At 36.9% G+C, this 288,358-nt stretch overlaps 9 protein-coding genes and 4 long non-coding RNA genes across 23 annotated transcripts in view; 7 read left to right on the top strand and 6 right to left on the bottom strand.

Annotated features, from left to right (window-relative positions):
* Positions 1-16,012: 16,012 nt before the first annotated feature.
* LOC115925968 (natural resistance-associated macrophage protein 2-like) lies at positions 16,013-31,252 on the top strand. 8 transcript variants are annotated; one of them, XM_030990068.1, is made up of 7 exons: positions 16,029-16,134; positions 19,604-19,696; positions 23,453-23,543; positions 24,832-24,906; positions 25,809-25,909; positions 30,085-30,207; positions 31,009-31,252. In XM_030990068.1, exons 2-7 carry the CDS (start codon positions 19,670-19,672, stop codon positions 31,237-31,239), a joined length of 648 nt encoding a protein of 215 aa, XP_030845928.1. In that variant the 5' UTR covers positions 16,029-16,134; positions 19,604-19,669; the 3' UTR covers positions 31,240-31,252. The 8 variants fall into 8 exon arrangements, with proteins under 8 accessions (XP_030845930.1, XP_030845931.1, XP_030845935.1 ...); XM_030990069.1 differs by having other exon boundaries at positions 24,835-24,906; XM_030990070.1 differs by lacking the exon at positions 19,604-19,696 and having other exon boundaries at positions 16,013-16,134.
* A 255-nt stretch (positions 31,253-31,507) lies between these two features.
* On the top strand, positions 31,508-44,299 carry LOC105446815. Its single transcript, XR_004064899.1, has 5 exons — positions 31,508-32,120; positions 34,604-34,677; positions 35,182-35,436; positions 35,738-35,881; positions 43,520-44,299. It is a non-coding gene; the product is annotated as an uncharacterized LOC105446815 (long non-coding RNA).
* A 2,876-nt stretch (positions 44,300-47,175) lies between these two features.
* On the bottom strand, positions 47,176-67,901 carry LOC105443161. Its single transcript, XR_972653.2, has 4 exons — positions 67,756-67,901; positions 55,810-55,893; positions 49,936-50,080; positions 47,176-48,758 (listed from the first exon to the last, which is right to left on the bottom strand). It is a non-coding gene; the product is annotated as an uncharacterized LOC105443161 (long non-coding RNA).
* Positions 67,902-69,809: 1,908 nt separating this feature from the next.
* LOC576440 (natural resistance-associated macrophage protein 2) lies at positions 69,810-82,784 on the top strand. Of its 2 annotated transcripts, none has more exons than XM_030990077.1 (11): positions 69,810-69,933; positions 72,759-72,826; positions 73,601-73,756; positions 74,638-74,796; positions 75,535-75,627; positions 76,174-76,293; positions 76,939-77,088; positions 77,917-77,990; positions 79,345-79,501; positions 79,808-79,858; positions 81,299-82,784. In XM_030990077.1, the coding sequence occupies exons 1-11, from the start codon at positions 69,810-69,812 to the stop codon at positions 81,452-81,454; spliced, it is 1,308 nt and encodes a 435-aa protein (XP_030845937.1). In that variant the 3' UTR covers positions 81,455-82,784. The 2 variants fall into 2 exon arrangements, with proteins under 2 accessions (XP_030845937.1, XP_030845938.1); XM_030990078.1 differs by having other exon boundaries at positions 80,920-81,416.
* Positions 82,785-85,882: 3,098 nt separating this feature from the next.
* LOC115925970 (ASNSD1 upstream open reading frame protein-like) lies at positions 85,883-92,263 on the bottom strand. The gene is made up of 4 exons (XM_030990080.1): positions 92,166-92,263; positions 91,191-91,244; positions 88,748-88,823; positions 85,883-86,542 (listed from the first exon to the last, which is right to left on the bottom strand). Exons 1-4 carry the CDS (start codon positions 92,226-92,228, stop codon positions 86,487-86,489), a joined length of 249 nt encoding a protein of 82 aa, XP_030845940.1. The 5' UTR covers positions 92,229-92,263; the 3' UTR covers positions 85,883-86,486.
* LOC100888543 (glycoprotein-N-acetylgalactosamine 3-beta-galactosyltransferase 1) lies at positions 92,251-115,302 on the top strand. 2 transcript variants are annotated; one of them, XM_003723468.3, is made up of 3 exons: positions 92,251-92,357; positions 93,690-94,823; positions 114,671-115,302. In XM_003723468.3, the coding sequence occupies exons 2-3, from the start codon at positions 93,723-93,725 to the stop codon at positions 114,815-114,817; spliced, it is 1,248 nt and encodes a 415-aa protein (XP_003723516.2). In that variant the 5' UTR covers positions 92,251-92,357; positions 93,690-93,722; the 3' UTR covers positions 114,818-115,302. The 2 variants fall into 2 exon arrangements, with proteins under 2 accessions (XP_003723516.2, XP_030845939.1); XM_030990079.1 differs by lacking the exon at positions 92,251-92,357 and adding an exon at positions 92,407-92,474.
* A 7,414-nt stretch (positions 115,303-122,716) lies between these two features.
* LOC576297 (ficolin-2) lies at positions 122,717-132,577 on the top strand. The gene is made up of 4 exons (XM_776619.5): positions 122,717-123,652; positions 130,254-130,399; positions 131,458-131,719; positions 132,208-132,577. Exons 1-4 carry the CDS (start codon positions 123,109-123,111, stop codon positions 132,459-132,461), a joined length of 1,206 nt encoding a protein of 401 aa, XP_781712.2. The 5' UTR covers positions 122,717-123,108; the 3' UTR covers positions 132,462-132,577.
* A 4,425-nt stretch (positions 132,578-137,002) lies between these two features.
* On the top strand, positions 137,003-137,607 carry LOC105438762 (phospholipid scramblase 2-like; the record flags this gene model as incomplete). The annotated part of the gene is made up of 1 exon (XM_030990766.1): positions 137,003-137,607. A coding segment is annotated over exon 1 (555 nt), but the record flags the coding sequence as incomplete, so codon positions are not given.
* Positions 137,608-137,628: 21 nt separating this feature from the next.
* LOC115925971 lies at positions 137,629-144,205 on the bottom strand. The gene is made up of 3 exons (XR_004064900.1): positions 142,539-144,205; positions 139,363-140,841; positions 137,629-137,672 (listed from the first exon to the last, which is right to left on the bottom strand). It is a non-coding gene; the product is annotated as an uncharacterized LOC115925971 (long non-coding RNA).
* A 105,166-nt stretch (positions 144,206-249,371) lies between these two features.
* On the top strand, positions 249,372-253,815 carry LOC100890177 (adenosine receptor A3). The gene has a single exon (XM_003725296.3). The coding sequence runs from the start codon at positions 249,704-249,706 to the stop codon at positions 251,231-251,233; it is 1,530 nt and encodes a 509-aa protein (XP_003725344.2). The 5' UTR covers positions 249,372-249,703; the 3' UTR covers positions 251,234-253,815.
* Positions 253,816-254,605: 790 nt separating this feature from the next.
* LOC592534 (SAP domain-containing ribonucleoprotein) lies at positions 254,606-271,408 on the bottom strand. Its single transcript, XM_030990081.1, has 10 exons — positions 271,315-271,408; positions 268,641-268,740; positions 265,263-265,316; positions 264,573-264,631; positions 263,679-263,831; positions 263,164-263,243; positions 262,168-262,243; positions 260,451-260,528; positions 259,422-259,532; positions 254,606-258,252 (listed from the first exon to the last, which is right to left on the bottom strand). Exons 1-10 carry the CDS (start codon positions 271,375-271,377, stop codon positions 258,211-258,213), a joined length of 816 nt encoding a protein of 271 aa, XP_030845941.1. The 5' UTR covers positions 271,378-271,408; the 3' UTR covers positions 254,606-258,210.
* A 2,697-nt stretch (positions 271,409-274,105) lies between these two features.
* LOC115925972 overlaps positions 274,106-288,358 on the bottom strand; it is a 28,306-nt gene continuing 14,053 nt past the window's right edge. Inside the window, exon 2 of the long non-coding RNA XR_004064902.1 lies at positions 274,106-274,696. This is a non-coding gene — a long non-coding RNA (uncharacterized LOC115925972). The remainder of the gene's footprint in view (positions 274,697-288,358) is intronic.
* Positions 275,431-287,735, bottom strand: LOC100891176 (aqualysin-1). Of its 2 annotated transcripts, XM_030990082.1 has the most exons (8): positions 287,561-287,735; positions 285,275-285,415; positions 283,423-283,552; positions 282,713-282,828; positions 281,566-281,710; positions 279,486-279,670; positions 278,013-278,184; positions 275,431-276,251 (listed from the first exon to the last, which is right to left on the bottom strand). In XM_030990082.1, exons 1-8 carry the CDS (start codon positions 287,669-287,671, stop codon positions 276,112-276,114), a joined length of 1,140 nt encoding a protein of 379 aa, XP_030845942.1. In that variant the 5' UTR covers positions 287,672-287,735; the 3' UTR covers positions 275,431-276,111. The 2 variants fall into 2 exon arrangements, with proteins under 2 accessions (XP_030845942.1, XP_011671235.1); XM_011672933.2 differs by lacking the exon at positions 278,013-278,184 and having other exon boundaries at positions 276,183-276,251; positions 287,561-287,732.

Consider the following 288,358-nt stretch of genomic DNA (forward strand, 5'->3'; position numbering starts at 1 on the left):
GTCAACAGAAGCACAATGACAGACAAAAGAAATGTCCTTGATAGGGAAGAGCCACTTGCCAAAGCACAAAACGATTGCTGCATTACGTGATTAGGCGAGTACATAAAAATAGCTAAGTTTGGAATTTGGAAGGGGGCCATGATTTGCCAATTTTGTTCTCAGTAAAGTTGGAGGATTATGAGCTACAAGGATGGTTAATAAAAAAAAGTTCCATGAGACATTGAAGCATATACTATTCTGCTCAAACTTCACAGGAGCTTGATGGCCCATCAGAACTATTCCTTCAAAACTACTAAAAAGGAATCCTGAACCTTGCTATAAATAACTTCCACAAAAATATCCACCTTTAGTGAACCTTTGGTAAATTGGCAAAAAAATTCTTGGGGAAAATATCAGGGAAAAAAAAATAATTCAGGGTTAGGTGATGAAAGCCAGAGTGGTATGAACACATTCATTTTTAGTAAAGCGTTTTAAGTACAGTACTAACACCCTTCTGGCTCTCAACAGACAATGTACAGATGTACAGATGTTTTCCATGTGAAACATCCCATAAGTTGGCAAATGATGGAAGCAGGTATGTATCATGCACATAACAAAGATAGCGCCTTTCTAGCTCTAAGCAAATCTTTGTTACGTCATGTGCTAATTGCTAAAGATCTTTGTCCATTTCAACACCACACACGGTTCGCAAATGATGCGTGGATGCACTTTACAGTATGTCAGGAAACAACAGGGCTAACACCCTTCTGCAGCTCTCATCAGATGATTTGTTACATCATACGTAAGAATGTTTTCCATTTTAACATCACATAAGTTGGTAAATGATTGAGACAGGTGCAATCAATAAAGCGAATAGAATTAGGTCAATTTAATTTTTCCACTAATGCATTTAAGTGCTCAGGCCATGGCTGGCTAATTCCATCACTGAACATATATCGGGCATGTGTGTACAGTAACTCATGTGGAAAATGGAAGTCGAGCCTTGTCCAATAAAGGGTCTTTCTTAATTGCTTGATTAGACCTTCAGTTGTATGCATACGCAGAGTAACTGATGTAGAAAATGGTAGACCAGTCGAACATGTAGTACAATATAATAATTATTCCTAAGTGCTTGACTGTATCAGCTAATCTAGCAGAACAAGTTTTAAATATTTACAGAATACCTTGGTACATTGTATCAAAGATTGTGTTACTATCTGGATAAATGAAGAATTTTGATTGAGGTAACTCCTTCACAAATGTAATGGCACAAAAAGGTACGTCCAGAATGCATGAAGTATAATATTTAGTGATGTCTGTGAATCAAGTTTTTATTTGATATATCTAAAATTCTGAATGAAAGTTAAGGTGGAATTAAACCTATTGAATGTATTAAATGTATTTACTTATTTTATTTCTCGTTGGGGAGCAAGGGGACACACAGTCATGCATCTAAGTCAGTTACTTATTTCATTATTCTAACATTGGTTGTGGTTCTACAGTTTATATTTGTAATTATCATTTCCAACGATTTGAATTACATACATACGATGACAATGTTAGTAATTCACTACTGTACCTGTGACTAATTCTCCTTACCTTTATCAAACAACTGCAGCAAATCCCCTGACTTAATCCAAAATACTATTGTAATCGCCACCTGTAACGTTTAATAAGAGACAAAAGAAAAGAATATCAGGGAATAGAATCACACATAAATGTTGAAGGTATACATGTACAATGTAATTGGTTGGTTGGTTTGTTTTACCCGACTTCTAAGAAAGCATGTGTATGCTTGTAACTATTACTGTTGGCAACCAGAGGACCCGCAGCTTTAAGTCCTTTCTCGGTAGTAAGGATTACCGGGTAATGCCTTACCAAAGGGCAATAGCGTATTAAATTGGTTTTGAACCAGGGATCTCCAGGTTACGAGACCACTGCTCTACCACTGAGCCAACGCCCCTCACTCTATTATACATGTAATGCTTCATAGAAATCACCACAAGGACTTCTTGCAAGCCTACACTGTATAAGTACATTGTATGTACAATTTATTTAATGTACATTTACATGTACACGTAGATAACTGATCATAAATCAGTAGGTGATAAAACTTAACATGATCTGTTTGAACAAGGAAGTGAAAGCTACAGTACAGTCAAAGGCATAACAGGTAAAACATGCTAACAATCGGAAGTGTGGATAATATTATCAAAGGGATCCGGTAACTTTGTCTCAGATTCTGAAACAAAATTCTGGATTTAGCTCATGATGCAATGATAATTATAAACCTTTAGGTCAGTCAGGAACCCAATGACTTTTACAAGCCGATCGCCTGTCTGATTATCAAGATATTTATAATTGGAATTACAAATTTTGAAAACCGTTCGCCTGACGGTTTTCATAACACTACAGTCTATTGGGGAAAACGAGTATGGTAAAACCGGTCACTCAGAGATTTTTACTTTTTTGAGGCACTTCTTGATCATTTTGAAGCGCAATTTTTTTAGGGCTTCAATATTACACCATATCACAGACACTGATAATACGTAGAGCCGTGTATCTCAGATTTAACATTGTTAAACGATCCCTTCAAGGAACAGTGGCATAGAAACCAGTAAGTAAATACTATTATACCTGAATGTTATAATAATAATAATGATCATAATAATAATGATAATAACACTAATAATAATAATACTGATAACATTAATTTTAGTACTACATGTACTGATGCTAATAATGATGGTGATGATGATGATGATGATGATCAGAAAAATAATGAAAATAATAATAATAACAATAATCATGGTGGGTTCTTTGTATAGCGCTCAGGTCTGTCAGGCTTGACAGTTGACAATCCTGGCGCTCTACAATTATATCCGGGTGTCATTATACCATTCAAGCAGTTCAATGAATACTTACAAATGTTTTTTAATAGAGAGGTGAACCTGAAATGTATGAAAACTAACTGGCTGTATCATCTTTATTTCACATGCCTTCGATTCATATGCAATTGTGCCCCAACTGCATCATTCATTCACAATCACATACAAACATTACTTTAAAGCACCTGAAAAATTGTAAATACTTGATTCATCATTCAAAAATCACACACAAAGAAAAAACATGCAGGTAATAAATTTGTTAAGTGACCCATATGAAGAATTCTATTCATTCTCAATCAAATGAAATATGTGCGAAGTGAAGAAGAACACAGTTCACACATTCCTTTAAAGCGTCTCGCACTAGTCAGAACATCGTTCTTTTATACAAAAAAATTGTTCGCAAAACTGGGTGGGGCTAATCACGAGCCAACTGTTATTTCGACTGACTTCGTTAAAATAAGTTCTTTATTTGAGGTTCTTCATATTGTTGTATTCTAATATGTGCATTCCTTTTGTCATACAATGATTCTTTACAAGACTTTTCTTTATACAAGTTTCATATAAACTTTAGCATAGTCTGAAGTTCTGAAAAGGCTTCCAATCACATTTGAATCATTCAAGTTTCCATCATCTCTGTAAATCGCCTCCGGCAAGATATTTCTCACATCAGAGGAGAATTCTGGAGGATTAAAGTGGATTCCACTTCTGATTTTGGCAGTACCAACCAAGGCCGAGTTCATGAGATTGTGAAAACTTAACAAAATTTATTAATGGCATTGAATGGCTCTAGAAAATTGAAGAATGTGCCGGTACATGTCTAAAGAGTTGTTATGATTAAGCTTGGAATGTGTATCTGAAATGAATCATAGTGTTCATAAGATTTTCATAGAGCCTAAAGGTCATTTTATTACATTGCTTCAATATCAACAATTTAAAGATGTTCAATATTAGAGTTCTCAAGTATGGCATTTATTTTGTTCCTCTTTAATAATAAGTTTTTAAAGTAAGTCACATTTAATTTGTGTTCAGTCTCCACATGATCTCCATAGCATCCACCATACATGTAATGAATATATTATATAGCTATAAAATCAAGATTGCATTGAGAAGAGTAATGAAAGTTGAAACCCTAATCCTAGCAAGAAGGTCACATTAATCTTTTGGTTTTAATTGTGTAATCCATATCGTCTTGTTCTACAGAATCACCGATGCAAGGTCTAATGTAAGCTATTTATAAAAAATACACAAATAAAAATTAAATACCTTAAACTACACTGTAGGTTAGACAAAATCTTTAAATTACAACTCCAGATTACACTGGACAATTCATGTGCCCGCAGTTGCCCTGAAGCTTATTTTTTTTTATTTCTGTTTCACTTAGTGTCAATGAAAGGCAACCCGTGCATCAATCACACACATTAAGTTGTGCATCCCATAAATTGTAACAATAAAAACTAAAATGTAGTTCTAAATCAAAACTGCTTGCTTCTTTCAATTTCGTAGTTTGACAACTCTATTTATGTTACTTTATAATAATGATAACAATTAGCTCAATCAATATATACTTTAATGCGCTGTGATGAAAAACAAAACTCCTATAACAGAATACTTTACAGTCGTACAGACACAAATAGAAAGATAAAAATAAAAACTGTTCAAATGCTTTATGAGACCCAATGACCGAATGACGTATTGGTTCTACACTGTATCAAGGGAAACATATCCACTTTAAAAAGATAAGAAAAGTACATAGTACAAAGTACATAGTTACATGTACATGTATATTCATTGATATTGATGGGGAGTGATCAAGTTGAGGGCATGAAAGTTAAGTTAAGCTGCCAGTACTCATACTCTTGAACATCAGAGAAGGAGATCTGAAAATAAATGTGTGTAGTACAGCAGACTATTTCCTTTAAATCCATGAAGAGATGCAAAGGAAAGCGCATGATAATAAACATGATAGCTGCGGTCTGTGTTGTTCGATTGTAAAAACAAGACTCTGTTTGGTCTCCAAAGCTCAGAGCCCTCCCCTAAAAACATTGCTTGATGAATTTTTGTAATGATAGAGAGTAGAACATGTAGATAGAGATGAAATGGATTCACAGAGCAGAGAGGGGATCAAGAAAATTACCAGCACCATTCAGATCTAGGACAAATGATCCAGTGACAATTGCTGGGGGGTTCGTTTCCTACACTTTCCAAATTTCTAACTTCAACCTGAAATGTATACTACACCAGGACACCTAACCTAGATATTATCCAAACATCACCTAAAATGCAGTTGATTTCTGATCTTGATTTCATAGAACTGTGTTGGAATACACACCGGAAAGCAACAGGAAAAAAAACATGGCTGTATAATATTATTCCCCCAAAACCACATCAATTTATATTTGATACATGTAGTTCTATCACAACTTTAAATGTTGTTATCCTTTATCTGAAGGTCGATTGGAACAGCCTAACAGGTTAGACTTACCCTTCAATTTCATTTGACTAGTTTCAGAACCATGCCAATGTCTATTTATGATGAAGGCTACATATTAAAATGGTAATCTCTGTCTATGGAGCCTTGTGGCTTGTGTAATACAGTGAACAGAATATAGCATGTTAGAAATGGATTTTTCTTTATTACCTTGAAAATGGATCATATGATTGGTTCAAGAATGTAGCCAATGGCAAACAAGTATACAAGTAATGAGTTTATGCATTAAGTTTTTTCCATTGCAGTCGACTATACAATTTTTGTGCAGTATACACGCAGTATGAAAGTTGTACATGTATACATGCAACACTAAGTAATGCATGCTCCATGTATCACTCTTGATTATCTTGATGCATCCAAATTTCAGACACGATGGAATGCAAGTAATTTCATCAGGTAAGGATATTGATGATGCCCACACTTAGAAGTGCATTGTGCATGGAGTACTGCACACGTCCTTATGATGTGACGTGACGTCGTCCAATAAAGCAAATGCCAGCCCCAATAATTGTGCAGCTTTTTAGTAAAATTCTCGCCTTTATACTCATATTGTAGACCATTTTAGACAATAATACATGTTTTTAGCACTTGTATACATGATATGCACTGCGAAGCGCTTGGTTTTAAAGTCACAATGAAACGGACAATCAACTCAACTAGTCTTGTTCATTTTCCTACTGCGTATAGTGTTTATTCACTAAATATACTTGCAAGTTGCAAACATGTATTCGTTTATTTAAACATATTTGTGGCTTTACACCCAGTAAATAAGATCGATTGATCGATCTGTATTAAAAAACAAGTCAGAAAAAATCTTGGAACCAGCAGGACTTGAACCTGACTTTACTGGGTGTTAAGCCACAAATATGTTTAAATACTTGAAATTTCTCCCAGGAAGCATTAAATGTATTTGTTTATCATCAAGCAGAGCACATTTAGGGTAATAAACTTTGAATCTACAGGTATACCCTTAAAATTTAGACCAATTTATTTAGTGCAGCTACTGTATAAATATACTCTACAATGCTGTGATAATAACAGCACTCCTAACAGTGCTACTATACAGACACACAATAATAACTATTCTTTCTAAAATACTCTTATATTTCTAGAGTAAATAATTACACAGTGGGGGTAATGGACCCTGGTCTTTCCGGTCTTCTGTTTGACCTTTGAGTAAGGTCATTGTTCTGGAATGTCAAGTGGTTTGGTAAGTGTGTGTGTGTGTGTGTGTGTGTGTGTGAGAGAGAGAGAGAGAGAGAGAGAGAGAAGGGGGGGGGGAGAGAAGAGAGAGATGATAAACATAGAGTTAGAAAGACAAAATATACTCTCTTAAAAAAAAAGAGTGAATTTTCACTCTATTTTCACTTTCTTGGGAGTGACGTCCGTGATCACTTGTTTAGGAGTGAAAATCGATTGATTTTAGAGTGCTCTCTAAGAAGAAAAGAGTGAACGTTCACTCTATTTTCACTACATTTTCACTCTCCAGAGGAGTGACGTCCGTGATCACTCGATTTTTTTTAGAGAGTAAGTTGTAAAGTTTCAAGTCAAGTTCACATCTATGGAGTGAATGGGAAGAAAGAGTAGATGCAAGCCTACCAGTACCAGCACAACTACCTCAACAGATCCAAGAACAAACATCTTAATTACCTTCCTGGCACTAAGACAGATTATATCCTATATTCCCTTCCTGGAATCATGTATGTACCCTGTACATGACCTCACAGAGTGACCTCATAAACTGTTTTGTATGGTACCAAACAAACATTTCTTGGTAAGTAATAATAATAATAAATAACAGTGCTTACACAGCACTTACATGTACCACCTAAGTCTCTAAGCGCTATAACAAACAAAATACAATGATGAACAGTTATATGTACATATTAAACAAAACAAAAAATACAAATAAACCTACAAATTTAATAAAATACATATGAAAATAAACATAATCTTCTTGACAAGAAAGCTGATCTCCACAATTTCATGGAATCATATGATTACCATTTAAAGGAGAAGTCCCTATTGTTAAGTTGGTTTTACTAGAATATAGAAGCAGAAAAATGAAAGGAACAGGTCAGTGAAAGTGATCACAGTGTAACTCATATGGTCCCTAAAGAAACACTGCAAAAAAATATGTTCTGGATACTATTATCATCTTATATCTCAGAATTTCTGGTCTATGTTCGTTTGAACAGCAAAAAGTCAATGCATCATTCTCAAGTCTCAACCCTTTCAATTAAATTTGGTTTTGATTGGAAAGCTTTTTGATTGAAGCCATTGACAGCACTAACAGCAACCCTCTAAAAGGAAAGAAAAGAAAAGCTTCTGACATTTACTCCGAGCCAAATGAATTATGTACTTGTATCATGAATGAAAAGTGCCTTCAGGGTTTTTCAATCAATTCACCAAACTACTATTCATATCTTGTGAAAGATCGGACTACTGTAGAGTGTAGACCACCAAGGAAGTGTATGATGTATGAAAGAAAGAAAGGAAGGTGTTGTTGGATTGTTGCAGTTTCCTGTGGTTTCTGCCCAGGCAACTCTACCACCACGGAACAAGGAAATGAACTGTAAAGTTGACAGATTACATTGGGAGGAAAAGACTATCAACGCCGGGTATATAAATTTTGCAAAACAATGGGAAACTATAATAAAAATAATGATAATTACATTGTTTTTTTTGTTTTTTTAAAGAGTCAATGATTAATAAACAGTAAACACATCAAAACAATTTGCTTATGGTACTTACATATACATGTATGTACATTAGTTTGCTATATATTTATTTGTTTTCTTCATTGTTTTTTAACCTATAATTATTCCCCCCCCCCCCCCAACATTTACTTTTGATCTAATCGTTAACACCTATCATTCCCTGGAAGTAGAAAGATTTTCCCACACAAGTACTGTACCATCAACAACTGACGGTATTCCAAAATCAACAGTGTGCCTGTACTTTTGGCTTATGCCATACATTCAAATTACATACAATGTACAAACCCTGTACATTGAATTATTTATAATGCACGCCTCCATGTACCAGCTTAATGAAATAGAATTTTATTAACAGGACTCGAAGGGCTATTTTTAGGACAAACTGAGTTTGTTTGGCTAGTATTTGTATTCACTATTCAGTGATCCTCTGCACTTTACAACCCAAATGCCAGAAAGGGGTTTTAAGATGGCTCTTTCTCACCCCCAATGACCCCTTTCACTTTCAGAGAGAAGGGAATGGGGGGGGGGGGTCCTCCTCAGTCAGCCTCTACTATCCTGTCAGTGTTTATGGGAACGTTCATTCATTAACTTTCACTGGCATGTTATGATGTTTGTTTTTTGTTTGTTTGTTTTATTCATTCACCATGTCAAATAATTGTTTACAGATTATAAAATTCAGTGGGTTACATCGAGATATAATACATTTACATAGTAGGAACAGTGCATATAAGGCTTAGCATAAACAACAACAAATGTTTGAAGCGCAATGTCCCGAAGATAACATAGCTGATAACTTATAGGTAGAGATACATTACATGTAGAACATGGCTTAAAATAAGACATTTTGTCGTCTAGAAAAAGAAAAAGAAAGGACAAAATAAATGTTAAAATCAAAATCATGCCCCTTAACATATTTGAATAACAAGTTCACTTTAAGCTGCTTCTCACATGTTCTGCATTCAAGAAAAAAAAACTAATTTTCAGGGTGGACTAGCCATATGATTAAACTAGTTCTATCTTTAGATATTGTCTAAATACTGATTTACAGTGAACAATATTCAGGAGAGGGTCAAGGTGAGGGTACATACACGTAGAACAAATATTCTTTAGATGAGTGATTGTATGATTAATCCAACAGATGCCTTAATTAGTCATAAGCTTGGGCCGAGGTTTCCAATACATGTATGTACTTGGAGAGTTGGAGTAAATGCATTCATCTTTGTAGGCAGGGGCAGATCCAGGATTTGGTATACAAGAGGGGGCACGATTCCTAACATTCTCTGACAAGTGTGAAGAAAAAAAAAAGGGGGGGGTCTTTAAAAATATGTTGTTGCCTGTGACATGTTCCTCTCTTCTCTGACAGTATGCGAAGAGAAGAAAAAGGAAGATCATCACCTCAACAGATGGGGGGGGGGGGGGGGACGGAGGGGATTCTTAGACACATTTGTGTTTCCAGTTTGTCACTTGGAGTTTCAAAAGGGGTGGCATGGCGTGGTTGTGCCCCCTTAACCCATTGACTATTGAATTATCTCATTCCCATAGGCTTTAACACAGGGGCCATTCAGTCCACATGGGTAATGGGTTAACATCCAAGATTAAACTGATGTTAAGTTCATGTACATGTAGATGCTGCAGTTCGAGGCTTGCAGTCGAGTGAGTAAGCTCAACAAATACAATTCAATTTATACAAATTCATACCCCCCAAAATAATGAATTCCTTGTTTCCTCTCACCCTACACTCATAGCTTGGAAATAGTTGTCCAATATCAACATATTTCTAAACTTTAAAAAAATCTATAAGACAGTACTACAAGTTCAACAATCGTATTTATATTGTCAGAAAATAATATTACATACATCAAGATTTATTAGAGCTATATAAATGCAAATGTGTAGGCCTTTACTAGGGCATTACTTTCTTTGGAATATTAAGTCAGTTGAGCTAAATTGGTGACAAAAACAAACATCAAATACAAATTCAAAAATATAAAATATAATCAACAATAAAATACAAGTTATTGATGCCTGTGTTGGTCTTATTCAACCGTGACAAACTGATGATCTTCCTATTGTGTATGTTCATGACTCTATAGCACAACCCGGAAGTGGGCCCCGGACGTTATAATCAAATGCAAAGTTTGTGCACCAACCGGATTTTCTCTTTAATAAAAATCAAATGACATAGTCTATATTATATCTCATCTAATTCAAGAAATGATTATACAAAACGATTCTACACTTCCTCGAAGATAAACAACAATATAACCCTCTTTACTGCAAAGTTAAATACAGCAACAGCATAAATATATACCGATATATTAAAGATTTCCGATTGCAATTCATAAAGCACAGGTGCATCGCAACGAGGACAGAGTGTGCTGTGTCTCGACTCAGCGGGAGCTCCGATTAACTCCTCGCCACAACCACTGGCGTGGTTTAACTGCTATTCGTGGTCAATGACTCACACTCCGTATATGAATTGTTTCCCGCACAAAAGAGGATAAATTCAAGAATGTTAAAATGTGATATCAGATGACTAAAAATAGTGATAACTTACCAGAGCAATATTCGATAATCCAGTTTTGGGTTCTCCCGGTCTTCCTCACTTTTAACGTAGATATGACAGTATTCCAAAACACGCAGCAGCCGGAGTCGAGCAGTAACAGTGCTTGTGTATGTGAGGAGCGAAGATCAGCCGTATTACCGTGCCATGCAGTCAACTCTTGCGACTATGTGGGCGTGACCGCAAAACTTCGCCAGCGGTGGTATATGACTGGTATAGATCTACATGATGAGTAACGATTTCAATGGTATAAGTGGAATAGGTTCAATAGGGCATTCTTCAAAGGCGATCAAAATGATCATAATGATGACTATGGTTTTCATTGATTGGCGAATTTACTTCATCATTTGTGATAGGGGTGATATGTCATAGTTTGAACGAATTATCTATTGCGCCAGATATCCCGAGGTAGGGGCGGCGTACTCCCCCCCCCCCCCCCCCCCATGAATGTTCATAGGTGCAGGGAAAAGGCGCTATATCAAATATCTTTTGAATTGGATTGGATGGGTGCATCCATTTACTTAACTCCTCACACAATGTTAAGAGGCAAAAATAGATTAGAAGGGCGATGACCTGTATGTCACAAAAGACTTCACCAGATATGAGGCTGCAGCCCTATCTGTAGCCCTATTAATTTAGAAGAAAAAAAATCACAACAAAATCACATAAATCACCAGTTACTTACCAATAGCCCTTTATACACTTTTAAACTTACCAATACTAGGGCAACCGCCACTTACAGTTCGGGCAGCAAGTTAAACGATTTGGAAACTTCATATTTATAGTGTAATTATTTTGATGACAAAATTACACTCTAATAAAAAGCGGTGTCAATATTTCATCTCGCGAGCGAGCAAAGCGAAGAAACGGAAAAGTTTATGATCCGAGCAAGAGACCTCACGCTGGTTACATCAATGTTTTGACGGGGCAAAATTTGCTATTTAAAGGGAAAGTCCACCCTGATTGGTTAATTAATAGTGACAGTTTGAGCAATATCCGATTAAAAAAAAGAAATATATGACCTTTTGAATTGTCATCAGTGAAACACCAATAATTGGCAATATTGTGACGTATCTAAACTTTCATTCTGTAAGCTATCAAAGACGGAATAAATCTGTTTTATACGGGTGTTGTGTAAAAAAAACCATTTGTACTAATTATAATAGGAGAAAATGAACATTTTCGAAGTTTTGGGGGAGGGGACCTCGCAAGATACGTCACAGTGTTGCCCATTTGTTTTGCATCGCACTTTTAAAATTTCATAACTTTCTTATTTTTAATCAGGTTTTGCTCAAACTTTCACTGACCTGCTTCAGAATCTCTCCTTTTTTCTTCTGCTTATATCAAAACCATCTTGATATCAGGGTGGACTTCCCCTTTGAAAGAACACTCCAATACGAATAAGAGTATTGGCCAATCGGGGATCCAGGGGGGGGGGGAGGCCATCCCCTGGCGAAAAAAACACAGGTAAAAACACTTTAATTTTACCTTTTTTTTATGGTAATACGGGCCCCCTCTCCTGGAGCTCAAAGGGAGGGGGGGGGGGGTGGGTGTTGAGTTTTTTTTTTTAAATAGTGCTTACACCCCCCCCCCCCCCCCCCCCCCCCCCCCCCCCCCCCCCCCACTGAGCGAAATATCGGCCGGCGCAATTTTCAAATTTAAGGGGCAAACAAAATAATTAAAAAATAGTGCTCCTTATCCCCCCCCCCCCTCCTCCCCGATTTTCGCCGGCTGGCTGTTTCGCCGCTAAATATTTTCTCAGGAATCGGGGCCCCTCATTGGCCCAATCCCCTCCCCTGCCCGCGGTTGGATCCGCCCCTGGTATTGGCAGCAATTATTCAATATATTGTGAATCGCGAAACTTGTGCTTCGGAGCGCCATATCAATTAGGCTTATACACGTTAGAAGGGAAATGTTGAAAATTCATTTTTTTTTTATGACAGGTGAGCTGGGGGGGGGGGGCATTCCATAAGCCTAATACGATGCCATAAAAAGCAGGGTTTTTTTTATACAATCGCTCCTGGTCAGGGTGTGCATTATATATTTAATTAGTCATAGAGGCATATGTTTCTTTAACAAAATCCCACTAACGTAATGTAGCTAAGGTATCTAATTTGCAGACCATGTTACGTATGCAATAGGGTTAGGGTTATAAACGGTTAGGTTTTATTTTAGAAACACGATTCTCCGACTTAAGGAGAAGTCCACCCTGTTAATAAGTTGGTTTTAATAAAAGGAGAAAAACGGGAGGAACATGTCAATAAAAGTATGAGCAAATTCCGAATAAAAATAAGAAAGTTGTGAAGTTGCCATCAATAAAATACAATTTGGCAACTTTGAGACGTATCTTGCGAGCTCCCCTCCAATTTCCTCTGTTCATACAATTTCGTAAACTTTAATTTTCTTTGTTATTGATGACGGAATAGATTTTTTTCCATACAGGGGTTGTATAGAGACATATTTGCAATAATCAAATTTCAGTGCATGCATGTATAATTATGATTTTTTTTGTTAAAGGGAAAATTATGATTTCTAGGTGTTTTTTTAAGTATATCCAAAGCGGTTTTCTGCGTTTTCTGTAATTTATCTTTTTTTCATTGAAAAATATTTGTGTTTGTATGCATCTTATTTAATGTACTTAAAATTATAATTATGTATAATGAAGAAATAATTGTTACTTTATGTATACGGTTATGTTCTATTTTGAAAACGCAGAAATAAAAACAAACAAAATGGTCTAACAGAAGCGAAGTTACTGCATGAGTACAGTAGTGTGAGGCCGCTCTTCACGATTGACCAAAGTGAGAATTTATCTCTGAGCGTATATTATAGGAGAGGTGGAGACAGACAGATTCGTAAAGTGGCTGTACCATGCAAGTTATGTCATTATATGCCTTCTACATGTGGTGGTGACGATCAGAACAACACTGACGATGGTGAGGGTAGGGGCGGATCCCGAGGGGGGGGGGGGGGGAGGGGGAGGAGGGCAATTTGTGAGAAAATATTTAGCGGTGCGTTCCGCGCATGAGCGGACAGAGGGAGTCTGAGGGGAGGTGCCCCCCTACGACGCTGAAGAAAAATCGAAAATTTTCCAGCATAAATTTATGACAAGCCTTGGCTTTCTAGGAGGTTCTCCGCTTTGTCTACTTGTTTACAATTTGATGAATTAACACAAAATTTACATAATTTCAAATGTTTACTTTCCGTTTTCTATGACCCTCGGGTATAATGTTCTGTCCTGTTGCCATAATGTAGGTATAATGGACGTGATCGATGGGCTTTTAAAATCAAAACGAATCAAGAAATATTGGATTTGTTAGGGAATATTATGATTTTCAACAAAATTGAGCAAATAGTAAGCTTCTACTAACTTCAGATGTCTGTTTGATTATGATTAAAATTTTAGTCATTTCGAGTACCAAAATAAGATCATTGCCATGGAAACGGAATGTTAAATAAGCTGTTATTTTTTAACCATGCATGCCCCCGATGCCCCCTCCAAAAAAAAAAAAAATCAAAATAAATGAACCTAATCAACACAAGGAAACATTGAAATATATATTAAAACAAAAATAGGAAATAGAAATAAGTAGAGAATACAATGATAATGACAATATAGACAATAATTATGTCATAAATAACGTCTTTCCTCGAGTTTGGCTCGGGTATTTGGTACTGGAGGATCAACATGGGCAAAATGCATTTGTGTCATGATCGCATTATCTAAGTTTTATTTATTCTAGTTCAAATGTTTTCTGACTGTTTTCAAGACAACTTCATGTTTGTCGATCATAGTTCTATGTAGTAGCTTGATGTCTCATAGTAATTATTAAAGGTAATACAAAGTTTTGGGAAATTTGAAAATTGGGTGGAAAGTGATTTTTTACAATTTTGATATATTTGGATGCCCCTGTGGATGTATTATAAGCACAAGAAAAATTAGCCCCTAAAACAGTTCTCCTTTCGAGAAAAATTGAATATAAAATTTTACCGGTGCTCCCGGTATAAATGTTGATAAATTTCAATTAGCGCCTACGGCCGTACAATGGTAGCTGTGACCATGAAAATCTCAGAATATGTAGTTGTGATATATAATTTCCAAACGGGAATAGCTAATTGGTCGATTTTAGTCAAGAAACATTGTTTTATAGCTTAATTAATATCTTGACCTTGAGAGGGACCTATATAACATAAAGAGTTTATTATTTACAATTTCATAACTTTAGACTCGATTTCAACCGCAACAACGATCCCTGAATATTGTAGGATCGCATATGCTTCTAACATGTTCATTTGAACCAAATTCATGACCCCATCCCAAAACTTTGTATTACCTTTAAGAAAAAGAGAACCTTAGAAACGATTGTTGAATTTTAACGACAAAAAGGCGTTCGCCATTGCTGCTCTTTAATACTTCCATGACTGTGCATGACATGAAGTAACAAATCGATTTTCAGGACTCATGACAAATTCGTTTAACAGTAATTGAGTAAACATTCTCACCATTAATGACGAAGTATTATTACAATTCTAATTTTGTGACCTCCTTTATACAATGCTATTTGAATGGGGAGATAAATCAAACGTTTATAGGCTTACTGGAACTCTGGGAGAAGTTTCAATTGTTGTTAAGAAATTTCAGTTGATTCCGCTCGGTTTATTCTACTTTCGGATTATTAAGCTGAGAAAGTTGACATTCTCATGACTAACGACCAAGCAATATTATTCTTATTTGTTCATCGTCTCTACAAAGCGATTTGAACAATATTTGTTGACAATTTTATGAACGTATCGAGGGGGGGGGGGGGGGGATGTTTTGAGTGTTCAAACACCCCGCACCCTTGGCAAAAGAGGGTGTTTTAGATGCCGGCAAAAAAATAGTGCTTAATAAAACACCCAAATTAAGTTAGTGGTTACACCACAGTTTGTCCAAAAATACTAGAGTGTACTAAGAGTGTTATACAATAAAAATAACGTAGTATGGGGCAAAAAAAATGTTAAATTATTTATGATTCCAACACTTTTGGATATAAACATAGGTGTGATCATTCCATGTTGAAATTTCATCAAGAAATTCTCCCAAAACAATAATGTCTTTTTTTTTTTTTGATTGTCATAGTGGCATGCCAAGACCGAGGGCTGTAATGAAAGGGAAGGGATAATTATTTCCTCATGCTTTTTTATGGTGAGTTTTGTGGACGTAAACAAATAAACTTGTCAGAGCAATTCAGTTTTTCCAGACAAATTTAACTAAAATAATAAAACGAATTAAAAAAAAAAATCCGTCTCGGCCGCTCCCGTCGTCACTCTTCTCGATCGAAGGGGAACCAAACAAAAAAATAGATAGTGTGCCCTCTCTCGACAGGTACACTCACGTATGTATATTGCGTAACTAATTTTTAAGCGGCACCTCAGCTCAGCTAGCTCTCAGCTCAAGGCAGGCGATTGTACCGGAGAGCCACAGAATTGTAAAATCACTGACCTTGACAGCGCCAGGTAAGGAGTGCTGCCGTCTTTCTGAAAACATTTTATAATGTATCCTGGAGAGATTTTATTTTACTTTCAATTTTAAATTTCTATGACTGCGCCGCGTCGGCTAGTTGGACTGTGTGACTGAGTGTGACTGTGAGTGTGAGCTTTCATTGAAATTTCATTTTGAAGAGCCGAGTGAGTGCAGATCAGAGCGAACAGGGTCGGGGGAGTTGGAGGGGGGCGGGGCGGGGTGCTTGCCTGCTTGGAGTTGAAGTCGAACTTAGCCTTAAATCTTTAAACCTTAAAACTTAAAAGGGCTTGTTGATTTATGAAATGCAATATTGATGTCACTGAGCCTTATAATCAACTTGTGCACTGGCATTTGCCCGTGCCTGTGTGAAGAGCTATGCAATAATAACATAGACCCTATGCATGTAACCTAGCCTTAACTAAGGGCTCTCTCGAAATGTTTTTTTAATGATATTATTCGAGAGAGCCTTAAACGGCTCCCATACCCCTGCACGGAGAGGCATGTAAACAAAACTCAAAAGTGGTCCAAAATCACACTTTCGCGCACCCGACCAATATTGGACAGTGGCTTTGATAAATTTTGTCGTAGTTTTGGTCTTAATTAGCGCTTTAATTTCAAAATTGGATCTAAAAATAACAAAATAAGAGCAATTTTCTTACCAGACCGATACAGCTCAGCTCCCTTTTCACGTGTACCGTGTGAATTCACGATGTCTACACAATGGTGATGACCTCTGACTGGCACTTCCGTAATTGTGGGTAAATTGTGCTGCTTCCGTATAATGCGCTGTATGAGTGTAATTCAGCGCATTATACAGAAGCAGCACATTTACGAAGTGCTAGTCAGAGGTCATCACCATTGTGTAGACATCGTGAATTCACACGGTACACGTGAAAAGGGAGCTGAGCTGTATCGGTCTGGTAAGAAAATTGCTCTTATTTTGTTATTTTTAGATCCGATTTTGAAATTAAAGCGCTAATTAAGACCAAAACTACGACAAAATTTATCAAAGCCACTGTCCAATATTGGTCGGGTGCGCGAAAGTGTGATTTTGGACCACTTTTGAGTTTTGTTTACATGCCTCTCCGTGCAGGGGTATGGGAGCCGTTTAAGGCTCTCTCGAATAATATCATTAAAAAAACATTTCGAGAGAGCCCTTAAGGCTAATGTAACCAAACACCCTGCATTTCAGCATTATCAGGAAATAGGTCTAGGAATATTTTGAGGAAACAACCATTCAGTGATCCACTGTGCACATTACTTCGATCATTACGTCACACACATTGGTTTCTTCTTTCCCATTTCATACTAGACAATATCCTACAGGCTACACACATTTCATTGCTGCAAAAGTCTGCTATTGAAAAAAAATTAATTAAAAAAAAGCAGAACCACCCCTTCTTGTTATGCTTAAATACTTTTGCATCATTCAATACTCACATTAGACCGAATTTTCCGTCTCTTTCGTTCGTTAGCTTCTTATTGGGGTAGGGTCGGCCGGCTCTCTCTTTAGAGACGGAAACCGTCTATACACATTCCCTTGATAACGCCACGGCCATTTACACTTTCTTAATGGCGTTATCACAGTTTTTTCCTTCATAATCGTTTTGCCTTCGGCGTAGACTAAAAGGGATGAGATTGATTTAGATGACTCCGTGCGCAGCGAGAGTTTAACACGGCTTGCAAGTTTTCAACATGGATGTCGATTTTGACCCATAATTTCCTTAAAAGGGACCATTAAACGGATTATTTCAGTCAAGTTGGTAAGTGGAACCGATGTAGTATAACCTTCTCCTAATTTTAAATAATCAATGCATGAGGTAAAATGACATTTTGGGGGATTTTGGGGGCAAAACGCTACGACCTGAAATGGCCGTGGCGTTATCAAGGGAATGTGTATAGACGGTTTCCGTCTCTAAAGAGAGAGCCGACCCTACCCCAATAAGAGGCTAACGAACGAAAGAGACGGAAATTCGGTCTATACTCACATATGCCTGCTGCAAATAAATACTACATACTTGAGTTGATATCATGTTGCGCCAACTTAGTAGAGTACAAGCAGACTTCTACTGTATGATGGATTGCATTTCCTTTTTTTTTGTCATTCCAAGATTTATACTGGTCATATATGCTGTAGTATTTTCATGCTTTGCACATACATGTATATATCTATCACCACTTTACATGGCAGTACACAGTAGCACTAGTGTTTTGGAGGTATATTTGGAGGGGGGCAAGGGGCACATCTCGTGGTTTAAGTTATCTGGGGAATACAATTGCTGTAGGATGGATTGCTTGGGAATCTATTGCAAGTCAATAATTGTAAGATGGGTCTTGGAAACAATGAAATTCTACACTTTCTGAAAAACTCTAGTATAGTTGTACTTTCAAAACATTAGGGGGATCACAGTGAGTTCAAGGTGAGTTTTGCTCCTCCTGATTCAAAGGTCTGGATATGCCACCTAACAGTACTTTATTAGCAAATTAGGTTTCGGCTGACTATATACATGTACATATAGGCCTACATGTATGCATGTTTGTATTGTATAGATCTGGGCAGCGCTTCACGCAACCATCATAAGTGCCAGTTTGGCTTCGCCAACAACCCATTGAAATGTGTTTATAAAATTCAACATGCGTTTTAATGTGATGATCATGAACTTTTACTTATGTTTTGTGAAACAGTGCCCAGATTCTCTGCATTCTTGTTAGCTGTTTTTAGGGGCATGGATCGCTACAGCAGGCTGTATTACCTTTACCTTTACCGCAAATACTGGAAGAATGCTGAAACAGCAGTCGAGCTTCCAGGTCTATCTTCTTGGTCTATCTTCTTGTACTCATACTCTTTAATAATAATTGCAGGGCTCTCTCTTTTTTTAATTTAACAAAATTTAGTAGTATTAGTTAATGCACTGCCAAGAACCCAGGGTGAGAGGTGCCATCATGTGGATATGTCAACGGACTGTGGATCACAATATCTGTGGTTTGACTCCCGCTTTGACTCTAATTTCAATTGGCAAGACATTAATCTACATTTGCCACTCTCCACCCGGGTAATGTAAATGGGTGCCCGGTATGAAGAAATTCCGCAAATGATAGAGCGTCTTATCAGGGAAACTTAGCTAATTAAATGCCAGAAACATCAGTTTTATGCGCTAACTTAAAGCTTATCTGCCGTAGTTTACAGGAGGGATTAGACTGCCCTGCAAGGTCACTGGACAGGTGGTTATCTCATCAACGCAGCTCTCAGTTAACATAAGAAAAAGAGGATCATGGGGGACCAATGGTCACCGATTATGCATTGTTTGTTATATAGAGGGCGCAAGTAGCTACAAGTAGTGCAGTGGGCCTTTAATATTACTGTTAATAACCTTAACACTTTAAAAAAAAAAAGATAAAGTGGTTGGTCCTCTTTAAATCAATGATTTTATTCATTACTCTGGGCATGTATCTCATGTGCAGGGACTTCATTGCTCATTGTGGATGAAACCTGGCAGAATAAAACAACCAGTGGAGAGCTGAGGACGTATGCACGGCATGGAACATAATTACAAGGTTATTTACCAAAATTTACTCTAATTCTGTGCTAGAACCTCGCTCTAACATCCAATATTATAGGCTTGCATGCATGTAAGGCCTAGTAGTAGACTAGTAGTACTTGATTTTTAGGAAATTTTTAATGAACTTTTTGAATGGACTAACCTTCCTTGCTACATGTACATGTACCCTTGTATATACACGGTACAATACATTTATTTGAGACCGCTCAACTATGTACATGGTGTAGGTACTTCTGGCCAGGGCAATGATATCACGAAACATTACGAATATGGGTTGCTGGTTACTGGTAAATCTGGCATGTACACATACATGTACAGTGTGAGTCAAAAAAAAGTTTACACCTAGAAAACTACTAATTATTTTGAAAATTATCTATGAATAGTAAAATATTATACATCTTATAAGAGAGTGTTTTGTGTGGTATGTGTTCACGCTTGGATAAACAGGAGGCTTGTTTGCGAGAGTGCAAAAATTGACTTGCGCCAAAGTTGCTTATATGATGTTTGAATAAAACAATTGGGATTTGGGTAAAATTAATCATGCGACACATAACGAATATCAAATATCAAATATTAAACAAACATTTTTGCTCGTGCATGTGCATGTTTGTGTGTGTGAGACGTAGGCATCACTTTGGCGTAAATGATACCAAAAGATTTGGAATAAAACACTTTTTCATATGATAATAATAATAATACCAGCAATCTACTGTTCATAGATGATTTTTAAAATAATTAGCAATTTTCTAGGTGTTGTAGTGACTTGACCTTTGGAGAACTTTGCATTTGTAAATATTATTGTCTTGTCTTTATTGTGTGGCTTGAAGTCTAGCCTTTTATTCCATTGTCACTCATTTCTTTAGTGACACCTGTTGCATTACTAGAGTGCCACAAATACTTACTCTGGCAAGCACATTCCATACCCTATGGGTTGGGATGTGCAACCACCTAATGTACTGGTATAGCTTATACTGTACAGGGACATTACACTTGCTTGCTTTATTTGCCACACCTATTTTCATCACTTCTCCTGAGCTGTTCATATAGAGCACACCTATTCTAGAGAGTCGATCGATCAACAGCAAAGCTAATTCAGCTTCATCTTAATTCTTGTCCTATTTCTTCGCTTGTTTCTCTACTCGGTTCTGAGGCCTCATTACTTTATAGAGATTATAAGTTTCTTCTTCTTTACTTAATTCGCGAAGAAGCGTCATTACTTTGTACATGGTCTTACATATTCTTTCTACGGGTGCTGTGCAATATTTGAACTACTACTTGTGATATAATATATGTTCCAAGTATCTGTACTCAACAGGTGTTTCTACGAGACAAGGTAGGAAAGAAATCTATTTCTATTTCTTTTATTTAGGTGATTAAATTCCCTAAAGTGTAAACCTTTTTTTGACTCACATGGTATGTTTATATATTTCTCTTCCCAAGAACTGTATGTACAGCTATTTTGATCAAACCTAGATTGAGTAAGGGAATTCAACAGTTGGACTATAACATATCTATGACGATGATGATGATGCATTATTTTTACAATTAACTGCCAAGAAAGCAAGCACAGTACTGCTATGTGATGTAACATGTAGCTATCAGGGGGACCAATGCTATCTGAGAGACATGGATACTGAGGATGAATGCCTTTTTAAGGGAACTATATCAACTTGGTGCACCCGCAAGCCTACTGTACATATATCTACATCACCATGCAAGCCGATACTTACAAGCAGCATCTATATCAACATGGTTTTGAACCTAGGACCTCTTGGTTGTATTAGACAGTTGCTCTATTGTCTATACCACTGTGGCATTTCACGTTTGGTGTTGAAAAGTAATTTGTTCTGTGGACTAATCACTGCTTGATTGTATACTTAACCTTGTGTTAATATTTGCATGTGACAGTATTGATTAATTGAACTATAATAATAATAATAATGATATTTAGCTTTTATATAGCGCTTAATACAAATGTCTCTAAGCGCTTTACAAATATTACTATTGAATACATGAACATTAATGCTCGCTTGCTGCATGTGTAGCTCATGCCTTTATTGTGTGTGTGTGTACATGTACATGTACAGTATGTGTTTTTCATGCCTTGATTCAAGCTACCACTGTTATTTCTTAATATGAATTAATCATCATTGATATTATTAATATTTTTAGTATACATGTAGCATTGTCAATCATCCATATACACATACAGTACTACACTGTAGGCCTACACTAGTCATCATGTATTTATGTAGTAAATATTGTAATTGAATTGCTCCAATGTGTCATACTCTACCAGCTATTATATTATTTATTTTCATGGTCATCATTGTTTTAAATGGCATGATTATATTATAATAATCATTGTCACTGCATGTACATGTACATGTACATGTATACATGTACATGTATGTACTCATCAACTTCTACTTACTGTAGTGACTACCGATAACCCCAATTCTTGTGACGTGAGATGAATTGGTGCGGATAGTTGAAACTGTGCATGGTAGAAAATCAAATTGTGTTTTACATTATGTGTTTGTTTAACCTTGTAAGAATTGTTTTGTGTAATATTGTGGTTTCTGCAGATTTGCACATTGTTTATTTGTTCTCCTAGCATACATGTTGCACATGTACATTGTATGTGGTCATGTGATTAACATTTTTTTCCCTATAAGTTTTTCACCTACAGTAGTACTTTTTGTTTTAAATTGTGGGTCTACTTTGATAGCATCTCATCATAATTTATGTCATTCAAAAAAAAAAAAAAATCTGTTCTGCATGTTGACGGTGATGGAATTTTCCTCTATTGTACTTTATCTTGAAAGACCACACCTTGGATGTTTCATATGGAGGGAACAAAGGTCAATTCCATTGTTGTAGGTTGCCATGAGTGTTGTACATGTTCATGTACATATTGCATTAAACTACCATTTCCAACTTGATTCGGATAGTTATTGTACATTTTAATTTTTGATGTTGATGCGCTAAAACTAGACTACATTCGCACCTGTCTATTATTAAGACCACCCAAAGGAAACAGGGAAAACTTGTTACTGTAGACGGTGGCCTTTCTAGACAGGTTCTACAACTCACTTCCTCCTATAGAGGGAGAGAGAGAGAGCTAGAGAGAGAGAGAAGAGAGAGAGAGAGAGAAAGAGAGAGAGAGAGAGAGAGAGAGAGAGAGAGAGAGAGACATGCAGTGTACAGTATGTGACCACTATAGACAGGTGGCCTATATAGAGAGGTGACCAACAAGACAGTTTTGACAGTGACTACATCGTTAATTTGGACCTCTTACACATACACTATCAGGCCTGATAAGTACCCGATTTAAATCGGTTTCCTGATTTTTTTGATTTTTTCCTGATTTTTTGTAATGCTCACTATCACCCCCTGATATATGTATATGATGTGATTTACTTTTCACTTGTACTTATTTCTGAAAAATGTGGGCGTGTTCTTCTTGTGAGGGATTTCCCCTGTTTCTGTGAAGACTGCACCCCAGGATGTTTCGTATTCAGAGATCAAAGGGTCATCCATGTTGTGAAGCATTATGGGAGATTGACTGCAGTGATTACTTTTAGTCCACATCGAAACCCCCATTTGGCCATTTCCCAAATCAATGATGAGACAGTTACCGTACTCTAAATCATGCACATGCCACATAGATATATGTATGCTTCTACTTCAAAGAGGCGACAATTTAATGTTATTTTGTTTCCTGTCCTCATTTTTTTGTTTATGACAGGAGCTTCCTCTAGACGACAATATGGAAGGGCCATCAGATTTGAAACCAGTTTCTAATAACAGCGCTACATCACAGCATCATGCTGAAGAAGGTATACATCTAATAGTGGTTATGGTGAAGGGTTCAATTCTTAATTTGTCTTTGTCTTTGTCATTACCGGTATACATACTGTATTTTGCATGTTTTTAGAATCATTATTTTAATGTGGTTCGATTTCTAGGTTAATTTCTTTCATGTTCATTAATTTTCTTTCAAGTGTGACACCAATTTGTTTGTGTTACACATAAAGTTATCTTATTTCATTTGTTTCCTCACTACACATATATTTGTATTATAAGCATTCACAATTCATACATTAGTAGGGTAGATGTCTCCTTACAGAGCAATATATTTTATTGGAATTGACGTAGCTTAGATTATGAATTGTTCTTCAGTTCACTTTCATCAGATTCTCTTGAAAATTCAAATCCAGCCTTTGCATGATATGAGGCAGCTAACATGTATCAATAGTTAGTTAGGCCACACCGTAGCCTAGCAGTAGGGAGGGGAATGTGCCCTCAATCTAATGTATACACACAAACAAAAAGAGAAAGAAAGAAACAAAAAGAGAAAGGGGGGGGGGGCTGGGAATAGTAGGGAAGAGGGGAAAAGGAAAGAAAATAATAGTACCCACAAACCCCTCTTCATTAATGGTTGTTTTATTTGCGTTTCATGATTTTCATCCTATGAGTAAGACTTAGTGGCCCCTCCTGATGATGCCCATGGCTTCCCCACCCACATTCCTGGACTCCTATTTTATTCCACTTGGGTCATCCATAACTACATATCATTGTCAGTGCTCTCCCCCCTCCCATCCACCATAGTTCTATAGTTATCATACTACTGTAACTTGTACAACACTTGCTAGTGCGACAAATGTTCTCTTTTAATTTTCAACACTAACTTAGTTCTAAACTTCAACCCTGGACCCAAGACTATACCTAACCCTAACCCTAAACCTTAAACCTAACCTAAAATCCTATTTCAACCCTTAAAGCCTATCTGCACTAGTTTGGCCAGGAGGGATTAGACCTCCCTGAGTGGTCACTGGCTGATGGTTATCTCATCAAATCAGCTCTCAATTAACATAAGAAAAAGGGGATCATGGGGGACCAACGGGTACCGCTTAGGCAACCGCTTAGGCACTGTTGGCTATATAGAGGGCGCAACTAGATACAAGTAGTGCAGTCCCGCTTTAACCCTACTTTTGATGAGACAAATCCCAGTGCAATCATCTCGGGAGCAAATGTAAGAGTTCCAAACTAACACATCTAATCATACCCATTGTTTGTGGTTGTAGCACATCATCAAACTGTTTTCATTGTGTGCGATTTTACGCTCAGATGGTCGTGGTGACGGTGGTGGCAATTCATTTCTAGAACCCAGTCAAAGTTCATTGGATACTGGGGTAGTTGGTAAGTTCTCCATACTTACTTTTCTTATGAAGAAGAAATCAACTTCATTTTGTTTTTTTCTATTTACCAATCAATATTTGTTCAAATTTATGAATTTAGACTATTCATCTTTGTTTTAAATATATCTTTCAACATATATATTCATCTTCTCATTATGTTTGTCATTCTAATATATTCCATCTTTTCAATATGTTTTTGTTTATATATTCATCATTGTATATTTTCATCCTTTCACTATTTTTGTTTATTTAAATTTATTCATTTTTTAAATATATATTCATCTATTCAATATATTCATCTCATCAATATTTTATTCAGTTTGATTTATTCCTCTTTTTAATATATTCATCTATTCAATATATTCACCTTTTCAATATTTTTGTCTTTTTGATTTATTAATCTCCAATATTTTGTCTTTTTGATTTATTCATCTCTTCAATATTTTGTCTTTTTAATCTATTCATCTCTTAAATAGTGGTGGCCATGGCAGTACCAAGTTTTCCCAAAAAGTTTCAACCTTTAAAAAAAATCTTAAAAAAAAAGTGTAACAATAAACATTTTGTATTTATGCTAAAATTTCTTTATTATTTCATATGGACAATAAAACCTGAATCTTGAATTCTGAAATTTACTTTGCTGCATGCATAGCACCATCATCATACTACATTATTATTTCTCCACATCTCTTATAGCTTATTTGAACTAGTTTATAGGAGGGATTAGGCCACCCTGCAAGGTCACTGGACAGGTGGTTATCTTGTCAACTCAGCTCTCAATTAACATAAGAAAAAGAGGACCAATGGTCACCTTTTAGGCATTGTTTTCTATATAGAGGGAGCAAGTAGCTACAAGTAGTACAGTGTGGCTTTAATAACACATTTGAAATAAAAATATTTTCCCAGATCCAGTCCTGTCCAATGGACGTCAGTCACAGTATGAAGCGACAGCTGACAATGGTGGAACTTACTTTGATGAAAGAATACCAATTCCAGACCAAGAAAATGTAAGTTGTTAACCTGCCACTATTATTCATGTAACCTGACATTTGCTCTTGCAATAATTGCTTCAGGTTTCATTCCATCAAAGGTATATTGTCAAAGGGATTGGTCGAGGGTTGAATTCAGGAATTAGTGTAGGAAGCTGGTGCAGAGCAATTGTCGCATAAGCAAGTGACATACAACTGATAGCTGAGAATGGTAGAACTTACTTTGATGAAAGAATACCGATTCCGGACCGAGAAAATGTAAGCTGTTCAGGCCTGGTCAGCCTCACTGATTACCATAACTGGGGGGTGTTTCACAAAGATCCTATTAAGTTGAACTTATCTCTAAGTTGGACTTACAATTATGGAAAGCTGTTAGCATCTATGAAAATATTTAGTAAATATTTATTAAAAGTCATAAAATGTTGATTCAAATCATTCATATTTTCTATTATCAAGTAGATTTCATGTTCTTGATGTGGAATTTTTTAAAAGTCTAATTTTCGCTTTTGAATATATTTTATTTTAAGGCTACAAACAGTTCTCCATAATTTTTCAGTCCAACTTAGAGCTAAGTTCGACTTAGGATCTTTGTGAAACACCCCCCTGGAATGATAAATTGCTCCTAAATCACTCCCTTACAGTTTATGTGGTACATGAATTTGAAATCATTTTAAGTCGGACCATCACAAATTGAGCCCTTGTCAATAGTTTCATCATCTTGTTTCGATCACCAGGCCACAGAATTTGTATAGAAAGCACCTCAATGACAATATCTGTGAGCCAATATTTGCACTACTTTGATGTAATAGTAAAAGGCCTGGAGGCAGTGTCCATACAGTTTGTTGACAGAACCAACTATATTATTGCTGAGAAAATCAGTTAGGTCTGACAAGTTTTGTTAACCTTATTGCAGGGCTTTCCACTAACAGGCACCTGAGACATAAAGGGCCCAAAATCTATTAATTCTGGACGAACGGACCCCAAAATGTCAAAATGTTAATACAGGGCTCATGCAAAGTAAGCATACTGCTCATGCTAAGTCCAGAGCCCCAAAATATGTCAAAACGTTAATACAGGGCTCATGCAAAGTAAGCATACTGCTCATGCTAAGTCCAGAGCCCCAAAATATGTCAAAACGTTAATACAGGGCTCATGCAAAGTAAGCATACTGCTCATGCTAAGTCCAGAGCCCCAAAATATGTCAAAACGTTAATACAGGGCTCATGCAAAGTAAGCATACTGCTCATGCTAAGTCCAGAGCCCCAAAATATGTCAAAACGTTAATACAGGGCTCATGCAAAGTAAGCATACTGCTCATGCTAAGTCCAGAGCCCCAAAATATGTCAAAACGTTAATACAGGGCTCATGCAAAGTAAGCATACTGCTCATGCTAAGTCCAGAGCCCCAAAATATGTCAAAACGTTAATACAGGGCTCATGCAAAGTAAGCATACTGCTCATGCTAAGTCCAGAGCCCCAAAATATGTCAAAACGTTAATACAGGGCTCATGCAAAGTAAGCATACTGCTCATGCTAAGTCCAGAGCCCCAAAATATGTCAAAACGTTAATACAGGGCTCATGCAAAGTAAGCATACTGCTCATGCTAAGTCCAGAGCCCCAAAATATGTCAAAACGTTAATACAGGGCTCATGCAAAGTAAGCATACTGCTCATGCTAAGTCCAGAGCCCCAAAATATGTCAAAACGTTAGCATAGGGCTATGCATACAGACGGTAAAAAGTTCCATGCTGGACCTTTTTCAAAAAAGTTAGTGTGTGATATTAGATATTGGTCCATTATAAATTAAATTGTTACTGATTGGTCTGACTAATTGCTTACAGTGTAACCTGTTAATTTATACACCCCTGTCTTTTGGTCTTCGACATATTCTCTGGTGATTGGTAACAGTTTTGCCTTGTGTATTTTGTTAAAGAAATAGGGTTATTGTTGCAATATAGATTTAGGTTATAAATGTTTATTTGTTAGATTTAGAAGAGAATGTTAGATCTTTAACTTGTCACTCATCCTTTATTATAAGCTAGGGAGAATAATCCCTGCAATCTGATTGGTCAATTACAGTGTAGATAATTTTACTGTATGCACGCGATGTTGAGAATCGATTCCACCGATATCCCTTTAAAAAAAATTCTTATAATTTTTTTTTTCTTTTTTTTCCTTCTATATTTCTTTTTTCTTTAAACGTTATAATCGTTTTAAATTTAAAAAAAAATCATTCTTATAATTTTTTTGGAATTTTTTTTCCTTCTTCTTTTCTTTTCTTTATTTTTAATTTTAAAAAAGTGTGTATTTTAATGTGAAGGTAAGTCATTACAATTTTGTTAATGTTTTAATTTCATGCCTCGTGGGTTCAAACCATGCATAAGTACCTTGTGCACACAATTCCTATCGACGCACTCAAACCTGTGCAAGTGTGCACCATTTGTATACTCATAGTGCTCCCACATACACTGCACGGTCTGGTGACAATTTCGTGGGGGCTTTATTTTGTTAATAATAGACATGTGTAGAGCAAGGATTCCAATTAGCGTTTTACGTTAGGGTTACAATTAGGATAAGGGGTAGGGTTAGGTAGGAACGGTGTTTGCTTCAGGTTTGAAGTGAAGAAGGAAGTTATGGTTAGGGTAAGGATCAGGCTTGAGGGGTTAGGGGTTGGGTAAGGGTTAGGGGTTAGGGGTTAGGGGTAGGGGTAAGGGTTAAGTACAGTGTTTGCTTCAGGTTTGAAGTGAAGAAAGTGGTTATGGTTAGGGTAAGGGTCAGGGTTTAGGGGTTGGTTAGGGGTAAGGGGTTAAGTACAGTGTTTGCTTCAGGTTTGAAGTGAAGAAAGTGGTTATGGTTAGGGGTTGGGTAAGGGTTTAGGGTTAGGGGTTAGGGGTAGGGGTAAGGGTTAAGTACAGTGTTTGCTTCAGGTTTGAAGTGAAGAAAGTGGTTATGGTTAGGGTAAGGGTCAGGGTTTAGGGTTAGGGGTTAGGGGTAGGGGTAAGGGGTTGAGTACAGTGTTTGCTTCAGGTTTGAAGTGAAGAAAGTGGTTATGGTTAGGGTAAGGGTCAGGGTTTAGGGGTTGGTTAGGGGTAAGGGGTTAAGTACAGTGTTTGCTTCAGGTTTGAAGTGAAGAAAGTAGTTATGGTTATTAAAGCTAAGAGTCAGGGTTTAGGGTTAGGGTTTATAGGAGTAAGGGGTTAAGTACAGTGTTTGCTTCAAGTTTGAAGGTAAGAATGTGGCTAGTACAGGATATTGACTATGGAGGAATTGTCACAGGAGCATGGGTCCTACACCACCCCCTCTCTCTATCTCTCTCTTGCCACGGAGCCTGTATTCCCCACCGAGGGTCAGAGGCACTTTGACTTAAATAGTGTGAAGGGTTGCATCACGTTTTCACTGGCAACAATTGATGGAAAGGAGAGGGAGGGTATTTCACATAGAGGAAGTTAGAAGAAGTTAGAAGGAAAGCCAGCCACCTGATACTTCCTTTAGTAATAATTTACAGTCAAGTTGCTTTCCTATCTACTTAAATTGAAGGAAAGATTGCGTATCAACAATCATCTTTTTATCACTTCCACTTCCTCCTGTAGTAAATGCTACATGTATGATATTGTGCTACATGCAGTCTTTAAGGGGATGCACAGTATTGGTCCAAGATAATTTATTTGAAACAAAAAAATGTGTTCTTCATGGTACATCTGGTTGGTTTGATACATGCATGCATAAAATCAATAATAATTTCTCTTCAATTTACAAACATTTTCAAATTTTATGCATACTTTTTAAACAAAGGATCTTCTTCCTAACCTGAAAACCTGCCCGGAGCTTGCTTGACATAGCAACAAGTCATGTATGCAATCTGGATTCTGAGTATTGTTTTTCATTCATTGATAATGGGTTAATGGAATAACTTGTAACTAGGAGGCGCGGTAGCTCAGTTGGTAGAGCAGTGGTCTCGTAATCCAGGGACCCGGGTTCAAAACCAAGGCGATGCCCTAGTGCCCTTTTGTAAGGCATTACTCCTCATTACCAGGTCTCTCAGAGAGGACCTGAAGCCATCAGTCCTTTGGTTAAGAGATGTTAACCGTGGTAGTTAAGATCGATGGCAAAGTTACCATCAATAGTAAGTTTTATGCAACAGGGCCCAGGTATGCATTTGTAGAGATCATTGTTTTTCTATTTCATTCTCTTCAGTACGCCTTCAGTTTCCGTAAGTTATGGGCGTTCACTGGACCTGGCTTTCTAATGAGCATTGCGTATCTGGATCCAGGTAACATCGAGTCTGACCTCCAATCAGGATTCATCGCAAATTTCAACGTAAGTTCACCTTCAACTCAGAATTATGTTGGATGATTCTGTGAAATGTGTCACCTACGAAACATTATTTTTGTCTCCAAAATTGAATGAGATACATGTAGAAAGTGGAAGAGGTGCTTGACAGACGTCACAGATTTACTCATTTGTGTTTGATCAATTTCAACTTAACTTCTCTTTGTTATAATACCTTTATAAAAAGAATTATAAATATTAAAAGTCAGACTTTCCTTTTTTATTTTCTTTGCCTTTAAAAAAACTATGTCAATAATCTAGCAATTATATGTTACACAATAACTTGAAATTTAGATGCTGCTTGTAAGTGTTGGCTTGCATGGTGATGTAGATATACAGTAGGCTTGCGGGTGCACCATGTGAGAGAGAGGGAGGATTGAGGAGTCCTGAAAAGGACTCTCGGTAATCTTTCTTGAGGGTTTTGTAGTCCTGAAAAGGACTGTTGGTATAGTCTTGAAAAAGACTGTTGGTTATCTTTAGTTCTCCTTAGAACTATAAGCTAAGAAAGATAACCAACAGTCTTTTTCAAGACTATACCAACAGTCCTTTTCAGGACAACAAAACCCTCAAGAAAGATTACCGAGAGTCCTTTTCAGGACTCATCAATCCTCCCTCTCTCTCACATGGTGCACCCGCAAGCCTACTGTATAACTTGAAAATTTGTTATCCAATGTACAAAAATTGAGAATGATCCTATCTGTTTGGATTAAAATTAATAAAGTTTGAATTTTGAATTTTAAGTCTTCATGAACTCCATATATCTTTTAACCTGATTTATCTCCATCTCAGCTGCTATGGGTACTGATGTTTGCCACCCTCCTGGGTCTGCTTCTCCAGCGACTGGCAGCCAGATTGGGCGTGGTCACTGGATTGCATCTCGCGGAGGTGTGTTACCGGGAGTATCCTAAGTACCCCCGCATCTTTCTCTGGATCATGGTGGAGATAGCTATCATCGGTTCTGACATGCAGGAAGTCATTGGAACTGCCATCGCATTCTATCTGCTTTCTAATGGAAAGTGAGTATATGATCATGTTGAAAGGTCAGATATAAGCGTGTGTGTGTGTGTGTGTGTGTGTGTGAAAGCTAGATAGAGAGAGAGGTAGAGAGAGAGAGAGGTAGAGAGAGAGAGAGAGGTAGAGAGAGAGGAACAGAGGGAGAGAGGGAGAGAGGTAGAGAGAGAGAGAGAGAGAGGTAGAGAGAGAGGAACAGAGGGAGAGAGGGAGAGAGAGAGAGAGAGAGAGAGAGAGAAACAGAGCAAAGGAAGGTGGGTGGGAGAGAGAAAGAGAGAGAGAGAGAGATAATCTGCAGATGTTGTCCTAAATTTTTCCAGTGGTTGTCCAGCTAACATACGCGAGTCTATGTAAACCGCTCGATAATTCGCAGTCGTTGTCTCGGACAACCACTGCAAGCTGCAGTGGTTGTCCCGATCGCGTCCCGACCACGTAATTCACGATCGCACACTTCGCCCTCCATAACACTGTAAATTTCTTTCAACATTTGTACATTGAAGATACCACTATTATGTTACAACAACAACAACAAATAATCTGTGATTTCGAATTTCGGGAATCCAAGTTGTACGGTAAATGTCTAATTATCGGAAAATATTGATACCTATTACATTTATCTTGTGACTACTCGCTATTTTAGGATTTTGAAAATACGTGAAAATAATTTAATACGAGATAACGCCGCTTGAGATGAGCAGAATGATGCTAATTGCTAACGAAGCTTCGAAGTTTGCCAAAGTGAAAGTAAGACTCGCTTGCCGGGAAGTCTGGCGGCTCTCGCGAGGAGCTAACTCCAGGTAGCTGCGCCCCCCAAGGCGTGGCGGCAGAGCTTCCTGGAGTTGGCAAGTTGCCTACTGCACTGCCTACCGAGCTGAGCTGAGCTGAGCTGAGTGAGTACACAGCTACATTCAGATTCAGATCAATTTTAGGTTATCTAAAGTATAGGATTGCCCAATTTTATTGGTCCATTTGGAAATTAATTCGTTGGCATTACATAAACTAAAGTACATGAACAATACACAATAGAAAAAATGGCTGGGGTGATTCACTAACACTTTTTTTATAACGATTAGTCTAACAGCTAAAAATTTATCCCATTTTTTTTACGTTAAATATTTTTTTTATACGAGTTTTCTTTGGGGCAAAATTAGTTTATATAATTTCAAATCTTTATTATGTTCATCAGAATTTGTTTAATTATATTTTGGGGAGATATCTCGGCAAAATTATTTATTTGGGTTTTTATAACTCCCCTTTTTCCATTATTGTTTAATATTTTAATGTACTTATACTTGTGTATATTTTTGTGAAAGATTTTGCATGTTATTATATGAATGTGTTTTTTGTAATGTGATTTTTATGGAAATGAATAAACTTAATTGAATTGAATTGACTTCATTGAATTGAAAATTGCTCTAGATCTAGATGATAGATCTAGCGAGTCGAAGTCTAATTCTAAACTCACTTTGCTGTTACATTTGATTTAATTTAGCCTTAGGAATTAGGCACAATATCACTCCTAAAAGCAATATCGCTTTTAGGAACTGATTCACTTCACTATAGCATTTGGGATTAATGCTAGAGTAGGGTAACTTTGACTTGGATTCTGAAACGAAATCCTGGATTTAGCTTGTGCTACCATCATAATTAATTAGGTCAGTCAGAAACCCCATGTCTTTTACAAGCCGATCGCCTGCCTGATTATCAAGATATTTATGATTGGAAATTGAAATTGAAATACATAGGTTTTTGTTTATGACGTTATGGCGATGCAGCGCTATTCACGTTGGCACAAAATACACTCGGCTACGCCTCAATAATTTTATTGCACCATAGTGAATACCCTCATGCGCTGCAACGACCATAACACATTCACACCTGTGTATTATTCACAATGAGTAGTCTAGATCTATTTCTGATTATTATTATTATTATTATTATTATTATTACTATTATCATTTTTATTATTATCATTATTATGGTTATTATCATTATTGTTATTATCATCATCGTCGTCGTGGTTGTCATCATTATTATTATTAATATCATTATTATTAGGTCCTTTTCTTGTGATTTTGTTTCTTATTACCTATACTCCTTTTTATTTTTCAAATTATATATAGTATAGGGCCTACACACCCTATGCAGTCAACACATATTAACAAGGCAAATAAAGCATGTGTTAGGGCAAATATTATATTTCCCCTTAATGTTTAATGTTAGGGCAATATTATAGTTCCCCTTAATGTAAAATTTTTGGGCAAATATTAAATTTCCTCTTAATGTATAATGTTTTGGCAAATATTATATTTCCCCTTAACGTATAATATTAGGGCATTCATTATATTTCCCCTTAATGTATAATGTTAGTGCAAGTATTTTATTTTCCCTTTAATGTATAATGTTAGGGCAAGTATTATATTTCCCCTTAATGTATAATTTTAGGGCAAATACTAAATTTCTCCTAAATGTATAATGTAAGAGCAAATATTATATTTCCCCGGCCTTTATGTACATGTATAATGTTTTGGCAAATATTATATTTCCCCTTAATGTATAATCAATGTTAGGGCAATTATTATATTTCCCCTTAATGTATAATCAATGTTAGGGCAAATATTATATTTCCCCTTAATGTATAATCAATGTTAGGGCAAATATTATATTTCCCCTTAATGTATAATCAATGTTAGGGCAAATATTATATTTCCCCTTAGTGTATAATCAATGTTAGGGCAAATACTAAATTGCCCCTTAATGTATAATGTTAGGGCAAATATTATATTTCCCCTTAACGTATAATATTAGGGCAAACATTTTATTTCCCCTTAATGTGTAATGTTTGTACAAGTACTTTATTTCCCCTTCAAGGGGCTACCGGTATGCGTCTTTCCCAAGGCCCACTCGGGAAAAATCGGGTATAATATGACTACGGACGACGCGACTGCAGAAGGACTACGTATTCACATGCATGCAACATACGCGAAACTGAAGCATGAGGAGAACTTTGTTTTTATTTGTTTCGCGACCCTGACCCAGTTAATCAAGTCCATTCGTTTACGTACAGTTGTCCAAAAGAAGACGTAGATGGCGTCAACCAGCATTTCCCATGCTACAGCCCCTTTAATGTATAATATTAGAGCAAATATTATATTTCTCCGTAAAGATACTATGTCCCTTTTGCAGCCTACATCGAATTCTGTAGAATTTTTTGCAGGAATTATGAATATATCATGTACATGTCCTATCTGTGAAATTTAAATGTTAGCAGTGTCCTAGTATTTAAATCATGCAAGGAAACCCAGTTACTTCTCCAACATTTTCTCCATTTTTACCATGATTTGTGATGTGCGTTTCAATTTTCCAATTTCAGGCGTGACATGTGAAGCTACAACAATTGCTAGCCCAACAGCTCTCATATTGACATCTACTGTAAAGTTAATCCAGGTACATATTTGTTGAATTATCTGACACAGTTGTACTTATTGATCCAATCATGGGACAGTACAGGGAAAATTCTACTTATTTATTTAATGCATTCATCCTTTAGGCTTTACAGTACTGATGTTTCTGGCTATCAGAAGTAGTCTTGTACATACATGTACATGTACATGTACATAACATTTTATTTGCTATGAATCTAGGTTTTTTGTTATGCCCTGTCAGTGTTGCAATACCTAATTTTTCAGTAGGTATTTCACAGCCTCAATGATTCTTTTCTGTTTTTATTATGTTCAGGAGAATGCATAAGATAAACAAATATTAACACTCTAATGATAAAAAATGGGTTCTGAAATAATCCTGGTTCATGAACTTCTAAATGATTGCAGTTGTTTATGCATACAAACACATATGTGTGTATACTGCCTTGAGCCATCTAGTATGTTGAGTATTTATTTGAACCCCCAAAAGGTATCATTTCTAACGTGTCACTTCCATACTTCTGTACAGGATGTCATTGTCTAGTGACAATGACATAGTGCTTGTTCAGTGGGACAGAGATGGTCAGGAAAATACAGTTCTCAAGAATGAATTGTGCTACACTGCAAGACTGAAATTGGGGTCTAGAGCGGTGATGAATTAGACAGTTTGGAACTGATGGACCCTGGCCTGGAACAGTGACAGTCATTGCTGATTTTGACACAGAATCTAAAGCTGGGTCTGAAAATGACGATGTTCCACTTGCTTCTCTCAGAGAAATAGAGAGTAAGTGCACTAATTATTTCATCCTGTAATATATCATAACAATATAATTTAGGTTAATGTTTATACATGTAGATATTGATTATAATAGAAAATATTTTGATGTGCATAAACACCAGTCCTCTTGAAATTTGGATTTTTATGATAAATAATAGTAAAGAATATATGTCTTGGTGACTTGTAAATACAATCATCATACAATATATAGTTATAAAAAAGAGTATTAATAAGATCATAATGTAACATATTTAGATATTAACAAAGTTACCAACACGTTACAAAATATTATCCTATATTTTTAAAGAGTCTGTCTGCACTCAAATTCCTGCAAGTGTTCCCTCCAGCAACCAGGCCTCTGTAAGTGAACCCTTTCGCACCCAGGCCCCTGTGAGTGCGACCCTCCAATACCCAGGCCCATGTGAGTGGACCCTTCTGCATCCAGTCCTTTGTGAGTGGGAATAGAAAGTAATTGTAATGTTAGTTCTTCTTGTAAGATATCACAACAAAATAATTTAGGCAATGTGTATGTACATACATGTAGATTTTAATAAACATAAGGTGATCTGTAAGGCGCTTTGGATCAATTCAAGTGGCTGTAATCACGCGTGCATCCTGCAATGCAGCCTAGTTTGTGTGAAAGCTGTGATTGTCCTAATCCCCTTATTCATGCGATGCTTGGGGGCTCTGTGCTTTTAACTCTTACACCATGCAGGTGCCACAGAACTGGGGGACTGGGGGGACAGCACCCACTTTTTTGTCTTGCCTGCATAGCGAAAAGCGAGACATAGCCGCCGCTTTTCCGGCGGCGAAGGCGTCAACATCAATAACACGACCTCAGGTTAAGTTTTTGAAATTTTAGTATAATTTTGAAAGTAAAGTTCTTATTCCATGAAACTTACACTAAAGGATTATCATGCATCCCCGATCATGTGAGTAGAATTTCAGGTCACTAAGTTAAGGTCAAAGGTCATTTCAGGTCAACAAACTTGGACTATGTTGTGGCATCAACATCTAAACTTAACAAAAAGTTACAGTTTTGAATTTTATCTTAATTTTGAAAGTATACATTCCTATTCCATGAAACTTCCATGAAACATAGGGGTTATCAAGTATCATCAATCATGTGATTAGTCTTTTAGGTGACAAAGTAAACGTCAAATGTAATTTAAGGTCTGCAAACTTTTTCTTTGTTGTGGTATCAACATCGAGATTTTGAATTTTTAGCATAATTTCAAAAGCATTTGTTCAAATTCCATGAAACTTGTACAGAAGGGTTATCAAGTATTACAGATCATATGACTCAAATTCCAGGTCACAAAGTTAAGGTCAAAAGTCATTTAGGTGAGTAGACTTGGTTATGTTTTCACAACTTAATATGAGAATCAATAAATCATTATGTTTTCATAACTAAATATGATGATTGATAAAGCAATTTTTATTATTTGTTGATATTCCATTAAAGTAATCACTCTTGGTACAAATTATAGTAAATAATTCTTCTGATGATTCTTAGCCAATATTCACTTCAAAATGCTGATTATATTCAGAGGATTTCAAATGTATATATATATATATATATATATATATATATACCAGTATATCGTTAGTGGGGTGACAAAACCTTGTACATGTATCTCAATTTTGTGAGATTTTGATTTTTTTTGCATAAGTTTGTACCTAATGGCCTACGACACCACCTGATAAATCCATGGAATGCCTCTTTCTTGTTTTTTTTCTCACAAATTCCACACAAACACCCTTAAATTAAACCTCGTAACTTTAACCCCCTTTGAAGCTGCACTGACAAAACCTTGTATCATAAGATACGTAATTCCTTTTCCTCGTAACTCACACACGGCCTAACAGTACCGAAGTTAGTGTATTCAAATCCTCGTAACTTATTCAACCAAATCCTCGTAACTCATTCAGAGTTGAAAGTAAGAACTTGTATCTCAATTTGAATACAAACTCAAAACTTGTATCTCAATGTAGATAAACGCAAAAATCTCGTAACTCACTTTCAAATATAAAAACAATTATTTTACTGTATTTCAACAATGACATTAAAAATTATAATATAAATATTCCAGTTTTAAAAAGAAAGGACAGTGTCACAGCACTAAATTTATTGAGACAGGAAAGTTTTTTCGCTCTCCTGAAAATTCATGATTTTTGAGATACTGGGTTTTGTCACCCCACCGACGATATATATATATATATATATATATTTATATATATTTTTTTTTTTTGGGGGGGGGGCTGTTAATGGGCCACCCTGCCTATAAATAATGTCCCAACCTCAATTTTTCATCATATCGAATTGCGTAATGCAGGCGAGAGCGTTAGTAGACACGTATCATAAAATCTCAAAAAAACAGGTTTATAAATTGTTAATGCTCAGGCGCTCCCCCCTTTTAAAAACACTCCACAGCCCCTGCTATGTAAAGTCAGAATTCAGATTCCCTTCCCCCAAAGGGAGAACTTATCAAGAAAATTTATATATCAAACATTTATACAAGTCGTACATTCATGCCCTTTCTTCCTTTAATATGTTTCGCTTTGTTGTAGCTTTATTTGTCACATTTTTTTCTTCCAAACTTATTATTTTGTGGGGTTATGTTCACAATTATTTGATTTTCGGAACACTCATGAAAAGATTATCATTTATAAATGAATGGCGCAAAATGTGAACTCTTTGAATGACAGTGCCGTAAAAACCAAACAACAACAAAAACAGCAGCCTTCTTTTTTTTGTCTTATTCTCAAGCAAGGTTTTTATTTCTATAATTTCTATACATATTTACATTTATTACTCAATGATTGAGTGAAGCTTAACATGGCTAAAAAATTAAAGTATGTACAACAATTCTTCCAGCTTAGTATTTGAATAGTTGAAGAAAGGGAAAAATAGAAGTTTAGGATGTTAGGCTTTTTCATTTGATCTGCAAAACATGTAAAATAACAATGACAGATTTAGTACATGGTTCATGTTACACAAGATACAATACAAAATATATGACTATGCCAAGTAACTGTATCTATAAACATTTATTTATTAAAAGACATTTTGCTTTTGTACTATAAACTGTCAATCTTGACCTCATCCTTTACCTATCGAAAATTCAGAGTAAACAATGGCTACGAACCTTTTGCATTTCCTAATATGCACTACTTGATAAACTCATATTTTCAGAGTTTCTCAAACTGACTTGGCTTTCCTTTAAAGGGCCACTCTAACCAAAATGGGCTAAAAAAAATTTAAAAGAGATGTAGAATAATTTTTGGCGGAGATTCCGAACATGACAATGATTTTTCTTAGATATCGTCAACAATTCTGGAATCTAGCTTTAATAATGATGACTCAGAATGCGCAGGAAAAAAGCCCAGTTTCGGTGATGATGCATTTGACGTCACTGCAGGCGCCTCTCCGGTGAAAAGGAGGGTGATTTAGGCATTAAAATGTCTTTAAAAAGGCAAACTATGATATTAATTAATTTTTTTTAAAGATATTTATCAAAAAAATAATATGCACTTGATAATCCCAGTACGTTTCTGGCAATTTTGTCATTCCTAATTATGAAATTATCAAATCGGACATGCCCGCAATGACGTCAAATGTGTCATCAAGCCACGTGACCATGTTACCTTTTTTTGAGGGGCGTAGCCCAGCAAGCATGAGAACTGTGAAAAATGGATGGCTATTTGCATTTTTGGGTCAATTTAGAGATTTTCTGAAAAATCAGAGGCTGGAATAGTAATAAGTAGAGGTGAATTCATGTTTTGTAAGGCTAGGTTAGTTGGGTTAGAGTGGCCCTTTAAACAGATTACTGCCAATTTGCATAAACCAAAATAACTGTAAATATCTCTATCTTGCATCCATACACAAGCTTGTTTATGCACATCTGTCTGCAAAGCATAAATTTGTGCTAAACCTCAATATTGGATTGTCACTTTAAATGTATTGTATGACCTTCCACTGGCTTTGACAGGCGCTTAATTTGCATATCTCTGCTCGCCTATAAAAAACTGTCTTATAAAATGTCTTCATTTAATACAACACTGTTTAATGAATTTAACTTAAATATCTGACTTGCTCTAAAACTTTGCAATCAAGAATTGTTTAAACCACAGGATTTTTTCCAGTAATAATCTATAGATTACACTTGATACAAAATAAACTAACTGGCATAACCTGTAATTTGCACCTGTAATTTGCACCTGTAATCTACACTTGAAATGTACATGTACACCTGTACTACAGTAAGCCTTTTGAGTTCTGAATAAACACTTTCTTTCAATTCTTACTCAAAATACCATACCAGAGGTGCAAAGCTTTACCTTTCACCAAGTCAATAAACAGTGTCTTGTAATCTAAATCAAATTTTACAGACCAACTTTAGTCACCCAAACAAGCTGCATAAAATTCAAGATTGTATGCACAATAATAAACATTCCTTTATTTTCAGGACGTCTATAAATATACACTTTTTACTTTATAAATGACATAAAACTATATTTCCCTTTTACTGTAATTCTGTTTTGTCAATTATTATTTAACTGGAAAAACACATGAATAAAAGTATGTCTCATGGGCGCGGCCAATTTGGAATCAATGCCACGCATGCATTATGCTAATGAGTTCAGTACAGTTATGTAGAGTTTGACTTGAATCCATCTTATTTTCTGTTTTATGAGTTCATATTCCAGTTTATAATGGTGGGACAAAACTTTGTTGAGAATACTGGTACAGCAACTGATGGTAAACTGATGAACTAGTCAGACTTGACTAGAATTCTGGCAGCTTACTGCTATGGCTGAAGAATATGGCAACAGTGACAAACTTGACCTATGGGAGCTTTAAAGTCCAAAAAAAAGAGAGAAAATTTAAAACAAGCAAAAACTTTTCGCTCCGCAAAACAGTATTTTTTTCTTTGCTATTAAACACATTCTGATTCATACCTTTCAAAAAATCTTAGCTGCTTGAAAGCTGACCAAACCCTCTTTTCACTTTGGTCACACCCCCCCCCCCCACCCTTAACCCAAGGCTGTTACGTAACTCGGACATTCAACATTGTCTTTGCCCAACCCTGCCAACCTATATGGGCACATTAAACAGTCGTGTATTGAATGGATGTCACAAACAATACACGGGTCAACGCTTACCCTTTGTTTCTCGACCCCCCCCCCCCCTCTATTAAACTCGCCTTTCATGCTATGGCTACGTCACGTTCACATATTATGCGCCATATATATGTTAGTGATTGTGATAGATTTTGAGCAAATGAATTGAAATTAGATAACAAAAAAGTATTAAACAGGGAATCAAGAACAACAAAATCATATTGCTAGTTAAAGATAAATGCAAGCAAAGGAAGATGGATATATTATATTTGGAGTTCAGAAATAAACAATATGAAATGAAACAATAGGAGTGATCGAGAGGGAGGAAAAGAGAGGATGGCATCTCGGACATTCAATGCTGCCTTTGCCCAACCCCTCCGGCCTATATGGGCGCATTAAACAGTCGTGTATTGAATAGATGTCACAAACAATACACGGGTCAACGCTTACCCTTTGTTTCTCGACCCCCTCCCCTCCCCCTTCTCTATTAAACTCGCCTTTCATGCTATGGCTAATGAAATGATGATATGATTATGATATGAAATTAGATAACAAAAAGTATTAGACATGGATTCAAGAACAACAAAATCATATTGCTTGTTAAAGTTGACATAAATGCAAGCGAATTAAGGAAGATGGATATTATATTTAGAGTTCAGAAATAACAATATAAAATGAAACAGTAAGAGTGATCGAGAGGAAGGAAAAGAGAGAGGAAGGAACTGAATTAAGGCAAAATAATAGAATAGGATCATGGGAGGGAATTCAATAAAACAATCAACTATAAGTTAAATGAAAATGTGAGGAACAAACAAAGATCAAAAGTCTATCAAAGTTTTGATATATAAAATGAAAAGAATCTAACACATTTACACTGGTATAAAACAAATTTAAAAAACAACAATAACACAAAAAAACAAAAGGGCAAAATAAACCTCTCAAACGTTGTGAGATTTTATGAATTATATCTTTTGTAATACTTTTCTAAGCTTGATAAAGAATGGTTTTTTTTCTTATAAACTGAAGACGATTCATTGGATTCAAAAATTTTGAATCACTTTGGTTTGATAAAGAACGTAATTAAATGTTGGGATCCGAATGTGAGTGGATCACCAGGTGGAATATAGGTGCAACAGAACAATTTTCCTGAAAACAATCGTTTGAAAACTTGAAGCCTGGCGCAAATACAAGAACATAATATTAGCTAATTGCAACATACATGTGCACCCCCCCCCCTCCTCTCTATTAAAATCGCCTTTCACGCTATGGCTATATATGTTGGGTTCACATATTATGCGCCATACATGTATATACAGTATGTTAGTGATTGTGATAGATTTTGAGCAAAATAATCAAAATTACATAACAAAAAAGCATTAAACAGGGAAACAAAAAAAATTGAAAACACATTGTACATCAAGAACATAATTACATGTAGGATACACAGTATAGTACATATTGAACTTTAACCACAAAATTAGAAAGAGAAGTATAGACAAGAGTAAAAAATGAACAAGTTTGCAGCACAGAAATAGATAATGAACATGAAATGGGAAACTGCAAAAGAACCAAATAGAGGTTCTGTCAAGGCAGTCCCCAGCCTAAGATTATATGATAATTTGTTAGGTTTATGTTTGAAGACCATTAATGAGATACAGTCATCATTCAATTGATAGATAGTGAGAAGATTAAGTTTTGTAAATAGTGGTTGTGAAGGGGCAGTATAGTTTCAAGTTTCAAATTTGTATTGTTCCACATTTTACAAAAAATATAGACATACATATAAAATAAAAAATTATACATACAATTGTACTACATGTATAAATGTGCATGTCTCAATGATTCTCAATTCATATAAAAGATTAAGTAGAATGTGAGGAACCTATTAAAAATCAGTGCTTGTATATTATAGGTTCCTGGAAAAATAAGTAATGTAGATGTAAACGCCGTAGCAGTAGCAAAAGACAAATTTAGAGGGGAATATTTAAAATACAATTTGTATACAGAATAATAATGCATTAGCATCGAAACCCAGAGTCACCCGTTTAAATGCGTTGTCAAAATGCGTAGTGAGACATTGAACATATTCTTACAATTTCATTTTTGCAATTTCAATAATCCAAGTAGCCTACTGGGATATGTATTGGCTCATACAACATTGCAATACATTAAATTACTATAGGTAAAATCATTGAATTGTTTTGATAGCATTTTTGATAGTGGTGGTTATTTACCTGACAGCAATGAAAATGAAAGCAATAAATGCTTGTTAGTAAGCCGGGTCACTGGATTACGAGACCACTGCTCTACCGACTGAGCTATCGCGCCTTATGTACAGTAAGATTAAAATATATTCTGGCAAAAAAATGGCGCAGTTTGCTGATGACACCAACATTCCTTGATATTTGTTTAGATATAGTAAATATATGTTCAATCCATTATAAATGTTGATCGATAATAACTCCTTAAGATATTTGTAAATTGGACACGTTTTATGATTACATTATTCAAACTAATATTAAGATTGGTTAATAAATTTTCTCTAATTGTATTGTGTCTATGATGGAAGTATATAAAGCTAGATTTGGAAGTATTAAGAGATAACTTATTGCAATCAAACCACTGTGAAACATGGCATAACTCCTCATTAAGAAATTGACATAAACCATTAAAATTTTCATGACTATAATATAAAGGATACAGGGAGGAAGGAGCTGAATTAAGACAAAAATAATAGAAAAGGATCATGGGAGGGACTATATAGCCTTCCCGCGTGCGAACTTAGGTTAGTCCGCCGTGGCGGATCGTGCATGGTATTTGATCCAAGGCACCTAAATAAGACAAGTCTTCTCTCAATTTGCAATTTATGTGGGAATAACAGTAATGAAGGTCGAAGTGCAACACATTTAGATAATAAACAATGTGACCCCACCTTCCAAAATATTGTCCTTTTTTTATTTTACAGGAGGGTACCCTTCTGCACTCAGCCCCCTGCAAGTGGACCCTCCAGCAACCAGCCCCCTGCGAGTGGACCTTTCTGCACCCAGACCCCTCCGAGTGGACTCTCCAGCAACCAGCCCCCTGCGAGTGGACCCTTCTGCACCAAATCACTTGTATCAAATTTTTAGGTCGTGATATCTCCGGAATCCTTTCACGATCAATTTTCTAGTTGAAGCAATTTTTAGTAAAAAACTTTGCTGTCCATTTGGTAATAATTGAAATAAACACATTTGTGTAGAATATGAGAAATCATTGATCGATATCACATTTTCTAATATATTTTCAAAATCTCTGCGAACTTTGGTCACCCCATCATACATATGTTACCATCAATTTTGCTTTTCAAAAGTTTGTTTCAAAGAGAAGTCCTGTCAACAAGATTGAATGCCTTTCTATAATTAATAAAAGCACAGAAGAACTTTTCTTTATTGGAAAGATCTAAATCAATTAATGTATGAAGTACAAAAATGTGATGAAGCGTTGGATGACCGTTATGAAAACCAGGTTGTTCATCCCCAATCAAGTTATTGTATTTGAGAAATGTAGTAAGACGCTCATTCAGAACTGCAGTAAACAACTTGCCAAACCAACTGAGTAAGGTTATACCTCTGTAATTATTAGGATAGGGCTCCCCTTTTTTATGTCTCTGTTACGAAGTAGCCGGAGGCATTATGTTTTCGGGTTGTCCGTCCGTACGTACGTACGTCCCGTTCTCGTGATCGCATTATCTCAAGAACCAATTGATGGATTACCGCCAAACTTTAGTCATGTATGTAACTTGCAGAGCCAATGAATTGATTAGATTTGGGGGTCACGAGGTCAAAGGTCACAGGGCTCATTATGTATGCAAAAATTGAATAATATTTCAAACTAATAAAAAATAATGCTCCAAACATTCAAAGTATAACTTTAATATGAAGAGGCTATTTCACTGAAATCTTCGGCGACACTCTTGCGATCATAAAAAGCCTAAAATAAATCAATAATTTGAACTGAAATGTATTGAATTGAAATAAAAATAGAAATTAAATGGCAAGTTGCTATATAAGCCAAATTGTATTTTTTAAACATGTTTATCATTTCAAGTCAGCTCGAGTGAAAGTTGGGCATAGAAGAAACTCTGGTGGAAGTGGTAAAGAGAAGTTGATTGAGATGGAATGATCATGTGTTGAGAATGATGAGTCTCTTAAAAGAGCATGAGATCTGGAAGTGGGGTGCATTAACTGCATTACCAAAGATATCATGGAAACATGAAAAAGAAAGAGAATATCAAGGGTGATGTGAATGAAAATGATGCATGTGACAGCAGAAAGGGAGGGAGGGAATGTCTGACAGAAGAGTGACACTTTGTAAGAGAGAAAAATGCGGTCTTGAAGGAAACCTAATGATTATTAACGTACAAGATTCACCAGTAAAGTGTGGGAAAGAGGTTTAAAGCAATTACATGTAGAGTCAACATTGCATAAGTTAAATCTAATGAGATTTATGAAATAGTTTCAACTTAGACAAATTTTGACTTACATGGGCAAAATACAATAGACAATAAGTAGTGAGTATTGAGATTACCTTCGACTAATACAACATTTTGATTTAATCGAGTTCCACTTTTTTTTCTTCTTTTATTTATCCTCTTTCGAGGGACTTTATTTGTTCATATCATAAAATAACAGCTATTTACAACAGTGTTTAAATACAAAATTCATGCAATTGTAACATATTATACATAGTACAGGACATGAAACTAATGTGACATAATCACTAACTAAAATAATGAAAACATTTTTGTAACTTTTGTAACTTCGTTTGTATCGAATTTCTTTTGATTACATTTCATATTAAAATAGGTGCGAATTTCCACCTTTAATTCTTTTATCAAATATACAGCATGTTTCCTGTGCTTTTCACTCCCAAAACATTCTCTAATATAGTTTCTATAGATTATAAACTGAGCGAAGTTTAAAATAAGATTGACAAGATTAATTTCTCTTCTCTCTATTTCATGACCTATTAAAAGAATTTCTTCGTTCAAAAAGATTTTAAAATTAAACAAAGTATCAATTAATTTGGAAACAATCTTCCAAAAAAGTGAAACCTTCTTGCAAGCCAGGAGAAGGTGGTTAGTTGTGTCTGGAATCTTACATATATCACATAGATTATTATTTTTAATCTTCCATTAACATAAATTGTCTTTACTGGGCAATATTCTATGAGTTCTACGAGTTCCACTTATGCAAGGTTGACTGTACGATAAAGTACAATCCTCAGCAAAACTTGATAATTTTTTTCTTTTCTTCAAACAATGGCATACTATGCAAAGTTGTTAATACCAAGATGTGCATGGCGATAACACAATTTCATTCACCTATTCATTTGCAATAATATTGACAGAATGAAAAATCTTTGCATATTTTTAAAAATTCAATATTTCATTCAGTTGAATGAAAAGTAAGGTTTGTACACATTTTAAAGATACTGTGTCCGTTTTGCAGGAATTATGAATACATGTCATGTATGTGAAATCTAAATCTGTGAAATTTAAAAGTTAGCAGTGTCCTAATATTCAAATTATGCAAGGAAACCCGTTTACTTTCTAGACTAGACTGTCGGACACGATTGAGTGACTAACTGGCTTTTTTTCTTCTTTGGTAAAAACATACATACATTGAGCTGTAAAGGGTACATGAGCATTTGCTACATCAATAACCCACTTCTTGTAATGGCCAAAATTAAACTGATTGAATCTTTGCGCAGCATAAAACGTATGACCATTCGGTAAAATGGTCTGAAAATCAGACTATTACCAATACTTACTGGCTCTATAGCTCTTATGTCGATTTGACAACTAATATTCGTTATTTTCCCACTTAAAGACATTTACAAGCCCTGGCCCCCCCTTTCTCCCCTTCTAAGTTGAACTTATCTCTAAGTTGGACTTAACAATTATGGAAAGCCGTTAGCATCTATGAAAATATTTTGTAAAAGTGAATTTTAAAGGCATTAAATGTTGATTCAAATCATTCATATTTTCTATTATCAAGGAAATTTCATGTTCTTGATGTGGAATTTATAAAGAGTCTAAAAAACTTGAATTTTCGCTTTTGAATATATTTTATTTTAAGACTACAAATGGCTCTCCATAATTTTTAACTTCGACTTAGGATCTTTGTGAAACATCCCCCAGGTCCACCTTCCCTTGCCAAAAGCATGGCAGGTCACACAACATGTAATACAAATAAAGCAGTGATGCATTACAATTACAAATATGTATTAATCATGCATAATTACATTTATATAATAATCATGCATTGTTACAATCATATATTAATCATTGATCAATTATTGTTACAATTATATATCAATCATGTATAGTAACAATTATATATTAATCATGCATACATTGAGCAAGTGGATAAAGGCTGGGAGTAGGAAACAATGTAAAAAAATGTTAAAGAGATGATAAAGTAAAGGGTACATTACAGTTTCGAGATAAAGTGTAAAAAAGTAATTCTACTTGTAAAGTGCTTTATAGAGACATTTGTATTAAGCGCTATATAAAAATTAGATATTATTATTATTAGTATAGATAAATTGGAGAAGGGGAGAAAGTAGGAGAAAGAAAGAAAGGAGAGGAGAGAAAGAACAAGCAGATGAAGTAAAGGAGAAGGGTAGAGAGGTAGGTGAGGAAGAATGAGAGAGAGGGGGAGAAGAAGAGGACGAGGAAGAAGAAGAAAAGACACAGAAGAAGACAAAATAAGAAAAAGAAGAAAAAGAATAAATATTGAGAAGAAAGAAGTGCTGATTAAAGGTCAAGGTATTTCACATCCCCCCCCCACCATGATTCTTTTCTTGCATATAATATGACAAAGGGATGACACAAACTGCGTATCTACTTATATTCTGAAAGAAACTATTCAAGCGAAGAGGGACTGAACATTTCCTGAGTACCCACTTTAGCCTATTTGTGTTGTCCCTATCTGTTTTCCCCTTGCTCCTATCTCGATAGCATGGTATGTCACACTGTAACCATTGTTTCTTACTTCGGCCACAAGTTCTTTGTACCAGTCAAGCTTTATATTGTGACCATCATTGGTATTTGTCTCAAAAGGCACTGTTAATTCAATCAATAGCATTTGTTTCATTGATTCCCAAATAATGATGAGATCTGGGCATTGAGAAGTTACCAAAATGTGGGGTGGGATGGTTCCGCTCGCAACGGTGAAACCCTGAATTTCGGCATAAACTTTTTCCTTTATTTAGACTTACATGTATATGTACAAGTCATGTATTATTAGAAAAGATATATAATTTTGCTATATGAAAGTGATAATGAAAACTAAAGATATAAACAACAAAACTTAACTAGATGGATTCTCACCAGATCTGAAATATATTGCACATCCATGTTGACTATTTTTTCTTCAGGATATGAGCTAAAAAAAATCTATATTTAATGAGATAACTATCTGAAGCATGTACCAGGTTGCAGTTGATTCGTAAAATGGTTCTTAAGTTATCACAAGAACAAACAATTTTCATGTATACAACAACCTACAAGTACGTGACCTCTGATCACATGACCCCAAAATCTACTCAGATCATGGTCAGATCAGTCCAATATACATAAATGAGCCAAGTCTGATGTTAATTCAACACATTTAAAACAAATGTTATCGCTAGAACGAAAATGAAACAGACAGATGGCAGACAACCACCTTAGGTAGGCTAAGAATCGCACATATAATAATACAGGTGTAATAATAATAATATTCCGCTTTTATATAGCACCCGATACATCAATACAACGATGTGTCTAAGCCCTTTACAGATATATATTATCACCCCGGTCATCGGATTCAGGCTTACCTGCACACAATGTATGCACGTTCTCCACTCCCTGGGGAGCATTCTGGCCAGTCCCCATTTTACAAATGCACACTCACTCATCCAACCACATTAACTTTTGCATCCTACCACATACTCATTTAACACCTGGGTGGAGAGTGGCAAATGTAGATTAACTTCTTGCCAAATGACATTAGTGCTGCGGCGGGACTCGAACCTGTACCTTGTGACCTGCAGTCGGATGACTTATCCACTAGACCACAGCACCTCTAGGATAAAAGTAAATTTGAGTGATCACATTCCTGGAACTGTTGGTACAATAGATTGCAGCACCAAGCATATTAAGTTTAGTACATCTCCACCTGAAAATCAATAAAAAGATAAAGATATAGGCATAAATAAAATAGTAAAACAAGTCAAACTGCATGCGTTGTCTTGCCTGCACCTCGCAATTTGCCTATTAAGTATGAGCACTACCGATTGATATCTACCGACTACCGGTAATGAGAAATTACACCTGTAGGTAACATTCGGCCAAATTAACTAAAAACAGGTGAAATGACCAACCACTGGACATAAACACTATTCATTCAATAAAACATAATTTATTTTTAATCTTGGTGATGAAATTTCTTCCTCATAATTGTTGGGTGCAGGTTTACTGAAATTTGGACATATACTTTTGAAATGAGAATTTAACATAAGGTTGAATTTTTAAAGCAAAATAAAACACAAGTGACCATAATTAACCTTTGGCCATGACCTTGGATATAAAAATTCTTCCACATAATCTATATGTATGATCCTTAATAACGATTGGGTGCAATTTTTATCTAATTAATACATATTTTAAAGTTTCAGAAGTAATATTAAACATAAATGACTTTTGACCTTGACTTTGGTCATGAAATTTCTTCCACATAATAAAGTGATGCTTGATATTTGTTATGTGCAATTTCCATCAAAACCATTAAAAATGAGAGTGATTTTAAATTGTTGATGCAGCCGTAGGAAAAAAGCAGTACCTATGTCTCGCTCTAGCTATGCAGACGAGACAAAAAATCTTCAGACAATCATGACAATTAAACAATGAATCTTTAAATCACTCTGCTAAGTACGTTTTTTTAAACCCCACTTTACATGTACATGTACCTTCTTATAAAAAGAAAGAAGGCATTGATCACAATGGTAAAACGGAAAATAAAATCATGAATGACAACCCTCTTTCTAGAAAAGTTTCCATCATGATGTATTTGTATATATAAATGTCACATGACACATACAGCCCACTAGACACTACAAAAAGGCCCCCAAGCTAAAGAAAAATGCATAATACAGGTATTGAGTCTAGCTCATGGTCTTTTTTTAAAACTAGGTGTCTAGCTTGTCAGCCTTTTTTTTTTACCTGTACAGTCTACCAGGTGTCTAGCTTGTGGGCTGTACCAGATAGGGAGTATTCAATTTTGTGAAAAAGATGCATAGAATAATCTTTAATATCACATCCAGGCCAAAAAATGAAGTTATTTTTAAGTCACTCACCAACTGTGAAATCATATAGCCCTTGCTGCTGGAGAAGTAGTAGTTACTTTGGGTTTTCAATATTCACCAGATTGCCTCCACATTTCGCAGTCAATGGTAATTCCAACTGCAGAATTCCTTTTACTGCATAGTGCAACCATGTATTCTGGGATGAATTTAGAAAACATAAAATATATGAATTGATACAATTGACTACTGTAGCAAATCAATTTATGTGATGAATAATCGTTCAACAGATAGCATCAACTCAATTGAGATTCATTATCAAATAAGATAATATTCAAGACAAATAAGGTGTACAAATTAACCTTATACTAGCATTTGTCACTTAAAAAAAGAAAATAATCACACTGTTATCATGTCATCATGTCATGTCGATAACATATTCTCACTGCACATTCTACCACAGTAATTTTCAAGATATAGAAGCGGTGGGGAGGGGGGGGGGGGGAGCTGTCCTATACTTATTTGAATGTTAAAAATAGCACATGTGCCAGAACCTATCTACCGGTAGTCTTTTTCCAAATTGTATGGCGGTATGAGACAATAATGTGCAGTAGTCCGTGGGCCAGAGGGGGCTACCGTGCACCCCACCTATGATCCTACTTTTTGGGTGTCATTTTGTTCATTGGGGTCCATAATATAAGAAAAAAGATGTTCCCAAGAAAAAAACTCATTTGGACACTGTTTTTTTGCTCCTTATTTGAAGATATGTAAAAATGTCAGTTTTTCGTGTTTTGCACCTGACACTTTCTTAGGGTTTGTGAATTATGTGCTTACCTTTTACCCTGTTTCTCAGTAGATATAACTCTAATCTCCACCAAATTTATAAGAAATCTTCGTAAACTATACAAAAATAGGTAGACAAAGTTATTTTAATTCATTTTATTGTCTTCAATTATTAATGACGTCATAAATTTGCATATATTTTGATATGCAAATTTCTGTCTCGAAACCTGTCAAAATCACCTAAAAGTTGTATTTTGTCTGTTATTATCATGAAATAAGTTTTCAAACCCCCTAATTTGGTGTAAAATTATTCATTGATATGTTATCTGATGTTTCCTGCAAACAAAATTCAGCCAACTCGTGTAGACATTGTTTTTTCCCCATTATTTTGTATGTAAACATATCAGTGTATCGCACATTTTCTTAGGGTTTGTGAATTATGTGCTTACACTTTACCCTGTTTCTCAGCAGATATAAGTCTAACCTCCATCAAATTAATAAACAATCTTTGTAAATCATACAACAACATGTAGACAAAATTATTTTAATTTATTTTATTGTCTTCAATTATTAATGACGTCATAAATTTGTTTATATTTAATATGCAAATTTCTGTTTCAAAACCTGTCAAAATCACCTAAAAGTTGTATTTTGTCTGCTATTATCATGAAATAAGTTTTCTAGCCCCCTAATTTGGTGTAATATTATTCATTGATATGTTATCTGATGTTTCCCGCAAATTTTGTTCCCCCCCTCCCCCCCCCGCATATTACGATGATTACATTCTGTACATATAATGTACATTCAATTAAAGTTCCTGTTTAAAAAAAAAAGCTCAACAAGCAGTATTTAAATTACTATTGGGGCTAGCCTGTTAACACCAAACTAAATCAAATACAGTATATTACCACATACATCATTGTTTCCTTTTATAGTATCAGCCTGAAGAGGTATCAGACAGAGCCAACTTATTCAGCAGTTGGCCATTAATCCCATTATATGCTATAATATAGTTTGTTGTTTATAAAAATGAATGATCAAATGTATACGGGGTGCAATTTCACGAATTTCAACTAACTTGACACAATTAGCAATGGAAGAAGCATGCATCCTCATTCTTGAAGACATTTCAGATGTGCACGGTTATCATCTGGAGTGCTACCAACTTTTTACCAAGAATCTCAATCGACTGTCAGAGATCTTTTCTGATGCCACAGAACCTTCAACATCCCGTCCACCCAGATTGTCAATTGATGAAGTCATCTTCAATCCTGACTGTATCTTTTGTAAAAAGGAAGGCCAAAAATCAATCAAAGTGAAAAGCTCTTGGACAACAGAAAGTCACCAATGTTAGATTTTGGTGGGTGGCAAAATGTTGTAGATGTTGCAAAGAGAGCTGGTGATGAAAACCTACTTTTGAGAATCATGAAAGTTTATCCGTTTGCTGCAGAAGCAAGATATCACAAGAAATGTCGGAAGAAATATGTGGCGAACTAAGAACCAGATTAATGGAGAAGTGACAAGTACAATGAAGTAGGTAAACAGAGAACAATGGAAATACCCCACAAGAAAGCATTTGCCAGCATATGTAGATTAAATTTTAGATGATGAAATACCTGGCCCTCAACCGCAAAAGCCATTGCCTGTATATAGATGACCAGATTCCCACTGAGCTAGAGAAGTTTCTGAACCATTTGTGAGTGGAGGTCTGTCTTGACCATTACAAAGAGTGACTAGACTTGTCATATATCTTGGGCAAGATATACATGTATGTAGGGCAGCCACAAATGGAAAGTGGAAAATGTCCAAGCATATTCTGATATGGATGACTCTGAGACATCTCTTACGCAGTGCTCAACTGATCACATTCATGAATCGCCTTGTTCTTTCAGAAAGCTATTAATTTTCACTTGAGCTTGAATCTGCCATAGCACAAGCGGACAGTAGACTTTCGGTATTCTATCTAGACAGGTAGTCCGCCGTCCCGTGGAGCCATCAGTCTTCCATTCAGACGTTGACGATTTCAACCAATACATTTCAAGCTTAAGTGGTTCTGGCTCTGTCCACACAGCACATGGGATTATGCTGCAGGAGATTTCTAACAATGAGACAGTTGAATCTTCAAATAGCACAGTATCCTCAGAAGCGCGTAAATGAACCAAAGAACGTTCCTTGGCTATTGAACATGAAGGTCCTCTTCCACCTTGGCTATGTCAACCGATATAAAGCATTCAAACAATGTGCCAGAAATGATATTGCGTGGATGCTTGTCCGAAAAAGTAGTGGAGAAACAGGTCAAGACCTTCCAGGTTGGGCTGGATTTGTCTCAGTAACATGGGAGGTGCCTTCAAATGTGACTACCGTAGATTACTATCCCATAACAGAATTCGATACAATCCAAGAGTGCCCGAGAGCTGCAGAAGAAGCAAGCCGCGAGGTTGGCCAAGACTATGTCATAACAACATTTGACTTGGGCGTGTGCATGAAGGCATATCCTCTCATTTGGAGTCATCCATAGAATTACAAGAAACACATTGTGTTGATTGGCACTTTCCATTTGATTTGTGCATACTCCGAGATGCTTGGAAAGAAAATGGATGGATCCGGACTTGAAGATATCCTCTTGGAAGCTGGTCTGATGTCTTCTGGGTCTATGAAAGACGTCATAACAGGAAAGAACTGCGACAGGAGTCTGCATTGTCACAAGACAATGGTGGAGTGCTTAGAAAGGCTCCTTTTTATGAGTTCCTGTTAATGACTGGAAAAGATGATGCACTTGTTGGTATAGCTGATTAATCAAAGAAATCTTCTAAGAGCTAATTCGATCACCAACAAAGGAGAGGCTTGCTGAGGTTGTGGCTAATGAAGATCTAAAGGCGTTGAAAGAGTCATATGAGAGCTTCAAAGCTGATATTCGAAGAGGATCTCTTGGGAAGACGGCACAATTTTTGATGTCGTATGTTGATTGCGTTTGGATTGATCTTTCATTGATCAGGTCTGTGAAAGAAAATGACTGTCCATTGTACTTGCACTGCCTGTTCCTTATGCCTGACCTGGTCACAATTACTCCCGATATCTGACCTACCTTGATGTATTCTTAGTAAACATTGAAGATTCACTTCCTGGTGCCACGACATTGCTCGAAAGAGGTGCAATAAGTGTTGTCAGGTCGCTCATTCCAGGGAACCGATGTGCTGTCGACAAGACAATTGAGGAGATATTCCTGAAGCATGGCAAATCTCGCGGTGGGGGTGGTAGTGGTGTCGGTGTCTCTGGCATTATTGAGAACTACAGTGTATATCAGAGGTGGGCTCGAACATAATATGCAGATATGACGTTTGATGCTCACCGTGGAAGTAAACATAGAGATCAACAACCAACTCAGATGAGAAAAAGTGAGGGATGTGTATTAAAAAAAGGGCCATAGATGATCAGATGTAAAAAGCTTCCTCAATCATGTTGATGTTGATGACAAGAATGGATTGTATGTTTTTTCTTCCGGTACCCGCGTTCCAGCTGAGGTTGAGAAAGACGTCATGCATGCAATTACCACAGGGAAAGACCAGAAAGAGATGTTCATCAAAGAGCGATTAGAGAAAAAGACATCCTTCTCTGACCCCATCAAGAAACTGAAGCTCAAACCTTGGCAGAGACAATTAAGAAATTCAAGCTTAAAACATCCCAATGAAAAGTAAAAGAGTACAAGCAACAAGGGGACATTGCTATCCAGCTGATGGTAAAGGCACAAAGTTCAGGCAGCCAACTTGATCTACGGGAATTCTTTGATCCCTGTTCTCTATACTCAATTGGAACATTGGAACAACTTCTTTGCTAAGACAGATACATTTCAGAGCCTACACTATCTTAGTAAGGATGTAGAGAACTCGCAACCTCCCACCACTGGCACTTCCTTGGTAGTGGAAGATGGTAATGCTGTTTTCTACTACCTAAAAGAGATGCCTGCATACTTCCACGATATTTGCATCAAAATTCACAATGGAGTGTTGTCCAAATGCGATGTCATCTTCAGCGCAGACATGTACATTGTACAAGCCAGACTCTGGGAAGTCAAGTGAAAGGACACGGCGTGGGTGTGCAGAGAAGATGATGATTAAAGGAGGCAAGACCAAAAGACCATCTGACTGGAAGCAGTTCCTAACGAATGATGAGAATAAGAAACAACCTATTCAAGTTCTTCTGGATGTCTGGAGTAAGCACGACACGGCTAAGAGGCTGTATGGGAAAAAATGATATTCATCAAAGAAGGAGAAGCCCAACTGCTCACTTCTCAGAACAGGAGAGAGACACTGTGTTCTGAGATTCCATCTCTCAACTCAACCCAAGAAAAAGCATATTCACGCGTGATCCTTTACTGCCAATACGGTAAAGGAGCAAGGTTGTGATCATGTGAATATCAAAAGCCCTAACATCAATATATTTTGTATATTGCTTCATTACGCTCATCTCACTTCAGACATTACATTACTCTTCCATACAAGGAGAGGCAATAAGCAACGGCTCAAGGATGTCACTAATTTTGCGCAGCGCTCCTGGGACTTACATGCTTTCTCAGGCTGTGACTCCATAAGCGCCTTTAAAGGAACCGTCAAAGTCAAGCCAATCAAACTGTTACAGCAACGCAACAAATTTTTCAACAAGTTGCTATCCAACCTGGATTAAATGTACATTATATATACAGAATGTACTAGTTGTAATTAGCGGGGGGGGGGGGGGGGGGATGCGCATACGAGTTGACTGATACTATTTTTGGGGGGGAAACATCAGATAACATATCAATGAATAATATTACACCAAATTAAGGGGGCTAGAAAACCTGTTTCATGATAATAGCAGACAAAATACAACTTTCAGGTGATTTTGACAGATTTTGAGACAGAAATTTGCATATTTAATATATGCAAATTTATGACGTCATTAATAATTGAAGACAATTAAATAAATCAAAATAATTTTGTCTACCTATTGTTGTATATTATGGATCCCAACGAACAAAATGACACCCAAAAAGTAGGATCATAGGGGGGGTGCACGGTAGCCCCCCTGGCCCACGGACTACAGTCATACATGTATTATTCTTTTGTTGAACAAACAAGACAGAAAAAAGGTCAAACTGAATTTACTTACCAGATCACACTGCACTCTCCACCATGCAGAATGCAGCCAAAGGTCATGCCAGGATTTCTGCAAGAAACTTCCAACTATCTATTGCTGGAAAACAAATGAGAATTTTCAACATAAAACAAATTATTTGCCAAGTTGACCCGGCCGGGTCAAGTCATAGATTACAGTTTGAATGCATGAACGTACCGTTTCACTGGTTCTAAGATAAAAATTGGATAACTCGTATCAAGCAATTTCGTAAGTTCACCTTAATTTTGGAAACACGTACCAGTAATTAAAATTTTACTAATTTTACATGGGAAAGAAATATGTATTTTTTCTTCTGTCTGATTTTTAAATCAATTAGATCTAAATAAAGAAAAAACGGGGGAGAAAGATTTTGTACCAGAACTTCCAGAAGTGGTACAAAATCCGTAGCAATTGATCAATCTCCCCGTTGTGCGAGCCGTAAGAAGTACTGTCTACATGGGGAATTTCTGTTTTATTAAAGAATGACCCATACCAGATGGTTATTTCTGTCTAACCCTAACCATGCCAACCAGATCCTGACTTAAACTAAAGTAGACTTTATATCACCAACCTAGACCGAAAAATTGGGTTAATGTCGCTATTCATAATTTGAAAAAAGGGTCCCTATTCATAATACAAGAAAAGGGTCGCTATATTCATAATACGAAAAGAGGGTCGCTATTCATAATACGAATAAGGGTCGCTATTCATAATGCGGAATGAGGGTCGCTATTCATAATGCGGAATGAGGGTCGATCGCTATATTCATAAGGGTCATTATTCATAATCGAAGAAGAGGGTCGCTATTCATAATAGGAAAAGAGGATCGCTATTCATATTAAGAAATGAGGGTCACTATTCATAATAGGAGAAGAGGGTCGCTTTTCATAAGGCGAGAAGAGGGTCGCTACTCACAATACGAATGAGGGTCATTATTCATTAAAAAAAATGAAAATGAAATAAGCAATAAACAAAATGATAATGAAATTTTTAAAAAATGGAAAGACAACCCAAGGCTGTGCCGTAGGGGGGGGGGGGGGAGGGATGCCCCATAGCCCCGAATATTTGTAGAAAACATTTATTGAAAACATATTGAAAACATACATTTCTGGACAAAAAAAGAGAAACAAAGACCTGCCCCAATAATGTACGTGACCCATCATCCCAGGCCCCAGCCCCCCATCAGTCCGACCACGCTGTGCCATTCGGCCCACCCACCCCGAAGTATTTCCTTGGTACAAGTGGATCTTATCGACAACTCCTGTCCAAGTAGTTGATAGATGACGTAGCTTGTGTGTGTTTCGGGGGGGGGGGGGGGATGGCGGTGTAACTACATGTACAGTGTGAGTCAAAAAAAAAGTTTACACCTAGAAAATGGCAAATTATTTAAAAAATCATTGATGAACATTAAATTGTTATATGTCTTATGAAAGAGTGTTTTATCCCAAATCATTTGGTACCATTTTGTGGTGGTATGTGTTAACGCTTGGATGAACAAAAGACATTGTTTGCGAGAGTGCAAAAATCGAATTGCGCCAAAGTTGCTTTATATGTGATGTTTCAATAAAACAATTGGGATTTGGGTATTAATTCGGTCTTTGCAGATCCAAATAACATCCCTAACAAAATTAATCATGCCACACATATCAAATATCGAATATCAAATATCAACAAACATTTGTGCGTGTGTGTGTGGGTGTGTGTGACTTTGCCCTTTACAAAAATTTGATACATTCAATTCATTCTCTCACTCCGCTAATCCCAACATAATACATACTGTAGGCATCACTTTGGCGTAAATCAATTTTTGCACTCTCGCAAACAATGCCACCTGTTCATCCATACCACACAAAAATGGTACCAAATGATTTGGGATTAAACACTCGTTCATAAGATGTATAATAAGTTACTGTTCATAGATGATTTTATAAATAATTAGCAATTTTCTAGGCGTAAACTTTTTTTTGACTCACACGGTATGTTGCCATCAAGGGGCTGATCTATCATGTCCCTAATCCTCAGGAAAGGGAGGAAGCAACAGAGAGGGGGTTGTAGGGAATTAAGTTATAAACCATATTCAAGCTTTTTGTAAATATACAATATTGCACAATATATTTTCTATATTAAAGGAAATTATATTATCAAGATTTTAAGCGAGATAAGATACGATTTTGTGACCGTAAGGCATTATGTGAACGGTGGCGTCCCCTGTATTATTTTTTTTTATAGTTTTTTTTAATTTTTTAACTTTGATAAAATATAGAGACATCCCCATAATCTAGCTACTATATTTCCCTCGCTCCCTATCGTAATATGTCCCCCTTGTGGGAAATCTTCCAACCCCCCCCCCCCTAACTGAGAGTCAAACTTATGAAAATTTACTTTGTTGACAAGACGATATATATTTCACAAGGAAACCACCTCAGCCCCCCCCCCCCGAAAATAAATATAAATGTTGACATCTGAATGTTTGAGTCGCCATTATATAGGCGTAGGCGGCAGGGGGGGGGGGGGGTGAAAGGGGGGCCGGGGATATTTCATAAATTCAAATTCAAATTTTATTGATTTCAATTTTTATTTTTTTTAAAAACATTGGTGTTAACAAATTTCAAAGTTATTATAGTGTAACATAGATAGGCTAAGTGAGTATAAGAGTAAAGATGACAATAACCAGGAATGAAAAAAAATTAACCTACTTCTGCATGTCTCTTCTGGAATATAATACAGGGATAATGATAAATAATTGTTACATTTTGTTTCCTTCCTCTTTTTTCTTTTCAAATAAAAAGAAAAAAGAAAGATAAAAAACATGACAGTAAGACGATGCTTTATGATTACCAACCTCTCCTACAAAATGACCCTGACAATAAGACCCTATTTCAAACTTGCGGGAGACAGTGAGCATGGGTATATAATGCCTTTTACGATACTAAATTCCATCAAGATAATATGGTTTTAAAAAAATTAAAAACAAACAAACAACATTTCCCTGTTCTCAATGTGTATGATGAATTGACAGGTAGTATGTATATTGTTATGTGTTTGTTCTGTTATTATCTATTTTGTTCCATAATCATACACGGCAGCCTTACTCTTCGTTTATTTTGTTCCCTATATTGTATTTCATTTTGTTTTTTGATTTGGCTTTTTAAAGTAATTCATTCTTTATATTTTGTATGTAAACCTTTAAGCATGTATCCATGGACTTAATTGACTATTACATGTATTTTCTGTGTTTGCTTTAAATTAACCATGTCTCAAATTAATGAATGTTTAATTTTTCTAAACCTGCATATCTATGTTTACATTCTGTATTTTTCTTCTCACCCCTCTCACCCCTCTCCGGGCAGTAACTAGGCTCATGGTCTGGTCCCCCCCCCCCCCCCCCCCGCCCCCGCTATATAATTTGGAGGTCCAAAAGTCCTACTAGAAGCTACTTTCTACAAAAACAATATTGTTGTATAAACAATTACTATTTTCTTAAATAACTATGATAATGGGCCTGCTTGGTCTACTTAATATCTCAGTGGTGTAAGATCAGTCAGGGGCAGAGTGGTGGGGCAAGATTTCCAACAAGGAGGAGCGGGAATGTCTCTAAATAGAGCTTCCTTAGGACCTACTAAACGATATTAGGCTACGAGCCACCAGCAAAAATTTCAATTTAAGGGTGTGGGTACAGGAGCCCCCAAAATTAAAATATTGTTGTTTTTTGTGGTTGTACAAAACACCATTTTTGGTACAGGGCTTCCTTATGAACTTCTCAACGTTGTAAGGATAAAAGCCCCCAACAAAATATTAATATTCATAAATGTGTGATGGGGGCGGGGGCGTCGTGCCACAGCCCCAATGTTATATGTAATGTATGATCACATTGGTTTGTGGTTATACGACCGCCTGTTTTAGTACAGGGCTCTCCTAGGACCTACTGAATAATATTAAGGAAGGAGCCCCAGGTAAAACATTTACATAAATGTGAAGGGGGCAGGGGCCTTGTCCCGGATCCTCAATATGTATATTCACATTCATTGTTGTTGGTCCTGTCAAGAGTTGAATAGATGATGCAAGAGCAACAGAACAGAAGTAGATCAATTAGGCCCTCCCTCCAGGGAAAAAATAATGTTTATTTTTCGGGGCTACTTTTCAAGCTTGCCTGCATGAAAATAACACTCTAAAATTTGTTTTGCATTGAACTCTATGCAAAATTACAGGGGCTCTCTTCTGACTTTCGGGGGCTCTTTTGGGCATTTCGGGGGGCTATTTCGCCCTGAGCCCCTGTGTATTTTTTTCACTGCCTCCCTCTTCTTGAAAAGGAGGAACTAAACATGGGCAGCATACCATGCATCTTATCAACCGGCGATTGAATACCCACCAACTAAGGGTGCGTTTAATCGACACTTTTTCACCCTAGAATCACGGTTTCTAAAGACGTTTAGTTTAAAACGCAATGCGTTCAAGCGATTTTTTCGTCGGTCGTAAAAATAAACGTGTTTGAAAACACAAACATCAAATGCTGAAAAAGATGCGTTTTGTATCATGATTCTGCAGAATCACGGTCGCTAAAATTCGATTGAACGGACAGAGTTTTCAATCATGATTGTATGACGGAGCCTGTTCCGGTTTGGACAAAAAACGCGCGCCTGCTTTTCATGCAATTTGCGTTTACTATACCATGCGCTTTATCGTGGCCTGTTCCGTAATGTTATACCCTGTTTTCCTCTTTTTCTCTTTCTGTCTTTCCTTATGTTATTCTTTGTTTCTTCCTTCTATTCTTATGTTATTCTTTGTTTTTTTTCCTTCTATCACCTTCCCTTATGTTATTCTTTATTTTTATAATTCTATCACTTTCTCTTCTGTTATTCTCTGTTTCTTCTTTCTATTCTTATGTTAATCTTTGTTCTTTTCCTTCTATCAGCTTTTCTTATGTTCTTCTTTGTTTTAATCATTCTATCACTTTCTCTTTCTGTCTTTCCTTATGTTATTCTTTGTTTCTTCCTTTTATTCTTATGTTATTCTTTGTTTTTCCTTCTATCACCTTCTCTTATGTTATTCTTTGTTTTTATAATTCTATCACTTTCTTTTTTGTTATTCTTTGTTTCTTCCTTCTATTCTTATGTTAATCTTTGTTTTTTCCCTTCACTCACATTCTCTTATGTTCTTCTTTGTTTTAATCATTCTATCACTTTCTCTTTCTGTCTTTCCTTATGTTATTCTTTGTTTCTTCCTTTTATTCTTATGTTATTCTTTGTTTTTTCTTCTATCACCTTCTCTTATGTTATTCTTTGTTTTTATAATTCTATCACTTTCTTTTTTATTATTCTTTGTTTCTTCCTTCTATTCTTATGTTAATCTTTGTTTTTTCCCTTCACTCACATTCTCTTATGTTCTTCTTTGTTTGAATCATTCTATCACTTTCTCTTTTGTTATTCTTTGTTTCTTCCTTCTATTCTTATGTTAATCTTTGTTTTTTCCCTTCACTCACTTTCTCTTATGTTATTCTTTGTTTTAATCATTCTATCACTTTCTCTTTCTGTCTTTCCTTATGTTATTCTTTGTTTCTTCCTTTTCTTCTAATGTCATTCTTTGTTTTTCCTTCTATCACCTTCTCTTATGTTATTCTTTGTTTTTTATAATTATATCACTTTCTCGTATGTTCTTTTTTGTTTTAATCATTCTATCACTTTCTCTTTCTGTCTTTCCTTATGTTATTCTTTGTTTCTTCCTTGCATCACATTCTCTTTTTGTCTTTCATTATGTTATTCTTTATTTTTATAATTCTATCACTTTCTCTTCTGTTATTCTCTGTTTCTTCTTTCTATTCTTATGTTAATCTTTGTTTTTTCCCTTCACTCACATTCTCTTATGTTCTTCTTTGTTTTAATCATTCTATCACTTTCTCTTTCTGTCTTTCCTTATGTTATTCTTTGTTTCTTCCTTGCATCACATTCTCTTTTTGTCTTTCATTATGTTATTCTTTATTTTTATAATTCTATCACTTTCTCTTCTGTTATTCTCTGTTTCTTCTTTCTATTCTTATGTTAATCTTTGTTTTTTCCCTTCACTCACATTCTCTTATGTTCTTCTTTGTTTTAATCATTCTATCACTTTCTCTTTTGTTATTCTTTGTTTCTTCCTTCTATTCTTATGTTAATCTTTGTTTTTTCCCTTCACTCACTTTCTCTTATGTTATTCTTTGTTTTAATCATTCTATCACTTTCTCTTTCTGTCTTTCCTTATGTTATTCTTTGTTTCTTCCTTTTCTTCTCATGTTATTCTTTGTTTTTCCTTCTATCACCTTCTCTTATGTTATTCTTTGTTTTTTATACTTATATCACTTTCTCGTATGTTCTTCTTTGTTTAATGCTACGGTCACAAATGTTCGTACGAACGATTCGTTCGTACGAATCTCCCTGTTTTTACGAATTTCAGAATTCGTAGAGATTCGTAGACGGTACATAGTTTCTTACGTCCTTCTTACGGAGTTCGTACTAACGCCGTTTAATTCGCAAGAAGAACTTAAGGCCTTCTTGAGAAACGAAGTGATTTTCGGTTATACAATGGCCCTAGAGTTCGTACGTTTTTCGTAAGAACGCCTTGAGTTCTTCTTACGTCAGACTTACGGCCATCTTACGAGTTTTGATCTCGCAAGGTGGTCGTACGTGTAACTCACGGCATTCACAAGTCATTCGTAAGAAGATCTTACGATTTTTTTAAATATTTGGTCGGGTTGCAAAAAAAGCGCTGCTGTATACGGTCGAAAATTTGAGTGTTGAAAGTTTTTTTCACGATGGCAGTATTGCCAAGAAGACTACAACTGCAACTGCAACTCTATCAAGTGATTCTTGAACTTACTGTTTTTTGTTCTCCATATTTTTCCCTCCACAGGGATTTTATTGATTTTCATTTGAAACAAATTAACAAATATATATTCAAGGTAATTTACATTTATAACATTAATACAATTGGTTTAGTACAATCACATAGCAGATGTATAGCTGTTTTAATCTGTTCATTACAAAACGTACATTCTTTTCTTGGGACTAAATTCATTTTAAACAGTAGATCCTTCGTATATAATATGCGTTGCAAAACTTCAAACTGAAACCATCGTAAGCCCACATCAATGGTAAAATTAAATCCAATAGAACAATATGTTTCCCAACTCTTATCAATCAGGTCGAAATACACGTTTACATAGTCCTTTTCTTCTCTTTAAAAAAGTTGCATAGATATGTAAACATCCTTTAATACATTTCATAACAAATGTCATTGTATCTGGGAAAAGAGGTTGTGGCACCATGTTAAAAAATAGTACAATTGTTAAACCCTTGTCTAATTGCATCGCATAATCCACGATAAAAAAGAAAATTTATTTGAATATTATACTTTTCTTGGAAATGTTTCAGAGAGAAAAAAAAATCACCATTTGTCTCTAAAATATCATTGACAAAGCGAACTCCTTTTTGACACAATTTTATATTATATATTGAGCTATTACCTATTTTAATGTAATCATTATTCCATAAGGGTTGGCAAGAAATGTTATCACAAGAGCGTACTGTAAGCCATGAACATTTCTTTCCAAAAAAGGTTCTTTGTTTTACCTGCCAGTTCCCGAAAATAATTGTTTCCCGAAAATAATTGTTTACTGTTAGCATATCTGTTACTTCCTTTATTAAAAAAGCAGCCATGTTCACCGAGAAAGTCAACAAGTTTTTGCTCTGTGGTGGCATCAAAGTCATACTTCTCCTTTCTTAGTTTCCCCGTTGCCTCATCTTCATCGCTATCAAACTGCCGTCTTGATGGTTCTCCCTCCTCGTCGTCATCGTGTTCATCTTCCATCGCCTCCTCCCGGTCGCTTTCGATGGCTTGATATTATTGTTGCTGCTCTCCTCCACTTTCTCCTTCCTCCTCATCTTTTTCATTACGTTTGTTTCCCTTTCCTCTCTTTCCTCTAACGGATTTCCCCTTTGGTCCCATATTTCTTCGACAGGGGGGCACCCTCGACGACACTATGAACAGGCGCACCGGAAGCAGTTTAGGATTGGGGGTGGGGGGGGGGGCAAACATTTCAGGGGCTCACCTTCCAGGGGCAATGGCGTAATGAGCAAAAACGTTTGGAAGGGGGGAGCAGAAGAAAAATCTGCATCACCACCACTCTTACACGTAAATTCGCGTGGGGTCGAGGGGCTGAGCCCCCGGAAGCTCAGAGGTTTTTAGATATTTAACTACGGTCAGATGAGCATCCAGGGGACCGCCTTAGGGCCCTTAGTGGGGTCCTAGGGCGGACCCCCTGTAAGCTCTTGGGTTTTAATTAGGCATTTAATTACGGTCAGATCAGCATATTTTGATACCTTATTTGTGACATTGGCAGGTCACTTATTTTTTCTCTCTTTCTTTCTTTTTCTCTGTAACATACTTTTTCAAAAAGTGAGGGGGCTCGAGCCCCCGAGCCCAGCTGTTCTGCAGGCCCTGACATGAAGGTTTTAAATAAGCATATTTTTCGCCCGACTGTAAATTTGGGAATTTCTAGTTTTCCAACAAACGCATTAAAATGTATGACTTACAAAAAAAATTGAGAAAAAATACCGGAAATCATATCTTTTCAGTAACATTTGTAAATCACTGCATGGTATCGAATAAGAAATAACAATAAAATCAGTACGCCAGCGTTCAGGGGCTCATGTCTTCTCAATGCTTTCCCATCCTCTCACAATAATTTCCATTAAATTATGATTATGAACATAGTGAGGATTTGAACTTCACGCGCTTGGCTTTATAACCGCTAAAAAATCAAAATTAGCATAAATTGTGTACGTACATGTACATGTACACCTTACGAGCACCTTACGAACGCCTTACGAACGCCAGGAGTCGTTCGTACGAAGACCATAAGAATCTCCGCTCGTAAGGAGTTCTTACGAACGCCATAAGAGCCCTCTATGAACAACTTGAGGCGTTCTTACGTTCATCGTAATAATTTGAAGCTTCTAGAATTGTCCCTCGACCCTACGAAATGTACGAAGATCTTGCGTGGTTCTTACGATGTAATTATGGCGTCATTACGGCCGCCTTACGAAGAGAGGGTTTCGTACGATGCTAAAAAAAATCTTGGACCAGACCATCGACCAATTTGTGATCTTACGAACGGTCTACGAACGGTCTACGAACGCTGGTTTCGTACGGCCTTCTTAAGAAGATCTTACGAAATGGTCTGAAAATCGTTCGTACGGCGTTCGTAACAGCCCGTAAGGGTATTTGTGACCAAGGCATTAATCATTCTATCACTTTCTCTTTCTGTCTTTCCTTATGTTATTCTTTGTTTCTTCCTTGCATCACATTCTCTTTTTGTCTTTCATTATGTTATTCTTTATTTTTATAATTCTATCACTTTCTCTTCTGTTATTCTCTGTTTCTTCTTTCTATTCTTATGTTAATCTTTGTTTTTTCCCTTCACTCACATTATCTTATGTTCTTCTTTGTTTTAATCATTCTATCACTTTCTCTTTCTGTCTTTCCTTATGTCATTCTTTGTTTCTTCCTTTTATTCTTATGTTATTCTTTGTTTTTCCTTCTTTGTTTTTCCTTCTATCACCTTCTCTGATGTTATTCTTTGTTTTTATAATTTTATCACTTTCTCTTTTGTTATTCTTTGTTTCTTTCTTCTATTCTTATGTTAATCTTTGTTTTTTCCCTTCACTCACATTCTCGTATGTTATTCTTTGTTTTAATCATTCTATCACTTTCTCTTTCTGTCTTTCCTTATGTTATTCTTTGTTTCTTCCTTTTCTTCTAATGTTATTCTTTTTTTTTCCTTCTATCACCTTCTCTTATGTTATTCTTTGTTTTAATCATTCTATCACTTTCTCTTTCTGTCTTTCCTTATGTTATTCTTTGTTTCTTCCTTGCATCACATTATGTTATTCTTTGTTTTTATAATTATTCTATCACTTTCTCTTTTGTTATTCTTTGTTTCTTCCTTCTATTCTTATGTTATTCTTTGTTTTTTACTTCTATCACCTTTTCTTATGTAATTCTTTGTTTTAAGCATTCTATCACTTTCTCTTTCTGCCTTTCCTTATGTCATTCTTTGTTTCTTCCTTATATCACCTTCTCTTACGTTATTCTTTGTTTTAATAACTCTATCACTTTCTCTTTTTGTCTTTCCTTATATAATTTTTTGTTTCTTCCTTCCATCACCTTCTAATTCTTTGTTTTATTATTGCGATCTATGCTCAAAACAGCAGTCGACAGTCGGCCGTAAACAATTCCAAAAAGCGCGCGCCGAAGTTGACCTATACTTCCTGGGTCAAACTGCGAGGGTGATGCGCAGTGGCTGGGCTCGAAATGAGCTAGAATCAGTGTTGATGAAAAATCGCTTGAACGCTAACCGCAATGACCTTGTTTTTTGTAACGGCGTTTTGATTTGTGATTCATGTTTGTGATTCTAGCTTCGAAAATTTGATTGAACGCACCCTTAATCTGCACTTCTACCTCTGTTCTATGACAAGCCTGCTCCACCAGCCATGATCAAGCACGGGATAGATGTCAATAAAACAAGCCAATGCCTTTTCTGCAAGCATCATACAGGCAAATGGGTAATCCATTTCTTGACGAGTTTGATGATCTGATAACATCCTGGGGAGGGGTCTAAAAAAGTTCAATCGATATTGTATGTGCCCCCCCCCCCCCCCTGTGGCTAGGTGCCTGCCTAGGACCCTCTACCCCAATTATTAGCACTGATGTTTTCTTAGTTTGCTTAGTTTCGTATCGTATTTTACATATGAGGATAATGATTTGTTTAAAAATGTTGGAGCTCCGACACAATGTCCCCGCTCGGAGTTCCTACTCTACTATTGTTCTGTAGGTCCTAAGGAATCCCTATACCAAAAAATTGGGATCGTATAACAACAATCCATGTGCGTTTACCTTATATATCTTTCAGGGGATCCGGGACAACGCCCCTGCCCCCTTCACATTTATGTAAATGTTTTCCTGGGGCTTCTTCCTTAATATTATTCAGTAGGTCCTAGGAGAGCCCTGTACCAAAAACAGGCGGTTGTATAAACACAAACAAGTGTGATCTTACATTACATTGGGGCTCTGGCACGAGGTCCCCGCCCCCGCCCCCATTACACATATATGAATATTATGCCGGGGGCTCCTACCCTACCATCATTCAGCAGGTCTTAATGAAGCCATGAACCAAAAACAACAAAAACTCAATGTTATATTACCTTATAAATTATTGGTTGGCTACGAGGCGACGCCCCCGCCTCCACACCCTAATAATGATATTTTCACTGGGGCTCCTACCCTAATATTGTTCAGTAGGTCCTAAGGAAGCCCTGTACCGAAACTGGCATTTGTACAAAAACAAATCAATGTTATTACCTTCTAAATGTATTTGGGGGCTCCTAAAAGACGCCCCCGCCCCACACCCTCAAATTGAAATTTTTGCCGGGGGCTCCTACTAGCCTAATATTGTTCAGTAGGTCCTAAGCCTAAGGAAGCCCTCTACCAAAAATAGTGCTTTTATCAGGCAAGTAAGGATAATTTCACTAGCCACCAGACTATATATACCTAACCCTAACCCTAACCTAAGCCAAGGCCTAACCCTAACCCTACCCCTAACCCTAGGTCTTTTACATTTATGTACTTTAACCGTACTGGTGGGGTATTCTAAAGTTAGGCCCCAGAGCATTACATTCTCTATATGTAATCTTTGGAACTATTCAGTCGTTGGCTTTACAATTATTAAAGATTAGAGTCTAGTTTCAGCTGCTTCATAACCCATTGACAGCAAACTTCCAGGCCGGTAGACCTGGCTGAAAGAGGCAGCACAGCTCTGGACAAATGAATTAAATTATACTGCACTATCTAGTAAGGTTGCACATATATGGATCTAAAATCTATGCACATGACAGCCATAAATCAACTTACCATTCATTATAGATCTCCTGTGATCAATCCTTTATCATGAATCTTTGTACAAAGGCTGCAGGTACATCCGATTTTAAAGGCTTCACTGTGAGTCTGTCTCCCATTTTAGAGTTTACAGTTGCATTCAGTTTACATGCACTAAAAATATTTGACATGTAGAGGGCGCTATGTTGAAAAATACTCATTTTCAATACCCCTTTAAAGGTGAACTTCAAAGAAAATCACAAATATGTCAACTAATGTATCACTAGAAACTGGTAAGCTAACAGATAGCCACCGTACAAGTTTTAGGTCAACTACATATCGGGTGATTTATAAAAATACAAATACAACCACCTCCAGTAGCAGCTGGGATATGCGAGAGATTCGCCGGAAAAATAACGATGTTTTTAATGACGTCACTATATGGACCAACACTGCCCAAGCAGACGACATCCCATAGAGAATGAACATAATTGCAAAGCTATTATTTCTCAAATTATAATGAGTTTAGTGTATATAAATGTAATGGCATGTCAAACCATTCAAAGGGGGATATGACCCGATTCCGATAACTAAAATCTTTTGCTTGTAAATACGAAGGATATGTGTTAATTAACGATCAAAGAAACCAGACTTTCGAATTGAAAACCCCCCGGAATGATATCAGGACGGCATTTGTTCCCTCTTGAAACGCCGAACATACCGCGCTGTGTGCAGCTGAATATTCAATACCGCCTTATTTTGTTTACAAGCGACAAATTCCTTTATTTTTGTATCGGTGCATTTGTCATCAAAATAAAACCGTGTGCGGGGTTTAGAGTGAGGCAATAGATTATAATTTTAGCCTGACGGTAGTGAAGTAAGAGAAAGAACTCAAGAGAAGATGTAAACACAGGCACTGAAAATGTGTGTGATGTCATGGGACATCGTCTGCTTGTGCAAATCGTGTCCATACAGTGATCTCACACATCTCAGGAGCGTTCGGAGAGCTCTTCAGGTGCTATGCCGGGGCTGTATTTAAGCGTTTTATAATTTATAATAATAATCACCTCGAATGTTTCCAAGCATTGAAGTTTGATAACCTTGTCGAATCACAGTTTCAACTTTGCAATAATGAAATTAAGTTAGTTTTTAAAATCAATGAACATCAACTTTAACAAAAAAAGTTTACAAATATGAAAAACAATAACAACAAAATAGTGACTATGAAATATCATAATATTTTTAGAAATAAAAAATTTATCAATTTTGTTTGGAATAGTAGGTTAAAATTAGATGAATAAGGTGGACAACACCTGCATGCCCCCATTCACTTTGTACAGGACACACAGAGATAACCCTAATCTTAAAGTTCTCTTTACATGCAACTTTGGGCTTTATTTCTCATTTCTTGCACATAGTGTTATGCAAAATACTTCTAAAATCATGTTCCAGCACAAAAAAAAGTAAAAATAGACATTCAATATCATTTTAAAGTAAATTCAAAGTTTTGTTAGTTGGACAACCACAGCAATTATAGAAATCGTGATTTTTACCCCAAAAATCATATAAAATCGAAAATGAGGAAAATTGATGTGAAACTGAATTTTTCTAAATCAGTGATACTAACACTTCAAAATAAAATAAAATTGGCAGATAAGATGACTTTTAAAAAAATTACACAAGATCCAAATTCTTTTAACAGATAGATCACTAAATGCTTATAAGTCAACTTCATTTTTTGGGCAATTTTGAAAAATTGCATATTTTTTCTCAAAATTGATTATTTCATCAGATGGGAATCGAAATTCTCTTTCCATCTATCTAGGTGAGGTTTGGATTCACCAAAAATTGACAAAGTTACAAGAGTTTTCCATAAGCCACTGGACAACTACTGCAGATGAGAGAGAGAGAGAGAGAGATGGAAGAGAAAAAAACAGATTACAAAAAAAATTTGTGCTCACTATAACCCTTGATTAAAGCATTTAATGATTTGAAAAATAATCTTTGATTGCACCTCAACATCCCTGGAAAGTGATAAAGAAAAAAAGGCAAACTGGATCACATGTACATGTATGCAGGATGCAAGTTTAATGTTTCATGTTAATATGCTTTCCTGTCTTCTCCTTTTGTTTCTTTATTACAGGATTCCTCTCTACGCTGGTGTTCTTATAACAATCACAGACACATTCGTTTTTCTGTTCCTCGACAAATATGGTAGGTCAAAGGTCATTCATTTCATTCAATTAGTAGACAGGAGAGGGAAGAGAGAGGAAGAGAGAGAGAGAGAGAGAGAGAGAGAGAGAAAGGTTGAGGAGTTGGAAAATTTGCCATCTTCATGTTCAGTGATATAATTCAGAATAGTGTAGGGAGAGATGAACAAAGAGAGAGAAAAAGAAAGAAAGTGAAAGAAAGAGAGAGAGAGAAGTAAGGAAGAAGGGAAAGAAAGAGAGAGAGAGAGAGAGAGAGAGAGAGAGGGGGGGGGGGGGGGAAGAAAGAGATAATAGAGAAAAAGAAAGAAATAGAGAAAAAGAGAGAGAGAGAGAGAGAGAGAGAGAGAGAGAGATTAGTTCTTGATTGAATGGTTTGTATCCACATGTATTGTAAACGATCTGTTTTAATATACTTGTATATTTAGAACAATCATATCGATTATAAGTATTGCTAGCAAATGTGATACATGTAGTAGACAAAAGTTTATAAGTCGAAGTGTGTGAGAGTGAAGAGAGATGGAGAGGAATGATGATATCATGTACCTGTTCAGCACATATTTTATTTGTAAACATACATTTATTGAAGCCTGCTCAATTACATTTCTTTTTCATTTGCCTTGCATCCTGAAAATCATTTATATTGCAGCACAGTTTTTACAAGAAACAAAGTCACCTGATACCCGGAAAGAATGGAAAATACTAGCCTTTATATTATCTTGTGGTTGTTCCTCTGACGGCATAGATCCATGTAACTTATACATGTAGATTAGTTGACTGATAGAGGGTAGACTCAAAATAGATACTTTTTGGATTGCTTTCTCTGTCTTTAAAGAGCAGTGCATTGTTTCATACACCTGCTGTAAGGTTCATTCCATTGAAACGTGTATTCATTTCCATTTAATCAGTGGGATAATGGTGAACGTTTAAAGTTTTTGTAAAGTCTTTCTTGTGAGACGCTGCCAATTCCTACCTTTAAACAGAGAAAAATACTTTCTTCAGTTCCATGCACTTTAGAAATGTATTCCAGTGATTCAGTTTGATCACATTTGGTTTTGTTTTTTTGTCAAATTGTTTCTGGGTAGTCTAAATATTTTTTATAAGGGACTCGTTACAGGAGAGCCTTATTTATTTGAAGAAAAAAAAGACTTTTGGCAATTGACATCATTTGGAAAGATACTGAAGAAACTGTACACCAAATGTGATATTCAAGAGTAATCTAATATTAAATGGCAATCTGAAATAATTTGGATTTCAAATTTGGAGTAGATATTTAACGCCCCTAAATGATATGATTTCTGAAATCCATGAATCATATACCAAGAACATGGATATTTATTTTTACTCTACCATTAATTGGGACTGGGGAAGTAGAACAGTCAGACGGTGGGATTGTAGATTCTACTGGGAAATGTCCTTTTTTATCGTTATTTTTTTCTTTCAGGGTTGCACTTTACCTTTAATTCAAATTAGCTATGGGAATTAACACATCTAGAAAGGCATTTTTCTGATATTAGATCAAGTAGTCATTTCTCAATTCTCTCTTTTATTCTCATATCTGTTTTCTGAAAAGTCGATAAGTCATCATCACTGAGCCCATCTTTGTATTTGATTTTCTGTCACTACCTGAACTAAAAAATCATTGAAAAAGTCAAGACCAAATAGCTGGAAAAGTAAAAACAGCCTTTGCAAAGTTGACCAAAAAAAATGCATTTGTTTCAAAGATATATAACAAGTACTGAATTTGCTATTTATGTTGAAAACTGTGGCCTGAATAGTAGCACATTGTAATTTCAATATTCTCTTTATTAGCATTGTAACTAAAGAAAAGCATGCAGTTGGACATGGTTGAAGTTGAATATTACCTTGAAATGCTATATATTTGTTTTCAAATAAAGCCAATATTGCATATGTAGCTCAAAACACAGAATGATTTTGCATATTACTTGTGTAAACTGCCCAGAAGTTTGATATAAAACATTTGAATGAAAATAATTAAATTGCATCTTGACTTGAGACTCTGTAGACTTCAACTGTACATCTTTATCTTGTTTTAAGCTTCATTAGATTTGATCTTCTTGTTTAATAGTTCAAGACTTTTACTGATTGTTTTTATTCCACCTTTTCATTTCATTTGTATCTCTTTGTACATAAGCAAACAAGCAGAAAAGTTGTCTTGTAGGCCTACCTTACAGGATACAACTCTGTGTGGGATTTCTTGTGTTTTACTTTGGAATTTTTTTTTATTTGTGTGCCAAGTTTCTACCACTTTATGGGTAGATACAATTTCACCATTATTTTGTTTTGTCCATCATTTATATTCTTTGGGATTTGATGATGTATTGCACCTTTATTTGATATTGGTAACTCTGGTCATTCTTAAATTTGTCTATTGAATGACATGTATATGGTTACCGGTAGTTTATTCATATCAATTTAAATACAGTCAAACCTGCTTTACCTGTATAGAAAGTTCACCTGTCTACAGATACCACATTTGTTGTTTCCCTTGAAAATGGTTTCTCAATGAATCATGTACCAAACTAAGGAACCTGTAGATAAAGACCACCTGTCTATAAAGACCACTTTTCTTGTCTCCCTTGGGCGGTCTTTATAAACAGATTTCACTTTATATTACTTTCCTTTGTTAACAGCAAGTTCAACTTAAAATGAAGAGAATTCAACCAAAGTAAGACTCAAACAACTTGCATGAATAGGTCACTGGTATGCTCTTTTTAAAATCTTATTTGCGTAAAATTGTAGACATTCAGATAATTCCATTTCATACATGGTACATCAATCTCAGATTTTTCTCTCTTGTTTTGTTTTTAGGTCTGCGTAAATTAGAAGCATTCTTTGCATCGTTGATAATAGTGATGGCCTTTACATTTGGATATGAGGTGAGAGACCAAGTAGCTTTAGAAGAAGACTACCGGTACCATACAATTATTTAGCGATAGGACTCTTACCGGTTATCTTTCAAAATCCTGATGATTCCTTGGTTAATAGCTTTTATACATTGTAGGTGTCGCGGTCTAGTGGATACCTCACTGGACTGTGGAACACATGGTTTGCGATTTAAGTCCTGCCGCGGCACTAAAGTCCTTTGTCATTAGAATAGACAGCTTTGCTTGGTCTGTATTCTACTAATTCAGTAAAACCTGAACCCAGATCTACAATGTAATATCACATTTAACAAAGACTGACTAATTACTTTGTTAAACCCAATTTTGAAGAAAAGTTGAAGCCCATTGTCAGGTTTAATAGAATATGGGCATTTTATCAATGTAGTACCGGTACATGGAAATGACATACATGTATTTGAACACCAGCATCAATTCCTGTCCTATTGGCTGTTCCAGTATCTTGCTGCAGCACATTCAGGAGCACCCTCTCTCCAGTGTCTGTTCTCAGATGCTGTTCTCTCATGCCTTTCAAGATCTTGATTTCGGAGAGAGGGCATGTCCCTTGACCTTCTCACGGCCTGTCTTATAAAGAGTTGGTATTGATCGCACCTTATTTGTGATTGATATGATTTATATTTAATACTAAGTACAAAGCTTAAATTTTGTACTTAAGTATTGAATTGAATACGGGTCGGTCCTGATCTCTTCATTGGTAATATGGTCAATCAATCATTTCCTGTGCTGTTTTCCTGTTCCACAAACTTTCAGTACGTGGCCGCAGCTCCAGACCAGGGCCAGGTCATGAAGGGGTTGTTTGTACCCTCCTGTGGGGACTGTGGAGAACAGGTGATCCTGCAAGCTGTAGGGGTCATAGGGGCCATCATCATGCCTCACAACATCTACCTGCATTCTGCGTTAGTCAAGGTAAATATACAGTCAAACCTGCTTAAGTGACCACCTGTATAGAAAGACCACATTTTTTTAATTTCCCTTGAAATGGTTTCTCATTGAAACATGTACTATAGGAACCAGTTTACAAAGACCACTTTTTATGTTTCCCTTGGGCGGTCGCTATAGACAGGTTTTACTGTATATGAATCATATACAGTCAAACCGGTCTAAGGGACCACCTCTATATAAAGGGCACCTGTTTATAGTGGTCATTTGTTGTTGTCTCCCTCGAGATATAAATATGTATTATAGAGTCAAGAAGGGCCACCTGTTCTACATGTATACATGTAGATCTGGGCCTCATCTCATGAAGAATTGGGAATTATTTGAATCAATCACAACTCTTTCTTATACAGGTCCCTGATCTTGAAATGTTTAAAGCTCCTCGAAAGTGTTGGGAGCCCCAAAAATTGGATGGAAAAGATTTACTTAAATTGATTCATAATGTGAAAGAGGATGTCATTTAAGACACATTTTTGCAAGGATTTTCAAAACAAATGTGTTTCAAGTTGAATATTGAGGAAAGTATACAAAATTTAGGTTTTCTGTGTAAAACAAAAAACCTAAACTATGTACCGGTACTCTTTTATCAATATTTGTCTTCAAACACATTTTTTTTTTTTTTTTTTTTTTGGGGGGGGGGGGGGGGGGTAAATCTTTGCCGAAGTGTGTCTTAAATGACATCCTCTTGCACATTATGATACAATTTAAGTGAAATTTTGCCATCCAATTTTTGGCGAATTTGGGACTCCCATCCCTTCAGAGGGGCTTTAAGCTAAAGCTTTTCCCTATGTATTCTTATCAGCTACCCAATCAATACTTCTGCTCTTTCTCATTACTCATTCATGTAAAAGTCTCGAGACGTAGAGAGGAGCAAGAAAGAGGCCGTGAAAGAAGCAAACAAGTACTACTTCATTGAGGCCAGTATTGCTCTCTTGATCTCCTTCATCATCAACCTGTTCGTCGTCTCTGTCTTCGCTGAAGGACTTCATGATAAAACAAATGCACAAGTGGTAAGATATCTAAATGTACTATAGATACTTAAGGGCATCATTTAACAATGATTAATCTGAGATGCATGGCTCTTCATGTTATCAGTGTCTGTAATATGGTGTAATATTGAAGCCCTAAAAAAGTTGCGCTTCAAAATGATCATGAAGTGCCTCAAAAAAGTAAAAATCTTTGAGTGACCGGTTTTACCATACTCGTTTTCCCCAATAGACCATAGTGTTATCAAAACTGTTAGGAAAACGCAAAATGAAATTTCGATTTTCAATCATAAATATCTTGATAATCAGACAAGCGATCCGCTTGTAAAAGTCATGGGGTTCCTGACTGACCTAAATGTTTATAATTATCTTTGCAGCATGAGCTAAATCCTGGATTTTGTTTCAGAGTCTGAGACAAAGTTACATGATCCCTTTAATGTTTGATTAACAATGATAATGGATAATAATTGGGTCTTACCTGTATGTACTCATCGTAGCTACGTCCATTTTAAAACCGGTCCTCCCTGCAGGGCCTCCTAGTTTAAAAATCATGAAAAATCTATTGTATCTTTTATCTTGCTGCCATTAATGTTATCTTTCTAGTGCATGTATAATGTATTTTACCATGCATTGTATCTGTAAGATAAATGTAAGAAACTATTGATTGCAGCATCTCAATTTATATTACGGGACAATACGATTACTAGAATATTGTAATTTTGTAATTGCCTTAAGTTTGTCTATTTTTGTTCTCTCTTACAGCATAACAAGTGTGTGGAGCACAACCTTAACATGTATATTGATGTTTTCCCAAATAACGATACATTAGTGGAGAACGTTGATTTATACCGAGGGGTAAGTTTATCTAATAGCTGACTGCAAGTTTGGACTGATTGCTCTAGTAATTCAAGACCAAGTAATTGATGTTCACGTAACTTCTTAGAGCATGATTTTCTTGAGAGATGGATTATTGCAAATGAAATTTGTTATGCAGGTTGTGTGTAACATATCTAAAAAGTTAGTTGAATTGTCCATATCCCTGATTTAATATGATTAAAAAAACATAAAAGTTTCAGACAAAACAAAATGATGTAATATTCTTTTTGGGAGTGTGATATTTGGAAGATGGGAACATCACATAAAACTTGTTTGAGTTCTTGAAAAATATGGTTATCTCGCTATCCATTGTTAATTTGTACTGACTTATTTGAAATTTAGATAGTTCTTGTAAAGAAATGATCATTAAGTCAATATTATCCCAATTAAATGTTGAGCTTTGTCGTTAATTGATCAAGTACTTGTATTCCAAGGATGTTCTGAGGATCCGTAGAATTGCCCACAGAAGTCAAGAAATATTATGAATTTAATGTATGGTTGTTTACTTTCATGTTGTTTCTTCAGGGTGTCTTTTTGGGCTGCCAGTATGGTGCTGCTGCCCTCTACATTTGGGCTGTGGGCATCCTGGCATCAGGTCAAAGTTCAACCATGACCGGTACCTATGCAGGGCAGTTTGCCATGGAGGTAGGTCAACTGATTTCAGAGTAGGGGAGGGGGTGGGCTGCATTATTTAGAATCAAGACAAAGGAGATGCTAGAAGATATGAGAGCATCTGGCCTCGCCTATTAGAGCGCTGAAAACTAGAACGCTGAAGTCTGGAAAGCTTGGAGAAGTGCCATAAATAAGGGAAATGAAAAATCCAACCACACAACATAAGAAAAACGGACGATAAACGATGATGAAGGAAGAAGATTCAGTTTTTTTCAAGAGAAAATTTGAATGGAGAGAAAAATCAGAATTTGGGCCATGTTAACTGACTACAGCAGTGCTTGGTTACTGTGAAACCCAAAAGACTCTTTCATGAGTGGTGTAGATTTGTGAAAGTGTGATGAAGGTAGTGAAATGATGAAATTACAACATATTTTGAAAACTGCGAGTTATGTGCTGCAAAACTCTTGTCGATGACAGAATAGGAAAATTTTGTGTTGTAAATGTTTTTGTTCAACTCTAGTGAACTCTTATGTCCACACAGGGCTTTTAGAATGTGAAGTGGTCGCAACAGAGGCGGATCCTTTCGAGCTAGTCTGTAGTAAGCGTCCTCTACATATATATGCCCACCATCCTTAATCGTGTCTTTCTCACTCAACTGAATGTTCCCTTTTCATACAGGGCTTTTTAAATCTGAAATGGTCACGCTGGAGAAGGATCGTTCTGACCCGGTCTATCGCCATCTGTCCCACCATCCTGATAGCGATCTTCAGTGGTATTGATGATCTCACTGGGATGAATAATCTACTTAATGTTCTGATGAGCTTACAGGTGCGTTGCTCCACGTCATACTTTCTTGTATTGTGTAGTACAGTGTTATATCAATTACCTACATGTTGATGTAGACATGGGTTAGGGGTTGTGATTGGATGAATGACCCATTTAAAGCCACACTGTACTTCTTGAAGCTACTTGCTCCCTCTATATAGAAAACTTCCCTAATTGGTGCCTGTTGGTCCCCCATGATCTTAGCTCATTTTCTTATGTTAATTGAGAGCTGAGTTAATAAGATAGCCACCTGTCACAGTGACCTTGCTGGCTAGTCTAATCCCTTCTGGCTGAACTAGTACAGCCGGCCTTTAATGGTCTGATGAGCTTACAGGTACATTTCCCTTTCTCATACTTTCTTGTATTGTGTAGTATAATGTCTATGTAGACATGGGTTAGGGGTTTTGGTTAGATGAATGAGCTTACAGGTATGTGCTACATGTAGCTTCATTACATATGAATATTATCAATTATTTGACTTGAGAAGTAGCAGAAAAGTTAAAGAAATAGATTAGAGGATCACAGTTTCAGAAAAATGAGACAACTAATAAAGTACCTATAATCATGAAATTATCTGTATTGGTACAGTTAACAACTACATTATTCATACCATCACCAAGTTTTGCAATTTTTTAGTTACCGGTATGTGAAAAATTGATTTGACGTGATTTATATTTCTCGAGAATGTGACTTATTAAAGCTTACATCGAAAGTCTTCAACAGAGGCATTAATCAACCAGTTCTCCTTTCATCCTTGAGTTACGAAAAGCGCAAAGAGTATCAAGTATCTTTCACTTTCTTTATTTTAAATCGCTTTCTTTTTAATTACAGCTTCCATTCGCACTTATTCCCATCCTGACCTTCACCAGTAGTAAGCCTCTCATGGATTCATTCAAAAATAGTCTGTAAGTATATCTTTTCTCACTTATTATAATAATTAGATCAATTTATACAGTGCGTCCCAGAAAAAACGAAACCGAGAATTATTGATATTTTATCATAACTTAATCACAATTATAATTAATAAATGACACATATTTGTAAAGCTTAGATACTCTTCTTTAATTTGATGCAACTCATATGATGCATATTTCATTTATGAGTGATTAAAAGCAATTTGAAGAGAGGAAACCAAAATGTCGTTTGGCGGACGGTATCTGAATTTCAAAGAGAAAATCACATTTCTAGAAAGTTCAATTTCTGCCCTTTAATATGACACCTCAATCAGGAAAAAATGAGCCAGAAATAACAAAGTTCTGTTTGTTTAAAGTAATGCTTGCATTTCCATAATTTGAGTAAATGAACTCATCTATGATATAAATGTACTCTACTGCGCTGTGATGAAATCAAAACATTTACCAATGGGGCAAGTCAATTGAGGCCACCTAAGGGAAACAGAGAAATTAGCCACGGTAGATGGGTGGCCTTTATAGACAGGTTTTAAAAGCCATTTCTCTCTTCAGGGGACACAAAATACATGGCCACTATAGACAGGTGGTCTTTATAGAAAGGTGACCAACTAAGGCAGGCTTGACTGTATCTACAACACACATTTCTCTCTCTAGGGACACAAAATACATGGCCACTATAGACAGGTGGTCTTTATAGATAGGTGACCAACTAAGGCAGGCTTGACTGTATCTACAACACACATTTCTCTCTCTAGGGACACAAAAAAAGGGGCATTATAGACAGGTGGTCTTTATAGAGAGGTGACTAACTAAGGCAGGCTTGACTGTATCTACAACACACATTTCTCTCTCTAGGGACACAAAATACATGGCCACTATAGACAGGTGGTCTTTATAGAAAGGTGACCAACTAAGGCAGGCTTGACTGTATCTACAACACACATTTCTCTCTCTAGGGACACAAAATACATGGCCACTATAGACAGGTGGTCTTTATAGATAGGTGACCAACTAAGGCAGGCTTGACTGTATCTACAACACACATTTCTCTCTCTAGGGACACAAAAAAGGGCCATTATAGACAGGTGGTCTTTATAGAGAGGTGACTAACTAAGGCAGGTTTGACTGTATTAAAAGCCCATTGTATACATTGCCACACTCGACCAAGGTGATGTTAATGGGTACCTGGCAGGAATTAATTCTTTGAAATGCTAGAGTGCAGTAATGGCAGCCATACTAAAGCCAGGGTAATAAATGTGGAGCGCCAGGAGTGTCCAGTCTAACGGACATAAACACTATACAAGAACGTTCTATTGTATATTATTTCTGTTTTTCCCCCCCTCCCCAGGTTATCTATCATAGCGTGCAGCTTGCTAGCTGTCTCGGTGATAGGCATCAACATCTATTTCGTAGCCGTTTTCCTACCCACACTACCACAGCACTGGGCGATGTATATCTTTGAAGCCATTTTGTTGCTGGTCTACTTTGCCTTCATATTTTACCTGGTGAGTGTTGTAAAGATTGCTTTGAAGGAAAACAGCAAATAGATAATAAGTCCATGAAGAATCATTTTGATACTTCATTATGTTTTCAGAATTTCACTAATTTTTCTCATAGTCATAGAACATGTACATAATAATGATAATAATTAGGTAAATTTTGAATATGCCTAATACTATGTTTCTAGGCACCATGGTGTCTGTCCTGTTGTCCTATCAGCCGTTAGGTAAAGCATAGTACTTCTACTTGATAGAGAGCTAGGACAACAGCACCAACAAAAAAACATTAAAAATTGATATTTCCTCTTGCAGGTTGCCTTCTTTGTACAATTGCTTGGATGGAAATTTCCACCATCAATACAGGTAAGGAAAAGATTTTTAATTCTTTGAAAGTCCAAAAAGTATTGTAAAATAACAGGAGAAAAAGACAACAAAACATACTGAAATTATTCAAATTTTGTTTTTAAACTTATTACAATATCATTCATACTTATGTGCATGTGATGTAATGTAGTTTATTGACTTGTATTTGACAAATTTCAAAGTTGGTCCTTTGAAAATGAGAACATCGTTTAGATATCCATTTGGAGCTGTCAAGTCCATTTGAAGGCATTGATTTTGTAGAACACAGTCATAGAGGCTGTTCACACCGGCAGAGAAAGCGCGCTCTAGACCTAGACCGCTATATCTCTGCGGTTTGGAAGGTACAACGTCGTTTCGGTCCGCCCAACAGCGAGCCACGGCGAGCCAAAACGGCGTGCCACTGGAGCACCTCTTGGGGGTGGTCCACGAGAGATAGCGCGGTCTAGCGCGCGCTAGAAAAAAAAGGGGTGCTACGATAGACCGCGCTATCTCATGGCGGTGTGAACAGCCTCATAGTCATAGCCATGGGCATATTCTTTATTAGTCATATTAAAAGCTCAAATAAGCTACATATAATTGCGTATCCATACGTTTACCCATCCATTATGTGCATGCTTCATACCATTCTATGCTTTGAAAATTAGTTCTGTCTTCACAATCAGTGTACAAATTTGGTAAGCTTTCAATTATTGTGCTGCAAGCTTCTTCAGACCTATGTCATAGCTGGCGATGTTACTGATGCAGTAGGTCTTAAAGGCCACCTGTTCTAATTTGGCCGTGATAAGCTACTGAAATCCTTGATTCTGATTGGTTGTCAGCAGATTAGTCACTGATATTTGTCATTTGTCATTGAAAAAAAGCTTTGTGAAACACCCCCTGTACCCTTGTTTTGGCCGAAGTGCATCCCTGCTACCTCACTATTTATTCAAGAAGAACTTCCAGCGCCCTTTTTCATGTTCCTTGAAGTGATTGTATAATGTTCTGCTATTTTTAGTGTTGGTTGTAGCTGACCAGTGTGACCTTGACCTTCTCTTATACTGACCTTTGTCCATGTTTTGCAGAGGTTCTTTAATGGCCCACTGACGTCCAGCAGTCCGGATCAAACTGAGTCCAATGAGTCTGCAGCGTTACTATCATCATCAATGTGATAATTAGCATCATTATATCATCTTCATCATCAGCATCATCATCATCAGCAACTCCATCAGTTTTATGAAATCACACCGTGCTTTCTTCTCCGTCCATTCAGATGTTCATCACTGCCTTGGTGACATCCTACAGCTGTTCGCGCTGACTTTGTGCAGTCTAGACCATGTTGATTCTTTCTCTTCACTTTGCGTCATCATCACTGCCATCTTCATTATATTCGTAATGATGATCGTCATAAACATCACCTGTATCACGATCTCACACTATACTTTCTTGCTCGTTCACGTACAGCGCTTCTTTACGGCCGCAACAACGTCCTACAGTCTGGACAACACAGAGTACCACGCAGAGGATGATAACGTGGAGCTCTCGGGATCCTACGGTCAGCAACAACTCGCTTCCTACCCGGAGGAGGATGACACGCCCGGCGACGCCCTTAGAGATTAGCTGGAGAGGGGAGGCGATGCCCATTGCACAATGTTGCAAACCCACTTGCTTGCTTATACCGGCGCAATCAAATTGTGTCAATGGTCATGCATGTTGGAACCATACTTTCCGATAAGACGAGCTAAGCATTACATGTATTTATATTTTTCTTTAGTAAAACCTTGCAAGTTCCTTAAGATGTGAAAACCAAGTTAGCCTTTGTCTCTTTCAGATATTATATTTCTATTGTAACTCGTAGGGATCATACAAAATAGCTCTTTTGTACTAAATATATGCTTTTCCATGTCCAGACTGCTTCTTGTCATGCCGGAAGGCAGGTCCTTTGCTGACAAGGAGCTTTCAAAGACTTCATTTTATCTTTCAAATAGGTGCTAAATATCATTTTCTCATTGTCAAAATGTTAAAGGGTGGCATTAGTAGTTGCCTCTTTTATTTTTTGTACATACCTTCTTAAAAGAATTTTCAGATATTTATTGATTTTAGTAATATCAATTATGTTTGTGGTTTACTCTATCTCAAAGTCCTTTGCTGACAAAAAGCTTTCAAAGACTGTACTAGTTACTTCAAAATGGGTGCTAACTGTTATTATCTCATTGTCAAAATGTTAAAGGGTGGCATTAGTAATTGCCTCTTTTATTTTTTGTACATTCCTTCTTAAAAGAATTTTAAGAGATTTGTTGATTTAGTAACATCAATTATGTTTGTGGTTTACTCCATCTCAAAACCTTTCTCAGCTCACATGGTAAAAGTAACATGTACACTTGTATGTCATGTCAACAGGGTATAGGGTCATTCACAATTTCACACAACTTGGTAAACGGCAGCGGTTTATCTTATGAAGACATATAAATGCGTGATATGCTCAACATTTCTTTTTAAGACACAGATAGTGGGTATGCATCATAGGAGTGCTGTTGTGTAGGCTATTTTTTTAAATTAATTGTCATTTACATTACTACCATTCATTTACCCAAAAAAAGATAGGAGGAAAAAAAAAAAAAAAAAAAAAAAATGCTGCATTTCATGTGCCTTGTGTGAGTGGGCCATAAAAGGGATAATATTTCTCAAGCTGAATATACATAATAGAAACCAAAAGGACCTGCTGCATGACAATTAATTCTGATTTGTGTTACATGTGTGCTTTATGTACACTGTATGTATTGTGTGTGCATGTGAATTGATCCCGGCATGCTGCATTGTACCCTGTATACAGTTGAATCATGTTATAAAGAACACAATTACAATGTGTTGGACTGTTGGTCCGTCTTCTTTGAATTCTATTGCTTTTTAAAGGTAAAGACCAGTTTTGGAAACGCCCCCCTCTCAAAAATGAAATGGAAGCTCTTATTACCAATCATGTGAAAGTATATGTTTTGACTAATACATGATGATAACAATTTTGCCGGGAAACTGCCTACTAATTGATATATTTGGTAAATTAGTTTATCTATTGGGACCAAATAGATAATACGCATGTGTCGCGCACGTGTGCGTAGTCCCATATACATCTTTCTGTGTACAGTGCTTGTAACTTTACAAAGACTGGGCCAAATTTCTTATCATTTTGATGATTCCAGAACCTTGCAGTACAAACCAATACTTATATGCTAGATGATCAACCTTTCCTGATTGATTCCACAGCGTTTCTTTCACAATGCAATCGCATGCCCATAACTGGTCTATACCTTTAACCCTGATATAATCTCTTCTTCCAAAATGTTAATATATCACATTCCACTGAGTAAGTATGTACAGTTAACTCTGCATAATTCAAAGTTGCACAAGTCAGGTTTTCCCCAAATCAAATCAATTCAAAAAATATTATTTTCTAACAAACTATGCAAAACATGTATTCTGTACACTCCTCAAGTCAAATTTGCACAAGTGAAACCAGTTCATGCAGTCCCAACAGATTCAATTTAATATGCAGAGTTTACTGTACTCTTAAAATGATCTTATAGCAATTTGTGCACATCAATTTCCTTATAGTTGCCTGCACTTACATGTTGCTATATCCCAACATGATGTATTAAATATTCACCCATAGATCCCTTGCCTTTGCTTTCACACTGAAAGATGAAATACAAGAAATTAATTGTCATTTATTTCATATTTGACAATAATTTTTTTTTCTATAATGTACCGTGCATGGTGGCAGGGCTGTACACTAACTTTTTGGAAGGGGGTCTGGTTTGAACTTTTTAGCGTCTAATTTTAGGGGTCTGGATTCGGTATCCTGGGCGCCTGTTAGTGTAATTTATTTTTTAATTTGATAATGAAAATCTTTCCGAAAGTGTACCTTGCAAGTTTTCATTTTAAATTCTGATAATTTTTAAATATTTTTTATGATGTTATTAAGGTATGTATTTGCAATTATGCAGTAATTTATGAAATATACATTTTTATGCCTTAATAGTAGTACTGTAAATGTAATACTAACAATGCTGGTATAGCTGGTACTACCATAATTTTTTCTGTTGTCACTTCAATATAAAACATTTCGACCCCGTGTCAACAAAACTTAATTTTTCTGGGCAATCGACCCAAATGTGCCTTAATGTCATTTGCAAAATTTGGGTGACTGTACTCTTAGAAAAAAATGTGCACTTGTGCAGAATAAAATATGAAACTTAGTGAAGAGATGTTCTGTAAGTTTGATCTTTTGATATTTTTTAACTGGAAGGAACAATACAAAGTGGTTTAGAAACTTTGCTGTTGCCCATGGATTATACGTTTTCATATTGAAAACAAGGCAAACATTTCATAATAAATTTGAATATGATTTACAGTATACGTAATGTGAATACCAAATATGAATATCAAATATGAATGAAGAATTTTAACAATCATATGTTGTTTACTGTTTAGCCTGTAGTGTAAATCGGTATATATGCATGTGCAGGGCTCGTCTTTGACTGCAGGATAAACAACCCAGAATGAATTATAGTCATGCTCTCTCTCAACATCTGATGCACACACCAGAGCTCAATATTAGCTTTAAGTCTATCACACAGTGTATTAATATAACAACAGTTTTATTAAACTTGCCTGACAAGGGCACTTTTTTAATATGTGGTTGTTTAGGAGAGCAGTTACAGTTGTAAGTGGTCATGTGCCACTTCAGTTGTCGATCCTTGCTTGATGAGATTGTATCGTCTGTCCCGAGCCAGAACTGTATCAGCATTGCTGTGGCTTGTACATGTACACTGTCACCCATAAAGTTGGAATACATTTTTCTTAACCTCTCTTCATGAAATGATTATGCTAATTTGATTTATTCTTGATAGAAATATCTTCTCAGAACTTTATTGATCAATTTAAAGAGATGGATCCATACAATTCTGAGAAATGTAAACTTTGTCTGTCAGGAATAAATCATTTCAAGAAAAGAAGTAAAAACCAATAAATATTCTCTTTATTGGCAACAGTTTATATCAATTAGTAAGTAATTGTCGCACTGAAAATATATTATGCCTTTAAACAACATCATGTACTGCCATGAATTATACAGTGTACTTTGCATAATGTTTTAATGTCACCAAATATGATTATGAACAATAATGGAATAAAGATATAATATTTTATCAAAACTTTGATGTATTCAAAAGAGCACTTTATTGAATATTTTCAACATATAGGTCCATATTTTACTAATACAATTAAACTTAACCCTGGGTCAAAGGTCACATTTAACAAAGGGAAACTTCAACCTGTATTCAAAAGAGCACTATATTGAATATTTTCTTTCAACACAATCAACATATAGGTCCATATTTTACTAATACAATTAAACTTAACCCTGGGTCAAAGGTCACGTTTAACAAAGGGAAACTTCAACCTCACACTAATTTCATTTTTAAAACTCTAGCCCAGCATCAGGTTAAAATTTGAGTAGATTACAGGTCACATTTAATTATCAATTATTTTGATACACATGTTTTCTTAGGTAACATGCTGTACAGACCAGAGCCCTCTTTCATAAAACTTCTTATCAATAACAAATGCTGAAATGCTTCTTTTTAAACAAATTGGCAACACTGTGACCTATTATGTGAGCTTCTCTGATTTGATCTATACAGAACATTTTATAAACTTTAATTTTCTTAGTTATTCATGATGGAATAGATTTGTTTCATATAGGGGTTGTAATAAAACTTATTAGCAATAGTTATATTTAGGGTGAACGTACAAGTACAGGGCGAATGGGAGGGTAGCATGCAAGATACATCACAGAGTTACCAATTTGTGTTTGATTGACTGCACCTTCTTCAAACAAATCGTAACTTTCTTATTAGGGACTTTTAGATTTGCACAACGACAACGTGGATTGCTACGATCGACGTCCTTTTAATACACTGCCTTGAATGGACGTCACACGTATCAGTCCACGCAAATCTAAAAGTCCCTATTATCTGTCTCTTACCGACATTTCATTTTTCTGCTCCTATTAAAGCCAACTTAATATCAGGGTAGACTTCTCATATTTATGGTCTAATAAAGACATTTTAAAGGAAAATATTAAGCATGTAAAGCAAGAGGCCTATTGCCTACGAGTTGATGAGATCAATATGTCTGTGATGCCAATAACGTTTTACTGTCTGCACATCTACAATTTTTTATCCAACAGTTAGTTAACAATGACGATAGTAGTGAGTTATTGTATAGCATTGAAGTCTGCCATACAGGACACTCCTGGCGCTCTAATACTATTGCCTCGGCTTTATTACGATGCTGTAACATTTTGAGGAATTGGGGCCAGGAACCCAATTACCTCACCTGGTTCGAGTGTGGCAAATGTAGATTAATGTCTTGCCAAAGGATGTTTGTGATGTGGCAGGATCTCAAAGTCCTGTGATCTAGTCTGGGGACTTATCCACTAGACCACAACACCTCTACATCTCAACATTTCTTGTATTCAAGATTGAAACCACCATCATATCAAGCACTAGAGCTCAAGACTTGTTCCTTCTGGTCTAGATCCTGGTCTAGATCTTGGTCAGTAAGATGTCAGCTTCCACGAAATCTCGCTCTGTCAAGAGGAATGCTGCTCTTTTTTCTTCTTCATTTTTTCCAACGTCTCAATCTGATCTGTAAATCACAAATGCAAATATACCAAAACATTCTTTAGAAGGTTAAAGAAGAATATATACAGTACATTTGTATGCTTTTTACATTGCCTTTGTCATAAAAAGCGTGCTTGTACTAATTTCCTGCACAGATAAAACTTTTGCTTTTTCAACTTGGTTACTGCTGAATTGAATCCATTTCCTAATACACCAGTTTACGGTTACAACAGTGTGCAGACATGAGCGCCATTTTAATTTACGAGTAAACAAACCAAATGACCTCTAGAGGTCAGTGCTTTATGCGTAAATGAAGATTGCGCCCATGTAAATTATGATGTGAGCGCACAACACAGCGCGCAGGCGGTGATATCATCATAATTTGCATGGGCGCAATCTTCATTTACGCATAAACCACTGACCTCTAGAGGTCATTTAGTTTGTTTACTCGTAAATTGAAATGGCACCCCTAACCATAAGCTGGTGTATTGTATTCTCCTTATTAAAGACTCTCCATTATGATCCATTTTTGACAATAGTCTTCTGTGTGAAATAATTCAAATGTTTTGCAAGTTTTTCAACACATAACCATGACAGTTGCCTCTTGCTTTCCACTAAACCAGGAAAATGATTCCTTTGATAGCCAATGCCCGTGCCCCTAGACAAGGCAGGAGGCATTTATCTACACTTGTCTCTTGATCTTCATCCGGGCAGGTGTATTAATGGGTGCCTGGTAGAAGGATCTTCATCCGGGCAGGTGTATTAATGGGTACCTGGTAGAAGGATCTTCATCCGGGCAGGTGTATTAATGGGTGCCTGGTAGAAGGATCTTCATCCGGGCAGGTGTATTAATGGGTGCCTGGTAGAAGGATCTTCATCCGGGCAGGTGTATTAATGGGTGCCTGGTAGAAGGATCTTCATCCGGGCAGGTGTATTAATGGGTGCCTGGTAGAAGGATCTTCATCCGGGCAGGTGTATTAATGGGTGCCTGGTAGAAGGATCTTCATCCGGGCAGGTGTATTAATGGGTGCCAAGTAGAAGGATCTTCATCCAGGCAGGTGTATTAATGGGTGCCTGGTAGAAGGATCTTCATCCAGGCAGATGTATTAATGGGTGCCTGGTAGAAGGATCTTAATCCAGGCAGGTGTATTAATGGGTGCCTGGTAGAAGGATCTTCATCCAGGCAGGTGTATTAATGGGTGCCTGGTAGAAAAGAAACCCTTGAATACTGTCACAATCTTTCTCTCTCTAAGTGCCATATCGATTGACTTTGGCGATCATGCTGTTCCACAACCCTCGGTTCCTAGCCTTCTGTATTAGTACCACTCCCAGTTCTTTCACTCCTCTCTCTTCAAACAATTTCTGCAGACTGTCCATCCAAAGTATCCTCCTTCTTCCCCTGCTCCTTCTTCCCACAATTTTCCCTGTCAAAGCAAGATTCTCTAGGCCTTATTTACATGTAATGTGACCCATGAACTTCAACTGCCTAATCAACATCTCACTTCACAATAGCAAAGCTTATTCCTGGGTAATTTGGGAGCTGCTTGAATATGGGTGTATAGGATTGACTTAGCATAGGCACTGTACCATAAGGATAAGATGGTGATGATGATGATGGGAGTGATGATCATAATAATAATAATATTTAATTTTTATATAGCACTTAATACGAATACAAATATACTATTACCCCGGTCATTGGATTCAGTGCTTTCCCACCCGCACACAATGTGTGCACAATCTTCACTCCCTGGGGAGCATTCCAGCCAGGCATTACATGACACTCAAAAACTGTTTGACCAACAATGACGGTCGCATCCTACCGGGTACCCATTTAACACCTGGGTGGAGAGTAGCAATTGCAGGTTAATATCTTGCCAAAGGATATCAGTGCCGTGTCGGGATTCTAACCCTCAACCTTCGCATCTCCAAGTCAAGCGCCTTAAACCACTCGACCACGACGCTCCCAGTATACTATACTATACTATTTTATAATTACGTTAGCATTACACTGGAAACCGCTTGCTTACCCACAATAGTAATTTGAGGTAACTTTTCTTCATCAAGGATCTACCACCTTTGTGTGAAAGGACAAGAGACATTGGAAAATGGCCTTTATAGACAGGTTATTTTTTGTAAGACCCTGTTTCTAATGAAAATTAAACATGATTTGTAAGGTGGTCTTTCTATACAGGTGGTCACTAAAGCAAGTTTCACTTCATATACTTACTCTTGCATTGACTTTGGCAATGAGCTTTGTCTGTAAGAAAGAACACCTGGCTGTTTTGTTGTTGTTTGTAGACTTTCTAAAGTGATCACAAGAAATGGAAGAAAGTGAAGATCTTATTAGTATTTCTTACTTTTCCTTCCTCATCCTTTCTTCTTTCTCTTGCGCTTAGAAACATTGTATTAAACGCATTATAAATGTAATGTATTATTATTATCATTCTTATTAATCAGAGTCTTCAGTAAAAACATTTACATCACAAGTGCACATGCACTTATTTCACTAAATTACATGTAAATACCACTAATGAAAGTATTAGGGATTGATAAGAAACAAAAAGGAACAAAATTGAAACAAAAAAAATAACTTTTAAATAAATGGATTAAATGGAAAAACTATAAACTAAAAACACAATTTGAATATATTCATCACTCAAATAGCTAGCTACTACAGACATGAATCAATTTCAAGCGTACTTGTGTCAAATTGTTATGAAGTATCCTGTTTGACAGATCTTTAAAGCCCCACTGTACTACTTGTAGCTACTTGCTCCCTCTATATAGAAAACAATGACTAATTGGTGTGACCATGATCCTCTTTTTCTTATATTAATTGAGGGGTGAGTTGATTACATAGCCACCTGTCAGTGACCACGCAGGGTTATCCCTCCTAGCTAAGTAGTGCAGATGGCCTTTAAAGGTTTATCACAGACATAACTTGTTTACTACAGATGTACTTCAAGCTGTTGTCATAGTCGTAGATGATACTCAAAGCTAAATGTAATGCAACAGTTATATTTGTCGTATTTATTCTTCACTTTTCATTTTGCTTTCCATACTCTATGATTTACATCTCTTTGCATCTCCGCTCATGGCCTCCATTCTCCTCTCCACCTTTACACATCACTCTCATTGCCATTGCCACACATTGATTCTTCCTTTCTATTTCCATTCATTTCCGCTTGACATGGTGCTATTGTTTAGTTTTCATGTATATATTCAAAACATCTCATGATCATTCACCCTTCCATGTTACTGCCTATAGAGTGGTGAAGTGTGACGTCATCACAAATCTATTTTTTTAGAATTTCTCAATTTTTTTTCTTCATTTTCTGAAAGATCATCAAAAATAATGTCCAAACGTCGAAAATCAATTGAATATGTTGAGTATTGGCTGAGATATGACCATCTGAATAAATATATTTCCTATAGGAGCTCAGTGTCATTTGCTTTGACTCCTAATGACATATTCAATTGGTTTTCAACATTTGGACATTATTTTGTATGCTCTTTCGGAAAATGAAGAAAAATTGAGAAATTCTATAAAAAAAATGTTATGACGTCACAGCTTCGGTACTCTTTTGGTTCTTCCTTCTTCCTGGGTTCTTCCGTTATGTTCTACACTGTACTACTCCAATTCTATTCTGATTCTTTTCTGCTTTTTTTATGATGTCACTTATGTTCTGATCTGTTAAAATTGAGTTTCTCTAAGTAAAGTCAGTGTAACAAACGATCTGGTCTTATCAAGACACATCTCTTAATTTTGTCTCTTTTGATTAGAATTAAGTTGTATTTTAAAAATAGTGCAAAAGTTGTGGAAGTTGATAAGTAGGAGTAGATGTATAGTTAGAGCAATTATTTGAGAGAAGAAAGTTATAAGTTTACAGTTTCAAAGAAAACAATACTTGAGATCGCCCACAAATTGACCTTAAAGGTATACTTTAATATAATGATTGTTTGCAATAGTTTGTTGCAAAAGAAGGATTGAGTTTAATAAAAAGATTTGATTTTTTTTTAAATGTGTGTAAAAACGAGAAGAAGATAACAAAAGAGGGAAGTCCAACGTCAGTCTAATCATTTAGTCTCTTGTCCTGCATAGGGTACCGAAGCTGTGACATCATATTTTTAGAATTTCTCAATTTTTACTTCATTTTCCGAAAGAGCATAAAAAATAATGTACAAATGTTGAAAACCAATTGAATATGTAAAGTATTGGCTGAGATATGACCATCTGAATAAATAGATATCCTATAGGAAGTCAGTGTTATATTGCTCTGGCTCGTAATGGTTATGAACCAGAGCAGAATAACACCGATTTCCAATTAGAAATTATTTATTCAGATGGTAGGCTACTCTCAGCCAATACCCAACATATTCAATTAAATTTTCGATATTTGTACATTACTCTATTCTCAAAATAGTTTTTTGATGAGCTCACACCTGACCACAGCAGAATAACACCGAGTTCCAATTAGAAATCTATTTATTCAGATGGTCATATTTCAGCCAATACTCAATATATTCAATTAATTTTCGACATGTGTACATTATATTTGATGCTCTTTCGGAAAATAGTTAAAATTGAGAAATTCTCAAAATAGTTTTTTGATAACGTCACACTTCACCACTCTATTAAAAATCCGAGATTTATGGTCATGTATACTTACTGCATTTTTCTTAAGAGATGAGAGTTCACTCTGAAGAACTCTGAGCTCACTGATCTGATTGCAAAGAACAACAAAAATAAATTAAATAAAAATAAACAATGATCATAATTAATAAATAATAAGGGAAACGCTCTCTGCGGTCTCGCCTGCATTACGCAATTTGATATGATGAAAAATTGAGGTTTGGACATTATTTATAGGCAGGGTGGCCCATTTGCAGGCCCCCCAAATGAAATTCTTTGAATAGTCTAGGTCTATAATCAGCATTTTGAAGTGAATATTGACTAAGAATCATCAGAAGAATTATTTACTATAATTTGTACCAAGGTTGATAACTTTAATGAAATATGAACAAATAACAATGATTGATTTATTAATTCTCATATTAGACCTCTAGATCTAGTCTAGATCTAAGTTGTGAAAACATAATCCCAAGACTACTGACCTAAAATGACCTTTGACCTTGACTTTTTGACCTGGAATTGGTGGCATATGATTTGTAATACTTGATAACCCTTGTGTACAAGTTTCAGGGTAGTGAGCACATTTATTAATTTTTTTTGGTCCTCGATAATTTAAAAATTTGCACCCCCCCCTTGAGCGCCAGGGGGGGGGGGGGGGGTCCCAACCAACTCCCAAAAAGGTAAAAATCACGTGTTTTTACATGATTTTTTTTCTCAAGGGGGGGGGGGGCGGGGGGATCCGCCACTGTATTTGGGTATCTCCACGCTAAAGTTACGAGTCAAATTTTGGATAGATCTCTGAACAAGCGCCGTATCTTAATAACAGACATTTAATATAATTTATGGGACTAGGCCTAGCATGAATCGTTTGCTTGGTGGAGATTACACTTCTTGCCGCTTTACGTTCGGTATCTTTTAAACCTAAACTATCTTTATAACCTGTTTTAGATTTGTAGTATATATACAGTCATCAATTAGGTCAGAAAAAAGTTCAAAATGGACTCTACGTTACCTGTCTATTGGCATGGATATTTGCTGCGTCTGCTACACCCACGTTCACCATGGGCGCCGCCATATTTCAAAATGTCTATTGTGCAACTTCCGACTTTTAAGTTTTATCGCCGAGTTTGGCTTTGATGGTTTTAAAACATGTGCTGTCGGGCGATGTTAGGGGAAGAATCCTGCGCTTTCGTCACCACTTTTGGTCAGTACTTTGTGTATCTATTTTGCTTTGAATCACATGAAATGGTCTTTTATTGCTTGATGAGGAGGATTAATTGCTATCAGCTTGAGAACGTAACATGGCCTGGTATTATATATGGTAAGGAAATATGTTAGCAAAATACTTGCGCTACAGTACAGTACAGTAGGCCTAAGCCTAGGTAATAACAGATCCGCCCAGGATTTTTAGAGGGGGGGGGGGGGGGGGGGGACAAAGCCCTGCATCTGCATGGTCCTGGGGGGCGGGGTCAAGGGGCCAGCCAGAGCCTTCAGAAGCTCAGGGCCAGGGGTATGGGCATTTAAATTGCGGTCAGGTGAGCATATATTGACACATACTGGTAGGTCACTAATTAGCGTGGGGTCCCGGGAGCTGAGCCCCCTGAAACTTGAGGATTTGAGGCATTTATAACGGTCAGCTAAGAAGTCAGGGGCCGGGCCCGTCTTAGGCCCCCTGGAGGGGTCGACAGGGCAGAGCCTCCGGAAGCTCAGGGGTTTTAAGCATTTAATTAATACGGTCAGATGAGCATATGTTGATACCTTATTTGTGACACTGGCAGGACATGGGGGCCAAGGGGCGGAGCCCCCAGAAGCTCAGGGATATTAGGCATTAAATTACCGTCAGATGAGCTAGTGGCCATTAGGGCCCTAGGTGGGGTCCAGGGGGCTCAGCGCCCGTTAGCTCAGGGGGTTAATGCATTTAAACATGGCCAGCGAGATGAGCGTATTTTGATGCATGCCTCGTTATTTTGTGACACGGGCAAGTCATTATTCTTAAAAAATTAGGAAAAATATCTGAAAATTATGTCATTTCAGCAACATTTGTAAATTACCGGTATCAAGTTAGAAATTTGAAATTTATTTGGGGGTGGGGGGAGGGGGCCAATTGCAAGCCCGCATGCAGCGCTGAGGGAAAAAATATATAACCCCCTTCAGGTCCAAAGAATGTTATATACCCCTTGCCAGTCAATATCTGTTATATTAGATAGCCTTGGTTTGATTTTTTTTTTTGGGGGGGGGGGTCCTTTTTTTTTTGTTACCCCAAATTTTTTTTCCGAGGACAAACAAAATTTTAGAAAAGAAATTAAGTGCGAAGAAAAAAAACTCTCGAGATAATTCGAGAAAAATAGAATCCTTAAAAAAAAAAAAAATGTGGAAAAAATATTTCAAGGAAGAAAACAAAAAATTAGAAAAAAAAATTCTTACCCCCAAAAACATTTTTTGGAAGAGCAAAAAAAGTACAATTTAAATAACTTTCACTAAACAAATCTGACTTTCTTGATTTTTATTTTACTTGATTTTATTTCATCACTTTCAGCTGATGATGTAGTGAGAGAGCTGTAGAAGTGAGATGAATTGGAAGAACATCATTCCATTATCATTGGGACTGCTCGCTGGGGTGCTTTCAGCCATCAGCATTTTGCAGTACCAGGGATTATCCATGCCGACCATAGCACCAGATCCAGAATACGCATTGGGAGGGACCAGCTTCTACTTCGTATCGCTTCTCAACAAGAGAGCTTGGGATCGGACTAAGAAGAGAGATGGTGATGGAGGAAACATGGATGAGATAGAAGAGTGGCTGGGCAGTCCCCTTGGCCATGAAGGAGATGAGAATATGGGTGAGATAGAGGAGTGGTTGGGTCCCCTTGGCTATAAAGGAGACAAGAATATGGGTAGGACAAAGCATGAGAAACATGAGCAGGAGGAGGAGGAGGAGGAGGAGGATTACAGGGAGGAAGCGATGGGATTAGATGCAGACCTGATGGAGATTGCTTCATCACCAGATTTTGATACGTTCCAGGACGCCCAACGTCTCAAGGACAAGATGAAAGTCCTTTGCATGGTCGCACTCGTAGAACAAGACGTTGCCAAGTATAGCACAGTTTTAGAGAACACATGGACGAAACATTGTACCAGGGTTATGTTTGTGAGCAATACAGCCATCAGTGTAAAGACAAATGTGCTTCGGACAGATCTGAAGCCTGGTAAATCTCACTCTTGGCAAAGGACAAAGATCCTGCTGATGGAGGCCCATGATAGGTTTGTAGAAGAGTTTGACTGGTTTGTCAAAGTGCCACGGGATGGATTTGTGGTCTTAGATAACCTGAGATACCTCCTCTTGCTCCACCAAGCCAGTATCCCTGGTTACATTGGGCATGTTTTCAAGGGACCAAGCAGAGATGGCTCGGCCCTAGTCCTCAGCCGCTACGCCTTGGAGGTGATTGTACCCACCCTGGTCACCTGCTCACCGAGCTACTTTCAAGGTTTCGATGATGGGGAGGTTCTGGAAACGTGTTTCAGAAACCTGAATGTGATCTCTATGATGGATGGGCGTGACCAGTCAGGTATCTTGCAATTCCAGATGAAGGTTCCTAGATTGGATATTCCTGACGGTGCTACCAGTCGTAAGCAGTGGAACTGGAGATACACAAAACACCCAGAAAGACAGGTAAATTTTACATTTAACCGTACAAAATGCAATCTCTTGAAAAGAAGGTTGAGTTCTGGGAAGAGGTGAAAAATAATTTGTGAGCGTTACTCATTCTTATTATGCAAGTGTGGAAGAACATCAGATAAGACATGTTCCCTGAAAAGCATGGCTCTTCAAATGCCTTCATATTCTAAATATGCATGTAACATCATAAAAATCGGGGGGGGGGGGGGGGGGCGGCTTTTTACGCCACGTGTTCGTGTAGTCCCATATACATATTTCTGTGTACAGTGTTTGTAACTCTACCAAGACTTTGCCAATTTCTTATCATTTTGATGATTCCAGAACCTTGCAATACACAAAAATTCTTATATGCTAGATAATCAACCTTTTCTGGTCGGTTCCACACTGTTTCTTTCACAATGCAATCGCATGACCAGAACTCAACTTCATCTTTAAGAATAAAGTGGTGTCGTTGAATGGTTGTAAAGGTACTTATGTCCCATTTGCAGGCCAAACAAATCAAAAGGTTAAATTCCAACCACATTTGAAAGACAATACTAATTTTGAACTTCTCTCAAAACGAAAGGGCTTGAAAATGGCTTTTAGTGGGAAACTAACGACAATTAGTTGTCGAATCGACGTATGCGATTGCAATCACCTACCTATAAGTAATAGTCTGATTTTTAGACCCTTTTACTGAATAGTTATACGTTTTGTGCTGCACAAAGATCAATCAGTTTCGTTTTGGCCATTACAAGCAGGGTTAGCATATTTCCCGCTTCGGAGGCTTATTTCCCGGATGCCGGGAAATAAGCGGTATTTACCAGTATTTCCCGCTTTTTACCGGTATTTACCACTTTTTTTTGGGAAATACTGGGAAATACTGGGAAATATATTTTTCCACTCACTTGTAGGAATTGTCCAATTTTGAACATAACAATGGTGGTGCTCTGGTGTGTACTATTTGTGTGTGTGGGTGTGTGTTTGTTTGTGTGTTTGTCTATGTCTGTTATTATGAAATGCTGGAAAAAGTACAGGAAAAAGGTCCAAAATATACACCTAATCTTGCTATGATGTTTTTCATTAAAGGGAACCAAAACCTTCATACTATTAGTTACTTTTATTGTAAAGTTTAAGATACTGTATTTGAATAAAATCAGTGAAAATTTTAACAAAATCGGGCAAGGAATAAGGAAGTTAAAGCATTTTGAAATGACTAGTCACTAGAGGGCGATATTCAATTTGATGAAATCATTTGTGGACAACTCTCCATGCCTTTTGTACATCAAATTTCACAATTCTTTCGTTTTCTTTGTATTTATTTGTGCTCTTGATCCGACTTCATAACATGTGAAGCAGAATATCATTTTGCATGCTATACCTTGCTTTCACTAAATCTCAATCACAAGAAAGAAAGAAAAACATGAAATTTGATGTCCAAAAGGCATGGAGAGTTGTCCACAAATGATGTCATCAAATTGAATATCGCCCTCTAGTGACTAATCATTTCAAAAAGCTTTAACTTCCTTATTCCTTGCCCGATTTTGTTCAAATTTTCACTGATTTTATTAAAATATCTTAAACTTTACAATGAAAGTAACTTAGTATAAGGGTTTTGGTTCCCAGTTGCTAATTACCATATTCATGAATACCCATTAATTAGCATTATGAACAAAATGCCATGTGTTTGGGTGTGTACATGTATGCAGTGAGGGTTTTATAAATCTGTTTGTGTGTTTCTACTATGAGTGTTGTGCTGCTAATTATTTCAGAACAATATATTCAGTTGTGAGGCTAAAAACAAGTAATATTATTAATAAATAGAGAATTAAAATCATATTTCCCGTTTTTTACACATTTACCGGACGCGCATCTTATTTACCGGACGGTATTTACCGGTATTTACAGCCGGTAATTACCGCCACCGGTATTTACCGCCCAACCCTGATTACAAGTAGTGGGTTATTGATGTAGACAAATGCTCATGTACCTGTTGCAGCTCATTTTATGTATGTTAAAGATGAAGTTGAGTTCTGGTCTTGCGATTGCATTGTGAAAGAAACCGTGTGGAACCGACCAAAAAAGGTTGATCATCTAGCATATAAGAATTTGTGTGTATTGCAAGGTTCTGGAATCATCAAAATGATAAGAAATTTGGCCAAGTCTTGGTAAAGTTACATATACTTGCACAGAAAGATGTATATGGGACTACACGAACACGTGGCGTAAAAAGCCAGCCCCCGATTTTTACGATGTTACATGCATATTTAGAATATGAAGGCATTTGAAGAGCCATGCTTTTCAGGGAACATGTCTTATCTGAATGTTCTTCCACACTTGCATATAAGAATGAGTAACACTCACAAATTATTTTTCACCTCTTCCCAGAACTCAACCTTCTCTTTAATTATTACCAAATTAAAAAAATGTCAGTCACTCAATAGTGTCTGACATCTAGAAGGTAAACAGGTTTCCTTGCATAGTTTGAATACCAGGACACCGCTATTGTTTAAATTTCACAGATAGAACATACATGTACATGACATTCATAATTCCTGCAAAGTTCTACAGAATTTGATGTTGGCTGCTAAAGTGACATACATGTAGTATCTTTAACACTTGACTGGAGATGCAAAGTTCACGGATAAAAGCCCAGGCAGGGCACTTGTATCTTTTGACATGACATTAATCTAGATGTTTGCCACTCTCCACTCAGGTGTTAAGGGCTTTAAGTAATGGTCGGGTCTAATGATAAAGGTCATTGGTATTGCATTATAAAAATTTACCGGTGCTCCCGGAAAATTTCGATAAATTTCAAATAGCGCCTACGGCCGTACAATAGTTGCTGCGACCATGAAAATCTCAGAAAATGTAATTGTAATATAAAATTTCCAGACGAGAATAGCTAAAAATCGGTCGATTTTAGTCAAGAAGCATTGTTTTACATTGTTTTATAGCTTAATTAATATCTTGGCCTTGAGAGGGAGCTATACAACTTAATTATTTACAACTTCCTAACTTTAGACTCGATTTCAACCGCGATAACGATCACTGAATATTGTAGGATCGCATATGCTTCCATTATGTTCATTTGAACCAAATTCATGACCCCATACCAAAACTTTGTATTACCTTTAATTAATTTTTCAAGGACTCATGATAAATTCGTTTAACAGTTGATTACCCTCAGTCGGTTGATTCTTTTGATCGGATTATTTGGCGGGGAGAGATCGAGGTGAACGATCTCACGCTTAATGACGTTGTATTATTATTCGTATTTGTTCTTTGTCTCTACGATGCTCCTGAAAGATTTTTTAATTGTTGTTAAGAAATTTTTGGGTGAACTGATTATGATGATGTGTTTGACCTGTTTTTTCAATAACAAGATCAAACACACAATGAAAATCTACTGGGTGCATGCCAATTAGTTCTTTACAACAATAAACAAATGTTGCTATGCGGTGTGGCGTACACATGGCAATCACATGGTAGATAGAATTATAATCATCAGTACTGGGTCAAATAAATTAAAGAGAACTTAATTTGAACTTTGGCCATAAGCTACCCCCTCTCGTTCTCTCTCCCTCTCCCTCCCTCTTCATCGCCTTACTTTTCCCTCTCTTACCTCCCGTTGCATTTGTATGCCTCGATAATACAGAAAATAAACAATAAGATTCTTCCTCTTCCCCTCCTTCTTCCTAGTGCATGTAGTAGGAGTAGTATTAACATCAGTAAGACAATAATAGATGAGGTTTAAGGTTTAAGAGTTGAGGTTTAAGATTTTAGTGAATGATGTCCAAAAATGCAAAAAAAAATGCAAAAAAAAAAAAAAAAAAAAAAACTGAAATTATATGCGATTTTTTTCTCATTACCGTCACTTCGTGAAAAAGGGGACGAATAGTCCGAGCCACAAGTGGCGATCTCTACGCCATCATTTTGTTTCAGGGAGGGAAGAGGGGATCGTTGTCCTCCATCGAACATAAAGATGACACACAAATCGCTGCCACTGCCGTTGGATACCTTCGCATTGCACGGTAATACAGATTGCGATATTTCTAGTTACCATAATTATTTGGAAATTAAATTTTTACCATGCTTGTTCGTTTCCCTCATATTCAATATATACAGGCCAATTTAATGAAAATATATCTCTGAATAACAATTATTTGAATACGTGTACAAATGAATATCATATAATACTCCAGAATAAGTAATGAATATCAACCATAATAAGTGATGACTGAAAACATATTGATAATAATAATATGATAATGATAATACTATACACACAGAACATGGTAATGAAAAATAATAAAAACAATTATTTAAAAAAACAAAAACAAAAGAAAGAAATAAACATATTTTTATTTCCAGAAAAAAACAATGCAACATCGTGACTGAAAATAATTTGGGAAGTTCAATTAAATATTACTATCAAACGATCAAATTCCTCTCAAAATTAATGTATCCATTTTTTAAATCAAATTTGTCAGTTTTGTTAGCAAGTACCGTATACTAACCTGCCTCTCATTTATGTAACTATTTCTGATATGTTTTGTTACTGTCTGAAAGGCCGGTAGATTTTTGTATTACATCAAAATATAATTGTTGTTTAGTCCAAATTATTGCTCAGTTTAAAGCTTCATTTTGTTTCTCAATGAAACCAAACAAAACATGTATTAAGGACAGTTTCATTCTACAGCGTGTTACAATGTTTAACCAGTCGGTCAAACGATTCCAAATCAATTTGGTCACGTTATAGGAGTAAAAAATGTGCACCATATCTTCTTCTCCTCTTCCACAAAGGTGAATAGTTCTTATTAAGAATTACCGTATTTTAATTTTTAAAAGATCTTTATTCAAATATAGTATCCTATTTAAAAGTCTATACTGGTCTATAAGGTGCCGAACTGTTGTAGGCATTGTACAGCGAAACATAACCGTGAAATAATATTGCATATATTTATTATCAAATAACATACCATCTGCATGCCACCTATTACATAACGTATTTAAATGATCGTCCTTTTCTTTTAATATGATTTGATATATGTCTACACTTTTTTTTAAATCTTTCAACAAGCATGAAATATATGCAGGGCATAATGGTCCATTTACTTTCATATTACAACTTTCCAATTGGGACTTGTATTTGCATTTGATGATTTAATTGACAAAGTGCGTAATAGTGAAGAAACTGTATTTTGTATTGAATACTTTTTTCACACTCTTCTCTTACTTAAATATGTCCTTGATCATCTAATAAATCAAATACCTCTATCCCACCATTCTTTTAAAAATATACCCTTTCCTCCAATTTTCACCTCAGAATTATACCAAATAGGAATAGCTTGCCAAAAAGGAGTAGTACACTGAACATGGCGGACAAAACAAGCTAGTATTTTAAAAAGTTCTTTCCCAAAACAGTTTTTTAATATTTTTTTTTTACAGTGTAAATGATAATTTAGTGAAACATATAACACCTTTACTCCATTCCATTGACGATAATGGTCATAAGAAAGGGTAACGTCTTCACATGAATTCAACAATATTCTCGTAATCCAGGTCAGTTTCAAAGCTCTAAAAAAATGTACAACATCAACCATTTGTCAACCATCTGTTTCCTGCTAATCGATATTGTTTGTTTGTTTTATTTCCACTTTTTCATATCAATACAAAGAAACATACAAATGAATATAATGAATAACATGTAAGTTTGACAAAGTTTGTTTCTAGTTTAAATAAAAGTTTCATACTGTTACAAAAGGAACTAGACTTTAATTCGTCACTTAGACGAATTAGGTGATACGTATGATAATGGTCTACATAACGAATAATGCATTACACGTTATATTATTTTGTAAAATGCTTCTCCCATTCATATGCTTCTCCCATTATGATCTATTCATATGTCAAGATTAAATTGTGTCTCCTTGATCATCATGGATCTAGGGAAGATAGATTGAAACATTATATGACCTTTGACCCTGTGCAGTAACCAGTTACCCATTTGACTCTAATTTACATCATGAAGAACACCTTTTGACGATTTTTATCTTATTCAAAGAAATGAAAATGTAATTGATAAATGATTATCATCATTATGATAATGATGATCATGATGATCATTATCATGATTATGAGCGCGATCATGACATCTTATTGAAAAAATGAGGGTTGATTTAGATAGCATATAGTCTCAGCTACAACATACTCAAAAATCAACAAAATCCAAGCCGAAATAACGGCGATATTGCTCGCAAAAGACAGGAATGTAGACTCCAGATTTGAGAAAAAGTCATCTCCTATAGGGATTACACGCAAAAAGTAATGGATTAAGTGAAAATAGGGTAATAATAAAGTAAAAAGGGTTATTTATGACATTATTTGCGAATCTACGTGTTTAAATAATCAAAGGAGATGGTACAGTAAAGGTCAAAAGGAAAAAAAAAGTGGAAAAAAAAGTGTTGGAGACACCCGGACTCGAACCAGGGATCTCGAGGTTGGAAGTCAAGTGCGTTACCGATATACCAAAACATCTCCCATAGCGATTACACGTAAACGGGAAATGGAATTCTGAAATCCTACTTTGCAAGTGAAATATGAGCATGATCCCGGCATATGATCGAAAAATAAAAGGCACACTTTTGATAGCTCATTGTCTCAGCTACAACATATCCAAAGCTCAGCGAAAACGAAGCTAAAACAACGGAGATTTTGCTCGCGAAAGACAGGAGTGTAGAATCCAGTTTTGAGAAAAAGTCATGTCCCATAGAGAATACACGCAAAATGTGAAAAATTGACATGCCTCCTTTAATCGCAAAAATACACCATGATACTTTTGTCAAAAATAAAAATTGTGGATACTGCATTTGTAGAAAATTATCTCAGCTAGAACATATCAAAATTTGAAAGAAAAATGATCCATATTTACAGAGATACAATCAATTTTTCAAAAATATGCTGACGCCATAATAGGCAAATTAAAATTTTGAGTTTGGAGGCCATTATGATGACGTCATGAGTTAATTGAGGATCAAATGAGACATGAAATCATATTTCCAACTCATAATCTATCCAAATATGAAAAAATATTAGGAGTTTCTATCTATTCTAAAGAGTTACAATGAATTTTATACAGACATGTTTTTGCCCATGTATTGTGGATAAAGATAACGCAAATCCGCGCGTGCTGTCAACTTTGACGGACGCTCATTGCGTTAATAAAAGGTGAACAAATTATCAAAATGCTTGGAAAAATGTACCAAATATGATGACAAAAAAAAATCGGCGATTCTATGTTGCAAAATGCCAGTACGCGCAAAAACGCGCGCGCATGCGCGTGTGCGTAATTTTTTTGTCAAATGTTCCATGTGGCCTGAAACGTATGCAAAAAAAATTTGGGATGATTTAGAGCATTTTAAATTTTTGCGCGCGCGTAAATACGCGGATGAACGCGCACGCGCGTATTTGCGCACGTTTACTGATCTGAAATTGACCGGACGGATATTGATCTTAATCATGGTAAATATGAATGAAAAATTACTTTCCGTTGTGAAGATATGATCATAAGTTGATTTTCACAAAATGGCGCCTGGATGACGTCACGATGACGTTGAGTCTATGAAAAGTCACGCAGTTCTAAGTTAGACTAATATCTATCATCATGGCAAGTTTCATGATAATGGCTTTTGCCATTCTTGAGATATCCTGCGAACAAAATTGAGGAAGAATAATAATAATTTCTTCTATACAGACACAAAATAAATACTAGACTTTAATTCGTCACTTTGACGAATTAGGTGATACGTGCTATTTTGTTATCATGAAATTGTGCCGATGATGATCTAATGATAATGATCATAAATACGATAAAGACCATGATTAAGAGTGGTATAGCGCCCACTTCAGGTATTCGATAGAGATTTGTAGAATCAGGATTTCAGAAAAAGTCGCCTAACACGCTAACTAAGAAAATTCTGACATGTCGCCTTTAATTGAAATTTTCACTAAGATGATGTCATCAAAATGATAAATGATGTACGTCAATATTGAAGATAATTTATTAGCTACACCGTATCAAAATTTGGGAGAACATAGAGTACTCGTAAGCTAGATAGTGCTCAAAGATCAATGTCATGAAGATTCAAGATGTGAACAAAATTTACCTTCCATAGACATAACACGCAAATGACGAAAATTCTGACATGTGGCCTTTAATTGAATTTTGTGCTATGATGACATCATTTAAATGAAAATTGGTGTAGACTGATCTCAAAGACGATTGCCTCGACTACAACATATTAAAATCTAGAAGAGAATCGATGAATATTAAGAGAAATACACTAAATTTTCCATAAACATAATGACGTCATAATATGCATTTTTGTATTTTTGACTTCCAAGGCCATTATGATGACGTCAAGATGTACTTAATGGCCAAATGAGATATGAAATCATACCTTCGACTCATACTCTATCTAAATATGAAAAAAAATTGGCAATCCTTATTCATCCCAATGGACTTTTTATAGGCATGTTTTTGCCCGTATATGCTATGTATTACAAAAATCGCGCGTGCGGACGGTTATCTTGAATGGACGCTCATTCCGTTATTAATAGTGATAAAGAGATAAACTTGGTATCAAATTGTTCGGAAAATTATGAGGAATATCCTGTCAAAATTTTTTGCTGAGGAATTATTTTTCGTTCGGCCGTGATGGACGAAAACGCGAAAAAATGCGTGTTTTGCGCGATTTTTTATGAATGCTTATAATGGCCTGAAACGTATGCAAAAAAAAATTAGGACGATTTTGAGCAATATAAAATTTTACGCGCGCATTAACGCGCGCACGTACGCGTACGCGCATTTTTGAACGCATTTATTGACCTGAAATTGACGGGACAGATATTGACCTTGATCGTGATAAATATGAATGAGAAATGGCTTTCTGTTATGAAGATATGATCATGAGTTGATTTTCACAAAATGGCGCCTGGATGACGTCACGATGACTTTGAGTCTTTGAAAAGTCACGCAGTTCTAAGTTAGACTAAGATCTATCATCATTGAAAGATTCATGATTATGGCTTTTTTCATTCTTGAGATATTCTGCGAACAAATTCATGGCAGAATAATAAAAATAATAAAGAAAATCTTGACGAAATCAAAAGGTGATACGTCTACGTACGTATCACCTAAAAAGCAGGAGACCACATGTCGTAAGCGTAAATGCTTGAACATGACCGTGGCCTCTGCCGAGTTAACAAAATAAAAGAACAACCCATGCACACCATGAACATGACAGACAATGAAAGCGGACAAAATACACAGTCCCTCAGGCAGACAAAGAAACATCCCCTCACCGCCACCATGCAAAAATGTGTAGAACAGGTGAATATGCATGTGACACCTGTTCTACACACTCCCACACAACAGCAGCGAAGGGACGTCCCCTCGTCCACCTGAGGAACCGCACACCCCGCCCGCCCCCACCGTCTGTCACGCTCATAGTGGCAACTGCATTGTATTCAATGTTAAATAAGATATAAGTGAAGTGATTAAAAGTGAGCATGGCTGATTTAATTTTGAGTGAAAATAACAAAACAAATTTAGTGAAATATTTCGTGTTGAGAAGTGCATTTGTGCAAGGTGCAAAAAATTTAGCTTGGTGGAACAAAAAGAGACTAATACCGTGATATTTAATTGTGTGTTGGTTTCAGTTTCGGGTGATAATATTAAAATGTATGCAGGGTCCATTTCTGTTGACAAAGACAGAACAATTCAAGACATAACAAATTAGATAATTTTTAAATTTCTATGTAAGATCTAGTAAACTATACTGAGTTAACAAATATGCTTTCATATAAGCTTTAAAAGAATAAAGGGGGGTCCTAGTTTTAATATGGTTCGGTAAGTTATTCCAAATATCTGGTCCATGGTGTCTAATTGATCGTAGGGCTAAACTAAGTTTGGGATTATTAAGATGGTAATCATGAGCATGTCGAGTTAAATATGAGTGTACGTTTACATTTAATAAATAAAAGTTTAAGAAAGATGCTGGAAGAGTTTTGGAAGTGTACTTATACATAAAAATTGCAGTTTGGAGCGTATGTATATCATAAACCTTTAATGTTTTTAATTGACTAAATAACGGGTTTGAATTTGCAAGATAGTTAGAGTGTGTACAAATACGAATTGCTCTCTTCTGCAAAAGAAATATTGAGTTTATTTTAGTTTTACTACAGTTTGCCCATATAATATTACAATATGTTATATATGGTAAAATTAAAGTATTATAAAGCATAAACAAAGATCTATCATTTATCAAACATTTCATTTTATACAAAATACCAATATTCCGGGATATCAAAATATTTATGTTATGAATGTGTTCGTTCCAAGACAAATTTGAGTCAATAATAACTCCTAAAAATTTCGTTGATTGTTTTTCTACCAGGGATAAACCATCTATAAACAAATTACATTGTGGTTGGTCTTGGGAGTTAATAGTTCTAAAACGGATAAAATTAGTTTTACTTATATTTAAGGATAATTTATTACATTTAAACCATATTGAAATATTACACAAATCATGATTTACAGTATCAACGAGTGTATCAATATTTTTGTGTGAGTAAAGTATATTTGTATCGTCGGCAAAAAGAATGTAAGTTAGAATATTTGATGATTTTATTATATCATTTACATAAATCAAAAATAAGAGCGGGCCTAAGATGGAGCCTTGAGGAACTCCACATGTGAGGTTCAATTTTGAGGAACTATTAGAATGATAATAAACATACTGTGTTCTATTTTTAAGATAGTCCTCAAACCAGGATAGAGCAAGGCCTCTGATACCATAGTGTTCTAGTTTATGAAGTAAGATTGTATGATCAATGGTATCAAAGGCCTTACTCAGATCCATAAAAACACCTATAACATGCTTCTTATTTGCGAGAGATTCAATTATTTTATCACAAAGTTTAATTAAAGCAAAATCAGTTGAATGATTTTTCCTAAATCCAAACTGGTTAGGAATCAAAATATCGTGCTCATTCAAAAAAGAAATCAATCTTTTATATACCAATTTCTCAAAAACCTTTGAAATACTTGATAATAATGATATGGGACGATAATTTTGAAGTTTAGATGGGTCATCTTTTTTATGAATCGGTATAACCTTAGCAATTTTTAATAAGTTAGGACAGGAACCAGTAGAAAGAGAAATGTTACATATATGAACCAATGGAGAAACAATAAAGTGTATTATTTGCTTAATGAGATTCATACTTAACCCATCTGGTCCTGATGACTTGCTTGATTTCAGTGATTGAACTATTCTAACTACCTCATGAATTGTTGTGGGAGTAAAGAATAATGAATTTTCAGAGGGTTCTAAAAGATATTGAGAAAAATGATTGTTGCCAGCATCTATCTTAGAGGCTAATGTGGGACCTACATTAACAAAGTACTCATTAAAATAATTAGCACATTCATTCAAATTATTAATGTCTTGTCCATTAACATTAATGGTTGTATTAATATGTTTTTTCTTACCCGTAAGATCTTTGATAATATTCCAAAGAGAATTATTATTTTGAGTACTCGCAATTTTATTTGAGTAATATAATTTGCGGGATAGCCGAATAATAGATGTTAACTTATTTCTATATTTTTTATATTTATCTAAATCAATATGATCTTTACTTCTTAACGCTTTCTTATATAATCGATTGCGAGTCGCAATCGATCGTAAAATGCCCCTCGTTGTCCATGGTTTCTTAGCCTTTTTTTTATTTAACTTAATTCGAACCAAAGGTATATTTTTGTTGTAATAATACATTAATTTATTCAAAAATATATCGTAAGCATCATTTGCAACTACTAAATTAAATACATCAACCCAAGATTCTGATGCTAAGTCCGCCCGAAAGCTCTGAATATTAGCATCCGTTTCTTTCCGAACGTATATATACTTCATGGACTCATGTTTAAATAACTGAATTGTAGGGGAAATAACAAATATGGGGAGGTGATCAGAAATATCAGAATACAATATTCCATTCTGACTGTTTTCATTAAAAATATTCGAAAATATATTGTCTATTAAAGTTTCAGTTATACTAGTTATTCGGGTAGCTTTGTTAATATGTGGATGGAGGGAATAAGAAGAGAGTGTAGTTAGTAACCTAAGTCCAATATTATTCAATGCAGGTGGTAGAAGATTAATATTATAATCCCCCATAAGATATATGATTTTATTTTCACGCGATATTAAAGAAAGACTTTCTTCTAATCTATCTACAAACGTATCAATATTACTATGAGGAGGTCTATACATTACTCCAACAAGTATATTTTTAGCTTGTTTATTTATAATTTCAATAAAAATATATTCGGAGCCATCTACACTTAAGTCAGGTCTCTCTTTAAATGTTAAGGAATCATGAATGTACAAGGCTACTCCACCCCCTCGTCCATAATTACGATCAGCCCTAATTAGTTTATAATTTTCAATATTAAATAAAGGAGGTGATTTATTATTCAACCATGTTTCCGTTATCTTCATTTACAGTTGTTTTAAAGGAACCGATACACAATATCCGTGTCTTATTAATATTAAAATGTCTTTTTTTTGGTTTTTTTTTTGCTCGCTCGCTCGCTCTCAATTTAGAAAGAAATGTGCCTGAACGTGTGTTTATGGCACATGACGAGTGCCAGAGTGTTGCACATGAAACTTCTTTGATTTATTTCAGATAGGTGTGTCGCAAAACTAGTCATGGATACCGTGACTATACAAACAGGTTGAAAGCCTCCGACTCTATTAATGTTTGCCTAAGAACATGCACCCACACACAAAAGTGTTTTTTTTATAAAAATGTTGTTCCGCTTCACATCTGCTTGTTGACAGAGAGCCTACTAGTTGTCCATGATTAAAGGGATTACGCATTTAGTTGTTCAGTGTGCTCAATGCTCTCATCAGTGATGTTTCTGCTAGTCTGCCCACTCCTGCCAGAGCCATGCACCCAAGATGACCTGAAAGCCGTGAATTGCCGTGCCAAAGCCTGTGTGAACCACTGGACAGGACTTGTGTAGTAACTCGATAAGAAGAAGAAGTAATTTTTTCTTTTGAAAGAGTCCTTACTCGGCTTCGTGATTGGCAGCACCATCACGCTGTTTATACTGGATCATTTTTCTGTCGGCCACGTCTCCTTCATGAATCTGATCAACGAGGAGCAAGTAGTTGATGATTATGGGAATAGAACTTACATCGTTCAAAGAAGGTGCTTCCAATTGACGAGGTTTGGACTCTATTAACGTTTACCTAAGAACAGGCACCCACACACAAAAGTGTTTTTATAAAAATGTTTGTCCGCTTCACATCTACTTGTTGGCAGAGAGCCTACTAGCGAGTTGTCCATGATTATAAAAGGATTACGCAAAGTTGATCAGTGTGGTCAATGCTCTAATCAGTAATGTCTCTTTTGAAAGAGTTCTTACTCGGCTTCGTGATTGGCAGCACCATCACGCTGTTTATACTGGATCATTTTTCTGTCGGCCACGTCTCCTTCATGAATCTGATCGACGAGGAGCATGTATATAATGAGAATAGAACTTACATCATTCAAAGAAGGTGCTTCCAATTGACGAGGTTTGGACCCTGGATCTGTAAACAATTACACCATCTGATTTAAAAGGTACCATAATCTGAAGAGAAAGTGGCCACTGTAGAATGGTGGTCTTTCTAGCCAGGTTTTTCAACAAGTTTGTTTTACTTGAATACTAAGAAAGCATGTGTATGTTTGAAAGTAAGCAACCAGGGGACCGATAGTTTTAACTTCTCGCCGAGGGACTAAGTTATGAGGACTGATACCTTACCAAAGGCCACGAGCGCATTGATTTTGTTTCAAATGTGGATCCTAAAGAAACGTCGTATAGAGATCATTCGTATACAGCAAAGGGAGCGTACAGACTAAAAACGTAATTGTATAAATAAAAAGATTTTGAAAGAGGGCAATATTGACATGACAACTGGTCAATTTTCAATGTCCGCTCAAGATGAGCCCCATCCTTGTATACGATTTTCGTACGTTCAGGGAGGTCCCTGGTACGATACAATGTTCAAAATAGAGGGGAACCTTGATTCTTTTCGAGTTTTCGTTCAAAACGATGCTCAAACATGTAAATACGAAATTCAGACTAGTATGTAGAAACTGGTAATTGCTTCACGATTTTCATTATAGTTATACAATGAATTTTGGTAGCTTGTAAGTTTACTCTATGCCTCTCTCCTGTCAAGTTGTCTACTTGTGGTTTAACTTTTTTTTTTACTAGAGATGCAAAAAGGTTGTGGGTTCAATTCCAGACAATATATGTCCTCTGGAGCCTTTATTTTATTTTCTGAGTGAGACATTATTTTTAAAGAATTATGACCCTTGCACGACACTTGCTAGTTTTAATTTAAAAAAAAAAAGGACACTTAGATAGTTTATTTTTCTGAGTGATACATTAAAAGTTATTTCAAATTTATTTGCAGTTGTTTTGCACGCTTGTGGAAGTAATTTTGAATGCAAAATCCATAGAGACTGTGCTTTTACTGTAGAATTACCAGATACTTTCTTTTTGTTGTCATGGCGACAGAATTTATTATACGAAAGATTCATTTTTATGAGTGCATTAGTGAATATGAGTCCGCCCTTGTCAAGCTTTGCTTATGATTGCGGTCTCCTGCACTTTTCCAACAGAATAGTTCGGATAATACTTTAAATTTATGATAATATGTTATGGAAATAATAAGTTTCGTTATTATGTACACATATATTATGTAAAAAAAACATATTGACATGAAGAAACTATTGTTTGTTTGTTTGTAGTATACCTTACATTTATATGTTCTTTGTTATTCAGTCATATTTTATTTGGAAAAAATACAGAAATAAAATAAAATCAAAAAAAATATATACTGCACGCCGGTTAAAGGTATAAACCGGTAGTGGTAAAATTGTGGTTCAAGGGCTTGGGGTGCAAAATATCCATTCAATATTGTTTAAATATTGCCTTCGGAGGTTTAGATGGCAACACTTCAACCTAAATTAGCAACAGAGCAGTAAGATATGCCCAATGTTCAATTTCGAAGTGCATTCGCGATATCTATCCAGGCCGGATCGATATGATAATTACCAATTATATCAATAATTAGGAGGCGGTTTCCCGGCACAATTTGTACATCACGTCGTAGTCAAAACATATTCTTTCACTTGATTGGTATTAAGAGCTTCCATTTCATTTTTTTTCTGCGGCATCTAGCGAGGATCGTCGAATCAATAAATTGAACCATTCAAATTTGCATATGCAAAGAAAGCCATCTCTTTATACCAGACACTTGTCAATGAATTTCAATCGAACATTTAGATAAAATTAAATTACATGGTATATGATGGGGTTGGGAGGGGGGGGGGTGGGTGGATGAGTGTCTAGACACTTAGTATATTATGGGGGGGGGGGGGTGTCTAGACACTTGGTATATGATGGGGGGGGGGGGGGGGTGTCTAGACACTCAAATGGATAGATGTGTTTTGTTGCAGAGGGCGCTACATATAATATTTTTTGTGAGATAATGAAAAACTGAGGGTCAAATTTGAAAGAACATACAATTTAATTGACAAAATCATCTTTGTTTGATCAAAAATTGGTAGAACAAAGTAAGAATAGTCTTATCTACATGAAACGAATTAAGTTTTCTTAAAAAATACATCCTTTGTTGAGCCTTTGAAAGAACGGACTTACACTGCACTGATCAGCCTATGATCAATTACGGTCCTATAGGTACTTGTATGTCTCGACAATATCTATATTTTCTTCTTTTATCGTGATAGGCAATACAACTGAACGTCTGGACGTTCTGAAATCAACAACCATTTCCTTCGTTTTGGAAGTATTAAGTTGAAGAAAATTTGGTTGCACCACTCTTCAAACTTGTTCACCTCCTATCGATAATTTACGTCATCTTTACTTGTGAGACCCACTATCGCCGTATCATCGGCATATTTTACAAGTTTAACGCCGTCTTTTGTAGCTAAGCAGTCATTGGTATAGTAAACAAAGGTGCCGATAGCACACATCCCTGGGGCGAGCCGTTTATACTGTTATCAAATCAGACAACTCATTTTGTACTTTTACCTTTTGTGTAAGATTTGACAAGAAATTCTGTATCCATAAAATTAAAGAAGATCTAATGTTCATTTGTTTCAGCTTATGAACCAACATGTGGTTTTGAATCGTATTAAAAGCGGACGAAAAATCGATAAATAAAATCCGTACATAGCAACCAGCTTTATCAGTGTGTTGTGAGACAAAATAAATAAGTGAAAGTATGGCATCGTTTACACATTTCTTTGGTTGGTATACAAATTGCATAACATCAAGATCCTTTAACACACTAGGGAAGAAGAATTGCAGTACAACCATTGCAAAACATTTCATAACCAGTGAGGGCTATTAATCTGAAATTATTTGGCTGGGAAGCTTGAGGTGACTTGGCTGCTGGGATAACAACAGCCGGCAAAAACAGCTGACCCGTGTATTTTTATTATTAATTAATTAATTAAAGGTCACAGTATTTTTTGAAAATGGAGCTGAATTTGTTTGATGATCGTATTGGTTAGATTTCACACATTTTGGGGTCTAAGATTACCTTCATAGCAAATTTAGGTCCTAAAAGAGCACTAGAAATGTCATAAATAAGAATGAGAGCAATAACCATGCACTTTGGAGGCATTTGCGGTCTGAAACAAGAACTCAACTATCCCTCTAACAAAAATATGGCCTTCTCGTTTGCCTTCAGAATGAACGAAAAAATTCATCAAATAGCACTAACCCCATGATTATTGTCCTTTATAATGTTGCCCAACATAAGCCTTAGAAGATTTATGAAATATTGCTTGTAACCTTTTTCGAATTAACTCAACTGTCCCGATACACACGATAGTGACGATACACTGTCCGGACACACAATATTTGGGTAACAAAATGTATATTATACAAGTTACAATTCCAAATGAGTGACAAGATCATAATTATGAAAGCTTTACTAGTTTGGAGAAACAAATCTCAGAAAATGTTGTTTTCCGCGTATATTTCTCAGGTATACGTCTGAGATCTCTTTTCTTCGTCTATGAAAACTGCACAATATTATTGTGACCTCACAATCCCGGCTCACAATAGACCATTTACGTATTGTAACCAAATCTATGCATACATGTACATGTGTTTGTGAAGGACCTCGAAACAAATTATTTCATTCACCTGTTCCGAATAAATGTATCTCGGTAGTCAGAATTTTAATTACATTCGTTAGTTGTTGCTACATGTACATTTAGGTAGGACAAACTTTTTGGCTTGCCCTACCGAACAACACGTTATGTACCGGTTTGCGATAGGCCGTTTTAGAAAATTGTATTCAAATTTAATGCACAAATCTTTGTTAGTGCCTCGTTCATGGGTGTCGATCCGTAAGTGATACCTATTCATCAGGGGGGATGATCTATTCATTCACCCCCCCCCCATAGCCTCGTTACAAATGATTACATTCACCTGTTAGTTGGGACGAATAATTGTATTTCAATAAATAGTCAGAATGTGAATTGCATACATTACGAGTTAGGTAGGACAAGCCACAATGTTTGTAATATCTAGCAACAATAGGCCATTTTCGTAATGTAACCAAATTTAATGCATAAGTGTTTGTGAAGTGCCTCAATACAAATTATTTCATTCACCTGATAGGAATAATAGTATTTCAATAGTCAGAATGCAACTGCATATATTAAGTGTTGCTAGGTAGGTCAAGCCATAATGCTTGTCCAACCTGACAACAACTAATGTATGCAGTTTGGATTCTGTCTATTGAAATACTATTATTCTTATTAGGTGAATGAAATAATCTGTATTGAGGCACTTCACAAAGACGTATGCATTATATTTGCTTACATTACGAAAATGGCCTATTATTGGTGGATGCAATAATTTGTAACGAGTCACTTAAAGTAGATATTCATTGAATTTAATAACTAATTTTATGTTCATTATTGCAAAGTTGAAACTTTGATTCGACAAGGTTATCAAAATTCAATGCTTGGAAACATTCGAAGTAATGATTATTATAAATTACAAAATGCTTAAATACAGCCCCGGCATAGCACCTGAAGAGCTCTCCGAACGCTGCTGAGAAAATTGTGTGAGATCACAGTATGGACATGATTTGCACAAGCAGACGATGTCCCATGACATCTCACACATTTTCAGTGCCTGTGTTTTCATCTTCTCTTGAGTTCTTTCTCTTACTTCACTACCGTCAGGCTAAATGTATAATCTATTGCCTCACTCTAAACGCCGCGCATGGTTTTATTTTGATGACAAATGCAGCGATACAAAAATAAAGGAATCTGTCGCTTGTAAACAAAATTGTATATTGAGCTGCACACACCGCGGTATGTTCAGCGTTCCAATAGGAAACAAATGCCGTCGTTAGTATCATGCCGGGGGGTTTTCAATTTGAAAGTCTGGTTTCTTTGATTGTTAATTTACCCCTAACCTGTGTATTTACAAGCAAAATATTTCAGTTATCAGAATCGGGTCATATCCACTTTTGAATGGTTTGACATGCCATTACATTTATATACACTAAACTCATTATAATTTGACAATTTATAATAGCTTTGCAATTATGTTCATTCTGTATGGGATGTCGTCTGCTTGGGCAGTATTGGTCCATATAGTGACGGCATTAAAACATCGTTATTTTTCCGGCGAATCTCTCGTATATCCCAGCTGCTATGGAGTTGGTTGTATTTGTATTTTTATAAATCACCCGATATGTAGTTGACCTAAAACTTGTACGAAGGCCATCTGTTAGCTTACCAGTTTCTAGTGATACATTAATTGACATATTTGTGATTTTTTTTTTTTTTTAATTTCACCTTTAACAAAAATTTGTGCATTAGATTGATTACATTATGAAAATGTATTTTGCATTCGGACTCAGCACTGAACGAAATATTACAAAGACATATGCATTCAATTTGATTTCGGTACTAAAATGGCTTAATATTACTTTATCGTTAAATAATTGTAGAGGCCTACTGTTTGTTTTAAGGTTTGAAGTCCTGTCATATAATGTAGGCTGTGTGTTAAAATCATTATTAAAAATTATAAGTCTTATCTATATAGTAAAGATTTATGCAAACGTCGAGATATTTCATTAAATGTGAAATTACAACTGTATGTGTTTTCTACAAAAGTACATGTTCAGCAATGGCTGCAAATCTAGTTTTGTTGAACTTATTTCTTTGAGTTAATTTAATTAAAGCTGCGTGTTACCTTAAATGACGAGAAAGTTTTTGATTCTACTAACATGTTTAGTGTATAATCTAATCTAATCAATCATTTTGTATCCAGCGTCTCCCCTCTCTCCCCCCCCCTCTCTCTCTCTATATATATCATATACAATGCATATCGTTTTTATTATATATTAATGAACGTATGTTTACTTATTCATTCATGCATTAATTTGATACGTTTATCTAATTGATTGATTCTGAAAACTATACACATTAAAACGCGGTCTTTCTTACTGATGGATATGCAGGCCTACCTGTAGATGTCAACATACATACTTGTACGTTTTCACGCTTACATGAAGAAACTGTTTTTTTTTCTTCAAACATCCTCGATCTAGTTTTCATCGCGTGTTTCAATTTTAAACTTCAAAACTTCCACAAAAAGAGGAAAATACACATGTATAGGGATACACTCGAAAGATGTAGCTTCCCTACCATTTTCATTTCATTTTTTTTTGCAGGATGACAGGTGTTGCCAGGAGTATCCAATCTTGTTCCAGAATGTAGATATTGCAGAGATGTACACCCTGGAGTATGCAGTCTACCATCTTCGTCCGTTTGGGATAGGTAACTACACGTGCACATCATCGATTCTTGGACTGAGGTGATGACGTCTGCGACCTTTCGCCACAATCAGTATGGCCCAATAACTCTCAAATATATGCCAGGTGCCTGACCAGAAATAAAGGGGGAAAAGGGTGTGAGTCCGGTCATTTAACAAAAATAAAGCCTTCTCTTTTGCCCTTGGATTTAATGCAAGATATTCATCAATAGCAATAACCGTCATGAAAATCAGTTCTTTATGATATTGTCCTAGATACGTTTTAAAAGACTAATGAAATATTGCGGTAAAGTATGTGTGTGAAATAGCCTGTCTAGATAACCAACGCAGCCCGGATGCGCATATTTTTTTTTTACACAACTGTTTAGCCATTTTCGCGAAAAAACTCCAAGAAGTGCTCTGGTATAAGAGTCTAAGTCGTCAGCGCACTATAATATGCGCAAGCACGTACACCCAGGGAAGAGAAGATGATAGAAAGGAGAAAACAAGGATATAGTGGAGAGGATAAGGAGAAGGACTAACACAAGGAAATACATAAGGAAAGAGAAGAGGATAAGTCAAAGGAAGAACATAGAAATATATAATTGAGGAGCTAAGAGGATCATAGATCTAGACTAATACAAAGAAGGAGAGGGGGAATCTATCAGATTAAAACAAAGAAATAGATGACGAAGGAGAAAAGGACAGATTGAAGGGGAAAAAAAGAAAGAAATACATGACAAAAGAGAAGAGGATAGATTGAAGGAGAACATAGAAATACATAATGAAAGAGAAGAGAGGATAGATTTAACCTGAAACAAATAACGAATATGTACACATGCATGTACAGTGCCCATATCCAACAAAACTGCTAAGGGTAATGCTAGACTCTGTCTCTAGTCGTTTGAACAGTATATTTGACTGAAGTGGCTAAACGGTCAGATGAGCATATTTTGATACATTATTTGTGATACTGGTAGGTCACTAATTTGGAGTGAGGTCTAGAGGGCGGCGCCCCCAGAAGCTCAAGGGTTTTAAGCATCACATTACGACCAGGCTGATGAGCATCTACGGGCCCGCCTAATGGCCCTCGGTGGGGTCCAGGGGGGGGGGGGGAGGGGGAGGGGGGAGCCCCGGGAGCCCAGGGGGAAAAAATGCCATTTTAGCAACATTTGTAAATTGCTGGTATCAAATTAGAAATAAACCATGTTTGATTTTATTGGGAAGGGGGGGGGGGATGTTACTGGTCCCCCTATCAGTACGCCAGTAAAAGGGGAGGAGGTGACGGAAGTGACTACCCCCATAGAGCTATATGATAAGTCTTATTATATAGCGCTATGCTACCCCCTCACAGGTTTGTTTTATTACAAAATTACATTCTTTAGCAAAACCATAGTATAAAAACAAGCAAAATAATCTTTACACACCTCAATTTTACTTTGCCGGTATCTTTAGTTTGCAGTCCGAAGGGTTGTAAATATTTATTAGGTAAATGTTAGTAAGTAGGCAGGAAAGGATTTTTTTAAAAGAGCAAGCTGAATATTCATTTTTGTATCACAGATCTATTTCTATAAATCTTAATCTTGTGAACATACAGTGTAAACTGTGCCTACGTGATACCAACATATACATATTTTTCTACAATATTTACTCGTACATTTTGAAGGATATTATGCGAGGGAGCGTAGCGACCGTGTGAGATTTTTTTTGCATTTGTATTAGTCTAAACGCTGCACTCTTGGGCCCTTCAGATCCCCCCTACAAAAATTGAGGGGGGAAGTGTCCCCCCCCCGGGATCGCCGCCCCTGACTTGCACATTTTGCTCTCAATTGCAGAACGCTCTAGCTGTGTCCAAGGAAATAGATCCTCGGAAGGTGGGGCATCTCTGAAAAGACATGAGGAAATATATGTGGTGTGTGAAAAGCCAGGGAAGGACACAGACACAAAACCTCCATGGGTGAGGTTTGACGTATGTGGACGTTGGCTCCACCTACTTTGTGTTACGCCCCAAAACGTATCCACAAAGAAGGACTACGTATGCCCTTTATGTGAAGCGACCTATCAGTAAACCTCCATTTTAGGCCACAGCCCATGGGCCAGTACCCAAATTTTCACATATCGGTCCCTTTCTGGATTGCCCCCTGTCCCCCTAAGAAAAAATATTTTCAAATTGTTACATGTGTGCACAATATATATTGATGTGTCAACCTAACGGAGGTGGTGTTTTCATAATGATTATTGACCTCTTTTAAATTAACATATATATGAAAACTTTAGAAGACAACTGTTACAGTCTAACTAAGAGTGTTGGGCATGCTTGAAAGCATCTTATAATCTGTCCTGACGATAATGTTCAAATTCTGAATACTTTGTTGAAAAACTTTCTTGCTGGTAATAGTGTATGCATGTTAATAATTTTTTTTACATTATTATTATTATTATTATTATTATTTATTCGACCATTCATATATAAAAAGCACAAATACAATACAGCATAGCAAGAGACAAGTACATAATAAGGATTAACAAAGAGATAAGGGAGCAGCAAGTGGGTCAGGGTGCACAAAAGTGAAGTTCATCACTGTTGCCCGGAGGCATGTGCCCCCACACATGCTACTTCCAGTACATAATTAAAAATTCTTTACATAAAATATTGCATATGTTAAAAGATGGAAGATAACAAAATAAGGTGGAATAAAAATTGAATATAAAAAAGTTAATTTAAAAAATGATTTAAAGAAAATATTAAAAAATGCTACAATTTACAAAAAATTTATACCTCCTCAATTCAGAACATTCAGCACAAATATAATCCTAAAAACCATTATTACATAAGTTGCATGAAATGAACATAGCATTCAAGATATTATTCTATGAAATTGAGTATAACTGGCAAGGTACATGTAGGCATCATCCTGATCAAGAGCAGGCATGCAAAGGATTTGAACAAATATGTAATAATACAGTGTGAATTTTAATAAGCAAAGTACTGGTAGGCTTCCAAAATAAACATTATGAACAGAATGTTATAGATGATATTGCAACAACAGCATGTGTATATATTATTATTGAAAATGAATCTGGAAAGACTGGAACATAAATAGAGTTCATCATAATATAACCTACAGTAAAAAAAAAGAATCAACACTACATGGACATACTGGATAAATTAAGATAAATTACAAGATAAAAACCTACAAACAGGAAATAGTTTCAAAGCCACATATACATGTATGTACTCAACATGACTGTATGTTATGATATATGCCTGACAGGCAATGGCATTCAGGAGAGATGTTATTATTCGACACGTCATTCACATTCCTATCCATAAGCGTAACGATTTGCTTCAGTATCATAGAACAAATATAACAAATGACAAGTACGGTTTTCCTGAAAATTACATTACAATGTATATTCATCGTTATGGAAAATGTTGAATAGTATACAACAATGGGCAAATATTATTGTTTCCGGACCGACCAATGATTTAAGTGAGAAGAACTTACATTTAATATTGAAGCTGTTGCCGTTTGTATATACATGAACTTGAAATAATAAGTAGCCTTGAAAGTGTCACAATATATCATGTGTAAGTGACCTTGAAGTTTAGGGGCCTAAACAAAAAAGATGTTGTATTGCCCTTTGCGACCGACCCCAAAATCTTGAAATCTACAGCTGGCTTTTTTTTTAAAACCGTATTTTGGGGGAAAATGTGTATTGAAGCATTCAAAACTGAGAAATATAAGCCCAAAGAGGGAGTTATAAAAAAAAATATAAAAAATTCTGACCGACCGACCCATGTTTTGGCACCTAAATGGCAATACAACATCTTTTTTGTTGTTGTATAGGCCTAATGATAAGACTAACACCCAGAGTGTTGGCTTCTGTAAAAATCGTAGGCTATCGCACCACTGGCACGACACTGCGATGCTGAGCTGATTTAGTTTAAAAACCATTGATATTCTGATTTTATTAATCATATGAAATCATCTGTCAATTATATTTTAGAAGTTTGAGTGTTCATTTCAAATGCTATAATTGCAAATATACTATTTTCGTAATGTAATCAAATTTAATATATATACACACATATATATATATATATATATATATATATATCTTTATTTGGGCCATATGGTACAACTTATTTCATTTACCTGTTACAAATATTGTAATTATCAAGAATGAGTAGTGTGACAACGTCCTTGTTTTCACGAAGTGACGGTAGTGAGGAAAATCGTAACGCAAAGTGATTGCAATTTTTTTTCACTACCGTCACTTCGTGAAAACATTTTTAGTAAACCAGTGTATTGTTTGTTATGTTTGATGTATCAATTATGTTACTACAATCACTTACTTTAGTTTAGCCGGGTCTTTTGCGGTTTCCTATGGTTTGATCGACCAGTACTACATTTACCTATATCTAACAGCCACATTTTACAACTATTTTATTAAAAATATTCTACCATGTGTATGTTTTGTTTATTTATCGACTGAAATTTCAAATTTACTCAAATATCTTTCGAGTGGATACAGGATGTATATATTTTTTGGAAATTAGTCAAGTTATAGATATCATGGGGTAATATACAATTCGATATAATAAAATGAAAAATGCCATTCATTCTGAAGTGTCTTGATGTCTGTGTCCACACGTGCTCCCGAAAATTCTTGTGACCTTTTCTTCCTTGTCAAAAGTTATATCAATAATTTTAAGCATTTTTTTTAATTCTTGTAAATCTTTTTGTTTATATTTCTCATAATTTGTATTGATTCTTTTTTCTTCAAAATGTATTTCCACGTCAAGATGAAAAAAAAGCAAATTTATATACAAACATATATTATAATCAGAAGTGGAAGGATCATGAAAAAGCACATCAAATAATGGCTCGTTAAAATTAATCCTCACAAAATATACAAAATAACAATGAAGTTGATACATAATTTACATCAAAAATCAAGAATACTAGCAATACCAAAAAAAAGAAAAGAAAGGGAGATAAAGAAAAGGGAGAAAAGAAGAGGAAATCTATTGGCATTACAAAAAAAATCTTCTACAGTATGTAAATTTATATCATAAATCTTCCCGGCAAATTTCATTTAAAAAAAACACGAAAATGCAAAACAAATACCTGAAATATTTTCACTATTTTGGTCCTTTTTGTTAGGGGGAGGGGGGGGGGGTTAATACACTACTTTTAGTATAGACAGTAACAAATCAAAAATAAGAATGGATTTAGCTATGACAAACAACCTCTTCAAAATATATCAAACTCTTATACATTTATTAATTTACATTATGTGCACACGTGTTATATAATTCTGTTTAGGATCACATTCACCAACTTCTTATGTTTTGTTTTTCCAATCCACCATTGTGTCAACCCTCGAGTACGTCCTTTCAACACCTTATATCGCTCACACAAAGCCCGGGCACAAAGCGAGTTGAAATAGTTTTAGTTTAATTTAGCCAAAGAGATATTGCTGGTATCTCATTGGTTTAGCAAAATCCGCAAACGCTTACAGTGTTCATTTTAACATCGACGTGGCAAAGGAAACCGTGAGGTGGCGCTATTTAGAAACTCAAATTCAGTTAACACACGGTAAACAATTGTTAGTCGCGTCGAATCCTTCATATTCACAGATGACTCACATGTATCAGCAGACACAACATACATTGCTGACACTGTGCTGAAAATAACATTGTCTAATTTTACCGTTTTGCCCTATAAAGTGGCGTGTCCAGGAGCGGTTAAACATAGGGGGTGGGCACCTTCAGAACGTACAAACAAACAAACAAACAAACAAACGAATCCTTCCCTGCAATGAGGCATATGGTGTCCAGGCAAGCGGATTGAAGGAGAATAAAGACAAGAGTAGGGGAGAATCTTTTGATCTAACATCAGCTCATCTCTTTGTAAAAGTCGTAAATTTGTTGAGAGAAGAATTTTATAAATCACAGATACTGTACAGAACTCGTGTCGAGGACGTTTGTGGACAAAAATACTTGTTTAAACCGAGCCTCGCGCAGCCCAAATAAATAGAGTTTAGCCTCTAATCTATATATGCCCGAGTCCCTGTCAATGACCCTTACAATGGCTTAGCCACGGGGCATTGCACTATAAGAATACGTTCTACCAAATCGACGACGGGAACAATATGTCACAGTAATACAACATTAAACACAGAGAGAGAGAGAGAGAGAGAGAGGGGGAGAGGGGAAAGAGAGAGAGAGAGAGAGAGAGAGTGAGAGTGAGAGAGAGAAAGAGAGAGAGAGAGTGTGAGAGAGAGAAAGATAGAGAATGTAGGGAGGAGAGAGAGAGAGAGAGAGAGATTGAGAAAGGGAGGGAATATTAAGAAGAAAAAGAAGAACTTGTGAAGAAGATGGCATGACCCCCTTTGGTTACACTCCGTCATATTTCTGTCAATTTATAAGAACAATGCGCCCCCCCCCCTCTCCTGAACCGTCTCAAAGCTAAGCCACTGCCCTCAGACACCACTTCCTATAGTTTCCGTTTCTAAAGTTTCGGGTGAATTGTTGTTCATGTCCATCATCACTGTGATTACCTAAAAGTCCAACGATTTCCCAAACTATAGTACCCCCCCCCCCGAAAAAAAGAGAAATGGTCAAAGGTACCGTATAGGGGGAAAAGGAGGGGAAGAAGGAGGAAAGGAAGAGGAGGAGGGGTGAGAGGAGTAGAAGAAGGGTGGATAGAATGAGGAGGAGAAGGAGGAGAAGGAAGAGGAGGAGCGGAGATAAAACAAACATAAACCAGAACAGCAGTGTTAAAATAGAGTAAATGCTGCTTCGTTGAAATTCACTCTTGGAAGTTTAGCTGAAAGTAATCAGTTGTGACACCATGTAATTAAAAATCAGAGGGGTGCGGGCGTAGGGGGAGTGGGGGGAGCAGCTAGGCAGGAATACAGAATGTTATATTGGGCGCAGAACGAAAATCATGTAAATCATAACTTAGGACAAACCTTTAATAGGCAGGAGGAAAAAATATATCTTGACAATGGGAGTGGGCCGAGGCTTCCCAACGGATGGGGGGGGGGGGGGGGGGGGTATGACCTCTTATATCCCCTCCTTAATAATATTTAATCATAATCATGCCTCTATAACCGACGTCCATGACCAGCACATATTCGTAAAATTGCATTTCATCATTATGATTTCAGACGGTGCGGAGCCTCGATAACTCTAACAATTTATCAATTAAGGACGTCTTGAAAGATATTATACTGCTCTGTGCTAGTAACTCCATGATATTGCACATGGCTCGACAACTTTTAAAGCCCCTCTAAAGTGTTGGGAGCCCCAAAACCGCCAACAGTTTGATGGCAACATTTCCCTAAATTGTATCATAATGTGAAAGAGAATGTCATTTAAGACACACTTCTGCAAAGATCCCCCCAAATGTGTTTGAAGACACATATTGATAATAGAATACATAATTTGAGTTTTCTGTTGTACGCTGAAAACCTAAATTTGTATTCTTTCATCGTTATTTTAAACACATTTGTTTTGAAAATCCTTTGCTGAAATGTGTTTTAAATGACATCCTATTTTACATTATGATACAATTTTAGTGAAATTTTGGCATCTAATTTTGGGGTTCGGAACACTGTCTTTAGAGGGGCTTTAAACTCAGAGAACAGGAGGTTAGATAAACCACCATGACCGCTGCACATGACACATTCTGAGTCAATTATCGTATAGTTAGCAAACCAGGTGAATCTAATCGTAATTCCCAAGCACACATTACGGATTTTTTCCCTTCTACTTTTCCCTCGCCTATTTTTGTGAATTAAAAAAACGTCATATCCAAACCGGCGACCAATATCTCGTCCGCAATTTTCTTCTCCCATGAGGGTTGTGTTTTCACTGACGTGTTTGGGAGCCAGGATCCTAAGGGAACCGGGGATGTCACTTTCAATTGCACTGATATCCGGTGTGGCTTTTCCTGCCTTAATAGAGTCTGGACAACATTGTGTAGGCCTATTTTGCTCCGACAAGCTTCCAGCTCAGTAACCGGGCAATGCACCATATTGGAGATATGGTGTTATGCATGCAGACAGTCGTGTCTACTTGATAACTTGTTATCTGTCCATCGGAACTAGATCTGGAAACTATCATTTTCTCTCATAACTGCTTGCTCTGGCTATTCTTCTGCTTTCTAACCATTATCTATCATGCAAGTCACGAGTATTCAGTGCTAGTGGGTCATACGGGGATCGTAAACGTGTAGCGTCTTAGATGCTCGATCGTCTGATTGTTGTTCATCGACTTGGATACATCAGATGAGTGTTATACATCTCAGTCTCTGCATACATTAATCTCAACGGCCTTAAAACATGGAAAGGAGAATCGTCACCGTGATCGTCCTTTTAAGCGCGATTCTATGTGGTGCGCTGAACGAGGAGGCGACAGGGGAAGCCTCGGAGACGTCGGCCATCAGGGCCACGGTGGACACTGATGGCAACGACACCATTAATATCACCGCGGGTGAAATGGACGTTGACCAGGAGGACAGTGACATCGACAACCAAGAGAGGTTTGTTTGTAGACCCCACATCACGATCCAGACGCCTCCTGTACCAGCACCGATATCAAGAGCAGGACAATGTGACTGCAATTGCAACAGCAGCAGCAGCAGCAGAAGTAGTGGGGACGCTGCGAACGCACAGGAGGAGAAGCAGTCGGCGAGCCTGGCCAGGCAGCTGCGGGAGCTTGTTCAGGAGTGTCGGTCTGGGGGAGGTGGAGCAGGAGGAGGAGGAGGATTGGACGGAGGATGGAGGCGTGCTGGAACGCAAGATGAAACCAGGCGTTTGGCTGAAGCTTTGGTTGACCTTGCCACCGTTCTCAAGAACTTCCAGACACCAGGGGTTCCTGTGCCAGGTATTCACTCTCTACTATTATGCCAATGTTGTATTCATTTATAATAATGTCTCATGAATGACCTAAGGAGTGTGCCTAGGGTTAAACAAAAGTTTTTTGCTAAACAGCGAACAACGATGCTTTAGGCTTATCCTTAATGGGATTATTATCATAAAAAGCATAACACTTTTGGCGACAAAATAACCCTTTCAGCCTGATTGCTTTTGCAATCATTCATTTTTTTTTATTTGGGGGGGGGGGGGGGGGGGGTGGGGAGGGTGGGGAGGAAAAACAAAAGAACAAATTGCAAGAGTTAAACAAAGTTTTCATGGTTTATGTGTGTGTATGGGGTCAAAGTACTTTTTCCATTTTGCATCAAGTTATTTGCATTTCGTACTGTCATATAGCGCTAAATGGACGGTTGGTTTTGCAGAACTATTTGTTATGATGGAAAACAATTACAAAGCTTAAGCGCTTATAAACATCAGGATTTAGAGAGTCCAAGGCTTTATACAAATGTTATTTCGTCCTTCCCGCACCGGCCTTCATATTATTTATCTGATATACTATCCGCCTTAAAAAAGAAAGTTGTTATCTTATTCGTTTATAACCTAAATGCATTCCAGCATCATTGTTATGAAAGGAGATCTATCAATCAACATGCACGGCACAAATTTACTTCGATCTACCTAGCAGGTAAACGAATATTATATGAAATGGGTTTTTCAACCACAAGAATTACATTTAGTTAATTTATAATATTTTCACACCACGTACAGAATCAAGCGAAGGTGAAATCATGACCATGAGAATAAAAACCAGGGCGGTTTGTAAGAAGAGCGAGATGGAGGAGGGAGTAAAGGGGGTTATGCAGACTTGTAAGACTTCTAAGAGAGAGAGAGAGAGAGAGAGAGAGAGAGAGAGAGAGAATGATAGAGAGAATGATAGAGAGAGAGATAGAGAGAATGAGAGAGAGAGAGAGAGAGAATGAAAGAGAGAGAGAGAGAGGGAGAGAGAGAACAAGGTGTGGGGCTAAATCCCTAAATGCTTCATAATAAAAACAAACAATATTCATTCAACCCTAAGGGTCTCTCTTTCATGATATTAACATACATGTGAAGGCGATTAATCCAATGAATCAAACATAAGCTATACATCCAGGATTGATTTTAAAAAGTTTGGCGTCCGAACCCCCTACCCCCCTCATTACGCTTATCCCCTTACGATACAGTCTACTACTGAAAGTATAACTGCAGTTTTATTTCTTGTTCTTGATGATGTAGCCTGTCTTGCTGTTATCTTTTTATTGATGTTCTTATTGTACCTCTTCTTCCTCTTCTACCTTTTCTTCTTCTACATCGTTTTTGTTGTTGTTCTGGTTCTTGTTGCTCCTCCTCTTCTACTTCTTTTCTTTCTTCGTCTTCTTCTTTCCCTTTTTCTTCTCCTTTCCTAACTCCGAGGTTTCCTTCCTCCACTTTTCACTAAACATCAATCAAACTTTATGATGTAAACTTTACAAAGGCCTAATCATGTACTGGCTCTGCTTTTAATTTAGGGTCCTCAAATGTTATCTATGCTTTTCTTATCTATATGTTATGTAAAACTCTTTACTTATATTTACCATAAGTACGATACATTTACTTCTATTTACCATACGTTATTCTTGTTCTATGTGATCCACCGCGTTGAATGTTTTGATACTCTTCAGCTTGTATGAATCTAAATTGATTTTGATGTAAAGGTGAAACAAACTCCAAACTTCTAAACTTAGATAATCGTGATAGTGATTGTTGATTTTCAGACACTCATTTCCTTATGTGGAGGAAGTTATTACGCTTGAGGTATAGATTAGTGGTTCAGAAATTTATCCCATGCTCTATCACATTGATCCACAAACGATATGAAAGGCAAAGATCGGATACTGTACTCAGTGGCGTAGTGGAGGTCCAGTCCATAGTCGTGGTGGTGGTGGGGGTGGTGGTGGAGGGGAGGGGGGGGGGGGGGGGTCGCGGTACTAATTTGACTAGAACTTAGCAGTGCGAAAGCAAGGGATAAGAGTAACTAAATGGGAAAGGGTTTGTAAGAGAGTGTATCCCCCAAATATTAGGAAATTATTTTCATCTCCTCAAGGCTTTCCTTTTACCATTTCATTTTATCGTCCGTTGTTTCCTCTTCCGGTAGGGAAAGGGGTGTTCCTTTCTTGTCTGGAATATTTGTATTAGTCAGAAATTAAAGTGACTCGGTAACATTGTTGAAGGTTGAAAAAAACTGTGTAATTTTTGTATGATATGTTACTTATTATATTCCTTCTACTGTACTTACCCTCTGACAGGCAAAAGATCCTAACAAATACCTCAAACCACAAAGATATTTATGGTTTTCTTTGAAGGCGTCACTGTGCAATACCCTCTAACAGTGATTAACAGTAAATTCTCCCAACCATTTTTGAATTTTCCCAACCGTTTTCCCTCGAAAATAAGACATAAGACGGGCTTTAAAAAAAAATCTTTCAACACTTAAATGTCTGGAATTGTATAAAGAGCCAATTCATTGCTTTGTGACGATTAACATTCACCTAAAATGTAGTTAAATTGTAATAATATAGTTGGGAGAATTAAGGAATCGATCGGATCAGTTTTTCCCAATTTTTATCATCAATAATGGTCCGTTTTCACTCAAACTTTCAGATTATCTTTAATTGTACATCTAGCGTTGAAGTCAATACCTTATAATACCTCAGCACCATTTTCTCTCATCTGAACGATGTTTCCAAGTCCCTTTAACGTTTTGAAAATTGCATTTGTTTAATGTAATTTTACAGCAAAGAATATACAAGACAACATAAAAACTAAAATGTAGACGGCCTTGCTGCCCGAAAATGTGTTGATGGGTGCCAGAATATTCGCAATTTCAAATTTAAATAACGTGGGATGTATACAGCCCCTCGCCTAGTACGTTTATGCATATTACGCTACACATCTTCATATTAGAGCTACAATTTTGAAGCCATTGCTGTCAAAGACAGGGTGGTTGAACTATCATATAGATATGACGTCATGCTGAGTAACAAATCGGATAAATGCAACTCCAACAGAGAATTTGAGAAGGTAATATAAATGTAACAATGGCTTAATCGAAAGAGATATTACTCTGTGGTAAATAACAGGTTAGAGGTGGTATTCAGACTAGGCCTGTTTTCACTATCTCGAGATTGCCAAGTATCCAGCTATTTGAACTATCCCGATCGACAAACTATACAGCTAATTTGCGTCTTCATCAGACCGAAGTAGCAATTAGCGGGATATTTGGTCGGGATTGTCATCCCAAGATATCTTGGGATAGTTTTCAAAATATCCCACTAATTTGGCAAAATATCCAGCTATTAATTTTGTCCGCGCGGTGCGTCCTCACCAGACCGTAGACTCGCACTATGCGCTAACGCTGAGCAAAATATCTTGAGCTAATTTCTCAAGGTCGAGTTTAAAGTTTCGAGGTCGAATCTAGAGCTAACGAAGACGCGATTTGTAACTTCGGGATTATGTCCCAAATCAGAAATAACGGGCTATTTGGCAATCTCGAGATGATGAAGACGCGCCTGAGGTGGTGGTCCTTCCCCTTCGATGTGATTATTGATTTCAAGCGAAAACAACAAGTAATACTCGAATAATGTTATAGCAACTCTTTGCGACACGATTAGAATGTACGCTATTTTGGATACGTATGAGCAGGTGATAGGGCGTGGTGATTTGAGAGAATTATTCACGAATTAACTCTTTTAACTCCATGTCGATTTAAATTGTTATACAATTATGTAGCAAATTAAACTAAAACCCCTGAAATGATACAGATTTGATAACGCCCCAAACTTTACCACCCGTTTTCTTTGATGTTATATTTGAAAACAGTACGAGACCAACCATTTGAAGCTGCTAATATGTTTCTGTGTAATTTTCTTTTAACTTACTGCTACCAGGACGTGGTCTTTCTACTTTACGTTATTCAACAGACATACTATTTTTCTCTTGTTGATTGGCTAATGAATATCTAGGAGGTCAGATAACTGAAGCTCTCTTTTATTACCATGAAACATCTTTACACGTCGTTGATCTAGAAATATATACCAAGCGGAAATAATAATGGAAATCCGCTGGTGCTTCAGGGGTCAGTGATGTTATTGGTGCAGCTTTTGAGACCTTTCAAGCTAGGGCCCTGTTTCGCAAAACCTGTTATCAATAATTGTTATAAGCTACTGAAATTCTTACATTTAATTGGTTTATGAGTAACTTTGGATACAAAGTTTTATGAAACAGGGCCATTGTCAAAGTGAGTTACGCTTACACAGGCACACATCAATCAGAAGGTTTACATAATGCAGTGGTATAGCAGTTCATTCACTTAGCATTCAATCCAAAGGATGGGGGTCCGGAAGCCCCTACTACATCTGTATTTGATTCGCATATGCAAGGGTGTATTTGTATTGATTTTTATTGTGTATTTTGTATTTCATTTAGTGATGCCCAAACCCGGACATATTTAAAGGAAGCCTCACCCCATATGGCTCCGAATAGTCATTGGACAACGCCCCCTACCGTCAGAGTTCAGCAGCCTAACATGTTAGCCTATGGACTTTTACCCCCCAAATCGTTAAAAATTCATATTTTGTTTAAACGAAAAGCACATCCATCCCGACGTACGTTGACACTAGCTCTTTCATTGGAACCCTCATGTCCCGTTGACTTTTGAAAGTTCACCCACCGTAATTTGGTCAAAAAAGGTCGCTAGCTCGCCATTGCCTATATAACACATGTGAAACAAGTCGAACTTTGGACGTAATTTGCCACGCGATTGTAAGGTTATAGGTCAAGCACACGAAGGATAACAAGCATAAATTATCATAGATCAGTTCTGAATGGTTCATTTTGTCTATTTAAGCCAAGCCCCACCGTAATTTTTCCATTTAGTATAGGCAAGCATTTTGCCGAGGTAAGCAAAAACATGAATATTCATGATTGCCATGGACTATTTGATTATTTACAGAGGGGTGCAATCAAACTCCCCTACTTTAAAGGTAAAGACCAGTATTGGAAACGCCCCAATTTCAAAAAATGAAATGGAAGCTCTCATTACCAATCATGTGAAAGAATATGTTTTGACTAATACATGATGACAAAAAAATTGCCGGGAAACCGCCTACTAATTCATATATTTGATAAATTTGTTTCTCTCATGGTCTGTGAGAGATATAGGGTAGTCCCATATACATCTTTCTGTGTATAGTGCTTGTAACTTTACGAAGAATGGGCCAAATTTCTTATCATTTTGATGATTCCAGAACCTTGCAGATGCTAGATGCTAGATGATCAACCTTTTCTGATCGATTCCACAACGTTTCTTTCACAATGCAATCTCATGACCATAACTGGTCTTTACCTTTAAGTCAAGTATTTCATTGTATTATGTAGTTTGGTAGTTTTGTTTTACTAACTGTTTAATTATCAGATATCAATGATAGTTCAAAGATATGGAAAAGGTTCTTGTATTTTATATTTAGCAAAGCAATCTCACATACAAAATCACTATCAAGTGTCGTCTGATCCGCCGATTACCGTCTGCTATATACGTTCAAGGCACATTTATCTGTGGATTGTGATGTAAATCAACAGTTTACTCGTCATTGTAGATTTATGATTAGCCATCTGTCATTATTAGTCTTTAATTGTTGACACACATACAATTACCACACACACGAACACTCTCATGACTTCCCCTCCCCAACACACCATTTCCGCACACCCGGTTCACCCAATGGCATACACCCTGCAACATAGGGGAACATTCCAGTTTGGTAGTGCCGTCGAACTAGCTACGTTTGTACTGGCAATAGTCCAGCAAGTGAAAATGAGACAACCGGAGCAATATGCAAAGAATGTAAAGTTATTTTGACAAATGATATGTATTCCTGCCGTCTGATGTATAATATTCCTTACGAAATTGGACAAGATACATAAAGATATTCTTTGCATGATGCAATGCCTTTTAGCATGACATGGGCGAGGCGATTTTCCTTGAAAATGTGACGTACCAGACGAAGGTGTACATGTGTCATGCATCAATCTTTAGTTGGAAAGACTTTCCTAATTCAGTAACAAAACCTTTACTTTTCGATGAGAGAAAACCATAGATGAGAAGATAAAAGTTATATTTGGTGAAAAATACATAAATAAACAGTTGTAACTCATTCATTCAAAACACTAAAATAAAGCAGTTAACAAATCTTCACCCCAGAAGTGCATCAACTTAATTGTGCAATTTGCAGCTTGGCAATTGGCAATTTTCTAAATGTAATCATATTTACTGCACAAATCTTTGTAAGGTGCCTCGTTACAAATTATTTCATTCACCTGTTATGAATAATTGTATTCCGAAAGTCAGAATGCGAATTGCAAAAATTACGTGTTGTTAGGTAGGACAAGCCTTGTTTGCCCTACCTAGCAACAATTAATGTATGCAGTTCATAATACCACGAACACGGTGTTCAATGAATATCATTTTGACTTTAGAATAATAATAAAATGTAATCACCTAACTTAACATTTTGTTCTCTTCTATATTTTCTTTGCAGGTTCAATATTATCATTGCCTAAGGATTGCTCCGAGGTTTTATCACGAGGGGCTACAAACAGTGGGGTGTATACCATACAAACTCTGGACTCTGGTAGACCGTTCCAGGTCTACTGTGATATGGATACAGACGGAGGGGGCTGGACGGTAGGTACCCTGGCACCATGTTGTTTTCGAGTTTAACCCCCCCCCCCCCACCCCCTCCACACTTTAAAAATCTTAGTGGCGCTAGTGGCAAGTGGCATCTGGGTCCTGTTTCATAAAACTTGTTATCAAGAACATGATAATTAGTATGAACTACTACAATCCTGATATATGATCTTTGACAGTTGTAATAACAAGTCTTATGGAACAGGACCCTGATGCAGTAAGACTACCAGATCTACAATTTTTTATGTCATGGATTTCAGCCTAAGTAGTATATATAAGGTATTTAGCTATTTTGTTCACCATGTCATAATAATCTGTTACTTCTAACTAACATACAACGGTTTATAACATTTTGCACAAAGTCGGGAGAACTAGCACGGGACCTATTAAATTCTAGGTAAAGGTTCTTATATGAGTGAAAATGGCGTCACTGCTATATTTTGTTGGGGAGGCGAAGACTGACGCATCGCCGGAAACATGTAAAGTGGTAAATCTATATGGGAAAATATTCTTCCGATATTTCTATTTGCAGACAATACCATTGTCAAAACAAAAGGGATACAGGCTTCTTTAAAGCTTGGTCATGTATTGGTTAATAATTTGTAGAGGTGTTGTGGTCGAGTGGATACGTCACCGGACTATCGATCACAAGGTCCGCGGTTCGAGTCCACTAATGTCCTTTTGGCAAGACATTGATCTACATTTGCCACACTCAACCCAGGTGAGGTAAATGGGTACCTGGTAGGATTAGGATAAGGCTGATAAGGCTGCCGGAGCTAAAGCTAGGGTAATAAAGTCCAAAGTTCTTTGGAAGCGCATAGAGATGTTATTTCATAACGTATTATGCGCTATACAAGAACTGAACTATTATTATTATTATTCATAGTAGAGGCAGAAAAATTAATATCCTCTCCCCTGATAGAGAATCCATGGTTCATCGATCATTGAATAAAACTGAATGCCAATCTGTATTGTGTATGATATCGTATGCTTGTTTGAGTATTCAATTGATACAAAATATGATAAATAATCTTGTGTACCACATCTTGCGTCAGGTTCTGCAAAAGCGACAGGATGGGTCGGTTGATTTCTTCCGAAGCTATGCTACCTACCGACGCGGCTTCGGGTCACTAACTGGTGAGTTCTGGCTCGGGAACGACCAGATTCACCGTCTCACCTCCCAAGACGAGTACCATCTGAGAATAGATCTGGAAGATTTCGACCACGAGACCGTGTTCGCCGAGTACCGTGTCTTTAGGGTAGCAGACGTCAACGAGGATTATAGGGTGACGGTCAGCTCGTACCATGGCACAGCCGGTAGGTTTCAAGGAGTCGTAAATACCTCTTTTAAGTGTAATTATGTTTAGTTAAGAAGTTTACTTCAGTTCAGAAAGCAAAAGACAACATCGATAAAGGTGGAATAACTTTAAACATACTGCCTTGTTTCACGGGGAAAGCAAATTGATTTTCATAATGGAAATGTCGGGTTGGTCCACCTTGGTGACCTAAACTACCTAATGCGGATCCGGGGGGGGGGGGGCGGGGGGGGGGGGGGGTGTGCAAGCTTATCCATTGCTGGATAATGCACTCATGCTTTGGTCCTTGTCATTATTTGTACTTTATTTCGAGGTTGCATGGACACCAATGTATTGTATTTAGTAACATTGTCTATCCATTATCTTTTTTTTTCTTTCCATTCTCTTGTGTTTCATCATCGTCATCATCACCATCATTATTATCACCATCTACGTCATCATCTCCGTCTTCGTCATCATCTCCATCGTCATCGTCGTCGTCTTCATCAGGTGATGCATTCACGACGCATAGCGGCCAGCCATTCACTACCAAAGACCGCGACAACGACAACTGGTCGAGCAAGAACTGCGCCCGTGAATACCATGGTGCATGGTGGTTCAACTCCTGCTACTATGCCTCCCTCAACGGCGAGTACCTACGAGGGATATCGGAGAGTTACGGTACGGGGATCGTCTGGTATCAATGGCACGGCTATTACTACTCTCTCAAACGCACGGAAATGAAAATTAGACCAGCCGACTGACTTCTAGACTAGGAACTATCGAATAGAACGGATGACATTTCATGCACAAAATAGACAATGCGTCAATATACGTACAAAATTGAATAAGTATTGAAGCTGGAGCCTTTTGGACAAAAGGAATGGGAAAACGCAACTCCAAAATATCTAAAGCCTATTGAACACGAAGCATTATTATCCTACTACAACCATTCACCCGCAAACTGATTGTTAAATTAAAAATAATTCATACCACAGTAACAAGTGAACAATGAGACCCTTCAGATAACGACAGCGTTGTCACACACATTTTAATGTTCTCTGTGCACCTTATATGCCAGCTTTTCGTCGAAAGTTGATTTCAAACAAATATGAAACCTTGCGCTAGGGCGGCCACTAAAGTAGATCCTAGATACACCAGAACCTGCTTTAAAGAGTTACGTATGTGACCGGAGATTGCCCTGGACATGTTTTGAGCATTTATATGCGTGAATGTCTTCGAATGGCGCAATTAAAATAACGCCTCGTGTGAATTGGGAATAACGTATTCATAGAATAATTCCAACAAATGTTTAGCCTTTTCATGTTCTGCAAGAGGTCGTAGTTAAAGGTACTATGTCCCTTTTGCATGCCAAAAAAATGAAAAGGTTAAATTCCAATGGCATTTGAAAGATAATACTAATTTAGAACTCCCCTTAAAAAAATGAGGCTTGAAAATGTCTTTAAGTGGGAAAATAACGACTATTAGTTGTCAAATCGACTTAGGAGCTATAGAGCCAATAATTGATAGTCTTGATTTTCAGAAAACTGTACCGCATGCTCGTACGTTTTATGCTGCGCAAAGATTCAATCAGTTTAATTATGGCCATTACAAGAAGTGGGTTATTGGTGTAGACAAATCCTTTACAGCTCATTTTATGTATATTATTACCAAAGAAGAAGAAAAAGCCAGTCAGTCACTCAATACTGACAATAGTGTCTGACATTGAAGTCTAGCATGTAAACGGGTTTCCTTGCATAATTTGAATATTAGGACACTGCTAATGTTTAAATTTCACAGATAGGACATACATGACATATTCATAATTCCTGCAAAGTTCTACAGAATTTGAGGTTTGCTGCAAAAGGGACATAGTATCTTTAAGGTGGAAGAAATTTTTAGAAATATATTGTCTTACACACATTGCACACGAGGCGTCATTCGTCTGACGTAGAACTGCGTCAGCAACTGGCGCATCCTTTGACGCAACAAGGTTCATGCAATATTCAACAGTACAACATTGCCTTTCGCATGTTTGTTTAGCACAGGTATTAATGACGAAATCGAAATGACACCTCGGGCAATGCAACGGGCATCGGGACGAGAGCTTGATATGTACATCACGTCAAAAACAACTAAAAACTTTCATGAGATATATTTAGAGATGTTCAGTTATTGCCAAGTTTACGAAACTAAATAAATTTCTGTATTTCATTATCTAGAATAAGGCCTGTGACAAACATACGTTGCGTGATGAAATACATTTGTTAAGATCTTTGAGGCCTTTACCAACAATATTAGGTATTATATTTATAACTTTACACTTAAATACAATGTCAATTTTCAAATCCTCATATTAATATAATACACGGTATTTTTCACTTCCAGTTTCATGTACAGCGACATGTGTAAATTAAATGTGTCTTAATTTCAAAGATTAAAATAGTTCCGTGACAAATGTTAATTCTGACGTATCCTGCGTTGTTTCTTTGTCTTAAGTTTTCAAATAGATCATTAGTACGATCGCAAAGTATTTCGAAAAATCACCCTATGAAAAATTCAATAGTCCTGTCTATCACCAACTGAAATGGGCGAACATTACAAGGACACATTGCGTAATCCGTACTTAATTTCTACGGGATATACTGTACACCAGCTTATTGAATAGCCCTTGAGTTGATTTCTCGAAAGTCTTTGCGATCGCGTTAATTGTGCGATACCCATAGTTAATTTATATTACAGTGATGTATCGAGCAAGCATACGACCCTCTAGTAAGACTACGATGACTACCCCCGGACAACTACCCCCGAACAACTAACGCCAGACAACTACCCCCTAGGATAGTTGTCCGGGGGTAGTTGTCCTAGAGAATGGTTGTGGTAGGGGGTAGTTGTTTCGGGGGAAGTCTTCCGGGTAGTTGTCCTAGGTGTAGTCGTCCTATAGTATGGTTGCCCTAGTTGGTAGGTGTCCTAGGGGGTGGTTGTCCTAGGGGGTAGTTTTCCTAGAGGGTGCTTATCCTAGGGATGGTTATCCGGGGGATGGTTGTCCAGGGGTAGGTGTCCTAGAACCCTCATACACATCTCCTTTGGATGAGATTCTGATTATCAATTTCTGGATACATCAATGAACTTTCAACGGGTTTAAAATAATCGGGTAAGCCGTAAACAAATTTTAGGCAGACATATCATATTTAAATGATCAAGAGAGGATGAGAGTATGTTTTGATTTCATCAAACTGTAAAATGATTTGTTTTTATGTTACGTACGAATTCAATAAGATTTTTAAAAATGAGATTTTTTTTTCGTGTTGAAAGAAAAATATTTTTTTAGACAGAATAACCCATGCTAGCGAATAACTGGGTTATTTCAAATGGGGTCCTACGCTTAATTCTAGATTAGGAAACTGGGAAGCAAAACGGATATAAAATTATGATCAGGAAGAGAATATTGTACCCCGGTAAGATAATTAGATTTAAATTAATAGTTTAAACATATTTGTGGCTTACACCCAGTAAATAAGATCGATTGATCGATCTGTAATTGAAAAACAAGTCAGAAAAAATCTTGGAACCAGCGGGATTTGAACCTGCCATCTACTGCTTGCCGGGCAGCGACTCTACTACCAGGCCATCACTGGTCCATGGCACAGTCATGATGAACTAGAAACAAATACCCAAGCTCTCCTGATTCATTCTGACTTATTAATATTCATTGGTCCGCCATAGGACAATAACTTTTATAAGACCATAGGACAATAACTTTTATAAATGTAATGCTTATTTACTGGGTGTAAGCCACAAATATGTTTAAACTATTGAAATTTCTCCCAGGAAGCATTACATTTATAATAGATTAAAATTGTTGATCATTAATTCGATTCAACCTTTGGATCAGTGTTTGAATAGATATGCAATAGACAAATATAGACATTAATGAAGCTATTATCACGAACATTGAACTTTATTACCGATTGCTGAATATAAACACAAATCCAAGGGCCAAGGGTGAGGGGATGAAAGGGGGTTGGAGTTCATCAAACTTACAGGCCTACAATCATAGTATATGCGGTAAAAGCTATTTATAGTACATGTTATACAGTCATAATATATATGCAGTATTATGGTAATGATTGTATATGCGGTATGTATTCAAGGGAGTAAGTGCGGTAAATACTTTGTAGCGGACATGCATGGTGTGTCAAGAATATGTATTCAGAAATTTTGAGGAGGTGCAATGGCTCAGTGGTACTGGTAGACGAGTGGTTTCGTAACCGGAAGGTCCAGGTTTTCAGACCAAGTCAACGCGCTTGTGCTCTTCGTAAGGCATGAAATTCTCATTACCAAGTCCCTAAGAGAGGACATATAAAGCCGTCCGTCCCCTAATTGCTTACTTAAAAGCATACTCAAGCCTTCTTAGCGGTCAGCGAAAACATTACCCATATTCTCCAAATGCTCCAAATACGGGGGACACGGTGTTTTGTCATTCGGTATTACAAAACTCTTATAGCCAAGAATGCTCCTTCATAGAGACATCTCTTTATCTTGGAAAGGATCCAACAACTAAAATCAATATTGGGGTACTGCCCCCACCACCGTACTTGCGCCAATGCAAAACCGTTGAGAGGCAGTCTGCTGAAGATAAAACAAAGCGCACACTTAGTTTTTCATTGCCTGCATATTGTGCTGACAGAGAAGAGGGCGGGAAACATCTTTATGAGTTTTCACTATGCCGGGGCAAGGTTACAAACCGTTTCAAAACGAGGAAGAACTGCCACAGGTAGGATATGAATCACTACTTTACATCAGTGAGAGCGTTAGTAAGAATCAACCACGCTAGATAGTCTCCGAACAATTCGACCTCCGAGGCAATAGACCGTTTTACTCAAACGTATTGTCGGACCTAGCAACAAATAGTCTATGCAGACTAGATTCCAAGTATTGTAGTTCATTCATTAATAATAGGTTAATGGACTACCTCGTAACTAGGTCCCCAGGAAAGAAACAAGTCTAAAATATAACTTAAGTTTACAATTTAAGTAACTTTTTTCTTAAACAATGAAATATCAAAAATGTTTTTTTTCTGTAGATTTGTAACGTCCCTTGAGAGACCAATGATGAGAGCAACCAGTGGCATGAATGGCCTGTCATAGTTCAAGTCCAACTTAAGTCGATTTTAGTCTTTGTGAAACACCCAAGGTTAAATGCACACTCTCAACCTGAGGTTTTATTAGGATGTAAAAGTCAATTAATCAGAAGTCTCAGTAGCTGACTGAACATCTTGTCGGTTTCCTTTGCATTTAGAGTGGTCAAAATGATACAACATCCAAGCCAACGAATAATGCAAATACCGGCGCCATGGGTCAACCTATGGCGGGTCCCGGTCAACCGTTGATGGCACCCGGTCAACCAGTGAATAAATCTGGTCAACCAGTGAATATATCTGGTCAACCGATGATGGCAACCGGTCAACCAATGAATGTATCCGGTCAACCAGTGAATACATCTGGTCAACCGATGACGGCAACCGGTCAACCGATGATGACACCCGGTCCACCAATAAATGCATCCGGTCAACCAGTGAATACATCTGGTCAACCAATGATGGCAACCGGTCAACCGATGAATGCATATGGTCAACCGTTGATGGCGCCCGGTCAACCAATCAATGCATCGGGTCAACCGATGATGACACCCGGTCAGCCGATATTAGCACCCGGTCAATATGGATACAACCTTAACCAGAGTCAGTTTCCCTACGTGGTAAACCAGCAACCCGGTATGCCGAGGGAAATGCAACTGATGCCACCGCCATCGGCTGTTCCCGGTTGTCCTCCTGGCCTGGAATACTTGGTCCAGTTAGACCAACTACTTGTTCATCAGCAGATCGAACTTGCGGAAGGTGAGTCCCAGAATCTTAGTTTACGACATTATATAATTACATTTGTAGCGCCCACACCCCGAGGGAGGGGGCATACCTATTAAAGGAAGACAAAATAAGAAAGGTGTTGACTGAGATGCGTGGCAAAAACAAAGTCTTTATTACTTAATCTTCTACAATAACAGTCTTTTCTTACAATAACATATATACGATCAAATGGCATAACATTAACAATACTCTTCAAGTATTAAACACAAATAAATCTACCCGTTCGCATACATTGAATCATGAGCTCTCTGTGTTCTCTTTCTATATCACTAAGAACATCATCTGGGAAAGTTTCATTACATTACTATCTCTAAACGAAACTATCCTTACTTTAATGCTTTATTTAAAAGCGCAACTCTTCATCGATCTCATAATCATAACTTGGCTACTAATAAATAACTTAACCCTTATCAAATGTCTATAACATTGCGGTATCAGTCAATCTACTTTAGCTTCTAATCATATAACTCTTCACTTAGCGTCTCTTTCAAGAAATCACATATATAGACCTAATACAAGAATGTTGGCATAATCATCCCTATACTATTGCCTAATAAGCTTTCTACTCTTTACGCTCCAAGACTGAGGATCCCTTGTGCACATAGACCCTTAGAATGTAATTCTACTCTCAGCCTTCACTAATCCCTAAATTCACAAGTTACTTCTTGTCTCAGGACTTCACATTAATACTGAATAAACTTATAACTCTTCCTTAACTATAGCTCATGTATTTTCCAATAGTCATCTGCATCACTTTGATCTAATACTATCTTTTTCAGCGAGATTACTGAACTTGAAAAGATACATCTTCAACAACTTATATCCTAAACTCCTTACAATATTCACAGAACTGGCAAATAGTCTTAGTCTGCAGTCTGTACTAATAGCTCTATAGCAAACTTACAACCAATATTACGAATTCCTCTTACTGTATAATCTCATCTTCACATACAGTTCATATTCTAATTCTAAACAACAACCAATAGTTTTACTAAATACATGTATATTCATTTCATGGTTATATACAAAGCAAAGTGAGAGTGAAAGAGAAAGGGTGAACCATACAGAGAGAGAGAGAGAGAGAGAGAGAGAGAGGGAGAGAGAAGGGGAATAGAGAGAGAGAGAGAGAGAGGGGGGGGGTACAAAGAGAGAGAGGAGAGAGAGAGAGAGTGAGTAATTCCCAATAACATTTAACCTGAATAATCATTCCTAACAATATAATACAATGAAGTTCACACTGTGATTATGCAAGTCTTCAACTACAATATTCCATCAACCAATTCAACTCTAGCCTCCTTGCTCTATAGCTAACTACTAGACTGTGTGACCATGTGTTTCTCAACAAGTGCATATCCAACTCAAATCCTTTGTCTTCTCATTTTGTAATCATGCTGACTCTATCAAACTTTCATTCCCACCAAAGATAACATTTCCAGCATGGGTCAAAAACAAACACATTCTATCTCTAACACTTCTCAGTTAACATAGCATTTGGGTATAGCATATACTCTATCTACACTGTGTGCGTGTAATGCATTGCAGTGGATGGTCAAGCTTGGGGGGAGAGGGGATTAAGAACTCTGATAAGAAGTTGTGTTCACATTGAACGCACTGCCATAACCTAATAACACACTAGTATTATACACATGGTGCGTCCACACTCGCTAATAGTTTAGAAATACACATATTATGAACAACAAGAATATATCACAATTTAATAATATAAGATTCTTTCTTACCTATTAAAGGAAGACAAAATAAGAAAGGTGTTGACTGAGATGCGTGGCAAAAACAAAGTGAGAAGCCACTCCTGGTATCCCAGCTGGTGTGTTTAGGTTGGTTGTGGGTGAGGCCACTCTCGCAGGAGGGGGTACCTAATTAACTAAGAGGAGGGACTATATGGGGGCTAGAAATATACTTGTGTCATACATACATAGTCAAAGATATACAAAAAAATAGGGGGGGGGGTATTCTGTGGGGCTCCACACCTTCCCCTCCAAAAATAAATGTCTCCTGGACATTTCAACTTTCAAACATTTATAACAATTCATTAATATAGTACAACATTTCTAATGTTCATTAAGTTCTAGTTCAATGTCGTCATGAGCTTAGGACCGATCAAGGAGGTGAGACTTATCACCAAAGTCCATGAAAGTCTATGTCCTTGTAACGCTGACAGATCATCGTGCTCCAATTCTTCTGCGAAATACATGTAGTACATCGAGTTCATATATATACACTTGTTGCAACTTGTTATAGCGAAACCTAATAGGTACTTGAAGTCTCAGAATTACATATCATAATATCGTATCAGAATTACGTGGCTTTTTCTTCCATACAAATAAACTTTGCGAAACATTAACCCATTCTACGGGCGCGCCTGACAAACGGTGAAGGTTTCTTGGAAAGCTCGAGACTCATTCCGAAGACTTTATCACAAAGATCAATTGATCACTATCGAGTGTCATCGCTTGTTTCCTTATATTACACCACAATTCATGAAACGATTTACAACTTGTTTCATCTTAGTACTTCTCATTACTCGTATTTCTGGTTTATTAAACAGCTAGCACACATGATTCTATATAACGATGCATCTAATGTAAAAATTTAAAAAAAATCAGTTTGAGGCATTCCTCAATGATGGACTCGCTTGCTAGGAAAATTTCAGCTGGTCTTCTGTCATCTGACGTTGGTAGAGGGTTAGTTGCTCGTGGGCTATCGGCGTCTGCATCTGTAGAGGCATTTGATGAGGGTAGAATGGTGGGTCATACCGGTACTAGAAAGGTGCTGGAGGCTGGGCTGTTGAGGATGGCGGCTTGGAGAACCCCTGGACATCCTTGACTCCACTCACTGCTCCGCCATCTATTTCCTCCCAGTAAGGGTGAAGCTTTCCTTGGCCACCTGGAGGGGCCAGACTTCGCACCAGGGCCCTATCACCTTGCCGTAGCACCCTGCTGCGTACTGCACGGTAGCCTTTTCTCTTCTCTGTAGCTCGTCCCATTTTCTGTGATGCTGAGCCAATGTCATTGTCAAATCAGGTTCTCTCCGTCACTCTGTCTTCTGGTCCTGTATCGTTTGCTCGCTGCTCTTCTCTTTCGATTGATCCAACTGTTCGTGTCATAGGACAGCACATCGTCCTCGTGTCCCTTCGACGATGGCCGTCCTGGCAAGGTCGCCAAATTTGTAGCGCCCACACCCCGAGGGAGGGGGCATACCTATTAAAGGAAGACAAAATAAGAAAGGTGTTGACTGAGATGCGTGGCAAAAACAAAGTCTTTATTACTTAATCTTCTACAATAACAGTCTTTTCTTACAATAACATATATACGATCAAATGGCATAACATTAACAATACTCTTCAAGTATTAAACACAAATAAATCTACCCGTTCGCATACATTGAATCATGAGCTCTCTGTGTTCTCTTTCTATATCACTAAGAACATCATCTGGGAAAGTTTCATTACATTACTATCTCTAAACGAAACTATCCTTACTTTAATGCTTTATTTAAAAGCGCAACTCTTCATCGATCTCATAATCATAACTTGGCTACTAATAAATAACTTAACCCTTATCAAATGTCTATAACATTGCGGTATCAGTCAATCTACTTTAGCTTCTAATCATATAACTCTTCACTTAGCGTCTCTTTCAAGAAATCACATATATAGACCTAATACAAGAATGTTGGCATAATCATCCCTATACTATTGCCTAATAAGCTTTCTACTCTTTACGCTCCAAGACTGAGGATCCCTTGTGCACATAGACCCTTAGAATGTAATTCTACTCTCAGCCTTCACTAATCCCTAAATTCACAAGTTACTTCTTGTCTCAGGACTTCACATTAATACTGAATAAACTTATAACTCTTCCTTAACTATAGCTCATGTATTTTCCAATAGTCATCTGCATCACTTTGATCTAATACTATCTTTTTCAGCGAGATTACTGAACTTGAAAAGATACATCTTCAACAACTTATATCCTAAACTCCTTACAATATTCACAGAACTGGCAAATAGTCTTAGTCTGCAGTCTGTACTAATAGCTCTATAGCAAACTTACAACCAATATTACGAATTCCTCTTACTGTATAATCTCATCTTCACATACAGTTCATATTCTAATTCTAAACAACAACCAATAGTTTTACTAAATACATGTATATTCATTTCATGGTTATATACAAAGCAAAGTGAGAGTGAAAGAGAAAGGGTGAACCATACAGAGAGAGAGAGAGAGAGAGAGAGGGAGAGAGAAGGGGAATAGAGAGAGAGAGAGAGAGAGAGAGAGAGGGGGGGGGGGGGGTACAAAGAGAGAGAGGAGAGAGAGAGAGAGTGAGTAATTCCCAATAACATTTAACCTGAATAATCATTCCTAACAATATAATACAATGAATTTCACACTGTGATTATGCAAGTCTTCAACTACAATATTCCATCAACCAATTCAACTCTAGCCTCCTTGCTCTATAGCTAACTACTAGACTGTGTGACCATGTGTTTCTCAACAAGTGCATATCCAACTCAAATCCTTTGTCTTCTCATTTTGTAATCATGCTGACTCTATCAAACTTTCATTCCCACCAAAGATAACATTTCCAGCATGGGTCAAAAACAAACACATTCTATCTCTAACACTTCTCAGTTAACATAGCATTTGGGTATAGCATATACTCTATCTACACTGTGTGCGTGTAATGCATTGCAGTGGATGGTCAAGCTTGGGGGGAGAGGGGATTAAGAACTCTGATAAGAAGTTGTGTTCACATTGAACGCACTGCCATAACCTAATAACACACTAGTATTATACACATGGTGCGTCCACACTCGCTAATAGTTTAGAAATACACATATTATGAACAACAAGAATATATCACAATTTAATAATATAAGATTCTTTCTTACCTATTAAAGGAAGACAAAATAAGAAAGGTGTTGACTGAGATGCGTGGCAAAAACAAAGTGAGAAGCCACTCCTGGTATCCCAGCTGGTGTGTTTAGGTTGGTTGTGGGTGAGGCCACTCTCGCAGGAGGGGGTACCTAATTAACTAAGAGGAGGGACTATATGGGGGCTAGAAATATACTTGTGTCATACATACATAGTCAAAGATATACAAAAAAATAGGGGGGGGGGTATTCTGTGGGGCTCCACACCTTCCCCTCCAAAAATAAATGTCTCCTGGACATTTCAACTTTCAAACATTTATAACAATTCATTAATATAGTACAACATTTCTAATGTTCATTAAGTTCTAGTTCAATGTCGTCATGAGCTTAGGACCGATCAAGGAGGTGAGACTTATCACCAAAGTCCATGAAAGTCTATGTCCTTGTAACGCTGACAGATCATCGTGCTCCAATTCTTCTGCGAAATACATGTAGTACATCGAGTTCATATATATACACTTGTTGCAACTTGTTATAGCGAAACCTAATAGGTACTTGAAGTCTCAGAATTACATATCATAATATCGTATCAGAATTACGTGGCTTTTTCTTCCATACAAATAAACTTTGCGAAACATTAACCCATTCTACGGGCGCGCCTGACAAACGGTGAAGGTTTCTTGGAAAGCTCGAGACTCATTCCGAAGACTTTATCACAAAGATCAATTGATCACTATCGAGTGTCATCGCTTGTTTCCTTATATTACACCACAATTCATGAAACGATTTACAACTTGTTTCATCTTAGTACTTCTCATTACTCGTATTTCTGGTTTATTAAACAGCTAGCACACATGATTCTATATAACGATGCATCTAATGTAAAAATTTAAAAAAAATCAGTTTGAGGCATTCCTCAATGATGGACTCGCTTGCTAGGAAAATTTCAGCTGGTCTTCTGTCATCTGACGTTGGTAGAGGGTTAGTTGCTCGTGGGCTATCGGCGTCTGCATCTGTAGAGGCATTTGATGAGGGTAGAATGGTGGGTCATACCGGTACTAGAAAGGTGCTGGAGGCTGGGCTGTTGAGGATGGCGGCTTGGAGAACCCCTGGACATCCTTGACTCCACTCACTGCTCCGCCATCTATTTCCTCCCAGTAAGGGTGAAGCTTTCCTTGGCCACCTGGAGGGGCCAGACTTCGCACCAGGGCCCTATCACCTTGCCGTAGCACCCTGCTGCGTACTGCACGGTAGCCTTTTCTCTTCTCTGTAGCTCGTCCCATTTTCTGTGATGCTGAGCCAATGTCATTGTCAAATCAGGTTCTCTCCGTCACTCTGTCTTCTGGTCCTGTATCGTTTGCTCGCTGCTCTTCTCTTTCGATTGATCCAACTGTTCGTGTCATAGGACAGCACATCGTCCTCGTGTCCCTTCGACGATGGCCGTCCTGGCAAGGTCGCCAAATTTGTAGCGCCCACACCCCGAGGGAGGGGGCATACCTATTAAAGGAAGACAAAATAAGAAAGGTGTTGACTGAGATGCGTGGCAAAAACAAAGTCTTTATTACTTAATCTTCTACAATAACAGTCTTTTCTTACAATAACATATATACGATCAAATGGCATAACATTAACAATACTCTTCAAGTATTAAACACAAATAAATCTACCCGTTCGCATACATTGAATCATGAGCTCTCTGTGTTCTCTTTCTATATCACTAAGAACATCATCTGGGAAAGTTTCATTACATTACTATCTCTAATTTACATCATTTACAATTTAATCATGTGGAATATGTCGCAATAAACTGAAACTAAAACAGAAAAAATGAAAAAGCCAATGGAAGTTTAAAAAAAATAATATCATTTGGACTTAAAATTATCACTATGCCATCAATTTACCAATAATTTCCCCCTTATACTTCACACACAATTTAATGTGGACTGTCAGGTGATGTAATTCTAAGAGCAAGCCGCCCTTAGCCGATATCTGGCCACATCCCCAGAATACAGAGTTCGTCTAACCCGATGGGACTATAGGGCGCCGCTCAGTGGCGACCACCACTGGATTTGTTCTCCCCATCTTTTGGATTATTTGTTACTATTTTGTCTTATTTTGTGAGTGCACTTTGACCTTCATCATGTTTTCCATAACTGTGAGATTAGCCATGGCTACCTTTTGGATATTTTTGATCCTCGCATCGGTGTTTTTGACTGGTTCTGCCCTGAAAGTCGAACACCAACTGAATAGCCTTGTATACACACGGACTGAGATGCTCAACCTACGCGGCGCCACGGGGGATGCTCGACCCCTCGGATATGAGGACTTTCCACCCGAGATCAAACCACGTAAGAGAGGTAAGAGGGGCGGAATAAGGACAAGGCTGAGAAAGAGAGGAACAAAACCGGCCCTCCCTTCAATAATATTGGGGAATGTACGCTCGTTGCCTAATAAGATGGAAGAACTTGAAACACTTTCTAGATACATGAACGAATACCGAGATTCTTGTCTATTAGCATTTACAGAAACATGGTTGAAAGAAAGCATTCCCGACAATGTTATTGATATTCCACATTTTGATGTAGTAAGAGGAGACAGAACAGAACAGTCAGGGAAAAGCAAAGGAGGAGGCGTATGTCTATATATCAACCAAAAGTGGTGTAATAATTGGGATGTCAAGGATGTCGTTTGTCTGCCCGATATTGAACTCATTACAGTGGGACTCCGACCTTTCTATCTTCCCCGTGAATTTCCCCAGATATTCATTACTGTGGTCTACATTCACCCCCGTGCTGATGTTGAAATTGCCAGTGAATTACTAGCTGCTAAAGTAAATCATCGTGCTTCGTTGTCCCCTGATGCCCCTACATTCATAATGGGTGACTTTAACCAATGTCACTTGAATGGTGTACTTCCCACGTTTGAACAATATATTGACATACCAACAAGAAATGGAGCTACCCTAGATAAGTGCTATGGTAACATTCCTAAAGCATACGTTGGAAAACCGTGTCATCGTCTAGGAAAGTCCGATCACCAAAACATCCGCTTACTACCGGCTTACAAGCAAAAGTTGAAAAGAAGCCGGCCCGTCACTAAGCAACGGTACGCGTGGACTGATGACTCAACGGAGGAACTCCGAGCAGCCTTTGACTGTACGGATTGGGATCTATTGTTCAACTCAGCGAGCTCACTAGACGAAGCCACTGATGCTATCACAAGTTATGTCAAGTTTTGTGTCGACTCGATTATACCCCTTAAAACGTTTAAAATGTTTCCCAACAATAAGCCATGGGTTACAAAGGAACTCCGGGACCTGCTGAAGGTAAAGAATGGTGCACTCATCAACGGTAACAAGACGCGTGTCAAAGAGATACAAAGGGAAATTAAACGCTTAGTTGACTCTTGTAAAATGTCTTATAAAAACAAGCTCGAAAATAACTTTCGAAATAACAAACCTGCTGCTGCCTGGAAAACGATGGAGGTGATTACTGGGTATAAACCAAAGCCCAAGACTCTGGGATTTGACATAACACAGGACTTTGTCGATGAACTGAATGACTTCTATTGTAGATATGATAAAAAGTTTACAGTTGAAAATGACGTAATTGCACTCAGACTAAGGCAAATGTTAAGTGAATCTGAAAATGTAATTTGTATCTCTGAACATGATGTTAGGCGATGTTTTGGGGCACTTAAAACTAATAAAGCCCCAGGGCCTGACGGTATCTGTAACAAAGTACTCAAGCTTTGTAGGGATCAGTTAGCCGGGGTATTTAATGAACTTTTCAACCATTCACTGGAAAAGGGACATATCCCGACTCTTTGGAAAACATCCCTGATAAAACCAATTCCTAAAGGGAAGAAAGTGAAGGAACTTAATGACCTTCGACCCATTTCACTCACTTGTAGTGTTATGAAATGTTTCGAAAAGATCATGATGAAGTACCTTCTTGAATACACTTCCCCCTACATTGACCCCATGCAGTTTGCATACAGATGTAAGAGAGGAGTTGACGATGCAGTACTAACATACCTACATAAGGTATATGCCCATTTAGACAAGGCTAAGACCTATGTAAGATCCACTTTCGTGGATTTTTCTAGTGCTTTCAACACTATTATCCCCCACCTTCTGATAAACAAACTCATTGATATGGAAGTCCCTCCCCAGTTAAGTCTGTGGATACAGAGTTTCTTAAGTGACAGACCACAGAGAGTGGTCTTAGGTAACGCCTTATCCTGTCCAAGAATTGTAAATACAGGGGCGCCCCAGGGCTGTGTCATCTCCCCCGCGCTCTTCTCCCTCTACACAAGTGACTGTCTATGTAATGTAGGAGAGTGCAGTATCATCAAATATGCGGATGATACTGTAATCACAGGTTATCTTTCTGAAGATGTAGACCCATACGTTAAGGTTATAGATGAGTTTGTTAAATGGTGCAATGACCACTTCCTAATACTAAACGTAACTAAAACAAAAGAGATCATAATTGATTTTCGCCGAAACCCCTTCGATCATACCCCGATTTTGATAAATGATACTCCTGTAGAACAAGTTACAGAGTACAGGTATTTAGGTACTACTATCTCAAAGTCACTTGATTGGACTAAGAACATTGTAGACATCCAAAAGAAAGCCAACCAGAGACTATACTTTATTAGGGTAATGAAAAACTTAAGAGTAGATAGTAAGTTGATAGAACTGTTCTTTAAGTCCCTAATTCAGAGTGTCCTAACCTTCAACCTAATTTGCTATTATGCAAACGCTAAAATTGCTGCCAAGAAACTACTCGAACGTCCCAGAAAGGCAGCAAAACGTATCATAGGAGCCGATCTAACATCCATAGAAGATCTGTATCAGAAAAATGCCCTCTCTAAAGTAAAACAAATAATGCATGACCCCTCGCACCCACTGAATGAGCATTTCAATTATAACAGATCTGGAATACGCCTGTGCACACCACGAACCCAACGTGCACGTTTCCGAAGATCCTTTATCCCCGACTCCATTCATCTTTTCAATTCCAAAGCAAAACGTGTTTGATTACTATGAACCTACCATGTAATGTATCAATATAAATGTATATGCCATGAATACTGTATCCAACTATTAACTAACGTTTGAGCCAGTAACTACAACTTATGTGTCATCAATAAACTTAACAATAATAACGATGCCGGTATTAATTATACTATTGAAAATAGTAATCAATAATAATAATAATAATAATAGTAATAATAATAATAATAATTCATGTATTTATTATCATTTTAAGATTTAATATGGAATAATCAATGAATATTAAATAATTTAGCTTCATATTTTGTAAAATGGAATCTGATATTATCTCTTCAACCACCATACCGCCATATATACAGTGGCTTACTCACTTATTATCTCATTCTTTATGTATGCTTATCATAATGTTCATGTTCATCACTGTCTTGTAATATTTCATGTATATATTTGTATTGTAATACTCTGTAACCAGTGGAAAACAAATTTCCTGTAAAGGACAATAAATTCTTATACTATACTATAAAGAGGCACACAGTGAAACAAATCTTGCTTTGTTGGGCAAATAGAAAACAAAAAGAATACACGCCAGCTGAAACCAAGTTGGTCAAACTAAGTGAATAGAATTAATGGTTCTGTGACAAGTCAGAGCCATCTATACACAGAGTTAGGCCAACCTGGTTTCATCAGGTAACCGACATGGCATATATTCTTTTGTTTTGTGCTTGCCCAACAAAACAGTAGTCGCCATATTTGCCCGAATTCACAAAGAAGGTTTGTCGACAAACCTTGGTTTTCGTTCGTCATATGACGCGTTTTGACGCGTTTTTACAGGTAAACGCGTCAAAACGCGTCAAAACGCGTCAAAACGCGTCATATGACGTACATAAACCTCAGTTTGTCGACAAACCTCCTTTGTGAATTCGGGCCAATGTGTCCAACTCGAGCCGGGTTGACCAAACTCTTTGTATAGATGGCTCTGTGAGTGACATGTGACGTAACAGCGCCATCTAGTATTAGAGAACACGACGAACGCCGACTGATCATGCGTGTCAACGTACTCAACTGCCCATGTTGACTACAATTAGAAATCTTAGATTGCACCCGACGATAAACATGCAGAACATCCCTTCACTGCTATTATGTAAAAATGTGTAGAACAGGTGAATATGCATGTGACACCTGTTCTACACATTTGTACATAATAGCAGGGAAGGGATCGATGTTCCTTTGTCTACCTGAGGAACTGTATATTTTATGCGCACGCGGCATGCAGATGCTAGTACAGTACTAGATTTAGGAAAATCAAGGTTGACGCATTCTCGATCGCCGACTGAGACGACGTGACGCATGCGCAGTGCCTTAAAATGACGTCACACGTTGCGGTCAAAGCTGTCGACGTGCAAATCTAAAAGTCCCTATTACAAGGGACGGGTGTGGAAAGTCTTCACCACTTTCTTTTCGCATTGATCTAACCTTTTCTTCTATCTTTTTCTCTAAGTGATTCGACTTTGAGAAGGGGGGGGGGGGGGGCACTGCCCCGAGCCCCTGTTACCACGCCACTATCGAACTCTCTGGGCAAACTCCCAGTCTAACACCCAATCAATATTATGGATCCAATATTATCATTAAGAATCATTGCGCAAAGCAATGTCAATAAATAGGAGAAAGCATTATTTTAAGTAAATTGCACATACACTGTATTATCTAAACGCACTTTGTGTCACATGTTTGCTAGAGATCGTAGACTTTGGTTTTTCATGTTTATTCAGCAACCTTAGGCCAAGAAAATTCGATTTCTAGCTTCTCGTCTCGATTTTTGAATTTTGAGGAGGAAAGCGGAAAGGGGGGAGTTCATGTTATTTGATCTGTGATATTTTTTTTACCGTGCATGAAAGTGCTACAAGGAAAATCTTAATGCAAGTTTCTTGTGTTTGAAGTAAATTTGTACATTCACCTGAGAGGCTCAAAACAAAGAGATAATGCATGCTATTAATCAAGTTTGTTATCTCATTGGCTTGAAACCCTTAGATTAATATTGATTGCTGTTAAATTGATAAATAACAATAGTTTTGAAAGATTAAGGACGGGACTAGAAACTAGGAATCAACTTTAATTGGTCTTATAAAAGAAACTATTGAGATCTTTCCCTCTAGAGTTGACAAATGCATTGATTTATTTGTACAGTGATAAAATATTTGTTTCGTTTTTCCTTTTGCTTTGTTTTGTTTAGTGCTAACGGGTGTTCAGTGCGAGAACAAATACATAATTAAGAACAGTCTTGGGCAGCAAGTCTATTTTGCAAGCGAAGGTAAGTAGATTGAACTCCATAGAGACCTGCATGGTCCCACCTTACCAATAACAAGAGCGATAACTATTTAAAGGTAAAGACCAGTTATGGTCATGCGATTGCATTGTGAAAGAAACGGTGTGGAATCGATCAGAAAAAGTTGATCATCTAGCATGTAGCATCTGCAAGGTTCTGGAATCATCAAAATGATACGAAATTTGGCCCATTCTTCGTAAAGTTACAAGCACTATACACAGAAAGATGTATATGGGACTACCCTATATCTCTCACAGTCCATGAGAGAAACGAATTTACCAAATATATGAATAAGTAGGCGGTTTCCCGGCAATTTTTTTATCATCATGTATTAGTCAAAACATATTCTTTCACATGATTGGTAATGAGATCTTCCATTTCATTTTTTGAAATTGGGGTGTTTCCAATACTGGTCTTTACCTTTAATTATTGAAAATGATATTTCATATTTTAACAGCGCGTATCTACATTCTATGAGCATCACATTGGCTATGGAAACGACTTCCCGATCTTTATCTCCTTTAGCCATATTATTTAACTACCTTTACAAAATTACCCCCGCCCAGTAAAAAAGAAAGAAAAAAGATGGAGAAATGAAAATTAAAAAAACTTGAGTAAGTTGAATGAAATCATTAAGAAGTGAATCCCATAATATCAAATCAATTCGTATTGTTAATCATGAAAAAATAAACTCATTTGAACTAAAATTTGATAGAATTAAATAATTCACTTTGGTTTTAAAGAAATCCGATTAAAAATAAAAAGATTGCTCAATTAATTTCCTACGTCAGACCGAGTACTACATTATGATTCACCTTATGAAGAGAATTAAGGAAAAATACCCCAAGAAGAGAAATATTAACTCAACATGATATGATATTATTGGCACAGTTTAATAATTTGATATTCAAATCAATTTTTTGTTGTTGCAATCATCATGAACAGAGTCAGATGCCTGCATAAGATTGTGGTGCGGGGCAGCAAGGGGATTCAAAATTACACTTACTGATAATTTGGGTCAGGTGAGTAATGGTGTGTCCAGGGACCACGTCTTTATACAAAGAGTTCCGATTGATTCGAATCAATCGCAACTTGAAATTAATCGCAACTCCTTTCTCTTAAATACACAGTTACGATGAATGTTAAGTTGCGATTGTTTTTAATCAATTGCAACTCTTTATAATACAGAGCCCAGATTTATTAATCAATCAGAGAGAAGGGGGTGTGGGGGGGGGTCAGTGGCGTACCTGGGATACTCCGTCAGGGGGGGCAAGCGACCGAAACAAACAAAAAAGGCGATGCTAATTTTCACTTCTGGCGAGCGAGCGAGCAAAACAAAATCTTTAAGTAACGTTTGGTATATAAACTGGTTTTGTTGCAAGTTGGGGTGGGAACATTCACTTGTTAGCGACGTTAATTTATTTTTTTTGCAAACGAGTGTAGCGAGCAAGAAAAAAAATCACTTCTTTTTTAAGAATTGCCACTTAAACTTGGTTCAATTGTCCCATGCAGGGCGCGGGAACAATATTGTGTTTAGGGTGATTTTATACCCATTTTAGCTAGCGAGCGAAAATACATCTTTCTCTCAATGAATTGCTATATAAAATTTGTTTCATTGTTGCAGGTAGGGGGCGGGCACAATCGTGTTTAAGGCAATGTCAATCCCATTTTGGCGGGCAGGCAACCCCCTACATTTCTCTTTTTAATGATATTGTAGCAGGTTAGAGGTGGGCACATAATTCCACGAGCTAGCGAGCGTAGCGAGCGGAAAAAAAATCACTTCTCTATTATATGGAAAATATGGTACATAAAACTACGGTTCATTGTTCCATGTCAGGGACGTGATTACTAAAAGCGGTGTTATTTCTATTTTGGCGAGCGAGCGTAGCGAGCGAGCAAAAAAAATCACTTCTCTTTTATAGGGAAAATATGGTATATATAAACTTGGGTTCATTGTTCCATGTCAGGGACGTGATTATTAAAAGCGGTGTTATTTCTATTTTGGCGAGCGAGCGTAGCGAGCGAGCAAAAAAAAATCACTTCTCTTTTATAGGGAAAATATGGTATATATAAACTTGGGTTCATTGTTCCATGTCAGGGACGTGATTATTAAAAGCGGTGTTATTTCTATTTTGGCGAGCGAGCGTAGCGAGCGAGCAAAAAAAATCACTTCTCTTTTATAGGGAAAATATGGTATATATAAACTTGGGTTCATTGTTCCATGTCAGGGACGTGATTATTAAAAGCGGTGTTATTTCTATTTTGGCGAGCGAGCGTAGCGAGCGAGCAAAAAAAATCACTTCTCTTTTATAGGGAAAATATGGTATATATAAACTTGGGTTCATTGTTCCATGTCAGGGACGTGATTATTAAAAGCGGTGTTATTTCTATTTTGGCGAGCGAGCGTAGCGAGCGAGCAAAATTTTTGTAATGATAATTGGTTCATAAATTTCAGATTTTTTTGTTGCAGGGCAGGGCTTACACAATCATGTCTAAGGTGATGTTAATTCCGTTTTGGCGAGCACGAGCACACCAAAACTTCTTTGAATAACGTTTGGTACATAATTATTAACTGGTTGTTGCAGGTTGGGGCGGGAACGTTAGCGGTGTCAATTCCATTTTGGCGAGCGAGCATAGCGAGCAAGCAAAAAAAATAAATTCTCTTTTAATAAAAATTAATAAATAAACTTGTTTTTATTGGTGCAGGTCAGGATGGACGCAATCGCGTTTAACGCGATTCAATTCCTTTTTGGCGAGAGGGCGAAAAAACTCTCCCACTTTTAATGATATTGTTGCAGGTCAAGGGTGGGCACAATTGTTTCCAAAGCAATGTCTATTCATTTTATTCGCGAGCGAGTGTAGCGAGCGAGAAAAATGAATTAGTCTCTTTTAGTAACATTTGGTACATATATTGTGTGTTATTGTTGCCATGGTTGCAGGTTGGGGCCCGTCGGGGCAGGCACAATTTTATTCTAGGCAATACTAATCCTTTTCTTTTTTCAGGGGGACGAGCAAGTGAAAACATTTAATACAAAATAGGCTAGCAAGCAGTTCGCGCCAGCGAAGAGTTTCGAATTTGTTATATCACTTATATTTTCCTATTTTCATTTGTTTTAATTTTTCAGGGCCGTATGCGGAATAATTTTCTGGTGGGGGAGGGGGAAAGATGCGTTAAAAGTTTTCGAAGAATCTCAAAAGCAAAAGGAGTGAAGGGAGTTCGAGCGACCGAACTGGTCATGAGGGTACTTTTGCATTTTCAAAAGTAGAATTGAAGGATTTGGTAATTAAAGGCGTACACTACACTTTCAGGAAAAAAACTGTACGTTTTCAAAATATCTGGGGTCAACTGCCCCCCCCCCCCCTTGGTGCGTACGGCTATGGTCTTTTTTAAAAATAAATTTCCCCATTTTTATTCCTTTCCTTTTCTTTTCCCTTTTTCTTCCTTTTCTCTTCTTCTTCCTTTTTTCTTTCCTTTTTTTCCTTTTTTCTCTTTCTTTCCTTTTTTCTTCCCTTTTCCTTTTTTTTCTTCTTTCTTTTCCTTTCTTTTCTTTTCTTTCCCCTTTTTCTTTTTTTCCCCTGGAGCCCGTCAGGGGGGGCACTCTGCCCCCCCTGCCCCCCCCATAGGTACGCCAGTGGGGGGGGGTGGCCATTCTCGGACACCGCATGGGAATAGAATTCATTTTGGTAATCTCGGGTGTTGAGTCGTGAGGACTTTCGTTCTCATGGACTCTGTTGTACGGACTAGTTTGATTATACAAGGTGTAATCCACCTAACCCTCACCCTCAAATTTGTAGTGAATGTTTAAAGTTGTCGGACGTTGTGAGTGTGTTGTTAATTACAATTTTTTTTACCCCGTTTATATGCCATTCATATCTTCAAATGTTGTGCTCGATGTTGCTTGATATTGTTGAATGTTATTGGTGTGTTTTTATTTCCAAAATTACGTCTTGTAAGCAGTTAAAAGTTGTCGGATATTTTTCAATGTTGATGGCATGTTGATGATGTGCTTCTTGTTACAAAAGTAACACGATATGCTGTACGCCTCTGTTGTGATCCATTCCACTCACATTTTAACATTTTGTACTGGATGTTGCTTAATGGTGGTGGTTTGTGCTTATGTTCAGAAATATTGCTCCGACGTGAGTGGTTTTCCAGGATCCTAAAGTGATGTACATTGTACTTCATAATCGGGACTTTTAGATTTGCGTGGACTGCTACGTGTGGCGTCCTTTTGAGTGCTAAAAGGACGTCACACGTAGCAGTCCACGTTGTTGCTATGCAAATCTAAAAGTCACTATTGACGGGTGTTGGATGGTGTCGGGTGTTCTTTGTGTTAAACATTAGTCTTGTCTGATCTTACAGCTTGTGATGTATACCACTCGTATATTCAAATGTTGATTCGGACGTTAATTTATACAGGATGTTGTTGAATGTTGCTGGATAATATCGGGTGTTGTTGGATGTAAATATAAACATTCGTTCACCTTTCTCTTCTTCAGGATGTGATGCATGTCACTCGTATCTTCAAATGTTGCTCCGGTTGTTGCTGGTGTGCTCATGAAGCTAATCACTGCTCACACTTTATCGAAGTGGAAAGCCCACCAGGAACAGTCATCGGTTATATCAGACAAACGTGAGCTAAATTCCTGTCTTAGTTATTTACTTACTTACGTACTTACTTACTTCTTGGTACAAGACTATTTTAAAAGTAAACAATTTAACAAGATGCTTCAGACAGCACTTACGAAATCGACAAAATGTGAAATGCAGGACCTGCGTGAGCAGTTGGAGAGAGCGGAAGGCAAAATCCTTGAGCTCGAGCATCAACTACGCTCCAAATCAAACACCATCATCACTCTTCAAGAACAGCAAGAAAGCAACCTGGCCAGTATCGACAAGCTGAAGCAGGAGTCCAACGAAGCCGAACAGTACTCCCGACGTACCTGTGTTCGTGTCTACGGCGTACCTGAGAACCCAGGAGAGGACACCGACAAGCTGGTTCTTGATCTGGCTCGCGAGAAGATGGATCTCAACTTGGAGCAACATGAGATTGACAGATCTCATCGTGTAGGCGCGCCTGCAGCTGCAGGGGCACATAGCACAACTGGGAGGAGCGCTGCAAAACCGAGGCCCATCATAGTGAAGTGCACCTCGTACCGCACTAGAGAGAGGTTCTTGAAGAACCGCAGAAAGCTGAAAGGTACCCACATAGGCATAGAAGAAGATCTGACCGTAAGAAATAGGACTATCCTGTACAAAGCGAAGGAAGAAGTAAAGAAAAATGACAAGATAGATGCAGCTTGGTCGACTGACGGCAGGATCATCCTGTTACTGAAAGCAACGAACGGTAGATCAGTCAGGAAAAGAATTTGGTCGGTGAGTGATCTCTCAAAGATATGAACTACAAATGACTTTTTACTACTTTACAGAGACAATAATCATCAGTTCCCATGTGTATACAGCCATCGTAAACTATTTTTTGTATTCTTAGTATTTTGATGATAGTATTATTCGATATTGTATTGTATTTTTCTTGTTTCTTGTTCTTTGATGTCTTCTGAATGTAGTTGTATTTTGTGTAACAGGCAACATAATTTAACATCCAGAAATTGTTTTTTATGTAAACTAGATAATAAATCTGATTCAAGACTTGATAATGATACTGGTGACCTTATTGAAAATCAATATTACACTCCTTTAGAATTTTGTAATATTTAAAAAAGTTATGGACAAAGTACGCTCTCTCTTGCACAATTTAATTGTCGCAGCTTGAAACAAAATTTTGATACATTTTTAAACTGTCTTGATGTTTTTTATAAACCTTTATCATTAATTGGAGTTTGTGAAACATGGTTGAAACAAGGTGAAGAACAAGAAATATGTATTCCCAACTATAACTTTGTTGGAAATTGTCGACCGAATAAAAGAGGGGGTGGTGTAGGTTTATATGTTAGTGATAGCTTAAGATTTATTAGAAGATTGGACTTAGATATATTTAGTGAGGATATTGAAAGTGTATTTATTGAGGTACGTAATAAAGTGAAAAATATTATTGTTGCTGTAGTATACCGGCCTCCAAGCCATAACCCGTCTAACTTTATGTCACAATTACAAGAATCTTTGATTAAAATAGTGCAGGAAAAAAAAGAATGTGTAGTTATGGGCGATGTTAATGTTGATTTCATGAAAAAAGATGAAAATACGAAAGTAATGGATTTTTTTGATAGTTTTGTTGCTTTGTCTTTTTTACCATATATTTATAAACCAACAAGAATTACAAATGATACTGCATCAACTTTAGATCATATTTTTTATAATAATCCTGGAAAAGTTTTGAAATCTGGTATAGTGATAACAGATATCAGTGATCATTTAACACCGTTTATTATTTTGAGGTCAAACAATTTTGATTCTGAACCTGATATTGAAGTGCGAAAAATTGATTTTAGTGAAGAAAATATGAAGCATTTTTGTAGTGAGTTGAACAAAGTTAAATGGGAACGACTGAATTATATTTGTGATGCGAATGATAGATACAATTATTTCTTTAAATTATATAAGGATATTTACGATGAATGTTTCCCTGTTAAATTAGTTAAAAGTAAAAATAAAGTTGATAAGCCTTGGGTAACAAAAGAGGTAATCAAGCTGAGTAAACGTAAGCATATATTATATCGTAAATACCTAAGAAACTCAACCTCTTTACGTGAAATGGCATATAAAGAATGCAGGAATGTCTTAAATAATTTAATACGGGAAAATAAACGTGCATACTATGACTCTAAGTTTGATAATGTTCGAAATAATGTGAAAGCAACATGGAAACTTATTAATGCAATTTTAAACAAGAAAACATTAAAGCATGGGATCAATGATATTGAAGTTGATGGTGAAAAGATTACTGATAAACAAAGAATTGTAAATATATTTAATTCTTATTTTTGTACAATCGGGCAAAAACTACAGCAAAGTATCGATAATTTGATTACTTGCAATATTGAATCAACAAAATACGACAAGTACTTGAAGGGTAACTTTTTGAATTCATTGTTTTTACAGCCTGTTACTAACGCTGATATTATTAATGTGGTTTTGAATTTTGATGAAAATAAAAGTCCAGGATACGATGAAATACACCCTAAGGTATTGAAAAACTCGATTTATATGATTGTTACACCTTTGTGCAATATCTTAAACTTTTCCTTTGAACAAGGTATTTTCCCCGATGCTCTAAAAATTGCAAAGGTGATTCCTGTTTTTAAAAAAGGCAATAAGTCACTTTTAAATAATTACAGGCCGATATCTGTGTTATCTGTTTTTAGCAAAATATTTGAAAAGATTTTATGTGATCAATTGACTCGTTTTATTAATAAAAATAATATTCTGTATGAAAATCAATTTGCTTTTAGAAAAGGATACAGTACTTGCCATGCTCTTCTTGATTTTATTGATAAAGTTGCAAATGCTTTTGAACTTAATGAATTTTTAATTGGCGTATTTCTAGACTTATCCAAAGCGTTTGATTGTATTGATCATAATATTTTAATAAATAAGTTATGTTTTTATGGTATAAGAGGAATTCCTCTTCTTTTAATTAAAAATTATTTATCAAACCGAAAGCAATATGTTAGCTTTGGTAATTATTACTCTGATCACAGCACTATTTTAACTGGTGTGCCGCAAGGTTCTAATCTTGGCCCGCTCCTGTTTTTACTGTATATCAATGACTTGCCATCTGTAAGCAATATTTTATCTTCTATTTTATTTGCTGATGACACCACTCTGTTTTTATCTGGTAAAGATCCCGTAGAAATAAATAATCTATTGAATTCTGAAATTGTTAAAATACACAAGTGGTTCCTTGCCAATAAATTGTTGATTAATTTTGAAAAAACAAACTATGTAATTTTTAAAACAAGAAATAAATATGTAAATGAAGCTGCTATCAAGATTTGTATAAATAGTAAAGAAAGTAAGCAAGTACACCAAGTTACTTTCTTAGGCGTCATTATTGATGAAAACTTAACGTGGAAGGACCACATTTATTATATTTCTAACAAGCTGTCAAAGGTCATTGGTGTTTTAAATAGACTCAAAGATATTTTACCATTACGCATACTTGTACAATTGTATAACTCTATGATTTTGCCTTATTTTAATTATTGTATTATTGTATGGGGCAACTGCGCTTCGTATCTGCTTCAAAAGCTATTTTTATTACAAAAAAGAGCCGTCAGGGTTATAACAAACTCATATTATAGAGCACATACAGATACATTGTTTTTTAAGCTGAAGTTTTTAAAACTTTATGATCTATATGATATAAGTATTGGAGCTTTTATGTTCTCTTACATGTACAATATAACTACTTTACCTGATTGTTTTAATAATTATTTTATTTTTAATAGAGATATAAATCAATATAGTACTAGAAATTCACACAAACTTTATGTTCCTTCATTTCGCTATAATTTGTCAAGAACAGTAATAAAATATAAAGGATCCATTATTTGGAATAACTTACCAGATTCTCTCAAAGCATGCCCAACATTGTCTAGTTTTAAGCGTAATTTTAAACACAAACAAATATCAAGTTACAATATACTTTTTTAGCTTTTATTAATTCTGCCTGTCCTTGTATGTGTGTTTATATGTCTTAGTTAATGTAATGTCTATATTGTCAATATTTTGCTTTTAATTACTGAAGATTTTACTTTTGGGGTTGTAGAAAAAGGGGACCAGCCTAGATAGGTCAATGGCCTTTGCTGGTCCCTCACATCCCTACTCCACCCATTAATCAATTTTAGTGTTACTGTTGTTGTTTTATTGTTCTTATTATATTTCATATATATTGCATTTTGTATAATTGTATTTTTAATGTTATAATGATGTTTTTATTGGATGTGAAATAAAATGAACTTGAACTTGAACTTCTTTACGTACATACCTACTTACTATATAGTATTAATTAATTACTTACTTAAGCATTTATACAAGAAGGTTCAAAACGAATATATCAAATATCTTAAGCTTATTATGTTAATAGCCATTCATTTGTTTGAAGAAAAGTGTTCTGTAAACACCTTCGGTTTTGTTGTATTTCTGTTTTTAGTTTTACTTTATTCAAATATTATCTAATTTGTATAGTTTTATTCTGATTATGTAATACACAGTTCACCTACAAATATGAAGCGAAATTAAGGTGACTGAATCCTAATTATGAACTGAAACGACTCAAACATCAGTTTTAGGTGAAGCTTTGAACGAAACACACCAGGGCTAATTCACTTTATATAATTATATGCATGCATGTTTGAAGTTTAGAAATTTCACAATCGATGGTCTTCGTATGTTCTATCTTCTGACGTAAATGTTTCGAGTAAGATTATATGTATTTGGCGTCGTCTTATGCCTGGTAGGGGTAAAGAGAACTTAACCACTGTGACCCTCTGGTGTCTCCTCTTGGTATAACTGTTTGGGATGTGCAGGTGGACTACTACACCAGGGTTCCCCTCTCTACTCTTAGTTAAACGAATAGAACAGCGGATTCTTAACGTGCAAAGGGTGGAAACGGGGCCTTCATTTAATGTACTATTAAAGGCATCGAGTGTTTGCCAAAATAAACGTCCATTCCTAATATTTTTTTTCTATTTTACTTTTCTTGCAATGTTAGTATGAGCTTCATAGAACCTCATTTTGACATCCAGAACGCCGAAAACCAGTGTGTATTGAAGATACGTGGTCGTAGCTGCCGATGCCAGGGCGTTATGTGCACGGATGATATAGAGTTTAAGGCAATCGATCTCTTTATTCTATCACCATTCAGCCTAATTCACACTTAACACGGTAAACCGGCTAAAAATGATGAGGGGAGGGGAGGGGGAGGGGGGGGGGGGAGGGAGCAAAGAACACAAAAAAGAGAGAGAAATGTAAGTTAAGTATCGTTAATTTATGTTGCGCAATTTGAATACAAATTGACTGAACTGCAAAAGAAAGAGAAAGAGAAAGAAATTAGACATAAATAATAATAAGAAAGAACAAGAAAAAACAAACAAACAAACAAACAAGCAAACAAAAACCCTGCGGAAAAACTAAATTACACAAGGGCAGTGCGCTTCCTAAGGTTTTTATTGCGTGCATATACTTTTCTCTATTGATATGTTATTTGCCGGGTATCTTTTTAGGCACATTACCGTGTTATTTGGTAACGAGGCTTTACGAAGCAAAGAAATGGGGGGGGGGGGGGGGGGGGGGAGGCTGCAAGAATGGATATTTATCAATTTGGAGCACAGTCACTATTGTGTACACACACTCTCTTTTTGCTGCTCCCCCGAATATAAAAAAGATTGAAATGCTAATATATTTTTCAGTAAGGACATAGGTGATAAAGCAATACTTGGGTTTTTGTAGAAGGCGAGGGAATGCATGTCTTGATATATGGGGATAGAACGCAATCGATACATCTTTAAGGTTAAGTAGAGTTCTTGTCATACAATTAAATTGTGAAAGACGCTGTAATGAAGCAATTTGGCGAGGATGATTACGTAGGACATAATGAATGTATACTATGAGCTTTCGGAACCTTTAGATTGATAAGAATCGACTTAATCTTGATGAAATTCACATTCACCGCATACAGAATTGGGATGACTAAACAAACGTGTGGCATGAAGATTTGGTTGAAACGCTTCATCAAGGTCTTGTCTTAAATCCTTTAAGGGGATTTGAACATATATATTATCATCATTATCAGGTTCTTAGTATACAGATAATACACATCAGTGAGGGCATTATTAAGAATTACCCACACGAGGTACAACAGTCTAACACGTTCGGACTGTTTTGAAGGTACCAAGTGTGGGTAATTTTACTAAGGCCCGAACAAAATGATGTGTATTATTTGTTTTTATAAGATTATGTTTTATTGTTTTTATAAAATTATGTTTTCTAACATGATTTTGATAATGACAGGCCATTACCCAAATTACGCGCGATTACGCGTTAGGCAAAATAAATGCCTGGTCACGTGAACGCTTTCAACCAATCATTTGATTAGGATCCACGTCATCATCTTATAAAAACTGATTTAAACCATGTAAACACAATGAAAAAGCTTACAAAATATCTTAATTCATACCAGAACTCAGCGTTCTTAATACCAGAAGTCAGCCCTCTTAAAGGTAATACAAAGTTTTGGTATAGCAGTCGTGAATTTGGTTCAAATGAACATTATGGAAGCATATGCGATCCTACAATATTCAGTGATCGTTGTCGCGGTTGAAATCGAGTCTAAAGTTATGCCATTGCAAATAATAAACTCTTTATGTTGAATAGCTCCTCTCAAGGTCACGATATTAATCAAGCTATAAAACAATGTCTCTTGACTAAAATCGACCAAATAGCTATTCCAGTTTGTAAATTATGTATCACAACTACACATTCTGAAATTGTCATGGTCGCAACTACCATCGAACGGCCGTAGACGCTATTTGAAATTTATCAAAATCTACCGGGAGCACCGGTAAATTTATATATTCAATTTTTCTCGAAAGCGGAAGTGTTTTGGGGCTAAATTTTCTAGTACTTATAATACACCCACAGAGGCATCCAAATATATCAAAATTGTAAAGAACCACTATCCACCCAATTTTCCAAATTTTCCAAAACTTTGTATTACCTTTAAATAATATCTCAAGAACCTGAAACATCATTAATTTGTATGTTAAACAGGTGTTACTACAAAGGAGTGAAAACTATTTTTTTTTTTACTTTAGTAAGGGAAACTACACGTGGGACAGTATACAATGTACCCCTCCATCGGAGAATGTCATTGGAGACATCTATCAAAAACTGGCCATGTTTATTTGTTTTTTTGTTTGTTAATTCTTTTGTTTACAGATAATCACGAAAGATGAGAGAACAGAGCTTGGTAAAGTATCCAAGCAGTGGGGAGGCCTGTTGAAAGAAATGTACACACAAGCAGACAACTTCGGAGTTCAATGTAAGAACCGCGTGGATAGAGGTCTTATGAGGACGGGTGGGTGTGTGTTTGTGTGATTAGGTGGGTGCTTACTTGCGTGTGTTTGTGTGTATGTCTGTTCGTGTGAGGATGAGTGAGTTGCAGATTTTAGTGTTTTTTTGTTTGGGATTGAGAAGTTAGGGAGGGGATTATAATTTGTTTTATATTATAACTGCTTTTAATCAAATTATTTTTCGATCGTTATTCATTATTAAGCTATACAAATTACATTATTGTTATGACAGAGAACTGTATTTTAAAGGTACTATGTCCCTTTTGCAGGCCAAAAAAATGAAAAGGTTAAATTCCAATGGCATTTGAAAGATAATACTACTTTAGAACTCCCCTTAAAAAAATGGGACTTGAAAATGTCTTTAAGTGGAAAAATAACGACTATTAGTTGTCAAATCGACTTAGGAGCTATAGAGCCAATAAGTAATAGTCTTGATTTTCAGACCACTGTACCGCATGCTCGTACGTTTTATGCTGCGCAAAGATCAGTTTAATTATGGCCATTACAAGAAGTGGGTTATTGACGGTAGACAAATCCTTTACAGCTCATTTCATGTATATTATTACCAAAGAAGAAGAAAAAGACAGTCAATCACTCAATACTGACAATAGTGTCTGACAGTGAAGTCTAGCAAGTAAACGGGTTTCCTTGCATAATTTGAATATAAGGACACTGCTAACGTTTAAATTTCACAGATAGGACATACATGACATATTCGTTATTCCTGCAAAGTTCTACAGAATTTGAGGTTGGCTGCAAAAGGGACATAGTATCTTTAAAGAATTGTTTGTGTTGTTTTGACATTGAATGAAATCAAAGGCAAAATTATCGAAATAAAAGTGTGTGTAGGAAGTAAACATATACTGGATAGATCTAAAATTGGGAAAAGGAAACAGAGGGAAGTGGAGAGAGAAAGACTGGTAGAGAGATAGAGATAGAGAGGGAGGTGGAGAGAAAAAGACTGAGAGAGATAGAGAGAGAGAGAGAAAAGGAGAGAGAGAGAGAGAGAGAGAGAAAATGAGAGAGAGAGAGAGAGAAAAGGAGAGAGAGAGAGAGAGAGAGAGAGAGAAAAGAAGGGGCCGAGAAAAAAAGAGAGGACATAGATTAACAGACGAGAGAGAGAGAGAGAGAGAGAGAAAGGGTGCAGAACCGAACAAAGAAAGGGGAAATCGAAGACAAGGAAAAGATAAAAGCGGGGAAAGAAACAGATCAGGACACACACACACACGCGCGCGCGCACACACACACACACACACACGCACACACGCATATACAAATATATGTGTAGATAGTCAGATGAGATATAGCAAGAGGAAAAATTCAGAAATGTGGATTAGATAAAAGAATAATATCACAGTCTCTTATTTTTTTATCATATATAGTTCCTGCAGATATGGATGTGAAGACCAAAGCTCTACTCCTTGCCAGTACATTCTTGATTGTGAGTTGCCTTTTATCTTAGAGAACTTTTAAACCAAACTTTAATCATATTAATGGTTCAAATACGTTGGAAGGAAAAATGAAATTTGAAGAATCAGAGTAAGGTCATTTTAATTTGAATGTGTTTGTAATTGGACCTAGATAGCAAAAAAGAAGAATAAAAACAAGAACAAGAAGAATTAATCGGTCATTCAGTAGAAATGTCAAAATGAAAATTATTATCCTATATCATATGTTATGATTTTTCTTACAGGACTTCATGTTTTTTGAAAACCCGAAGAATAACGATCGCCAAAATCACCAGCACTACTAGTACAAGCAACAAAATCAAGAGGTTCTCGGACTGTTCGCAAATTCAAATGAAATATTATACTACCATCTGGGGCCTACGACCAACGATCTTTGCTTTTAATGGGATATACAGCATATCCAATTTTCCTTTGTCCTTGATTTACAACTGACGACAAGCAAACTAAATTGATGTAGTTTGTTTATGTACGTATGTTTATTGAAAATACCGACACGTATGTATTATTCTTATTCTTACATTTATTGTAAACGAAACTGACAATGTGTAACGTGAAAGATGAAAATAAACCGTACCGACGTGACATGCAATTTCTAAAAGGTGTTTTTAAATTGCCAAATAGCTTTTAAAATCAGAGTATGTACAGTGTATCGATCTTTTGCTCTAATTCACTTTCTTCTTCTTATTTGATACATAGACCAATGTTTATGTGTTGTTGTACTAAATAAAGTTAAGTAAAAGTTACGATTTCATTCTAAGAATAATAATAACATAACAATTTGAAATCATTAGATTTACTCATTTAATTATATCAGATTTACACATAAATTATTTGCCAAAATTTGTTTATTACTCGTGAAGGTAGAGTATTACATGACACATGCTCAATAACTATTACATATGGAAACGTTGTATCATCCGCTCAATCTGACTTGCGTGCATAGAACAAATAAGCAATTTTCCATGAAAAAGTGAAGTTTTCTAAAATGTACGTTTCTTTCCAGCATTGGGGTGCCCGGAAATTACAGGGGTAACATTTCATAAAGTCTAATAAAAAAAGACCATATGCAAATTTTCTGTACTTTTGTCGGAAAAAATATATCTATCCAGCACAATGCGGTTTTTTGGGGGTTGGAGAAGAGCAAATAGCGAGTTTCAATCACACTTTGGCCGCTCTCGCAAGCTCGCAATCGTTTCACTGTGGTCAAGTGACTTTGGGGCAAGCGGTTAATGAAAATACTAATCGTTAGCTTTCTTCTGGTATTAAACTTGTTTTGATTGATTGTATAATTTTGTTTGAATAAAGGAAACAAAAAGGCTTGACCAATATTTTATCAGCGTCTGAATTGATCATTTGACCTTGAATTTCCTGATGCAAGCGCACATAAACAGGTTATAATGACGTCATCTTCGCTAAATCGGTGTCTTTAATCGTAAAATGCTACACTTTCACAATTGTTATATATCTTTTTAAATTATTAGTCAGATATAACATATTTTTTCAGATATCACTGAAGTTTTGGGTTTTAATTAATGAGTAATTAAAAAAAGGAGCGATTTTACTGTTTTAATATACTGGATCGTACCATTAAAGTCGCAGGGTAGGAAGATGCATTTTTCCCACCGCGCCAAATTCAATTTGCGTTCCGACATTCTGTTAAATAGGTTCGTGTTGCTAAGAATCCACTGCTTTCTGCTCCACCAAGCGTCCGCACGCGGAGTCGTTTATCAACTAAATTATTCAAATTTATGGATGCTTCCTTCCCAGGTGTTTATGTTGTTGAAGCATTTCATTCACCTGCTATTATTCTTTTTACTCCAATCGCCAGAATGCAAATTACATTTTGGTTTTATAGTTTCATGCGGAGTCGTTTATCAACTATATGTAGGCCTATTCAAATTCATGAATGCTTCCTTCCCAGGTGTTTGTGGTGTTTATGCATTTCATTCACCTGTTATTATTCTTTGTACTCCAATTGTTAGAATACAAAAATGCATTTGGGTTTTATAGTTTCATTTAATAAGTAAGTCAATAAAAGAGTATGTTCTGCACAATAAAAACAACGCGTGTCCCTATTGTACAATGTAATGTGTCCCCTCATTTTGTAATAGTTAATTTACCTATTCACATAATGGAACTACCTGCCCGATGAAGCCAGTGGCCCGTGACCCCTGAGCACTCAACACCGTGTGGGAGTCAGTTTGTAATCAACTTCTTTTATGAGACAAATTCAAGCAAACGTTTCCATATGAAAACAAATTAAGAATATTATTAATAAGGTTTGTAACAAGAACGTCAACATCAATGATATCATACGAATTACCGTTGGCCCTCTTCTTATATTAAATTTAATTTGAAATAATGCATATCATTATTCACTAACTTATATTTGTCCATGTATCTTTCACATGATTTTTCATATTTGAAAAAATTATACTTATGTTTTGTAAAATGCAATATCCATAAACCATGTGGATGAAGTTTTCCTAATAAATACAAATACAAACACAGACAGAAATACAAATACAAATTTAAATACATATACAAATTCAAATAATATCTTGACTTTGATTTGTCACTTTGACGAATTAGGTGATACGTATGCTATTTTTGTATCATGAAAGTGTGCCTATGATGATCTAATGATAATGTTCATGAATACGATAATGACGATATTGATGATGATGATTTTTCGGTCTGAAATGATGATTTTTTTTTATTTTTTAAAGCTTTTTTGCCTTTATTCAGATCTTCATAATTATACAAAATGATGAATAGGAGCACAATTGTTCTTACAGTATAAACATACATGTAGTAAATTGTCTCATACATTTTAAACACAGACATATTTAAAAAATATTTTCCATTTGTATCCAAGCTAATAAAGTACACATTCAAAACAAGTGTACAGAATGTGCTCCAATTCTTTTAAAAAGGAAAAGGTGACGGTAATACTTGGATACAACATTATACAAAGGAACAATTTTTACAACATAATAAGCAAATTAATTAGTTCAATATAAATTAAGCAATCTGAACAAAGATTTTCTTATATAAACAAAAAGTATAAGGTGAAGGTGCTGCTTCATAAACCATGATAACAAAATTTGTTATATTTACATATAATGATATGGTGCATTTTTCATTATAACTATATAAGGGTCTTGTATCAGTGGAGGTCTTTAACTATACCGTTATTTAAAAAAATAAAAATATAAAATATAAAAAACAAGCATGATGAAGGTCGTATAGCGCCCCCTTCAGGTACTCGATAGAGAATTGTACAATCGGGATTTCAGAAAAAGTCACCCCCTATACGCCTAACAGGCAAACTAAGAAAATTCTGACATGTCGCCTTTAATTGAAATGTTCACTATGATGATGTTATCAAAATGAAAATAATGTACGTTGATCTTGTAGATAATTTTCTTGGCTACAACATATCAAAATTTGGAAAAAAATCAATCAACATTTACAGAGATACATTCGATTTCCCATAAATATGCTGACGTCATAATGTGCGTATTCGTATTTTGACTTCCAAGGCTATTATAATGACGTCACGATGTACTTGATGGCCAAATGAGACATGAAATCATATCTCCTACTCATACTCCCAAATATGAAAAAAGAATGGGGAGTCTCTAGGCATCCCAAGGAGCTATAATATAGGCATGTTTTTGCCAATATATGCTATGTATTACAAAACTCGCGCATACGCCTTGAACAGACGCTCATTCCGTTATTAATAGTGATAAAGAGATAAACATGGTATCAAATTGTTCGGACAAATATGAGGAATATCCTGTCCAAAAAAAATTGACGGGTAATTACTTTGCGTTCGGCTGTGACGGAAGAAAACGCGCGAAAATGCGCGATTGTGCGTTTTTTTTCATAAAATGCTTACAATGGGATCAAACGTATGCAAAATGAATTTGAGATGATTTGGAGCAATTTATAATTTTGCGCGCGCATTGACGCGCGGACATACGCGTACGTGCATGCCTGCGCGCATTTATTGACCTGAAATTGATTGGACGGATATTGACCTTAATCATGATGAATATGAATGAAAAATTACTTTCCGTTATGAAGATATGATCATAAGTTGATTTTTATAAAATGGCGCCTGGATGACGTCACGATGACTTTGAGTCTTCATGACAATGGCTTTATTCAGTCTTGAGATATTCTGCGAACAAATTCGAGGAAGAACAATAATAAATAAATAAATAATACAAAATCTTGACGAAATCAAAAGGTGATACGTCTACGTACGTATCACCTAATACTACTACTACTACTAATAATAGCCTAATAGTCCACTCCAAATTTTATTAAACCGAAACGGAAATTCTGTTTGCCCAATTGATCGTGAGCCCGGCAGCCACTGAGCAGCGCCAGATCGACTTTAAAGGTACTATGTCCCATTTGCAGGCCAAAAAAATGAAAAGGTTAAATTCCAACGGCATTTGAAAGATAATACTAATTTAGAACTTCCCTAAAAAAGGTGGGGCTTAAAAATGTCTTCAAGTGGGAAAATAACGACTATTAGTTGTCAAATTGACTTAGGAGCTATAGAGCCAATAAGTAATAGTCTTGATTTTCAGGCCAATGTACCTAATGGTCATATGTTTTTTGCTGCGCAAAGATTCGATCAGTTTAATTTTGGCCATCACAAGAAGTGGGTTATTGATGAAGACAAATGCTCATGTACCCTTTACAGCTCATTTTATGTATGTTATTACCAAAGAAGAAAAAAGCCAGTCAGTCACTCAATAGTGTCTGACAGTGAAGTTTAGCAAGTAAACGGGTTTCCTTGCATAATTTGAATATTAGGACACTGCTAACGTTTACATTTCACAGATAGGACATACAAGACATATTCATAATTCCTGCAAAGTTCTACTGAATTTGAGGTTGGCTGCAAAAGGGACATAGAACCTTTAATGGATTGCAGAATGAATGCGTTCTTTTAAATTAAAGATAGGTGTATAAGTATTTCCAAGCTAATGTATACAAATCGGAAATCATCTTAACTGATGGAATATATCAATTTTGTTCAGGACATAATCATCGCCATGTTTAGTATCAGAAAGTGTGTTTGTTCCCCTCCGAAATGATACCATATTTTTAAAGAATTTTTATTCATGAATATACAGTACATCAAGATAAAGGGCAAGGTCAAAAGTGGGAAGTAGAAAAGGGCAATGCTTTTGTTCGGCTGTGCATTCTTCTTTATTATTTGAAGAGTGTGGGGCTGCTGTTCTACAGTGCCCTGCATAACAATAACAGCTTTAAGTTTTGTAACTTTTCACGTTTGACATTACACCTTATTCTGATGTATTTCACTTTCCATGACTGAATGACTGACATTTTCTAATGATCCTAAACTCAGCGATGTTGATGCTATAACTAGAAAGATATAATCAATCAAACTTAATATTCCACACTTTTTTAGGGGGTTTATTTTACAAGGGAAAATCCACATGAAGTTTAAGTCCAGATTACTGTGTTAAAAGGGTGTAATATTGTGCCTTCTCATGCGCATTTCTCTTTCCTCATCTTCTTATCAACCTCACATGCAGCTGATCATTAAGTATTATTTTCTGTACCCCCGATCGCTCACTTCTTTTTGGAATTGTCTACTCTTTGTATTATGACCGTGTTCTTCTATCTTTGTCATGTAAAGTACTGTCTAGGCCCTTACTCGTCTCTGTTGGCATCCCCCTATTTTGTAGTTCCTTTTGTAATTTAATTACTCATTATTCCTAAGTGTCATTGCTTTTTAGTGTCAGGGTATCATGTCTCATCTACCAATGGCTCTGTCTTAATGATACACGTTTGAAGTATTTCCTCGCAAAGTTGACTCAAACCCATGCATATTAACTTAATAGCATAGTGACTTATTATTTTACAAGAAGTATTCAGGTTATTACATCGAAACTGGTTCACAACTTTTTCCACAAAGAGAATGATTTCAGCGAGTTCATGGCAACTTCTATATTTGAATTGTATATTAGAAATATATATATATATATTTTTTTATTTTGTCTCGAAATTTTTCTTCGTTGGGGGGGGGGGGGGTCACCTTTTTAGGTCAGCCATGGGCATGATTTTTTTTTTTTAATAATTAAAAAAACAAAAAAAACAACAACAAACAAACAAAAGGGGGGGGGGGGGTTACGGGGTGTTTTCCTAAAAAAATACACACATAAAAATACCAAAGGGAGGGGGGTTCACACCCCCCTCCTGCGTACGCGCCTGCTTCGGTCTGTTATGAGGCCAACGTCGTCTCGTTATTACGATTGGGGTTTTATTTGGTATTATGTTAGTAACTTAATCCGAATTCTATTAAGCTTACGGAGGAGTATTATTGCGTAGGACCAATGGTGCGTGTAGGACTCATTGAATTCCACCCTCTACCAAAATGCTACATTCGCCACGGCCAATACAGATTAAAGACAAAGGTGAGTTCTGGTTATCCGGTTGCATTGTGAAATAAAAATTGTGGAATGGATCAGAACAAATTGATCATGTAGCACGTGTAGCAAATGTATTGGTGTACATGTGTACTGCAAAGTTCTAGAGTCATCACAATCATAATAGATTTGGCCCTTTCTTGGTAAAGTAACAAGCACTGTACACAGAAAGATGTATATTGAACTACACAAATGGTGTCGGGACTATCTTGATTTCCTAATCTTTCTATGCTTATTACTCAGCCAGTATACATTTTCTACTAAAATTGTTTGGAAAATGACATTTATTTGTAGTCATGAACATTCAGTGTAATTGTCGTTTGATTCTGTGAGAATTAATTTTCGTTTTTTTAAAACCAGAACTCACCTTTATCTTTAACTAACAATGAAATTGACATCATTATATAAATCTACATAGCCCGCATTGGACTATTGATGGATGCGTAGGACCGCTATCAATAGGATCGATTAATGATGTGTAGGACCAATTGCTCATCATCTCCATTACCATTAAACACAAAAATCACCCAACCCACTCCTCCCGACCCCAGGCCATCGCGCTATCAAACAAGCACTTACTGTGATAGCCTTTGTTATGCAAATTTCTAAATGAATAATATTTGGTAGTGTGCTATATCAGTTATTGTGTACACGTCAACAAAATTGTTATATTTTGTATATATTGTTTTGCTGAAAGGTTATTTGATTAGTATGTTGCAGGAAAAATAATCAATTCGATTCAACTTGACCACTGGTCACCTTGCACATATGTTCCACAAGAATTTGATGATAACAGTCATCGATGTACCAGAGTCCCGGTGATTCATCAAACGGGTCATGACTGGAAACAAGGTCGCGCCTGAGATAGACACACCCTACTCCTTGCTTCTCGGTGTCCAGTTGGCCGGGTGCAAAACAGGTGTAATCGACGGGAGTCTTATCGGTCCATTTAAACGTTTTGTCTGGAATGCCGTCATTGTACATGCCAATCCAGACTGGAATGGGATTCATTCCTTCGAGATAAACCTGGTATATCAGGACAGAGAGAGAGAGAGAGAGACCACTGTTAACCTTTCAGGCCTATTCTTACTCGAGCAGGTAAACTACGTAAACGGAAAAACGCCCTATAGAAGGAAAATAAAATAAAAATAAAGGGGGGGGGGGGGAGACAATATACTCTTGATTTCATCCATTGGCAAGGTATGCATGGCCATAAATTCTGAATTCGTTGATTCATATTTTTGTTGAATTGAGGAAGTATTGAACACGAGCGTAAGTACAAACTTAAAAATCGTAAAACGTACAAATCAAACTTAGAAACAATTTCCATTAAAGCCCCTCTGCACTAGTTTGGCATGGAGGAATGAGACCTCCCTACACTATCACTGGCATGCGGTTATCTCATCAAATCAGCTCTCAATTAACATAAGAAAGAGGGCATCATGGGGGATCAACAGGTACCACTTATGCATTGTTGGCTGTATAGAAGGCGCAATTAGCGTAGGCGCAAGTAGAGTAGTGAGGCTGTAATTGCGTATTGCGTAATAAGAACACTCCCCGGTCAGATTCGTCCGGGAAATGGTCATGGAAAGGCTACAATTCACGTCATTTTTATGAGGGTAGTTTTTATGTGACTCTAGCTCATTTTTTATAAAAATATATTTCCTTATTGATTACGCTTTTCAAGGGTCTAAATAATGACTGCATGCGCCTGTGTGTCTTTTTAGCGTAATGGACTGGATAACTATTACAGAATAAAGTCTTTATTGGTCCAGACTCCAAAGCTCGTCACTTGATATCGACTGCCAAGATCGTTATTAGCATTTTTCACCCCCGCTTATTTTTTCTAAGTTATAGTGTCTACCTGAATAATTTTCTCGGTCATTATCAAAATATGTTCAATGTTTATTTTACAAATACACCAAGCTGTAGGAAAGAAAAGTGGAAATTATTTATCTGAGGAGGGTCTGGCATAGTTCTATTTTTTCCGAGGGGCGAAGTCATTGTTAGCTGGATTACAGACGTACGCCACGAAACGGGGCACTGTTAAATCGGCTAACAAAGGACTGGATATAGTCCATTGTAATCCAGCTAACAATGATCTAGATACAGGTGCACGCCACGAAATCGGGATTTGTGGCGTGCGCCTGTTAAAAACTGTTTTCAGCCGAGGACGCAGGTTCGCAACTGAGTAACGTATTTCGGATGGTGACGTTAAAGGTCGATCCACAGACGTAAAATATCTGATCTGATCTGGATGGAGCAATATATAGCGCGGGCTAAAGAAACGGTGACTTGCGCCGATACTGCAGCTGCAGGCGGCAAGGTTAAGAGCAGTCTGTATGGTGTCATTTGGAGTAATTTCGGTCCCATCCGAAAATTATTAAAGGTCCACTTTAACCAAAACGGGCTAACAAATAAAAAGAAAAAAAAAAGTCATCTAGAATAATTTTTGACGGAAATTCCAACATGACAATGATTTTTTAAAGAAACCATCAATAATTCTGGATCTATCTTTAAAAATGACGACTCAGAACGATGAAAAAAAGGCCCAGTTTCGGAGCTGTATTGCCCAATAGCATATGACGTCACTGCATGAGCCTCTCGGGTAAAAAGGAGGGTGATTTAGGCTATAAAAATGTCTTTAAAAAGGCAAACTTTGATATTAATTGGGAAAACAAAGACATTTATCCGGAAAATAATACGCACTTGATAATCCCAGTACGTTTCTGGCAATTTCGTCATTCCTAATTATGAATTACAATGAGATTGAATTTGAATTTAAATTTTATAAGTAAACTTCATTCATATACATAAACATTTTGTTTCACAATACATAAACAAAACAAATATATAAATCATAAATTCACCAAGTGATATAGTTTCTCGAGTAATCACAAATTAACAATAAACATTGTAGCTTGTATATACATTGGTAAATTATATTATTACAAATTAATTATACGACACGTACCAGCCTATGTTTGAAAATAAAAATACATAACAAATGGGAATGATAATTTCGATATTGCTTTTCTAAAAGAACGGGTGGGATGTTAAAATTCCCCTCGAGTATCGTAAGATCCTTAATTGTAGGACAAATCGGACATTCCCGCAATGACTTCAAATGCGCCATCAAGCCACGTGACAGTACATATTGCTCCGATTGTCTCATTTTCGTTCGCTGGATCACTGCAGCACAAACATAGCTCGTTCGACGTCACTCCCAAACTAGCCAATCAGCTGTCAATGGCGTCATATTGAATGCGGCGGCAAATATATTTTGTGAAATTATCGAGAAATGGACTATTTCTATTTGCAAACTAGTTTTATTTTTGGATGGAAACGCAGCCATTGTTATCTTGACATTCATTAAAGTCATCATAATAGGGTCAGTTACGTCTCAGATGATTAAAGAGGTCTATTTTGTAAATAATTTTTCAATTTCTTAGAATGTTCCACTGTGTTGCAGGGTACCGGGTGTATGCCATTGGGTGTGATGTCTTCGCGCGCAATGTTGCGAATTATACATTCTTCTTCGCTATAAGTACAGGCCACCGCGCCGTCGGGTGTATTCTCGTACTGATGTAGGTGCTGTGCAGGTGTCCATGTAGTGTCTCAATAAAAGGTCTACAATGAACTATGTGCAGTTAAAAAGACATCTGTAGCTTAACATTCCTTTCCTTCTCAATACAATAACTTTCACCTGCCATACCGCCTCGCGGAATCGTGGCGTCTAGCCACTTCCATTACGTAATCATTAAAAGGATCCGCATATACAACATTTTCCTGCTATACGTTGCACCGCAGGAAAATACAAATCTCCCTGGTATACCTTACAGTCCAAACGATAAATATGTGCCTTAAACGAAGCAGGCGACAATCGGCGTAGCAGACGACACTTGATAGTAATTTTGTATGTGAGATTGCTTTGCTAAATATAAATTACTTTGTTAATAAATTTCAACTAAAATTTCTTTTACATATCTTTAAACCATCATTGATATTTAATAATTCATGAGTGAGTAAAAGAAACATACCAAACTATGAAATGATATGAAATACTTGGTGGCAATTAGGGGAGTTTGACGTGATGCCCGATTGCAGCCCTCTGTCAATAACCGAATAGTCCATGGTGTGTCATGAATATTCATGTTTTTGCTTACCTCGTCAAAATGCTTGCTTTTACTAAATGGAAACAAGACGGTGGGGGTTGGATGAAATAGACATAATGAACAAAGCAGAAGTGATCTATGATAATTCGTGCTTCTTTTCCTTCGTGTGCTTGACCTATAATCTTCAAATCGCTTGGCAAACTGAGTCCAAAGTTCGACTTGTTTCACATGTGTATTATAGGCAATGACGAGCTTGCAACCTATTTTGATCAAGACACGGTGGGAGAACTTTCAAAAGTCAATGGAACATGAGGGTTCCAATGAAAGAGCTAGTAATAACGTAAGTCGGGGTGGATGTGCTTTTCGTTTAAACAAAAAATGATTTTTGAACCATTTTGTTTGTACAATTCCATAGGCTAACATGTAAGGCTGCTGACTCTGACGATAGGGGGCGTTGTGAAATGAGTCTAAATGGAGCAATATGTTTCCTTTTTTTCGAGGGGCGTAGCCCGGCAAGCGTGAGATCTGTGAAAAGTAGATGGTTATTATCATTTTTTGGTCAATTTAGAGATTTTCTGAAAAATCAGAGGCTGGAATATTAATAAGTAGAGGTGTATTCATGTTTTAAGAGGCTATGTTAGTTGAGTTAGAGTGGCCCTTCAACTTACCGATATTAGTTCTGGAAATCTTAATTTTCTGAGCAGATATCCTGAAAACTGTACGTAAGAAGTGGAACGAAACGATTGTATGATATCTTGCCTTGCAAATTATGTAATTTCCTTATTTTTGTGGATCGTATAAATAAATTAGCTGTAAACCGATGTTAGGACTCGCTCGGCCGATCGTCTGCTCCTTCAAAATCGACACACATTTTGTCAATAAGCAGTGAACATACGCAGCAGTGCCTTGGAAGTACATATTAAATATGACATGCGCAGTTCTGCCCAGGAAAAATAGTGAATACTATTTGGAGCTCTGGCAGGGATTTGTTTTCCTAGTGAAATTTATATTCCATCACGTGAGCGCCAGCTGACCAATCATATATTTAGAATGCTCATATATTTAGAGAAGGGATATATAATAGTGCATTTATATTTATTTAAAAATCATCAAATATATTTCAATTTCGCTTAATTTCTTTACTAATGAATATATTCGAAAGTGACCCATATATTTGCACGGATCGAATATATATATATATACTTGTTTCCCCTATGGCTTACGATATACACGTCCATCTTTCAGCAAATGACATATCGTGTGGAACTAGCATAAAGACACTTTTAGAAAATACCTGATTTCAACTGACTATAAAGTGTTGTTTATACTTATCTCGGACAGCAACAAAGCATGGATGAATTCATGTTCTTCCTTACTGTGGACCGACACCAAATCGGCTGTGATCCCGTCTAAATTGTATTTGGTCATGCAATTACGATTAGCTTTATCGAAGGATTCCCGAATGGGAATATACTGGTAACAACTGTGGTTGAAAAAGTGCCATTCAGGTGGACAAAGACTCGAGGCTGCAATAAATGTATATGATATATATTAACCAAATAAAAAACTAACAAAAAGGCAAAGTATAAACAAACAAATAACGAGATATTCCATAACAAATAAACGTCTATTTTAAGGTTTTTGTTCTTATTAAACTTGAGGAAGGAAACAAATTTAACAACTGACTACGTTTAAAGAAATTTACTTAATTAATTTAACATAATAATTTTCTTCTTCATAAGTTTAGGCGTTTAATAAAAGACATAGTTTATATTTTCTTCACAGAACATCTCCATCCATTGATATAACATGGCTTCAGTTTAAAGGAACCCTCACCCCATAGAATAAGGTTAGGTATTTTGAAAAATTAGATGTATTCCTGCTCTTTGATGCACAATATTCCTTATGAAAATGTACAAGAGATACTAAATGAAGATATTTTTGGCATGATGTGATGCGTTTTAGCATGACATGGGCCTAAACTTTTTCTTAAAAATGTGACGTAACAGTTGAATTGATACAGGTACCATGCACCAAGCTTTCGTTGGAAAGATTTCTCAAATCAATAACAAAACCTTTACTCTTCAATGAGGAAAAGTCATAGCTGAGAAGGACAAAATTATATTTGGTGAAAGATATATATAACATGGGAAAAATTGAAAATAATTAATTTTAAAATACTATAACATAGCAGTTGAAAAATCTCTTTCATTTATAAGAAAACTTCATCCCAGAAGAAAACGAATTTATTAATGCAATTTGCATTCTGGCGATTGCAGTACGAGCGATAATGACAGGTGAATGAAATGCTTCATCACCACAAACACCTGGGAAGGAAGCAACCATAAATTTGAGTACATTTACACAGCACGTAACGTTATCAAAAATATGGCGATGACCATGTCGTGCTGAGAAACTGCACATTAGTATTGCTGTATGCCTCTCTTACACACTTTGTTGAGGAATCTTATAAATTTATGAGCAAGAATAAATTAAATCTCTCAGAATAAGTAAAGTTATTTCTTGGGGTTAAGTTTTTTAAATACTTTTTTGAACAGGTCAACGACTTTTGCAAATCTTAGAATTACATGTTCACAGTGTTGGAATGAAATCTAAAATGCGCCAAATGTCTGAAACTGAATTTTACAACAGCCTAATAGAACGAAATCCAATGATAATACCTCGTTCCATCTCAGCATGACTTTCATGAACATATGGTGGCATTTGGCGATGCCAAAATGCGCGAAAAATTGTACAGTTTTCGCGCAGATAGTATTAACGAACTGTCTTAGTTTACCATGCTATCATGACTCACATGACTAATACGAAATGCGGAGTATAAAATGGTGTAGGTTCTTACCACATGTTGGACCGTGAAACTCTGGAGGGCAGACACATCCAAAACCGTCTAATGTATCAAGACAAGTGCCACCATTTCTACAGGGCATTGACAGACAGTCTATCGTAGTTTTCAAAGCGGACAAAGGGTGATGGCAGGATTGAAAGGATAGCATAAAGTAAATCACTTCAAGAAACTCTGAATATGGCCACTTGAATGTGACTCGTAGTTTCTCGTCCCCTCCTCCTTTTTTTCCTGCAGGCCCCATGATTTTGTTCGTTATTTGATGTTTTTGTTTTAAATGATAAGCAAAAACCTATTGACATCTAGACAATAGGCAAAACTTAAATTAATATATTGTTGCTCTTCAACAAACCCACAGATCCGAAATGGGAGAAATATTTAAATAATTTAACAAAACTTTTATGCTAGATGGCCTTGTAGAAGGTGTGCAGGGCACGTGGATATTAACAAGAATAAGTCAATTTCATTACATTTTAAAGGCCCTTTGAAGTTTTGGGCTCCTCAAATCCTCCAAAAATTTGATGGCCAAATTTCACTTAAATAGAATCATAATGTGAAAAAGGATGTCATTTGAGAACCAAAAAATGTGCTTGAAGACAAATATTTGGTAACCGTGACCGAATACATAATTTAGGGTTTCCGTTGTTTGCAGAAAACCTAAATTGTGTATTCTATATCAATATTCGACTACAAACACATTTGTTGTGAAAATCCTTGCAGAAGTGTGTTTTTAAATGAGATCCTCTTTCATATTATGACAGAATTTAAGTTTAATTTTTCCATTAGATTGTTGGTGCTCCCAACACTTTAGAGGGGCTTTAAGGTGACAAAACCTCACATTATTCACCAATTCATATGTAGACCAACTATTTAATCCATATTCCATAATTGCCTACAAACATTCGCTTGACCAGAGTACATATCTGGCCAGTTACAACAGTTACAACATTACAGCAAAACCAGTCAAATTTCCATACCTGGCATGCTACATCTCACGGTATTGATGACATCCGAATAATAAGAGACACGTTGGTGCCACCTTGCATTCCCACCGGTCGTTCTGACTATGGATTTCGTTACCATACGAACGGTGTCTCCATTTCCCGATTTCCTTGTGACACCACAGATTAAAGGCTTGATATATTGACAGCCTTCAGACAATATAATTCCTGAAAATATTTAAACGCGTTTTTCCGTTATTGAAAATGTTTACTCCCGATATAATGTAATGATACAAGCTATACCAAATATCAGTGAAGTTAAGTAAGACTTTAATTGTATTTTGCACTTGCTTTTCTCTTTTGATCTTTTTCGGTCATCCCAATTTTTGATGGTTTGACATAAAGGAAATTAGCTGACATTTACCAAATTACGTTAGAAATTTGTACAGCCACATCTTCCTCACACATCAAACAAAAATCAAATGAACAACAACAACAACAGCAATTACAACAACAACAAGAACAACAACACAGTTTGGTTATTTCATGAACTTGGTCTTTATCGATTTACTACCTGATAATTAATTGTTTTATTGACTCTCCAGTTATTTATAGATATTATTATTCTGTTTTTATTTAATTAAACAAACATCCCCTAACAACAATAAAGGAAAACAAAATTGACAACAAACTAGTCCAAAATGAATGTATGGCGCCTATGAGCAGATAAACGTATTTCCTTTGCATTAAAAAAAAAAATCAAAAGTCACTTACCAGAACCCATAAATAAAATAATCAAAATTTCTTTTCTAAACGTAAATTCCATCTCGAAAGGGAGTTTAAATGTTTACTTGAGTGATGATAACTCGTCGTGGATTAGTCCTTGCCTGCCTATTGAAGAGTGATGGTGCTACTCCAGAGGGAAGGTTTTATGGATGAATTTTAATTGAACATTCGTTATAATAGCCTCAACGTATGCGTTTTATTTGAGTAGTACATGAACTCCGCACGCAATGAGGGGGGGGGGCAAGTTTCTCTCGGCTAAACAAAATGTACAACTACAATATATCTAGATATTCGAAATAGGGCGTATTTCAACATCAGCCTGCGGTCTCTTTGAAATTTAAAATCACTTGCGAAACTCTAAATTGTGTCGGTTCATATATTTTTTTTTATAACTCACTCATAGATCCTATTCGAATGATTGGTCAAACGCGGTCACGTGTGATTCTTTTAACTAAACTATCCCACGTTTTTTCGCCTAAAAGTGTGTAATAGTTTAAATTATGATCTATTTAAGGCTTCCAATTGGTACAATAAATCAATGTATTTAATATCTTTAACGAAGTACCCGGATTGCTGGTCAATATTGTTTTCGTATAGCTCAATCAACCGGGAACTTCAGCTTTAAAAAAGACTGATTTAGTCAAGTTTTGATATTTTGCTAGTCAGTCTTATATAGATAATAACAATATTATATGGCTTTTTTTTCGTGTGATACAAGAATATGGTGCTCTCGCTATAACAATATTAGACTCGTGTTCGACTCGTCCAATATTGTCATAGCTCGAGCAATATTATACAAATAGTGAATGGCCATGAATGCAATGGTACAATATTTTGCACGAGGTGAAAGATAAGAGACGCTATATTCAACGAGGCGCAGCCGAGTTAAATGGAGCGTCTCATCTTTCACCGAATGCAAAATCTTGTTTCATTGCACGAATAAAAGACCATTCACTATTTGTTTTATACAACACCTCGGACGCTAATTGGCTTAAAACAGTTTTCCTGGGCCTAAATCTTAGCGATTTTTGTTAGTTTTTAATTGATCAAATTGCCGATAATGAGCGCACACTATTGGTGAGAATTGGGTGAATTTCTAATTGGGTAAATTTTTGTTGGTTAAAAGTTGGGTATTTTCTTTTTGTTCAACACACTGGTTAAATCATCAAAATATTTAATTTACCCAACAGTCGGTTGGACACATAATCGCCCTCATGTTGGGTAAAAATTGGGCAAGTTTTTGCCCAATATGTTTTGGAGTGTAATATCACACGAATCAATCTTGAAATGAATTATTTGTACATCAAATAACAAGGATCTAGGGCAGGGGTGTCGATTTGTATCCGTGGTTGGAGGGGATGATAGGTGCCAAAATATTTTCGGCAATGGATCAAAGCAACCAAGAGGTAAAAGCGTGTGGCAGGTTGCACCCCCTCCCTTCCAAGTTATTAACTTTTTCAAGTCACCCTCAATAAAGATAACATTTCAGAGAATATAAGAGTGGTAATAAAATTAATAACATGCTAAATGTTAGTCCTGAATTTTGACTGCAGTGTAGGCCCACCCAGGGGCGTCGCTAGACTTTTTTCAGTGGTAGTGGGGGGGGGGGGGGGTGTAGAGGCCAACGATTAACGACAAAACTAGCCATCAATTATCGACAAAATTAAATGTCCCAATATCTACAAATTAAACCCTATAATATAAACCCGGGGCCGAAGGCTAAATTGTTTTTCCTTTTTCGTCAACTTAGTCAGCATCATAGCTACATATTTTAATGCAGCTATGAAGTTTCCTCGTTCCCGCGCGAAGCACGAAAAGCTTAGACGTTTGATTTAACTATTATAGAAAGAAGACTATCTAACTGTGGACTATGTATAGTACTTGCGTATGCGCAAATGGTCATTTTCCTCGACGACATAAATATACGAATTATTTCGCCAATTTAATCAGCATCATAGCTACATTTTCTAATGCAGGCGCGTACCTAGTATCTTATTTTAGGGAGGGGCGGTAGTGAGCAAGCGAATCACTTAAAGAGCGCGCGAAGCTTAGACGTTTCCTTAAATTATTAAGAAAAGAAGACAATTTATTGTATCGTTCTCGACTGTTAATCCTTGTCTGAATAAAGTTTCCCCCTCCCGCGCTAAGTTTTGACGTTTCATTAAATTATTAGAGAAAGTAGACAATTCGTCGAACCGTGCTCGACTCTGAGTCCTTGTCTGAATGCATTTTCCCCCACCCGCGCGAAGCGCGGAAGTTTTGACGTTTCATTAAATTATTAGAGAAAGAAGACGATCCGTTGTACCGTTTTCGACTCTTAATAAGTATAGCGCACCAAAAATAAGTACAAAAAACATATGTTATTTGATGATTGCAAATGATCAAGCTTCATGAAAGCTTCAAAAAACAAAAAACAGAATTGAAATCGGTCAATGCGTTGTGATATTATAACATTTTTCGATATCGCAATATTACCGAAAAACCTGCCAGAAATGGTCAAATTGGCAAAAATTGCAAAATTCGACAAAGTTCACAACTTAATTCATCACTTTCTTGGAAACAAATAATAAATTAAATTATCAGACACTAGAATATCATCTTTGTGGTAAAAGATACAAAAAAGAAAATTGATTTGTCTATTACCGTTTTGAAAACAGAAGCCCACAAAATAAGTAAGCCCAGTCCGCCTAGTTAATATGCGCATATGTAATCAAATCAAATCCGAACATGATACGTCAGTGAAATCTATGTATATCAGACAGGTATGGAAATATATTTTATTTGAAATTAAAAAAATCATGAATATTCATCAAATATGCAAATTAGGTCATTTCAGCTAATCATATATTCGCGCACTCATTATGCAAATAAGGACAGTCAAACTGTTCATTTTTTTGCATTTTTAAAATCGTATATTTATAGATCATATTTACCTTAACTTCTAAATATTAACCTTAACTTCCAAATATTTTTGCGATGGAAATTACTTGGATCACCGTCACAGCTATTTCCTCGTTTGTTTCACAAATTATTCATAAAAACCGATCTTGTGATAAGAATTTGCAGACTTTCAGCTACATCACAGTATATTTTTTTTTAAAAGATGTCAGATTTATGACAATTTTCTGAGAAACCATTCAACAAGCCATAACATTCCACAGGGACTGAATTTCAGAGTAAACAAAAGTTTGGTGACCCCAGTACAGTTGTGGCTACCTTGAGTGTAAACAACAAATTGATTCAATGAGTGAAACTTATGAGGATATTGCATTTTTGTAGGGGAGTTTTATACATTGAGGTGCATTTTCACCACGCAGAATAACAGTCAATGGGCGATCAGCGGGCCATGTCACACATGGCTGAGAAGACAATATTCTAATTAATAATTTAACATATTTCCCACATGCCTATAACAATGAAACTACACATAATTGTAGTTAAAGGTATGCTTGAAATATATGTGAAATAAAAATTTGAAAATATTTTTTAATTAAAAAAAAAATAAATTTACGAAAATTGCTATTTCTACCAACTGACTGCTGTTGTGTGTGTGTGCATGGGGCAGACTGTGTGCACAGACAGTGTGATCACCCTACTCTTAATAAGCCCTGATTGTCTGAATTCAGTTTCCCCTTTAGCGCGAAGCGCGGAAGCTTTGAAGTTTCCTTAAATTATTAGAGAAAGCAGGCGATTCGTTGTACCGTTTTCGACTCATAATCCTTATCTGAATTCAATTTCCCCCCTCACGCGCGGAATGCGGAATTTTTGGCGTTTCAACAAAATATAGAGAAAGGACGACGATTCGTACCGTTGTTGACTCATTGTTTGAATCTAGTTTCCCCGAACATTTTAAGCCTCTAAATTCTTTAGCTGATATTATAGGAAAGTGAAACTTTGAGAAATACAAGTATTGTAGTTGATGGGTAGAATATGAATATGCCCATATGGGTACCACATAGGAAAATCTGGGTTAACCCACATGAGATATATCTGGGTTAACCAATATGGGTACCAGATGGTATTAAGCTGGGCCTACTCATTTGGGCCCATTTTGGTATGTGTCCCATTTGGGTCCCATCTGTCTTATATGGGTTTACCCAAATTGGTCCCATATGCTTCTTGGGTGCAGATGCCTTAGGCCCCCAGATGGTTTTCCATAAGGGGCCCATGTTTCAGAGAATATGGGACCCATGTGAGTCCCACATGGGCTTGCTACCTGGGTTATTATCCTCTCTGTCTCTCATTATCTCTCTCTTCCACTGTCTCTCTACTTCTTTTTTTGACACTTTTGCGCTTCGCGCTTAACATTTAACTCGTTGCTTTTTAACGCTGTGGCTTTGCATTTGGCGCACTGCATTTCTATAATGCTGTTGATTGAATAAATTGAATAATTTCATCAATATTATTCCTGATGAAGCCGTATGAGCGAGAATTCAATTTATTCTTGTCTCATATATGGTTGTCTCATTTGCTTCGTTTTCTATTGGTATATGTATGTATGTATTATGAAAATGAGATAGCAAAATATGTATATTGATGGTCATCTTGCGAGTAACAACCATCAACTACTCTCATCGGGCTCTCATCATTATTTTTTAAATTTGTTTATGCTGAATTATTGGGGGGGGGGGGGTGATTGTACAGGCCAACCCCCCCCTCCCCACCTGATTTTTTTTTTTTTTTTTTTTTTTTTTTGGGGGGGTTATCCCCCATCCCCCCCGGGATCGACACCCATGATCTAGGGGTTTCGTTGTTTGAAATGTGTGATGTATATTTCCATGCGTTCATTAGAAGATCGATTCGCTCTTGTTGAGGTTGTTACTGAGCCTGATGGCTTCTTACGATATATGCATACAGCCTCACCTCCAGGGCATGTAATATTGGTATAGTAAACAACCATGTTGGGCCATATACTTGTGTGCAGCCTACTTAGATTGGTGAAGAAAGATATGACGCATATCACTATGCATGTTAACAAGTTTTTCCATCATCATCATCGTGTTTTTAAACATTTTGTTCTTCTCCCTGGTAAATCTGTTAATAATCTTCTACACATTGCAAATGTCTAACTGTACAACCCTTTACAACATATTTCCTACTCCTAAACCAAGGGATTATCGCTGGAGAAAAAGATTCAGTTACCGACTTGCAGCTAAGACAAATTCCGAATTTCCCGATGCTACCTGCACTTTTCAGCCATGGTATATATTACAAATAATTATTGAGTGCTTTTTATTAATTTTGATTTCGTTTCTTCTTCTGCATTCCACATCATCTTGTTTCACAGAACAAAGAAAGGCGACTGCACTTTTTTTCTGACACGGTAGGTTAATATGGGAATCATATTGTTTGAAGGATAGATGGCAGAAAATGTCGTGTACTTTTTCTAATATCATAGTCACGGCAGTAAAAAGGAAATCTATTTGATTTTCCATAGAATGCCGAGGGATTATATGTACTTTTTTGGACACGGCCATAAAAGAAACCCATGAATTTATTATGTCTAAAAAGAATATGCTTAGTTTCGAAATTAAGACATAAACATTTCACTATTTCAATAATCAAGGATTGGCTCACGTACCAATGTTTATTGTCGTATCTATTGGCGTATGAGAAGGAGACGAAGGCGGAAAAAGGCGACGGGGTTGAGGACTTGGGCCTGGACCCCCGATAATTGCGAAAATATCCATATTCAGGCAATCATTGCCTAAAATTCGGCCAAACGTGAACTGAAATTCGGATAGCAAGGTGGTCAGTTTGCACATCTTTATCATTCTGACATATTCATATTGTCACCACAAAAATATTTGAGTTTGTTTATGTCCGTCATTTTGCTAGCTTGCAAATTGGTTAGACTGGAACGCTGGAATATGGGGAAGAGTGGTCAACTCTCTAGCAACATTGCGCTCCTAAGATGACCCCCAAGTCAAGCCGATTTCACCTAGCCCATGTACCAAGCTAAAATATAAAAAAAGGTTGCATGACTTTACATTACAAAAAAACGAAACAGTTGGTGTAAATTTCCCCCTTGTGGACGATTAATAAAGAATGTTTGTTAGACGCGAGAGGTCCGGTTCTGCATAGCAAAATCTTAAAGGTGAACAATTTACCAACGGGGATCGGGTTCCACACCCCTTTATAAATCACCAAAGTGGTCTTTGAGCAAATGCTGCTCCTCAAACGTTCTAGTACATGAAAAGTGATTTGATTCGATTGTGATTCATACGCCTATGCCAATGGAGTTGGAATAATCATTCTTACCTCTTTTCATGAAATGATTTAGATAAAGGTCTTATGATTTTGTGTTGTTTAGTGTATTTTGCTTCGGGTTGAGTAGTTGGGGAGGGGATCATAATTTGTTTCATATTATAAATGAGTTCATTCTATTTATTTTTCGATCGATATTTATGAATTATACACGTATTAAGTTATCAAAATTACGTTATTATGGTGAAAAAAAAATGTATTTATTTGTATTGTTTTGATATTGAATGAAATCATAAACAAATTTATAGAAACAAAGTGTGTGTAGGAAGTAAATATATACTGGATGGAACAAATATAAGGCTAAGAAACAGAGGGGGAGAGAGGGAGATGAAGAGAAAAAGACTGGAAGAGAGAGAGAGAATGAAAGTGATAGCAGGTAAGAAATGGAGGGGCCGAGAAAAAAGAGAGGACATACATAAACAGACAAGAGAGAGAGAGAGAGAGAGAGAGAGAGAGAGAGAAAGGGGTCAAAACGGAGAGAAGGGGAAAATTGAAAGCAAGGAAAAAAGAAAAATGGGGGAAGAAACGGACAAGGACACACACACACACACACGCACACACACACACACACACGCAGACACACATAAATGTGTAGATAGTCAGATGAGATGTAGCAAGAGGAACAATTCAGAAATGTGGATTAGATAAAAGAATAATTTCACACTCTCTTCTCTCAGAACATCATGGCATTGTTAATCATACAGCCAAATGCTTGTTGAATCTGGGACATGACTTACATATTTTATTTTTTAATCAAATATAATTCATGCAGACATGGATGTGAACACCAAAGCTCTACTCCTTGCCAGTACATTCTTGATTGAGAGTTGCCTCTTTTTTGAATAATGTTATAGAATTTTACTTTTTTAAACTAAATCAGATTTAATTGTACAAAATCCTGTTTGACTTTTTAACGATTCCCAAGATGATACACATTATATCGAATATTACAATGGCAACCTTTTACCCCGCTATGCGAAACTTATCTTATTTTTATGCAATATTCTACATGTACCTTTTACTAAATTGGCCCAAATACAAAATGTTCTGCATTTTACCTACAATGTATAATTGGTATAATCTGTTTAAATCATTGGAGCATCTATTTGACTTTATAATTCCTGGATTTGGGTTCTGTTGTTGTCTCTGTTTCTGTTATTGAAGAAAACACCATAACCATACCTTACCCATCTGGCTATGCATTTTCCAACCAAAACATTTAATTATTTTGAATATCAAAAATGTATTGCTATTCATATATTGTATAAGTTTAATATATAATTTTATTGCAAATGTGGTAATACAATTCGAATTTCTGTATATGTACCAAGCAATTTCCCAAGGTCGTTGAAGCACAATTATGTATCATATGTACAAAAGAATTCCAATTTTACTACCATAATGCTACCATGCATAATTTTTTACGTGTAATTTTACTTTGTCACTGCTGTATACTTTGTAAAAGAAACTGCACTTCGGCTCTCGGGCCGCGAATGTTTTTTAATGAAATAAACCATTTTAAATAAATAAATAAATAAACAATCTTAGAGAACTTTTAAATGTTTAGAATACGCTGGAAGGCAAATGAAATGTGAAGAATCAGAGTATGGTAATTTTAATTTAAAGGTGTTAAAGGTGTAATTGGACCTAGATAGCAAAGAAGAAGAACAAGAAGAACAAGAGCAAGAACAAGAAGTATAAATTGAATTTCTCCTTTGACCGTAATCTGAAAATCGCTTTGATTTTCTGCCCCTAAAGTCTTCTAGTATTTTGGAGAAGTGTATTCATGATTCGCACATATGTTTTAATCAGGGATCATTAGATGATCCATTATTTAGGCAAAAAATAGCCCCGACCCAGGTCATGCAGCAGAAATGTCAAATTGAAACTTATTATCCTATATCATATGTTATTCTTTTTCTTACAGGACTTCATGTTTTTTGAGAACCCGGCGAATAACGTTTGCCAAAATCACCAGCACTACTAGTACAAGCAAACAAAATCAAGACGTTCTCGAACTGGTCACAAATACAAATACAATATTGTACTACCCTCTGAGGCCTCCTTCCAACGAGCTTTGCTTTTAATGGGCTATACATCATATCCTCATATCCGATGTTCCTTTGTCCTTGATATACAACTAACGACAAGCAAACCAGATTGATGTAGTTTGTTTATGTACGTATTATATTGAAAATACCGACAAGTATGTATTATTCTTATTACATTAGATTTATTGTAAACAAAACTGACAATTTGTAACGTGAAATGTGAAATATGGAAATGAATCGTACTGAATAAAAAGGCAAGCCCTACACAATATTAATTGGCAAATAGTTTTTAAATTTATAGTATGAACAGTGCATCAATCTAACGCTCTAATTTTCTTTCTTCTTCTTTTTTGAAACATAAACCAATGTTTATGAATTGTACAAGATAAAGTTCAGTACAGGTTACCATTTTCTTCTAAGAATTATAGTGACATGACAATTCGAAATCATTAGATTTACTCATTTAATCATATAAGATTGACACATAAATTATTTGCCGAAATTTGTTTAATACTCGAGAAGGTAGATTATTATATGACACATGCTCAATAAATATTTAAAACAAAATTATGAATATTAATAAGGTTTGTAACAAGAACGTCAAAATCAATGATATCATATGAATTACCGTTGGGCCTCTTCTTATAACATTAAAATTAATTTAAAATAATGCATATCATTATTCAATAACTTATATATGTCCATGTATCTTTCACACGATTTTTCATGTTAAAAAGAATTATATTAATGTTTTTTTCAATGCAACATTCATGTACCATGTACATGAATTTTCCTAATAAATAAAAAGACAACTATGAAATCAAATACACATATAAATCTATATTAGATAAATCGCAGAATAAATGTGCCCCTTTAAATCAAAAGAAAGATATAACAAACGGCATTATAATACCGCCAAGTATATCCAAGCTTATGTACAAAATTGGTACAAAATTAAAAAAATTGTGAGATAAAGAAAAAATGAGTGTCAAATTTGAAAGAATTTACAATTTAAATGACAAAATCATCTTTGTTTGATCAAAATAGGTGCAGAGACGGCTTAAATATCCATAAATATAACGATTTCTAATATTTGTGTACCACCACAAATATTCGATAATTTGAATAAGCCGTTGAAAAACGAAAGCTTTTTGTTAGCTTTATTTGGGCTTTTTCGTGTTTGTTATTTCAAACCCAACCAGCCGGCCCCTGTATTGTTATTATTAATTGATTAATAATTAACGGTCACCGTATTTTTTGGTAAGTGGAGCTGAATTGGTATGATCGTATTGGCTACATTTCACACATTTTGGGATCTAAAATTACCTTCATAGCAATTTTAGGTCCTCAAAGGGCACTAGACATATCATAGATAAGAATAAGAGCAATAACCATGCACTTTGAAGGCAATTGCGGTCTGAAAACAGAACTCAACTATCCCTTTTGGATATAATTGGATGCCCCTGTGGATGTATTATAAGCACTAGAACATTTGGCCCCTTAAACACTTGAGCTTTCGAGAAAAATTGAATAATCGAAATTTACCGGTGCTCCCGGTAAATTTCAAATATTTCAATAGCGCAAAAGGTCATTCCATGATAGCTGCGACCATGAAAATCTCAGAATATGCAGTTCTGATATATAATTCCAAAACGGAAATAGCCTATCGGTCGATTGTAGTCAAGAAACATTGTTTTAAAGCTTAAGTAATATCAGTCTTGAGAGGGCGCTATACAACATAAAGAGTTTATTATTTACAATTTCATCACTTTAGACTCGATTTCAACGGCGACAACAATCATTGAATATTATAGGATCGCATAATTATTCTTCCAATATGTTCATTTAAACCAAATTCATGACCCCATACCAAAACTTTGTATTACCTTTAACCCCTCAAAAAAGTTGAGAAACTTAAATTTAATTGATTATATATCCCTTGTTAAAGCATATTCATCGCTATGTTTAGTATCAGAAAGTGTGTTTATTCCCCTCTAAAGTGTTACCATATTTGTAACGACTTTCTATTCATGGAATGTGCAGTACATCAAGATAAAGGGCAAGGTCAAAAGTTGGAAGTTGAAAAGATCGGCTGTGCATTGTTCTTTCTTTGAAGAGTGTATAGAGCTGCTGTCTAGTGCACTGCATAACAATACCAGCTTACCAGAGTGTAATTTTGCAACGCTTCACTTTCGACGTTACCCCTTATTTTGATGTATATTGCACAATCCATGACTGAATTTTTTTCAGCGATGTTCATGCTATAAGAGAGATATAATCAATTAAAATTGACTTTCCAAACTGTTTTGAGGGTGTTATTTTACATGGGGAAATAATGAAGTTAGAGTCCAGACTAATAGGTTAAAAGGGTGTAACATTCTCTTTGGGCAGACAGATGTTTAATGACTGTACAAGGTAATACGCAATACCGATATATTAAAGATTTGGATGAATTTTATCGAAAAGTTAGAGGACAAATAATACTTCATATTGTCTTAATAAGTACCTCCGCTACCGACATTCTTGTGATCTAAAAAGTGCATGTATTGTGTATATATTGTTTTGCTGAAATGTAATTTGATTTAATAGTATGTTGCAGAAGGAAATCGATTCGATTCGAATCTACTTAATAACTGAGGGTCGCCTTGCACATATATACCGCAACCGCTTCTCCACAGTCACCGATGTACCAGCGTCCCAAGTAGTCATCAGCCGTGTCATGACCGCTAAAATCCTTGCGCTTGAAGAAGAAACACGCACTTTCCTGATTTTGCTTCCAGAATTCCAGTACACCGGTTCCAAAAGAGGTGTAATCGACGGGAGTCCGATCGGTCCAGGCCAAAGTTTTGTTGTGAATACCGTTACTGTACAGACCAATCCAGAGTGGTGGGAAGTTTTGGTTTCCTCCCTGGTGTTCCCAGTGAGAGAGAGAGAGAGAGAGAGAGAGACCACTGTTAACCTTTCAGGCCTATTCTTACACGAGCAGGTAGACTATAGAAAGGGAAAGCCGTCTTACAGAAGAAAACAAAAAACAATTTCAATTAATAGACCTTGTGCGTCACCTATTGAAATGAGCAAATGGTCATGGAAAAGTTACAACTCCCATCATTTTTACGAAGGCGCTTTTTAAATGACTGTAGCACACGAGGGGATTATTTTATTTATTTTCATATTATATACGTTTTTAAACCTTTGAATAATGACTGCACGCGCCCGTTTTTTAACGCAATGTTTCGGATAGCTCTTACAGATACAAAGTATGTATTGGTCTACAGCTCGTAACGTGATATGGATTGCCAAGATCTTTATGAGCATAGTTCACTCCGATTCATTTTTCGATGTTATAGGGATAGTGATTATACCTGGTCAATACACCCCTTTACGGTTAAGGCAGCCATTTTAATTTGCGCGTAAACATTGCGCCATTTTAATTGGCTTTGAAAACAAAGCCAATGACCTAGAGGTCATGTATTTAAGCGTAAATTAAGATTGCGCCCATGCAAATTATGATGACATCACTGCCTACGCGCTGCGTTGTGCGCGCACATCATCATTTGCATGGGCGCAATCTTATTTTACGCATAAATACATGACCTCTGGGTCATTGGCTTTGTTTTCAAAGCCAATACACCAGTTTACGGTTGTGTGCGCCATTTTAAACAAAGCCAATGACCTAGAGGTCATGTATTTATGCGTAAATTAAGATTGCGCCCATGCAAATTATGATGATATCACTGCCTACGCGCTGCGTTGTGCGGGCACATCATCATTTGCATGGGCGCAATCTTAATTTACGCATAAATACCACTGGTCAAAGGTCATTGGCTTTGTTTCAGGGCCAATGACCCGAGGTCAACTGTCTGCGCATGCGCACTGATACAACCGTAAACTGGTGTATTAAAATGGCGCCCATGTCTGCGCATGCGCACTGATGTAACCGTAAACTGGTGTATGTACGGGTAAACAAACTTGTCTACCCGTGGCGCACATGTCTGCGCACGCGCACTCTTGTAACCGTTTAAGGGTGTATCGAGCATTTTTTGCTTCATACCGTATCCGAGCAAACATGCGCGCATTAGCGCGTACCCAAAATCAAGCTGACTCTGGACAATATGGGGATGTATAATTTATGGGAAATTTTCGATAATACTAGTCGTGATAGGGTCAAACAAACTGTGGAACATCGATTGAAAGATTCTCATGCCCATTATTGGTCTGCTTGTATGTACGACAATTCGCATTGCCATTGTGTTAACTATCCGTCGAATCTTCAGACATTCTTCATGTTTAGAAAGATAATCGTAATCGATCTCATTATAAGAGATCAGACAATTTGAGTCGTTTTCGCTGTAGCAATCATTACCTGCCGATTGTATACGGTAGATGTAGTCGGGTCAAGATATGGTTTGACCCCCCACAGAACTGCAACAAAGGTTTTTCAACGGTTTCTAGTGGTATTCTACCTCGGGAATAACATACTAAAACTCTAAAAGTATACCCAACTCGAAGGTTCAGAAAGCTGTTATTTTCAAGATGGCGTCAAAGATGGGCGCCGATACCTAAACATTACCATTAATTACTCATTATCTATCATAGAGACATACTTTTGGTTTCTATCCCATAGTTTTGGGGGTCAGGGAATCCATTCAGACAAGTAAAAATGGTCCAGATAAGTAAGTAATGGTCAAGAAAACCCCAAAATCCAAGATAGCGTAAAAAATGGCCGCCATAACATAAAAATGGCCATAAGTCACTTATTATCCATCCGAGAGACATAATTGTGTGTCTATGCTATTGTTTGCGGGGTCATAGAATATATTAGGATAAATTAGAACGTTAAGCAGTGGTACAGGAAACCACGAAATCCAATACGGCGTCCAAGGGGCCACATAACCACCGGGGGCTGGTAGTGTTTTCAATATACAGCGACCCTTCTATCGGGCATAGGTTAATCATAGTGTTGATTTATGTCTGGCCCACTATTTTGTTGCTACAGGTAACCATAAACAGCCTTTTCACACAGGGGTAAAATTCATCGTATCTAGAGCTGATTAGTTTCAATTCAGTTAAAGGTAAAGACCAGTTATGGTCATGCGATTGCATTGTGAAAGAAACGTTGTGGAATCGATCAGAAAAGGTTGATCATCTAGCATCTAGCATCTGCAAGGTTCTGGAATCATCAAAATGATAACAAATTTGGCCCATTCTTCGTAAAGTTACAAGCTCTATACACAGAAAGATGTATATGGGACTACCCTATATCTCTCACAGTCAAAAAGATATAATACATTACCAAATATATCAATTAGTAGGCGGTTTCCCGGCAAATTTTTTATCATCATGTATTAGTCAAAACATATTCTTTCACATGATTGGTAATGAGAGCTGCCATTTCATTTTTTGAAATTGGGGCGTTTCCAATACTGGTCTTTACCTTTAAACAGCTTCAAAGTAGATCTTCCCTTTGTGAACGTCGGTTATACGATGTTCGGACAGATACGAAGTCGCGATCTATACGCCGGTCAGAGCAAGCTGCAGATACGCAATCCTTATTTAGAGAGCAAGACATTTTGTGTGTGAACGGATATACCTCCTTAATGCCCGCGTCACACTGTCCCGAAGTTGACACCAGATGGACACACGAATATGTAATTTTGAATTTCGCACGAAGTTGGCCCCGAACTTGGTGAACAGCCAATCAACAGCGGAAGGAAGTACGATGCCTACAAAAGGTCACACTATGGCAACAGAATCACACACGAATGAAAAACGGAGATGTGAATTTGTATTACGTAGTTTACCCGCAGGCCACACGAAAACCACACGATGGCTACACGACGTCAAAATGAGAGTACGATGCGTTCGAACTAGGTCACGAAGGCGTGACCTCCCGATGGTATTAAACTTTCGACCGACGGTGGGAAATTCAATTGCTGATCAGAGATTAATGATGCTCAGAGCAAGGGCGCCGAAGCGACTTCAATAGTGGGGGACGGGACCAACAAAAAAGAGCACTTTCTGGAGAAAAAAAAGGGCACATACAAAGGGAAATCTCAAAGCGAAAGTATACACAATTTGTTAAACATTGGTATATACCCCTACATTGTGATTAAATTAACTGGGATACTTCCAATACTTGTTTCTCTGTATACATCATACACGATATTGTTTCAGCATCATACTTTGCAGTTGGGTGTGATGGTCTGAATATTCATATGAGAGCGAGGAACATTTTTAAGATTTGTGAGGTCGCAGTGGGAAAATTACATCTTATAAAGAGACCTAAACCCAATCCTGATGGGGTTATACTCATATTCACATAACGGAAGACTGAAAAGACCATTGATAAGTAACATAACTATATCATCTATAAATGCGAGTGAGCGCAGCGAACGAGCTTTGGGTGAAATGTCTCATAGTAAATTTAAATAAGGGGCACGTTTAAAAAGGGAAGAAAAGGGGACACTTATCGAAATGGATCAGACACCATATTATAAGAGAAAAGGAACACGTTTTAAAGTACAAAGGGTAATTATCAGAGGTGAAAATGGGGCACTTCTTATACCTGATTAAAGAGGCACTCAACAGGGATTAAAACAGGCACTTATGAGAATGGTGAATGGGCATTTGTCGACGGAAAAGGGGCACCCTTCAGATTTTGATAGGGACATTCATAAGAGCTGAAAATTGGCATTCATGACAAGGGTTACCTATCCCCTTTTCATAAATGCCCCTATTAGAAAGGAAAAGGGGCACGTATCATTGTTAAAAAGGAAATTACCCGAGGTGTATTAAGGAGCACTTATCGCACCTGAAAAGAGGCACTAACCAGATATGAAAAGAGGGTACTTATGATAAAGAAAAGGGACACTTTTAATAGGTGAAAAGGGGGCATTCATGAGGTGGGGAAGAAGCTCTTTTTTGTAATGGGGGCACTTATCATAAGGAAAAGGGGGCACGTATTAGATTGTAAAAGGGGTACACGTGAAAATAAAAGGTGCGCTTATCGGAGTTCAAAATGGGTAGTTATTAAAAGGGGAAGAGGCACTTCCTACAAAGGAAAAGGGACACTTGTCAAAGTTAAATGGCCAATTTTCAAATTTGAATAGGGTAATTATCAGAGGTGACGAGGGACACTTATCAAAAGTGAAAAGGGGCACTTCTCGTACCTGAAAAGGGGAACTCACTGGAGATTAAACGGACACTTATGAGAATTAAAAATGGACACATATTACGAAGGAAATGGGGACTTGTCGAAGGAAAAGGGGCACGTGTCAAAATAAAAGGGGCACTTATCATTGGGAGAAAAGTAATAGGGGGACTTTTTAAGGTAAAATAGGCCCTTTTGCTATGTAAAAATGGGCACTTCTTATGAAGTTAAAGGGGCACTTTTCTTATGTAAGAAGGGGCACTTTGGGGGTACTTGAAAAAGCCTCTGGCTCTAAGGCAGGCTTTTTATATGTACACGTTACCATGACACATGGGAAACGCTTGAGCTACTTAAATTCGGCTGTCTTCGCCGACACCGTGGTAACATCTGGATGTCATCGTACTATAATACGATGGCTACGCAATGTCTGGCGAAGTAAGCATAATGAGAAAAAACAATTTACTTATTGGAAAGATAATCCAGTAATGCGAAGTAGATTGGACTATTGGATTATATTGAAAAACTTAGAAACGACGGTCTTAAATTGTGATATTTTACAATCGATTGCTTCGGATCACTCCGGAGTAAAACTAAGTTTTACTAGCGAACCATCTACCCAATATGCCAGAGTTAGGAACTATTGGAAATGTAATAATAGCCTTTGTAGTGATAATGACTACACTACGGAAATGAAGGAGTAAATAATTAGATTAAAATGTAAGTTTTCGCAAGAAGTAAAAAATAAAAGAATACTATGGGATTTTATCAAAACGAAAATACGAAATTTTACCATAAAATATTCAAGAGAAAAGGCAAATAAAAGAAAAGAGCATAAGGTAGAATAGGAGACCGTTGGGAATTAGAGACCACCAAGCTTGAAACCATCACTGTCTTTCCGTGTTGGCTCCAATATTGCTATAGCGCCATGTGTGGCCTTTAACAACACTACTGCATATATCCAATTCATTTCGAAGACTACAATGCGTTCTTTCTCCGAGAAAATTGGGAAAAATTGACCAAAATAAGCAATTTTGATTGTAAAATTTTGCTCTGATATAAAAACACAATTTTCACTGAATGTTGTGGTGTATGCAAATATTAAGGGTTGGCTCTTAAAAGGTAGTTTTAAAAGGAAGTTTATGAAGTGTGCCAACCATCACATAAAACTTATAGCCATTTTGTGTTGTGAATGGGTGTTGCAATGCACATTATGAATGGTGTCTGATCAGAAATGTGTGTAGGCAATGGGGGACACCAGGTCCAAGATGGGGGTCGTTTGTTGTGAATGTCGAGTATGCCGAGGAAAGTCAATGACCCGATGCTGGTTGGTTTAATAATTGAAGTTTATTTATTCCACATTTTCGAAATATAGATAAGACATGCAAGGTAAAAAACAATGTAAAAAGTGGGGAGCCTAAATAAAAAGCATAGCTTGTATGTGAATAGGCTCCCGAACTGAGTAACACATTGTTGTAAAGCGCATAGAGAATTTATTATTATGCGCTATATAAAAATTACTTTATTATTATTATTATTATAGTAGGTCTGAATTTAAAAGGTATTATAGGAGGCGAAAACGGATTCTAGAGACGTACAAGGAGAGTGAATTTGAGAAGAAAAGGAAAAATAGAATAAAGAGTAAAGAAAATAATATAATAATGATAAAGAAGAAGAAGAGGAAGACGAAAAATGGAAGAACAAGAGGCAGAAGAAGAAGAGAAAGCAAATTGATGAAATCAATGGCATTGTAAAATAAAATGTACATAAATATTGTGGGTCAAATTGTTTTAAAATCGTTTTAAAATCGTTTCAAAATTACAGTAAGTTCATTGGCTGCATGTATCTCTTGAAAAAGTGTTTGAACTAATTATAACGATCCTATTTTCATTCAAACTGTATTGAAAATGTCTTGGTTTGTAACTGTCCCTTATTACCTACACATATGTAATGAGAGACCTTTGGTGATGACGTCATTAATCATTGTTATCTTATTAATCAGTTGCATCATGACCACAATTTTGTTACCAAATAAAGAGAAGAAGTTACTGAAGAGGATACAAAACTTTCTGTATGTGTAACATTGTTTATGTTTATGTAAATTATGCAAATGTTCTTAAGGGTCTCCAATTCCCCACACCTACCCTATTATTGTCCTTAGAAAACGAGATACAGAAGTTGGAAAAAGACTTTATCTTTATGTTTCTCTTTTTTGTTTTATATCAAATTATTAAATTGATATCAAGAATATTTTCGTAATTCATTTATTGAAATAACAATTTACTGGTATCAGCAACTTTCTTTTCTAATTGCTTCCATTAATTTTGTAATTAATTACCGTTGTAGTTATTATTATCGTGTTTTTAAATATTATTATTATTATAATTTGATATTTGATATTTATATTGATTAACATTAATTTGATTTGGAATGTAGGCCTACAGTTGTACAGTGTTAAATTGACAAATTCAAACTGATTGTAAACTTCTCCAATACCCCAATGTGGGTGACATAAAGAATAAATTGTCATTGTCATTGCAATGCCTTCATTACCCGCGTACATTTGAGGCGGAAAGCTGGACGGCTCGAGAAAAATATAACCCATTGGGAAATATAACTCCCTTCGGCGGTCCAAAAATGTTATATTACACATCCTGCCAATCAATATTTATATAGCGTGTACCATAGGGTATTGAGAGACATGCGCACATCTACGCGATCAAAGGTCAATCTCTTTGGGAGGGAACTAGTTATAGCTCCATAAATTGACCTTTGATCGAGTGCGTGTGTGCATGTCACAACTTTCTCTCTAAAAATGCTATGGTGTGTACTAATATACTGTTTATTTTGTATTCCATTTTTGTACGATATCACACTCAATTTGCACGAGACAGACCGCGCAACTCGCTGACGCTTGCATGTTTCAGCAAAAGACGTATCGTGTGGAACTAGCAACACGACACTTTTGGAAAATAACTGATTTTAACTGACCATAAAATGTTCTTTATACTTATCTCTGAAAGGAAAAAAAAATGAATGAATTTCATTTCTTCATCACTGTGGACCGACATCAAACTGGCTTGTATGCTGTCTAGGATGTATTTATTCTCGCAATCAGAACTTGCTACTGCAAAGACTCTCAATATGGTAATAAGCTGGTAACAACTGTGGTTGAAGAAGTGCCATTCAGGTGGACAAAGACTTGAGGCTGCAATAAATGTATATGATATGTATTTTAAAAAAAAAGAAAAAAAAAGAAGCTAAATATAAACAAACAAATAACGAGGTTTTCCATGTACAAATACACGCCTATTAGGTTTTGGTCATTTTTAAACTTGAGGAAGGAAACACATTTAACAACTGACTACGTTTAAACAAATGTATTCAATCCCTTTGACATAATATTTTATTTCTTCATAAGTATGGGCATTCATTACAAAGCAAAGTTGATATTTTTCCTTCACAGAAAATCCCCATACATTGATATAGATAACATGGCTACAGTTAAAGGAAATCTCACCCCAAATAATAAGTGAAGGTATTCTGAAAAATGAGATGTGTTCCTGCCCTTTGATACACAACATTCCTTACAAAAATGTACAAGAGATATATGTATATATAAATGAAGATATTTTTGGCATGATGTAATGCCTTTTAGCATGACACGGGCGCAGTCATTTTCTTGAAAATGTGACGTAACAGTTGAAGGTGTACATAAGCCATTCATCAAGCTTTCGTTGGAAAGATTTTTTTAATCGATAACAAAACCTTTACTTTTCAATGAGGAAAAGTCATAGCTGAGAAGGTGGAAATTATATTTGATGAAAAATATATAACAAGGAAACAATTGTAACTAATTCATTTAAACATACTAAGATATAGCAGTTGAAAAATTTAATTCATTTATGAGAACCTTCATCCCAGAAGAGCACCAACTTATTTATGTCATTTGTGTTCTGGCGATTGTAGTAAAAAGGATAATAGCTGGTTAATGAAATGCTTCATCCCCACACACACCTGGAAAAGTAGCATCCATAAATTTGAGTACATATACTTGTTAAAGACCGGCTCACATAGTAGCGGCAAAGACCCCGCGAAAGGTGACGGACGTGAAAATAAAAAAATGTTGGCAGTAAAGCGACGGCAAAAGGGGATAACCAAGATTCGCTGATGGGTGGGAACGACCTTCACCGACTACTGCAAGGAACGAATGGTTGCGGCAGGGAACGGAGTCTATAGCGACCAAAATCGGACGTTGTCTGGGCGGCGACAATTGAAGGCAATATTCAATATTGCATTTCGCAGCTCAACGTAGCTTGTGGTACTCCCTATTCGTCATAGTGTGAGCCGGCCTTAAACGATTTCACATAGTTCGTCAGATTATCAAGAACATGGCGATGCCCATGTCATGATGAGAAACTGCACGTTATTATTGCTTTATGCCTCTCTCATACACTTTGTTGAGGAATCTTATAATGGGCAAGAATATAATAAATCTCTCAGAATAAGTAAAGTTATTTTTTGGGGAAAGGTTTCTTTTATACTTTTTTCGAAGAGGTCAACGACTTTTGTAAATCTTAGACTTACGTGTTCACAACAGAAATACGTCAAATGTCTGATACGGAATTTTACAACAGCCTAATTAGATCGAAATCCGATGATGATAATAATAATAATAATAATAGTTCGTCCTTATATAGCGCATTTTAGGACCACAGGCCCTCTCAATGCGCTTTACAGATATATACATGTACTTTGTTCCGTCTGTGCATAACTTTCATGAACATATGGTGGAATTTACAATATCAAAATGCACGAAAAATTGTCAGTTTTCGCGAATTAAGGAACGTTTTGAATAAACCAATTGTACACATTTTTGGCATAGTTTGACAGTAATTCGCGAGATTGACAAATGGCCAAACTTTCTGAAAATTGGCAAAATTATCAATATACAATGTAATGTAATATACAATGTAATATGTAATGTTGTTCTTCATATATCCACATTTTTGAAATAGTTCAAATGGCCATAAAATGCCACCATATTAACACGCATCCAGTATGTCATCTCAGTTGGTTGGTACAGTTTTTGTACAAATTACTTTTATTATGTTCAACCACCTATGCGCAGATAGTATTTACGAACTTAATTTACCATGTGATCATGACTTACATGACTAATACGAAATGCGGAGTATGAAATGGTGTAGGTTCTTACCACATGTTGGACCGTGAAACTCTGGAGGGCAGACACATTCAAAGCCGTCTAATGTATCAAGACAGGTGCCACCATTTCTACAGGGTATTGACAGACAGTCTATCGTAGTTTTCAACGAGGGCAGAGGGCGATGGCAGGATTGAAAGGACAGAATAATGTAAATCACTTTGAGAAACTCTGAATAAGGCCACATGAATTTGATTCGAAGTTTCTCGTCCCCTCCTCCTTTTTTCCTGCCGGCCTCATGATTTGTTTTCGTTATTTGATGTTTTTGTTTTAAAATGGAATAAAATAAGCAAAAACCTATTGACATCTAGACAATGGGCAAAATTTGCTCTTCAACATGCCCACATATTCGAAATGGCAGACATATTTGAACAATGGACTAAAACTTTCATGCTGCATGGCTTTGTAGACGATGTCCAGGGCACGTGGCTTTCAACAAGAAAAAGTAAAATTCATTATATTTTAAACCCCCTCTAAAGTGTTGGGAACCTCGAATTCGCCAAAAGTTAGATGGCAAAATTTCACTTAAATAAAATCATTTTGTGAAAGAGGATGTCATTTCAGACACAGTTCTGCAAAGATTCCCCCAGCCCCCCAAAAATGTGCTTGTAGACATATATTGGTAAACGAATACATAAATTGGGTTTTCTGTTGTTCGCAGAAAACCTAATTTTTGTATTCTTTCATCAATATTCGACTACAAACACATTTGTTTTGAATATCCTTGCAGAGGTGTCGTAAATGAGATCCTCTTTCACAATATGATACAATTTTAGAGAAATTTTGCCATCACATGTTTAGGGCTCCCAACATTATAGAGGGGCTTTAAGGTGACAAAACCTCACACTATACACCAATTCATACTTGTACATGTATAGGCCTACTACATAACCTATCTTCTATATTTGCTTACAAACCTTTCTTTTAAAGATGTAGTAATTGCTTGACCAGAGTCCAACTTTATCTTGATATCTGGCCTACAGTAATAACACTACAACAAAACCAGTCAATTATCCATACCTGGCACGGTACATCTCACGGTATTGATGACATCCGAATAATAAGAGACACGTTGGTGCCAACTTGCAATCCCATCGGTCGTTCTGACTAAGGATTTCGTTACCATACGAACGGTGTCTCCATTTTCCGACTTTCGTGTGACGCCACAGAATGAAGGTTTCATATATTGACAACCTTCAGACAAAATAATTCCTGAAAATATTTAAACACGTTTTCCCGTTATTTAAAGCTTATCTGCCGTAGTTTACAGGAGTGATTAAACCGCTCTACAAGGTCACTGGACAGGTGGTTATCTCATCAACTCAGTTCTCAGTTAACATAAGAAAAAGAGGATCATGGGGGACCAATGTTCACCGATTAGGCACTGTTTGTTATATAGAGGGCGCAAGTAGGTACCAGTAGTGCAGTAAAGCCAGTTCACGGTTGCAGTCTGAGCATGAGCAGATAAAGGTCATTGCAGAACAAATTTGGAAATACACGGAGACGAAATACTGGATACGTGCTCATGAATGTTATGTAACATTATTCATTCATGCACATTTAGTGCACTCCATGGTACACAGGTGAAAGTATTCTTTGAAAAGGGGGAACAAAGGCTATTTATAAAAGCACCTCCATCGCTATAGGAGTGATTATTTCAAAATGTATAAAGTGGGACCTCTTCATGTTTTGAAGATCTGTGGATATTCGGGGTCATTGCAGTAAGGTGCTAACCGTGAACTGGTCTATTCTCGTGATATCATTTAATGATTTCTCTCTCTATCGTTTGACTTTGGCGATCATGCTGTTCCACAACCCTCGGCTTCTAGCCTTCTGTATTAGTACCACTCCCAGTTCCTTCACTCCTCTCTCTTCCAACAATTTCTGCAGACTGTCCATCCAAAGTATCCTCCTTCTTCCCCTACTCCTTCTTCCCACAATTTTCCCTGTCAAAGCAAGGTTCTCTAGGCCTTCTTTACGTGTAATGTGACCCATGAACTTCAACTGCCTAATCAACATCTCACGTATCATTTTCCTTTGCACTCCAGCTCGTGTAAGAACTTCCTCATTACTAACTTTGTCAGTCCAAGGGATTTTCATCATTCTTCTTAGAAACCACATTTCACAACTTTCCAAACGCTTTTTAGTATCAGAGGCTAAAGTCCATGTTTCACTACCATACATAAGTACTGGGTAGATGTAACAATTCAATATCCTTATTCTGGTCCTCATACACATTGTTCGATTTGTCAGAATTTTGCCTAACTTTGAAAATGCAGATTTAGCGAGAGCTATTCTTCTCTTGATCTCTGTCTCACATCTGGCATCCTCGGTAATCATGCTGCCGAGGTAGTTAAATGAGGAGACTTGTTTAATATTCTGTTCTTTCAGTTTCAAGTTACATTTTGGACTGCTCTTCTTGGATACCACCAGGCACTTTGTCTTGGTATAGTTGATCCCTAGTCCCATTCTCTCACTTTCTTTTACAACTACATTCAGGAGTCTTTGGAGATCTTTCTCTGATTCAGAAAATAAAACAGTGTCATCAGCATATCTAATATTTGGGATTGAATGACCACCCACTTGTATCCCATTTTCATCTTCCAATTCTCTTAGAATGATTTCACTATACATATTGAACAGGTCTGGCGACATAACACAACCCTGTCTGACTCCCCGTCTGATGTTGATATATTCACTACACTCTCCTTCTACCCTGATGCATGCAAACTGATTCCAATATAGACTTTGTAGCAGTCTTAGATCTTTCCTATATATATCAAGCTTTTTCAGCTCTTCAAAAAGTTCTGAATGTCTTACTTTATCAAAAGCCTTTGAATAATCAATAAAACACATGTACACATCCTTTTGCATTTCGACTGCTCTCTCCGTTATATTTCTAACCACAAATATTGCATTTCTTGTGCCCGCATCCTTTACAAAACCAAATTGTTCCCTTCCGACCATGGGATTTATGCTTCTTCTTGCTCTCAAAAGCAGAATCCTCAAAATAATCTTAGTGATATGGCAAATAAGGCTGATTGTCCTATATTGCTCACAATCCACGGCTCCCGGTTTCTTTGGGAGAGTAATGAAAATGGATCTGCCCAATTCATCTGGAAATGTTCCGTCATCATATATTCTGTTGATAATTTCTGTTAATCTATCAACACCATATTCCTCTAATGCTTCAAACATTTCAGTGACCACACCATCTGGTCCAGCTGCTTTGTTTTTCTTCATCTTTGACATTGCCCAACGGACTTCAGATTTAAGAATTTTCTCCCCTTTAACTTCATCTGCAAAACTCGGCATTGCTTCCCTACTATCCTCAAAAAGTTCGCCAATGTATTGCGTCCACCTACTCATCTTGTCCTTCATTTCAAACAGGATTGACCCATCTTTTCCTTTGATACAGCCAGGGTTTGAACAACCAGACTTTTTACCTGAAATCTCATTTATTCTTTGGTAAACATTACTATTCTTATCGAATTGATTTTCAATTTCTACACACTGTTCGTTTAGCCAGCTCTCTTTTGCCTCATTACATTTTTGCCTAATTTGTTTGTCTAGGTCCCTATATTTCTTGCATTGTCTATTTCCAATTTTCTGTCTATCTTTCATCATTAAAAGAATCTCCTCTGTCATCCATTTGTTCCTTTTTTTTCTCTCTTTCGTCGGCACATACTCTTCCGCTGTTTCTACCAGAATATTTCTCATCGTCTCCCACATGTTTTCTTCACCTTCATCTTTGAGCAACTCAAACCTATTCTTTACTAGTACAGTAAATTCTTGACGTATGTCCGGTTTACTCAACTGTTTAAAATCCAATATTTTCACAACTTTTGGTCTCTTGAGTTTCTTTAATTTGCACTGTAGTGTACATATCACCGGCACATGATCACTTCCGCAGTCAGCCCCTGGATACGTTTTTGATTGTTTCACTGCTCTTTTAAATCTACTATTTATGACAATATAGTCTATCTGGTTTCTGACGATGTCGCCAGGACTCTTCCAAGTGTATACTCGTCTAGGGTGTTCTTTGAACCAAGTATTAGTGATGACCATGTTCTCCCCCTCACACCACTGAACCCATCTGTCCCCTCGTTCATTCCTTTCACCAATTCCATGCGGACCTACTGCTTTACCCTCTGTACCTTGACCGACTTTAGCGTTCAGGTCTCCCAGGACAATGACAATGTCATTCAATTTGCACTGAGATTTAGCTTTATCTAAGGAATCATAAAAGGTGTCAATAACTTCGTCAGCACTATCTGCCGTTGGTGCATAAACCACTATGATTGAGATGTTAAAAGGGTGTCCCTGCAGTTTCACTAGGAGCACCCTATCACTTACACACCAGTGTCCCAACACACTCTTTGAGATATCTGGATCCAGCAGTAACCCCACACCTCTTTCATGCTTTTCACCTCCTGCATAAATCAATCTGTACTCATCTATCACAAACTCGCCGTTATTCAGCCACCTTGTTTCATTTAGTCCTAATATGTTGACATTTAGCCTCATCATCTCTTGTTTAACATTTTCCAGCTTGCCGCTCTGGTACAGTGTTCTCACATTCCATGTTCCAACTCTGATGGTATTCCTATTGCGAACAGTAGCTGGCTGACGGTCGGGGCCCACCTGTCGCCCATGGGACACCCTACCGGGCGAGGTGCTTGTACCTTGAGGTAGACGAGCCCCCTTCACGCCTTTGGCTTTTGCTTTAGAGTTGTGGTTCATCATGATTGTTCTTGGAAAAAAAAATAGTGAAGTGGTTTTCCGTTGCCTTCTTCACCGCAGTAGTTAGCCGTATCTGGGATTATCCAGCACGCCAGTCATTATCAGAGGTTCACCGTTGTCCTAAAAGGATCTTCCGCCGAAACACTCCTACTGCATCGCTGCTGCCCAATGCAGAGCAAGCTAGGCTTATTTAAAGGCGGCCTAAACTCGCCTTCCCAATTCAACGTCTTAGGGGATGCAAGTTTTATTGGTCCTACTGGTGCCACCCAGTACCACCACCAGCCCCCTGATGTTGAAAGGTCCCATTTTAGTCGCCTTTTACGACACGCAGAGGATACGTGGGGGGTATTCTTGACAGGCCCACCCCACCACATTTTATGATACAAGCTACCAAATATCAATGAACTTAAGTAAGATTTTTATTCATTGTATTTTGCACATGCTTTTCTCTCTTTCTCTCTTTCGTTCATCCCAATTTATGATGGTTTGACACAGAGGAAAGAGGCTGACATTTATCAGATTACGTTAGAAATTTGTACAGTCACATTTTCCTCAAACATCAAACACAAATCAAATGAATAACAACAACAGCGATTACAACAACAACAACAACAACAACACATTTTGGTGATTTCATGGACTTGGTCTTTATCGATTTACTGCCTGATAATTAATTGTTTTATTGACTCTCCAGTTATTTATAAATATTGTTATTCTGTTTTGATTTAATTAAACAAACACCCCCTAACAACAACACAAGAAAACAAAATTAACAACAAACTAGTCCAAAATGAATGGATGACGCCTTTGAGCCGATAATCGTATTTTCTTTGCATTAAAAAAAATATCAAAAGTCACTTACCAGAACCCATAAAGAAAATAATCAAAATTTCTTTTCTAAACGTAAATTCCATCTCGAAAGGGAGTTTAAATGGTTCCTTGAGTGATGATAACTCGTCGTGGATTAGTCCTTGCCTGCCAATTGAAGAGTGATGGTGCTACTCCAGAGGGAAAGGTTTTATGGTTGAATTTTAATGGAATATTCGTTATAATGGCCACATACGTATGTGTCTTATTTGAGTAGTACATGAACTCAGCACGCAATGAGGGGGGGGGGGGGGGAGGGGCAGATTTCTCTCAGCTAAACAAAATGTACAACTATAATATATCTAGATATTTGAAATAGGGCGTATTTCAACTTTAGCCTGCGGTCTCTTTGTAATTTAAAATCACTTGCGAAACTCTAAATTGTGTCGGTTCATATATTTTTGTTATAACTCACTCATAGATCCTATTCATATGATTGGTCAAACGCGGTCACGTGTGATTCTTTTACCTGAACTATCCCACGTTTTTTCGTTTAAAAGTGTGTAATAGTATAGTATTAATGACTGCTTTGAGAGAAATAGTTGTTTTTATACGCTCAAGGGAAGGTTAGAATTGTGCTATTACCCGAGGCGTGCCGAGGGCAATAGCCCAATTGTAACCTTCCCGAGAGCGTATAAAAACAACTATTTCTCGAATATTAAAGCAGTCATTAATACTTTTATATGCCGAAAAAAATAGACTAAAAAATAAAAAATAAAAAATAAAAAAACTTTTGTCGAAGATGGGATTCGATCTCTTGCGTACAAAAGGTGATGTAACTAAAATCAGCGCCTTAAACCGCTCGGCCAGCGCGCTCTGTCACCATATATAGCAGTTTTCTCTAATATATACATTAAAATGGATTGAAAACGGCTTCGCGTGGTGGATGCTTCGCCGCTGCTCCATTAAACGGGCCCTTCTTTTACTTTTGCAATGCATATTGGCACGAACTTAGATCAAGATCTATCGGCAGATGTTGTTTTTTTGTTTTTGGAAGTTTATTTTCGTCTTCATGTCAACAATGCAAGATAAAATTGTCGGTAAGATCGATCGAGATTCAATTGTATTGAAATTACCGACCAATTCTTCGCACACGTACGGTATCCTCGATCGCTCAGACCATTTTTTAACATGTTAACTTATGGGGTAACCATGGAGACTGAACTATTTTCCCGGTAACCATGGTAATTGGGATTTTAGAACTGTTTTAACCATGGTTACTGGGAATTTTCGGGAACAGTTTAAGTTTATGAATGCAATTTCGACCAATCAGATTGCTGGATTACTTAAGTGAGGTATATAATTTAAATTATGATCTATATAAGGCTTCCAATTGGTACAATAAATCAATGTATTTAATATGTTTAACGCAGTATAGCCGGAGGACTGGTCAACATTGTTTCGTATTGCTCAGTCATCCGGGAACTTCAGCTATAACAAAGTTTAGTCAAGTTTTAATATTTTGCTAGTCAGCCTGATATAGACAATAATAATATTATATGGCTTTGTTTTCGTGTGATACAAGAATATAGTGCTCTCGCTATGACAATATTAGACTCGTGTTCGACTCGTCCAATATTGTCATAGCTCGAGCAATATTATACAAATGACGCATGCGCATGAGTTCATTATACGATCTATCCGCACTCAAGTAGATACACACGGCATCAACGAGGGCGGATAGATCGTATAATGAACGAATGAAAACATGCATCATTTGTTTTATACATCGAAACTCCTAGATCCTTGTTATTTGATGTAAAAAGAATTCATTCAAGATTGTTTCGTGACAGTATATGGCTGACAAATAAATCTCAAGCTGAATAAGGCTTAATTTAGTGCGCACACATAGCTATAGATATAGCTAGCCCACTAATTACCTCTATACCCATTTACGCATAGTGCTGCGCAAGAATAGGCCATCGAAATCCAATAGGCTCATGCTCACGCAGTATTAAGCGATCTAACCTCTACGCGCACTACTGCGCTCTGAAAACGAGTTCAATAGTACTGGCAAATATTGCACTCCTTTTCATGAAAACGAGTGCAATAGGCTCAGTAAACGAATCACACGTGACCGCGCATGACCAATCATTTGATTAGGATCTGGGAGTGAGTTGTATAAATTCTTTTATACAACACCTACGTGGATCCTTGTCATTTGATTGGAGGATTGTTGGTCACATGATATACAATAGATGTTCTTTTGCAAGGGCGTGCATTTTTGGTTATATTCGCTGCGTACCTCTCTGCCGTGCGCGTATACCTGCGTGTATCTGACGCGAAGGTAATCTGAATGTAATCGAGAAGGCTTGACTCCAACTTTAATTTATCTTTAATATAAGGAGTAAAGCATAATTTGTTGACTTCTTCGATGTTGTATAAAACAAATAATGAATGTTTTTCATTCGTTCAATAGTGCGAATATTTTCATTCGTTGAAAGATTTACGTTAATTCTATTCAACGAGGCGTCAACTTTCAACTCATGAAAATATTCGCACTATTGAACTCATAACCATTCATTATTTGTTTATTATTTACCTCTCTTTAGTATGTTGAATAAATCTAGTCATCTGATTGGCCGAAATTGGAGTCGTGATTTTAGCCATGTCCGCAAAGAAATTAACTGTTGCCCGTTGACCTGGGTAACGGGCATTTTTGGTTTACGTGTAAAAAGTTTTTTTTACCATACAGTGTGTGTGCTATTCCCGAATGATCGTAACAGGCAAGCTACTTTCCAGCGAAGATTAACAGACAGTGTTTGAGATTTTCTGTGATATTTTAACCAATCTTTACTCAAGAAAAGGATAACACAAGAATTCTTTGTAGATTTTTTTGTGTGAATTCGGTATATAAAAGATAACATTGGACTGCTTTATTATTCGAGGCATAGCTGTTTCTATACTGGCTCACAGTGATATATATCCTGGTATGACCTCTCATCATTAAGTTAAAAGTTGACCTTGCACTGACCTTTAACGAGATTTTTGTTTCAACATTGGTGACGGACAGAAAAGAGAAAACTGCGGCGAAAAATCCTATCAAGGATGAATTTTCTTGTTTCGTTATAGGATTTTTCTAGGGGTTTCGTTGTTTTAAATGGGTAATGGGTGATGCGCATGCGCACGCATTTTCGCGCGTAACACCATTACACAACATAGAATCGCATTTTTTTTTCTTCTATGATGTTTCTCATGTTTTTTCGAACAATTTAATACCATGTTTATGTCTTTATGACCATTAATAACAAGATGAGCGTCCATTCAAGATAAATGTCCGTGCGCGCGAGCTCTTTTAATACATAGCATATATGGTCAAAATCAGGCCTATACAAAATCCATTATAGCTCTGTAGAATGCAACTGGACACCAATATTTTTTTCAAATTTTGATAGAGTATGAGTCGGAGATATGATTTCATGTCTCATTTGGCCATTACAAATATTATGACGTCATCATAATGGCATTGGAACTCAAAATACGAATTTGCATATTATGATGTCAGCATATTTATGGAAAATTGATTGTATCTCTGTAAATATTGATCGATTTTCTTCCAAATTTCGATATGTTGTAGCTAAGATAATTTTCTACAAGCTCAATGTACATCATTTATCATTTTGATGACGTCATCATAGTAAAAATTTCGATTAAAGGCCCCATGTCAGCAATTTCATAATTCGGGTGTTATGCCTATAGAAGGTGAAGTCATGAATTTACATGATATTGTTTTTTAAGAATTTTTAAGCAGTATCTCGCTTATTTTTGCTCTATTTTGTCTCAAATTTTAGTTGACCAGCCCACCTATACTTGTTCCAAACAAGTATAACATGTCTAGTTTATTTATTATTTATTTATTTATTTTTCTTATTTCGACCCACTTTTTTGTTAGCAAAATAACTTTGAAATGGTTCAATCAAATGCTTTGATATTTAGCACACATATGTATAGGCATATGGACGAAACACAGTAAGGTTTTCAACCTTGACCTTGACTGATGACGTCATCTAGGCGCCATTTTGTGAAATTTTCTGAAAATAAACTCATGATCATATCTTCATAACCAAAAGGTATTTCTCATTCATATTTATTATGATCAAGGTCAATATCAGTCCATTCAATTTCAGGTCAAAAAACGCGCGCATGCGCGTACGTCCGCGCGTCAATGCGCGCGCAAAATTTTTAAATGCTCAAAATCGTCTCAAATTTATTTTGCATACGTTTCAGGTCATTTTAAGCATTTTATAAAAAATCGCACGTACGAGCATGCGCACGCATTTTCGCGCGTAACACCATTAAAAAACATAGAATCGCCATTTTTTTTTCTTTCATGATATTTCTCATAGTTTTTCAAGGAATTTGATTCAATGTTAATCTCTTTATGACCATTATTAACAAGATGAGCGTAAATTCAAGATAAATGTCAGTGCGCGCGAGGTCTTTTAATACATAGCATATATGGGCAAAAACATGCCTATACAAAATCCGTTATAGCTCTTTGTAATGCACCGGGATCCTCAATTTTTTTTCATATTAAGATAGAGTATGAGTCGGAAATATGATTCCATGTCTCATTTGGCCATTAAGTGTATCGTGACATCATCACAATGGCCTTGGAACTCAAAATACGAATTTGCATATTATGACGTCAGCATATTTATGTAAAATTGATTGTATCTCTGTAAATATTGATCAATTTTCTTCAAAATTTCGATATGTTGTAGCTAAGATGTAGCTAAGACAATTCTCTACAAGCGCAGTAATAACCATTTTTCATTTTGATGACGTCATCATAGTGAAAATTTTGATTAAAGGCCTCATGTCAAAAACTTCATAATTTGCGTGTTATGCCTATAGAAGGTGAATTTAGTTCACGTTATGAATCTACATGATGACTTTTAAGAATTTGTAAGCAGTATGTCGCTTATTTTTGCTCTATTTTGTCTCAAATGTTAGTTGACCAGCCCACCTATACTTGTTCCAAACAAGTATTATATGTCTAGTCAGGTGTGCTGTATCTAATACAGACCACCTTATATTTTTGTTAAAATTGCCTTTATTTTTATCAGGTGGGCTGTATCTCATACAGACCACCTTATAATGTTGTTAAAATCGCCTTTATTTATTTATTTTTTATTTCGACCCACTTTTTTGTTAGCAAGATAACTTTAAAATGGTTCAGTCAAATACCTTGAAATTTAGCACACATGTGTATAGGCATATGGAGAAACCACAATAAGGTTTTCAACCTTGTCCTTGACTGATGACGTCATCTAGGCGCCATTTTGTAAAATTTTCTGAAAATTGACTCATGATCATATTTTCATAACGGTAAGTCATTTCTCATTCATATTTTTCACGATCAAGGTCAATATCAGTCCAGTTAATATCATGTCAAAAAACGCGCGCGTGTGCGTACGTCCGCGCGTCAATTTGCGCGCAAAAAATTTAAATGCTCAAAATTGTCTCAAATTTGTTTTGCATACGTTTTAGGTCATTTTAAGCATATTATAAAAAATCGCACACACGCGTATGCGCGCGCGTTTTCGCGCGTTACACCATTACATAACATAGAATCGCCATTTTTTTTCTTTCATGATATTTCACATATTTTTACAAACAAATTGATACCATGTTTATCTCTTTATGACTATTAATAACGGAATGAGCGTCCGCTTAACATAAATGTCCGTGCGCGCGAGCTCTTGTAATACATAACATACATAGGCAAAAACATGCCTATACAAAATCAATTATATCTCTTTGGAATGAACCGTGACCTTCAATTTTTTTTTTCATATTTAGATAGGATATGAGTCGGAAATATGATTCCATGTCTCATTTGGCCATTAAGTGTATCGTGACATCATCATAATGGCCTTGGAACTCAAAATACGAATTTGCATATTATGAAGTCAGCATATTTCGTCCTTGTTTTCACGAAGTGACGGTAGTGAGGAAAATCGTAACGCAAAGTGAATGCAATTTTTTTTCACTACCGTCACTTCGTGAAAACAGCGACGATTTATGTAAAATTGATTGTATCTCTGTAAATATTGATCGATTTTCTTCCAAACTTCGATATGTTGTAGCTAAGACAATTCTCTACAAGCTCAGCGACCACAATTTTTCATTTTGATGACGTCATCATAGTGAGAATTTCGATTAAAGGCCTCATGTCAGAAATTTCATAATATGCGTGTTATGCCCATAGAAGGTGAATTTTGTTCACGTTAAGAATCTACATGATGACTTTTAAGAATTTGTAAGCAGTATGTCGCTTATTTTTGCTCTATTTTGTCTCAAATGTTAGTTGACCAGCCCACCTATACTTGTTCCAAACAAGTATTACATGTCTAGTTTATGATTGTTATTTGTTTAAGCGACGGGTCAAGAAACTACGTAACATGGTATCATGTTGCATGGTATCTTAGCAACATTAATTGAAGAATTGCGCACTTGCATTATACACAGCAGTTTACTAATCGTCCGAGTTTGTTCGTAGCAGTTTTTCGCACCAGTATGACTTCCAGATTTCATTTTAAATCCTAAAGTTCTACCCTATACTTGAAGGTATGTTTCTGGAATAATTTGTCATTATGTTTTTAAAATAGTATCTAAGATAAGTAGCAGTTATTTGATAGTTTGCATGGCGATTTATCGATTCGAGTGCGTTTATTCATGCACAGTGACGCACACAGATTTATGTTGATTGTCAAGCCTTTGATGATGTTGAAAGTAAAGTGCCTTTGTTTTTTAGCTTGAAAAGGAAAGTAATTTAGCATGAAATTATTATTTGTTTGATGCAGAATATGTGCAAGAGTCACAGATGAAAGGCAGATTACGTAAATTGTGTATACGATGTGGAACAAGGAACGTTCCTGCGGGAACTATATTTTTACTTTTACTTGGATTTCTTTAGAAAACGCTCTACGCACAATGTCGGCAGCGGAGTGATATTTCAACCAAATTTCTGCGTGATAAGGCACACGCTTATAGTTTTAAAGTTAGGCGTTTCATATGTTAATAGTGTTATGCAATCATGATCAGGACATTTGCATGTTTTATATGTTTCATATTTTAACAAAGTACTTTGGATTCATTTTCTTGTTGAAGAAACACATTAATTTCAAAACACACTTTGTGAAATACTAGCATGATATAATTAGGGAAAACTTTTAATTATTTCTTATTCATCACAAATACACGCCCGAGTTATTCTCTTTATTGCAACAACGTGTCAAGTACATGGAAGTCTATTGAGTCCATCACACATATCATTATGCATGTTAACAAGTTTTCCATCATCATCATCGTGTTTTGAAACATTTTGTTCTTCTCCCTGGTAAATCTGTTAATAATCTTCTACACATTGCAAGTTTCTAACTGTACAACCCTTTACAACATATTTCCTACTCCTAAACCAAGGGTTAATCGCTGGAGAAAAAAAAATTCAGTTACCGACTTGCAGCTAAGGCAAATTCCGAATTACCCGACGCTATCTGCACTTTTCAGCCATGGTATATATTAAAAATAATTATTGAGTGTTTTTTTTCTTCTTTTTTTTCTTCTTCTTCTGCATTCCACATCATCTTTTCTCACAGAACATAAAAAGACGGCTGCACTTTTTTTCTGACACGGTAGCTTGATATACGAATCATATTGTTTGAAAGATAGATGGCAGAAAATGTGGTGTACTTTTTCTAATATTATAGTCACGGCAGTAAAAAGGAAATCTGTTTGATTTTCCATAGAATGTCGAGAGTTTATATGTACTTTTTTGGACACGACCATAAAAAAAACCCCATGAAATAATTTTATCTGAGTTGAATATGCTTTGTTTTGAAATAAAGACATATATATTTCACAAGAATCAAGGATTGGCTCACGTACCAATGTTTATTGTCGTATCCATTGGCGTATGAGAAGGAGACGAAGGCGGAAAAAGGGGAAGGGGTGAGGACTTGGGCCTGGACCCCCGAGAATTGCGAAAATATCCATATTCAGGCAATCATTGCCTAAAATTCGGCCAAACGCGAACTTAAATTCGGATAGCAAGGTGGTCACCTTGCACATCTTTATCATTCTGACATATTTATATTATCACCACAAAAATATTTGATTTTTGTTTATGTCCGTCATTTTGCTTGCTTGCAAATTTGTTAGACTGGAAAGCTGGAATACGGGGAAGAGTGGTCAGCTCTCTAGCAACATTGCGCTCCCAAAATGACGCCCAAGTCAGGCCGATTTCACCTAGCCCATGTACCAAGCTAAAATAAAAAAAGTTTGCATGACTTTAAATCTAAAAGGTGAACAATTTACCAACGGGGATCTGGTTCCAGACCCCTTTGTAAATCGCCAAAGTGGTCTTTGAGCAAACGTTGCTCCTCAACCGTTCTAGTGTACACCAAAAGTGATTTGATTCGATTGTGATTTATACGCCTATGCCCATGGAGTTGGAATAATCATTCTTACCTCTTTTCATGAAATGATTTAGATAGAGGTCTTATGATTTTAGTATTTTTAGTGTATTTTGCTGCGGGTTTAGTAGCTAGGGAGGGGATTATAATTTGTTTCATATTATAAATGAGTTCATTCTATTTATTTTTTCGATCGTCATTTATGAATTATACACGTAATAAGTTATACAAATTACGTTATTATGGTGAAGAAAAAATGTATTTATTTGTATTGTTTTGATATTGAATGAAATCATAAACAAATATATAGAAACAAAGTGTGTGTAGGAAGTAAATATATACTGGATGGAACAAATATAAGGTTAAGAAACAGAGGGGGAGAGAGGGAGATGAAGAGAAAAAGACTGGAAGAGAGAGAGAGAGAGAACGAAAGTGACAGTATGTAAGAAAAGGAGGGGGCCGAGAAAAAAGAGGACATACATAAACAGACAAGAGAGAGAGAGGAGAGAGAGAGAGAGAAAGGGGCAAAAACGGAGAGAGAGGGGGAAAATTGAAAGCAAGGAAAAATGAAAAACGGGGGAAGAAACGGATAAGGACACACACACACACACACACACACATACGCAGACACACATATATGTGTAGATAGTCAGATGAGATTATAGCAAGAGGAAAAATTCAGAAATGTGGATTAGATAAAAAAAAAAAATTTCACACTCTCTTCTCTCAGAACATCATGGCATTGTGATTCATACAGCCAAATGCTTGTTGAATCTGGGATATGACTTACATATTTTATGTTTTAATTATAGTTCCTGCAGACATGGATGTGAAGAACAAAGCTCTATTCCTAGCCAGTACATTCTTGATTGTGAGTTGCCTTTTATCTTAGAGAACTTTTAAACCAAACTTTAATCATATTAATGGTTCAAATACGTTGGAAGGAAAAATGAAATGTGAAGAATCAAAGTAAGGTCAAAATATTTTGAATGTGTTTGTAATTGGAGGCGCTTGACTAGAGTTGCGAAGGTCGAGGTTTTGAATCCTGACACGGCACTTATATCCTTTGGCAAGATTTTTACCTGCACTTGCTACTCTCCATGCACCCAGGTGTTAAATGGGTACCCGGTAGGATGCGACCGTCATTGTTGGTCAAACAGTTTTTGAGCCTGTAACCGCCTGGCTGGAATACTCCCCAGGGAGTGGAGATTGTGCACACAGTGTGTGCGGGCAAGCACTGAATCCAATGACCGGGGTAATAATATATTTGTAAAGCGCTTAGAGACATTTGTATTAAACGCTATATAAAAGCTAAATATTATTATTATCATTATTAATTGGACCTAGATAGCACAGAAGATGAACAAGAACAAGAAGAATACATTGAATTTCACCGTAATCTGGAAATCGCTTTGATTTTTTTCTAGTATTTTGGAGAAGTGTATTCGTGATTTGCACATTTGTTTTAATCAAGGATCATTAGATGATCCACGATTTAGGCAAAAAATAGCCCAGACCCAGATCGTGCAGCAGAAATGTCAAATTAAAACTTATTATCCATTATAATATGTTATGATTTTTCTTACAGGACTTCATGTTTTTTGAGAACCCGGCGAATAACGTTCGCCAAAATCACCAGCACTACTAGTACAAGCAATACAAATCAAAAGGTTCTCGGACTGGTCACAAATACAAATATAATATTGTACTACCCTCTGAGGCCAACATCTCAACGAGCTTTGCTTTTAATGGGCTATACATCATATCCTCATATCCGATTTACCTGTGTCCTTTATTTACAACTAACGACAAGGAAACCAGATTGATGTAGTTTGTTTAAGTGCGTATGTTTATTGAAAATACCGACAAGTATGTATTATTCTCATCCTTACATTTATTGTAAAAAAAAAACTGACAATGTGTAACGTGAAATATGGAAATAAACCGTACTGACCTAAAATGCAATTCCTAAAAGGTGTTTTTTAATTGGCAAATAGCTTTGAAAATCTTAGTTTTTACAGTGTATTGATCTTACGCCCTAATTCACTTTCTTCTTATTTGATACATAGACCAATGTTTATGTATTGTACTCGATGAAGATCAGTAAAACTTGCGATTTCATTCTAAGAATTATAATGACACCTAAATTTGAAATCATTAGATTTATTCATTAAATTATATCAGATTTACACATAAATTAAAATAAAGATTTGTTTAGTACTCATGAAGGTAGTGCATCATAATTATTACACATGCTCAATAAGTATTTGTTTTTGAATAATGAATATTAATAAGGTTCGTAGGAATAACGTCAAAACCAGTGATATCATATGAATTTTCGTCGGCCTTCTTATATTATCAAATCGAAATAATGCATATCATTATTAAAAATGTAAATTTTCGATGTATCATTCACACGATTTTTGATATTAAAAAAGATTATACTTATGTTTAGTAATATGCAATATTCATGTACAATGTAGATGAAATTTTCCTAATAAATACAAAATAATGCAAAGACAAAGACAAATACAAATATAAATTTATGTTAATGAATCGCAGAATAAATGCGCCCCTTCAAATTGAAGAAATGTATAACAAACGGCATTACAATACCGCAAAGTATTTTAAAGCGTATATACAACAATTGAAAATCATCTTGACTCCTCAAACAAGTTCAGAGCCTCAAGTTTGATTGATTGTATCTCTCTTGTTAAAGCATAATCATTGCTATGTTTAGTATCAGAAAGTGTAAATTTTCCCTTCGAAAATGATACCATATCGTTACGGACTTTTTAATCATGGAATGTGCAGTACTGAAGATAAAGGGAAAGGTAAAAAGTGGGAAGTTGAAAAAAGGAATGCTTTTGATCGGCTGTGCATTGTTCTTTCTTTGAAGAGTGTATGGGGCTGCTGTCTAGTTCACTGCGTAACAGTACAAGCTCACAAGTGTCATTTTGCCACTTTTCACTTTCGAATTACCCTTCATTCGGAGGTATTGCACATTCCATGACTGAATTTTTTTTCAGCGACATATATGCCATAACAAGAGAGATATAATCAATCAAACTGGACTTCCAATTTTTTTTTGAGGGGTTCATATTACAGGGGGGGGGGGGGGTGAATGAAGTAAAAGCCCAGACTAATGTGTTAAAAGGGTGTAACATTATTTTTGAGAAGACAGATTATGAAACTTTTGATACGTTTAAGGGTACTATGCATCAATTACTAATGGCTCTTTCATAATGCTTCACGTTTGGATCATTTCCTCGCAAAGTTATATTTGTATACTCTTCTTATGAAAACATGCTTAAAACAACACGCATGGAGATGCATATATGTATATGCATGGATTAAATAGAATATAACTTTAATTGACAACAACAAAGAAAAGCATTACAAAAATTACATTTAAGATTTCAGGTAATAAATAAAGGAGTGTTGCTACTAAGGAGTCGATTTTATTAAAATTAACAAGTATGTGGGCGGGTGTGCATATGGGTGCATTGTACATATGAGAGGGATGAGGGCGTGTGTTTGTGTGTGCTTGGGGTGAAATTTACCGTTTGTGCAGCTGTTTCGAATTCACAAAGGACTCTCAAAAATATTCTTCGTATTTTACATTATTATCACTTTACTTCGACCACACCGACATACAGACTCACTTTACCGAGGGGCGGATCTAGCTTTTTGCTATTTAAGGGGGGATATGACCCAATGCAGAGCATTGTCCACGAGCCGCCTAATTAAGTGATGTTTTCCTGGCATTTACTTTAATACATGCGGAGCATCGTCCACCAGCCGCATAGCGGAGAGGCGATTTTTAGCCGGGGTGCTATTTTGAACCCCCGGAAGTGATGTTTTCCTGGCATCTAATAACATTAATACTTTGTGGGTCTGGACACATAATGGCGTTTTTCTATGCACCTCACATTTTCAATTGGCAGCCGAATGGGAGGGGATATTAGCCCCCTAACCCCCCCCCCCGGTAGATCCGCCCATGTTACCATATCCTATTCTTCTCAATATTGATTTACTGGTCTTGTGTAATCACCAGATTTCAGAGCATTCACGCTTTTCACAACGAAAAACTTCTCCATGACCATGTTTCAGCCCTACGTGCGCGATCGCCTCCAGCTCCGGCAGATATGGGGCGGCAGCGTGCATACGTACTAGTACTAACTGCGTAGTATAGCCACTGCTGACGGCCGCACTGCACTGCGAGCTTCCGTTGTTTGTATCGGTAATTTTTTTTGTATAGCTTTTTTGCCTTTATTCAGATTTTCATAATACAAAATGATAAAAAGGAGCATAATAGTACAGTATAAACATTATAAACACAGACATATTTTAAAAATATTATTCATAAGTATCCAAAATAATAAAGTATATATTTAATCAAGTACAAAAATCGTGATACAATCGATTTTTCAATTATAAAAAAGTAAAAGGTGACGGTTCCACTTCATATTGATATTTAAGGATACAACATTATAAAAAGGAATATTTGTACAGTATAAACATATCTTTTACGCATATTAGTTCAATATCAAGTAAGAAGTCTGACTAAAGGTTTTCTTATATAAACAAAATGAGTAAGGTAAAGGTGCTGCTTCATAACCCCTGATAAACCAATTTGTTATATTTGCATAAAATGACATGGTGCATTTTACTCTTTACTTTTTTTTTAAAAAGCTTTTTTGCCTTTATTCAGATTTCCATAATTATACAAAATGATGAATAGGAACACAATTGTTCTTACAGTATAAACATACATGTAGTCAGGCGCGTACGGAGGATTTTTTCAAGGGGGGGGGGGGGGTTTTAACATTTATAAATCGGGCCGAAAATTTCGCAACAAGCGGGGGGGGGGGGGGGGGGGGTGGTAAGAGGACACTTTTTTTTTTGGGGGGGGTCTCGAAATTTGAAAATTTGACATTTTGCTCCGTTGGGGGGGGTAAGGTCACCCTTTTTTAGGTCAACTATGGTTTTTTTTTTTTTTTTTTTTTTTTTTTTTTTTTTTTTTAATAATTAAAAAAAAAAAAAAAAAAAAAAAAAAAAAAAATCCAAAAGGGGGGGGGGGGGGGGGGTTTTAGGTTTTTTTTTTTTTTGGGGGGGGGGGTTTACACACATAAAAATACCAAAGGGGGTTTAACCCCCCTAAAACCCCCCCCCCCCCCCCCTGCGTACGCGCCTGCATGTAGTAAATTGTCTCATACATTATAAACACAGAAATATTTTTAAAATATTTTCCATAAGTATCCAAACTAATATACACTGTTGGTCATAATGGTGGAATATTTATTTTTACCCCAGTTTAGGGAAGGATTTAAAAAAATTATTTATTTCTAATAGATCTAGATAATGACATACATTCTCAGATTTTATTGAATATTAATTTGCGAGTGTTTGTTTGGCGTGACTGCTTAATCATTTGTGTGCTACTATGCTAATCAGCTAAGGGACCTACGTCCTTAAGTCATAATTGACAGTAAAGAGGATTAATGCCTCACAAAAGGGCACTAATATGTAGCTGATCGACACGATTTTTTTCATGGGGCCTCACAGTAACGAGGCCATTGCTTAGCCCCTGAATCATGACTGTACGCAGTGTTTGCTAAGGTACGCGGCCCCTTCCTCAAATCCCCCAAAACGAAGAAAATGCAATAAATTGTCAAAAATTCATTGCATTTCCCCCCGGCCCCCAACAGGAAAAATTCCTCTGTGTGGCCTTGCCTTGAACCATAATGCATGGACCTACAGAGGAATTTTCCTGTTGGGGGCCGGGGGAAAATGCAATGAATTTTTGACAATTTATTGCATTTTCTTCGTTTTGGGGGATTTGTGGAAGGGGCCGCGTACCCTAGCACACACTGCGTACAGTCATGATTCAGGGGCTAAGCAATGGCCTCGTTACTGTGAGACCCCAGAATAAAAATCGTGTCGATCAGCTTTAATAGTGCCCTTTTGTGAGGCATTAATCCTCATTACTGTCAATTATGATTTAAGAACGTAGGTACCTTAGCTGATTAGCATAGTAGCACACAAATGATTAAGTAGTCACGCAAAACAAACACTCGCAAATTAATATTCAATAAAATCTGAGAATGTATGCCATTATCTAGATCTATCAGAAATAAATAATTTTTTAAAATCCTTCCCTAAACTGGGGTAAAAATAAATATTCCACCATTATGACCAACAGTGTAGTACACATTTAATCAAGTGTACAGAATGTGCTACAATTCCTTTAAAAAAGGAAAAGGTGACGGCAATACTACATTTTCTTTTTTTGGGGTAAAAAATTATAAAAAGGAACAATTTTTACAACATATCTTCTATGCAAATTAATTAGTTTAATATAAATTAAGCAATCTGAACAAAGATTTTCTTATATAAACAAAAAATATAAGGTGAAGGTTCTGCTTTATAACCCATGATAACAAAATTTGTTATATTTACATATAATGATATGGTGCATCATAGAGATGGGAGATACAGCGCCATCCTCCGGCGAATACACGTACATTTCTTTACAATAATGGCGGCCTTTACTCTCTAGACACCGACCCGAATTCGAGCGAAAAATCTTGCACGCTCATCTAAGTTCCATTTCATTGGTTTAAGGTTTGAAAATTGAAACTCAATATTGTGGTTAAGTTATAACAGAAAAGATAATCTTTATCTTATAATTCCAGTGACGGGGGCGATTTTTAATTTTGTAATCGCCCCCGTGAGCAACCTGACGGAGGCGATTATGTAGCTCAAGGGGGCGAATCGCCCATCGCCCCCGTGTATTTTGAGCGCTGGTTATCAGTTATTTTTCGATTATCATTATATTGTGTACACGTCAACAAAATTGTTATATTTTTTATATGTTGTTTTGCTGAAAAATAATTTGATTAGTATTTTGCAGAAGAAAATAAATCAATTCGATTCAACTCGACCGCTGGTCACCTTGCACATATATCCCGCCATCATTTTTCCCTGACAGTCACTGAGGTACCAGAGTCCGAAGGATTTATCAACCGGGTCATGACCGGAAACAAGGTCGAGCCTTAAATAGACACACCACCTTCCTTCCTTCCTGGTGTCCGGTTGGCCGGGTGCAAAACAGGTGTAATCGACGGGAGTCTGATCGGTCCATTTGAACGTTTTGTCTCGAATGTCTTCACTGTACATGCCAATCCAGAGTATAATGGTACCAACATAAACCTGGTAGGCCTATATCAGGAGAGAGAGAGACCACTGTTAACCTTTCAGGCCTATTTTTACTCGAGCAGGAAAACTACAAAAAAAATGAAAAAAAGGAGGGGGGGGGGGGGGGATAAACAGTACACCCTTGATTTCATATAATGCCCAGGTATGCATGATCATAAATTCTAAATTCGTCGGTTCATATTTTGTTAAATTGAACAAGCATTCAGTATTCATGTAATAACACAAGCGTAACTACTTCCGAAAAAAAAGAACTTGAAAACAATTTCCATTAAAGCTCCTGTGCTCTAGTTTGGCATGGAGGGATTAGACCTCCCTGCAAAGCCACTGGCTGGTGGTTTTCATCAAAATAATCAGCTCTCAGTGAACAAAAGAAAAAGGGCACCAGGAGGGATCAACGGCTACCGCTTAGGCATATTGTTGGCTGTATAGAGGGCGCAAGTAGCTATAAGCAGGGATATGTGAGTTTAACTCACATATCCCTGCTATAAGTAGCGCAGTGGGGTTTTGATTAATTGCGTATTGCGTAATCAGAACCACCCCGGTCAGATTCGTCCTGGAAATGGTCATGGAAAAATGTAAAATTCACGTCATTTGTACGAAGGCAGTTTTTATTTGACAGTAGCACACGAGGGGGTTATTTTATTTATTTCCTTTTTGGTTACGCCTTTTAAGCCTCTAAATAATGACTGCGTGAGCCCGCTTTTAACGCAATGTATTGGATAGCTATTGCAGATACAAAGTTTGTATGGGTCCAGAGCTCGTCACTTGATATCGATTGCCAAGATCGTTATTAGCATATTTCACTCCCGGTCATTTTTCAATGTTATATTGACTACCTGGCAGGGGTGTCGATTTGTATCCGTGGTTGGGGGGATGATAGGTGCCAAAAATGTTATCGGCCCTGATCAAAGCAACCAAGAGGTAGAAGCGTGTGGCAGGTTGCACCCCTCCCCTTCAAGTCACCCTCAATAAAGATAACATTTCAGAAAATACAAGAGAGGTAATAAAATTAATAACATGCTAAATGTTAGTCCTGACCCTTGCCTGCAGTGTAGTCCAACCAGACTGATATCATCTATTTTTAACGAAATTTAGACATTACCAAAAAAAAAAAAATCCAATGGTGAGGGATATCAAATTGTGAAAGTATTATGTTACCAGTGGGCAAATGCATTGATAAGCAACCAGGAAAGGTTCATGTAGACAGAAAATTCTTTATTTCCTGGTGATAGAAACATACATGTATATAATAAATATTGATGTCTCCAAACAACATTTATCGTGCAAAACCCATTCCAATATTTTGTGTAATGAGATCTCAAGAAAACATAGTTCTCATAAGTAAATGAAAAACATATTGCTTTTGGTTCTTCATTTGACTCTCGTTCTTCTTTTATTAAACCAACTGAATCCTCTCTGCGGGAAACTCAATTCAATGAAACAGAATATCACTGATGCATAATTTTGTTCTCAAAATGACAGAAAATGTCCACTCCTGATCTAATTCAAACTGTCTGTTTCTTAAAAACATAATATAAAACTTACGTTCCAACTACCAAACAACAAACTTCCATAATCTCCTTCTTTACCCAGATATACTTTTCATACCAGATACGCTCTAAAATATAAGCATGATATTCCCCTAAGGCCCTGATCAGAGCACTATTTTTTTCTTCAAAAATTATAACCAGACTTAGAAGGTGCATTATTATTGGAAGGGTGTTATAAACAAATATTCAACTTAATAACATTATAACCTTCAAAAACACCTTGAATATCTTATGACTGTTACGTTTGAATACAATACATAGGCCCAGGGGCGTACGCAGGATTTTTTCAAGGGGGGGGGGGGTTTAAAATCGGGCCCAAAATATTTTGCTCCCGAAAAATTTAAAATCGCGCCGGCCGAAAAGTCGCTCAGTGGGGGGGGGGGGGGGTTTAAAATCGGGCCAAAAATATTTTGCTCCCGAAAAATTTAAAATCGCGCCGGCCGAAAAGTCGCTCAGTGGGGGGGGGGGGGGGGGGGGGGGGGGGGGGTAAGCGGACACTTTTTTTTTTTTGGTCTCAAAATTTTTCTTCATTGGAGGAAGGGTAAGGTCACCTTTTTTAGGTTAGCCGTGGGCATATTTTTTTTTTTTTTTTTTAAATAATAATAAAAAAAAAAAAAAAAATCCAAAGGGGGGGGGGGGGGTTTAGGTTTTTTTAAGGGGGATTTACACACATAAAAATACCAAAGGGGGGGGTTTAAACCCCAAAACCACCCCCCTGCGTACGCCCCTGCATAGGCCTGCATCATTCCATGGCAATTTTCCATGTTTCTTTCAGCTTATTTCTTACTTCTTTTCTTTCCAATCAACTAATTCCTCCGCATGCATTAATCCCATACCTACCATCAACCATGCCTAAGTTTTTTTTAGGGAAGGGGATCCCGTAAAGTAATGTTGACATTGTAAGAAATAAACATGAGAAATATTTCATTGTAGGTTACTTTAAAGTCAACCTCTTTCTTTATCGCCCATTCACATCAGTTCCCTAAAGGAAATGCTGGAATATATATGTCCCTCTTTTTCTCATCTTTCTTCCTTTTCTCTTCCCCTTCCTTTTTTTCTTCTGCCAGTTTCTTCCCCTTTTCCCTTTTCCCCAGGTAGCAAGCCCATATGGGGCCTATATGGGGATGATCTGGGTCACTTGTGCCATATGGGCTAAATGGAACCCATATACGTATCCCATAAGGGGCCAGTATTTTAGTAACCTATATGGGATCTATCTGGGCCAGCCCTTATGGGTCCTAGATGGGAATGAGCTGGGCGTACACATATGGGTAGAATGTGAATATGCCCATATGGGTAACACACACCTGCTGCGTCTGCAGTTTAAGCAGGATGAGATCATGCAAGAACAGAGGAGGGACAACCTGCGGCTGACTGGCCTGGAGGAGAACGAGGAGGAGTCGGAAGATGCTCTTGCGGATAGGGTTTGCAAAGTCGCCAGGGAGGTCGGTGTCGACATCCAGCCGACCGATATTTCTTCGTGTCATCGGCCCGGGAAGAAGAGAGAAGGAGGGAGGAGCAGGCAGGCCATTGTCCGATTTGTTTCGCTGAGAAAGCGAGACCGTCTCTACGATGGACGGTTCCGGTTGAAGGGGAAGGATGGAATTGAGGGGTTTTATCAATGAAGACCTCACACCACTAAGATTCTCTGTCTTGATGAGAGCAAAGGTGACCCCTGCCGTGAAAAGTGTATCAACCAAATACGGAAGCATCGTCTGCAAACTTCAAGATGATGCCTACGTCATCCGGAGCCCGGATGATCTCTTTGAACTCGGAGTTGACAATGTCCAATACGGCGATTTTAAGCTCCATTTCCTTGCCGAGTATGTTTCACTCAATTTTGAGGCTATGTTAGATTTCCAAATATTTCATTATGTTCGATATTAACGAAGACATTAATTTGTTTGATATTGACTCTTTTGAATTAACCCCATTTGAATTTGATAACAGATTATGTCCAAAGTTCCCAAAAGCTTTTACGATTTCTCATATAAATATTAGGTCTTTAAATACGAATATTGATGCCTTAAGATTATAGAAAGAAGAATATAGATTTACCCAGAGACAGAATTTTCCTCAGAATCGGGTAAGTGATGAAAATATAGACGAAGGATCGGCAAGTTTGCCGTCATATGAGTCCATTCCGAAAGATTTTTGACTTACCGACAAGGGTCTTGAAATCTTCATTTTGGTACCAACTGATTAATATCTTGCAAATTATGAAATTTCCTTCTTTTTAAAGATCGTATTTTTTGAAAAAAAATCAGCTGTAAAACCCTGTAAGGATAAGCACAATTTTTTGTGGTAAAAAAAACAGTGAGCATGCGCAGTTCTGCCCAGGAAAAAATAGTGAAAACTATTTGGAGCTCTGACAGAGATTTTTGTTTCATTTTGTTTTATCACGTGAGCACCAATTGACCAATCATGTATTATAAAACACATGAATATTCATAGAAGGGATATTATAGTGCATATATTTATTTATAAACATCAAATATATTTCAATTGCGCTTAATTTTCTTTAAAACATCGAATATATTTGGTTGTTTTCCCTATGGCATGCCATAGACACGTCCATGTTTCAGCAAATGATGTATCGTGTGGAACTAGCATAAAGACACTTTTAGAAAATACCTGATTTCAACTGCCTATAAAGTGTTGCTTATACTTATCTCGGAAAGCATCAAAGCATGGATGAATTCAAGTTCTTCCTTACTGTGGACCGACACCAAATCGGCTGCTATCAAGTCTGAATTGACGCATTCATAACGCGCTCCGTCAAAGTGTTCCCGTATGGGAACATACTGGTAACAACTGTGGTTGAAGAAGTGCCATTCAGGTTGACAAAGACGTGAGGCTGCAATAAATGTATATGATATATAATAACAAAATAAACAACTAATACAAAAGCAAAGTATTAACCAACAAATAACGAGATCTTCCATAAACAAATACACGCCTATTTTAAGGCTCTGTCATTATAAAACTTAATTACTTATCCCATTTGACATAAAACGTTTTTTCTTCATAAGTTTAGGCGTTTATTACAAACTACAGTTTATATCTTCCTTTACAGAAAATACCTAAACTTCAGTTCAGTTCACATCAGTTCAGTTTATTGATATCATTATTTCGCAGCCTCGACTGAATTGCATGACAATTTACAATAAAAACATATAATATTCTTTCGCAATTTTAAAATGAAGATGTTCTTGGCATGATGTAATGCCTTTTTGCATGACATGGTTGCAACTATTTTCTTGAAAATGTGACATACCAGTTGAAGTGATACGGGTACCATGCACCAAGCTTTCGTTGTAAAGATTTCTTAAATCAATAACAAAACCTTACCTTTTCAGTGAGGAAAAATCATAGCTGAGAAGGTGGCAAATATATTTGGTGAAAAATGTATAACATGAGAACAATAATATCGAAACTAATCCATTCAAAAACACTAAAATATAACAGTTTACACATCTATTTCATTCATGAGAATCCTTTATCTCAGAAGAGCACCAACTTATTCATGCAATTTGCGTTCTGGCGATTGTAGTACAAACGATAATAGCAGGTGAATGGAATGCTTCATCAATACACACACCTGGGAAGGAATTATCCATAACTTTGAGTCCATTCACTTGATAAACGGCTTCACATACCACGTCACATTATCAAGAAAATGGCGATGCCCAAGAATTCTAAAATGTATCAATGTCTGATAGGGAATGTTACAACAGCCTTTAATATAGACTGACTTCCGTCGATAACACCTTGTTCCGTCTGTGCATAACTTTTATGAGCATATGGTGGCATTTCACTGCCCTTTTTTGCGAAATATTTTCAAACTTTGCGAAACTGGTATTTGTTCCTTCAAAATGGCATTGAAAAGGACAATGATTTTTTTTTTTGGCAAAAAGATCAAGGACAATGTCGCGAAATTATTCCGCTCTCAAATTGTTAACGTCACGAAATTACTTAACGCCTCTCTTTTTTAAAAGTTCACTTTACTATGAGGCCGGTGAAGCTCTAACATATTCCATGTACCTCATTTACCTATTTTGTATGGCATGAGTCATAATTTATTTAGAAAAGTTCTGTATTTTATATATCTAAATCTTCGGATGTATAATGGTACAATATATTACTATATGCATTTTGTCATGTTATTACAAAAAGAAAAACGAGTGTTTCTGCTGGAAATAACACTGCATTGTAAATTGATTTATGCAGTATATAATGTTTACAAACATTGAAAATTGATTTAAATGATATATATGTTTCCAAACAGAATATTGATGTAATTCAATGAAGTTTAATAAATACAATACAATACAATACATATTACAGTTTATTAACATATTTCAATGAATGGATGTTTCTTTCCTGCTGGCGAAAGAGTGACGAGTTATTCCAATACAGAACTACGAAACTACAGAACTACAAAACCTGGATTCCTGCATGCATATGCATTACTTTACGAACTGTCTTAATTTAACATGCCATCATGACTAACATGACTAATATGAAATGCAGAGTATAAGATGTTTTAGGTTCTTACCGCATGTTGGACCGTGAAAATCCGGAGGGCAGACACATTCAAAGCCGTCTAATGTCTCAAGACAGGTGCCACCATTTCTACAGGGCATAGACAGACAGTCTATCGTAGTTTTCAACGAGGGCAGAGGGTGATGGCAGGATTGAAAGGTAAATTACTTCAAAATATTTGAATAAGGCAACATAAATGTAATTCGTAGTTTCTCGCCCCTCCCCCTTTTTTTTCCTGCCGGCCTCATAATTTTTTTGTTACGATGTTTTGTTTTTAGACAATGGGCAACACTTATTAATGCATTGTTGCTCTGCAAAATTGCCCACATTTCCGAAATAGGAGAAAATTTGATTAAATCAACAAAACTTTCATGCTTCATGGCTTCGTAGTCGGTGTGCAGAGCACTTGGCTTTCAACAAAAATTAGTAAATTTCATTATTTTCAGTTGGGGAAACTTCACATCATACGCCAATTCATTTGTAGGCCTACTATATAATCCATCTTCCTAATTGCTTACAAACATTCTCTGAAAATGTTGTAAAAGCTTGAACAGAGTCCACTTTTATCTACATATCTGGCCTATATATAGTTACAACACTACAACAAAACCAGTCAATTATACATACCTGGCATGCTACATATCACGGTATTGATGACATCCGAATAATAAGAGACACGTTGGTGCCACATTGCAATCCCATCGGTCGTTCTGACTATGGATTTCGTTACCATACGAACGGTGTCTCCATTTCCCGACTTTCTTGTGACGCCACAGAATGAAGGTTTGATATATTGACAGCCTTCAGATAATATAATTCCTGAAAATATGTAAACACGTTTTGCCGTGATTTGAAAATGCATTCTCGTCATATCATGAATGGATACAAGCTATAGTCGGGTCAAGATATGGTTTGACCCCAAAAAATTGCAACAAAAGGTTTTTCAACGGTTTCTAGTAGTATTCGACCTCAGGAATAACATACTAAAATTATACCCAAATCGAAGGTTCAGAGAGCTGTTATTTTCAAGATGGCGTCCAAGATGGCCGCCGATACCTACAAATGGCCATAAATCACTTATTATCCATCCTAGAGACTTAATTTTGGTGTCTATCCCATGGTTTTGGTGGTCAGAGAATCCCTTGAGACAAGTAAGAATGGTTTGTGATGGTCTAGGAAACCCCAAAATCCAAGATGGCGTCCGAAATGGCCGCCATACCATAAAAATGGCCATAAGTCACTTATTATCCATCAGAAAGACATAATTGGGGTGTCTATGCTATGGTTTTCGGGGTCATAGAATCCACTAGGATAAGTTAGAACGTTAAGCAGTAGTTCAGGAAACCGCGAAATCCAAAATGGCGTCCAAAGGGCCACAAAACCACTAAGAGTTCTCAATAGAGGGCGCACTTTATAAACAGGAAATGAACTTATATTGTTTCTCTCTCACCCTTATGGTGTCACCGACCCCCCCCCCCAGAAAAAGGGTCAACTCAACTATTGACAGGTCATTGTCAACACTGAGGGGGTGGCCGAGGGGGGGGGGGGTGTCAAAGACAAAGTAACAACTTAATAATAATAATATCTAGACACACATTCATAATACCTACCATACAATTAAAAATGTTTTAAACCTCGTGTTGTTCATGTCATCTTATAGCGGATACACATGCGAATCTTCATGTTCCTTCGTTTTGATAAGGAATGTACTTTAGTGAGGAAAAATCATCTTCTGCTTCACTATCAATTAACTCGTTCTATTGATTGTGGCATACATCAAGTTGGCAAGGTCCACACACACACTGTTACATGGTAGTCTGTAACATCTGCAGGTACAACAAGGTGTGCTACAAGCAGTACAGCAGATGCAACGAATCAACTTTAGAAGATTACTAGATACAGCCTCCGTATTCAGCATCATTGTCCTCTAATTTCCAGCCCCTGTCTGTGACGTCCATGTCTTATGATTCACTCTCAATCCATGCCATGACTTGGTAGTATGTTCTCAGGGAATGGAATTCGATGGAGGCTGGCGTAAGAGGGAGTCGCATTGGCAATTTTCTTGACAAACAAGTTGTATGGTAATGATGCAACTGAGTCATTACAGCAGCAACCAAACATGAAAGACATTGCCTTGATACCAAGTTCCTCTATTAGTTCATGTGGCTGACTTGGAAGAAGGAAAGTACTAGCACTGGATTCTTAAGTGGGGCTGCATTTCACAAGCTTCTGGAAGACTGCTCTCTTTCCGATTCCTATATCATGGAAGTCGAATCACAACCAGTGTAGGCATGTCGAAAAAGTAGTTATGAGCATACACTTTCAACTGCTTAATGTTATACACCTTCGGAGCCTTGGCTGCATTCCCTGCTATCTACATCCTCGTAATGCAAGAGTAACACCAATAGGTCAGTGCCTTCTTGAATCAGAGTAGTCGACTGACGACGAGAAGAATTCACTACAGCTGTAGAAATATGTACATCTGCATCCCCGGATACATTGCTGACGGTGCAATTACTCTTCCTCAGTTCCTCACTAATGAGATTTATGAGTCCCTGCTTATTGCAGTCTCTTGATAAAAACTCATCCTTCTTGCCTGAGAATACTGTGTCTGCATTGAATCTGACAACTGGATGGGCATTCTGCCTATACGTCGCTGGTGTTTTTTTTTTTTTTAATGATTTTTTTTGATAATTTTTTTTGGTGATAATAATTTTTTTTTCCGTGTTTTTTGATATTATAATCTGTTTAAAGCTTATCTGCCGTAGTTTACAGGAGGGATTAGACTGCCCTGCAAGGTCACTGGACAGATGGTTATCTCATCAACTCAGCTCTCAGTTAACATAAGGAAAAGAGGATCATGGGGGACCAATGGTCACCGATTAGGCATTGTTTGTTATATAGAGGGCGCAAGTAGCTACAGGTAGTGCAGTGGGCCTTTAAAAAAACTTTACAAATTCTATATTTTTTTATCTTTTTATTTTTTAAAAGTTTAGTTTAATGTGCACTGACAATTTTTTCATGTTTTTATTTTAATTTCATGATAAGCTAAAAATCATGAGTCCGATAAAAAAAATTACCGGACCCATGATTTTGCCATGCATCCGGTAAATCTGTAAAATAACAAAATGTTGTATTTTGACAATTTTTGGGGCCCCATCTTATAAAACAGTAGCCTTTAAACAAGGCCACTTGTCTGATAAACGCCGAGCGACTAAAACGAGACTAATCGCGAAAAACCCAATTGAACGCGAGAGCGAGGAGCCCATCCTAGTGGCCTTTATCAATCTGATTTGGATTTCTTATGTTAACCCTTGTCTCCGACTAGAATTCGCTCCAGAAAATGGAGCGTTCAATCAGCGAACGTATACGTCAGCATAGTAGTATCCATCGCACACACACACCCACACAGTAAACTCTACGTAGTGCGAACATGGACCTACATGCTATGAACTATTACGTACGTGCTAAGGCCAACTGGGAGATCGCCGTTCTGATTGGTCAATAAATCCAAAGTAGGCGTATTGGCATGTTAATATGTATCTATGAATAATTCATGCGCAGCAGTGAAACCCACTTTCCAAAAGGCCTCGTGACGTTCCGTCACTCGGTCGCGCGTTCACTCCGGGTATCTAGACTCATCTCAGCCGCTTAGAGTCACGAGGCCTTGTCAAAAGGCTAATAAAACAGATGATGCACAGGTTTAATTCGTGGGTCGGTGCATGGAATTGTGTGCACGCGGTACCTTTGAATTTGGTCTAAAACCATTCACAGGTACCTTGTGCACACAATCCCTACCGACGCACTCAAACCTGTGCATCATATTTTGTATACTGTGCCAACGTGCTGCGTCCTCTCAAAATACAAATTGTTAGCACGCGCTATACCTACCCCTACGATGCCGTTAATAGAACCTGAATATCAAACTTTAGTATATGAACTGAAAGATGGCGCCCTTTCACCCCCCAAAAAAGGTTCAGTATGTGAGTTGAATGTTCAGATTTCTATGTGTCCCCAAATTCCTTAGCACACAGTGGTACAGTGTGAAAATAGCCTTCAACGCACTATGAACATGACGGACAAAGAAAGAGGACAAAATATACACTTCCTCATTCTACCCTCAACAATTGCTGTGGTAGACAAAGGAACATTCCTTCTCTGCTATTATGTAAAAATGTGTAGAACAGGTGAATATGCATGTGACACCTGTTCTACACATTTTTCGCTTTCTCTCTTTCGTTAATCCCAATTTTGTATGCTCGATCTATATTGAAAAACAAATCAGAAAACATCTTGGAACCAGCGGGACTTGAACCTGCATCTACTGCTTGCCGGGCATCGACTCTACTACCAGGCCATCACTGGTCCATGGCACAGTACAAATACCCAAGCTCTCCTGATTCATTCTGACTTATTAATATTCATTAGTCCGTCATAGGACAATAACTTTTGTAAATGTAATGCTTCCTGGGAGAAATTTACTGGGTGTAAGCCACAAATATGTTTTAATAATTGAAATTTCTCCCAAGAAGCATTACATTTATACAATTTTTTTTTGGTATGGTTTGGCATAAAGGAGAGAAGCTGACATTTACCAGATTACTTTAGAAATTTGTACAGCCAAATCTTCCTCCCACATCACAAAAAAAAAAAACGAACAACAACAACAACAACAATACAGCGACGCTCAGGTGATTGGAACAGGGAGATGATAAAGAAGAAGTGGAATCCAGCCGCTCTCCTTTGACCCCATGCTCCAAGCCGCCGAAAAGTTATGCGCTAATCGTCAACTGTTGACCAGATGCTGAGATAAAAGAGCGCATGAAATATCACGATTTTGAATTCCTACATCAGAAAATGGTATCTCAGCAAATTTTCGCTGTCCCTTTCAATGATTTCTCATAAATTGTTGAATGTGTCATGAGTTGATCAAGCGAACACAAACTTTTGTAATTTCATACTTTTTTCCCATCTGCAAAAGTACAAAAAGCACGCGAAAGCACGCAAAAGAAAACGTAAAGTTATCGAAGATGGTAAATCATGGATTAAATGACGGGACATTGAAACATGCGAAAATAACCAGATTATCCTAAAATAATGAGTTATTGTCAGGATCTAATTTTTCTTTTACCAGGGAAGAGTACTAAATTTGAAAAATGGTTTGATGCATTATTCTCAATACAATCCCTATATTAAGTTTGTAATTTACACTGAAATTTTGCCGGTAATTTAATAAATGTGAAACTGGTGCCTGGCCTCCGAAATTCCCCCGCAGTGGCAGAGCAGAACTTCAAAGCCAAGTGGAATGTTACGCATCCCATTGTTACTCTTTATAAATCACGCATGCGTTTGAATAAATATCAAGAGTTTTCACTCCTTCTCTTTCACCTTCCTGATTGGAATGACTGTTTGTGAGTCTGTCCAGGGAGGTGAAAGAAAAGGAGGCGAAACTCTTGTAATTTATTCAAACGCATTCTTGAGTTCTAAAGCGTAACAATGGGATGTGTAACATTCCACTTGGCTTTGAAGTTCCATGCTCCGAACCGCGCTTCCACTGCGGGGACTTTCGGAAGCCAGGCACCAGTTTTACATTTATTACAAAATATTAAATTACCGGCAAAATGTCAGTGTAAATCAAAAACTTTATATGGGGATTTTATTGGGAATAGTGCATCAAACAAATTTTCAAATTTAGAACTCCGTCCTTCCTTTTATTTGTGTGCCAGAGTTGGTAAAAGAAAAATTACATCCTGTCAAAAACTCAATATTTTAGGATGATGCGCTAATTTGTGCATGCTTTAATGTCTCGTTATTTGATCCATGATTTACAATCTTCAATAACATTAAGTTTGCTAATGCGTGTTTTCGCGTGTTTTTTGTATTTTTCAAGTTTAAAAAGGATGAAAGTACGCAAGTTTGTGTTCGCTTGTTCTACTCTTTACACATTCAACAATGGATGAGAAATCATTGGAAGGGACAGCGAACAGTTGCAGTGATACCATTTTCTGATGTAGGAATTCTAACTCCTGAAATTTCATGCGCTCTTTATCTCACCACCTGGTCAACAGTTGCAGATTAGCGCATAACTTTTCGGCGGCTTGGAGCATGGGGTCAAAGGAGAGCGGCTTGATTCCAGTCCTTCTCTATCACGTCCCTGGTCTGTCCCGCCTCACAGGCCCTGGGCCTAGCGGTGCTCTCAGTGTTTGTTTAGGGGTGGGGCCGGGGGGCTAATTTTTTTCCCAAACAGGTTTGCCAATGCTAATATTTCCTTTCATCTGATTGGCTGATATGTTACGTCATTAGCAATGACGTAACCGTTTGGGTGAGTGATAGGGTTATAGAAATCATGCAGAATCACTGTTCATCACCCCATCGTTGGCTCAATCGGTAAGGTCAGCGTAATACAATCTCAGAGTCGTGGGTTCAAATCTCAGTTTATTCAGTTTTTTGCCTTTATAAATAGTGAGGCAAAGCAATAACAAATCAAAGTCTAATTGTTTGTGACCTCTTTCCAAGCTGCTTATGACGTAGAACGTATTAGCCATTGAGAAGAACGGAAATATAAGAAATTGCAAACCTGTTTGGGAATACAAATTTCGCGGCCGGGGAGGGGGGGGGGGGGGAGGGTTAGGGTTACAAGTGTTTTCACTCCTTCTCTTTCACCTCCCTGATTGGAATGACTGTTTTGTGAGTCTGTCCCGTCCCACAGGGCCCTGGACCTAACGGTGCTCTCAGTGTTTGTGTAAGGGGGGGGGGGGTGCTGTCGGTCTTGGACTGACATCCCCAATGTTCCCCAATGTTTGGTGATTCCATGGACTTCGTCTTATCAATATACTGCGTGATAATTTATGTCTCATTGAATGGGCTGCATGTGTTACCCTCTATTTTTAATGACTCTCCAGTTATTAATAAATATTGAAATAGTCTGTTTTGATTTGATAAAACAAACACCCCAACAACAACAAAAGAAAAACAAGCAAACAAACCATTAACAAGAAACTAGTCTAAAATAAATGTATAAAGCCAATGAGCCGATTAACGTATTTCCTTTGCATTACCTAACGAAATTCAAAAGTCACTTACCAGAACCCATGCAGAAAATAATCAAAATTTCTTTGATAAACCGCGTAAAATCCATCTCGAAAGAAAGTCTAAATGGTTACTTGAGTGATGATAACTCGACGTGGATTAGTTAGACCTTGCTAGTCAATTGAAGAGTGGCGATACTTCTCCCGAGGGATAGGTTTTATGGTTGAATTTTGATGGAATATTCGTGATAATGACCACAGACGTACATGTACTTGTCTTATTTGAGTAGTTCTTTAATTCAGCATGGAATAGGGGGGGGGGGGACCATGTACCTCTCGGCTGAAGAAAAGTGTGGAATTACAATATTATATCTAGATATTTGATATAGGGTTTATTTTAAACTTCAGCATGCGGTCCCTTTGAAATTTAAAAACTCTTGCGAAATGCACTTTTTCAGCCAAGGTATAGATTAAAAAATAATTATTGAGTGCTTTTTTATTGATTTCGATTTTTTTTCTTCTGCATTTTTTCATCATCTTGTTTTACAGAAGATAGAAAGATGGTTGTACTTTTTCTGACACCGTAACGGTAGTTTAATATAAGAATCATATTGTTTGAAAGATAGATTGCAGAAGGTGTGGTGTACTTTCTTTTAGTCATGGTATTAAACAGCAAATCTGTTTGATTTTCCATAGAATTTCATTTATAGATATGCACTTTTTCGGACACGGCAATAAAATAAACCCATAAAAATAATTATATCTGAACAGAATATGCTTTGTTTTGAAATTCAGACATATACCTTTCACAAGAATCAAGGATTGGCTCACGTACCAATGTTTATTGTCGTATCCATTGGCGTATGAGAAGGAGACGAAGGCGGACAAAGGGGAAGGGGGTCAGGACTTGGGCCTGGACCCCCGATAATTGCGAAAATATCCATATTCAGGCAATCATTGTCTAAAATTCGGTCAAATGCCAACTGAAATACAAATAGCAAGGTGGTCAGTTTGCACATCTTTATCATGCTGACATATTCATATTGTCACCACAAAAGTATTAACATTTGATTTTGTTTATGTCCGTCATCTTGCTAGCTTGCAAATTTGTTAGACTGAAAAGCTGAATACGGGGAAGAGTGGTCAGCTCTCTAGCAACATTGCGCTCCCAAAATGACCCCCAAGTCATGCAGATTTCACTTAGCCCACGTACTAAGGTAAAATAAAAAGGTTGCATGACTTTATATCACACAAAAGATGCGAGAGGTCCGCTTCTGCATAGCAAAATCTAAAAGGTGAACAATTTATCAACAGGGATGGGGTTCATTATCATTGCCTAACATTCGGCCAAACGCCATCTGAAATTCGTAAAGCAAGGAGGTCAGTTTGCAAATCTTTATCATTCTTTCAAGTTCACAATGTCGCCACAAAGGTATTACAATTTCATGTTTTGTATGTCTGTCATTTTGCTAGCTTGCAAATTTGTTAGACTAGAAAGCTGAATATGGGGACATTGCGCTCCTAAGATGATCCCCCCCCCCAGTCAGGCCGACTTCACCTAGCCCATGTACCAAGCTTTTAAATAGAAAAAGGTTGCATGACTTTACATTACAGAAAAACGAAAAACTTATTTGAAGTCCCAAAAACTTGGAGTAAATTTCCCCCTCGTGGACCATTGACCCCAAATGTTTGTTAGACGCGAGAGTACGGTCCGGCTCTGCATAGCAAAATCTATAAACAATCTATGAACAATTTATCAACGGGGATCGGGTTTTAGACCCCTTCATAAAACACCAAAGTGGTCTTTGATCATACGTTGCTCCTCAAAAGTTCTAGTTGTACAGGAAAAGCAAACTTTGATTGCCTCCCACTTATAACAACTCAAGAGTCATTAATATTTTAATTTCAGCTCTCTCGGTATGGCTGAGATGCTGTGATTTGATTTGATTTGATTGTGATTTATACGCATATACCCATACAGTTGGCAAAATCATTCATACCTCTTTTCATGAAATGATTTAGACAATGATTTTTTTCTAGATAGATAAGTTTATATCTTCTCAGAACTTCATTGATCAATCGAAAATGTCATAGAGATAATAATATTAATAATATTAGTCCGCTTTCATATAGCGCTTAATACATCGATGATTTCTCTAGCGCGTTACAAATATATTATTATCAGTTAGGCCTTAGAAATTCTTGTTCGTCAAGAATAATTCATATTGTCACAATAATCTCTCGAAAAAAAAATGGTTAGGAACAAATTATTCCTATTAAAGGGTTAGGGCTAGTGTAAAAATACTAATCTCCGTTTTGAAAGGATAGTTTCTGTTTCGCTTGACGATCAAAGTATGATGTCAGAAGCGACGGGTTTTTTGGTTAAATTTTTGGTCTGCCGAGTGGGGGCGTAGTAATTTTTGCTGCCACATAATTCTTTATTTCGGAGATGTCATCTTTCTGACAAGCCATCGATAATTTTAGTTTTTCAGACAAGCCCAATGTCGTGAGTATAATTTGAACACACGATGTCGATAATTAATAATTAGCCGTCTATTTGATTGATGCATTATGTGCAGTTACATACGGTACATGACTTGTGTATAGTGTTTTGGGGTTAGTCTGTTATACAGACCGTGTTAATTGTGTTACTTGAATATCATTTATACATATAAAGAGGCACTTGCATAAAGTGACAGAATAAGGATAAATTCTGGTAACTGTATAGACATGTATAAGATATAAAAGGGGATTTAGAGTAATTTGTGTGGAGCCAAAAGGATAGTTTTATCCAGGTGCGGATCCACGTAGCGATTTCTCTGGCCCGGGCCCCCCTAGCACCCCCAAAACGGTAAAAAAATAGGATAATAACGTAAATTTAACCTTTTTTAAAAATAAAGAACAAAAGCGGGACCCCCTGAACCCCCCCCCCAAAAAAAAAAGAAGTAAAAAAAGAAGAAAATTATATTTTCACCCCTCAAAAAAAAAGTGGTTCTCCTCTCCATCACCTCCATCCCCCCGCTTATTCACCGGCTTGAAGAATCGCTGCTAAATATTTTCTCACGAAATGGGGGGGGGGGGGGGGGGGGGGGAATATGTGCTCTTACCCCCAAACCCCCACCCCCCCCCCCCGCTTATTCACCGGTCGGCTGAGTCGGCGCTGAATTTTTTCTCAAGATTTGGGCCCCCTCCTGTTGCCGGCTGGATCCGCCCCTGGTTTTATCATGCACGCAAATACAATAGTAAACACAGGAAATTCAAGCAGGCATAGATTCAGGGCGTCATAGATTTATTATTCATTTATTATGTTGCTAAGGAAATAGAATATATACATTAGTGGGCATTGATATTCATTTTGGGACAATTGTATTATTTAATGTCAGTGAGCATGCATTAATCATACAACTCATTTGATGCTAGATCGTTTGCAAACACAGTTTAAAATTTGACATATTATTTATGATCGTTTAATTCTCATTAAATTTCAGGTTGTACCGCCTTTTTTAACGTTGTCTCAACAAGCTTGATTTGTCGCTCTATTATCGATGTGCTGTCGGTTTCATTGTCAGGTATACGCTACAGCTAGGGATATATAAATTAACATTCCCCTTGAAATCTCCCCCCCCCCCCCCCCCCAAAAAAAAAAAAAAAAAAAAAAAAAAACTAAAAAAAAAAAAACTAACTAAATAAATAAAAAACTAAATCAATCAATCAATCAATCAATAAAGCCAATCATCTTTGTCAGATGTTTCTTACTTTGGGCCTCAAATATAAAACAGACTACGGTTTCATTTTCTTCAAGAAATGTAACAAAGCTGGAGATAAAAAAAAACACTTCTGCTCTTTGTACTTTGTTAATGACGTCATCTACGTCGCTTAGTCCCAAGGCTAGACCAGACAGAGTTGTTGTCTATTAACCTTCGACTCTGTCCCTTTAAAATTTGTTGTAGTGCCAGTCGAGGTCATGTGATCTCAGTCAAGAAAGACGAAGCAGGTACGTTGAACGGATGTGCAAGCAAATTAATTTGTAAATGGTGATACCACGAATATATTTGTATAATACTAAAAACACAGGTCTAATCCACTTAAATCATCCACTTAAATACTGCAAGTTGTAAACAAAAACGAAAATATATATTACACGGGAAGAGGTTTGAAATTTGATACTAAATGCTTTGAAAAAGAGGAAGCTAGAGGAGAGTCAACCCCTCTGCATGTTCATGACCAACGTAGTAATAATAATGATAATACTCAGTTTGTATATAGCGCTTATTACAATCACTAAGCGCTTCCAAACTTGGAGATTATTACTATGCTCATGTACAGTGGTTACAGTGTTAGAGTCAGTTCGCTTGCCGCCTCACATGCATAACTTAAGCTATACAGCGTATACTTAAAGGGACTTGTGAAAATTGTTCAGATGAGAGAAAATGGTGCTAAGGTAATGTCTTCAATGCTAGATGTACATTAAAAGATAATCTGAAAGTTTGAGTGAAACAGCCCCGTGTTGAAGAGAGTCACCACCTTTGCACGTTAAGAACCCACTGCACTTTTCGCATAAGAGGGGTGGAAACCCCGGTGTAGTGGTCCACCTGCACACCCCAATCAGTTATACCGAGAGGAGAGACCCGAGGATTACAGTGATTCATTTCCTTGTTCGCCTCTCAGGCACAGGTGACGCCAAATACTTAATAATAAATATAATGATAATAATAATTAATGATAACAAATGATGAAAAAAAACTGATCTGATCGATTCCTGAATTCTCCCAACTATATTAATATAATTTAACAGTTTAAGGTGAATGTCAAACGTCACAAAGCATTGAATTGGCTCTATACTATACCATTCCGAATATTAAAGTGTTGAAAGATTTTTAAAAGCCTGTTTTATGACCTATTTTCATGTAAAAACGGTTGGGAAAACTCTAAAATTGGTTTGTAGAATTTACTGTTAGAGGGCGTAGCAGAGCGACGCCTTCAAAGAAAACCATAAATATATTTGTTTTACTTTATAATTTGTTGCAAGCTAGAGGGTAGAAGGAATATAATTGGTAAGAAGGCATTTAATACCAAAATTACGCAGTTTTTTCATCAACCTTCAATTACGTTACCGGTTCACTTTAATAACAATTATTGAGATTATAGTTACAACGAGTCAAATCATAAAACTAAGGTCTAAATTTTCTATAATTAACTCCAGCAAGGCCAAGGTAAGCCAGTCTTTGTGATGCATAATAACATTCCCGGCGATAACCGAGTTGAATAAGAAGAAATGTACAAGTCCGTGAACAAGTCAGTAAATACTAAAGACATACATGGAATACAGAAAATAGGTGGGCTTTGGCGACTATACATGGAGGAACGCCAAAACAGAATAAAACTGATCACAGATGGGATACAAATAAGAGATACAACAGTGAGAGTGTATGACAAAAACCCCTACCTCCCGCACGAAAGTGAGAACGCTTTGCGTGTCTTGATAAAAGACATTCCCCTTTCAGTGCACGAAAGTATCATCTTAGACGAATTGGAGGCCAAAAACTGCAAAATCAATGGCCATGTCATATACCCTAAGCTACGCGTTGATGGCAAATGCCTAACCGGAGACCGTGTACTGTATATAGACCCACCTACCCATCCCCTCCCGAGATTTATACGTTTCCATAGTTTCAGAGCCAGAGTATTCCATCACGGCCAGCCCACCACCGAGGCAAATGTAACATGTTCACACTGTTTTCAAGCCGGGCACCATCGCTCTAAATGTAACAACGAGATGGTATGTCGGCTCTGCAAAAATGTCGGCCAGAGTGATGCCCTAATGTCAGTGCCACCGATCAACAACAACGTTCTTCGAATCCGAAAACATCGGCTTATGAAAGCATGCAACCAGCTGATGCAACCGATGACAAAGCCGTAACCCAGACAACGAACGCTGTGGATGAAAGCCGAGCACATCCAACAACTACGAATGAACGAGCAAGAGACATGACGTCATCTGCCCGACTGCCCGACAGACCCGATCCAAGACTGCGAACAAAGGCGAGACCCGCGAAAAGAAATCAGGAGGTCCCAAACAGCAAGCAAAAGAAAGTGCTGAGCTAATTCAGATTCTGTCTGAGTTTCGATCGCGGAGTAGCAGCGAAACAAACCTTCGTGGTGCACAAACGCGAATCACACGTTTCCAGAGAAAGTCTGCCACCTCTGAATCCGATGAAAACAAAGAATATGATGAAACTGAAGATCTTGCTGAAGATGAACTTTCTGAAGCAACACCCGAATTTCCGGAACTCTCATTTAACCATGACAAACAAACAAGTAAGAAACGGAGAAGGAAAAACACGAAAAGCCCGAGCAAATGATGATTTGGTAAAACAATCAGAATTATGTTCACCGAAAGCAGATAGTTATAGAGAAAATAAAATTAATAAAATAGTAAATATATATGTGCATGAATGGTACGAATACGAGATAAATGTGTATAGTGTTATTAAGAAGATAAACTTAAATTTAAAATGTCGTCAGTATTAGTAATTACCCAAAATTGTAATGGGTTACGTAACAAACTGAAAAGACAAATGTGTTTTAGATGGTTTGAAAATCAAAACGCTGAGATTGTCCTCATACAAGAAACACATTGGTCTAAAGACATAGAGCACATAATACGAAATGAATGGAAGGTAGGTACAGCCATCTTCAATCATGGCACAAACAACGCACGAGGTGTAGCAATTTTAATAAAAAGACAAAGTGAAATTAATACTTTTCTTAATATAACGACCAAAACGGGAGATTCCTCATCTTAGGATGTCTAATACATTCAATTAAACACATAATTGTTAATGTATATGCTCCTAATGTCCATAAGAAAAGAGAGATTTTATTTAAAAGTGTTTATAATAAATTGAATAAAAAGTTCGATTTACAAGACCTACAAACACATTTGATTTTAGGCGGAGATTTCAACTGTGTGCTGAATCAAAAAAATAGATACCTTAAACGTTAAAAGCAAATACAAAACTCCAAGTTTTTTAAAACTAATATTAAAGAGGTTTTTGTTAATAGATATCTGGAGAAAAGTGCATTCTGATAAAAAAACAATATACATGGCGCAACAAGGGTCTACAGGTTGCTTCAAGAATTGATTTTGTTTTGATTAGTAAACCTTTGAAAAATTATATAATCAAAACTGATATTAGGCCAGTTGTTAATGGTGATCATAATGCAGTTACCATAACAATCAGATTTAACGACACCAAACATGGACCCGGATTTTGGAAATTTAATACTAGTTTGTTAACAAAAAGTGATTATTGTGAAGAAGTTAGAACAATTATAGAGGAGGCAGTACAAGAAAAGAATAACTCTTGCATGTCTTGGCAGTACGCATGGGAACTATGTAAAATTACAGTCAGAGAATACTCTATCAAATATACCAAAAGTAAGAAAACAAAAGAAAGTGATTCTACGTTTTTAGAAGAGAAATTACAAAAGATCAATGAAAAAATGTGGACACTTAACGGTGAGAAAATGCAGGAAACTATTAATGAATATGAAAAGACTTCCGAAGAACTAGAACAAATATACAAACAGGAATGTAAAGGCTCAATAATCAGGTCGAGAGTCAAATGGTTTGAAGAAGGAGAGAAAAACTCTAAATATTTTATGTCATTGGAAAAAAGAAATTTTGATAAAAGTACAATTTTGCAACTACGCAACGACAAAGGCAAAATTTTTAGTGAGCAACAAAATATAAGAAAATGTGTTCATCAATTTTATTCAAACTTATATCGTCAAAAAGAAAGACAATATGATTTAGAAGGATATTTATTTGATTTACACAATCCTGAATTGACCGATGAATTGGCAGAGTTATGTGAAGGCCAATTAACAGAAAAAGAATACCAGCAAGTTATTTCTGAGTTTGCCAAAAACAAAGCGCCTGGAAGTGATGGCCTGAATATTGAGTTTTATCAATTTTTTTGGACAGAAGTTAAATGTCTGCTTGTAAACTCACTAAACGAATAGGATTTGAAAATAACGAACTTTCTAACACGCAAAGACAAGCCATAATTAAGCTATTACACAAAAAGGTGATCAAACTAATTTAGAAAATTTTAGACCAATTCACTTCTTAATTATGATTACAAGATTGCGGCATCAGTCCTAACTAAAAGACTCCAGAAGGTAATTCCCACATTAATTTCCAATGATCAAGTAGGGTACATCAAGGGTAGAAGTTTAGCTGAAAATATCAGATTAATTGAAGATATATTTTATTATGTCCAAAACCACTCAGACAAAGGACTTGCATTTTTAACAGATTTTAGAAAAGCATATGATTGTCTAAGTTGGGATTTTCTCTTTGAATGTTTACGGAAATTTGGATTTAAAAATGAATTTCGCAGATGGGTCAATACTCTGTACACAAATGTTAAAAGCAGTGTCAATGTAAACAGTTGGTTAACAGAACAAATTAACATAACAAGAGGCGTACGCCAAGGGTGCCCTCTCTCGGCCCTGCTTTTCATACTCGCTGTCGAGGTACTAGCTATTAAAATAAGAAACGATCTAGACATTACAGGAATTACCCTTTTTGATTCAGTCGAAATAAAGATACTGCAATTTGCAGACGACGCAACAATTTTTGTTAAAGACACAAAATCTTTAAAGAAAGCTATAAAGCAGATAGAACATTTCGGTTTATTTTCAGGTTTAGACCTGAATAAATCAAAGAGTTCCATAGTTAACATTAACGGAGACACCATTGATGAAAACATTTATGGCATTCCATTGACCTATTCTGATGTTAAAATATAAGGGGTTCATTTTGGGAAAAATGAACAAAACCTAATAAATCTTAATTGGAAACCCAAAATATCAAAGATTGAAAATATAGTACGTCTATGGAAAGCAAGGCGCTTAACTTTTTCTGGTAAAATAACTATAATCAAATCATTTCTTGTTTCTCAAATTATATACAATGCTCAAATGATTTCCATGCCGGAAAATGTAATGAAAATCATTGACTCCTTACTGTATACATTTTTGTGGAATGAAAAAAAAACACAAAATAAAAAGAAAAGTGGTTTGTATGAGTTACGAGTATGGAGGATTAAAAATGGTTGATTTGAATGCTCTGTTACAAAGTTTTATATTAAAGTGGATATTGCACTACTTCTCCCACGAAAACTCAAAGTGGAAAAAGATAATTGATGGTTTCTTTAAAAAAGTGGGCAATTTACAATATGTGTTAAATAGTAAATGTACAAAACATGATATGTAGTTTTGTTTAAAGAATATAAAAATGCCCCAATATTACAAGAATATGGTATATACTTGGTTTGACTTTAAAGAGATAGTAGAATGTAAGACGCCAACGTATTTACAATGTACTAATGTTAGAAGTGAAAACATATGGTTTAACTCAAATATAAGAGATCATAACAAAAATGTATTATTTTAAAAAAAATGGTTCGATGTAGGCCTTTTGAAAATTAACGATGTCGTAAAAAACTCTAGATTTATGTCTTTGAGAGAAATTGAAGAAAGATTTGAGAAAAAACATGCTTCTTTGTTTCAAGAATATTATATCATAGTAAATGCAATTCCCAAAGTTTGGAAACAGAATATGTTAAGACAGGTACATGTATATGATGCGACGCGAGAAGAAAATGAAGGTGTCATGAAAAATGGTTTAATGAATGTTAACACTAAACGAAAGTCGAAGTTTTTTTTACTCTACGTTGTCTATTCATTCAATTGTTAGACCTCCAATAGAAGAGAAATGGGAAGAAATGTTAAATAGTACAGAACAAATCGACTGGAAAGTCATATGGTCATTTAATTTACAAGCTATGAAAGAAAACAAAATATCAGAATTCAATTTTAAGTTATTACACAACTTATTACCAATTAGGTATAATTTATTTAAATGGAAATTGTGTAACAATCCCTTATGTTTATATGATAGTCAGTTACACGACAATCTCCATTTATTTGTAAAATGCAAGCACACAAGATTGTTTTGGTTAAAATTTGGAGACATAATTCGAAAACTTTACAATGTTAATTTTTCTTTTGACAAGTTCGTTTTAATTGAAGGTTATAACTTGAAAAACAAAATATTTAAAAGTTTAAATTTTCTTATCATATGCAAAATACGCAGTTTATTTAATATTTATGCAAGCAGAAAATCACAAACTCATGTTTCATGAAGTCTCTATTCTCTGTATTTTCAAAAGACTAATCCACAATCGATTAAAGATCGAAAGGAACTGTGAAACAAAAAAGCTATGCATTTTTGAAAATACTGTTATTGAAGAAAACGAAACATGTTTTATTTGAACTATGTTAAGATGCTACGATGTTATTTCAATTGATTGTGTATGATTGTTTGATTTGTTCAAATGCATATATTTATCAATAAATTCATTTTACAAAAAAAAAAAAAAAAAAAAAAAACTCCAGCAATTAAATAATAAACTTATTTTAAACGAAGGAAAGAAAGACAGATATTAGCGTTATATTTTTGTCACTTTACTAATTTTCTTATGATCTCATCTAATACAATTCAAGCGTGTATGTGGTGTTATCTAATTAGTCTTTTAGGAGGTTTCAACCATTATGTGTTAGGTCGTTTAAGAGTAGGCCTACTGCGCCCGTACTGTGTATGTAATATCGTTAGCGAGAAAGGATCTTTGAAATGACTTAATTTGCCTCCAAATAGCCTTTTCAATCTTTCATTCTACCATGAAACACCCACAACGTTCCTCACAATGTAGTCATCTTTTGTGTGTTTTGGCGGGAAGGGAGGGATAGAGAGACAGAGACAGAGAGACAATGATGGAGGGAGAGAGAGAGAGAGAGGGAGAGAGAGAGAGAGAGGGAGTGAGAGAGAGAGATGGAGGGGGAGAGATGGGGGAGGGGGAGAAGGGGGAGAAAGGAGAGAAGGGGGAGAAGGGGAGGGGTTGGGAGAGAGAGCATTAGAGAATGAGGGACGGGATAAGAAGGTACAATGCGATCTATTTGGTAGTCTGAAACTTTGGTCGTAATATGTCGTTGCAGAGTACTGCGTATAAATTAGTTCTGCAACTTGATTGTCTCTTACTTTTGTCGTTTGATCAATGACTGTGAAAAGCATCAACAGAGCAACGATGTGACTTTAGTTCAACTGAAAACATTTTAGATATATTGAAAGATACAGCGAAAAAACAACAAAACAAAAACATGACATTAATCACAAAGAAACACAAATAAAAGAAAATAAACAAACACCCCCCCCCAATAAAAAGGTTGACTTTAATATCTATTTTTATTGTTCTCACCGTCTGATAAATTAAACGAAAATTTGGGACAACTACAACAAAAATAATATCATAGGCTATAGATTATATTACAATTCGCTTGATCAAAACATTTCACAAAATGATGCGTATTATCTTATAAAAATACAACATTCATGTTTTCCTCCTGGTGAGTATGACTGTATATTCTTAGAAAAACAGGGGACCATAGGGATTTTGTCCTTTGCATGTGAAGTGATTAGCGATATCTTTATTTGATATTTGTCTTTTGGAGAACGATTTGATTGAAGGAAATCGTGTTGTGTATTATGCTGAAACATATCAGCCAGCTAATCCCAATTCGTGAACATCTAGAAATATATCATTTTTAGATGATATTTCAAATGATTCTTATTCGGTAAATATCAAATATATCCTTATAAATCTATCGAAGTCGGGCTTAACTTTTATTAAGATGATCTGTATAAACCAGATTTTGAAGGTCTGAGGATATCTCCCAAGAAACAACAGTAATTCTCTTTGAATCTACCATCTAATTTGTATATACTCTGAACACACATCCATGTCCACCTGCCCAACACCCACCCACAAATAGTTGACACACACAAGCCTTACACACCCACACCACTCACACACAAAGACGTGCGCACACATTTTGACAGTATATACACAAAATTTTATTTTTTTAATAATTTTTAAAAATTTATTTTTACAAAAAAAGGTATTATTGAAAACAATGTACGAAGCACAAAGGCAAACAGTGGCTAACTTGAAAAAAAACTTTCACATTTTCCACATATTTTAATATCACATGAATGAACCTAGTTCTATTTTCATGTACCGTCAAACGGAGTGAATAGGAGCATGTGGATGTAGGCCTACAGGTTAAAACGTGGAAATGTTATAATGTTTTTTTCTTCAAAATAATGGTGCAGAATCGTTACAGTCTTTGATCATGCTGTTCCTAGAAAATCTGCAAATATAGTATAGGCTATTTAAGACACGTGTATAATGATGTATGCTATCTTCCACAAATACAGTCACACCAACAGTAAGGACAGACAGATCAGATCCATGACATTTAATCTCTCCAGAACGCCCATATAATGTTTTTATTTTAATTGGTGTTGAACAACCGGCATCTTTCCGTATATATATATTTAGGTTGCAATTGAATTTAAAAGAACATGTTACTTTATTCCGTGTGCTACTCTTCGCTGACTGTGATAAATCCTGCTCTAGCTGACTGTGATGACCGGAGAAAGATAAAGAGAGAGAGAGAGAGAGAGAAAGAGAGAGAGAGAGAGGGGGGAGGGGGGGGGGGGGAGAGGGGGCTAAAAGACAGAGGTAGATAGAGGGAATAAATAGAGAGGTGGAGGGGAAAGAGTGAGACTGACTGGAAAGAATGATAGCATGAGAGAAACAAAGTTAGAACGAATGGAATGAGGGAAGTATAGAGGGGGAAAGAAAGAGAGAGAGAGAGAGAGAGAGAGAGAGAGAGAGAGAAAGAGAGAGGAGAGAGAGAGCGTTGAGAATGAGAGCGAGCATTGTAATAGGCCTGTAAGAGAGAAGATGTATATATATATATAGAGAGAGAGAGAGAGAGAGGGGGGGGGGGGGAGGAGGGGTGGGGCACCTCTTGAGAACATAATTATGTCAGTCAATTTCAAAGTCGTCGCTACAATTATTGGAACGTTTGCCCCATTTTTCCATTTGTGAGTATTTTGTACGAGTACCCTTGTAAACATGAAGAATGGGATCAAAGGATATGCGGGCATTGAATAGATACTCCTGACAAGGGCTCAAATACCAGAGGCGTATCCATGCAGGGGATTCTCTTGCAGGATTACCTTCAGGGGTACGCCCTCCAAAAGAAGTCTCTGACTAACCAAACAAACAAAAAGAATGATCAGGAGCTCTTTTCAGGTTGTTTTTTTTAATGGGGGGGGGGGGCATTTTGGGGTATATTCCCTTTAAGTGCATGTTCTTGAGGTATGCCATATTGGATTTTTGACAGCAAGGGGCATATCGTGTCTACTTGCCCCCCCCCCCCCCCCCGCCCTGGTTCCGCCTTAGACTACTTCAGGTAGAAGCACTTATCATCCCCGGAAGGCAGGCCGTACTTTCCACCCTATCTTGTTCGTTTATGAATTATGCATAAGGGCTTAGAGTCTCGACTCAAATTTTCATCATACTGGGACGAAACGAGTCCCATCCCTCGATATTTTGCAGGTCACACTACGGACAATCCACGGCATGACGCTGTATGCCATAAGTGATTTCGGGGGATATATACATGCATGATGAAGCAGGGTTTTGATGTTCAAGAGGAAACGCGGCATACAAGCCACGTACAGGTCTTCCTTTTCCTTCCTTATTTGAATAACAACAACAACAACTTCATGTCTCAATGTTTTGATAATTAGCCTTGAATACATCAAACGTCCATCAAATTTTATGACGGGTTAAAATAGCTCAACTTCATGCTAAAATGTACTTAAATTGTTTTGATTACCCGTGGTGCATCAAACTTTGTCTAAACTTGAGGACATGACGGTGTTAATAAACTTATCAACGCTGAATGACATGCAAAGAAACTAAATGTACTTGAGGTTTATCTGCATGACATGTTTTGAATTAATATCACATGGATCTTCTGTGGACCGGAGGTTTCGTTTCAGTTTCAGTGCATCTTCGTGCAGCATTTAAAAGGAAATTTCGATTGAGATGAACTCTAGCTTTGTAGAGAGCCTATACATTTTTAGAAATTATATCTTTGTCTCAGCCAACATTGCAGAGAGGTACGATAACAGAATCAAGTTTTGTCTTGCTAGTTGTACCATGATTTAGTATCGATAATATTCATGAACTCGTTGACGTTAATGAACCAAATGATGATGGTTGTAAACATGATCTAGCATAAACATTAAACGAATCCGTTGACGCCGATACCTTGACATTTTATACTGCAATCCGTTCGAAAACGTAAGACAACACTTTGTTGTTCGTGTTTGTTATTGGATTTAACCTTGACATTGTTTTCCTGACGAAATGTTGCTGGCTTTTTTTTTCTTCCAAAGAGCAGACGACTAGCCTCACCCGATTCTCTTCCGGTAATGTGATCGTTTCTCCTCGCGGGTTATCGGTACTGTGTTACCACTCAGCTATACATATATTCTCAGCAGTACGTGTTTTGAACCCTCTGATTTCTATACGCGCCTGAATTGAATATTTCGTTTGATGATATCTGATGCAGCCTTTAACTCGTGACGAACTGATTTATCAAAAACTTGTCAACGCTAGACAACATATCATTTGGACAAGGAAGTGTTCCGGTGAACGCCAAACAATCATAATACAGAGCGGTTATCAAAACAAAGACTGTATTAAATAATCGCGCTGTATGTGAAGAGCTTGAAATAGTGACGTCTATGTAAATGCCACCATACAGCCCATACTCCACTTGTGGATTGAATGATATCTTGAAATCAACGACGAACGTGATCACAGTTACGAAGTGAGACTGATGTTCTCGAGAATGTACTGGAATTGAGAGACCCTCTTCAAAGGCAAGCGGTGGTCGATTTGGGAATGGTTTGCCTGTTTCTCACGCCGTGTGGTGAACTTTTCGAGTCTGTTCACAAAAATACTGTATGATACATATTTGTTCGATCCCTACGTTCGTCAGTCTTCATAAATCATGATATGGAGCAGTTGTAACATATAGAGGACTAGATATCTATATGTGAAGTATTAACTTTGTTAATTTTGGATGATGATAGTGGTTTTAAAAGACACGGCTGCACAGTCAATGGACTTTGATGAGCGATTTCATTAACATGATGAATGAGCAAACAACTTGACATCTTCCCTCGAAAAGTGGACAACGGGCGACGGGCTTGATCACGATATTAAATGCAAACATGATCAATGTACTGGATCATCAAAAGGCATCATAATTTATGAACAAATCTTACCACGCTCGGATGTAATATGTATCTAAATTGAGATTCATTAAACAAATTACAGTGGACTGTCCCATTTGCTCTTGAACTTGGTGACTTTGTAGAACACTTGATTGCTGATTCCAGCATGGCTCAGATTTGAATCAACCTCAAAAACTGAAAGTCATCACATCTTTAGGCCTAATGGCTAATTTTCTACCCTGGATTCACTTCTAGTTGGATGTGTACGTGGTTCGTGTATAATCATGTATTAGTTGTCTCACTGTCATGAATTGAACTGGCTACAGAAACCTAAAAGTAACGGATAAACTTCAGTGAGCCTGTATTTGCTTCGATTTGGAGGTATGGATGATGTAATTGACTGACAATTGGTCTCATTCCAGGGTGTTTTAGCCATTACTTCCTTCATGATACTATATTTCGAGGTACAAGGAAATTTTACTTAACCGTACGACCGTACGTCGTATGCATTTTGGATTCAGACTATAAAGAAAACCAAGCATCACTCGGCCTACCTTTACCTACCTACAAGGCTATGATTGAGCATATGGCAATATTTTGTGCAGCTGACATCATCTAATCATGTACATATATTTTTTCATCTTTAGAGGTTATGCAACCATTCGCCTCACCGCCACAATAATATTGGCATGCAACTGTGCATAGTGGAGCATTTTGCGGATAACGTGTGGAAGATTGTGTACTTTTGTTCTTATCTACTTAACCTCCTTGTCTAAATGTTTTATTTGATTTCCTGCTAAAGACGATTAATGACATCTGATTAAAACAAGGCCGCTGCACAATTGGGTCCATCATGTCCCTCGCTACCAACAGTCAGCTCTTACTCTCAAACGTGATACTTAGCACACAGGTGGCATCTCTGGATGGACATGACCGTGGGGATGCGACCGATTTTACGACAGAGTTCCTGACCATGATGGCTAGCACTGAAGTAGGTTCGACACAAAACGAAACGCTTATTCTCCCAAATATCCCTCTAGGACAACCTACCATGGTGGACTTAGGTATCGGTTTCGGTCATTTAGAAGGTATCCAGTTTAAGATAGCCATCTCGATCATGGCCATCCTTGAAGCCTTGGTGATCGTGACTAACGTCATCGTCTTAGCGACTATACGACGCCATCGTCAGCTTCGTACGACTACGAGTATGTACATTATTAGTTTAGCGATAAGTGATTTATGCTGCGGGCTAGGGATGCCCATTGGTTTACTTGCGAAATATATCCCGGATTTATTCTTACATTCGTTGTATGTATGCATCTTGCCTTTCTGTATTCTGCTTACTGTGCTCGCATCCGCCATCTTGAATCTTCTAGCCGTCTCGATCGACCGATATATCGCGCTGAAAAATCCCTTACGGTATGCCTCGATCATGACGAAAAAGCGGTCACGGATCATCATCATTAGCACGTGGATATTCTCTTTTATTATTGGGTGTATACCATTTGTGTGGCATCATAAAGAGACGTATACACCACACAGCAGCACTGGGTATTGCCAGTGGTACAGAGTTGTCACAAGGGGTTATATGATAATGTATACAGTGTTGATCCTATCCCTCCCCATTGTCGTTATAATGGCGCTCTACATCAAGATATTTTCCATCGCCAGAAGTCACGCCAGGAGCATTGATTCTCGAGCTCGTGTCGCTGCAATCTCGAGGGCTTCAGCACCGCCATCAGTCAACGAAACGTCGAAGGTGAACACCATAGCACATCCACAAGGCATACCTCGCAAAAAGCTCTCAGACACTGGCAGCATTTCATCGACATCTTCCAGAACTGTCATGTCGAAGCTCACTGTCGAAAGTCGAGTCGCAATCACTATCGGTATGATTGTATTCACATTTGTCGTCTGCTGGCTGCCATTGACTGTGACTCTCCTGCTTGGAGTTCTAGGCGGGGGAAACTGTGAAGTGTCGCCTGAAGTTCGCGGATGGCTGGGCCTCCTGGCGCTCTTGAACAGTTTCTTCGATCCTTTCATCTACACCATCAGAACGAAAGACTTCCGATTGGCGTTCCGGGAGCTCCTCACGCGCGCGAGGAGCCGGTGTGTAGGCAATGTTTGCCGACGACGACGACCGGACGACGAGGACTGCGAGAACAACCGGTTATCGGCTTACAAAATGGTGTCCCGTGGTTCGAACGCGAACACCATCTCGATGAGCGTTGCAACCGTTGATGGCGCTTTGGTTAAAGGTGTTGGATGTCAGACAAATTTTAAAGATTGTTCAACTATTACGAACTTTTGCGACAGCGGGACACTGACAACCGAAGGGGCTGATTCTAAGCAATTAGGACTGAATGGTCATCCATTGACATAGGAACATTGTCGTTGCAATAGCTTTTAGAAATGATATAAATATGAGTACAACAATTGTCAAATCACGCTGGTTGTTTGAGGTCTGCACTCACGTATTAACAAGGGCAAAGTGTATTCTGAACAACTTTATGGTATTTATGAAAGAGTACCAGTATTATGTATCGTTTTGGATGACCGATAGTTATTTCAAAATGTGTTCTTTTTATTTTTGAAATCATGAACGTCGAGACGATAATATCTAAATTGGTACCAAAGTTGGGCATTGAAATACTTTAATAACTAAAAGCCTTTACAAATCTGTTTGCTGCTTGTTAAATCTATTTTGCTTTCTAACAATAAGGGTAACTAAAGTATTTCAACACGACATTGTATATTTATTTTGTTAAAACTGTACAAATATTTTTAAAACTTAGCTATTTATTGAAGTTAACAGCTGAATGTATGCCATGCGTACCTCAAAATACGTAGTACATGTATATGTGTATAACTTATTTAAATTTATTGTTTGTAGCAACAACTGAAATTTTGTAGAACGATTAGTAGAACATGGAAATATAAAAACGTAGAATTGCATATGTTAGGAGCATATAGTGTTGCAACGTAATCTCTAAATCATAACGAAAATTCTTGACATGAGATTGAATGTTCGTCAAAAATGATTGTCCTTATCGGATTCAACCAAATCTGTTTCGAATATAGATAACGCCACAAATTGGAAATACCTGCTTTCCTATCCAATTAAGTGACTTAAACTGTGCAAAGATAATTAAGATAAATGGACGCTCAGAACCTATTACCAGTAATTTCGATAATTTTACAAAAAACGATTTGTGTGATTTTACGCCACCGCTTTCTCCATCGGTACTATAGGGATTTTTAGATTTACACGACGAGAACATGGACCTGTACGTGTGAGGCACTGCCGGGCAGCGTTATTTTTTCTGCGGCACATATTGAGCCCCAATAAAAAAGCCCCAATCTGTGCCGCAGACAAAAATGACGCTGCAGGGCACTGCCAGTGCCTTAAAAGGATGTCGCACGTAGAGGTCCACGTTCTCGTCGTGCAAATCTAAAAGTCCCTAATGACGCGATCGCAATGACCCTCAAGAATGCCATAATGATTCCTTAGGCTGGTAATCATTTCCGGATTACATCATCGCAAAGTGACTCACAATGCTATTAAAAACGCCGCGCCCTAGGTTAATTTTATTTCTTTTTTTGTTTTTAAAAATCTTCGCCATCGTCACGTGGTCAATGGTCAAATTAGATATTACAGACATTACAGGCATCGCAATAATCACAATGAAAAGTATATTATGTTCTTGAAGAATATATTTGCGAATTCGTCCCTCCTTGAATTTTGCCATCTGTGATGAGATAATCGACCTCTCATTTTAAACTGAAGTGGACTCGATATGAAGTAAATTTTGTTTAAATTCATTAAAAATACACATTACGGATATGATAGAACTTGACATTTTGAAGATGAGATATTTGTATCATGCATGGTCACTGCTCGGGTCAGTACGATCCGACAAGGTTTTAGAATAGGCCGGTTTACTAATATATTCAAATTTATGAATTTTTCTTTCCTGCATGGGACCTCTAGTGACGAGTTATTTAATTAACATGTTATTAATGAATTAACTACAATACTCTACAATACTTATTGCTATGTCGAAAAGGCCTCGGGCTAGTTTCCAGTCTGTCAAGAACAACCTTTATTTAGAAAGTATGCACAACTTTTAGTAAACCGGTATATTGTTTCGCTATGAAATAGGTTAGAGCGTTGGTCAATGCCATATAGACTTTGATTATTTTAAGAGCAGATGTTGTGCGTGGTATATGTGATTCAGCCACAATATTAAATAGGCGGATCTGACATTATGCCGATGTATTTTTTAAATGGCACAATTAATCAAGGCTCTTGTGTAACATTCTCTAATCGTTCGTATACGCAGATCAATGATATAGAAAAAGATCGAGTTGCAACATAATTAATGGCGCTCGATTTCCTTCTATTTAGACTGTACATGTACTAAATTAAAGGTGCTCCTACAGAAATTCTAGTAGAAATATTGCGTAATCATGCTAACAACATGGCTTGTAAAGCCTAGTTCTCGAGATATAAAGCGATAGCAATGACGACTTAAGTGCAATACGCTTCATATTTCTGTATCGTGCATCGTAGTTACATGTATAGCACATGTAGCTAATAAGTAAACACGCGTAGGACTGTTTTGTGCAGCTGCTACTCATTTACAGGTTTAAACGCAGAAAAGTACTACATCATATCTAGACAGTCCTTTATTCTGATATAAATGGATTCTAATTTAGTACTTTTTGTCACCTTGACCACATAGATGTATCCCTAGTCAGTGTACATTTGTGAAGTTATAGTATTCCAGCACAAAACAAGGCCCATTTCGAGTACTGATTACACAGGCGACCAGCAAGTTTACCCACAATGTTTATGTAGATTTGGTTCTATTTTCTCCTCTGTAGCATAATATGAAACTTTGCAACATGAAATTGTACTATGAAAAGAATACATGTACGTGTATCAATTTTTGCAAAACTGCAGTTCTTGTGATATGGTGTTATTATTTCGACTCGTCATGTCTAATTGGGGTAAGGGAGAGGGGGGGGGGGGGTCATTTTTGCAGTTAATATTGCTGATCTTTATTAAACAAACAAGCTACACTTTATATGCAATTAGTGAACCTTTTATGTGACTGTGAAGAGCCTTAAAAGCCCTCGTCAAGCGACATTTCCGTGTTGATATAACGTCATTTGAAACCTCCTGAACAAAGATCACAAGTGGGATAACATTCCCGTCTCTCTCCGTCATTCTGAAGTGGTTTATTTGTTTTGGACACGGTTTAGTTAGTCATAAAACCCCAATGCCATCTAACATAATTAGATGTTTCTAAGATGTCAAAATATCTCCTTAACTATGATGTAGATTGTGTCTTGGGGCGACTTCTACAAGAAGACTTCCATAATAAAAAGGTTTGCACACAATTGCAAATTTAAAACAATGAGTCTGATTGGTTAATGGTCAATCTTAAAAAAAATATGTGCATGCTACGATGAGAATCTGATACAAATCATTAAGGAAAGAAAAATCTAAATCCTGTTGAAAACCACTGATCTCTATGAAATTTTTTTACGTAGAGATCAGTGGGATATATACTTAGACTTCTGACAAACATGTTGGTCTGATTATTCTACTTCTATTGATAACAGATTATTTTGGGTTGGAGAGGATTTAAACATAAGTTTGTTTGTGGTGAGGAGCCCCTCTTAAACAAAACATATCTAATTTCCATACAAGTACACAAATAATGAAGAGACAATTCTCACAAAACAGTAATCTTTAAAAGTCGATTATTGCTTTACTTGATCACTTTTCCCTTTGATGTACATCTTAAACATACTCTACAAATACAACTTTATGCCAATCCTTGCTATGAGAAACACAGTTAAAAACAGTTTATAAATTGCCATAATTTACAAGTTGGTTTGTACATTACATAACTAGCAAACAAGAAGGAAAAGGGTTACCTTCTAAAATGTAGAATACATGTGAAAAAATTAACCGACATTTGGGAGCAAGTATGACATATTTTTCTATTTTTTTACAGATAAATTCTACTGGCACCTTCAAAATGCCTTCTTTCTGGGGAATGTTTTAACTCAAAAAGAGATGTATCCATAACACTATTTGACTTTTTTTTCTGTTTTTTTTTTGGGATTAAAAAGAAGTGACAACTCTATACCGGTAGCCTTCATAGACAGGTGGTCAGGTTCAACTATATACCTGTAAAGGCTTGTTCCCATATGCTGCAGACTAAACGAAGAGAAAGTTGGGATGAACAAAGAACCTGTGCGCAACAAGGGTCAAACATATACTCACTAATCCATGTGTTTATTATAAGATACAGTAATGTGAAGTGCAGTACGCTTAAAAAACACAACAGTTTACTATGGCATAAAGAAATGGGATTTAGGAAGCAAAATGTAGGGGCATGAAAAGATGCGTCTGGAATGCAAAAGGCTGTATAATTCCAATCAAGTGGAGAGAATTACTAGCTCCATGCCCTAATGATGTACCTCAATAGCATACAAATATGAATTTCAACAATTTCACATTTTGCGTTCCTGACGCGCCTTTTCACGTCACTTCGTTTTGCTGAGCTACCATAACTGTATAATACATGAATGATTGAGTAATAAATGGAAGTGCTTAAAACCAGGGAAATTATTTGGGAAATTAAAAGAAATACAATAACAGACCTCTAATGAAAATCACAAACATTGAAATACATCTATGGGATTAATTGGCACAGATGGCCTTTCCAATTCAACTATTTTAGTGATATTTGAAATGACATTTTGATTTAAAGATAAGCTGAGTTCTGGTCCATATAGAAAATAAATTCTCACAGGATCCAACTAAACTTACACTGCATGTTGAATATGACAAATAAATGTTGCCAAACAATTTTAGTAGAAAATGTATGGTGGCTGAGAAATGAGCATAGAAAGATAAGGATATCGGGGTAAGCAGGCCCAACACCATAACACAGGTCACTATGTGCAAATGGGAGTTGTGTTTTTTATTGAAGATGATGCCCAGTAAATGTTTGTACATTTGTTTTTATCTCACTGGTTCAAACAACCGATCTACTGCAGAAAAAACAATCCAGAATAAATTGTAGCAATTTTCTCTCAAAAAATATGATTCCCGTACCAGAGCTCAAGATTAGCTTTCAGAGAAATCATCATATTGCCCCTCTAAGAGGGACTCAAGACTAGAAAGTTTGCAGAAAAAATATTCAGAAAAGTTGCTTGCTCTACAATGAATTAATCACAAAGGATGCAAGGAGATATGATGTGTACTACAATTTCAAATATAGAAAAAAAATGCATACAAGTCAGGAAAATCGCTGATACATTCTACACTAACTAGGACATAGATATAAAGCACAAAAGGAAATCCAACCTTAACAGCAGAGTAGCAGACTGCTCTAAAAGAATTCATATTAGCAGACTGCTCTAAAAGAATTCATATTAGTGAAAATTTGAACGAAATTGGACAAAACATAAAAAGTTACAACTTTTTGAGAGATTTAATCACTGAATGTATGGGCACTTTAAATTGGCAAAATCAGTCTTGTGACTGTGTCAAAGCGCTGGACAACTTTCCTATTTGTTCCAACACTCAATATAACTGAAGTTATAATTTTTCAAATTCTATGACTTGGGGTGTCTTTTGTTTTTAAAGGTATGGACCAGTTCTGGTCATGAGATCGCATTGTGAAAGAAACGTTGAGGAATCGATCAGAAAAAGGTTGATTATCTAGCATATAAGTATTGGTGTAAAAGATGTATATGGGACTGCACGATATCTATCCAGTCGGGATAGATATATTAATTTACCAATATCAATTAGTAGGCGGTTTCCCTGCAAAATTGGTATCATCACGTATTAGTCAAAATATATTCTTTCACATGATTGGTAATAAGAGCTTCCAATTCATTTTTTGAGAGGGGGGGGGGGGGTGTTTCCAAAACTGGTCTATACCTTTAAAGAACCTTTAAAAATATGCTATCCACAGAACATTTCTGTGTAGTGCTCCTAGGGAGAAGATGCTTAAGAGAAAGACATAAACCTAGGGTATTTTTTTTATACAAAACAAATGGTAGAGTTATCTACGACTACATCACAATCAACTGACCAAATTGCTGATTTAAAATTTGCTTAGCTTTAGTGATTTCATGTTTCAAACACTCATAATATTCTTAATATTGATCTAATTTATTTCAAACTTTCACCATACTGTTTCTCTGATTCTTCTGCTTTCAAATTAAATTATTACAAAGGTTGGATTACCCTTTAAGCTTCTACGTGAGCACTAAACATTAATAATATCTTTCATTTTCCTTCATGAATTGTAAGAAAAACTCGTTATAAATACTGATGCTGCTAGTGCTACAAGAAATCACAGCTTCTACCCAAATATTTTATTGTTTGCACTAACTTAATAAATATATCATGGTTGGAATATCATTACATCCTTCGATTCTGCATCTGGGAACTTTTGTAGGTAAGAACCGACCAAGCCGAGAAATGGTACCTTCTCTTTAGTTCTCAGGATGAAGTCCAACAGAATACCAATTCTAATTGAGAGCAACAGCTGCTAAGCAAGCAAGTGGAAATCAGAATTTACATTCCCATAGATCTAATCAAAACCTGATATAACTTCTGCCACTGGGGAAAAGGAAACAAGCAACAAATTGTTCTTACGATATAAAGCAAGTCTTATTTCCCAAGCACTCTGTCACGTGTCAATTTTTCAAGTTGAATGAGGCTTTCAATAACAAAAGAAGGAGAAGAAAAACTAACAAACTACACACCCCCATTTTGGAATCAGTTATAGTATTTCAGTTTGCACAACACGACAAAAAAAGTCAGAATTTCCCATTTTCATAGGCTCAATTCAGGAGATACTCGACTCCTGTGGGCTTGGATTATACAACAAAAAGAACTTTCCAAAGGTTACTTGTTTCCTTTCAGCTGGCGAGGGCAGCATTGACTTTTGGGAGATATCTGCTAATAAATGGGTCTCATAGAATCCCCCAATGTCCTTTCCGTCCTTAGGGCTTATGGCTCAGTGCGCTTTACAGAGTTATACATGTACCTCAGTCGCATCTACGAGACACACACCGCACCGATAAAACATCGGACCCATAAAACATTGGACCGATAGAACGCCGGACCGGTAAAACACCGGCCATGAATTTACATTACATTACAAATAGCCAACAATCAGTTGGTTTGGAGACGGTTTTGGCGGTGTCACTGAGGTATTCAGGAGGTGGAAGAAAGATCTACAGGATGCTGTACAAGCGCTAGGACACGCTGAAAGGAACACGGTCACAAAGCTTTGCTGAATACCTGAAGCTTTCCTGCTATGCCATCCCAAACCTTTCCGCTCTCTTGCGTTTCTTGGCCTGGATAGGGAAGAAAGAGAACAAAGACTGATCTGTTAGCGCCAGTGTTACAAGTGAGAATCAGATCTCGGCTGTGCATAGAGTTGAGCATCTTCAGATATACTTTTATCTCGCAGATCCAATTCATACTCTCTTTTTGATCATTATTTTTGTTATATATTTCCCACAAAAATAAAAACAATTAGATACAGTGAAATACAAAATAAATTAACAATTTGATGTTTAATGACAGATGTTTATGCCACTCAAATTTTGTTGTGTGTGGGTTCATCTTTTTATCTGAAGAATTGAAGAGCTTGAAGATTCTAGCCTGTGACATAGGCACCAGAGTACACAAGGTCATGTACAATAATGCTATCCCTACTTATTGAATTATTTATTGATGAACATAATATATCATTGATATAACAATGTTGAAGCTGATGTTGTGTACGATTACAATGTGAATCAATCTGTCTGGAAGCAATGGGGAAAAATTGTTTCATAAAGATGTTCGTAAGTTACGCACGACTTTAGGCACGACTGGAACATGTTCTTGGGTGCTAATCAGATTCTCAATCATTTACATGTAGCACAAGAACTTATCACCAGACGTGCGTAAAGTCGTGCGTAACTTACGAACAGCTTTATGAAACACCCCCCAGGTTGGTTATCTAGATGGATAATCAAACACTTTTTCCATTAAAGATAAAGACCAGTTATGGTCATGCGATTGCATTGTGAAAGAAACGTTGTGGAATCAAGTAGAAAAGGTTGATCATCTAGCATATAAGTATTGGTGTGTACTGCAAGGTTCTGGAATCATCAAAATGATAAGAAATTTGGCCCATGCGTTATATCTACCAGGTGCAAATAGATATAATAATTTACCAAATATATCAATTGGTAGGCGGTTTCTCAGCAAAATTTGTATGATCACGTATTAGTCAAAACATATTCTTTCACATGATTGGTAAAGAGGGGCATTTCCAAAACTTGTTTTTACCTTTAAGATTTCACAATTTGTTGAAAGGTTATCTTGCACAATGTTGTATTGACATGGCAGTGTTTTATTTCTGTAAAATTCAACGACAAATGCGACAGCTTTCGTAATTGATAGGTGTCCAGACAGTCTACAATCCCCCATTAGTAGAAGGGGTACAATACGAGACACTATCATCAATACATACCTCGGCATCATCACCCCCAGCAGCATTGGTCTTTGCTTTTGAGCCTGGTCCAGAGATGGTCACAGCTCCAAACCTTTCTTTTCTTTTCCTTATCCTCTCTGCCTCCTCACCCTGTAAAATACAAAACACAGCAGGTGTTCATTTTCAGCTCAGAGAGCATCCATACATTTTAATGAAGCCAGAAACAGGAACGTAAAATGCCAATTAAACAAACAAACCAAAACATAGTCTCACATTGCACACCATGTTTGAAAGATGTTTTGAAAGGCAGAAATATGTTATACAGTCAAACATGCTTTAGTGACCACCTGTCTACAAAGACATTTTTTTTCCCCCTTGAAAATGGTTTCTCATTGAAACATGTACTAAAGGAACCTGTCTTCAAAGACCACTTGTTGCATTTCCCTTGGGCAGGCCCTATAGAGAGGTTCGACTGTATCTTGTCTTATATCTCACCATGAACTTGTATGCTTACACAAAATTGACTTCACTAGTTCAATTATGTTTACGGCACATGTGGCACATAATCTCTTGCTTCACGCCTATAGAAAAATTCTCCCTGCATTTCTTAGAAATCACAATTCCCTAGACTTCTTCAAAAATAATCTGAAAACATACCTCTACTAATCTTCTTAATTTATTCATACACTGAGGGACAGTGCCTTGTATCCACTGGAAAATACACTATATACATCCAATTTGTATTATCATAATCTATGACTCAGGTAAAATGTAAGTGCATATGGTGGATAAAACAAATAATCAGATCCTGCACTGTTTGCCTACAGGCTACCTGTGGTCTACATGTTTGTAAAATTATGGAAATACTTTAATTTTTATCAGACTAGATTAGATTATACCTTTTTGTGAGTTTCAATTAATCAATTTCATATACATTAATTTCAATTTACAACCTGCAAGAAAATTTACAATCTGCATAAAGAGATAATTCCTATTCCTTTGCAATTTGTTCATGGATTACAAATTCAACAACTAGTGAAAAAACAGAGAAATCAATAAGTAGCTTACCTTAATTGCTGGTGCTGGTGGAGACACAGATTTTCCAAAGCGTTCAGCTCTCTGTTTGAGTTTGTCTGTATCTACGGACTGGGGGGGAGGGGGGGGGGGGGGGGGGGGGGGGGGGAGATAAAGTCGCAAAAATACAACAATGTCAACGTGGGAATCGTGATTGGTATCAACTGTTTATTTTCTACTACGAGGGCATTTTAAAATTGATCCTCTACAGAGGACATTTCTTCTATGATATTTTTCCAAACTGACTTAAAAAGCATGAGTAAACTAACAGTTATTTTTCACATTTTGACAGTCGAGATATCACTCCAATCACATTAGCTGTTACGGTCTACCTGTATATTTATTTAGGGTAACCCCTAAGCGCCCCAAAAAGGGCCAGTACCGCAAAAAAAACCTGGCCACCACAACACTACAGAAAGCACTCAAACCACAATAGTTTTTATGGTTACTCTACATTTATTTAGTTAGGTTAAGCATTGAACAGGCACAGTGTTTCAAAAGGGCAATACACCCTTTTACGGTTACAACAGTGTGCATGCGCAGACATGGGCACCATTTTAATTTAACAAAAATTGAACAAAATTAAAAAGGCGCCCATGTAAATATGATACAGTATAAGCACACAGCACAGGCAGTGACGTAACAATACATGCGTATATGTAGACATTGATGACGCAATGTTTACGCGCGAATTAAAATGGTGGCCTTAAAGGGGATCGTTTAACATTGTTAAATCTGAGATACACTGCCCTACGTGTTATCAGTGTCTGTGAAATGGTGTAATATTGAAGCCCTAAAAAAATTGCGCTTCAAAATGATCAATAAGTGCCTCAAAAAAATTAAAATCTTTGAGTGACCGGTTTTACCATACTCGTTTTCCCCCAATAGACTGTGATGTTATGAAAACCGTCAGGCGAACGGTTTTCAAAATTTGTAATTCCAATCATAAATATCTTGATAATCAGACAGGCGATCGGCTTGTAAAAGTCATGGGGTTCCTGACTGACCTAAAGGTTTATAATTATCATTGCATCATGAGCTAAATCCAGAATTTTATTTCAGAATCTGAGACAAAGTTACCGGATCCCTTTAAAGGTATTACAAAGTTTTGGTATGGGGTCATGAATTTGGTTCAAATTAACATATTGGAAGCATATGCGATCCTACAATATTCAGTGATCGTTGTCGCGAAACTCGCGATTAAAATCAAGCCTAAAGTTATGAAATTATAAATAATAAACTCTTTAAGTTGTATAGCTACCTCTCAAGGTCAAGATATTATTTTAGCTATGAAACAATGTTTCTTGACTAAAATCGACCAATTAGCTATTCCCGTTTGGAAATTATATATCACAACTACATATTCTGAGATTTTCATGGTCGCAGCTACCATTGTACGGCCATAGGCAATATTATCAACATTTACCGGGAGCACCGGTAAATTTTTATATTCAAATTTTCTCGAAAACAGAAGTGTTTTACGGGCTAATTTTTTTAGTGCATATAATACATCCACAGGGGCATCCAAATATAACCAAATTGTAAAGATTCACTATCCACCCAATTTTCAAAATTTCCCAAAACTTTGTATTACCTTTAACCGGGAATGGGTGTATTACCACAAAGTGACCACAGAACATATACCTGCCACAAGAGGGCAGTATAACACAATCGCGTTTGCCAGAACTCAGCCTTCTTTTTAAGTACTCACCACTGATATTCCTTTTGAAGTTGGTGTTGCTGCTGCTGTTGGTTTGTCTTTTGATTCTGGTGCTTTCATTCCAAATCTAGTCAATAACAAAAGAAAGGAAAACGAATATGTACTACAAAAGTTTCTCCGATGTTTGACCCATTCAGTGCCCACCTGCCCAAGAACCTGAGTGCTGTCCTATTTGTTGAGACTATAAATGGTTATGATTAATTTCATGTATCCTTAAGCCTCTTTCAGATACGTGGAAACTGTGTCAAGTTTTTTACGCTGACGTAGCATGTTTTACGTTTCACAATTCTGTATCTCACAACACAGAGCTTAGTGAATGCGTGCAAGGCCTTCATTTCGCACAGGTGCCATTCATTTACACGTCGAAAATAACCATGATTTACTGCTTCGTATCTGAATGCCCTTTATCTGAAGTTTATTTCCATGGACTACATGTCAGTAATTCATGTTATTCCTCATTTTATTTTTTACTCAAGCACTACAATCAAATATTTAACACTTAAAATGTCATTTATGACAATCTTTCAAAAACCTAGAGGCTACAGCTAATTGTTTATCAGGAATAATAATGAAAGCTACACTTTACATTGTGCACATATCCATCCCATGGGATGATGGGATGCTCAAGGCACCTAGTATTATGACCTGGCTTTTAACCCAGCTAGACTGCAGCAACTTCGGGCCATAGAACAACTGCTATTGTATTTCAATGATTTCATGCAATTAAAGGCAGGGTATTCTACTGACACTACTACAGATTTACGTCTACTGCCATCTGCTGCTCACAATGTCCCGATGTATCGACAGCTATGCCCTACGATGCACCACCAACTGATGACGCGCGCATCAAGATGCTTGGGAACAGAAACCAAAAATCACTCTATGTACGCCTTCACCAAAAGATGGCGCAATTGAAAGTACATTACAGCAGTGGTAGCAATGTCGGTCAAATACCCAGCCTTTAAAGCCACTTTTTAAAATGCCTACCTTTCTGCTCTTGCCTTCTTCTTGTCTGCATCTGAGAGGGAACCTGCAACTCCAAATTTCTGAGCTCGTAATGCTTTTTTCTGTTGATTGATTCAAAATAAATAGGGGAGAAAGAAGCTATAGTTAGCATACTATAAAACAAAGTCACACAATCATATCACCATTATCAAACATTATCATACATGAGTCAGTTTGACCTAGCATGGATACAGGGGAGAAATTCTAAGGAATGGAATAGAATTACATGTACAAAACAATAATACAATGAACAAAATGTCGTGAGTAGTGTCAATAAGACATTTTTGGAATCAGCAATTTTGTTTAACCAGGATAAGATTCATGAACTTCCCTGACAAATTTTTTGACTAAAACCCTTTATTTCCTAGAGTATATATAACAAAAACACAACGATGTTGAATTTTTCCCATGTTGCATCACATGAAATTGACTAAACACTGGTGTCGCTAGATGGCGATGTGGACGTTGAATCCACTGTATTGTGGGACCATTCTCACCTCAGTATCTGTCATTGATTTGGTAGTTGGAGAGATAACTTTCTTGATTTCAGGAGCCTCAACCTTCGTCTCCGCCTCTTCCTCTTCTATTTCCACTTCTACTTTTCTTGTGGCAGCTGTATCTTCTTCTCCTTCATCCCCTCCATCAAGGTCCTGCCAAAACACAAACAAAAAATGATGAATTAATGTATCAATATTATTCATAAATCTGCTCTTATTAATGCTATTAAAGTGACTCAGTAACATTGTTGAAGGTCGATGAAAAAATTGAATAATTTTATTATGAAATGTTACTTATTATATTCCTTCTAACCCTAATCCTCTAACATGCAACAAATCCTGAAAAAAAGGCGTCACTGTGCAACACCCTGTAACAGTGATTAACAGTAAATTCTACATGTACCAACCATTTTTGAATTTTCCCAACCATTTTTCCATGAAAAAAGACATAAAACAGGCTATGAAAAACCTTTCAGCACTAAAATGTCTGGAATGCTATAGAGCCAATTCATTGCCTTGTGATGACTTACATTCGAGTAAAATGTAATCAAATTGTAATAATATAGTTGGGAGAATTAGGGAATTGATCAGATCAGTTTTTCTCAATTTGTATCATTAATATTGGCCCGTTTTCAATCAAATTTTCAGATTATCTTTAATTGTACATCGAGCATTGAAGTCACGCACCACTTTCTCTCATCTTAACAATGTTACCAAGTCCCTTTAAGGCTATAATTCTGATGTTAACTGTACATTCCCTCTTGTCTAACATGCAGGTGGTGAACTAAGCTACAGGCTTGCCGTATTTGAGGAGTGACCCCAACATATCTTCACAATTTCATATCCTAATTCAAATAATGAACTGTTTAAGAATATGAAATAAAAACAACTCACCTCATCTTGATTTAATAGATCTTCCACCTCATCATCCACCTCATCATCTGCTGTAAGGACTGAATAAAACAGAGAAAATTAATTAATGGGCAATTCAAAGAGAAATATACAAATCTTATAACTACTAAAGTTATTTTAGAAGTTATAAGATTTGTATATTTCTCTTTGTTGATTCCTTTCGTGTGATTATATTTCTCATCATTCATGCTTGTACAGCGCATTATAGAGAAACTTTTGTTTATTATGCGTTTTATGAATATTGTATTATTATTATTGTCCCTCACATGACCTACTAACCACATCTTTATAATAACATCAATAGTATTCTCATTTCTATAGCTCTCAATACCATGTTTCTAAACGCTCTAAATTGTGATTATTATCACCCAAGTTACTGGATTCAATTGCTAATCGGCACATGAAAGTGCACATACTCTGCTCCCTGGAAAGCATTCCAGCCGGGTGCCATCTTACAAGCCACCACATGTCTATCCAACCACATTAACATTCCCCTCCTATCGGGCACCCACTTATCACTCTGGTTGAGAGTGGCAAATGTAGATAAATAATTTGCATAATGGACACTAGTGCCATGCTGAGACTCAAACCTACGGTCTTTGCATTCTGGTCAAGAGTTTCAACCACTTGACCACAACACCTCTAAAACGTGTCAAGTAATGGCCCACTTACCATCAGCATCGACTTCATGGTCTAAGACAGAATTGTCCAAGACAGCATCGCCACCTATGTAGAATGGGATAGAAACAATACAGAAACAATTAAGAATAGCACTTCTGCTGAAGTGTTAAAAAAAAATCTTAAGAAATATCTGTTTAATTTAGCTTATAATTGATTACCATAACCTTTCATGTCTGTACCTTTCCTATCGCACTTGGTTTAAATGTATCATTTATGTATTTCATCTTTTGCACAAGCTGCGCCTTGAGCATTTGACTGTCAAGTGGATTTGAGGCTTTATAAATCTTATGTATTATTATTATTATTAGATTACTTCTCCATTGGCTATATGGCTATAGATCAAGGCCCTAGTCACCCAATAAAGGAAACCCATATTCAACTCTGAATATCATTGAAACAAATACATACAGATTTAGAAAAGACGCTCATGTTGTAGCCTACACTAATTTTTTTTAAATTGAACACCTTAATCAATAGAATCCAGCAAGGGAGAGCAGAACAGTGAGAATTTTCCTGATTCATGTCAAATTTGCCTCTGCCCAAGTTTTGAATGAGATTGGTGGTCAATGCAAGGTTAGGTTGAACAATTCTTTTTCCAAATAAATGCCCTCACACATGATCAAACCAACTCGTGAACGCGAATCATTCCAAACTTAGGCAAAGGCAATTTTGGCATGCTTTCTGAAAATGACAAGTGCTCGGCCAACCGTGATTGCATTTTGGTGACCGACCTATCGAATCAAGAAGACATTATGAACTATCCAACAAATATCATATACTTAAGTGTATTTCAGCATTTCACTTGGTTTTGAGTAAGGCTGTGCACAACAGTGTAATGAGGTACCCGAGTACACTCCCATGCTTACAGGCGAATACTCGTGTATTCGGACGCCATGTTTTTTTATAATTTTTTTGAATTTTTTTGATTTTTTTTTTGATTTTTTTTTGAATTTTTTGATTTTTTGACTTTTTTGACTTTTTTTTCTTTTTTGACTTTTTTTGCCACTACCATACCACTCGGCAGTTTCTCAGATCCCTGAAAAGGCAGACTTCTACGCAAAAAAAGCTCTAACTCAGGAAATTGAAATGCATAATAAATTGACTTTATTTGAAAAGACAAGTTTAATTTTGTACAGTTCAAAGTTACTTTGGCAAGAAAGGTGGAAGGATACCCAATCGGCATTAAAAATCCTTCAGCCAAATGTTATCTCACAATATTCTTGTAAATTGGGAAGAAAAACTGAAACTATTCTTAGGCGACTACGCCTGGGAGTGTCTGGACTCAACCAAGACCTCTTGCGTTTGGGCATCCACTCCACAGGTTTCTGTGACAGCTGCCCAACATTAGAAACGGTCAGACATTTTTTGATAGAATGTCCAAAGTATATAATAGAAAGGGCCATGTTAATGTCAGAAGTTAATATTTCCAAGGAAGAGGACATTATGATATGTTTACGAAACAGTGACTCTCATGTACAAATGGCAATTTCTCGCTTCGTTTTTAGAACGAAGCGATTATGTAAAAAGTAAAATCAAAAAGAGATGAAAAACAGAAACCGCAATCAATTTGAGCTGAATAGAAGAGAAAATAGGTTTTTTGTGTATAACCTTATGCCTACACCTGTATTAGTGTCTTATTTGAAGTTTTGATCGTATAGACCTATATATCTTATTTAGGCCTCTTTTAATTTAAAAAAAAAAAAAAATAATGATTGAAACAATTTAACATTATTTATTTGACCAATCGAAAAACATATCTTAATACATACACACAACTTTAGGGAAGTGGAGAGGAGAGAGAGAGAGAAGGATACATGAAATCTGCTGGGGAAAAAAAAAAGCAATTAAAACTTGCTATATCATTACTCGAAAGCATGTCACCCCCCAATGATTATAGTAGTTAAAAGTCATGCGCTATATAAATAATCTCATGAACTAACTCATATAAACTAATAAAGCCCACAAGTGTTTTGCTTATGCAGTTGTCTTTCTCCTAATAAATAAATAAACCCTCTAAACATACAGGTACACGACGCCCCCTTGTCTATGCCAGAGTGACCTAGGTTGAGTTTATCAACCGAGAAGCGTACGGCGTAACATAACTCGCTGGGCTGGTAAGAAGGCATCATAGAAAGGACAGGGCCAGCGTGAGTTGGAACTGTGTGCGGATCGTGGTTTAATTTGAAATAATTTTTTGTTTTTATTTTTTTGTAGACTATGACTAATATTATATTAAAATGAGATGGAAAAAGAAAGAAAGAAATAATAATTTTACCAAGACATTAAAAGAAAGAGATGCGATGAAATTGGCAACAATAGTCAAATTTGACTAATAGCCATTATAATACCAAACGAACAACAACAACCTCGCCCAAAACGCATGCAATTTTACTTTGAGTTGCAGTTGAAGGCGTCGATTTAATAAGAATAATAACAGTAAACAATGCTGTTTTAAAAACCAAAGATGGCAGAATAATCCATTTTCCTCCAAGTCCAAACAGAAATCTGGACATTTGGTCCCAGTTTCTGAAAGGTGAGTTTGACAGTGCTTGAGTTGGGAAACATTTTTACCGACGGTACCATGCCAGCGGCTGCCGCTCTCCCTGGCACGGGTAAGCGTGGGCCTGGACATTTTTTTTTTTTTTTTAATTTAAAAAATTTTTTTTTTTTTTTTTTTTGCGGCCGAATATTCGGGTACGAGAAATCGTACCCGAGTAGTTGTCAACCGTGCGGGTACTCGAGCATTCGACTACCCGTCGCAGCCTTAGTTTTGAGACATGTATGTGATTTTTTTTCTCCAAAATTTGTTGTAGACTGTTGTTTCAAAATGTGATTGCAAGGAAGAAAAACTTGTTACTGTTGCTCGCAGAGTTGCCTCGTTGAAGTGTTCTTGCATTTACATGTACGCAGCCAGCTTTGTGCAGACATTAACCTGTCTGATTATCAAGATATTTATGATTGGAATTTAAAATTTTCCCAACGGTTTTTATAACACTACAGTCTATTCGGGAAAAATCAGTATGGTAAAACCGGTCACTCAATTTTTTTTTCTTTTTGAAGCACTTCATGATCATTTTGAAGTGCATTTCTTTTAGGGCTTCAATATTACACCATATCACAGACACTGGTAACAAGTACATGTAGGGCCATGCAGATTTCAGATATCAGATTTGTAAAACTCGAAACATTGTTACAATGCCTTAAATACGACCAGTGGAAAATGGTAGTGATATCGGAATCAACAATACTTAAGAGATTTTCTTTTTAATGAAATGAATGGACAAAGGCAATAATATGTTGCACACACTGGAAGGAATTGTCCTTCAGAGACAAAGGCTCCAAGTCATACATGTACTACTAGTAATTTACCTGAACCATCAAGGATTTCTGCTAATCTTTCTGCCAGCTCAGCCTTGTTACCCTTTGAGCTTAGACCCCTGTCTGTCAGCTCCTTGCGTAGCTCTGCAATCTGTGGAAGAGGCATTCGAAAGAACCCATTGTGATGCTGTGCGTACCTTTCAAAATGAATTTGGAATGCATACGATGGACCAGCCAAAAGCACCTCAGGGATGAAAATCCCTGACCGAACACTAATTTATCTACTGACTAGGTTTAAGTAAAGTCTACTAAATTCAATTATTTTGTTCTTTCTAGATTGTGGAGGAAAAAAAAAATCGATCACAGACTCTTCAATGTAGTGGTTTGCAGCCACATAAGACAGAATCCAATTCTTGAACGCACATTCCTTTTTTACTTTTAACTGTATCAGGGAATTCCATATTGTAACTGTTTGAACAAGAGAAAAATCCTGTACAAAACAAGAATAAAAATAAAGAGTTCCCATTGTAATATTTATTTTCTTTTTCCGTCTGAGAGCTAAATGTAGCTGCACCAGTCTGTGGACCTATGTATACATTCAATAGAGTTTGCTGATAAAAAAACCAGCAGCGTTGAATGCCTGCACACCATAGCAGCGATATTATCAGGCATGGCACAGACTTCCCCATGTATTCACACATGGAACTATCCCACTTGATAGCGCGGGCCAGGAGTGTTGCACACAATGTCAATGAATATTGATGACTGCAATTAGCCTTAAGGGCTTCCTTGAAATGTTTTTTATGATATTATTCAAGGGAGCCTTAGCCGGCTCCCATACCTAGGCAAATTCATGCAAAAAAATATATTCAAGAAATTGACTTGAAAACACATCAGACAATTAGTCTGAACCGAGTCAGGAGCAAATTTGAAGAAATTATATTTTTAAATGTTGTAAAACCAAAGATATAAGAAGAAAACTGACCAAGTATCTGTACTAAAAATCGTACATGTAAAATTGGTCGTAGACATTCGACAGCTGAAAATGACGCGCACGGTTGTGGTACGTGCGTTCTCGAATCCAAAATCGTATCTCACACACACACTCTCGCCATACCGCGAATGGTCCGTCGTGGGGAGCTAGCCGCCCGAGAGTTTGCCAGCGATACCAACGCACCCTCGGAGCTCCGCAGCGCACAATTTTAGCGGAACTCGAAAGGTTCGAGGTGGGAAGGTGGCGGGCTAGCTTTTTGCCAAAACCACGCTAGAACGTCTGCTGGCAAAGTGAAAATAACTACGATCGAGAACATCGTCGGTTTCAGTGAGATAATTCTGAATTCTAATTGAGACTATATAATAAATTATATCGACAAAGAAACCTCGGTAGATCTCTTATAACTATACAAAAGCTTGTTTATTTCTCGTTTTGACATTTGTTTTCGAGCCATTTTTTCGTGCGCGAGTCAATGCAAACTTTGTATTACCAAACTTTCAACACGCAAGGAACGGGGAACACTCACGGACCCTGTATCAAATTCGTTGCAAAAAAAAATTTCAAGGGTGATTTTGAAGCAGTGAAGAAAATTTGCGCTGTGATGCGCAGAAATATACTTGAAAGAAACTTAAAAAATCACATCTAAATTTTCAGAAAATCGTATTTGCATTACCGAGCCTAGTTGTGAGTTGCTTATAACTCAGATTTTATGAAGATTTGTCGGAAAAAAATGTAATTTTTTCCGTTTGGTGGTCATTTCTAGGCTAATATTTAAAAAGTTGCATCAGTAATGGGCCCGATGTTTCTCTTATCGTACTCGCATGTTATTTCTACATAGATTAAACATAGGATGGTTAGGGGTAAGACAGGATAACATTATAAAAAAGATATATCCTTCCACCCTCCCATATCCAAGTTTTGGGCCGATTATTGCCGACCCACCCCAGCAAGGCCATTCAGATTTTCGTACGCTCGCGAAGCGCCCTCTAGTGCCCCATGAATGTGCCTACCATACCACTGCACGGAGAGGTAGGTAAAGAACATCTCAAATGTGTCCAAAATCACACTTTCCCGCACCCGACCAATATTGGACAGTGGCTTTGATGAATTTTATGTTAGTTGAAATCGTAATTAGATCTACATCCTGAATTTAAAAATCAGAGGTAAAAATAAGGAAATAATAGCTATTTTCTTACCAGACCATTACAGCTTAGCTCCCTTATCATGTGTAGCGTGTGAATTCACGATCTCTACACAATGGTGATGACCTCTGACTGGCACTTCCGTGATTGTGCTGCTTCCGAATGCGCTGTACGAGTGTTATTCAGCGCATTAGACCTATACGGCAGCAGCACATTTACGAAGTGCCAGTCAGTTAGACATGTCAAAAATTATTATCTAAAACTGAAAAAATCCTCCTCGAGTGATATTTTGTAGGAGTACACAAAAGCTAGACTAGAGCCGAGCGCCCAGGAACCAATTCTACACATAAAGCTATGCGCGGGGAAAAAGGCTTAATTTCACATCACTTTTTGCAATATGTGGGACTGAATCGACAGATGATAATCCATAGTCACATAATTGACCACAGAGTATCGAGAAAAGAGAATGCAATCACAGCATCATTCACACACATATTGTCGCTCCTGTAATAATTCATAGCCATCGAATACAGAAAATGATATTTAAAGCTTCAAGGCACCTACACCACGTTCAAAAATAAAAGCTTACCTTCAGCTTTTTCACTTCAACATCCGCCATTTTTTCCGAATGCCGCCCTCGCCGGCGCATCATGTCACTTTGGCGATGTCGCGATTTTTGGAGAATAAAGAAAAGAAACGACTCAGAAAAGAGAAGAAAAGAAGAGGAAAGTAAAAGATACCAAGAGAAAACAAGAGAACAGAAGAGAAAAGGAGAGAAATGGAAAGAAAAGACAAAGAAAAGAAAGGAATAAAGAGGAAAAGAAGATAATAGAAACGAAAAGAGAAGAAAAGAAAGGAAAGGAAAGGAAAGGAAAGGAATAAAGGAAAGGAAAGGAAAGGAAATTAATGAAAGGAAAGAAATGAATAGGTGCTCTTGTTGCACCACACCAGGCTTGGTTCCTTCCGTCACATGCAATGGTTTCCTAATTCTCTAATTCTTTTAAGTCTAAATTTGTCTATATAGCAGGGCTTCTCATATTGACATGCACCGGCGGTCCGGACTATAGTCCGGACCGCCGGGGCATGTCAATCCGGACCGCCGGGGAAAGAGCCGGGGGGGGGGGGGGGGGGCAGAATCCACTCTATCTTTTTTGTACCAAATTGTTATAATTTCAACCATGAAGCATACAATGGGTTCTCCGTTTAGTGTCAAAGATAGTCGCGCTAAGTGCGACCAAAATGAACAATTACCCAGTTATGTACTGCACACAATGCCCCCCCCCCCCCCACTCAGTGTTATTTAGGGTACGCATATGCTCGTTCCCTCTTTTTGAAAGCACCCCTTATCTGAGGACTGCCAAAGTTTCCGAACCCCCCTTTCGCGGGCTTTTCGCGGGCTTTTCGCGGGCTTTTCCTGCCTTGGAGACCCCCTAAATCAGGAAAAATGCTCAATGTACCCCCCTAAATTCGGAATAACTTCTCAGGAGTCCAAAGAGATGAGAGAGAAAAAAAAGGAAAAACACCCCCTTTTTAAAGAAATCTCCGGGTGAAAAGTCAAATACACCGCTTTTTTTTTTACAATTCTCGGGCCGGACTTTGTTGCACGAAAAGTACCCCTTTACTGGACATATTTGGAACACGCATGCGGTCATTCCGACCCCTGAGTGGGGGGTGGGAGGGGGGAGGGGCGGGACACAACGTCAATGCAGAATTGTCACTTCGCTGATATGTGAATAGTTGATCAGTAATCATTCAAAAGCCATTTGAGACATGTAATTATATAACATTCCATGGACGTATTCTTTATGAGATACTCTATCAATATTCCAAGTTTAATAATTTTTTGTCATTCAATGGCCGAGATTCCAAGGGGTCATCTGCCCGACCCCTCTCGGCTTTGAGTACCAAAATAATATAACGGTCTTTTTAGGATTAAACTGTAACAATTCCCCTTAGATCAGATGTAGACCAAAACAAAAACAAGACTCCTTTTCTTCAGTATAAAATTATTAATTTTAGGATTTTTGTTTGAGAATTATCAATGCCTTCGCCTTTGTACCAATTTCTAAGTAGCTTATCGCCGGAAAACAGGGCTTCTTTTCCCACTGATATACCCTACATCAACATGTATCCCAGAACTTCCATTTTTGACTGTCTCACCTCTTGAAATTAAGGTACGTTTAAATGTATGTATAATATCACAAACTTATATCTATGAAAATTGAGTAATTTAATTAAATTTGCCAATTGTATCGCATCTTTTAGCTATCATGGAAATCACGTCTGGCCCGCCAAGGAAAAAGTTTGAGCACCCCGCGTCTAGTATGGGATTAAAACTAACTGAAGATGACAAGCAATTTCGATTTGACAACTTTTGCCATCTGTTTTACTGTATGACTGCCCCTCCCCTCTCTCCCCTCTCTCTCTCTCTCTCTCTCTCTCCTTCTCTCTCTCTCTCTCTTTCGTTCCCTCTCCCTTCTTCCTCCAATGTCGCTTAGACAGTCTTTTTCGCTTACCCCCCCTCGCTCTATATACCGTTCTATCACAATATAGGCCTCTTCTCTCTCTCTCTCTCTCTCTCTCTCTCTCTCCACCCTCTTGCTCATGCTTTCTTGATTTTCATAGCCCTATAATTATGTTTGTAAATTTGTAGTCACATTCAACAGTACTGAAGCCCGGTACTGAAGGCACGAGTGTATTTTATTTTATTTTAAGTATATTGAAAATGATGGTGTTTTTTAACGCAGAGCCCTGTGGAAGACCAGTTCAGTTTTTATGTTCTTTTAAAGTTCTTTGAAATCTCATCTTATATGTACCTTTTTAATATTTCAATTGCTTTTTATTGTACATACGTTTTATAAATGAACATGCTACTCTGATTAAAGATGGGAGCTAAATAAATAGATAAATAAGTAGAAGTGTTGACGCTAGAAGAAGAAGAAGAAGAAGAAGAAGAAGAAGAAGAAGAAGAAGAAGAAGAAGAAGAAGAAGAAGAAGAAGAAGAAGAAGAAGAAGAAGAAGAAGAAGAAGAAGAAGAAGAAGAAGAAGAAGAAGAAGAAGAAGAAGAAGAAGAAGAAAGAATGAGAAGAAGATGAAGCAGAAGAAGAAGAAGAAGAAGGAGAAGAAGGAAGAATGAGAAGAAGATGAAGCAGAAGAAGAAGAAGAAGAAGAAGAATGAGAAGAAGATGAAGCATAAGAAGAAGAAGAAGAACTTAGAAGAAGAATAAAGAAGAAGAATGAAGATGAATATACGCAACTCAAAAATACGAAGACAATAGGGACCTTTTCTGGTTATATGATAATTAGCAACGAGGTCTGATCTTGACCAACAACTTAAGTGTTATTAGACACGTTACCACAACGCCGGTCTGATAGATAAATTCATATTTTAGAATTGAATTTAATGGAATTTATTTAATCACGGTAAAATTCACATCAGCCTAAAAAGACTACTTTTCAGCAAGTCCGTATTACAAGCATAAACAGATCATAAAGACACCAAATTAAATATAAAAAAATACATAGGAAAAACAACTTAAAGATAACATAATTTCTATATAAAACAGAGTGAAGAGAGAAAGCTAATACAACAAAATGAAATTGCAAACATAAACATAATTATGCGATATGGGTCTACTAAAAAGTGTGATATGAATGAAAAAGGAACTACAAAATTCAATTAAAAAGCTAACCCATTAAGTTAAAATAACAAACATACACATACATGATATGACAAGTGTAATTTGAATCAACAGGGATAATGTTAGAATAAAATGGGGTAGGATAACAAAAGAAAAGGGAAAGAGAGAAAGAATGTGAGAAAAAAGGCGAAGGGTCCCAATAACGAAAGAGAGAAAATGAAGCTTGAAAACAGGAGAGTAAGATATGGGAAGGGGAGAGAGGGGAGGGAGAGGGAGAGATAGAAAAGAAAAGAAGTGGGATAGACAGTGAGTGACAGAGAATCTATATACCTCCATACAAAAGACGAATTCTTACTGGTAAGGCGTGGAATAATTGAACACTTGAATAGATAAATCCCATCCGTTTAAAGTTGGTTTATTTCGGGGTTTTCTTAAGTGGGCTTTTGATCAGAATTCCTGAACCCGTAAGTGTATTCTTTAAAATGAAATATAAAGGCTCTTAAGGAGGAATGAGAGCTAAGTTAGACTTGATTTCCAACAAATAATTGAAGTGTAATTTCCTAGCATGAAATCCAGTGACACATTCCGTGTAGAATATGTCTAGACACCTCGACTGACAGTCAGGGGCGGCGATTCCGGGGGATGGGGGGGGGGGGGGACACGTCCCCCCTCAAAATTTGAAAAGTGCATTTAAAAAAAAAGAAGCAAATGCTGACTAAAGACTGCAACAAACTTTTATGCTCTGGAGAGCCCAAGAGTGCAGCGTTTAGACAAATAAAAATGCAAAATTTTTCTCACTCGGCAGCTACGCTCCTTCGCATAATATCCTTAAAAAAATACAAGTAAATAAAGAGAAAATTGAAGTGTCAAAAAAGTAAATTGCTTGTTTTATACTATAGTTTTGCTAAGGAATGTAAATTTGTAATACAACAAAACTTCAAAAACTTGTGAGGGGGTAGTCACTTCCGTCCCCTTCACCCCTCTCATTCACTATGCTCTATCGCACTTGCGTACTGATGGGGGGGGGGGCTTTGGGGGCAGTCCCCCCAAATGAAATTCAAACGGATGCTCATCGCATTTCGTCCCCCCAAGAAATCGCCGCCCCTGCTGACAGTGCATACTGAAGTCAATGAACAATACATCTATTCGTTGCTGCAATATAATATATCCGGCAGGTGTAATGAAATCAATATTGCAACGTGTTAGACGAATTGAAGAAAAAGTAGGAATTGCTAATGACATATGATGCAAGAGGGGAGAAGGCGGGGAAATGAAGAAATGATAACAAAATAAGAAGGATAAACAGAATACGGGGGAATACAAAAGTGATTATTCTAAGATACCCAAATTGGAACTACACCAAGTTTAAAATATCTGTGGATATATAATTGATTTGATTTATTTATTTGTCATGGTCTTTTACAATATTACAAATGAATTAAAACATAGTCATGATAATGAACAAGTATTATGATTATTACATAATCAAAGTAAATTACTTATACATATCAAAATCAACATCAATATTAGATAACCTTGAACAAGGTTTATTCAAGTTTTATTTAAAATAGAGGGTAGGTACATTCAGGTTAACAATACTACTTTCCAAGTACGCCCTCTAGGATTGCCATATAATTGAAAAGCTTGAAGGCGTGGTAATATTCGAGATTATTATTTTGTAACGTGTGCTAAATAATTTAGAACCGGTCTAGTGCCATACGATGCTGGGCGGGTTCCTCGGGTTCCTATGGCACATAGAGGAGACGATTCGGAGAACCGGGTCGAGCGTCCTCAACCACGCCCGTAGTTGCGTCACCTATGATCTTCCTCTTGAGATCGCTAGGAGACATTCCCTTAGAGTTACCGAGAGCGATAGCTACAGCACCTGTTTAAGGAAGCCACATATTTTACACTGATTAACGTCTCATTTTAGTAACGTCTTTGCATTATCTTTTGATTCAGAATGCTAGGAATTACACATTATACATTAGTATAAAGGGCACAATTCACAGAAAATTTAGAGTCCAATTCCAATGCAGTAGGCTCTGCCATTTAAAAAGAAAAGGCGATTTCATTGTAGCCTCAAGTGTCTAAATTGGCAATGCGGTGTAAAATAAAAAAAACAAATTCCACGTACAAAGTGGTAATTGTTGGCTTAAATTTTTATTTTAAAACTCACACTGGTTTCTATGTGGAAAATAACATGAATTTCGGAAAATGACTTTTGGAAAATAAAAAGTTCAGAAGTGCTATGGGGAAAGGACAGCAAGATATTTGTATCTCATATACGCCAGCCACACTCGCCAGACCAACACTTCTTCGACGATTGACGATAAAAAAAACTACAGTTGCCTACACAGAATGACCAAGAATCTTTCCGTTATAATCGATTCGACGGTGCGTTTTTTTAATCAAATCGACGAAACGGTCATTGATAAATCGTTTTTTTTTTTTTTTTTTTTTTTTTTTGGAGGGGGCACAAGCATCATGGGATGCGAATGAAATGGAAATGAAGTAGGCTTCTAATTAGGGAAAGGATGCCATCTGATTTGCCGGTGATCCGGGTTCGGTCATAGGGTTACGATCCAGGCGCGTACGTAGGGGGGGGGGGGGGGGAGTTGGGGGGTTAACCCCCCCCCCCTTTGGTAATTGTATGTGGGTAAACCCCCTAAAACCCCCTAACCCCCCCCCCTTGTGTTTTTTTTTTTTTTTTTTTTTATTATGCCCATGGCTGACCTAAAAGAGGTGACCTTAACCCCCCCCCCAACGAAGAAAAATGTCAAATTTCCAAATTCCGAGACCCCCCCCCCCCGCTTATTCAGCGGCTTGGTGAGTCGTTGCGAATTTTTGGAGACCACGAAAAAAAGTGTCCTCTTACCCCTCCCCCCCCCCCCCCCCCCGCTTATTCAGCGGCTGGCTGAGTCGTTGCGATTTTTTTGAGACTACAAAAAAAAGTGTCCTCTTACCCCCCCCCCCCCCCCCCCCCCCGCTTATATAGCGGCTTGGTGAATCGTTGCTGAGCTAAGTTCAACTTTTTTGGGGACCCCCCCCCCAAAAAAAAAAGGTGTCCTCTCACCCCCCCCCCCCCCGCTTATTCAGCGGCTGGCTGAGTCGTTGCGAAATTTTCGGCCCAATTTCTAAATTTTAACCCCCCCCCTTGAAAAAAATGTACGCCACTGATACGATCGATTGCAAAATATAAAATAACGCTTCTGATAGGTTTATAGTCAGTCTTGTGAATATTATATGTGCAAGCAACGATGATCAGGATTGGTTATTGCTATTTAATTAGCAATTGATTGCGGGGGCGTGGTGACTCATCATTTGCCCCGCCTACAATGGCTCCGGGCATAATTTTTTTCGTCAAAGAAATAGCGATATAGGGTTAAGATCGCGAATCAATTTTAGGTTGATATAGGTTGAGTCTAGGAAATTGTTGCAAATCAGTCGACCACAGAGCAAGTGCTGGAGAGATATAATCTCGTAACCTAATGTACTGCTTATATTTATGGTGGATTTAACTATTAATTTAACGTGGTAAATTTCAAGATATTTCGTTGCACCATTGCTGAGATCAGAAGGGGGGGGGGGGGGGTGGGGGCGGGGCAGGCGGGTAAATAACCCTGTATTTTCAGGGTTAAAATACCTGCAACGTGAGGACAAGCCATCGATGTTCCACTATAAACTTGTACAACCTCTTCACCATATATTGACACACTTGGGATTCCAACACCAGGGGCAAAGACATCAACACAGGTTCCGTAATTAGATAAAGAATATCGACGATCGTTGAGAAATGTAGCACCCACGGTTATCGCCTATATTGGAAGAGAAATCGTCGGCTTCATTCTTGACGACAAATTCAAAACTAAACACACTCAGACCCGTTCAAAAAAAGACTCACGGGAGAAAAGAAAAGCGGCCTCTATACACAGCTATATATAGGCAGGTGGTCCTATGTACAAGTACATTTTTTTAAAAAGTTGCCATTTTCGAGTTGCCAAGTTCTTTTTTGTTGTTGCCTTGGACCCTCTGAAAACAAGCGATATCATGTTTTTATTGCTGAGCGGGGCTATACAAGAACCCACTATTATTATTATTATTATTATTTTGCTTTGTATATTTCTTTTTTTTTTTTAATACGGAAATAGATACTATCCCCTTTTAGTTTATGTTTTAATGAGAAAATGTTTGTTGAAGAGAAACACGAATTGTGGTCTTTATAGACAGGCGTTTTTCTATACAGGTCGTTACTAAAACAGGCTTCATCGTCTTAAATGGTGTACGGAACAAATGAAAAGCAGCATATAAAGTGAATCAGTTAGTTGTTAAGAATTTGTCTCGGCTTGCATGCATTAGAAAATGATTGCGTGCTCGATCTTGAAAGTGAAAACAAGTAAAACAACAGAAAAACTACCCCAGAACATACCCCCCCCCCGAGGACAATTACCCCCTGAAAATTACGCCGTGGACCAATACCCCCGAGGAAAATTACTCCCATCCCTAAAAATTATCCCCTAGGACAGGCCCCCCCCCAAGAATAACCAAGGACAACCACCCCGAGGACAATTACCCACATCCCTAAAGAAATACACCCTAGGACAACCACCTCGAAGGACAATCAAGATAAACTACGCCGAGGGCAATTACCCTACTCCCCCCTTCCCCGTTCATTATAGGCCAAGTCTATCTTGATAATAGGGGGGGGGGGGGATTTTCCTGGTGGTAATTTTTCTCGGGGGGGGGGGGGGAAGGGGGGTTAGTTTCCGGAATGTAATTTTCCGGGGGCCCGGGGGGGGGGGGTGGTTGCTAATTGGGCAATTGTCCTAGAACCGCACCTACATATTGCTTGCCGGGCAGTAACTGGTTTAAAGACCCCGCTGGTTCCGATTTTTTTTTCCTTCTGACTTGTTTGTTTTTTCAATCACAAGAGCGAGCACGCTATATTATCTAATGGGTGCAAGCCAAACATTGAATATACAACAATAAAAACTTCTCTCAGGACGCTTAACATTCAAAGCAAATCATAATTTCTTATAGTTGCAAATTCGCGTTGTGATATTCAAACATATCAAAACGTCTATAATTTCAAAGTCATTATCAACGTGTGTTTACTAACCTCTTTGACTCCGGCCGGTGAGAACAAACAGGCATCAGTGTTGTTATTACCAGCCGCCACTACCGTGGTGATGCCGGCATCGATGATTCCCCGGACAGCTTCATCCACAGCCCGATGTGTCCCGTGTTCTAGTGACATGGAAGCCACGGCCGGCTTCTTGGATGATTTCGCCACATAATCACAGCCTGAAAGTAAACTTAGAACTGACCTGAACTATGATATCACGATTTAACTCTAAATATATTTCACAAATATTTAAGCCACATCGCCAAACCGACTCTATGACGACTCTAAACCTCCCCTATAACGATTCCAAACCGACTCTATAACGACCCTAAACCGACTGTATAACGCCTTCAAACCGACTCTACGACTTCAAACCAACTGATTCTTGGTCATTAGAGGCAATGTAATTTCTTGTTCGGCCTGTTGTCGGTGTACTGTCGGTTTCGTGGGTGTGACTAGAGTAGGGCATAAGTAGGTCTATCAGGGAATGAACCCACGACCATTGCATCTCGATCGATCCAGGCAAGTATTTAAACATCTCGACTACGACTCCTTGCCTGCGCTTATCAAGCATATGTCAATGTCATTCGCCCCAGTATTCAATTGCAATGTTAGTCCAGAATCTGGCTTATTTAATTTTGATCTCCACCACACCAACGCTTCCTCTCCCTACTTACCTGCCGATGATGGCGTGATCATTAAATTAGGAAGACCGACTGGGCTGGTGAGCATAAGGCCAACAAAAAAAATTGTTTGGTTGTCCTCGATTGCTTTTCTAGAGTAGAGGCGGGCGGGCGGATTTTTTTATTTATTTTATTTTTTTAAATTTTTTTTTAACTTCATTTTTTTTGTGTTTTTTTTTTTTTTCTTTTTCCCCCATTTTTTTTTGTTTAAATATTTTTTTCCCATAAATAAAAAAATCATTGGGATTGTCAAGCATTTAAACAAACAGTCTATAAAACACTTTAATATGGTACAATGAATATCAAGACCAACACAGAAAGTGTTTTGGGCTTTGAAATACAGCACCTTTTAAATCTCCATTGTACTACTTATAGCTATTTGCGCCCTCTATGTAGCAAACAATGCCTAATCGGTGACCATTGGTCCCCCATGATCCTCTTTATCTTATATTAACTGAGAGCTGATTTGATGAGATAACCACCTGTCCAGTGACCTTGAAGGGTGGTCTAATCCCTCCTGTAAACTAGTACAGATGGGCTTTAAAATGAGTTTAAGAATGCTCAGAACCTGATTTGAATGAACGGCATTTTGACATAGAAAAATAAAAATGGCAAGTTTAATAAATACCTAATTGCGTACTGAAAAGACAAAACTGGCAACGGGACGTATTTTGATCCTTGCAAATGCATAAAATGGTGTGTTTGGCATTTAAGATTGCTCCCCCAAAACAATTAAATTTATAAAAAAAAAAAAAAAAAAAAATTGAATTAAAAAAAAAAAAAAATGCGAGCGGCCCGAAAATGACGAGCGGGCGGTCGAGGACAACCAATTTTTTTTTTTTGGGCCTAATTAAGAGTTTGTTAATAACGCCCTCTTCGACGGCTTGAATCAAGTGTGAAGGGAAATTATAAAGGACCATGCAGATTCTGGACTATTGCAACGTTTAATTTGCCTTTACTTGTTGAGGTATAACATGTTTAACACTAACAATATTGGAGATCATGATAGCGCACACTTCTAAAACGCTATAAGTACTCAAAGAATTCCTTCCTGCTGTTACACATTTAACACCTTGGTGGAGAGCGGCAAATATAGATTTATTGCCGAAGGCCAGGACAATAGTGTCGATCACGTTGGGCCTTAAACCCAGGACCTTCGTATCTCTAGTATAAAAGTGTTTCAACTTGCCAACAGTGCGTAACCTAATACCTAATTTCCGCTTCGCAGGCAGAGGACTTGATGCGAGAACCAACAGCGCAGCGAGTTACAGGTAGGACCATACTGCTGCAACTGCCCTGAGATGGCGCTATAGAGGTAGTGTTTCTAGTGCCCTTTATAGAGGGACACCAAGTGTTTCTAATACGATATGGCTTGAACTAATTTTTCTAACCTGCAATGAGATCGGCAGTTGTACCGTTTTTTTTGCAGCCAATTAGAACACGTACTCCAAAGAGATTAACACCCGGGGCAACTCCAAATATCTCTGCCCCAATGGTACCGGCACAGTGGGTCCCATGGCCGTCGCAATCTATGCCCTGATAATAATGATGATGATAATAATAATAACAATTACTTAAAAATTAACGACAATTGTCATGATGATGATGATGATATTAATTATTATAATAATTATAATAATAATAATAATAATAATAATAATAATAATAATAATAATAATGATAATAATAATAATGATATTAATAATAATAATAATAAAATTTATAATAATAATAATAAGCAAATAATTACCGTTGGTGAAGGTGATGGGACAAGGGACAAACTATCACTTCCGAGGCGATCTGGATGTAGCTATCTTTCCGAAGCAAAGCTGGGGAAAGATAGCGTATACATTCTGATCGACGAGGAAGTGATAGTTTGCCATCGCCTGAAAACCAAAAGGTGATTATTTGCTTTATATTCCACGTCTAAAACAATTTAATTACAAAATTAAAAAGACGTGTATGCATCTAAAGACACCTAGGCCAAAATTCACACCAAAAAAGTTTAAGTTTAACCTAACCCCTTGAGGGTACGGTGCGCGCATGTGTTTTCTTTTAATTGCACTCTTTGGTAATGCGCGCTTAATTACGCCTGTTTTAGTGCGCGTTTGGATAATCTTCAGTGAAAGTGCGTTGCCCTTTGTAGATAATACCTCTATCTCCAATGAAAGTGCGTTGCACTGTGTAGATAGAAGTACTATCTACACAGTGTAACGAACTTTTTGCTTCTCCCATCAATAATGGGCGAACTATCTTTCCTCACGTGATTTACTTTCGACCAATCGTAGAGCAAGATTCTTAGTATGTGGGATATAATAATTAGTATCCCTCTTATAGTAACTAATATTTTCTAATAATAATTACTTCTACTACTACTTTACAAATAATAATTTTGTTTACCAAGGGAAGCCTCAGGGAATAGTTGCGATGGTGTTAATTTTGATACATATTTTTTTTAATCTAAAGAAGAAGAACACATTCTAAAACATAAATTTCAATCTTTAAACAAAATATTGGCGATGTATATAGAACACTTACATATGAACTATTGGAATCAGTGGAATCGTAGGCCACTTTGGCGCGTCCCCCAAAGTACATACTATCTTCATAGATGCCTGTATCGATGACGTAAACATTGACCCCGGAACCATTTCCTGTAGAAGGGAGGGGAAAGGCCATATAAGTTAGATCTTTCTTTTGAACGTTCACATATATCACATCAACTGAATAAACACACCGACAGCCCAACACACAAGCAAGGTAAACACTTTGAACTTGCATGATCATTTCTAAGTTTATTCCGTAGGTATTTCTCGTATTAATTTTTGCTATGTTCATGATCGTATCAGGACAATTACCCCCTGTGCAATCACCCCCGGAAAACTACCCCATAAGGACAGTTACCCCCAGAAAATGACCCCCGAAGAATTACGACCGAGGAAAATTACCCCCAAGGACAATTACCCCCACCCCGGAAAATTACCCCCACCCCCGGAAAATAACCCCCGAGGACAACTACCCCCGAGGACAATGTGAAATTTCAGTTGGACGATCGAGTCAATTGTAAACTGTTAGAATGGATGGGAGCAGGCAAGGTTTAAGAAGATTATTTTTTCGGGTTCAGGGGGGGGGGGGGGTGGGGGGGGGGGGGGGGGAGGTGTTGAGCTCCCAAATTTTTTCTAGAAATGAGTGGGATATTATTATATAACATCAGCTCCGATGAACTTTGTCAGAAATCGAGTACCTACCGGTGAAATTGTAATCTCCATCAAGAGGCAGTGGTCGCTGGCTAATACGGTCCAAGCCCCATTGTGCCACGGTCGAGACCCTGACCACCCCGTCCTGACAGATATACTTTATCTCATCCCGGGCTAGCAGCTGATGGGTGATTTCAAAATGAAGTCATTCAAACAAGAACATACAAAAAAGGAAAGTGAATTCTTTTAAAATCCGCCTTGAAGCTACTTGATTGGAATCATACACAGTCAAACCTGGCTTAATGGCCACCTCCATATAAAGGCCACCTGTCTGTAGTGGCCATGTATTTTTTATCCCTCGAGAGAGCAATGTGTGTTGTAGAACCTATCTAGAAAGGGCACCTGTCGTCAGTGGCCACTTTATCTGTTTTCCTTGGGTGGCCATAATAGACAGGTTTGACCCTGTTTCAACATAAGTATGTGCATGATAAATTTACATCCCATGATTAACACAGAACAATGTGATGCATGAGCTGACCAAATATATAAATAGTACAAAATATAAATGTCAACGGATCATTATTGAGGGGGATGCTAAAAAGACTTTAGAAAAGTATGTAAAAAAAAACCTTTAACAGAAATAGAAATTAATATTCTGATGATTTGACCATTCATCGGCAAGATCTAATGTAGCCACTGAAATATAACCCCCCTCCCCGCTCCCCATCAGCACTTTCACAGCCAAAAGGCACAGTAAAAATGTGAAAAGGAATTATTTGTGATTGTCAGATAACTTTGAGATTTAAAATGTGATCAGTGTCCCCTCCCCCACCAACTCACACCCACCCAGCCATGCTATCCTTCAAAACACGATCGCACATACCATTAAGTAAGATGTGCATCACTTTGGTTGTGTCTACCTTTTAGAAACATAGGAGGACCCTTTTTTTTTTGGGGGGGGGGTCACGAAATTTTTAAATTTGACATTTTGCTCCGTTGGGGGGGGGGGGGGGGGGGTGTAAGGTCACCTTTTAAGGTCAGCCATTGGCAAGTTGTTGTTTTTTTTTTTTTTCAATTATAATTTTTTTTGGCCGGAGGGGGGGGGGGGGGCACGTCCCTGTTTTTCAGTACATTTTGGGAGAATTTAGGGCTGATTTTAACTTTTTTTGGGGGTGGGGGGGCCTAAGATGGATAGTTAATTTTCCTAAGAGGCCGTTGTTTTGCAATAAATTGAAGACACAGTAAAAGAGGAAAATATATGAAACAATGACGAAAATTCCGAAGTCATTGGAAATTGGGGGCGAATCCAAGAGGGGCCGGGAGGGGGGGTTTGGGTAGGGCATCATCGAAAGATTTTTAACAAGCCAAATAACTTTCAATTTTTCGTTGATTATTTCAGATGCTTTTGGGGTAAGAAACAAAAATGAAATGAATTACATGTTTGGTTTGTCACCCAGGCGCGTACGCAGGGGGAGGGGGGGGGGGGCTCGAACCCCCCTCAATTTTTTAATGTGTGTGTTTTGGAGGAAACCCCTCCTCAATTTTTGTTTAAATAAAAAACAAGAAATTAAAAAGTGCTCATACCCCCCTCCTCCGCTTATTCAGTGGCTGGCTGAGTGGTTGCAAAAATCATCAAATCCTGGACCCACCCCTCCAAAAAATGTGCTCTTACCAACCCCTCCCCCCGCCCCCCCCCCCCGCTTATCTAGAGCCTGGCTGAGTCGTTGCGAAATTTACGGCGCGATTTTCAAATTTTAACCCCCCCCCCTCGAAAAAAATCCTGCGTACGCCCCTGTGTACACCTATTGGCCTAAGTTTATTAACTTCGTTTTCAGGGGGCGGTTTTTCTCCCTCAATCCTCTAGTGGTGTGATATTTAGAATTTTGTTTTCATCCCGACTTACCTTTTCTACAGCTCTCTTGGAGAGTTTAGCGGAGAAGCCTTTGATAGCCTTGGTGTAGGTGTGCTTGACGGTAGCACCACTGAAGATTCCTGAACGATCTCCCAGGATGAGATTCTTGATCGGAACCACGTCATATCCAGACTACAAAAGAACGAAATAAACAAAATTAGTCCCTGACATCGTCTGTTTGGAGCCCGAAGGCGTTAGTTAACATATTTACTTTAACACAGTTTCAAAGCTCTTCTGTCTCTTTAACAGACAAAGTAATGATAAACTAAAACTATAACAAATTAGGCCTACCTTAACCGTCTCCTGTCAGTTGATGTTGAGGATATATATTTTTTTTTCTAGAATTCGTCTTGTGATTTAAGGGGGGGGGGGGTTCCATAATGAACAGGTGCATGCAGGATAAACTAAAACCATACTAGGTAGAGCTTACCCCAATACTTTCCTGCCATTTTATGTGGAAAAGTTTCAGAATTCTTCTCCAGAATAGTTTCTCGATTTTCGGCACTTAGAAGATACATGTACATAACCTTCTCAAAGTGATCCATTATTTGAAAACAATATAAAACAAGAAAGACGATTTGTTGATTTTTCCATAACGGAGGAATTGTCTTTTAGTTACTACAAGGAACTGTGAACCTTGGTATAATTATTACCTCAACATGAGATGGGAAGAAGAGAATGTGTAGATTGAGAAAAATTGTTGTCCGTTATATCTTTATTAATTCCTTATGACAAGAAACAAGATTTGATATTATATCAACAATATATGTTCTTGCCTTACCAAGAAATCTAGGTCGGCTCGGTGTCACATTAAAAACATGATATGATAACAATAATCCCTGTATTTCGCCTATGGTAATTTTAGGGAAAAGCAAACTTAGCAACGATTGTTGCCGAAGTTTAGCAACAATCGTTCGCCATAGACTGTATTACAGTCGATTCCATTCATTTGCTTCCACTGTTCAGAATCTTTTTGACGTATGCAATGCATTTAGAAGCTTCTCTCTTAAGTCTAGACACATGAGATAATGAGATACATAAGATAATCCCCCGCCCATCAAGGCCTAGGGAGTATAGATGCTCACCCTCTCATGGGCTTGTTTGTGAAAAACAATCTTGGCGGTGGGGTTTTCAAACGGTGGAGTTGCTCGAATTCGAAACCAAGTGCGCTCGTGCCAAGGCATATGTCCACATTACCGATTCCCTCGAAGAGGACTGAAAGCCGTAAACGACATTGTGGTACTACTCGTATGTAGCATCACATAGCAACAACATGGCAGATAATTAGTAAGTACCAACTTTGATAGTTTTAAGAAAAATGATTTTGAACCCCGGGCCATTCACATACACACTTTCTCTCTCTTCACCCTTCGGCAAAATCGAGTCCTTGCCATGCGACTGTATTGTGAATATAACCGTGTGGAAGAGATCATGTAAAGAGAATAAGGGTGTGATTGCTGTGAAGGTTTATTCAAGACTACCTGATTCAATGTACAGTGTATCTGTGTATGCATACATAAACATAACCAGATTAACACGGTATTAAGGAATGTGAATATGAGGTAGTGGCACAAGGGGGTTATGGGCAAAATAATAGCAATGCCATCTTAACATAAGAACATGCATATGCAGACTTAGGCAGCGACTTAACTGAATTAGCATTACATTATAACATGAGAGTAAGTTTGTATTATAATGTCTACACACAACAGCGCACATCCTTTTGAAACCCCGGATTCGCCAGGGGTAAAGGAACACTAACAGCCAAAATGTGCAATATAAATCAGTTTTTTTTTGGATAATTCCCGATCTTTATAAATCCTACCGTTTAATAATACAAATAAGCATAGTGAATTAACGTAGTATCCTATAGTAACAGAAGTGGGAAAATAAACCAATAGGGGGATGCAGATTTTCACTCGACAAGAGTTGAATCCTGAAAGGCTCGACTCTGCACCTTTAGTATCGCTGCCATACTCAGGCCAGGCGGTGACGATGGAACAGTGTCTTTATGACACTCCTAATGATTGTTTTCTTTGGTGGACAAATTTGTAATTCTGGGGGGGGGGGGGGGGGGGGGGTGTTACAACAATTTGTGCAACCTCTGTAAAAAGCGAAAATGTAATGATTTGTTTAGTAGGAAATAATCTGAACCGGTCAACTATCTTTTTTTTCCTTCTTTTGTCTTTTTCCTCTTTTTTTTCTCTCGCTTGTCTGAGGATTTTGATACTTTATTATACAAATAAATAAGCTAGTTTAATATGCGGCTACTCTTACCTTCATTACAATGATGTAGTGGTCGTCTATCGGTTCAGCAACTTTGTGAAACGTTGCATTTACAGCCAACCCACTGGCCAAAGAGGCAGTCAAAATTGCGAAAATCAGCATCTTTACTTCGAACTATGCGAACAGCTTTGCACACCATTTAACCGCCAAAGGTATAATGATTTTGTTTGTACGATGCTCAGCCGTTTATACAGGTTCGTAGGGTTAAGCGTATTTTCATTAAAAAAAGATAAGAAAAATAAATTCTAGAACCGATACTTAGCATTTCAAAATTATTGCAGGAAGCTGTGGTGAGATAATTTACTGAAATCAAATCTGTTTTTGAAACCAGGCCTGATCGTGGAATATTTATTTGTTCTTCCTTACCAAGGAGGATATTACAATATCCTCCTTGCCCTTATATACAACCAGTCGATAGTAGTCTGCAGACACATGCAGACTCTACTCTGACATTTAAACACACGTCCTTGAGCAAAGCCTAGCTCTGTCAATATCGTAGGTCCATGGTTACAAGCTGAAAAATCAGACAAAGCAATCAAAAACAAGTTTGAGCAAAATCGGATAACTAATAAGAAAGTTATACATTTTTTAATGAAATTAAAAACTTTGAAAATCACAAGACAAATTGGCAATTCTCTCATGAGTCTGTGACGTCAGTGCCTCATTATCCACCAATTTTTTTTCTTTATATTGATAATATAAATTTCCCATTTCCCCCTTAGGAATCCGTGACAAAATCCAATGTGGCATAATTTAAGTACACTGAATACCTTATCCGGACACCTACCC

The sequence above is a fragment of the Strongylocentrotus purpuratus genome, unplaced genomic scaffold, assembly GCF_000002235.5.
Source record: "Strongylocentrotus purpuratus isolate Spur 01 unplaced genomic scaffold, Spur_5.0 spur5_scaffold_19, whole genome shotgun sequence".
Taxonomy (NCBI): Eukaryota; Metazoa; Echinodermata; class Echinoidea; order Camarodonta; family Strongylocentrotidae; genus Strongylocentrotus; species Strongylocentrotus purpuratus.

What these genes read in the sequence shown, in the direction of transcription:
- LOC115925968 (XM_030990068.1), top strand. Translation starts at nt 19,670, where the DNA reads ATGCACGGCATGGAACATAATTACAAG. An exon ending in ATTGGATACTGGGGTAGTTG is followed by an intron (nt 24,907 to 25,808) that starts GTAAGTTCTCCA and finishes ATATTTTCCCAG; the next exon opens with ATCCAGTCCTGTCCAATGGA. An exon ending in GATTCATCGCAAATTTCAAC is followed by an intron (nt 30,208 to 31,008) that starts GTAAGTTCACCT and finishes TCTCCATCTCAG; the next exon opens with CTGCTATGGGTACTGATGTT.
- LOC576440 (XM_030990077.1), top strand. Translation starts at nt 69,810, where the DNA reads ATGTTTCATGTTAATATGCTTTCCTGTCTTCTCCTTTTGTTTCTTTAT. An exon ending in CCTTTACATTTGGATATGAG is followed by an intron (nt 72,827 to 73,600) that starts GTGAGAGACCAA and finishes ACAAACTTTCAG; the next exon opens with TACGTGGCCGCAGCTCCAGA. An exon ending in ATGTTCTGATGAGCTTACAG is followed by an intron (nt 77,089 to 77,916) that starts GTGCGTTGCTCC and finishes TTTTAATTACAG; the next exon opens with CTTCCATTCGCACTTATTCC.
- LOC115925970 (XM_030990080.1), bottom strand. Translation starts at nt 92,228, where the DNA reads ATGGCGGCGCCCATGGTGAACGTGGGTGTAGCAGACGCAGCAAATATC. An exon ending in ATATCCATGCCAATAGACAG is followed by an intron (nt 91,245 to 92,165) that starts GTAACGTAGAGT and finishes CTTTGCAATCAG; the next exon opens with ATCAGTGAGCTCAGAGTTCT. An exon ending in TTGCCAAAGTCAATGCAAGA is followed by an intron (nt 86,543 to 88,747) that starts GTAAGTATATGA and finishes TGTGATTTACAG; the next exon opens with ATCAGATTGAGACGTTGGAA.
- LOC100888543 (XM_003723468.3), top strand. Translation starts at nt 93,723, where the DNA reads ATGAATTGGAAGAACATCATTCCATTATCATTGGGACTGCTCGCTGGG. An exon ending in CAAAACACCCAGAAAGACAG is followed by an intron (nt 94,824 to 114,670) that starts GTAAATTTTACA and finishes TTTTTTTTGCAG; the next exon opens with GATGACAGGTGTTGCCAGGA.
- LOC576297 (XM_776619.5), top strand. Translation starts at nt 123,109, where the DNA reads ATGGAAAGGAGAATCGTCACCGTGATCGTCCTTTTAAGCGCGATTCTA. An exon ending in ACCAGGGGTTCCTGTGCCAG is followed by an intron (nt 123,653 to 130,253) that starts GTATTCACTCTC and finishes TTTTCTTTGCAG; the next exon opens with GTTCAATATTATCATTGCCT. An exon ending in CAGACGGAGGGGGCTGGACG is followed by an intron (nt 130,400 to 131,457) that starts GTAGGTACCCTG and finishes ATCTTGCGTCAG; the next exon opens with GTTCTGCAAAAGCGACAGGA.
- LOC100890177 (XM_003725296.3), top strand. Translation starts at nt 249,704, where the DNA reads ATGTCCCTCGCTACCAACAGTCAGCTCTTACTCTCAAACGTGATACTT.
- LOC592534 (XM_030990081.1), bottom strand. Translation starts at nt 271,377, where the DNA reads ATGATGCGCCGGCGAGGGCGGCATTCGGAAAAAATGGCGGATGTTGAA. An exon ending in AGAAATCCTTGATGGTTCAG is followed by an intron (nt 265,317 to 268,640) that starts GTAAATTACTAG and finishes CATTCTACATAG; the next exon opens with GTGGCGATGCTGTCTTGGAC. An exon ending in CCATGAAGTCGATGCTGATG is followed by an intron (nt 264,632 to 265,262) that starts GTAAGTGGGCCA and finishes TGTTTTATTCAG; the next exon opens with TCCTTACAGCAGATGATGAG.
- LOC100891176 (XM_030990082.1), bottom strand. Translation starts at nt 287,671, where the DNA reads ATGCTGATTTTCGCAATTTTGACTGCCTCTTTGGCCAGTGGGTTGGCT. An exon ending in CCAAGAGAGCTGTAGAAAAG is followed by an intron (nt 283,553 to 285,274) that starts GTAAGTCGGGAT and finishes ATCACCCATCAG; the next exon opens with CTGCTAGCCCGGGATGAGAT. An exon ending in CTGATTCCAATAGTTCATAT is followed by an intron (nt 281,711 to 282,712) that starts GTAAGTGTTCTA and finishes CATTATTATCAG; the next exon opens with GGCATAGATTGCGACGGCCA.